The sequence below is a fragment of the Cryptomeria japonica genome, chromosome 10, assembly GCF_030272615.1.
Source record: "Cryptomeria japonica chromosome 10, Sugi_1.0, whole genome shotgun sequence".
In the NCBI taxonomy this organism is placed as follows: Eukaryota; Viridiplantae; Streptophyta; class Pinopsida; order Cupressales; family Cupressaceae; genus Cryptomeria; species Cryptomeria japonica.
Window position 1 is genome coordinate 898195285 of NC_081414.1, and position 288358 is coordinate 898483642.

General features: G+C 36.3%; 1 protein-coding gene and 1 long non-coding RNA gene across 13 annotated transcripts; one reads left to right on the forward strand and one right to left on the reverse strand.

Annotated features, from left to right (window-relative positions):
* Nucleotides 1-23815: 23815 nt before the first annotated feature.
* LOC131046296 (serine/arginine-rich SC35-like splicing factor SCL28) lies at nt 23816-166782 on the forward strand. Of its 12 annotated transcripts, XR_009359222.1 has the most exons (6): nt 23816-23908; nt 49054-49128; nt 93741-94001; nt 97795-97872; nt 135994-136078; nt 166441-166576. XR_009359222.1 is itself a non-coding variant. In XM_057980024.2 (5 exons), exons 3-5 carry the CDS (start codon nt 88673-88675, stop codon nt 166607-166609), a joined length of 330 nt encoding a protein of 109 aa, XP_057836007.1. In that variant the 5' UTR covers nt 23821-23908; nt 49054-49128; nt 88650-88672; the 3' UTR covers nt 166610-166782. The 12 variants fall into 12 exon arrangements, 7 of the variants coding, with proteins under 7 accessions (XP_057836007.1, XP_057836003.1, XP_057835999.1 ...); XR_009105969.2 differs by lacking the exon at nt 49054-49128 and having other exon boundaries at nt 23817-23908; nt 93735-94001; XR_009105967.2 differs by lacking the exon at nt 93741-94001 and having other exon boundaries at nt 23818-23908.
* LOC131046349 (uncharacterized) lies at nt 138476-172509 on the reverse strand. Its single transcript, XR_009105974.2, has 4 exons — nt 172165-172509; nt 170592-170716; nt 139137-139300; nt 138476-138983 (listed from the first exon to the last, which is right to left on the reverse strand). It is a non-coding gene; the product is annotated as an uncharacterized LOC131046349 (long non-coding RNA).
* Nucleotides 172510-288358: the final 115849 nt, after the last annotated feature.

Below are 288358 nucleotides of genomic sequence, written 5' to 3' on the forward strand. Positions count from 1 at the left end.
ATTACTTCATTGTAACACAAATTTGCCCCATTTCGTGATGAGATGGACATATTGTTTAGGTCATGTGCGAGTAGGCATGAATGACAAGATGAACATATTGCCTAGGTCACATGATTGATGAAATGAACATATTTATTCATTCTCTTTAGGTCACATGTGAGTAATCATGAATGATAGGTGCATACATTTACAGTTACAGTCACATTTGAGAATACATGCATGATAAGAAGTTATTGATTGACATATTCTCTTAAGTAAGCTAATATGTGTGATTGCATGAAATTTTTTAAAGAGAGTTTGACTCATACGATGAAAGATAAATGCTTTGTTTTTCCAATCTATTGTAAAAGAAAGACATAGATTGAGATGATAAACTAGTTGTACAACTATTAACCATGTTAAAGAGATAAGAAAATGATGATCTCAAGATTTGAATGTAAGTCGATTTCAAGAAGGCATCATGATTTGCATCTTGATAAATGATCTATTGAAGTTTAACTCTAAACTTGTGATGCTTACTAAAAATTTCATATGCTCCTTTGTAATTGAATTTGATTTGAGGTTTAGATTAAATTTTAATTGTATTACCAAGCATGATAGTAAACTTGGACCAACAAATTCCAAAATGCATAGAGTACCTTACAATCCTTTATAACTAATTGTTTGTTAGGCCAATCCATTTCATTTCTTTACTATTAGACTTACAGGCAATATAGCCTTAATCAATTCAATTCTCAATATAGTGAGGTGAGAAAAAAAGACTTCTACCTATTCTTTGAATTAATCTACCTTTTAATCCAACTTACCACAAGTAATTTATTTGGGAGAATCACAATATTATCTTGAATATGTGTTCAAACCTCATTGGATGTGCTATTGAGTGAGCTGCCACAATATTTAGTTTGTTCTTTGTGCCTTGAGGCGAGTTGAGAACACATATAGTTCTAGATTAAAAGTATATTCATCTTTATATTGAGAGCTATTTCAATTCACTACGACGGGGCCCTACAACATTGAAATACTTCTTTTATCTAGAATTAACATTGTCCTATTATTAGTAGTTGTTCTGATGAAAGCTAGTGAGGTGAGTTGCACCAAAAACTACTTGCATGTGTTTGTGAATTTTGCAAAAGAATTTTTGGGTTTTGTTCTCAATTCTCCCCCCTTGCTAGAACATATTGAAGTTTTAAATTTGGATAAGAGATAGAAGTTGAGACCTTTTGAACACTATACTTTTTCGTTGCAATCTTCAAGTTGGAAATTGTTGATTTATGTATTACAATCACACAAGTTGAAATGATAATTATTGTTATTGGTTAGACATGAGCTCCATAAAATTAATAAATAGGTTACAATCCTTTCATAAGTTGTCTTCTGTTTATTGGGTGATAACCTAGGACCAATAAAGTCATGAAGAGGAAGTAAGATCCTCCGTATCACTTAATATTGGGTGTAGTTATGGAATTGTATTTGGGTTGTGATTAACTTCCTTAATGGACTAGATAACCTAGGACCAATAAAGTCATGAAGAGGAAGTAAGATCCTCCGTATCACTTAATATTGGGTGTAGTTATGGAAGTGTATTTGGGTTGTGATTAACTTCCTTAATGGACTAATCATTTGTTAAATATTCCCCTCTAGTAGATTAATTAGTAGACAATATCACTTTGAAAATACATTAACTAAGTTAAACATCATAAGAACCAAATATCAATTATAGGTTGTGTATTGTGATGTTGTTTATCTACCCTACTAATTGTTGAAATATCATAATGAGATGATTGAGACACTGTGAAGAGCACATTACTTAGATTGATTTACATTTTTACATTTTTCCTTCATATAAATGTGTTAATGGGTGAGTGTATTAGATATACATTGCATGGGCATATAGATATGCTAGCTCAATAATGGTTCACTTGGTACCCTATATTCTATCATGCATGTTGCCCATACGACTAGATCCTTTGTGATGGATCAGGCTTTTTTGACGAGCTAATGCTTGGTGGAAGGGTGGATGTCACTTCAATGATGCTCTCTTCTACTTTAGCTTACGAAGGAGGGAAATGGAGAAGGGTTTTTAATGCAAGTGCTAATGTATTTACCTATCTTGTGTTCCACTGATTGACAAAGTAGATCACTATTATAGATAGCGTACTCTTCTCATACAAATTTTAAATGTTGTTTCATGATGCGTGCCTATACCTATAATGTAAAAAGTTTGCACTTTATAGTTATACCAAATTATCTTAAATGGATTTCTGTTAGTTGTAACCATTATGTTTTCTTATATATATATATATATATATATATATATATATATATATATATATATATATATATATATATATATATATATATATATATATATATATATATATATATATATATATATATATTAACGCTTTGACCCAGAGTTATGAACCAATGAGGTCACAAATGGGGGACCTCATCCTCACTTAAACGTTCAACAATAGCATCCCAATGGGGTTTGAACCTAAACATCACATCATGCCAATATTAGCAAATTTGTATTTTTTTAAGTGATTAACTGGGTAGCAAAAAATTAGAAATAGAAGTATGAGAATTTTTGTTTTAGCTTTTGTAATTGAGATTTATACAAGGAATTGATGGTTTGTTTAAGATGTTTCTAGGAGTCTTTATATACAATTATTACTTAAATTTTAATAATTTTATTTCTTATGTATTTGAATTAGGTTAAAATTTACAAAAGCTTTGATTGTCATGTGATATTTAGAGTGTGTAATAAATTATTGATAGTGAAGACAATTAGATCAAATTGAATTTATCCTATGCATTGGCCATATTTTAATGCTAATTTATGTAGATTTGTTGGTTTTTACTAGTATCATTTACAAATTGAACACTAGATCACTTGATTTTCTTATGTGGTTGTCAATGATTAAATTTGTAGACTACCTTCAAATGTTGTTTGAAAGGATATTTATTAGTGGCCATATAAACAACTTCATTGTAAGATAGGATACATGCATCCCTTGATATATTCATTTCTTTCCTCTACACAGTAATTGAATGCATGTGCACTTACACATGGTCCAAACACATAATTTACAAAATACAAGGGCTTATGTTAGATAGGTCACATAAGAAAATAATAATATTCAAAGGTAGGAGTTGACTTCACAATTACATTTATATGCAAATCCTTAAAAACATGCCTTTGTACAACACTCAAATTCCCTTTCCAATACTTAGAATCATATCTAGGAGAAAATATAATTTTGGTTGGGATCACTTTCTTCACAAAAAAATTATAGCTAAATATCCTCTACCTTCAATGAAAAAAAAACTGCATTTGCTTCCTATAATGTTCTATTGTAAAAATCAATAAATAATATGGTATTCATTGTACAATTTTTCTTTTTGATTATGATCCTCTTTATCACTTAGCGCATAGATATATGATAATACTATCAACATTGCCAATCCTAGCATTTATTAAAATAATCCCATGGACCCTACAATAGGAAATATTTTAACTAGACCAAGATTGTAGTCACATGATATCCTAAACAAGTTTTCTTATCCAATCTTTGCATGCATATTTGCATATTTTTTTTGTTCTATTTGTTACTTGTTAGGCAACCTTCATTGGGTTCCCTAACATAATGTCCCTTTTTCAATTAAGTCATGTTCATTGAAGAAAAGTTCATTCCCTATCTTTAGTGAGCTAACCCTGAAGGAGTCTAGCCTCACAAGTGCCAAGGATTCTAAGTGTTGTTGTTCAAAACTCTAAGGAAAAAGATTATGTCGAAGTTTCAGACTTCACCATCGTAGATTGCATTTTTGCCATACTTCACTTTTTCTTCATTTCTATCAAAGTATTGGACTTATCCCTATCAACATGATTTTTGCTCAAACCTCGACTCCCAAACCTTGATACTCTTGCCGCTTTTCACTTCTCATCTGCACCTATCTCCCTACACAACTAATTTGCTATTAATGCTTTTAGATGGATGACACATCTTTCAAAACATTTTTCATGATCATAAAAATATCATTTGATAATGGGGACATGGATTAATGATGTAGGAGCATTTGTGCTCACAAACAATCCTACATCACCAAAAAATGTTTTCTTTTAAATGTTCATGTTTTTGCATTTTTGGTGTAGGTTGGAGCTTCAAGAGCATATTATGGAGAGTTGAAAGATAAAATATTTGTTTTATCAAGACTTGGCTTCCATTATCAAAATTAGAGTCAAATAGGGTGATTAATAAGGTTTTAAGAGTATTATATTACACAAATTCAAAATTCAAGGGTTGAAGGGATTCATTGAAATATTGTAAGTTGAAAATCAATTAATTTACTCAATTTATATGCCCACGGAAGTTTTCATAAAGAAATTAACATTTCATTTTTGTCTTATTATTCCAACTCAGGTACCTAAATGGAGGGAAAATGTAGTGAATTTTGAAAAAAAACAATCAATAACTCTTCAAATTCCAAAGGAGCATGACTTGGTTTATATTTGTATTCATTTTTCAAAGGCAACAACAGGGCATTGGATATGGTGCAAAAAGATTGGGTTTTCATATTTGGAAGCATTTAATGAAGAAATTCAACCATATGCAAAGGAATTTCAAATGTTAAAATCTTTATAAAATGCAACATTTCATCATGTTAAGAAGCAACAATCAACAATAGCAAGGTTGGAGAAAGAACTCGTAGGTTGCTCCAGAGAATTGCTTAAGGAAGAGTGTAGGCAATTAGCTTGCTAAGAGGAGAAATATAGAAGAAAAAGAAGAGTTTCACAAGTGTGTTGGAGGTGTTCAAGGCAGCCATGAGAGCTAAGGAATGAAAAATATCAGACTTCAAATGTGGAGTGAGGCTAAGAAGGTGCAAAGACTCGTAGGCACAAAGTGCCTAAAATCTTTGAAAATGTCTGAATTTTGTCCCTTGTTGTAATCCTCTTTATATGTAATTGTTCTTGAAGGATTTTGTAATAAAGATATATTTTAAGCTTTGTTTGTGTTAACGTGGGAGGGGCGATATGTAGAGGCTGCAAGATTGGGCAGTTTGATAAGACCCCACAATCTTGTCTGCATCAAATGGTATTAGAGCTAGAGATCTTGAGTGTGTAGATAGATCATCGAATGTGAGGCAATCTAAACTAGGACCTTATGTTGGATGAAATGCATATGAGAGCATGTTGGTTATCCTACAACAAGGATTGAAGTTGGCTAGTCGGTGCATATAGTTTCTCCACTAAGAGAGAGTGGGTAGAGGAAGTGAGAGGTGTATCTTCCATATACTTTGTTTGCAGAGGATAGGTATGAATGTGAGTTTTGTTAAAGGTTGGGAATTGTATGTGAAGATGAAAAAGAGGAATTTCAGTCTTTGTCAAGAGAGAAAGAATTTACATTGCTAGAATGAATTAAATGAGGGGTATGATGAGAGGTTTGAGGGAGACTAGAGCAACAATAGAAAAGAGAAGAGGAGAGGAAAATAATGGTATGAAAGAGTTCTACTATTTTTCTAACAAAGATGTATCTGTAAATGATGTTGTATATGCAGGTAAAGAGGAAAAATCAAATATTGCAACAATATGCCTTAATGATGACATGAAGAAAGAGAGAAAAGGTAAATTTGTAGAGGTCGAGGATGAGAAAGATGAGAGTGATATACAAATTTAGGGTCCTTTGGAGGACATGAAGGTATTTGAAAGTGCAACTAAGAGTGAAGAATATGTTGTAGTAGTGAAAGAGAGAGGTAATGTATAACATTTTTCATTTTTTATGTCAAAGAAGAGAATGGATTATATGAAGATGAGAGTATTGAGAAAGAGAACGTTGTAGAGATAAAAAAAAGGAAGAGCTAAAACTATACTTTCTTGAATTTATGAAAGATGAATTGTATAATGAGAAGTGTGATGTAGTGAATGTAGAGATGTAAAAGAAAGTGTTTGAAAAGATGGATTTAGCTAGTGCTGATATGTATGTAGAGAAACAAATATATGGTGTTGTAGGGAATAGTGTAGGTACATGTTAATGGAGGTGGCTGAAATATGTTGGGTTGGATCTCTTGAAAGTAAAGAAGAGTAAGAGTTGTAATTGGTGAAGAAGGATGGTAAATGTTCCAACTAGATGTTGGAAGAGGCGAAGGAAGAAGTACTTTAATGATCTTAATGCAATGCTGGAGTTTTCTTCAAGTTGTTCATAACTTGAAAGGATAGTTCTACTATGAAACTCCATTTTATGAGCTCATGCTCACAAACTTCTTTCTCGGTGTGTCTAATGCAGGAGTATCTGGGCTCGCAAGGAATCCTGCATCACCAAAAATCTATTTTCCTTTTCATGATCATGTTTTTGCATTTTTGGTGTAGGTTGGAGTTTCAAGAACGTATTTTGGAGAGTTGAAAGATAAAATATTTTTTCATCTTGGCTTCCATTTCAAAAAACAGGGACAAACAGAGTGATTAATAAGCTTTCAAGAGTATTATATTACATAAATTCAAAGTTTCAAGGGTTGAATGGATTCATTAGAATATCATAAATTGAAAATCAATTAATTTACTCAATTTATATTCCCATGGAAGTTTTCATAAAGAAATTAACCTTTGGTATTTCATTCTTGTCTTATTCTTCCAATTAAGGCACCTAAATGGAGGGAAAAACTAGTGAATTTAAAAAATGTAATTGACGACTTTTCAAATTCCGAAGTAGCATGACTTGGTTTATATTTTAATTCAATTTTCAAAAGGAATTTACAATTAGTGTTTGGATATGGTGTAGCAAGATTGGGTTTCATATTTGGAAGCATTTAATGAATAAATTCAACCATATACGAAGGAATTTCAAAGGTCAAGTTGAAGGGAATGAATGAGCAGATTTGGGTGCCTCGTTTGGGTTCCTCACAAGGGTTAAAATTTCTATGAAATGAAACATTTAGTCATGTTAAGAAGCAATAATTAACAACAATGAGGTTGGAAAAAGAATATGCAGGTTGCTCTAGAGAATTCCTTAAGGAAGAGAGTAGACAATTAGCTTTCCAAGAGGAGAAATACAGAAGAAAAAGAAGAGTTATGCAAGTGTGTTGGAGGTGTCCAAGGCTGCAATGAAAAATGAGGGATGAAGAAAAATATCACAATTCAAATGAGTGAAGCTAATAAAGTGCAAAAGCTTGAAGTTTTGAAGACTTGTAGGCATGAAGTGCTTAGAATCAATGTTAAATTTCTGAATTTTGTCTTAATCTTCCATATTTGTAATTGTTCTTGAAGGATTAAAAAGATATATTTCAAGCTTTGTTTAAAAGGTGTTAATGTAGGTGGGATAATATGTAAAGGCTGCAAGATTGGGTAGTTTGATAAGATCCCCCAATCTTGACAACATCAATCCACATGCATACCTTATTGTATAAATAAAGCATATTACATTGATTGCCATTAATGTAGTTAGGGTTTCAAACACTACAAAACCCCACACCATTATTGTGGACAATTGTAGTTCACAGAGGACATTCGCCCCATGCCTCCCATGTAAACTAACCAGGTGTGTGCACAACTCTAGGTGTGTTTCAAAGGCAAATGACATTTGGTAAGTACAAGCTTTCTTAGCGGTTACTAGCTATAGTATTGAAGCCATTGTTGTATATTTCATCCTTCAAGGTGTATAATGGATTAAAAGATAAGATGGAAAAATCCTTATGAAATAAAACCCTAACCCAAAAAAGCCATTGTGAGCCATTGTGCTCAAGTGTGCAGATTTGAGGATGAAAACCTACATATTTGTTGGAGGTCAAAGGATTGAAAACTTAATGAGCTCAAGTGGCAAAAGACGAAAACCCTATTGGTAAAAAATATCTCAGTAGAGGTTGTATTGGACTTTAATGGTGGCAAATATCCTTGTCTATTTTGTTTTCATAGTTGTCGTGGGGATAAGCTTTGCATTTCCTTGTCTATTTTATTTTCATAAATACATTAGGTGTTGTACTTCCAACTTGCTTGTACAAGGGGAGTTTTAGAATCTTGTTTAATTGATTGGTTGCTATTTTACGTTTGGGTTCATGAGTAAGAGATTATATTGAGAATTGGGGGCGGGGGTAGATAATCAATATGATACAATGTTTGGCATTTCTAAGCAGTTTATTTGATCAAAAAGCGTATTATAAGATAATACAAAAGAAACAAAGTCGCTAATGACACAAAAATTGAGTGACTTGAGGCACTATGGTCACATTAGGGCAAGGTTGAGCACAAAATACAATTAACTTTAAATACAATGAAGGGTGAACTTATAATAAACTATCTCCATGCAAAAAATATTCATTAAGAGAAAAAATATAAGTAACATACCTTAAGGATGGTCATAACATAAAATTTTTTGTGAATGAGGATTATTAGGTTTGCCCTCATAGCCACTCCCTCTTGTGGGGTTTGGAGAACCAAGTATACTGCTAACTAGCAAGAGTGCCATCTTTTTCTTTGTCTCATGTGTCATGCTTAGTAGGTGAGATATCCAAACCCAAAGTGGGGAACTCACCCTATTGTGGGTCTACCCAAGTGTTAGGGCCCTTACTGCCCCAGTCAAATCCATTATGCAATTGTAATTGCATTGTCGAGAAGGCTAACAAGGAATGTATGGAAATTGTTTTTGGCTACTTGAGCAAGTACGAGAGTAATCCCTACGACATCGTCCAAAGACTCCTCATGAGGATGAATAATAGCAAAGAGAACTTAATGGAACTCACTTGAAAACACAATGTGTGGCATTATTCTAATGGTTCAAAAGGGTCTAAAGATTCTCCACATCCAAATGCACTTTCTTATTCTAGACTTAGATTTGGAGGATACCATTTAAAATTATAGTAACTTGGTAGCCACTAATAAATGACTCACTAGATTCATGATAATTACATTATTTTTCTCTTTTTTATATTTGAAAACAAACTTTAGCGCAAAAAGAATTTGTCAAAATTGGTTGTATTATATAGGTAAGAGAACGTATTCACCAAATAAAACCATTTGTCAAGGTGAAAATGTTTGGCTTCAAGGATCCTAAAAGGGCTTAGATCCACTTGAAAGATATTGAGCATGAACTCAAATTTGGAAAGGATGTTTTATGGTCTCAAGTTGATGACATGTAGGCTGAAGAGGGAGAGAAAGCACCATTTATATTGGTCTTTTGCTTACCAAGAGAAACTATTAAAGAAAACCTCAAAGAATATGAGCTTTCTTCAGCTCAATATATTGCTTTCCAAATTTTGGCATCAGGTAGGGTCCAAGTAGGAATAGCAAATATAAGCTTTGTAACCCACATAAGATTTGTAGCCAAGTGTAGGAGTATTTACCTATCATTTCTAATCTTTCCACTAGGTGAGAGTGCAAACCAATTTTGTGGAAGTTACTTGGCTGAAATGATCATATACACCCCACTAATGCTCTTGAAATCCATAGAGTTCCATTGAAAATCGACCTTCAAATCTGGCCAAGAGAACAAAGATCTAGTAGAAAGGTTGAAAATATCTCCAATGCTTTGAATCCTTTTCTAAAAAGAACTTTAATCCATTGCACTCTAGCCAAAGGAACTTCATGGTAATCAATTACAAGAGACGACCCAATAGAGTGAGAAGTAATAGAGAGCTAGTCCATCCCCTTTCTAAATAAGACAAGGTTAAATGGATTACAACATTTTCTAGATGTTCTTAGCCATAAAAGTCCTCATTATTTTGATTGGTGCAAGAGCAATTAGGATGGAGCAAAATCTCGGGCCTTATCAAGATCCTCATATGTAAGGGCTTCCTTGAGGGATGTAATGGTAAAGAAGCAACTTCCAGGCCTCATCTCCATCTATATCTCTAATGATCCATTTACCACATAGTGCAATTCCCTCAAGCCTAATATTTAGAAGCCCAAGACCCCAACATTGTTGAGTTATCAGAAAAAATCCCAAGCATCTTTATGCAAGCCTTTAGAGTGGTTCGTAGAAAGCCTTGAGAAGCTTTTCCTATAATAAACTTCCTTGAAAAGTGTCTAATACCTAGTAAACATGAGTAGTGGATAAGATCATAGTGTAAGCTTGGAACTTATGAACCAAAAAAAGGGGCTTAGCAATCCAATAAGTTATCTTCTTCTCCACCATCTAAGTTATTTTTCTCAGCACTTCCAACCAAACTAGTCTAGGAGAGGACTTGTTGGCATAGCAAATGCAATTAGGCTGATTCCACTAATTCCAGTTTGTTGGTTGATCAAATGACAAGGGCCAATGTTATTAGGGGCTTTGGCCAATGTTATTAGGGGCTTTGGGGGCTACCTCCTCTCTTTAAAAGAGATCCTAAAGCTATGCTAATACAACTCAAAGTGCGATGCTATGCTTTTAATTAAGGTAAGCAAGGGTTTTCAAAGGGCCCAAACCCTTTCACAAGAGCAAAGATTTAACAGTAAGAATAGCAAGACAACTAGCAAACAACAAAAAAACTACAAAAGACAAGACAATACTTAACCTTACAAACAACCAACTCAAAGTCAAGGTTGTTTATAAAATTGTTCCAACAATTTTTGTTTAACCACAATGGAAGAGTCCTCTTCTAAACTTCTTTTCTTGGAATAAGAAAAATTCATAAGATAACAATTAGAATCCTCTTCCCCCATCAAAGCTTTAAAAGAGGAATCCAACATTGTAAATCCAGAGGAGATTTCCCTTTATTGTCTTCTTTCTACATCTCTAAGGATGTAATAGACTCCTTAATAGTACTAGGAGTATGATCATTTTTCCTCTAAATGAAATGGTGTTTCTTGTTGTTCGAGAAACTTATAGAAGCATGACCCACTTTATAACAATGAAATTAATAAGAGAGCCTTCAAATTCAATTTGCTACACTCGAACACCATATCTAGAAGAGAAGGTAATCCGAGTAGGGAGTACCTTGTCTTTCTCCACAAACACACATAATCTAGCAAACAAACTCTTTCTGAATTTTGTGATCGAATCAATAGCATAATATTGCTCAAAACTATTGGCAATAGTATAAAATTTTTTCATTCCAAAACTTCAAAGACAAACTCAAAAATCTATCCCAAACGAGACTTAAAGCTAATATCATTCATCAAATTAAAGATCAGAGACCAATTTTTATAACAAAGGCCATTCTTCCTTGGAAACCAAGGATCTTCAATAATAATCCTTGAGCAATTTTCCAAATTTTTCAAATTGAAAACGAAAAAGAGAAAAAATTACCTAGGATAGCAGCTACCTGAACCTAACCTCTTAAGTTGGGGTCCCATGGAGGGGTCTTCCTAAAAAAGAGCTGGAGGTGCTGAGATTTTTTAGTAAAATTTTAAAGTTGGTAGTCCCATGACCTCTTCCTTAAAAATAGAGCTTAAGGTCAGCATCCATAAATGACATAGCGTTCGTTCGAGTGCATACTAGTTCAACAGGTTCTATGCCTACTAGAGCCATCCGTTCGTCTCATGGAGGGGGGCTTCCTAAAAAATAGAGCGGGTGTTGCAGAGATTTTTAGGTATTTTTTAAAGCGGGTGGTCCCATGAAATTTGTAGCACAATTCTGCTTAAAAGTTTAAGCTCCTAAATTTAAGGAAGCTGGTGGTCTCATGGATACATAGCTTTGTCTTCTATTTTTTTAGCAATGAGAAAAACAAGTTAAAAATATTATTTTCCCTCCAAAATTATTTTTTAACAGCAATCTAAACTTAAATATGTGACAAGTGGCAGATATCATCCCTAAGCTGGTGGGGCTAGAAATTGCCCCACCCCAATTTCACCCGCTGAAATATGCAGTCCTAAAAAGTAGGGGCTGCTATTTTTAGGAGAAGATTCTAAATAAACCTGTAGCATAATTTTTTTTTGTTTCATGGGACCTCCTGCTCCATGAAAATAAAAGCTTAAACCCCCTCATGAGACCGCACCCTTAGTTTCCTAATAATAAGAATGTTGGGACAATTGTTGTAGAATCTCCCAACAAGTGAATTCCTAAGCCACACAGATGACCTAGCAACAAGAGAATACATGTATCAACCTGGATCTGCCCCTTCACCTCAGCCTTAGTGGAACCCTAGGCCAATCACCCACTCCAAAACGCCCAATAGTCACATCACAGGCGCAACTTATCTGCAAGCACCAGCATCACAAAGTTCGTCTGAAACCCTAGGGGACACAGGATCAACAAAAAGGGAAACAACCGACGCACCATTGCCTTCGTTAAAAAAGTCAAATTGAACAAAATCAGCACCAACCATTGATTTTTTAACCTAAGAAGATTCCAAATCTACGAGATACTTAAATGTAGCTCACAATTTATTCGTATATCTCTCTTCAATTGAATCACGAGGTAACGTTTTAGGGTATCATAACATAGGCTGGAAAATTCACAACAGCGACAGTCTATTCTAGCTATAGAAAACTAAAACTTCTTTAAAACGCAAGAAAACACTAAAACGCAATAATCCCTTAGTCCAAGATCTCAGAAGCTCAAGCATTGTGGGTAGGTTGTAATCATAAATATTACAGATAACCAAAACTCTCTCAATCACCAATCAACACTGAAATACTCTTGATTTCAATCTGATGCAGATCCCTCATGTGCACCCATTTGGCCATGACAAGAAGATCTGAAATTTAGAAAAGATCCCGAGTCTCGCTTTCAAATACTGCATGATCACTTGCATTACATTTGCAATAGCCGCTTCTTCAGAGGCTTCTCTTTTTGCAGGCAATTTCACAACATTCTTAAGGATTGAGAACCAATTAAATGCTAACAGGAGACCCACACTGCATTCAGCCTTACAATTCAAAATTTTGGTACATGCTAATCATAATTTATTTGTTACTCAACTGCTAGATGGCTAGCAATCATAGGAATAGATTTACTGAATCTCGTCTCATTACGGCAACTACTGTTTGAATGCTCGACTCTTAGTACAAAGTCTTAATTAGTCAGTAATTTTGAGCCACAGGGATTTAGATATGTGTAGCCTCAAGAGAGTTCGCGTTAGCATCCAGCAAGGAGAGGGCCTGCATACAGAGAAACGAGATTAGATTCTGAGAGATACTGCTAAAGCAATTTGATTGATCAATTAGAACTTCAAGTAAGAAATAAAATCCTTTGACATCCTTGATGCCAAGACATTTTTGGGGTCCTTATGCAAAACGACTCTTTAATCCATGTCGACTCTTTAATCCATGTCTAGGTCAATGTGATCTGTTGGGCTTATGGGAAATTTGCTTCGTTGGCGTTCATAGAGCAATCCCATACTGAGGTGACAAAACAGGTACTCTCGAGCTGCTTTAAGTATCTAGTGTTCAAATATCTTATAGCATGGGTTACAAATGACTGAGGAAAGAATTATTAACAAAATATTGAATAATCAGGTATTAAAAGAAAACCTCATTGAATGGATCGAAAGAGGCCAATTTTCTTAGATGGAGTATTATTGATAACGATCTAGGCAGAAGTATTTGTATTGATTTGATGAAAACTTGTTTAAAGTCAAGAATTGGGAGAATTTGGAATAGGGAAACAATAAAGTACGACTTAATTTGATCATATAGTTTTTCAAGTCAATCTTGTTAAAGGGAGTATGTTAGAGAAGATCTAGTTCACATACCTTTTTAAATTACTATAATATCTTCTAGGATAAATTAGTTGTGAATGAATTCTATTTATTTAGGTTAGACAATTGAGGGCAACAAATATATGATGCAGAGAGTGAAAGTTTTAGAGGTTGTATAAGACACAATTACTAAATTGGTGATTGTTGTGAACCAATCTTGTTATCTTATATTGAACAATTGAGGGCAACAAATATTTGATTTGGAGAATCTAAGGCTTATGGAATTGTTTTATAAGACATCTAAAAGAATGATAGATGGTCAAATGATGACGAGCTTAACATCGTCTTGATAATTTGCCCAAATGATTTGCTATGCATACCTTCATGTTACACTTTATGAAGATCAATATTACAAATTTCCCAAATAATTTTATAGAATTCACAAGACATCAATTATAGGTTCTTTGTGATAGGCCATCTAAGGTATAGCTTTACATAAGTCTTAATGAAATATAAGACATGTAGAAAGGATTTTATGGGATTCAATGAAGTTGTAAGATACGACCTTAATGCATCGAGTGAGATAATGCTCAATAGAATGTGAACAACTTTATAATACTGAACAAAGGCCTGCAAGATATCCAACATTTTTTCAAGATATTTGTAGGATTCTCTATTAGCCTTGATTTTGTTAGTAGCTCTTCTACGTGTAATAAAATGAAGCAAGTCTTTAGTGAGACAATTTCCAATCTAAAGCCACTACATACATGCTTAGATCTTAGCATTGCAAACTTTGTAGGCATCAACAACTTTGAGTTTGTATCATAAAATGACAACTTGGAGTTGCAATTTGTGGTTGAAAGGATTGAGTTCTAACTATTACAATACTCACAAGAATAATCATGTAATAGCCTTTTGGTTTCTTTTGAAGACATTAACTTGCTTGTCATAAAGTCTAAGAAAGATAATGGTGCAAGAAATGACTATATTGTCCACCAATATATCCATTTAGTGATGCCTCGAGTATAAAGAATCATGTTCCGAACTCTTTTGATGACTGCAACAATCTTCTCATGACAGAGATGAGTTGTATTGAGAATAAAATTAATTATTAGGGTTTTGAGTCGATTGGGCATGCTACTTCATAAAGAATTATAAGATGAAGTGCATTTAAGATTGCATGACCAATTGATTAGATTTAACATAAAAGAAGAAATGTCTCGTTCAACCATCATCACTCTATCAAATCATTTGAGAAATCAATCCTCACCTTGTCTAAAGTTAGTCCAAGTAAACCGTGTGAAGTTGGCCATTAAAAAATGATGGTTAGGGTACAAAATTCACAACTTCTTGGGCATGTAGAATCACATGCCACACTTTGACACATTGACACTTAGAAACAAGTGATCCTTTAAAGACTTGACAATGCTAAAAATTATTGCATAAAATCTAGTGCACATTTGAAATTAAGTTAGCCAATCATTGATAAAACATTACTCTTTCAATGTCATCATTAGATACGTAAATGTTTGGCATGCCAAGGATATGCCAACCAAAACTAAACAAGGTCTAGACAACTCAATTAGTGGAGTCCTAACCCTAACTACAAATATTTTGGTTCAATTCCAAAGAAAGAATATCGTCAACATCTCCACGACTAGCTTCATGGTCTGACATTTCACATAAATACCTACATTAGATGGCATTAGCTAACCCTATTAGTGAAGTCACAACCTCTACTACCAATATTTTGTTACAAATCTAAAGAAAGAATATCTTCAACATCTCCACGACTAGCTACATGGTTGGACATTTCACATAAATACCTAGATTAGATGGTATTAACCATTGTTTGGAGTGAAAATTTGTCATTTATAACTTCTCGTGGATAAAGACACTTTTATTCACTTAATTGACAATTGATGTTGATCATTTACTTGCAAGTTGGGACAATAAGGCACTAACATTCCAAGAACGAATAATCATGGAGAAGTATCAATGTGCACATTCTCATCCAATTTATTTGTCATGGCATAATTGTTAAAACATTTTTTTTCTTTTGATTATCTCACATAAAATCTAACATTTAGAATGGATGATGCTTGTTTTACACATACTTCTTTGAGGGGTGTTGAGTAACAACTATGGAGGAAAACTAATCATCAAGTTGAAGATCGCACTTTGATGACCTCTTGAATAGGTTATGAAGCTTGAGACACTACAATTGTATTCGATGAGTTGGAATAAATACTAGTTTCTTATGGATTGCAAGATATCAAGGTGTGACTTGACAAATGAAAATGGCTACTAGAGATTGAGTTGAGGTAATGCCTCTAACCCTTTTGGTAAAATGCACAACAACCTTGACAATTTCATTTGTGTTTAGGGTAAAATTATAGCTGTAGAAACGATTTTGAAAGATAACTTATTCAAATGTGAGAGTGTGTGATCAGTCAATGTGGAAAAAGGATAAATTTGTTGGGAATGTTGTAATTGATTCCAAAGCATGCTTTGTTCAACAAAGGAGATTGTTGGAGATATTGTCTTTGATGGCAAAGGATGTTGATGTGAACATCAAGGTGATTGTTGGTTATATTGGCTTCAACTGTTTGAATGAAATTTTTAATATTATGATTTAATTTTGTATGGCCAACCTATGTATTTAATGCATTTAATTTTGGTGCATGAAGTGGTATAAGACCCAACAACCTTGACAATTCATTTGATGGAAAAGGATGTTGATGTGAGCATCTAAGAGATTGTTGGTTATATTGGCTTCAATTGTTTGATTGACTCATGAAAATTTTAATATTATGATTTAATTTTGTAGGGCCACCCTATGTGTTTAATGCATTTAATTTTGGTGCATGAAGTGGTATAAGAGACCCAACAACCTTGACAATTCATTTGATGGAAAAGGATGTTGATGTGAGCATCTAAGAGATTGTTGGTTATATTGGCTTCAATTGTTTGATTGACTCATGAAAATTTTAATATTATGATTTAATTTTGTAGGGCCACCCTATGTGTTTAATGCATTTAATTTTGGTGCATGAAGTGGTATAAAAAAATGAAGCGAGGTAGTGTGTTGTGTGTAATGCTTTATTATTCGAATACAAAGAAAACTAGATTTAATGTAGATCAATTTTGTGAAGTGTCATAGTACAAAAAATATGTTTATCATCCTTTGAAGAAGCAACATCCAAAAGGTGATTTTTTGTATGTCGAGTTGGTGCTTAGTTGTGGGGATTGGTGTCCCCAATAGGTTGGAGCCTACAAATCATGTAACTGGGTATTGGTGTCTCCAATTGGTTGGTGCTTGCAAATCTTATAGGATCATTTTATTTTTTTTGTGGTTGGATTTGGATAGTAGATCCAAATTGTCCTCCATGATTTTTCTCGATGTAAATCTTGTGTTCTTAATTATGTGGATCTTGCATTTTTGTTATTATTGTGGTTGTTAAATTTTAAAATGTAAAAGTTTGTCTTATATAAATTCACCTCTCCTCTCAATATAAGTATGTGCTCATCAATTCGTATTAGAGTAGGTTCCTTCAAAAATAGTTAAATTGCTAGAAGGTAGATCTTAGGAGTGCACATGGCTAGTCAAGAAGTTTTCTCCTCAAATAGAGCTCCACTGTTTGACGGATCAAACTATTCTTTCTGGAATATAAGAACAAGAACTTATCTAATGGCTCTAGGGTTTGATATTTAACAATTAGTTGTGAATGACTATCAAGCTCCAACACCCCTGCCTAAATATCAGGTTGGAAAGAAGGCTAGTGAAAACAATGCAAAAGCCATGAATGCTATCTTGTGTGGTTTGAGAGAATCATAGTTTGTCAAAGTGATGCATTGTGGATCAGCAAAAGAGATGTAGGAAAAACTGCAAAACATCTAGGAAGGTGATTACAAGGTGAAGGCGGCTAAGCTCCAAATTCATAGAAGATAGTTCAAGAGCTTGAAAATGAAAGATGAAGAAAATGTTGTAGCCTACCTTCTTCATGTGGATGAAATCATCAACACCATTGGAGGACTTTGGTGAAAACATTGAAGAACCAATGATTATGCAAATGGTACTAAGGTCTCTCCCTTTGAGATTTGGTGCAAAAGTTTCTGCAATTGAAGAAATGAAGGATTTGAATTCATTAACAATGGATGAATTGCATGAGATCCTCAGTGTGTATGAAATAAGGAATAAAAATGTGAATCCATCAAAGAGAGAAGTAGCCTTTAAAGCTTCAAAGAAGGTGAAGAATTAAGAGCTTGAATCAAGCAATGAGTGAGTTGTAGAGGAAGCCCATTTTGTGAGAAAGTTAAAGAAAGGATCTTACAAATACAAAACTAAGCTACCATTTAAATATTTTAATTGTGATAAAATAGGAAATTTTGGTGCTAAGTGTCAATATGCAAAAATGATGATATTAATGATGAAGGAGATCACAACAAGAAGAAAGGGACCAAACATCATCAATATAAGAAAAATAACTTTCGTAAGCATAAGAAAATCCTAAGGAATAGTAGCTCATCTTAGGGTAGTGATGAAAGTGTCCTAGACAATGATAAAGGAGAAACTCTGTTCACAACAACATAAACAAGGGTTGATGTCTTGAAAGGTGAAAACAAATACATGAAAGAAAAAGATAGATTCAAAAGAGGAGGAAGATACTAAAATTGAAGAAGTGAATCTTGAAGAACTCATTTGTGCCCTAAGAGAGATCAAAAATTGCATCTATAGAAATATTAAGAATAGGATTGTGATTCAAATGCAAAAAGTCACAAAGTCTTGAGGAATCAGAGAAGATTATCATTAGCCTAAAGATTCAACTAGAAGGGGCAAAGAGGATAGAAGAGATGGTGGGAACTCAATTGAAGACAAAGGAGGAAGAATGTGAAAAGGTACAGTTGAAAATTGTTTCCCTAAGGAAGGAATTGAAGAAAACAATTGCTCAATTGAACAAAAGCCTAAATTTTGAGAAGAATTGAAGTTTTGGATGCTATCATCAATTGCCAAAGGTCACCATTCATCAAGATTTGTCTTGGCTATGAAGAAGATCAAGGGAATACTAGAGGATCAAAATATAGAGGCTATTGAACCACCAAAGAGGATAAATGTAGAAAAGCCTCAAAGTCATATAGATGCACTCAAGGGACCCATCGATAATTAATGCCAAAAGAAGAAAGGAAATAATGTTCCTCAAAAAACTAGCAAGGATAACAAGGGTTTCAAAAGATCATTTCCTCCAAGATAGCTTCATATGATCAGAATACAAAACCCTTTCTTTGGGTATTTCTTAATCTGTAATCATTTTGGTGATAAAGCAACAAATTGTAGGGCAAATGTAAGAAATAATTTTGTGTGGAACAAAAATAGAAGTAGTTACGGATTTTTAGATAGAAACTACTATTCATTTGCTCCTTTGTTGGATTACAATGTCATATGTTATAAGCACAACACCTCTGGTCATATAACATGTTTTTTTGTAGAAGTGGTTTTGTGGAACCTCCTAGATAGAACAAGAAAGTGGATTCTCTTCTAAACAAAAGGAAGACACTACAAAAGTTTGGAAAAGGAAGTAGGAGCAAGAAAAACAGGAGGAGGGACAAAAGCAAGTTCCTTCTTTTAAGGAAAGTAGACAATGGCATTGCGAAATTTCGAGATAATGCTACATGAAGAATAATTGGAAAAGATACTCTTAGCCTTGATAATGTTAAGACAAAAACATAAACATTTGTCTATTATTTTGAAGGAAGCATAATCTTCTTAGTATTAGTAAAATGGGTGATCAAGGACATATCCTCATGTTTCATGCTCGAGGTTGTGAGATCAAGAAGGCAAGCACAAAAAAACTAGTTGCAGAGGTGAATAAGACAACAAATAACCTATACAAGCTTAGTGAGATCAAGGGAGAAAAATTCTTTATGGGACAAACAAATGAGAGTTGGTTATTGCATAGAAGAATGGGTTATATGAACTAGTAATGTATAGGTAACTGTTTGGTTAGCCTACTACATGTAATGACAATAAGCATAGCCATTATCCAAGCAGTAGGCATGGTAGTACATTTTCAAGCAAAAGTGTCACGTGCAAGCACTCAAAAGAATAATCAAATACCTGAAGGGCACTTTAGACTTTGGATTATGGTATCTCGGTTGAGAAGATTTGAATCTAGTAGAATATACAAATGCAAATTGGGCAAGCAAGGCTTGATGATAACAACAATGTTTTGTTGTAGACAAGTTCTTTGGATGAAGCAAACATTGAAGGTAGTAAGGTAGCGGAACAACATGTCTTGAGTTGGAGTTTCTTAGGCAAAAACTTTAACTGCCTAAGGAGAAGCATAGATTTAGGGGAAGCTAGTGATAGTATTATCTTTCAGCCCTATAAATTCCTTAGTGATATGCATTCAAAAGACAAAACAAATCAAAGAAAGATTAGTAGGTGGATTTCAAAAAGGGGGAGAGTTACAGGAAAAGAGAGATTCATGCCATCGGTGTCAAGAGGAAGAATTATAGAAAGGAAGAGATTCATTATGAGAGCATTTGACATCCCTTTTCCATTGATGTCAAAGAGGGATATTTATAGAAAGAGGTAGTATTATGTTCTTATTGTATTCAAAGATGATTAATTCTTTGCGAGGTTTCCATCAATTAAAATAGGGTAGATTGTTGGAAATGCTATCATTGATGTTAAAGTGTGTTTTGCTCAAGAAGCGAGTTTGTTGGAAATATTGTCATTGATGACAAAGGTTTTTAATATCAAAGTTTGGGAGATTGTTTGATATATTAGCTTCAATTGTTTGGATGACTCGTGAAATTTTATTATTTTGAAAGAGGTGTAATTGGAGGTCGACTCGTGGAATTTTATTATTTCTAAAACTGTAATGGGAAGCCAACTCACAAAATTTTTGATATTATGATTTAATTTTGTATGGCCGACCTATGTGTTTACTACATTTATTTTTGGTGCATAAAGTGGTATAAAAATGTGAAGTGAGTTTGTGTGTTAGTATGTTGTGTGTAATGCTTTATCATTCGAATACATAGTAGAGCATATTTAATGCATAGTAGATTTATTGTAAAGTAGACTTAATACAAAGAAGGTTTTGTGAAGTGTAAAAGTACAAAAAAATATGGTCATCATTCGTTAAAGAAGCAACATCCAGAAGGTTATATTTTGCAAAAGAGGTTGGTGCCTCTTAAAAGAAGAGATTGATGTCTCTTGTTGAGTTGGTGCTTAGTTGTGGGGATTGGTGTCTCCAATACATTGGTGCTTGTGAATTCTATAAGTGGAGATTGGCATCTCTAGTGGATTCATGCTCGCTAATCTTGCAAGATCATTTTATTTTTGTTGTGGCTGGATTTGGACTTTAGATTGAAGCAATCCATCTTTGTGGTTTTTACCCGAAAGGGTTTCCACATAAATCTTGTGTTCTTAATTGTGTGGATCTTGTGTGTTTGGTATTATTGTTGTTGTTAAATTTAAAAAAATAAAAGTTTGTCTTATACTCATTCACCCCCCTTCCCCTCTCAGTTTAAGTGCGTGCTCATCGAATTCATGGGAAATCTTAGTTAAGTAGGCATATGGAGGTTTCTTATGAAATATTAAAGGGGAATAAATACAATTTGTAGCCAAGAATGTGTTGCTCAAGCATGGAATTTTGAAAGGAAACTTATTTTATGGTTACAAGTTTCAACAAAGGCATTGAGATATGATACTTTTATTCATAAGTGATTTCATGCCCCTTTAAGATATCCCTCAATTAAGAATTGCTTAGAAGACGAGGATAATGTGTTTATGCATTTTAAGATGACATACATATTTGGAGACAGGTTCTTTAATAAATGGAAATACGATGGGAAACCTTGGAATCTAGAAGAAAGTTGGTGTGAATGTGACCAAAAAGATTCTAAACCAAGAGTTCTAAGGCCATCTAGATGATAAGTTCAATCACTATAATTTTTCTTTATAATAAAAATTGAACACCACTAGTCTAAGTGTCTAAACTTTTAATTATTAAATGTGTGTAATCTTTTAATCAATTTGATTTCTACCAAATAATTGTAAAATAACTCATATCTAATTTTCATTTACAGCAGATTGAAACATTAGAGTTGATTTTGAAGAAGAAACATAAATGGACTAGGATAAGGTTAGACAATGTGTGTCAAGATCTAGAAGATAGAGAGGATTAGTAAGTTGAGAAAAGAATTTTTCAATGTACAAATATTTCAAGAAAACTAGTTAGTGATAATATCTTTTTCAAAATTGGTGATCAAGTATTGGTTCTCTTTTAGGTGATAGAGTTTGGAGGGGGGTAAAGATACCTTTTAACTGCAAAACAATAATGTTTGACCACTATGAAAAGTATGAGAATCTTTTCACACACACACGATTAGAATTCCAAGGTGGACTTTGTTGCCCTTCATTTAAAGGGGGAATTAATATTTATTCTTCCTTTGTTGGCTAAAGAATCTGTAAAAGTAGAGTAGAATGTGAAATTTGATCATTAGAGAATTATGGGAATGATCTAGAAAATAATAAATGCTTAGAACTCTAGGGTGAGTTTAAAATCTATAATTAAATATAATGCTTTAAAAAACCTACATTTAACTGGAATAAAAACTTAATGAACTATATTACAATAATTAAGTGAGATAAGGCCAACTTATGTAGTTAGATATACGATAATTAATCCAACTCAATTGTTTGATACAATACTTGGTTTTTAATATTGTGCCAATTGTTGCATTTATGAATATGTATGTGTCAAACGTATTGTGCTAAAGAACTATTTATAGTTCAAATCTCATAAACTTTATAAAGAAAATACAAAATATTAAAAGATACGAATAACTCGAGAAAGAAAAGGTGAAGAAGTGAAGGATGAGGAAAGTATCAATAAATTTTCACTTAGCACACTTAGATTGCTTTAATATTAGCTCATATTTTTTAACTTAATTTTTTATTGTAAATATGTGTCATATGATATTTACACATTTTATTTTGAAGGACCCAATTTGTAATAACCCACTTAACTTAATGCTTTTCTTCTTCTTCAAATTTAAACAAAATATCTATATCTATTTAAAAATATTTTAATCCCCTAAATTTCCCAAAGAAATTATAACATGCATGCAAATAAAATTTTCCTCTCTTTCCCCATTTTGAAAGAAAACATGAAGGTAAGAATTTTTTGGAAGATTGGAAGAGAGGAACTTGGATCTGCATGATGAATGAAAACCTTGTAGTTGAATCGACTCTCATTTCTCCAACCGATCTCCTTCATTCCTCTTCCTGTAACCTGGTAAAAGAAGTCTTCTCCAAACCTCTAAAAATCCTATCTCAATCTATTACGTAATATGTCTACAAAATTTATTCTACGACTAACATGATTTGAAAACGAATTTAAGAATTCAAGACTACTTCTCAAAAATAATAATGAACTCCCATTTTTCGAAAATCTAGTGTTCAATATATAAGAAAAGAGAGCCATTTTCCACTACCAAAGAAATAAATGATTCACAGATTCTTTTCCCCAGAATAATCCCATGCAAACTGATTAATGTCATAGTGGGGGTTGCACTTGACCATGCATTTGAAATTTGAATTTCATGCAAGACATATTCCTCACAACTTGTCATAGTGGCGGTTACATTTGACCATGCATTTAAAATCTGAATTAGAATTTTGTTTCTAGAATCTTCTCTTTTCTCTTACACCACGTGCTCCATTAGAATATTGAGAAAATAAGTAATTTCCAAATAAATTATGACCTCACGTCTGAGTCACCACTTATTAATTCTTCTTAAATAAAAATTTCAACCATATACAATTTTTTCATCTCCAACTAACATTGCTCATAAAATTATTAATAATAATAATAGCGACAACAATAATAACAGTAGTACTAGTAGTAGTAGTAATTGCAAGTCTTATCAAGGTCTAAAAAGAGGGTTATAATAATAAAATTGCTCATAAAATTAATAATAATAATAATAGTGGCAGCAATAGTAGTAGTAGAAGTAAGTCTTATCAAGGTCTAGAAAGAGGGTTATTAGCTCATATTTTTTAAGTTAATTTTTTATTGTAAATATGTGTCGTATGATATTTACACATTTTATTTTGAAGAACCCAATTATATAAATGCCCAATAGTAATTACATAATGAGTAGATCCATTGTGCTCTTATAAATGTGGGTTGCTCCTTTCTTTTGTATCTAAGGATATTTTTAATTGGAAAAATATTTGAGTCGAGAGCTTATATCTTGTACCAATGATTTGTAGGTGCCTTTAGTTGTTTTGATTGCCTCAAAAGTTGGACGAAAGGACAACAAATCTCATGATCTTCAAGTTGATGTAAGGAAACTATATCCATGCTATTTAATTATTATGTAATTGCTTCTTAGCATTTGTTATAGTAGTGAGATTGATTCTAATATCACAGTACATTAAATAATAGACTAATATTTTTGTTCTAGATTTGAATGCTTATTATTGTCATCTGTTTAATTTATCATAAACTTTAAGAGACACATGAAAACATAGGTTAACCTCAATTTCTATTATAACACAAGATAATATATAAAAAATACTAATAAATGTAGAATTCAATATATTATTTTTTGATCTTTTTTAAAAGATCAATTGAATTTTATTTTCCTTCCCTAACCTCAATTTCTATTATAACACAAGATAATATATAAAAAATAATAATAAATATAGAATTCAATATATTATTTTTTGATCTTTTTTAAAAGATAGATTGAATTTTATTTTCCTTCCCTATCAAACCTTTGTCGTACATTAAAAGTAAAAGGTGTTCTTATGGATTTGATTAATGAGAAGATAACAAGCTCAATGACTTCTCTAAAAAGAAAAAAACATTGATGAGAACTTCAATGTAGTTTACAATCCACATGTGCACTTCAACCTCAAAGTGTACAAAGTTCAATTTTAATATTTCCTATACTGTTTAGAGTTCAGGTAAGAAATATGTTATATTTTTAGAGAAGAAGATTATAACGACTTAACTAGCATCATTTAGATCAAACAACTTAACTAGCATCATTTAGATCAAACAGGTCTATCAAAATATATAAATCTATTTTTCCTTTGACTTCATTATATAAATTAGTTATGCTATCACCATCTTTTGGTCTTCTATATCATTACAAGTCTTTAAATAGAGATATAGACATTGTTAGTAGGAAATTCTTTATTTGTTACAAAGCAAGGGAATCCATTGTTGCCCCCACCCATAGAAAAACAACTTTATTTACATCCAACACACTAAAATGTAAGTTCTAATACAAAAAAAAATTAACCCTACTTGAGAGAGCTACGAGAAGCTTAATACAACAATTTTTTTTTGATAACTCTCAAAATCCACAAAAGATGCATAAGCCTATCCCTAAACAACTCTACTAGTCCTTAATGAAGAGGAGAAACATAATAAACCACACATCGAATTTACCTTCTTCCCCTATAGGAAAGAAGATAATGCATAATCCACCTAGAACCATCGCCAATGTAATCCCTAACTTCCATCTGTAGTCTTTCCACTTTTGATTTCCTTCTTCATTACTTAGCCTCCCTATAATCTGCCTATAACTCAACTGGTCAAATTGTCATCTCCAAATTCTCCTCCACACTACTAACCCTAGATAAAATCTTTAGAGACCATAAAAAAAACTTTCTTATAAAGAAATGGTTACCAAAGGTAATTTCTCTTTTGTTTTCTCCTTTCTAAATTTTCGTCCTTGTCTTTCTTTAATCCCACAATTAAGTTTTGTTTTTTCACTTTTTATTGAAAGATAAGTAAAATTTTGTAGACAATAATTGATCTCCCTCATCCTTCCTAAAAATCGCTATTATCTAACATTTGCAAGTCTCAATCAACACTTCTCTATGATGCACTCCCATGAAATATCTGAAACCAGGCTTTCAACTCCAAAAATAGTAGTCTTTCCACTTTTGATTTCCTTCCTCTTGCTTTGCCTCTCCATAATTTGCCTACAATTCAACTAATCAAATTGATATCTCCAAATTCTCCTAAATCTTTAGAAACTATAGAAAATACTTTCTTATGAAGAACTGGTTAGTAAAAGCAATTTCCTCTTCTTTTCTCCTTTCTAAACTTTCGCCCTTATCTTCTTTTAAGCCTACAATTACTTTTATTTTTTTACTTAGAATTTTGTTGACAATAATTGATCTCCCCCATCCTCCCTAAAATATTGAAACACCAGATCCTTATTGTAACATTTGAAAAGCATCAATACTAGGTAAGTTTCAATCAGCACTTTTCTCTATGATGCACTCCCATGAAATTTCCAAAACCAAGGCTTCCAACTCCAACAATAGTAGCTAGAGAAGGGGTTCCGTTAGGGGCTCCCAATAAAAAGTAAGTAGTTCAAGACATCTGCTTGATCAGTCACGAAACAAATGTGATTCCTTGAGACAAACTCCTTACTTGGTTTTCCATCTGTTCGGGCCCACTTCTGCAAGCAAATAAAATAAAATGAGATTCATGATGCTAAGAGGACTGAAAATCAACAACTTTATGCCCAAATTTTATTCTAGCAAAAACATCTAAAAGGATATAAAATCTGAATAGAATGGTGCAGGTCAATTAAAACACCTTACATAGGTGCTCTAAACACATTGTTGGGCATCGATCCCCACAAAGTCACCATTCTATTAAGCCAACTTCCTGATCAAAATTGAGTTCCTTAGAAGCAAAGGGAGTCTATAAATAAATTAAGAAAGGGACTTTGATTATAATTTAAACCTCAGATCGGAAAAGGGCTTCCAAGGGCACATGCAAACACCATTCCTAACAAAGAATCAAGATTCATTGAGCCAAACAAGCTTGCACTCCTCCTTTGAATTAAAACTGATATGAAAGAAGCCATTGATCAATAAAGGAAGAGAAGGGCACTTAATCTTCCTTCCAGTAGTGTTAAACCACTGAGTAATCTCATCAGCAAATCTACAAAACATGTGGTTATCTAAACCCAAAATTCCCTCACAAAAATAGTCTCAAGTTCATTGAGATTCTTTGAATGCTTTTGAATGCTTTTGAGCGAACAATCCGCTCACCATACACACCCTTCAATGACACAAAGCCAGATGTTGGTTACGCCACTTGCTCCTCTTTGCCAACACCCTACTGAATACTTTGATCCACCTTCAAAGCTTGACAACTTAGCCAAAAGGCAATGTAGGAGTGAAAAAGATATGAAATTTTTGGCACTCCATATGAATCTTCCTGTCACCTTAATCACAAAATGGGGAAATATTGGACCATGCCCACAGTAGTCTGAATCTGTTTCCACACAATCTTATCGATACTCCTATACCCCGACTTCTTCTACTCTTACATCATCCCAACTGAACCTCAACAATACGATCCTTATCTTTCAGGATTTGGAACCTACAAAACTCTCTACATGAATGGAATGGATTCCTAGCAAACACCTTACCAGCCCACAACCCATCAACAAACTGCAATTGTTGCAGGCGTTTTGCTTGGAAGGCAGATTAAACTTCTCCTTTGTGCCTCTTGAAGCAGCTGTTGACTGATTCAAAGCAAAAGCATGAAGGGGATTGAGCACCTCTTTAGCTGCATCTATCAAAACCCTAGCCAACAAATCCTTGTCTATGTCAACTCCAACATCACAATCACCCCCGTCTCTCTCTATCCTTTCCACACAAATATCATTGCATTTCAAAAATCTTAATCAATGTTGCAGTCTTTATTTTTCAACTCGTTCCTTGACGCTTCATCAGTCTATGGGACTATTTGGAGGTCTTCACAAACAGAGTTTCAATACAGTATCCATTTCTGAATATCTCTGATGAGATAGAAATGGACTAGATAATCTTTATATACCGCTTCTATATTTGGCCATTTGTATTATTGTAATCTTTGTCGGTGATAAAAGATTAGTACAGTTATGAAATTGTTCAATTTTTTTTATTATTATATTCTTACTTTTAAAATACCTATTTTGAAAATTTGACGTATTCATAATTCATAAGATTTCGAAAAAAATATTAAATTATTTTTACTTAACATAACCATTTTTTAATAGTTTGTTTCTACTTTTTTTTTCCAATTTCACAATTTTGAACAATATTTTTGATCAATCAAATCAAGATAAATACATACAATCTTGTAGTATCCCAACTTTGTCACTAAATTTTTTATTCTTTCATATTTTTACTTTTAACTTAAAAAATTCAGATGATTTGTCTCTATTATGAATTTAGAATCTGATAAAATACAATTAATAGCAGCTAACCAAAAATTTTAGAATCAACTATTTGTAAAGTCCTAAACAAAACTTAAAATAAGATTAGTAACACCACTTTTGAAACAATTTTAAGACATGTATAAGTTAGGCACCCCACCATGAGTAGAGAACCCAAAATCAACTACTTGTGGAAGACCCCAAATTGGAGGGCTTGACAAGAAACCCATTGGAATAGATATTCCACTCATAGTATAGAACCTAAAATCAACTATTAAGAGAATGTGATACATGTAGTATTACATTATATTTTGACTTTGTGGATTATTTAATGCTTTTTATTTACTTGATTTCATTCCAAGTCCAGCAAGAGATGAAGCTTAGACTTCATAGCTGTATAGAATAACTAGAATGACTAAAGTGTTGAAAACAAATTATTTTTCATCGTGACCTCCATTTTCAACATTTCTACATGCTCTTATATCCATAATAATTTTCCCAATCATCAATGGTTCTCTTTTCTATATTATGCTTCCAATTTAAATTGTTGTTGAAGCACATGTACATATTTGTAGGTTTGGACTTCCTAGGGGATTGTTGTAAAATTTAAGAATATTTGTTGAATTTTATTATCAAATTACTTTGTTTTTATATCATTAATAGTAAATTCATAATTTATAAAATTGTTTCAGAATTTTGAGTTGATTGTCAATATTGTCAAGAATTTTTTAAAAACAATATCATTGAGCATGATATATCCGGAGAATGAGCAATTGAAAGAGTATGCGTGTCTCTTGGCGGGGGCTATCCAATGCGCACGATCTATCAGAAACAAATGAATTGTTTTTTGCGGTTCATCCATAAGAGCAATTGCGAGCCTTCATTTGGAGCTTACACCAATTCAAGTAATTTGAGAAGAGAGGGAAGATCAACATATGAAAGAAAGATGAGAATTAACTTGGAACCATACTAATATTGATGCACTCTTTTTCTACAAATTCTTAATACTTGTGGAATTAACTTTACTTAATTTTGACCTTGTAGTTAATATCCATTTCCATTTGTTATTGCATTTCATCTTGGCACTTATTTGTAGATTGGGAAAACATCATGTATTTAAAACAAAACTTGAAGATTATTTCATGTAATTGAAAGTCTATATTCTTCAAAAGAAATTGACTTAGTTAAGTTTGAAACTGTTACCATTCTTAAATAATAGATAAAATAGTTCAACACACTTGAGACACACTAAAGAATGTTGAGAACTCAAATGAAATATTTTATGATTTTGAGGTGGTAGTAAAATTAATATCTTAGAAGACAAACTCAAAGGGATTAAAGAAATACATAAAATCCATTCTTGAAATCTGAAAAAAAAGTTTAATTTAATAAAAATATGACGGTAAAAGTCCATATACTTAAAATATAAAGGGTCATCTTCAACCCTCTATGGATTTCAGGCTTTCACATGTTTGCAACTCTAGGGTAATTGGCATGTTTCTTACTACGAGAAGTTTTTTTATGGTAATAAACTTACATCTTTTTGTATCTTGAAATTTTATTACCATACCTTAAAATACAATTAACATATAGAATAATCTTGAGCTAAAATTACCGTGCTTTTGATATTATAAGAAAAATTGAACAAAAATATAATGTTTCGTAAGGAGACACTAAAAAATGTAGTTAGGATGTCATTAGTAATTGAAGATTATACCTAGAGGGTTACTCTTTCTAGCGTGATAATATGAGTTTGTACTACTAACAGGGTATATGTTGAGTCAGGAAAGTCAAGCATGTTAAAGTAAACATTTAAAAGATTATAAGAAATTATGATTGAATCAATATAAATCTTTCTAGAGACAATAGAATACTAAACCAAATGATTTTGTGAGCTTTGGATCAACAAAAATAACATTATCAATTATTTCTCAACATAATATAGTTTAATGCTACTATAAGATGAAGACATTTTGACATTGATGATATAACTCCTTCAAAAAATCATTATAGATTGGTTCCAAATGTTGAATCACTTTGAAGGAAGATGGGTTTAAGAAATTTTGAGGATTTATTTTTGAGTTATAATTGTTAAATTTGTAGTGGATATTAATATTGTTTCTACTTATATGAGCTAGATCAAGGTTGATTTCCCTTACTTTCTCTCTTTACATTTATTATATAGGGTCAATTTTGCCAACAATGGTTATGCATTGGGTATGGCTAGAATGCCCAATCTTAAATTTGAAGAGAATGGAATTAGACCTTGAAATAGTCTTATTGTAAGAAGGAAATGAAGTTTATCTAGTACGTTAAATATGGATAGAATAATGGAAAGGATGATACGATTAGCTTAAAGAATTTGACGAAGTTAGATTGCAAGAAGAAATTCATTGGTATTTGTAAAAATATAGTCCTAAAGAATTGTTATAGGGATAAAAGACAAAAGACATAATATATATAATAATATCACTTTTAGATGACAAGTGACAGTGTAAGGGAGAAATGTAACTCTTTTGAATGCATTGATTCCAAAACATATTTATTTGAGAGGAAACTTAGTGATGCAATGTTTTAGTAAACCTATGTTTCTAAAAAACACTAATGGCATATCCCAAGAAAAAGCATTAACCAAAGTTTGATGAACTAAGTGATGCCAACTTCCTTGATGACATTAATATGTAGATTACAAACGTTGAAACTCAATTGGAAGCTTTGCAAGATACTAAGAGGAACTCTTATTCTTATCAAGTGGATAACACTTCCCTCTTCATGTTGATGCAACAAGATAATATGAAGGAATTGAACAAAAAGTTCAAGATCTATTGTAAATCTTCAATTTGTAATTGGCTATACTCAAATCTCCCCATTTTGCTTGAGAAGAAGATCCACTCTTGTGGGTTAGATAGCAATTTTGGTCTTGGGCAGGCCTCTCCAAGATAGTGAGGTATTGACACATCCTTTTGTTGTTAATTTTTCCTTCAAGAAAACATATTGGTGATTGAAAAAATCAAGTAGAACATTCCTTAGAATAATGCTTTCTAGAAAGATCCATGTACAACAATTTTGAGATCAATTTTGGATCACCCCATGTGATTTACCATCAAGATCATTAGCTTTTAAATGAGAAGACTGCCTACTCTCTATAGCAATTTGAATGATATTATTTCAAAGATTTATCTCTTCTTACACTATCCAATACTCTTCTTGCTAATATTTGCTGATTGGCAAAATGCACAATTTTTTTTAGAACTTTTCTATGGTTGTAATTGCCTTTTCTCTCCAAAAGGCTATAATTTTTCTATTTCTTTAGTAAATAACTTTCATTTTCCAAATAATCTCAAGCATCAAGCTTAATATTGTCATATAATCTTTTAAATAGTAAATATTTTTGTTACCTTGACAACTCATGGTGTCTTAGAATGTGTTTGATTGAGGTAAGTAGGAATTTTGTTACCTAGGCAATTCACATTGTCTTAGAATGTTGACTAGAGTCCTTGAAAAATTTCTCAGCATTCTCATGATCTTATTTAATTTTCATTGAAGATGGTCTTAATAAGAAAAAAATCTAATTTCATGGGATGACTCGAGTCAATTTCTTTTCTATGTATATTATAGCTCCTACATCATTTGTGTTATTTTTAATGCCTACTATGTTACTCACGAAATATTCATCTTATCCTTGAATGATATCCAATTAATTCAATATAAAAATTATTTTTTAAAACTATTTTCATCTGAACAATATTGGCATTTGTTTAGTTTGAATAATATATCACACGAAAGAGCCTTATAAGGGTGTTGATATAAAGCTATTCTAATAATTGGACACATTATCTTTAATGGTATAGATTATCCTTGTTGTATCCTTGCAAAATACAAGTCGAATCTCAAACATTGAAAGGCTTGTTTGGGTTAGCAAGTAAATAAATTTATACCTAATAAATTATTTTCTTCTCAACAAGTCATGGTTTTGTTTTATCACATTATTCTTTTGTAATGCTATGCTAATAAGATAATGCAGCTGCATGAATATGTCAAAATCACAATCTTCTCATTGATCTTATTACTAGCTTTATTTAATATACATGTGAAACATGATATTATTGTCGAGGTGAGATTCATCATATGCCAAAGACAAGTTTTTATTGGACATAAAACTTTGTCACATAAAGGCTTCATAACACAATCCATAATTTGCAAAGAAGTTACACATTAAGTCTATATTAATTGTTCATATCTATATAGAAAAGGTTTCACTTCTAAATTGCATGTTATAACTTATCGTAATCATCATATTAATTTATATTATAATTTTAATTGTACGTTTAGTTATCATGATGGTTCTTGTATTTAATAGTTACCATGAATATGTATATATATATATATACACAAAAATTTTACAACTAAACCATATTGTACAAAATAAGAGAATGACATGCATATTTTTAGCATTCATAATATGCATTCACTTATGATGCAACGTTTTCTCGTACTTATGCCCACTCAACTTTGAAAGCCAACTGATAAATTTTATATCTATATTGTAACAAAAGACTTTCCTATAAGTACTTCTTTTGAAATTTCAAACTTCAACCAACTATTTTCAATTTGATTGTATGCGATGCATTAAAGCAAGTGGAATAAGAAGAAAATTCAAATCCTTCTACCTATCTTCTCTAAATTGCTAAGCGTGGGACTAAAAGAACAAAATGTAAATAGAAAGGAATCTCACGCTGCCACATCTTAAGCTGAGATTGAAAGAATAAAATATGCACTATTGATCAGGCAACTTAGAAATATCAACTGTGGCATCAGCTGACTGCAGGTAGATGTGGTGTTTGGTAACCAAACTTAAAAATAAAATACCACCTCCGCAACAATGATAGCGCCAGCTCAACTTTAGGTGCTTCTCTACAACATACTTAAAAGGCTTATATTTTTTTTCAGTGCTGGCTGTTGCAGATGCAGATCAAGGGCAGAATTTAACAAACATAGAACAAAGAACAAAGGAGAAATGTAAGGCACCGAATAGAACAAGAAGGTGACAAGTATCTGATTTCTATTCCAATTTCAAGGCCATGATTTCAACTGTTTACTGAATAACAATCCCATCTTTCAGAAAATGCCACTATGCGTTGGCAGAATAAATGGTAGAGGCACCAGAAAACTGACTTAATAAATAGGAAGTTCATATTGGTGAATATGAAGAAGGGGCAGTAAACAATCTTCACGCCAACTTCTCCTTTATACCTTCAACTTGGAAAGTAATCGTAAGAACAAAAACTAGGCAGTAAAAATTATTTGCTCAACAAATAAAAAACAGGATTGGTGAATGTCCATAAATGATGAATATCTAGCATCTAGGGTTCTCTTGTTTGGATCAAGGATGGTTCGGTTGTTCTTGGTAGTAAATGCGGAAAGTATGTTCATCTAAATTACTAAAAGAGGTGTGGATGGGGTGTGGTCCTTATTTACATTTATTGGTTTTGTGCCTAGCACATTGAAGAAGGGGTTTAGAGATAGGAGAATGCCCAATAGGAGTTAGGGATAGGAGAATGCCTAATAGGGCTAAAATCAGATCACAATCCTATATTTAAAGCTGGCCATTTATATCGATGTTCAACAGGGGGACACATCTTTTCCAATCAAAAGAAAGCATCTTCATATGGTAGAATTCTCATAAATCAAGAAAATGAAAAAATCTTCAAGGGTGCCCTTAAGCGGTTTATTAGGGAATATAAGATTAATTCAAATTATACGAAATATCATCTTGTATGCAAGGATGTGCTGGTTCCCCTAATCCGTAAGGTTGTAAGATAACCAAACCCAAAAGAGAAGCAAAAAAATCTTCCCGACAAATCCTTAGTTTGATGATGGACACAAGTTAGCAAAAAGAAATCTGCGGGAAGGTGGGATGAACAAGGAAAGCAAGAAAGAGTATGAAAAACTGATAAGATGTAAAAAAGAAAAGTATATGAACATAAGAAGGATGGAGCCGATCACCCTTGGAACACATTATCCCAACAACTTTTGGAAAGAGCTGCAACAAAAAAGAAAACAAAGAGAAAATATTATAACGGGGTCTCAATAGCTAGAATACACAAGGATGTTATATGAACGTGGACAAGATATACATAAACCATTGGTAATCAATACATCTACTAAACTTGTCCTTGTACCTCATATGATTCATATATTTAACAATGTCAATCAAAAGGGCTTCCCAGAAAATTGGATGACTAGTGTTGTGATTCCCCTCCACAAAAGCAGAGATATAGACAATCCATCAAACCACCACACTATTATGGTTAAACCCCTCTTGGGGAAACTTTTTGGACGTATGGTTGAACGCATAATTAGTAGTTGGGCAGAAAAAGAAGGAAAGTGAGCTAAAGGACAGGCTCGTTTTAGATCAAAGCATTCCATTACTGACCATGTCGTTACCCTCAGGCTCTTGGTTGAGAAAATATGGGATATGCAAGGTGGTGAGGCCTTTTGTTGCTTTGTAGACTTTAAAAAACCTTTGACATGGTGCCACATGACAAAATTTGCTATAAAATGGAGTAACTAAAAGATCCAAATGAGCTTAGAGAAGTGGTTCATAGGCTTTATGAGTAGGTCAAGGCAAAAATCAGAACCATGGATGGGATGTCAAAGTGTCTTGGCAGTGATATTGGTGCCAAACAAGGCTGTTCGCTTTCCTCAACTTTGTTTGGACTATACATTGATAAGTTAGAAGAATGGCTAAACAAGAGTAGTGGAGGAGTACAATTGGCTAAATATGTAATAAAATTACTTCTATATGTGGATGACCTCATTTTAATTGCTAAAATTGCTTTTGGTTTGAGGGAGCACTTAAAAATACTTGAAACCTTTTGCCAAGAGTTTGGGATGCAAGTGAATGCTAGCAAAACCAAAGTGATGATCTTCTCTTTGAAAAGAAATAGAAAGACTCAAAATAACTTTCTTTTTGAGGGTAATCTGTGAGAAGTGATGAATAAGTACAAGTACCTAGGGATCAATTTTCACAACAAACTCAATTGGGAAATGTGCAGAGCCAAAAGAATTCAAGGAGGATGCAAAGCACTATATTCCCCACATAATAGATGTAGGAATGCAGAATTATGGGAATGGAAAACCAAGAGAATTCTTTTTGGTTTGTAGGTAATTCCGATGATCCTGTACGGATGTCAAATTTGGGGCAGCAACATGCCAGATAAAAAGTGAAGGCAAGTGGAAAGAATTCAAAAACATCTAATCACAAGCATTCTCAAAATTAAAACAACTATCCCGTATGAGATTTTATTGGCTGAAACTGACACTTTTCCTTTGGAAGCATCGACGATGGCCCTTTTGCTAGGTTACCTAAAGAAGACTCAAAATATGGAAAAAAGTTGTTGGCCTAAGATGATTTTGGAGGAAAGGCTAGATAGAATAAATAACACATGGATGAAACAAAATGACAAATAGATGAAGAACTGGGACCTTAATATCAAGGAATGGCTAGATACCAACGCGGAAATAAAAAATTTGTGAGCAAAAACTTCAAAAGTAGCTTATGGTCAAAACAAAATAGGCATAAAAAAGTCTACTATATAAAAGAATTCAATCCAGTAGGGGATCATGAAGAAGAAGCCTACATAGGAGGAAATATCAAATGAAAAGAAAAAATGTTGAGATATTGTAGGCAAATAAAATAGACACTTCAACACATGAATTGTAGAAAATAGATTTTTCGTTGTTTATATTCATATTGATGAATATCTTTTTATTCACAACTTATTCTGGTCTACTTTGTTGACTACAGAGAGCTTTAGTCAAGTTTATCACTAGGTAGTTTGGCAACAACCTAAAATGAATTGCACAAGCTAGAAGTCACTGCCTTTCGTCACCTTGGGATATGTCCCTATTTGTATTTAGGATATGGTTCCCTTCAACCACACTGAAGTTTAATTTTAGTCTTCCACTTGACTTTTAAGCTTAATTTTCCTATCTAATCTATTTCTTTTACCATGCATTTGATACTGGTCCAAACAAGGGATTTTATTCCAAGTTGTGGACATATGACTGCAATATATCATATGACTGTATGCATTTTTTAAAATAATACAGTATTATTTTAGATAGTACTGTAATATATCATATGACTCTATTCTCTATCTATATTACTGTATTTTATTTACAGACATCTATTAATAGATTAACAGATGACTATCTAAATAAAATAAAAAATCTATCTATTACAGTCATATATTACTATATTCCTGTAATAGATGACTATCTAAATAAAATATAGTAATATATGACTGTAATATATGAGGTAATTTAGTCTATCTAATATGACAGTATTGTGAATTGTCTATTATAATAATTTAGATAGACAATACAGTCATAATTTAGCCTATCTAGATTCTATATTATTGTAATAGATAATTTAGTCTATCTATATTACAATAAGATAATACAGTCTATATTTGTGATAGACTCTCTATATTAATTTTCTGTAATATATGTATTATCTATTATATTGATAATGATACTGTAATAGATAATACATATATTACAGAAAATTAATTTAGTCTATCACAAAAAAAATATATTAATTTGTAATTTGTAATAAATATATCTAATTTGTGATAGACTAAATTGATTTTTTGTAATGTTACAAAAAATGTGATAGAATATATTACAAAATATGAATTTAGTTTATAATATAGGGTAACCCGACAAATAAATCGTAGCTTGCAGTCAGCTTTGGTAAATTCATGGATCCCTGCGTCTGCCCTTGACTTGCACAAAGAAATTTCCATTTGCCCTTGACTCTATTAAATGAAAAACAAGCGTCATATAGGGTTTTTGTGCCGTTTAGGTTACGTGTATTTTTGCCATGGTTTTTTACGTGTTTAAATCGCGTTTTTTTCATGTTTTTTTGACGATTTTTTCAGAAAAATTGTTGACCAAGGTTGATCGATTAATTTCATTTTTTTTGGGGAAAAAATCGGCAAAACCCTCGACTCTCGATTAATCGGGTATAATCACGATTTTTTCCAAATGTTTGCTTCTTTGGTTCAAACACCTAAGATAACACAAACCAAGCTATCACAACTACCCACAAAATAAATTAGAAAGACTTACCAACTCTAGTGGAAATTCTTAAAGTCAGCTTCATAAAAAAATGATCTTTTTTAATAGAACTTAAAGGAAACTAAAACAACAACCTCAATCTTCAATCGTGTTTTCCTTTTTCTTATTGTGTGCAAGGAGGGAGTCTAGTAGTTATCTTAGGCTATCTTTTTCATAACAAGATTACAACTTCAATTCATCTCAGAAACAATAATTTTATTATAAACAAGCATACCAAAAAAAATCACATTATTGAATATGTGCCAAAAATCCATTAGAATTCTTAAAACCTTCTTAGATATTCAAAAACATAATAGATAGAGGGACCCATCCCATTGGGCATATTGAAAATGCGAGGTGAAATCAAACAAAATGAAAAGGAGAATAAAGCAATACGAATTATACTTCAAATGAAATCAAAACTCCGATTGTCTAATTGGGCATCACTTGTAATTTTTAATCAAAACAATATAAATGAAATTACAAATTGCAAACCTATGCAAGCTGACAATGGAATGGATTTGCTTGAATGATTTGTAATGTTTGTTGCTTAGTGTTGTAGCATCTACTTGCTCAATTTGAGATGATAGAAATGTAGAATTAAGTTGTGCAATTTTTAGAATTTTTAAGAGGAAATTTAATGGTGGATATTTAATCTTAGATCATGAGTTGGATCCATGAATGGAGGGTTTGATGGGGGAGATGTGGCTATCGATTTGCTAATTGGATGGACATGACTAGGTAGTCAAATCATTTGATTGTTGGGTTGATAATAATATTTGATTAATTAATTAATTTTTGTTCTTGAGTTAGCTAAATTGATTCACTTGTTGAGGGATTTGATTGGTAAGTTGACTAAATTGATCGTTTTGTTAACTATTTTGATTGGATAGTTAATCCACAAGCTGTAATTTAGGATTTGAAATAATCTACTTGTGGATAATTTAGACTTAAATTCAAACTAGGTTTTATTAACCGATAATATTATTTAGTGAATTTAATTGTGACAAAATGATGGACTTAGGATAAGATTAATTTTTTTGATAGATTAAGAGCTAGTAAGTGCCTTCAATGTTAACATGAGATGATATTACATAAATTAGTATACATGTGATTTCAATGTCGACAATATACATTGCACAAAGGAGGCAACAAAACAAACATATATTAACAACTAAGTGCAACATTGCTCATAGTTTTCCTGTATCAAACTAATTTCCTTGTTTACAAGCTTCTTCAAAGAACCTACCAAATTCTCCTAGGTATCAACCCTTTTCAATCAATTCCTTGTTGTTTTCAACATTCTAAAGACCCCTAGATTTGAAATTCATTTGAGACATTGATTTGCACCCAATTATTTTCCTTGTAGTAATATTATCTATCCGTGATCAAAAATCTTGTTGCACGAACAATGTGTGATTTGGAGCACACCATGGCATCATGGTTCACACCCTCATGGTGACCTAAAGAATCTCATATTTGAAATTGATTTGAGACTCATTTGCAACCATTGGATTTTATTCTTGTGCATAACTTTTCATTAGTTTGACAAGCATTTTGAAATGACCAAGTACAAAATCTCAACATTTGGAAAGTTGGATTTTGTTGGGGGGGAAGTGGCTTTTGGGGAAAGCATGCATGGATGACGAAACATAAAATCTCAAAATTAAAGGACATGGGAATCAAAGGGGAAAGGGGGACTTGGGGGGAAAGGCATGCCAAGTATGATAGGGATGTTGGGATGACCAAGTCCATAATTTGGAAAGTTGGATTTGTGAGGGAAAGGTGACTTTTGATGAAAGGATGTATGGATCACCAAACCCACAATCTTGAAATTTAAGGAAAAAGAGTTTAGAGGGGAAAAGGGGAGTTGGAAAAACGTCATGCCAAGTATGACAAGTTTCATAAGAATGTTAAGATGACGAAATCCAAAATCTTGGAATTGCTTTAAATCACATAAAGATAGGCCAAATTACGATTTATGGACCAGAAAAGAACCCTTCAACCAATTTTAGATGAGAACACTTCAAATAAATACCCTTAGACAATTACTTAACATACGGCGCCCAACTAGAAATTTCTTAGGTTAGTTAATGCACAAAGGGTGGAAAGGGTCAAACACACAACTTATGAAGCTAAACAAAGAATCATGAGTCACATAAAAACAAGGTGACAATAATGTACATAATCCTAGAAATGTTAGGATAATATTTAATAAATTATATTTCCTAGATTTTGGGAAGTTTGAAGGGAAGAAGAAATTTATATTTGAATAAATTGCAAGTTTGAAGATGGAGAAATGTGATAATAGGTAGATTTCAGGCTTAAGATATGAAGCCATGTTGAAACTTGTTGTAGGTTGAATGTTAAGAAGCTTGTTTTGTAGCAGGATTCTAGAGGGGAAGAACTGTTTTGTCTTGTAATTTCTTCTAGTTATTGTGATTGATTTTGTCAGTTTTTGTATCTGATTTTGGAGTGTTATTTGAAGCCTATAAGGCTGCCATGCAATGTATTTGTAGATTTAGTATGTAATTTGTTCATTTCCAGACCATTTGGATAAGATTAATGAGAAGTAGTTTTCTAATATTCTGCATTTACTTGCATATTTGAATTGCATTTTGTATGTGTTTTGGGTTAGGATAATGCCCATATCAGATTTTAATTCAAGTCAATTGTGATTTTCATGTATGTTTTTGTTGGTGTACGTTTTATCATTCAACGAACATTAGAATAAAAATGTTCAGGACACTCTACCCTTCTTGAACAAAATCACTACGTGTGCCAAGATTGCAAAGAAAGACCACACGACGACTCCAAGGTTTATATGTGCGAACGAGCGACTTTATGTTGGATAGCTTCCTTGGTTATGTATGTTGAAATACAAGGGGGACTTACGCTTGGCTTGTTCAATTCACAATGAAGGTCTAGACAATGATACTCTATTAGATCGTTTGGGTCTTGGATCATGGATGTCAAGAAAACTGAAAAGGAGATAAGGGTTTAGAAGTTCTAATCTATTCCTAAGAATTTGAGAGACAATATTGACTAGGTGAAACCAATAACCATGCTTTGCTTCACCACGCTGGGACAACTACACAAAGTGGGTGCAATCTTCAAGGGGTGTGCTTATGATTTTCACGTCATGAATAACTACCATCAAATTGAACAATATTTATCCAGACAGAAGTTAAGCATCCACAAAGTAAGCTTAGACTAATTTTACACAATGAACAAAAATCATCTGTTCATCAAAAGTATGAGTGGAAGGTTCACCATAAATCAATCCTAATCAAATCTTGTATTCGTCTAACATACATGAAATGAAATCTAAACTTTGATGAGAGATAAGAACCATTCAAACTCCAAAATAAGAGAAGTAACCACCATCAATTTGAACAATGCATTACTTATTACTTTGGTAGTCGTAAACAACAATTTATTTATCTTAACATGTTTTGCAACATGCTCCATGTTTTACAAATGAGGGGTGAGCTCAATTTATATGCTCTTCAATTACAATTCAATGACCAGGATTGATTTCGAATCAATGGCCGAGATTACAAAATAAAACCCTAATTAGGGTTTGTTACAACTAATTACCTTTCGACCAATGAGAAAATTACACTTGGGGACACTTGTCCTTGCTAAATATAAACCAATAATAAAATAGGAAGTTGTTGCATTGTGGAGTGTGCCTTCTAGAAGCCTTTGTGGATAAGTCAGGTTCATTGAACCTAGTCATGTTGACTTGGATCAATTTGATTGGTTGGAAGATGATGAGGCGCCATCTCAGCGTGTTGGATGTCTTCCTTGGTCACTTTGTTCTTCCTCCACGTACTTGGCTTAGAATATCTTTCCTTGCTGATGACTCTGTCCTTTGTGCTTGCTTCTTCCTAGCTTTGATCTTAGATTCCTTTCAAGATTTTGATCTCTTCTTCTCACTTGCATTTGAATCTTTTGTGGTCCGGAAGTCTCCCCTTGGAGCAGATGTTTGGACTTGAAGTTATTAAAATTTTCTTTCCTGATTGCTTTCAAATTCCTCTTGCTTGAATTGGATTGATGTTATTTTTTTGGATTTCCTCAGTTTGTGTCAAGAAATTTGTTTGGAATACTCTTCTTGTCACCATCTGATTCTGATTGGGAGCTCGTCTTTAATTCTTCAGGAGATAAAATCCCTCAAGAAGTTGCCTTGATTGCTTCAATAGGTCTGGGATTGTAGATTAAATCCCCTAAGAAGTCTGAAATGTTTTCTATATTTTCACCAAGTATGAGGACTTTTCTTTCTTGATGCCCTAAAATTCTTTCAAGTGCCTTGAATTTGGAGAAGAATTCCCCTGTTCCTTCGCCACAATGGAGGAAATTGGAACTTGCTCTGTGAAGTATTCCCCATACTTAGCCAAATTTTGGCTATTCAATTTCATTTTGTAGCACCTTCATGTGGACCTTTCAACACTTAGCCAAGATTTTGGCCATCTCTATGCTCGGACGAACTTTGCCTGTGGATTTGCCTTCAATTATGAATTTGGCTTGTGTTAAGCAGGACAGACTCCATCCTTGGACAAGGATTTTATTCATTTTCTCTTTACCTTTCCTCCTTATTCTTCTTTAGTTTCCTTTCCAACACTTAGTCAAAATTTGACTCTTTTTGTTGTGGGAAACTCCACACTTAGCCATTTTTTTGTTTCCTCTTGGCAAATCTTGATCATATGCTAGGCCAAATTGTGCCTTATGCTGGGCAGAGTTTAGCTTTGGCTGGACATCTCCCTCAAGGCGGATTTTAACTTGTCTTGGACATTGCCCTTGTTTTATCCTTGGGCGGAGTGTATTCATGCCACTTTGACCAAGGCGGACCTCAACCTTGGTTGGACATTTTCTTAAATATGTCAAAGCGGAGTTGAAAGCTTGTTTGATATTTTCTTAGACATGTCAAGGCAGACTTCACTTTCCTTAAGCCATGGAATGACAAACTTCATTATTGTTTGGCCATAAACCATGGCGGACTTCATATTTTCCATGCCATTCTCCTTTATGCCTAGGTCGAGCTTTGAGTGGCCAAAGACATTGTCATCTTGCCACTACGGACTTCATGTTTAGCAAGACATTCTTTTTCATCTCTCCTTGGCGGACTTTAACGTTTGCAAGCCAAGTGCTGGCCGGACTTGGCACTTCTTTTGCCATCTCCCATTGGGCAGATTTTGTCATCAGCAAGCCACTTTGTGGCGGACTTTATCATTGGCCAGCCATTTCAACCTTTTTCTAGGGTGGACTTTGCAACCGGTTGGTCATTTAACCTTGTGCCAAGGTGGACTTTATGAGTGTTTGGGCATCTTCTTTGCTAGCTGCATGGACACTATGCATGGCGGACTTGAGGATAACTTAGACATTGCTTTCCCCAACCTTACTTTTTCTTGGCAGACTTGAAGATACCTTTGCCATTTCACCTTTCATGCTAGGGCGAAGTTCAGTTTGCCTTGGACAATCCTTGTTTGGGAGGGCAAACTTCATGTTTGGCAGGACATTTCTCTCATTCCTCCAAGGCGGACTTTATGAACTTCAAGCTATGCTTGCCCATTGCTTGGGTGAACTTTGAGATCAGTGGGCCAAGGTTGGGCAGAGATGCTTATTGCTTAGGGAATCTCCTTGACACTTAACCAAATTTCAAAATTTTATTCTCAAAGGTATCAACACTCAGCCAATTTTTTGAATTTTTTCTCCCCAAGGTATCAACCAATTTTCTGAAATTTTTTTCCCGAAGGTATCAACAATTAGCCAATTTTTTGAATTTTTCCTCTCCCAAGTATCACAACACAACCAATATTTTTAATTTTTTTTCTCCCAACAGATACCAAAATTTTTAAAAAATAAAAATCAATAGATAGAGGTTTTGGAAAGATACTGGAAGGAAAGAAAATATTCACAACCAACATACACAAATATGATTTAACACAACATATCACAAAAACCCAAAAAATGTATCCAAACATGGATGCAAGATTTGCATAGTATATCTAAATTGAAAATAGGTAAAAGTTGATGATTTTATCAATAGAAAGTCCTAAAGCCAAGTTACAATGACAAAGGTATAAAAAGAGCTTTGTAAAGAGCTGGAAGAGAACCTAAGGGAAGAACCTTTTGCAAGATTATAAGAATTACCTTTATAGATCAGGCATAACTGAGATGTTTACCAAATAGCAGGCAATGGCTATAGCTTCAGTGCAAAACTTTTGTTCGAGGCCAACAACACTAAGCATACTCCTAGTCCTCTCCATCAATATCCTGTTCATCCTCTTCGCAACTCTATTCTGTTGAGGTGTGTATGGAGTTGTCTTATGCCTCTCAATCCCATGGTCCTTACAGAATCTACCGAAATCTCCCGAGAAAAACTCACCGCCATTGTTAGTCTTCAAACATTTAATCTTTCTAATAGATTGATTCTAAAAAAGAGCCTTAAACTCCTTAAACTGACTCAAGACTTCAAATTTACTTATGAGAAAATAAACAAATGTCTTTCTATTGTAGTCATCAATAAATGATACGAAATACATAGATTTTGAGATCAAAGGAACATTAACAAAACCAAAAACATCAAAATGTATCAAGTCCAGCAACCCAAAAGATTTGTGAGAACTAGAGTAAAGCTAAACATGATTTTGTTTACCATAAATGCAGTGTTCATAGAAATCAAACTCAAGATTACAATCATCAAGCCCCTCTATAAGGCATTTATTTTTCAGGGTTTTGAGACCCTTCTCACCAATATGACCAAGTATTTGGTGCCATAACATTGTCTTCTGCACCAGGAGTTTCATCTCCAAAGCATTGGTACCCTTAGGTACCAAGCAAACATGACCATCAGATGTAGAAACAACATTCCTCTTCACATCTCGATTTGATGGTGAGGATTAAGAATCTAGAGCCCTTTTCTTGGACTCGATAGAATCACTATTGCATTGTGCAGTGCATGCATCCAACTTATACTAGGTGCCTATCTAAACACCCTTAGCAAGCATCATAGAACGTCCAATCATCTTGCATCCACCTTGCAAGAAAACAACCTGCACACCCACATCACTCAACATACTTATAGAGACTAGATTCCGTGTCAAACTTGGGATGTGCATAATACCATTGATCCCCTTCACTCTGCCATCGGGGAATCTAATCTTGAATCTTCCACGACCAACAAGTTTTAGATGAGAGACATCACGAGACACACCTTCCCACCATCATATTCTTCATACTTTGAAAACCAACCTTGATGTGAGGTTACGTTAAAAGATGCACCCAAATCTATCAACCACACATCTTTAGATGCATGCGTTGCCAAGGCTACGACAAATGCTTCACCGTCATCCTAAGAGGATTTGTATGAATTTGAATTATAGGGTCTTTTCTTCTTCTTTATCTCCTCCTTATATTCTTTTCTAAAATGACCAGTTTTGCCATAGTTCCAACACTTTGCCTTGGACTCTCCAGGAGACTTAGATCTCCCACGGGATTTGGATATGCCTCTTTCATCTTTCTTGTCCTTCTTCATGTCTTTCTCTTTTGATCTACCACGAACAACAAGAGCCTCCTTAGCTAAGTCAGAAGTCTTCCTCTGCATCTCTTCAGAATGTAATGATGCTACCACCTCATCCATCTTGAACTTGGTGGTTGTACTCCTAATAGCCATAACAAGGTGGTCCCATTAGTCAGGCAAAGAACACAACACAATCATGCAACTATCCTCCTCAATCTTGTCACCAACAAATCCCAACTAAGAAACAATCATATTGAAAGCATTGAGATGATCAACAACGGATCCTCCATCTTCCATCTTTAGAGAATACATTTTCTTTCTTAGAAGAAGCTTGTTTACTAGTGATTTAGCCTGATAAATGTCTCCAAGCTTCTTCCATAGATCTTCCGCAGTCTTCTCTTCATGGGCATTCAACAAAACAAAGTCTGCTAAAGAGAGCACTGTGAGGCCATTAGCTTTTCGATCCATTGTATCCCAAACATCATGCACTGTGTTTTGAGGTTTTGTTCTAGATATTGTCCCCCATAGATCTTGATCCACGATTATATCCTCCATTTTCAACTTCCAAAGTTTGAAGTTGTTGCCATTAAACTTTCTCCATATCAACTTTTGTGGATGTGCTTGCCACCTTCTTGCAACAAAATTTTGAAAATACTACAAAATCTCCCACACAAACTAAGATCAGTACAAAAAACCCGCTACCCAACAAAGGAATCATAATTGTCCAAGCTTTTTGATACTAACTGAAAGGAAGCTAAGATTCAAAAAATGCTTCCCAACACTAATCTAGTCGAGGAGAGTGCAAATTTTATTTACAATCTTTAACTATTACAGAATCAAAAACACATTCACAAGGAGATAATAAACATGCATAAAGATAAACACAATGAACACAAAATATATTGTGGGAAAATCCCTTTCGTGTGAAAAACCCCATACTCCAAAAGCACAGTACTTTGTATTCCAATAAACTAATGGTTACAATACAATATGAACACTTCGCTTCTTCAACACGAGTCTTCAATTGGTGCATGATTTGACAACATAGATGGCTCTATGCCCCTTATAAGACAACTTTAAAACGTAGCCGTTGATCATCTAGATTAGCAACTAACATGTTATCGCACATTGGTGGTGGACCCTAGCAATCACTCTCATGAATGAGCATGATCTGGCCACGTGTTATCACACATTGGTCACGAGAACATGGTTGAAATGAAGCTAATGTGTGAAAAACACTTCCTAACACTAATCTAGTCGAGAAGATAGTGCAAATTTTCTTTACAAACTTTAACTATTATAAAATCAGAAACACATTCACAAGGAGATAATAAACATGCATAAAGATAAACACAATAAACACAAGATATATTGTGGGGAAAACCCTTTCGGGTGACAAACCCCACACTCGAAAAGCGTAGTACTTTGTATTCCAATAAACTAATGGTTACAATACAATATCAACACTTCGCTTCTTCAATAGGAGTCTACAACTAACAACCCACAATCTGGATTCTTTTGGCAACATAAGACTTCACTTGCAAACAATAACATGACTAATACTCTCCAAGGCTGACTTTTATAGAGAAACACAACTCAAGATGAAGTTACAAGATGGAGTCGTGCAAAGCATTTTGCCTTATTTTTCGGCCACCAAAATCATGCAAATGACACATGTACATCTCCAAATGACTTTCCATTCAAACCTCCTAAGTTGGGCACCCAAAATTTACTATTTTGAGGTATGACAGATACTCTTACACATCTTACAACTATCATAACTTACAACACTTACAGTTGTAAGAGAATTCGTCATAAATGACAATTGTTAGCTTATTCTCTTACAACTTGTCATAACCCAACTTAGGAAACCATCTTCTCCATGCAAAAGGTATCTCCAACCACTTGTCCATTTTGTCATAGAATCTGTCATAGCACGACACTTATCAAGATCTTCAAAGTAGGATGCCAACATCCATATGTACAACATGTGTCATACAGTCACTGCCAAGTAGGATGCTACCCATCCTCTAGGTCCCATTAGATGAATAGACATTTGTAGGCAATTAAGTAAATAAAAAATAAATGCCATAACCAATGTTAGGATTTGCAAAGGTTGACACACCTTTATCCCAATAGTGGGGACCGTCGAATTGGAGGTCAACAAGCAAGACCTCTTGATCCCATCATCCTTTAAATCTACTTTAACTATGGTCCCATTTGCCACATGGTGCTCTCCCATAGTTTCGTAGAGGAAAACTGAAAGGTAAGGTAGTCCTCGTGAGGAACTACAACATAAAGAACAAGGCCCAATACTAGGGCATATAAGGTATGGTTCTTTGCGAGTGTGCGGAGAGTGGAATAACACTTACGTGCACATGGGAAATTTCTTCACTTAAGTTATAAGGGGACATATTTAGGGATTATTCAAAATATTTTGCTGGTCTATGGGTAAAGTGTTAGGAACGAGGGTCAATTGATTTGATGACAAGGTAGGCTTAAGTTATGACTACAAAAACTGGCAATCTGTCATTAGAGGTCAATGACGAAATAGAATGTAGGGCTAGCACATGAAAACAAGGGTTTAGGGTTTAAGGGATTGAGCAAGGTTTTATTCTTAATGGAGGGCCCATTAGGGTTTCTCAAATCCTCTACATCTGGGGGGCATGAAAATGCCAATAGTTTGTTGGAAAATTTGCAATAAACAAAATAAAAGTTTATTTTTAGGAAACCATCGATTCCCAATGATTCCTCAATGAACTTAGATTCATATAGAAAGGATGTAACACATTTTAAATTATGAAATTAAATAAACTAGCTCCTCAAGATCATTAGGTCTTGAAGGGTTAGGAGGGAATCAAAAGTAAAGTCGACTCAACCATAACCTTTCATTAGGTTGATAGAGGCAACATTTTTCCAAAGGCTTCTCACTTAGACTAGAGCAAGCTTGATTTCAATAGGATAGCTAAAAGCAACACTGTCACCTGTCATGCCAGTTTTAACATTTATAGAGGGGGATGGTGGAAGTGATGGAAGCTTGTGACCCATTACACATAAAACAATAATATTCTAGAAGGGGAAAGTCTAATAAGTTGCTTCAAGATTGAAATCAATATTCTTAAGTTGAGATGGGGAAGGGGATTCCAATCTTCTAATTGAAGATATAAAGAAGGCTTCCTTAAACGGAACTTATATATGAAGGGAGTTTGATGCTTGTTTAGTGACTTCTTGAAAAAAAATTTGAATCATTATTATAGGAAATGTAATAAAGTTGTGTATTACTCATCTAATCTAATTTTATGAAAACTTTTCAAACACTAGCCAACAAGATTCCGAAGACTATGAGATTAAACGAAGGGACTCGAGCTTGCCTATGCATAAGAAAAACGTCGATTGATTACACCTCCACTTCCAAAGTGGGGTTTGCTTTTTCCTTTGGCTATGTAGAATATTTCAATACGATTGAATAACATTCTATTTACCTTTGCGGTAGCCATTAACATGGGCTAATCTCCATCAAGATGATTTGTTCCTTCTAACATTTGGTGTGGCCAGTTGTACACAATGGCTCTATACTGTTTTATTTCTTAGTGATATTTTTATAATATATTATTGATTTTGTTGACTCTTGAACGATAAGCAACCTTATTATTGTAAAGGAGAGGTAATGGGACATTTTCGATGTAAAAAGGAAAATTTGTTTTTATTTCCACTAATGATGATATAAGATAGTTAATTTAAGAAGACGAGATGATTTGCTTTTTCACATATGTTCAAATGGAAATTATGCAGGAGCTTGGTACTTCGGACAAGCTATAAAGAAAAATCCTTTGATTTTCTTTGTAAATTGCAATTCCCTCTTGCTCTTTGCCCGCTTTTATCATGTGGGTTTTGAAAACCCTAGCTTTCGTCTCAGCAGCCTTTGCCTATTGCAGGATTTTGTTATTTCTTTCTCAGACATCATTCATGTCAAGTGTTTTCCTTGTTGAACGTCTTTTATTTTCAATTCCATCGCACTCGCTCTTGATTTGGTGATTTTTCTTGTCGTTTGCTCTTTCTCTATCTCTATTCGCTGCTCAGCTGTTTAGCTTATGGGTGATTTTCTGAACTGCTAGTCCCATTCACTTGGCCTTCAAGGAACGGCTTTTCTGGAAAGCAATATGAATTTAGAATCATCTCTTTCAGTTTGTGGCTCTGTTTTGTTCACTTGCAGAGATTTGGCTGGGGTTCTTTTTGAGCGACATATGGAATTACTCCTTGGTTTTTTGTCATTGTTTTGTGCTTCAATATCTGGTGTATTTTATTTCTGGCGCTTCCTTCCATTTTCTCTCTGTCGACGTGATCCCAAATTGGAAAACAAGTCTCACAGATGCAGCTATTCCACGAGTCAAAGGTTTTAAAAGATGAAAATAAAATAAAATTATAGCATAAATTTGAATCTAAATTTTTAACAGTGTTGTTTGATAATATTTGTAATTTGTGAAAATTTTCAACTTAATTCTCAAATCCATACTAAAATTTCTTAATCGGACAGGATACAGGTAGTTTAGTCTGCTAATTTCATTTTTCATTGGGTCTGATAGATTCTCGTTTTTGTCCAGTCTGCTTCGGGCACTGTTTTTACACCTTTCTGGATTGAGTGTTTCTGGAATAATCGTGTTTCTTGCACCGCTCAGGTGTGTGTCAGGTGGCTTTTGAATTTGCTGTATTTTTTATTGTTAATTCTTTTTCACTTTGCAGCTTCTCTTTTGAGGGCCCCAAATAAATTATTTGAGATAGAATTTGTGTGTAGCAAGTTATTTAAGGAAGTTTATATTTATAATTTTCGATGGTTTAAATAAGAAAGGAAAGTGCCTTCTTACTTTTAATGCTCCAAAAAACAATCAACTTCATTTGGAACTTCCTATCTATAAATATTTTAAATAATTGTTTTGAATATTTAAAATAATAACAAATAAACAATAATTTATTCCAGATTTTTAATATTAATAATTTTAGATATTTTAAAAAATTGTTTATAATGCTTGCAATCTTAAATATAACAACAATATTTTTTATATTTTATATCTAAATTTTATTAATTTTGTCATTTCACATCCTTCTTTCTATATTACAAATGCAGTTTCAACACATTGTTGTTTCTATTCCATCTTTAATCCTCTGCTCAAATGCTCTTATCCTACTCTTCTTTAAATTCATTTGTGGTGGTCTCTAATCCAAACACTTCGATGTTGTCACTTTATTGGATTCAACTACTATAACATGACATTAATTGTATTCATTTTGGTGGGAGAGCTTGGGCCAAAAACCTAATTATCAATCGTAGTGGAATTAAAGGCAACAACATTAAATGTGTATATGATGACATGTTTCTCCTCATCATGTGACAGCGATTTCAATCTTGACTTGCCTTCTCCATTCAACTATTAACAAGGAAGGCTCTTGAAACACAAGTTATAATTAGGGCATCAAGTAGATAATAGTCACCATTTCAAAGCAACTTAAAATCTTAGGAAGAACTCTTCTAGCTTTGTGTAAAGTCCATAAATGAAAGCAACTGACTTGAAGTAACTCACAAACAAGCTAAGATTCTAGTAAGAATTCATAGAAATTCATGAATACATCGAGTTAGGTCCTACAAATAAGCCATGAACTTCATGGCAAATCATTTGTCTAAGCAAGCCTCAAATAGCTAAGAATTATATATTTTGATCTATAATTCACATCTAACAACTATTAGTCACATCATGTTTGTCTGTGGTACTTGTTCACTATCAGTTTCCATTGGTTCCTTGTTTGTCACCTTCTATTGTGATTGGGCATGTACCTTATTGGTTTGTGGCATTTTCATCATCCAAGGACTAGGTGACACATGAGCAGTTTTTAGAGACATCATCATATATTTGGATTTGGATTCCTACATTTTCTAGTTTATGGGAGTGGTTTTTCACATTTGTTGTGGATTGGTTTCTTCCAAAGGGGAGAAATTTTGTTTGTAGGCAGTGGATCATGTTTTATCTTCACACATTCATCATTGGCATAGGAGCTGCTTCTTCATTTCGTGGATTCTTATCCTCATTTTCTCTCTCTTATGGGGGGGCATTCATTATAGTTCTATGGCTGATTCAATACTTGGGGGGCCTACTTGGAGTCGTCATTCATCTTAGTCACATATAGTACCTTTTCCTTTTTCATTGCATCTCTCATTTTTAGAGAGCGATTTTTTCCTATTTGGTTTTTCTCCCTTTCTCCATTTAGAGAGACCTCATTAGTGTGAGTTGCACTGCTTTTCATTGGTTTGTACATGAGTACCTAATTAGGCCTAGTTGTCACGACTCATTCATGCATGCCCTTTGCATTCTTTATTAGCTCTTTAGCTTATCCCCAAGTTAATCTTAAAGGGAGGTGTTGGAGTAATTTTAGGACAATTATCTAATTATTTATTAATTAGGTCCTTTAATTGTTTTTTCACTTAAGCTAAGCTTAGGTGCTTTTTTGTTATCTAAAGTTTGCTTTTCTAGAATTAGTTCTAGTTGTAGTTGAGCTTAATTTAGCTCCTACTTTGCATTGCTTTAGTTCTCGTAATTTTAGCATTAGGTTTTGCACCTTGGGTTTCATTCATCCTTTATAAGGAATCATTCATTCATTGTAATTGTGTCTCCAATCACTGTTTGTGCAATAATATAGACCTACTGCAAAATTAAAAATATGGTGCATTGCTTAATGCTATTAAGAATTTTAGGCCTTACTTGGCTGGAGCTGAATTGTTGCATATGTTCCCCATACAACTGCAATAGATATTTTCACACAACAGAAGGTCAATGGTAGGAGATGCAGGTGGATGAACAAAATTCAAGAATTCAACATTGAAATTTAGATAACGAAGCTCGTCAGAGGACAATGATTAGCAAAGCTTATGGTTGAATCAAACCTAAATGTTGTCAAGCTTAATTGCCTAGAAGATGAAGCTTCCTCAAAAGGTTTTAAAATAGAAAATTCCCTATGGTATGGAGATATTGTGCATTACCTACACAACATGAAATATCTGGGCATTATGGCTAAAAAGTAGAAAAAAACATTAAAACTTCAATCAATTAAATATGCTATCATAAAAGAGAAATTGTATTGGAGAAATAACAATGATGTCTTTTGAAAGTGTTTGGATGAAGCCAAAGCTTCTAAGGTGTTATAAAAAATACATAGTGGGAGCTATGACAAACATTCATGGCAAATACAATTACCTATTGAATAGTAAGATCCAACTCTTGGTGGCTAATTATGTTTGTCGATTCTCATAAGCTAGTAACGAAGTGTGATGTGTGCCAAAGGTTCTTGAGTAAGTTATATAATTTAGGATCCTTACCTTTAAGACCTATAGTCGTGGAGCCCCCTTTACAACAATGGGGAATTAATTTCATAGTTGAAATCATCAAAAAGATCTAATGGAAAATTCATGTAGATACTTGTTGAAACAAATTATTTAATGAAGCGGATCAAGGCTATCCCAACCTAAAAAGCAACAAACAAGGTGGTAGTAGTTTTTTTAATGGAGCATATTATATCAAGGTTTAGAGTTCTAAATAACTTGATAATAAATAATACAATGTGCTTTAGGTTTGTCAAAATTATTGTTTTTTGTTTTGAATATGAAATAAATTTGTCTTATGCATCTTCCCTATCATTCAGAAGGAAATTTGCAAGCTAAATCCAACAATAAAAGCTTGATGAGGATAATAAAAAGGATGATAGGAAAGGACAAGAAGTTTTAAGATTCCACATTGAGATTAGCCTTGTGGGTTGATAGAGTTACATTTATGAAATTTACAAGAAAGTCCCCTTATGATTTGGTGTATGGTATGTATGTAGTAATTCCTCTAGCGACTTGTTGCCTAATTACAAATTTTTTCAAGAATATGATGCATATGTGGGAGATGCCATGCTTAACAAGACCAATCATTTGATTGAATCTGATGAATCTAGAAGGCAAACCTAGGTAGTTAATAGGAGGAAGCAACACCAAGTTAAGTATTAGTTTGATTAGAAGGTACGTGCCAAAAAAAATGAGTTTGTTGATATAGTTGGTGATGTGGAATGCAAGGTTTCAAGATACGGTTAAGCATGGGAAGTCTGATGTTCTATGGCTAGGGCCATATACGATTTCAAACACTTATGGAGAGGATTCATATTTTTTGGAAAGTATTAGTTTTCTTGAGCTCTGTTCTCTTTTCTATGCATATTTGTTTAGTCTCTTCCCCTATTTGGTCTTATGCAACTATGATTGTCTTTAACTCATAATAAAATGTGTTTATGTAATGTTTGGTGTATTTGTGTTTGGGTTGATCTATGACCCGAAAGTTTGAATTCTTACCATATTTCACTATAACATGCATCCCTGAACAATAGCCACTATTAGGTATTACAAGTTTTTGTGCTCCCATCTCATTTCGCATCATGTATAACCAATCCAAGAAATCTTTATCAATTTGTGATATTTAGGATGTGTCTTTAGTCATTGTACTCGTATCCCTTATTCCAATCTAAGTAGCCAAATTGAAAAGGAATTTTTTTTTCAAGTGTGAGGGTTGTTGAGGTTCCCATCTTGCTTAATGGTGAATTAAGTATCTCCATTTTAGTTTGTGGTAATCTTCCCAAGTTTGGGACCCTTGACACTTGGGAGATTATTAGGCCTTAGGGATTTGGGGCACAACTCAAATCACCAACATAGGGTAATTATTTTTATTGTGAATACATAAAATGATTTTTCACCACTACCTTTCTTCCTAAAGGCTTTACAATATGAGATTACATGAGTAGCTCATATTTTTGTTCAATGTACTCATGAGACAACAATATTTGTCTCTAGGAGGATGCCTATTACGAGGGTGAATTGTTGGTTTAATAATTGTTAGTTAACAAACTCAAAGACAAGTTAGGAACGAAGCTAAAAGACTATAATAAGGAAAATGAAGTTCTTATTAGGAGTAGGCATTTGAAGGACTTGTACATCTTCACACATTCCTAAGGAAAGAAGAAAATAGTGTCAAAGGAAGTTGGTATTGCAATTGTTACCATCTAGAGGATAACTTTTTATAGAATTTCTTAGCTAATAAGTAATACTCAATGACATTAAGGTGGCAAGAATTTAGTGATATAGACCTAACATGCTAAAGCATCAAAAGGTATGGGGAAAAGTTTGTGCCCAAAAGAGTAGCCCAAGACAAGGTCTTCTTTAGACTACAATCCATTGAAAAATTCTACAAGAGAGAACTTTCAAAAGGGAGGTTTGTTGGCTCATTCAAATATGAACTGGATAAAAATGCTGAGGAAAATGTGGACAACTTTTAGTCAAATGCATTATTAATTTGATATTTGTAATAGTATTCTTAAATTTTTTTGATATCAAATGCATAATTTTATTTGGTATATTTAATTGTATTGAATGTTGGCATCTTAAAATCTACTTATAATCCTTCAAAGGTCTTTTGGTTCATAGCTCCTACAATGGTTTGTTGGGCAATTTGGAATGAACAGAACAACTTAAATTTCTAGGCAAACATCAACTCTCTAATAACTCCTCAATGCAATCAAAATCATTTCAAAAGGAAGAAAACCATTAAAATTATGGAATTGAAGGAACTAGCTACTTGAGATATAGGTTCTTCAAGTATTGGGAGGAAATCAAAAGTAAAGTTGACTCACAATAATCTTTCATTAGGTGGATAGTGTGTGTGTGATGTCATGCCCAAAATTTAGGGCAAAAACGGAACAATTTTTTTTTTTTTAAAATACTAATTAATTAACAAGTTCGCTCACACGACAAGCTTTATTGAAATCTCCATAATTATATTCGAGCTAATTATGAAATGAACCAAGCATTGATAATTTGTTTAATTCTAATTGCGGAAAACTAACTGGTTTAAATTTCATCTCCATGAGATACCTAGTCATTAAGTTTATTAAATCAATCATGCTAAAGGAATAGGAGAGGAAAATTAATTCAATCTCCACTATGACTATATAGTCTAAACTTCCATTTATAAATTTCTATTAATAACTTACTCCAAATTATAACCATAGTTATATATATATATATATATATATATATATATATATATATAATTAAATACTTACTCCAAATTATGACCAGAGTTATATATATATATATATATATATATATATATATATATATATATATATTTTGATTCTTTTTCAAAAAACACAATAACTATCTAACATAAAAATCAACATTTCTCCAACCCTATTTAGGGTTCTATTTTTTTTTATATATACATTAACAATTCTAAATTATCATAATATTTTAAATTCCTTTGCCCTAGCCCTACCCGGGCTAGGGTTTAATCTTTTTTTATTACCACTAATTTATTTTTTCACAAGGCCGAACAACGGCGGTGGCCATATTTTTGTGCAAGGTTTTGAAGAAGGCGCAGGAGAAGGGCTGCGGGCGCCACTGTGTGGGCGCACAGTGGGCGCTGCGGCACCACTGTGTGTCCACACAGTGGGCGCCGCTAGCGGCTCACACCACCGTGTGGGCACACAGTGGCGGCCGCGGCCGACCACTGTGTGTCCACACAGTGGGGAGCCGAGCGGCTCTCACTGTGTGTTCACACAGTGGGCGCCGCGCGGCCCACACTGTGTGAACACACAGTGGGGTCCGCGTGGAACCCAAAAAAAATTCCTTTTTTTTTTTAATTTAATTTTTTAAAAAATATATATTATATATATATATATATTTATATAAATTTATATATATAAAAGTTTTATGGGTGAATATATATAAAAATACATTTTTTTTTTAATAAGATTTACATACAAAATTTTAAACAAAATAACAAAGGGGAAGCATAATGTAAATCAAAATTTCATGTGCACAAATAAATAAATATATATATATATATATATATATATATATATATATATATATATATATATATATATATATATATATATATATATATATATATATATAATTGGCATATAAACTTAAGCCCTTTTATTTATTTATTTTAATTGCTGATAAAAGAAATCGATGTAGATCTTTTGCCTAAACTTTTATTCTAACACATCTTTTTTTTAAAAATACATCATACGAATCTGAATAAAACACATTCATTGATTTTTTTCCACTAATAAAACAATTACTTAAAGCACCCTTACCCTTTTTAAATACTTAGGATCTTTCAGCAAAATAATTCACACTTTTCAACAAGTAGAATATAGATAAAATTTATTTGAAAACTAATTTTTCCATAATACAAAAGAAGCTTTTGCATGCAACTTAAGGAGGCTTTTCTTTTTACTGAAACAAAAAACAGAAGTAGAAATAAAACAAGATCTCTTTTTACAACTCTAAGATATTCTGAAAATTTACAGGATATTTCCTTGTTTAGCTATACAATAAATCTCAAGTCAAATTTCAAGAATTACAACTTGCTTCTCTTTTCTATGACTGAGGCATACTTCTATGACAAATTTAAACAAATATTTGCAACTGGATTTAAGTATCTTCAACAATAATCTTCTGTGTCTTTTCATGGCACCTATCCTCTTCTCCTGACTTTCCTGCTTAATAGAAACACAAATATGACCACGGAGTGCTCACCTCCCAGCCTAGGCTAACTGGTAGCCACCTCCGAGCTCGGAGAACCAATTCCTAGACGGGTAACAAACAGGCAAACACATAGAAAGCAAATGCATACAGATTTTCCAGACACATTCCCAACTTGGCTTTCACAACACCACACTTTGGTGATGAACATTTTCAAAGGGTGGTAGTGGACCAATACCCTGAGGAGAACTGCAAGTATAAAATAAACAAGAAGCCACCTCATGGCACAATAATAATATCAAGATTCTCAACCCCTTATTCCTTATGCCCCCCAAAGACATTCTAGCCTTATATCCCTCCTTATGACCCCCATTGCACAAACAGGCCATGCAGCAAGGGTCACACAAAGATCCCTTGTGATCGCTCTCAAAAGAGAGTCTCTCACTCGAGGGTTGTCACTGCTACCACCCTCAAGATCCTCTTCTCTCCCAAGAGAAAGAGGTCTTGAGAAAACTCCCAAAACATAAACAAACCATAATGCAAAAATACCAAAAGATTTTCTAACAAAAACTTTCAAGAACACAGATTTCTTATACCAACAAACTTCCAGACATAAACAAGAAAAAGACATTAAAATGAATAACTGAAACCAACCTTAATCTACCCAAAGGTATTATGATATTTGATGAAGAGCTGCCCAATCCACGAATCTTTTTCCTTCTACCCTTAATCAATTTTTCTATACCATAACATTATTTTCTTTTCAAATTTTCTCTTGTCTCCAAAAATGGAGAGTGGGTGATTACCCTCCAATTCTCAAAAATCTTCCTTAAGAAGCTCACTCTCTGAGTTCTCACAAGTTTCTCAAAAAAAAAAAACCAAAAAGGGAAGAAAGCAAAAATGCAAAAAGACTCTCATTCCAAAAGGAAAAATCTTGATTAGATTTAACTTCTAATTTTCAATTTTCGCTCAACTCAAAAAAGCCAATTTTTAAAGCGTTAAAAAAATCATTATAAAGTAGAAACTTGCCTAAAATTACCCCTATCCCCTAGGTATACCTTATGGGCTTTAGGAAACCCTATTAAACTACCCCTAGGTGTCCATTTAACCCATTTTAAACTCCTCTGAAGTTTATTTTCGGGTCAAACATAAGCTGACCTCCCCAAATATTATATTCCCAAAGTATTTATAACAACACATTATTTAATTTAAGAAAAACTATAATTAAACACTTTCCCACCTAGAGACAAAATAAAACATTTAAATTTAAATCCACACATGTGTCAAGTGACACAAATAAAACACTTTTACAAAAATAAAACACGAAATTGTCTCTTGGGGTTTTTACACAATAAATTTAATTAACACTTTAACACTCATGCAGCATATACTGTTACGAATAAAATACAACACAAACGGGGTGTTGTCTCTCCAAATAGACAAACCCTGGCTTACAAACTTACATAAGTCTAGGTTTGATTCTCCGTAATTTTCCATGGTCACATGGTAAATGTCCTGCGCATCTCAATTTACACATTAGTACTTCCAAATATCCATATATAATATAATTCAATAATATAACAATACACATCATTACTTGCATACAATTTTCATTTGCACAGATTGAATACATCTTTTATCAAGCAATTTCATATAAGCAATTTCATCCCAATTCACATAAACTAAACATACATCATAGTTCTATATTCAGAGTAAAGTCCTGCAAATTAAATAACGACATCTATCATCACAATATCATCCTATCTAACAATCATGTAGTGTTCTATCTCACAAAGCATGTAAGTAAATCATCAAATCATAGCAATGTTGTCCAAATCTTGAAATCATATAAGTTCTAAGTCTCAAAATGCATCAAAATAAAGTATCCATAATAGTCTAAATATAAAATCCACTGAATGTCAGACTGAGTCGAGGTGAGGCCTCAAATGTGAAAAGTGGATTGGTATTTGCAAGCTGTAAGACACAACACTTCAATAAACCATTATTTGCATGGGTTGGTTAATAAAAAATGACAAAATGAAATCTACTGCAAGTCGGCTTATTGCCTTCTAGTAGATGCGAGTTTAGATTGCTCTCAGATTGCTAAGCTATCCAGTGACTAGACAACAATTAAACGAAATATTTTTATCTATATGAGCATAAGATTGAGCTAGATGAATGCTTGATTTAAGCTAGATGAATGCTTGATTTGCAAGATTTAATCTTAACATGATTTAAACAATATATGAATATTTAAGCTAAATGATTAAAGCAATATGAAATAACTAATATGCAATATCTCAATGCAAATTCTCAATGAACCTAGAGTAAAAACAACATAATAACAATATATTCTCCAAGATCTTTGAATGAGAGATGAGAGCCCGAATTTATAGAAAATTCAGAAAGAAACCAATGACTGAGATCAAATGATGATGAGCGATCAAGATTTTTCAAGAGGAAGCACAATCCAGGTGAATTGATGTGATTGGATGCTTTTCTCAGTTTTAAAGTAAATTGAACTAAAATTAAGATAAAATTAGGAAAAAACCAATTTATTCTCTATTTCATTCAATTTTAATATTTAATTGTTTTAATTGCTTTCTTTGAGATTATTTATCAATTTTTAATTTGTTTTTCAAGATTATCTCCAATTGATTTCTTTTCTCAATTTTTTTTTTTTTTTGTCAATTAATTTTTTTTTTGATTTGTTTCCTTTTTTGAAGATTTGTGCTCATAATTTCCAATTCCTCTTTCTTGATTTGTTTCCTTTTTTGAAGAATTATGACAATTTTTATTTATTTTTCAAATTAATTCCTCTTTTTGATGATTTAATGGCAAATTGATTTATTTAATTAAATATGCAAAAGATATTTAATTAAAATAAATAAGATAATTGTTTAAAATGATTTACTTGGAATGATTTAATTAATATTGAGTGATTAATTTTGCTGTGACATTGATGATTTTAGAAATTAATTGTGTACTTAAGATTTATTTAATTGCCTTTGATTAGGACTTTGGTGACGTTGTCGAGATTAGGGGCTCATGGTTTAGATGACCATTTTTAGAGTATTATAGATAGGGGTAACATTTTTTTTAACCCTTCTAAGGACCAGACCGAGTTCAATTTTGATAGGGTGGCTAAAAGCAACCTAGTTACTTCTCATACAAGGTTTATTATAAGAATCATGGAAGGGATGGTGGAAGTGATTGAAGCTTGTGACCCATTACATAAAATAAGAATGTTGTAGAAGGGGAAAGTCTAATAAGTTGCCTCAATAATACCCTTAAAATCATTATTTGGAGAGTTGAGGTGGGAAAGAAAATCCAATGTTCTAATTGAAAGTATGAAGGAGGCTTGTTCAAACTTAAGTTGTATTCGGAAGTTTGAACCAGTGGTACAAGGAATGCAATAAAATTACATATTGAATATCTAATCTAGCTTTAGCAAAAAAATTCAAACAATTGCTAAAAAGATTCCCAACACTTCCAAGACTAAAACTAGTGTAGCTTGGCTATGTATAGGAACACTATTGTTGGGCACTTGAGGTGAGTGTCACTAGCATAGCATGGCATGGATTGGGAATGATTGTGCCTCAAGTACCAAAGTGGGGGGTTGCTTTTTCTTTGATTAAGTAGGAGCTCAAGATGATTGGATAGATGAAGTGATTGTACTTCCACTTCCAAAGTTGGGGGTGCCTTTTTCTTTGGTTGTGGTGGAGCTTGAGATGATTTGATCGACATAATAAATGTGCCTCCAATTCCAAAGTGAGTGGTGCCTTTTTCTTTGGCTATTAGGATTAGAAAGATAGAGTGATTGTGGCTCCACTTCCAAATTTGGGGGTGTCTTCATGGGCCAATCTCCATCGATATGATTTGTTTTGGTGGGGCCACTTGTCCATAATAGCTGTAGATCATTTTATTTCTGGGTGGTATTTTTTATAATATATTATTCATTTCGTACCGGGCCTCAACAAAAGTTGTGGTTTTTTTTTTTTTAATTGGATTGAGTTCTCAACAAAAAGTGCATTCGCCTATTTCGCTCACGAAAAACGGCTGGAAGTAAAAGAGTTGAGGGAAAAGAAGGAAGATGAGCAGCAGCCGCGGGTACCCAAAACTGAAGCGCCGAACGCCAAGCCCTCCTCCTCCTCCTCCTCCTCGGCGCGAAAGAGGAGAAAAATCTTCCAAGGATGACGCCAACGCCTCTGATTCTGCACCTCGTTACACAGCATATCCCACAACTTTGCTAGTTAGAAACCTCTCTCAAAACACAAGGTTCCAATTTTGCACTGAAAGTTTTCGTTTTTTTATGTTTCTTGTTGCAGACAAGGCGAATTATCTCTTTCAACCCATCGTTTTTATCAAGCCACTGTTTCTTTATTCTGGAAAAATCCCTATTGCGTTGCGATAACCAAAAATATTCTTATCGATTGATTTCTGCGTTTTCTGTCTATACCTCCGTCTCGATTGATTTCTGCGTTTTCTGTACATGTTCCGAACCCTTATTGATGCATTGCTCACTTCACCAAAACCAAAAATATTATTTTTACTTGTTTTTCTTGATGTGCAAATAATGTTACTGCCTCTAGTTTCAGATTTTTTATTTTTTATTTTTTATTTTTCGGTTGTGAAAAGTAAGATGGTCAAATAATATAAACATAGTTATAGTGTTCCTAACGCTGTTTTAAATAATTTTAGAGCTGTGTTTAAGCTTAAATGTTAATCGAAAAAGGATTAATAGTATTACTGTTGTTAGTATTCATTTGATTAAAAATATTAGGTGATGTTATATTAATAAAATATAATTTAATATGTGTAGATATGACATTAGGGTTTATATTAATAAAATATAATTTAATATGTTTAGATATGACATTAGGGTTTATATTAATAAAATATAATTTAATAATTTTAGATATGACATTATATTTTATAATGTGGACATAAAATCTTAAATTTTAATAGAAAACTTATGAAATAAGCTACTCTAAAATTTTAATAGTTGAGTATTGATATTTATGGATTAGATTGTGTAAGTATTGATGCTGCTTAGATTTGAGTCCAATTCAAACAAGATCGATTCTTTTGATGTTGGATTCATTTGGGATGAACCCAAGCGCACTCGAGCCAAATCTCCAAGACAAACCATTTTTCCTTATCCCACTTTTTTTTCTTTTTTCTTTTTGCAAGGAGAAACTAACTTTGATGCTTCCACTTCTCAACATGTTGCACTTAAGTTTGAATTCAAACACACTTTTAGTGCACACGTTTTTTATTAATCCAATCTGGACGATGATGATATTGATGATTAAAACTAATGGTTGAGTTAAATAATATTATATTAATATTGAACTTGAAGTAATGATGAATAATATATTATTTATGTTTTAAATGACATAACAAACCATAACAAACCTAACCCCCAATTTCTTTTTAAAAAATCCATGAACTCAAACTACAAGCCATAACATAGTTATCCAAAAACAACAATGATCGAGATTAAGGATTGTGGAGATTTGATATCATTAATTTTAACATTTATTAAAAATAATTATATATAATTTTATTAGACACAAGTTAAAATTCACAGGTAATGAATTGTCTCCCATAAATTCATTAATTTAAAGTAAGTATTATGATACCCACAAATAAAAATTATATAAAAAAGGTGAGCATAGCTTATATGTGGTTATGTGTAACTACTATTAAGATTTGTCTTTCAATTTTAATGGAAATTTTTTAGCCCTAGTTTGGGTTGCACATTAGCAATACAATGTTGTTGGGATAAACAGATTAACTTTACTAAGACTAAAGGTATACAAAGTATGAGGGGTTCCTGCATGGGTTTCGATATTGGCACTACTTTCTTGTTTTAATTAGCATTGAGTTCCTTTGGACACTTATTATCATTTTAGTACTCTCTAGTTTGATATAATTGAAGTAATATTTCCAAGTGACATATGTGTAAATGTAGTATTGAAAAGTCAACCAATATCACCCAGAATCAACATAAACTATGTAAAAATTTCTTATGGTAAGCCTTCGAAAGGATGAACCACCTTCAAGCAAACTACGATTTACAATAGAACTACAATGTTTAAAAAATTCAAGCTGGTGAAAAAATTGGCATTTGAGACATGAAATTTCCATGTGTAGGAGTTTGTCACTAATCATGAGGCCTTGGTATATAATACACTAGTTGAATCGAAGCCTTGTTACGCTCAAGATTGCTCAAGATTGTCCTTTGATGAATACCCTTGTGAAGTAGATGGGGAAGAGTTGAGTATCCATGTGTCATTAATCTTCTCCATAGGGAATGGGTTGAGGTGAGAAGATTATATATGAGCTTGTGCTTTTTAATGAGTGAAAAATGGAATGTTCCTAGGAGATGCATCCCATAAAACCAAACATTTTTGGCATGCGTATGTCCCCAAAATGTAGGAATTGAGGGGAAACATCCCCACATTGTTTTGATACTACCACACATGTTTAGGGATGTTTTCAGGACATCTCCATCAAAGAGGGGACATTTGTAAGATCCTTGGGACTCTTAAGGGATCTGATCGCATCTCTTGGATGCACCAAAAATGCCTAGGTATGCCCTTGCATCATTCAACTCAAAAAGTGTGTTTTTCATGTTTATCAAGATTTGGTTACAAATAGTAAGAACTTAATCTTGCAAAAAACACAGTGATAAAATTGTAAAATGGCATCCTCCATGAAAGTTTGTGTGGTTTTAGTGCCCCCGAACCTTGCATGGGGTGTTGCCCCTTGACCACACTAGGAGGTCTACCCTTATATCTTCACCCACCACTACCCTACCATTGTCCTAATTGTCATCCCCGAATTTAGGCCCTTGGTCCCTCCCATCCTAAAATTGTTTGGAGCATAGGAAAATATTGTCTACCAACAAGTTTACAATCCCTTCACCAAGTCTAGATGAAGGGTCAATGTCATTCTTGTGGTTTTATTCTTCAAGGTTACATTAGCGATTTTCTTGTATGTCTCAAAATACACTCAAGAAAGATCATATTTAGATTTAATCTTGGGCTAAGAGAGACAAGAGTGGGAAGATTTAAATACAAAATCAACAATGATACAAATGCCCCACCTAATAAATTTGAAAGATTTAATTCTAGAGGAGATAGCTAATCACTAACCTTGTTTGAACTATAATGGGGCTATCACAAATAGTGTTTATTGGTAGTAGTAAAACCATTCTTACATTTATCATTGGCTCATAAAAGCCATGGCTTAATATGCTCCCAAACTTTCTAAGGCTCTTATTTTTTCCAAATACTTTTAATATTGATAAGGACTTAGGCAGTACAGATTATTTAAAGCACTAAGCCCTACAAGCTTGTTTGCCATAATAGTTACTATGGATAAAATAATACCTATTTTATAACTTTCCAAGCCCTATCCCCTTCAATAGCATGCATGATCCCATTGGCACATAAGACCAAGCCATGCTTTTGATTTTAAATAAGAACCATATAATAAATATCCCAAACAATATGATGGAAACCATGTCATTTTCAATATTATACCATTGAAAAACCCATTAAAAAGTTTGTAATTTGTTGTAGATTGACATAGTGCCCAACAAGGAGAATGGTAGACATGGGGCAGCCTCATGCACCTTGTAAACGATTTGGAAAGGAGCTTGGTAATCTACTACAAATTTCTTCTTAGCTATTTGTAGGATATGAGTGCAAATGTTAACTAGGGAGGTTGGGCAAGTAGAGAGATTGGCAATGTATTTGAACATTCCCCCATTTTGTATCCACTTCAACTTAAATTGTTTTAGTTAGTGGGAGAAGAAATGATTGTGTCTAATATTGAGTTTTGGCACTTTGGTTCAAGATCTAGAAGTTAAGAAAAAGGTGTTTAGAGATTGAACAACATTTGCCACAAATCCTTATCCTTGGTTCTTATGAGGAAAGAGTCATAAATAATATTTAAGAATCGTTGAAATGAACTCTCACATGAGATACTTTATATAACACCCTTGGGAAGTTTAGTCCGACAATAAGCAACCAAAGCCCTTCATAGCAAGGATGTAGGAGGGATATAGATAGTAAGCTTGTTTGGTGGATTTGAAAAGACCACGTTTAGAAGATTGTTGTTCTTTAATAGTTTTGCAAGTAGTGGCATCTTTGGAAAGTGTAGCTACAAACTTGAAAGAGATTGGAACCATACTTAAGAGCTTGCAAGATGGTAGAATAAATGGGCATTATTTTGTATCATATACTTTATGAAAGTTGATTTTGATAAAGACAACCAACAAATTGGAGGTATAGACCCATTCCATCTCCTTTTAAACCACTAAAATATTGTCAAGGATGTGCCTTGTTTTGATACATATAGTTTTCTCAATTTTGATAAAGCTAGATAACAATTCCTAAGTGTGAATATACAATGCAGAAACATGTGTCCATAGGCAACCTTGCATGACCCAAAAAAGTTTCCTTATGAGTTTTTGGTTTCTTTAATTTTTGATAGTTTGTAGGTCAAGTTAATAAATTTTACTATATGGTAATTAGTTTTACTGTTACCTTCAATAACTAGGAGCTTAGTTATAGTTACCGTGTGTTAATTTAATTTTAAATACATATGTAGTGTTGGAAATTGGTAAAGCATCAAATTTGAAGTTGAGAATCATTACTGATGGTGTCAATAGGAATTATGAAAGACAATTCAATAAAATTGCTTTGCATATTGACCTTTTGCATTGATTGTTGGCAATATGTGTTTTCATTGATGTCAACTTGATGTTTGACAATATGTGTTGTCATTGAGGATTATATATGTTGTGGTCATTGATAAATCAGATCATGTGTGTCCAATATATTTGAGAGTTGTTGTGCCTCTAACATAGATGGTGTTTTTTGGATTAGCATGAAAGACAGTATGGAAGTCCAACAATTGTATCCATATTAGTGTACTAGTCTAGAAGTTCATTGTAAGTATATAATAACACATTGTTACTTATGTGTTATCCTTTGGTTGCGGGATGTTGTTGTAGTAGCGGGCAATTACATGTTCTGGGAGATTGTTGGTTGACATTTTGGATTCATACCTATGCTATTGTGGAAATTTATCTAAGTATTGAACAATGTATCTTCTCAAGTCTGTCAGTTGATATTGTGGTCCACACTGCCTTCATGATTTGGTTATGCAGTTCTAGAGTTAAGATGAGTAGTGTGTAAGGTGCCTATGTCCAGGATTTCATGAGATAATATCGTCTACAACAAAAGTTATAGGTGTTTGTCCTCTGAGTTACAATTCAACAACGTTATATCTCTTAGAAGTTTTACTAGAATGCTTCACATTCCTCTAGTTAGATAGTTCTAATTGTGTGGATTCGGGAATATATTTAGAATGGTATAGGGATTAAGAAATACGAGTTTCAATAAAATTGGTGGCCCGGAGTGCAATATTCGTCATGTTGAAATGTATTAGTCTATCAAAGTTCACCTATTTCTATTTTTTTAATGGATTTGTCCACTTGCACCAAAACTTGATGATCGATTTCTTCAAGAGTTTTTTGCGGAGAGTTTGTAGATGGTCTTCATTGCTCTCATCTTGGTAAACATGGTGATTTTCGTTTCTCCTTGGTAGCATGAAGGCTAATATTTAATAGTTTTGACAGTGGTTTTGAAATTTGGGCTGACAAGTTGAGTTCCTTCAATCGTGGTTGATCCTGACCTACTCTAATTGCTTTGAAGGATGTGATAAGATGTGTTTAAGGTTTAGCTATGCTTCGAGTTGATTTGCAATCTAATCTTGGTGTGTGATATATCTATTTTGAGTTGACCTATATTGGCTCACATGTTTCATTTGATAAGTCCTATGGATGCCGACCTAATTTATGTGTTGGTGTGTTGTGGAGGGTATATAAGGAAGGATAAATCATTTGTGTGTAGTTAGTGAAATAATGTGCGAAATAATCCGGTGATAAGTTAGTTGAGTATTAAGTGTGCGAAATCAATATGACTGAGTAATTATGCTACAAAGAGGACTGTAACTTGAGGATATGCCAAATACTTCTACTATAGCAATTCATGTTACATCTCGTTGTAATATTCATGTATCTTGCTAGGAGATAGGGTGTCTTTCCAGTAGGTCTTTTGTATCTTGCCTTGGGGTAGTTAACCACAACTTGCAAGTCCTTCAAAGAGCAATAAGCTTCCTTGGTAGTGTGCCTAAAAACACATTGTAATACTTGTTTCATATAGTGTGAGTTAACTCTCACCATGGTTTTTTCCTCCTTGAGTTTTTCACGTAAAAATCTTGATGTTTTTGTGTGGTGTATGTTTTGGTTCTATTCTTTCTTTCAGTGGTTCTAATTTAATGAATGAATGGTAAATAAATGTTTAAGTTTTGATTAACATTGATTCACCCCCCCGCCCCCCTGCTTTCAGCATTTGGGTGTGTTCAACATTGATAGCTAGAAATTAATTCATTTCTTTTGTGAAAATGTCAAGTGGCACCAAGGACACTTTTTAAATGCAAAAATTGTGAAATTGAGGGGTGAGTTTTAGGAATCATCCAAAACCACATAGGCACCAAACAAGAGTTGTGGGTGTTAATGTAAATTTTTATTATTATTTTAAATTTGATTTTGGGATTTGGAGGAATGAGGCATGTAGAGATGGTGCCCAAATAGGAGTTAATTTTGATTTCAAAACCTACAAAATATTTATGTTAAAAATATGGAAAAAAAAGAAGAGCTCATTAGGGGCTTGGCGGGATGGAGAGAAGTTGAAGTGAAGCATGAAATAGGAGCATACAACCAACTACAACGATGCACACATTTTTTATTTATTTTTATGTTTGTAGGTGCATGAAGCTACAAGTTAAAGATTGCAAGTTTATCCATCAAGAAGATCAATGATTTTGAAGTAAGACAACTCCACATTGCAACGAAGTTGCATTGTTTTTCTTTGTTGTCACAATCCAAAACATGTATGTTTGCATATGTGATTTATAATAGCCATTGTTGTTGTAATAAGAGATTTCCCACTCTTGTGAAATAAAACCAGAAAATAAACTTCTCTCATGATGGCTCTCGCTCTTGCAACATTTTTGAATAAGGTTCTCGCTCCTTTAATAGTTCCTATTCCTACCCATGCTTTGGCTCCTATCACTAATTTAATGTCTTTGCCTACTGTGCATATGGGGTTTGGCTCTTGTGTGGGGCTTTTTGTGCCCTTTTGTGATGTGGTTGGGTATGGGTTGCTTGCTTCCTCTACAAATGTGATTCATGTGGTTTTCGTGGAGACTCTCCTTGGTGGTTCCACCACCCCTGTTCTCACTGCTACTTGTGACAGAGTTTTTACCTCTATGCGTTCTCCTATTGTTGTGACTAGTGTTGTGGGTGTCAGGGTTCTCCATCCAAGGCCTCTTTACGTTGTTGGTGGACGGAGATGTGCTCATGTTGCTGAATTTGATGTTGCTTATCCTCCCAATGGGAAGTCTTGTCGTCTTCCTTGTGCCAAGACCTCGCCTGTTGTGGTTTATGGCCAAGATATGGTGGAAAATGTATACTTCTACCAACCCTATGAGTTGGTGTGTAGATTTGTTGGTCTCTAGCCTTCTCCCAGATCTTCTTCACTGGGTGATGGATTCTTGGAAGCCCTTAGTTACTAGTAAAATTGAGCTCTTCCCTTGTGCTAAGGGTTTATTCATTGCTTCTTTTGATGATCATGACTTTGTGCTAAGAAAGTTGTGGGCTTGGGGAGTAAACTCTTAGTCAAACCTTGAACAAATTCCTTTAACCATCTTAGTGAACTACTCAATGTGTGTTTGATGTGGGTTTGTCTTCCCAATTTTCCCTTTCATTTTTGGGAGAATTCTTGTTATGAGGCCATTGACAACTCTATTGGCTGCTTCTTGAAGGTTGATGATACCGCTTCCTTCATCGATCATTCTACATTTGCACACATTTTAACTGATATTGGCATGTCCATGCCTCTTCCTGGAGATGTGGTTCTCATGGTTGGGGATAGGCCATGAACTCAGTCACTAGGTTATGAGGGGGCCCCTTTTGATGTCATTGATGCTTCTCAACAGGTCACTTGGCCACAAATTGTTCGCTCTCACATCGTAAAGGCACTACTACTTGGTGGGAGGACACTAATAATGATCACTCAATTGCCCAAGATTCTAATTCTTCTTTTGATGACTCCTTCTAGGATGTTGGCGTGCCTCTTGTTGTTGGTGTGACCTCTTTGGTCCCTATTGGGGAGCCTCTTCTCAATGTGTGCATTCTAATTTGTCCTATGCCCCCACTCAGCCCCATCCTTTGGTGGAGGATGTTCCTGCTCTTCCACCTTCTGCTTTGTGTGCTAACAAGTTGCTTGTGAGGATCTCCCCTCATGCTTCGCCTTATATTAGTGTTCCTGATGACAATATTGTTCGAATTGTGTTAGTCGACGAAGAAAAGGTCCTTCCCGTTGTTCCCAAACTCTTCCCTGAGTTGTGGGCGTGAGTCCTACCCACTCTTGATGTGGTTTATTTGTAGCCTGGGTTGTGTTGTAAGTGGTCTTTTAATAGCCTGTGTAACATTGTAAGTGGTCTAAGCTTCTTTGCCTTTGAGGCTTTTGTTTGTAAAGTGTTGACACCCTAGTTTGTTGCTTTTATTAATAAAAACAAGAGATTTAGAGGCCCTTGTTTGGCTATACAGATTTGTGACTTTTTATGAAGATAATTTGAATAGTGTTGCATGCATTCATCTTGTGTGGTTGTAAAGAGTGCAATTATTCTATGAGTATGCTTTTGAGGGATTGGTTGCCAAATAGAAAGGAATGCTAGGTAGAAGGTGTATGTAAACATTTATTGTCTTAAGTGGGTAGAGAGGGTTTTGCAAGGTGTATCTTCTAGGGTCTTGTTGTGTTGAGGATAGTTGCAAATTGTGTGAGCTATATATGAGATTGAAGAAGGCAAAGAAAAAGAGTATGAAGTTTGTCTTGGTAAAAGTTTAACGAATTTAAGTCCTTGTAAGGAGGGATAGAGCATTCATGGCTGAAATATATAATATGAAGATGGTCCTAAAAGATTTAGGGAAGACACTTATAAGAGTTGACAAGAAGAGAAAAAATGGGTGAGATTGAGTCCCATTATTTCTTTAATAATGATTTGTGTGGATGAATTTGTCAGAGCAAGAAAAGAATAAAAAAATCTTGTACAAAAGGATGAAGAAGAAAAGAACAAGATTGCAGTTGTAGCATTTCTTATTGGAGGCATGGAGAAAGTGGTGAAATAAATTGCAGTTGAGAATGAAGAGGATAAGATTTAGTAGAGATTTGTGAAGCAATCATAGAAGACTAAAAGAAAATGGAAGTGTAGTAGCATATTATTCTTTGGAGGGCATGTTGGTGAATATGGAGTAGCAAATTGAGGAAGAGAACTAATGTGCACACACTTGGGTGAATGAGTATAAGATAAACTTTTGCATATTTAAAACTTAAGAACCACAATAAAACAAATCATAAAAGCTCCAACAATAAGAACATGAGATTTATGTGGAAACCCTTTCAAAGAAAAACCATGGAGAAAGAGTGCTTAGATCTATTGTCCAAATATAGCCATAAAAAAAAAATCTCTAAATTATGTTTTGTAGGCACCAACCTACTAGAGATACTAATCTTTGCTTCTAAGCACCAACTTAGTAAGAGAAGCCAATATTTTCTACTAGGAGGCACCAATCTCCAAATCAACAAAGTATTTGCCTTCTTGAATGGCGACAAATTATATCTTCATCATAAAGTCAGCTTGTACATGATGCAATGCTTTTACACATACACTTGCCTTAAAAAATCTGCCTATATTAGAATGATATTATATTTTTTTCCTCCATGAAATTTGTTGATCAAGCATTTATTCTACTCCTTCAAAAATATGTTTGTACTGAAATGAATTGTAATTTTTTCTTGCTTTCTTTACCTCCATTTCATCTTCTATTTATAAGCCTATCATGCCTCTTCACTCAAGAAGGGTGATCCTTCAAAAAGGTAGACCACATTTGAAAATAATAAATTTATTTTAATTTCACCATGGGGGTTTAGCCAAATTTTACACACAGATTAAATTATAATTAAGTGTCTAATGGGTTTACCCAATAAAAATAATAATTCCAACACTTAGTTATTGTATTGGGTGCGAAGGTTGAATGAGGGTTGGTCAAATCTAGATGTCGATCATCATGATTGCATTGGAATTTTCGAGTAGTGACTTTTGGCCTTCACACATTAAAGCATATAAATTCTTTCTTTGATAGCAGTAATATGATGGCAGTGATTTGCACTCCTCTCTTTTGACAACAATATTTCCAACAATCTCCCCCTTTGTCATTAGTAGCAACCCTCTAAAGAAATAATCTGTGGTGATAACAAGAACATAATTCTCCCCCTTTTTGTAAATCTCATTGTGCAGAGTAATCTTTTGAACTCGTTACCAAAATCTATGGAGTTGAAAGATTAATACAATAATTATCCCCCACTGAATTTGTGATTCTCCTTAAGAACTTAGTGACTAGTTGAAATGGATATCACTCCCAATTTATGTCTACTATACTCAAAACTCTCTTTAGGAAGGGACTCCGTGAAGATATCTACAATTTGTTCTCTAGTGGCAATGCACTCCAACTTGATATTTTGCTCTTCAACTTGTTCTCTTAGGAAATGATATTTGATAGGAATGTTCTTGGTCCTAGAGTGCATAACCAAATTATGAAATATTAATTGCACCTATGTTGTCACACAATATTGACAAAAGATGATCATGTGCTTTCTTCATGTCCTTCAATGTTTTCATCATCCAAAGAACTTGTTTGCAACATGATATTGTTGCTATATATATTGCCTCTGTTGTGGATAAAGAAACAAAAGTTTGCTTCTTGCTTAACCAAGACGCTAGACTATTGCCAATAATAGTTCTCCACTTATACTTTTCCTATCATCAATGATGCTTGCCCAATCTGCATATGTATGTGTAGCTAGAGTGAAATCTTCACCTCTTGAAAACCACAAACCAAAAACCAAAGTGTGCTTTAGATATTTAAATACTTTTGACTACTTGCACATAACTTTCTTTTAATGTTGCTTGAAAATGTGCCACCATATGTATTGCTTGTATAATGTCTGGTCTTGATGTTGTCACATACATTAGGCTACCAATCATTGACATGTATAGTGTCTGATATGTTTTGGAAGACTCATCATCCTTGCTTAATTTACAACCTCTGATCGTGGGTGTGCTGACTAGTTTGCAATCTTCTGTCCTAAATTTCTTCAACATTTCGTTGATGTATTTCATTTACAAAGAGAAAATAGTAATACAAGGGTATATTAATATCCTACAAAAGAAATGAAACTTGATAAAAAGTGTCGTGTTGAAATGATGCAAGAGCATCCCCAGTTCATGGAAATCTTGCATCAACCAAAAATATTTCCTTTCTGTTTTGCATTTCAATATGCATTTTCTGGCATTGGCTCACCGGATCTCGAGGAGTTGGATTTTGTTTGAGGACTTTATCATCTACCTTATTCCCAAACTGTGAAACATTTGGATCATTTTCCGACAAGTTATTGCTATTAGTTTCCGAGACATTTTTTTGGTACCGGTTGCCTAGTTGTAATCTATCGGGATCTACTGGATCCCTTCCGTAGCTTGCGGAGCCCTAAGCATTGATTTCGATGTTCCTTGGCGTGTGGCCGACCTTCCCTTTGATCTACACTTCATCCTTTGGATTTTTTGGAGGAATTTCTTTAGTGGAGGTTGACCTTGTTGTTTTTACACGTTAGGTCTTCTTCTTTGGCATTTGATCCCTTTTGGGCCGACCGGATCCCTTTGGATCGTATAAATCATTGTAATTGAGCATTAGAATTGAGATAAGTTAAGATATAGAACATAGAAGATAGATCTGAAGATTTGAGATCCCGGTCGTGGCCGGTTTTGTGTTAAGCATGTTTTAGCAGGCCATTGAGCTGGTTTTGTAACCCAACTACTACTGGTTGATTGTAAACAATTTTCATGATATAATTCATTCAGTTCTGCATTGCCTCCATCATATCCTTGTGTTTCCATTGTGTTTACTCTTGCTGACTAACCCAGATTGATCTGATCGAGGTCTCTCCTAACCGGTAACTGCACTAAGTGGTATCAAAGCGAGCTTTCGTTTCGGAGATTGCGTTGTCTTGAGAAATTTTGTTGTAGGGCGACGGACGGTGGATCCGATCTCCAGCTGCATAGGACTAGCGTGAAGATGGCGCAAAGAGGAAATAGGAATGGTGGAGCGTGTGGGAATGTAGACCTTGTTGTTATGGAAATGTTGCGAGCAATTGCAGCCTGGTTGGAAGTCATTGAGACAGCCCATAGAAGAGGTCGACATGTTGAAGATGTGAGTGAAGATGAAGGAGAAGAAGCCCCGATGGAACAAGTAAAGCCACCAGTGATTGATTCTAATGAAGGAAGGGTTTTGAGGGTTTTGAGTAGGGCGAATACCAAACCTCATTTTACCCCACCAAAATATGATGGAAAGTTGGATTCAGATGAATTGATGGATTGGATTTCGGAGATGGAGAAATATTTTGATTTTGAAAACACCGTGGAAGAAAGAAAGGTGAAATATACCTGTACTTGGTTGAAGGGTCATGCATCTCTTTGGTGGGAGCATTTGTAGGTTGATAGATAGAGAAGAGGTAAAGAGACGATCAAAACATGGGATCAGATGGTTGCTAAGTTGAAATCAAAATTTATGCCAGCTGATTATCAAGTGAATTTGTTCCGAAAGTTGCAGAATTTGAGACAAAAGGAATCTAGTGTGAAGGAGTACACCAAAGCATTTTACAAGTTGAATATCAGATCCGGACATATTGATGATGAAGTTGAACAAGTTGCAAGATATTTGAATGGATTGCAGATGTCTATACAAGATGAACTCAATTTGATCAAATTGCAGAGTATGCCCTGAAAGAAGAAGAGAAGCTGAACAAAAGACATGAGCAGAGGCAAAGAGGTAGAGGTGGAAGGTCTTCTGGAGGAAGATTTCAAGGAGGAAGAGGATATACCGAAGGTTTAGGAACCTGTATGGATCAAAGAAAGGACAAGGAAGTAAGCAAAGAAGGTAATTCATATCGGAAAGATGATAGAAATTTCTATCGGAGGAGAGAACCGAATGGCTACCGAAATGACAATTTTGGAAAAGATGACAAAGGACAAGACAAGAGAGTGTTTAGAGGAACTTTCTATAAGTGTGGAGGAGAAGGACATCGTTCTTTCGAGTGGAAGAAGACAGAGAATACCAGAAGAACAACAGTGGTGGAAGAAAACCCCACCGGATCAGCTAATAAACTGGAAGATGGAGAACTGTTGATGATGAGGAGAGCTTTGTGTCATACTGGGAGAGATGAAGAGCCCTTCTAGAGGAAGAATTTGTTCAAGACCAGATGTAAGGTATACGGTAAGTGTTGTAAGGGTGTCATTGATAGTGGTAGTTCAGATAATCTTGTTTCAGAAGAGATGGTGAATAAGTTGAATTTGGAAAGATTGAAACACCCTAAGCCTTATCAAATAGCATGAATTCAGGATGATCATAAGTTGTTAGTAAGTGAGCAATGTTTGGTGAAATTAAAAATTGGGAATTATCATGATGAAGTCTTGTGTGATATTATGCCTATGGATATTTGTCACCTTTTGTTGGGTAGACCTTGGCAGTTTGATAGATAGGTAATACATGATGGGAGGAAGAATACATACACTATTGTGGCCAATGGGATGAAGCAAACCTTGTTGCCCTTGGAGGAGCCTTTGAAGAGTGAAGTCTGGTACGAATGCTAGAATCTGTTTGGTGGATGGAAGGAAATTCTTGGATGGAATGAGACATGAGAATGTGTGTTTTGCCTTAGTTCCTAAGAAGATTGAGAACCCGAAGCATGAAGAAGAACAACCAAAGAGATAAAAGATTTGCTGACAGAGTATGAAGACATCATTTCAGATAATGTGCCTAATTGATTACCACCTATGAGAAGTATCAGTCATTGCATGGACTTGATTCCTGGATCTAATTTGCCTAGCAAACTTGCACACCGGATGACACCGACAGAGAATGAAGATTTGAATAGACAAGTGCAGGAGTTGTTGAAGAAAGGTTTGATCAAAGAAAGCCTAAGTCATTGTGCAGTACCAGCAATATTGTTGGTGTAAATAATTATTCATCATGGATATTATTACACTTAAGTTTACTTAGGATAATGCATTTCATAGTAGTTAGGATATGAGACACTTGGGTGTTTGTGCCACATTGGGATAGTGTGTGTAGGAGAAATTCCACCTTTTATGGTGTTAATCTTGTTATTACACTATCATATCCACTTATTGTGGAGTGATAATTCCACCTTCGGTGGGTGATCCACCTCATGTGGAATATTATATTATTTCTCCTACCTACCCACACCTATTTCCTACCTACCCTTGTTTCTTATTGAGCCACATGTCATAGTTGTGTGCTCATATATCCATATGGCCTTGCCTATATAAGTAGGCCTCTATTCATTGTATATAACGATTGAACTATTGAATCCAGTTGATTATTGATCATTTTCTATTGATGAGAATATAGTTTATTCTTGTCCTATATTGTGTCTCTATTTTGTACATTTCATTGCGCTCTTGATCTTGGCAAAATCTAACAAATATTAGTACCTAAGAAGAATGGAGAATGTGTACCAATTCCAAAGCAATAAACAATATCAGAGTGAAATATTGATTTCCTTTGCCTAGGATGGATGACATAATGGACTGTTTGAGTGGAGCCAAATACTTTACAAAGATAGACTTGAAGAGTGGATGTCATCAGATCAGGATCAGAGAAGGAGATGAGTGGAAGACATCATTCAAGACAAATGAAGGACTGTATGAATGGTTGGTGATGCCTTTTGGGTTAACTAATGCACCGAGTACTTTCATGAGGCTGATGAATGAGGTATTGAATAAATTCTTGGGTAAATTTGTTATTTTATATCTAGATGACATTCTGATTTTTAGTAAGACAAAAGAGGAACATTTGTTGCGTTTGAGACAAGTTTTGCAAAGGTTGAGAGAAGAAAAGTTGCTAATAAATCTTAAGAAGTGTACTTTCATGAAGGATGAGTTAGTCTATTTGGGATTTGTGATATCTGAGGATGGTTTGAAGATGGACTGTGAGAAAGTAAAAGCAATTGTTGAATGGCCTACACCGGAAAGCATTGGAGAGGTAAGATCATTCCATGGATTGGCTAGTTTCTACCGGAAGTTCATCGGAAATTTCAGTTCAGTTTGTAACCCTATGACTGAGACAATGAGGGGGGATAGGAAAGAGTTCAAGTGGATCACTGGAGCAAACAAAACTTTTGAACTGTTGAAGCGGAAAGTGACTGAGAAGGCTGTTTGAGCTTTACCATATTTCAATAAAGTATTTCAAGTGGAACAACAATAGGAGCAGTCTTGAGTCGGGAAGGGAGAGCAATAGCTTATTTCAGTGATAAATTGAATGATGCCCAGAGGAGATATTCAGTGTATGATCAAGAATTTTATGCCATATTTCAAGCCTTGAAGAAGTGGAGACATTACCTATTGCCAGAGGAGTTTGTGTTGTATACAGATCATCAAGCTTTGTAGTATTTGAATAATCAGAGTAAATTGAATCAGAGACATATGAGATGGGTAGAATTTTTGCAGAGTTACACCTTTGTGTTGAAGCATAGAAGTGGGAAATCTAACAAAGTTGTTGATGCATTAAGTAGAAGGAGGAATTTGCTGATAGAGATGAGAGTGGTATTATTAGGATTTGAGGAGTTGAAGACCTTGTATGATGATGACCCAGATTTTGCAGAACCTTGGAAAGCATGTAGAGAACCGATTATGATAGACAAAAGCAAGTGGTTGGATTACTTCATTCAGGATGGGATGTTATTCAGAGGAGTTCAATTGTGCATACATAAGAGTTCTATGAGGGAGAATCTGATAAAGGAGAAACATAGTGGAGGATTAGCCAAGTTAGGAGAAACATAGTGGAGATAAAGGTTTTGGAAATATACTGGAAGGAAAAAAAATATTCACAACCAACATACACAAATATGATTTAACACAACATATCACAAAAACCAAAAAAATGTATACAAACATGGAGGCAAGATTTGCACATTATATCTAGATTGAAAAGAGGTAAAAGTTGATGATTTTATCAATAGAAAGTCCTAAAGCCAAGTTACAATGACAACGGTATAAAACATAGAGCTTTGTAAAGAACTGAAAGAGAACCTAAGGGAAGAACCTTTTGCAAGATTATAAGAATTACCTTTATAGATCAGGGATAACTGAGATGTTTACCAAATAGCAGGCAGTGGCTACAACTTCATCCCAAAACTTTTGTTCAAGGCCAACAACACTAAGCATACTCCTAGTCCTCTCCATCAATGCCCTGTTCATCCTCTTCGCAACTCCATTCTCCTGAGGTGTGTATGGAGTTGTCTTATGCCTCTCAATCCCATGGTCCTTACAGGAACCTGTTGAAATCTCCCGAGAAAAACTCACCACCATTGTTAGTCTTCAAACATTTAATCTTTCTACTAGTTTGATTCTCAAAAAGAGCCTTAAACTCCTTAAACTGACTAAAGACTTCAAATTTACTTTTGAGAAAATAAACAAATGTCTTTCTATTGTAGTCATCAATAAATGATACGAAATATACAAATTTTGAAATCAAAGGAACATTAACAAAACCAAAAATGTCAAAATGTATCATGTCCAACAACCCAAAAGATTTGTGAGAACTAGAGTAAAACTAAAATGACAAAAGATAAATTCAAAATAAAATGGGGTCGCAAATTGAATCAAGTCAACAACCTTGAAAATCTAGTGTGTGCAGTGAAGTTCATTCCGGCTTAAAGAAAGTTGAGATATCATCGTTTAGTCAAGACAAGTTACCTTGAGAACTCATACTCCAAAAGCAACCTGGATATTGCCTCTTCGCCAACAAGCATCTATAACCCTGACGAGGTTATCGCCTATAAGCTCACAGAGATTGCTCTATTTCTGGTAAATATATTTTTTTGTTTTTCGATATTGACAGAGATGTATGCATTCCCAATAGCCAAGCATTGGATATTTCTTTGCTTTTCAATTTCTTTTGTTTTGATCTTTCTTTTATTTTCACTTTTTCATTTTGGCTGGTAAGTAATGAAGCCTACATGGGATCGAGCGTTACAGTGGTCGTTGAAGCAGAGCTTTAGATTTTTCACTTGCAATGACTTTCCTTTGATAAAACGACAAACAAGCAATTTTAAGCGTTAAAGGTGCGGTAAACACAATGTTGGTGACAAAACGCAACAAATTTTGGCTTGTGCGAGTTTTTAGTCACTGTGCACTGCTCAGGTGTTATTAACTATGTATGGCAGTTGTTTAAGGAATTTTATCATTTATAACTTCCATGTTAGAATTCTTTAATGGAAGAAAGTAACATGAAAAATTAGTGGGTTGCAAGTTATGTGGGTTTAATTCTGGAGGAAATTCTCTGGTTAAGCCGACTTGCATTGGAGTAGTATTGGGATGGGTGACCTTTTGGAAGGTCCAATGAGCATTATCTAATGAAATGAGTGCTAAGTGAATCATTCTTATGAGAGATGGGACCACTACTTATGAAACATAGGTCAATTAATTTGACCCAAAAACCACATTGTTGACTTCTAAGAGCAATATCATAATGAAAAATTGATGTGTGATCTTAAAATCATTTAAGATTTTACTAAAATTCATAAAATTAATGAAAATATCCTTTAAGTTTGTACAAATAATTCATGATCTCCATGGCTAAATCATTGTCTAAGTTAACTTCAAATAGTAAAACTATCATGAATTTATGTATAATTTTTTTATTAAAAGATAATTATCAAGGCTTCTGCAAAGATTAGGTGCACTAATAATCAATCATATTTATATTTGAATATTCATTCTACCAAAAGTCAAATGTTTGAGAATTATCCAACTTTATAGAAGCCCAAAAGATCATTTGACTTTCATATAATTTTTTTATTTCAATCATTCTATTTTATTTTAGATTTTGATTGGTGATAATGTTTTCTCGTTATTAACCATAACATAGCTTAGCTTATAGCTTGTTTCCCAATTGAAAATCTTTTAATTGGGAACTTTTTATACTTGTTGGTAACCATATCATTATATAATTAATTATATTTAGTATGAGTTGATCATTTAACAATCCCATTCCTTTGTCAAAGTTTATGGATCTTTAACTACTAAAGGTTTGTTTCTCATGCATACTCCAACTTAAGAAGCCATTTGTTATTTACATATTCTTAAACTTTTGCCCATTACCTTGCATATTCCTAAGATAATGCATGCCACCATTCAGCTACTTTGAATAATTTTTCATGGCAAGGCATCTAGCTCTTTCTTAGTTTTTGCAAGTATGAATGTATGAATAAAGTGATGATTGGTGAACCCAAAAGGTTCAAATATTTACTAGATATTATAATTAGATATCTATAATTAGATCACTTGATAGATTTATATCAGAATACATATTTTGCTAAGAAAAGTATTTTAATTTATTTAGATTTTGCATCTAAGTATTTTAATTTATTTAGATTTTGCATCCAAGTTGTTCATTGCTGTGATAGCCTCCCAAGTCCTTATCATACAAATTTATATTACAAATTTGATATTAATTTCCTTAATGGTTCATATATTTAATAACTAGTATGAAATGAGTGAGTAAAGCTTTTGATAAATCAATGTGTGTTGAGTTACAATTTTTTTAAGATTTTCATTCATATGAACTCTTAAAACTTTATACTATTGAATTCCTTCTCTTGTAACTTATGCTTGGTATTTCTCTATTTGATAGGGTACATGTCATCACATTACATTAGGTATCCAATTTCCTAATAACATATACACAATCTATCAACAAGTAGCATATTTTCTCAAGGCGAATTAACTTTCATATAGTGGTGCAAAATTAATTCATGTTATTTTCAAGTTTGAATCATTTTCTCATTAATTTCAAACAATTCACCCTATCAACCTTTCACACTTGATTGGAGAAATAGGTGGAGAAGCTTTGTGTGGTGTTGGAGCCAAAGGCTCCTTTTATTTTGCTTTAATAATATTGTTAATTCGAGGGATCTAGGGAAACAATATTTTTTATCATTTTGTATGTGTTTAATGACTATTATCATAAGAAAAATGATAGTGCTTGATAAATTCCTTTCCATTGTCTTTGCTTGATAACAAGCTAGAAGTTTCATTTAGAATTTTTGGGAGGAAATTTTAGTCATGATCACTACTGGCATTGGTGCAACTTAACACATGAATGAAGAGTGTTTTAGTTTCTCAAAATAGTCTACATTACGAAAAAATAATAATATAAGGGAAGATATAATCTCACATTTGGGGTGATAAAAATCACACCACCCATCTTCTCGACGAAGATAAAAACATGCCCTTCATACAATAATAGAAAAGTAAATCAATTAAGAAATAATTGGTAAAGAATCCATTCACTTAAAACTAAGGAAGATGATAACCTCCACCTTACTTGCAAATTATGACTCACAATGAAAATGAGAAAATAAATATAAAACAAAGGAGATGGGAGACATATAGGTATCAACTCATATATTGATAAAGAATCTAAATCATAAGGTATTAATGTTTGCAAATGTAATTATCACAAAACGTACACTTAACAAGAGTGATATAATGATTACAGAGAATGGTGTGAGAAGTGAATGTAGGATGCTGTAATTTTTCTGAGGTATATTATTTTCTCTATTCTTGCCTTGAGTCTTTAAACAAGATATTTTCCTCAATTTCTTTAGATATAATTCAATTTTCCCAACCTCAACAATTATTGTTTAAATTTCCTTAAGAACAACTATGGCTTCACCTTGATTATTAACTTACTAAGGTTGCCTTTTGCAATTACCACATACTTGATTTTATATAAACCTAGGAAGGGGAGTAAACCAAAGAGATTTATTTTTACCATCTCTCAAAATCAACCCATTATCAAGGATTGTATTTTGCAAAGTTCACATAAATTACACATTAAAAAATGGTTAGTTAATGTTTGTCCCAAAATATGGAAATTGTTATATTGTTGTCATGGCATTTGGGTTGAACTTACAAGGCCTTATTTTATATGGTTGTTTGTCCATAAAAAATTGGAATGAAGAATTTTTATGGTGAAGTTTGACAAGAGATTGATATTTGCTTATTATTAGTGAATCTAAAAAAATGGGTGCTTCGTTTTAATTGTCATTATGGTAGAGCCACTACGAAAATATGTTGTGGGAGGTCACTTTGGATGGGAAATAATCTGGCCTAGTATTTTAGGCTCTTAACAAATATAATAAGAGCTTGGTTTATTTAAGAAAAAATTGGTTGATTTATCACTTGAAGTGTGTGATTCTTGTGGGAAAAGAGGAATGTTGATATGTTTCATCAGATTTATGAGTTTATTGATGAAGTCATGATATTTCTTATTGTTTTGGAGATGCACATATGACACCAATTTTGAAACTAGTCTTAAAGAGATTTCTTAATGATGACCACCTCAAAATTGATCATATCTATTAGACTTGAAGTTCTTAAACTAGTCTTAGAAATTGTAGGTCCCATGAACTTTGTGGTGCCAGCTTAAAAATTTAAGTTGCAAAATTTAAGGAAGCTGGTTGTCTCCTGAACACAATATTAAGCTCCGAAATTTGGTGGTCTCATGAACACAATGCCTTTGTCTGTTGCTGGTCTCCTCTACTTTGTGCAGTGTATACAGAGATAAAAATAAGTTAAAAAATTTCATTTCCTTGAATTTTTTTTTTTAATATTTATAAAGCTTAAGACCTCATGGGACACCAGCGTTTTCTAATAATTTATAAAAAAGACGAAGTTTTTAGTCCTATGAATTTTGTGGTGCAGTTCAACTTAGCTGTAAATTTTAAAGAAACTGATGATTTCTTTACAGTATTTACAGAAATAAAAATAAGTAAAAAAATTCATTTTCTTAAAAAACATTGCTAACATATAAAGCTTAAGCCCTGATAAGACCTCAGCCTTACCTCAGCCTTAGAGAAGAATACTTTCCCATATTTATAAAAAGGATGATTGAAGAAGGAATTGTGAAAAACGAGCAAAAGAATTAATGGAACAAAGAGGAGAATCATTCGTGTCCCCGGCTTAATACCACCGAAAAACAAAAAAAATTGTGGTACACTAAAGATCTTTAATATAGCCGTTTTAAAATTTCTTCTCTATGTGCGAATAAGAATTTGAGGTGAAGTAACAGCTGCAACGCAAGCCGAGGCAGACGCGGTGACGCGGACAAAGGCAAAAGGGAAAAGGGAAAAGGGCAAAGGGAAAAGACCAGATATCCAATATACGCGAATCGTACCGGGTCTCAACAAAAGTTGTGGTTTTTTTTTGGTTTTTTTTATTGGATTCAGTGACAACAAAAAGTTCATTCGCCTATTTCGCTCACGAAAAACGGCTGGAAGTAAAAGAGTGCAGGGAAAAGAAGGAAGATGAGCAGCAGCCGCGGCTACCCAAAACTGAAGCGCCGAACGCCAAGCCCCCCTCCTCCTCCTCCTCGGCGCGAAAGAGGAGAAAAATCTTCCAAGGATGACGCCAACGCCTCTGACTCTGCACCTCGTTACACAGCATATCCCACAACTTTGCTAGTTAGAAACCTCTCTCAAGACACAAGGTTCCAATTTTGCACTGAAAGTTTTCGTTTTTTTATGTTTCTTGTTGCAGACAAGGCGAATTATCTCTCTCAACCCGTCGTTTTTATCAAGCCACTGTTTCTCTATTCTGGACAAATCCCTATTGCGTGGCGATAACCAAAAATATTCTTATCGATTTATTTCTGCGTTTTCTGTCTATACCTCCGTCTCGATTGATTTCTGCGTTTTCTGTCTATACCTCCGTCTCGATTGATTTCTGCGTTTTCTGTACAGGTCCCGAACCCTTATTGATGCATTGCTCACTTTACCAAAACCAAAAATATTCTTTTTACTGTGTTTTTCTTGATGTGCAAATAATGTTACTGCCTCTAGTTTCAGATTTTTAATTTTTATTTATTTTTCCTTTATATCCCCAAGAGTTCGGTTGTGAAAAGTAAGATGGTCAAATAATTTAAACATAGTTATAGTGTTCCTAACGCTGTTTTAAATAATTTTTGAGCTGTGTTTAAGCTTTAAATGTTAATCGAAAAAGGATTAATAGTATTACTGTTGTTAGTATTCATTAGATTAAAAATATTAGGTGAAGTTACATTAATAAAATATAATTTAATATGTTTAGATATGACATTATATTTTATAATGTGGACATAAAATCTCAAATAAGCTACTAATATTTGAGTATTGATATTTATGGATTAGATTGTGAAGTGTTGATGCTGGCTAGATTTAAGTCCTATTCAAACAAGATCCATTCTTCCTCAAGCCAAATCTCTAAGACAAACCATTTTTCCTTATCCCACTTTTTTTTTTTTCAATAAGAAACTAACTTGGATGCTTCCACTTCTCAACATATTGCACTTAAGTTTAATCCAATCTGGATGATGCTGATATTGATGATTAAAACTAATGGTTGAGTTAAATAATACTATATTAATATTGAACTTAAAGTAATGATGAATAATATATTATTTATGCTTTAAATGACATAACAAACCTAACCTCCAATTTCTTTTTAAAAAATCCATGAACTCAAACTACAAGCCATAACATAGTTATCCAAAAACAACAATGATCGAGATTAAGGATTGTGGAGATTTGATATCATTAATTTTAACATTTATTAAAAATAATTATATACAAATTTATTAGACACAAAATTAATATTCATAGATAATGAATTGTCTCCCATAAATTCATTAATTTAAAGTAAGTGAATTTAAAGTAAGTATTATGATACACGCAAATAAAAATTATATTAAAAAGGTGAGCATAGCTTATAAGTGCTTATGTGTAACTACTATTAAGATTTTGTCTTCCAATTTTAATGGATTTTTTTTAGCCCTAGTTTGGGTTGCATATTAGCAATACAGTGTTGTTGGGATAAACGGATTAACTTTACTAACACTAAAGGTATACAAAGTAGGAGGGGTTCCTGCATGGGTTTCGATATTGGCATTACTTTCTTGTTTTAATTAGCATTGACTTCCTTTGGACACTTATTATCATTTTAGTACTCTCTAGTTTGATATAATTGAAGTAAAATTTCCAAGTGACATATATGTCAATGTAGTATTGAAAAGTCAACCAATATCACCAAGAATCAACATAAACTATGTAAAAATTTCTTATGGTAAGCCTTCAAAAGGATGAACCATCTTCAAGCAAACTACGATTTACACTAGAACTATAATGTTTAAAAAATTCAAGCTGGTGAAAAATTTGGCATTTGAGACATGAAATTTCCATGTGTAGGAGTTTGTCACTAATCATGAGGCCTTGGTATATAATACACTAGTTGAATCGAAGCCTTCTTATGCTCAAAATTGTCCTTTGATGAATACCCTTGTGGAGTCTTGCCTTCTGCACTATGTTGTGTGAGTAAGACGCCTAAGGTCGTAGCTATAGCTGATATGTATAACAATAAGGGCCTCTGGAGATGGTGGCACTAGTAATGGTGGTGTCATTAAGTAGTCCTTTAGCTGTTGGAATGCTTGTTGGCAATTCTCTTCCCATTTGAAATGAACATTCTTGTGAAGGGATGACATTTGTCGAGCAATTGTGCAATGAACCGCTGGATTGATTGTAGCCTTCCTTGTAATATTCTTAATTGACTGATGTTCCTAGGAGGTGGCATTTCCATAATTGCTTTGACCTTTTGCGGGATCAACCTCAATTCCTTTGTTTGAGACAATGTATCCTAGAAGCTTCCCGGAGGTTACCCCAAAGACACACTTCTTTGGATTTAGGCGTACATTATATTGCTCCAGTTTGTTGAAGATTTTGTCCAATACAACGAGGTGACCAAGTCTAGTTAATGATTTGGCTAGTAAATCATCCACATAGTCTTCCATCAGTTTATGCATCATATCGTGGAAGATAGTAGTCATTGCCCTTTGATATGTGGCGCCAGCATTCTTGAGATCAAATGGCATTACATTCCAACAATATGTACCCCATGGGCATGCAAAAGTTGTTTTGTGTTGATCCTTTGGTGTAATCTTGATCTGGTTGTATCCTGAAAAGCCATCCATGAGTGATAGCATTGCATGTCTGGCTATGAGGTCCACGATCATATCAATGTTTGGAAGAGGGAAGTCGTCCTTAGGACATGCTTTGTTTAGATCTCTAAAATTTGTACTTATACGGATACCCCCAGTTGGTTTTGCCATTGGTACTAGGTTGGAGATTCATTCTACATAGTCAGTGGGTCTTATGAAACCCACATCTAATAGCTTTTTAAGTTCAACTTTTACTAATAGTGCAATCTGAGGATGCATCTTTCTAAGCTTTTGTTTTACTAGTCTGGCTCCTTTTGCTATTGTTAAGTGATGCATTACTAGTTCTAGATCGAACTAGATCGAGTCCTGGCATGTTTGCATAGGACCACGCAAAATTGATTTGTTTCTTGCAAAAGAACTTTGTAAAATCACGATCTTCTGCTAGAGTCGATGATTCTACTAGATGTAGTATGTGTGAATGTTCAAGTGTCCCCAGATTGACCTCCTTTGTTTCTTCTATGAGAATAGACGATCTCTCATGATTAGTGTTAAAGGGGAGAATGTCACACCTTCCATCCTCAAGTGCCTCGGAGAGGTTTCCACCATTGGCTACATCCTTTGTTTTTACTCTTTTTGTTTCCACAAGTGCCATAGTGTAGTTTTCACTTGAGGATCCTGTTTTGATTGTAATATTTTTGTGGTTGAAAGGTGTGGCATTCTCTCCAAAGTAAGTCGCGCTATTAAGTTCAATAGCATACCCATCTTTGTGATCCCCGCTTGGTATGTCATCCCGTAATTCCAGAAAGTCTATGATCGCGTCATCGTTTTGGAAGGTGTCAAGGTGTGGAGGATCTTGCGGGTTCCACTCAATGAGTTCAGGGTGAATAATTAGCATTGCTTCATCGATCAGGTTAAGTTCATAGGATGTTTTGGTTATGGTAAGTACGGAGAAACCAAGGTCATTGTTAGCACTATTCTCTTCGTAACCAGGCTCGGGAGGTGACTTATTTGAAGTATCCTCATTAACTAGTTCCCAAAAGGTTTTAATAAATGCATCTCCTTCAACTTTCTTAATCTCAAAAGTGTCCCCATCAAATGATTGTGAAAATGAAGAATCCCACATCAAAAGGCATCATGGAAGCATCAAGGACATTTTTTTTTAGGCTTGTGAGCCCACCATGTGCACTAACTTTTTTGAATGTTTTAGTTGCAGATTTTCTAAATGTTTTTGGGATTTTATGAGATTTTGCGAATGTTTTTGGTATTATTTTAAGATGTTTTTGAATGAGCAACTCAATGAATCACAAGCATGGAGAATCCACTCCCATCAGTAGGTTAAGAACATTGCCCCAGTTAAGTGTCGGTATGAAAGCGGGATGTGGGACACATGAAGTAATAACCCTGATTGCATATCAATAACAATCCATGGTATAAATGATGGATGAATGGATACAATGGATGTGATCGCAAGAAGTCTGAAAAACAATGGAACCATAGCCTTTACGAATGGCGCCTGTTTACCAGGTTTTTACCACTGTACTTACCCAAGGCACCACCAAAGTGGTTTCACCATTTGGATGAATGATTGTTCTTTACTATTTTCTTGATTTTTTATTTTTGTATTTTGTTCAAGACTTTTTTCTGAATTTTTTTTTTTTGTGTTTCTGATATTTGATGAGCCTGATGCTCTACACAACTTTATGTGTGGAAATTTTTGAGATGCATGATGTTGATCGGATCTACTAGTGGTTCTCCTTCTGAAGTTGCTAACCGATATGCCCCAGACCCAAAGACGGCAGTGATGACATATGGACCCAACCAATTGGATTCAAATTTGCCCTGGTGTTCTCTGTTCGGTAGATTGTGAGGATTCTCTTTGAGAACAAGATCTCCTACTTCAAATATGCGAGGTTTGACCCTATGATTGTAGCTTCTGCTCATGTGCTGTTGATAAGCTTTTAGGTGATTATAGGCAGCGTGTCGCTTTTCATCAAGCAATTCCAAGTCTTGAAGACGTGAGACTCAGTATTCTTCATCATTTATTAGATTGTGCAAGGAGACCCGTAGAGATGGTAATTCAACCTCAATAAGCAAAATGGATTTTGCTCCATAAACCAGTGAGTAGGGGGTTGCGCCTGTAGGGGTTTAGATGCTAGTTCGATATGCCCATAGTGTTGGATTCGAACGAGTGTGCCAATAATGACCAGCATCATTGACTGTCTTTTTGAGGATCCTCAATATATTCTTATTGGATGCTTTTGCTTGACCATTGCCTTGTGGGTAATATGGGGTGGAAAAACGGTGTTGGATATGAAACTTCTCACAGAGTTCACAAACATCTTGATTTTTGAAAGGGGGCCTGTTATTTGTGATGATGGACATGGGTACACCATACCAGCAGATGATGTAATTGAGGATGAATGAGGCGATCTTCTTGCCGGTGACTTGGGTGAGTGGAACGGCTTCGATCCACTTGGTGAAGTACTTCGTGGCGGTAATGATAAATTTATGACCGTTGGATGAAGATGGATGGATTTTACCCACAAGGTCAAGTCCCCACTGACAAAAGGGCCATGGTGTTGTGATAGGTTGTAATTCTTGTGATGGGGCATGTATCGGATCTCCGTGAACTTGGCACTTCTTGCACTTTCTGACAAAGTAGTAGGAATCTTTTTCCATAGAGAGCCAATAGTATCTTGCCCGCATGATATTTTTAGCCAATGAAGGGCCACTTGAATGAGCTCCGCAGATACCTTCATGTACTTCTTTTAATGTTGTGGTCACCTCACCTTGCTCTAGATATTGGAGGAGAGTACCATTGAGACCTCGTCGGTATAGGGTTTCAACAATCATGGTGTATCGAGAGGATTGGCGTATGAAGGTTTTTCGTTGATAGTTTGATTGGTTAGGGGGAAGGATTTGATCACATAAATAGGCATAAAATTCACCATACCATGGGGAATCGGGACCAATGAGTTGACAGACCATCTCAGATTTCGGGATATCATAAGCGGGGATCCAAAGTTGTTCAACTAAGAACTCGTAGTGTGTGGAGTTCTATGGAAGATCAAGGAGAGAGGCTATTGTAGCCATTGCATCTGCAGCTCTATTCTGGTCTCAAGGAATCTGCTCAAAAGTGATAGTTGTGAATAGTTCTTTGAAGCTATCAACCATTTTCTTGCAAGGCGTGAGTTTATCATCCTTAGTTTGGTATTCATCATTGACCTGTCGGATTACCAGTTGTGAATCGCCATAGACCTGTAGCTCTTTTAAGTTTCACTGCACGGCCATGCGTAGTCCTGTGTTCAAGGATTCATATTCTTCTATGTTGTTCATGCATGGGAATGTAAGCTGATATGATTTTGGAATGCTATCACCTTGAGGTGTGATGAAGAGAATGCCAACTCCTAAACCATGTCTGGTGTATGAGCCATCAAAATATAACTTCCATTGTCGTGCTGGCAGGATTGTGAAGATTTCCTCATTTGGAAAATTTGAGATGAGCGGATGGTCTCCTATGAGTGGTGCTTTGACCAACTGATCTGCAATGACTTGCCCTTTGATTGCTTTTCGGTCCACATATTCTGTCAAATTCACTGAGGAGCATAACCCACTTTGCCAAATGGCCTGTTAGTGCTGCTTTACTGAGTAGATACTTGAGTGGATCTATCTTGGCAATGAGTTGTATCTTGTGTGTCAACATGTAGTGCCTCAATTCGGTCGCTGCCAAGATTACTGCTAGACAAGCTTGTTCAATAGGGTATACCTGAAACAGTAGGATCGCGTTCCTGCCAATGCACGAAAGGTAAATTCAAAAAAGAAATTATCTCAAGTTTTTTCCGTGTTTTCTATTTTTAGCAGTGAAATAGCAAGTTTGAGGGTGGAAATAGCAGGTTTGAGGGTATAAATAGTCGGTTTGAAGGGAGGAATGACGGGTTCGTACTAACATAATTAATTATAATTTTTTGGGTCTTTTTTATCTTTGGCTGTCAATTTTACATTCTGCAACTTTTACTAAAATAGTGGGAATGCATTAAGAAACCCTGGGAATGCATTAAGAAACCCTAAGAATGCACTAAAAACCCTTGGTAATGTACTAAGAAACCCTGGGAATGCATTAAGAAGCCTTAAGAATGTACTAAGAAACCCCGAGAACGCATTAAGAAACCCTAGGAATGCATTAAGAAGCCCCAAGAATGCATTAAGAAACCCCAGGAATGCACTAAAAACTATGAGAATGCATTAAGAAACAGTGGGAAAGCTCTGTGTTTCATTTACTATCATTTTCCCAAATGTTAATTTCATCATTTTGTTTCTAACCTATTAATATGGTGCTATTTTTTGTTTTTTTGCTAACATTTGTGCAAATTTGTTTGTAGAAGACCCCAAATTTTGAAGAACGCTAATGATTTTGTTATGGGACCGCCAAAGAGGGGTTTCGCTAAAACAATTTTCACATGCTACTAGATTTTGCTCTTCTTCGTCTAGGTGCACCTCTACCATGGGTAGGAAAATAGGTTGAAATGAACTAGTTGTTGGTCCAATTGAGATTCTAGTGTTGTTCATGTGATTATTTTGCCTATTATTGTTAGAAGTGTTTCCTTCACCATTGGGAGTGAAATGGTTTGTTTGAATCTAATATAGTGTTCATACTCTACATTTGTTGCATTAGTAGGAATAGCAATTGATTTTATTTTTATTTTTTAAGGATGGTGTCAAATTTATCTTTATTTATTTCTTACCCTTATAACCAATTTCACAATCCACACTTGATCCTTATTGTAAAGATTCTGATTTTTCCTTTCCCTTTCTAATTCTCTCAAATCCCTTTGGCTCGGATGCATGTAATTAGCTTAACCCGCAAGTTGACTTTTTCTATGCTTTGATAACGCTATAACATCCCTACTCAATTGAAATGTATTTTTGTGCCAAAACTAGGGTTTCTTAATAAGGATTTGTTTAGTTTTTTTCTCTTTTGCTTCCACATACCAAATTATTAGGATTTTCAAATCTAAAACAGTGACAAATTATTAACATACAAGAATAACTTGGAACGGTCTTCTTTATTCATCTTGCAATTGTATAGTTAGGTATAGAGAGGTGCAAACCAACATGAAAGTTTCCCAATATTGAAATTACAAGGAACAATAGGTGTACTTACTAATTTCAATTGGTAAACCCTAGGCTACTATCGTCGTAGAGCCCTACTATTTTTTTGGAAGGTATAGTTTGTTGTTATAACATCTATATTGTAAATATATGCTTGAAAACCCTCAAATCTGTAGCACATAATAAAGGGTCTACTATTGGTACAACACCCACAATTTGACACTATACATATAGTGTCAAAAACATTGTATGTACTAACTATACTCTTTTTTTCTTTAATATTATTTATGCACAATCTCAAACTGAATCTGAAATTCAAAATATTGAAGCTATACTCGCACTGCAATAGACTTAAAACACCTATAATTTGGAGCTTTGCAAAGTTAGAACTTCTTCATTTAGTGTCATAGCAATCCATGCATGAATCATCTTTGAAGACAAATGCTTCCTTTACCTAAATCTGATAGAAAAGGCTTTTTTCTTATAAGCAAATAGTTGAACTAGGATTCACGCTTGAGGGAGTAAATGAATAATAGATTGGATAAACCTTTTTCCTTTGACTCTATTCTTTTAATAAGCTCGTTTTAGGGTTTTCATTGACCTTTTTAGACCAGCTCTAATTTCTTTATATATCTTTTATGGTTCACTTAAGTACTCCCTTTTATTCTCAGTTATTATTGTTTTATTATAATCATTTCCCTTAACAAATTCCATTCGCCTATAGGAAATGCATTAATAGGTTATGGGAAGATTGTTTGATGCCCTATGCTTGGAAATGGGACATGACATGCAATAGATTGAGAACTCTGTTTCCGCTTGATGTATGCACCTTTGAGAGCAATAATACGACTAGGAAAACAAAGTTTGTGGCTACTTCATTAGGAAAAGAGATAGTACATTTTTTAGTGGTTGGTCATAGCTTGTAGATATGTAAGATGATCTTTCTAAGTTGAGTATAAGTTACCGTAAGAAAAGATTGTTATGACAATCAACATATTAGGACGCATAGGAGAGAGAGATGTATGGACCTTGAAATAAAAAACCTTGTTGAAGAAATTGATAAATTGTAATCTTGAGTTTGGTTTGTGTGAGCATTGCATTGATCAATTTTATTGAGTTCTTATAAATTTTGTGGTATTTTGGATCTCTTATTTATTCTAATGTTTTTGGTCTTATACATGTTCCTCCAATTGCAAAATTGATATATTATGTTTCATTTATTGATGATTATATAATGACATGGGTTTATTTTATGAAAACAAATTTGAATTTGTCAATTAATTTAAAGCAATTATTGAGTTGCAAAGTGAAAGAAAATTAAATGTTTGAGAATGGACAATGGCAACAAATTTCTTTAGTGATTTCGATATATTCTATAATTATAGCAATATTTAGAAACAAAAGAAAACTCCATAGTCTGCATAAGAAAATGATAGCAAAAAACCGAATGACATAGCAAAAAACCAAATGACACTGATGGAAAAAGCTAGGAGTACGCTTAGTAGAGTTAGCTTGGAACAAAGATTTTTGGTTGAGGGTATAGACATTGCTTGCTACATGAGTAATAGCTCCTATATTGACTCTTCTAGATAAAATGCTAATGGAGGCATAGTTGGGTCACAAGTTTTCATTGAGACATGAAAGTTTTTTGTTGCGAGGCATATGCAAATGTACCAAGGAAGAAGTGAATAAATTTTGAAAGCAAGACTATTAAATGTCTCTTCATTGGTTATAGTTAGTTGTAAATGGATACAAGCTTTGGGATTCTATTGCACAAAAGTTAATATGTACAAGTGTGATTTTTAGAGAAACTAAGCATTCTTTTGTTATCTTAGCTTGAAGAAACAAAAAAGAAAGATGTGATTCAACTTCTTTCTATGGTTAAAAATGTTGAATTGAGACCCCTTGTTAGACAATAAGTTAAGGAGAGCTCTGGAAGCTCCAAATATTTTGAAGAAGAAGAATCACCAACTCAACTTGTTCAAAGGTCTACAAGGTAGAGACAACCATAAAAAAAGCATTCACATAATGGTTTGAGAATACATATTCTTTGAAGGCTAACATTGATGAATTAAGGATGTACAAAAGGCATTATTTATGAATAATGCAAAAAACAATGAGTTAAGATATGTTGAAGAGACATTAGGTATGAATGATGCAAAATCCTAGAAAATAGCCATGGGTGAAGAAATGGTAGCACTTGTAAAGAATGACACATGAAACTCAGTACCATTTTTTAAAGACGTAAACACATTGGATGCAAATGGGTGTTCTAAATGAAGATTGGTTCAAATGGTAATATTGAAAATACAAAGCACAGTTAGTAATGAAAGGTTAGTCCAAGGTTGAGGGGGTTGATTATGGTGAGATTTTTTCCCTTGTTGCAAAATTGGCTTCCTTTAAATTCTTATTATCTATTGTTCCAACTTATGACTCAAAGATAACATTAATAGATATGAAAAATGACATTTATTCATGGTGATTTTGAGAAGGATATTTATATGACACAACCAAAACATAGTGTTTAAAGGTAAAAGTAATTTCATTTGTAAATTAAAGAAATCTTTGTATGGACTAAACCAAAGTCCTAGGATGTGGTACCAAAAGTTTGATATCTATGTGTTGAGTTTGAGATTTAAGCATTCTAAATCTGATCATAGTGTTGATTTCAAATTCTATAGTTATTGTTTTTTGGTTGTTGCTTTATACATTGATCGTATGTTGTTTATTGGCAAAAGAAAAAAGTTTGATTTCATAATTAACGTCTCAACTATCGACAAAGTTTAACATGAAAGATTTTGATGCAAAAACAAAAAATATTCTTTGAATGAAAATGAGAAACGATAGAAAGAACAAAAAGCTATCGCTTGGCTTGAGTAAATATGTAAAGTCAATTTTACAAAGGTTTAACATGTAGGATTTGCTTTTGTCACATTGGGAATGAAGTGAATTGTTACACATTATCTTTTGTCCCCTTCAAAGATGGAAAAGATGGGCAAAGTGCCTTACCAAAGTGTAGTTGGAATCTTAATGTATGCTATGGTCTGTAATAATCTAGACAATTGCCAACTCGTGAGACTACTTAGCCAATAAATGTCTAATCTTTGTAAAGTTTATCAAGATGTAGTTAAAAGACTCCTCAGATATTTATGGGGTACCTTAGAGTATTCCTTGTGTTTTCATGGTATGGGAGATAGGCATTCCCTAAATATTTGTGGTTATGTGGATTTAAATTGGGTAGGTGATGTCGAAAGCATAAGATCCAACGAAGTATATGTTATTTTTTACATTGTTCAGTTGTGTTACAAGTTGAATGAATAAGCGACAAATTATGATTGCTCGAGTATATGGCAGTAACTCATGCTTATAAAGAATACATTTGAATTCAAAGATTGTGTTTAAACATTAAAATAAGGATCAATTACAATATATTGTGATAGTTAAAGTGCAATCTACCTTGTGAAGAACTTGAATTTTCGTCCCAAGACCAAGCATATAGATGTTCAATATCAATTTGTTAGAGACACGATCAAGGATGGCACGATGAAGCTAGAAAAGCTAGAGACTTTGATGAATATTGCAAATGCATTGACCAAAGTTGTGAGTACAAAGGAATTTAGATGGTAGAGTCCATGGGCCTCTCAACCCCTAGCAATTGACTCCATGATGGTATGTTACCTATGGTTCCTAGAAGGTATTCAACAAGTGGGGGAATGTTAGGAATTAAGGTGTCTCAACCTTTGTAAATAAACAATTTAATTATTCAATTATTTGGCATTTTCCTATAATTGCATTATATTGTAATTACATTTAGTTTAATATTTGATGAGTGGTATGTCATCATAAGGTGGATAAATATAGCAAATTTGGAGTGCCCCTCTTTTGTGAGATTTAGTTATGACAATATTTCACCACTTGGAAGACCTAAGAAAAGGGAGAGTTTAAAATCATGTGCAACTATGAAAAGCTTTATTATTTGTCATACGGTGCCTATTTTGAGATGGTATGACAAGACAAGTTTGTCACCCGTGTTAAGTGGGTCAAATAAAGAGTTAAAGCTAAATTATTAAAATTATAATTTATAGAAAGTGATATGGAATCTTCATGGGTAGTGTTGGAAATCATGCCCAAGTTTAGTGCCATCTTTTGAGGGTTTTATAATATGTTTTATTTTATAAAATGGTACTTGTTACTTCGTTTATAAATTGGTATCGAAGAAGTTTCATATGAGATATTGTAGGTACATAGGTGTTAGAATGTTGCCAAAATTCTTCCAAGTTTATTGTTGGTTAAATAATGTTGTTAAGACTTGCATTGCTGAGTGTATTCTAACCATGGTTGAAAAACTTTGTGAGTAGTCGCAGGTCATTTGCCTAGGTGGCGAGTCACTCACAAAGACTTGCAGACGATTTATGCAATGCTCGCTGCGATTTTTGGCCCTAAAAATTGCAAAATCGTGCAGTTCAAACACGAAAAAAACCCTCTAGAAGGCAAACGAAAGAACATATTTTTTGTTAGGGTTTTTGGGGGCAACTTCAAGGCACAACGATGGCACAAATCTAGGGCTCAACTACGAGTGCGACTGGAGGGCTCGACAGCGAGCACAACTGCAAGGCTCGACAATGGTGCAACTCCATTTCTGACGATTCTTGTATTTGTTCAAAATGACCTTTGTTTCGTTCATTAATAATATTTCATTATTTCCTCTATGCAAAGATCGATGGTCATACCCCATTACAATATCATCATTAGCATCGTATGACATATTAAAATAATAAATTAATTGATAATGGACTTTTTTTAAATTAAAAATAATAAAGATAATGAACTATAAGGTATGCATATTACTTATTATACTTTTAGTAATTATTAAATTTTTTATTCCAATATAATTAAAAAACATTTATAACATTAGTTTATATAAATGTGCATTTGTGAAGAATATTTAAAAAAATGTACTTTCAAATGTTCGATAAAGTTGTCAAGTTATTGTCGAGTTTTTCCTCGAGTTTTTGCGAGTCCCGAGTTTTTTTTAAATTTTGGACTTGTCGAGTCCGAGTTTTTCAACTATGATTCTAACCCCCTTTCAAATTTTATGATACATTCTGTAATTTTTGGAATAGAGGGTTTCTCTCCCAAAAGTGATTTCCCCAAATAAATAATCGTGTTATGGTATAAATGTTTATTTGTTTAAGATAGCATCTCTATTTTTTTGCAATAAGTTTGGATCAGATTTTAAGTTTTATGTACATCACATCCCTTCAAGATTAGCGTAGGAAGCTATTCTACATACCTTGCTTCTTTACACAAACCACTAGAGGTATTTTATTCTCTAATGCTCACTATGCCTTCTTATGAGAAGACTACACATTTCCTATGTCACCTCATCTTTTTCCTTTAATATGTTGACAATAAGCTCCAGCAAACTTTCCCTAATCTTATAGTTTTACAATGCCTCCTTAAGCTTATGTTTGAGATTTGCCAGTATTGACCCTTGCAACTACACACTGACATTATCACAAATACCATCAAGACCCAAAACTGCCATTATCACCATGAGGATGTGAGGAGATGTGCAATTAAAGATTATTTTGTGGGGGATCATAACTATCCAAAATCAAAGTGGGTCCCTAGCTGAGCCCCTTGAAACCCACCATCCATTTGCAAGCAAGTAATACACCTACTCCTCCATTTTATACACATCCTATTGTCCACTATTACCAATCACTAAATGGAGAAAACAAGGGTATATTGTATAGGCATAAGTAATCTTTTCACCATGTTGAAGATAAGCTACCTTAGGACTTCGACATCACTTGATTGCCTTCGCACTCTTCCTAACATCATGCTATCAAAGGGGACAATCATGCAAATAGAATGGCAATTAAATCAGCCCAATCATTAATTCATTCCTTTCAATAGTATTAGAAAGTAGGCTACTTTGCTTTGTTCTCTAAAGCAATGAAAGAGACGTTTTCCAATTTCTTTACCCACCTCAATATTTCTTCTAAGATCACTCACTCTAATTCTTCAATTGAAACAACATTTCTTGCACCACGATTTTGGATTCTTCTATCTCTAGACTCCTTAAACTTGTCACACATGCCACTTTTATGCTTGTAAAGAGAGCTTCACTTTCTTCTTCATTATTAGTTTTCTTGCCAAGATGCTTTGATCCATCCACCAACATATCTCTTACTGAATTAGAAATACCATATCATGACCCAACATCTCTTGTGTTGCCTTTAGATGCACCATCAAAATTCATCTTACACAATCATATGTTGGTTTCCATTTAGCACTTTTATTTTTATTATCAACTATTAAAACATGAACATAAATATCTTAAGAGATCCTTACACATTATTTAAAGGTAAAGCTACATATAATGATAATAAAAAAGTACTAGATATCTTCGTAGAAATATTTAGAGGTTTAGTTCATAAAGAAAACATTGTAAATAGCATGAGATAAGCCAACTTCAAAAGAGTGCTTTTTTTTTATTAAGGTAAGAGGGAAACAAGGGTCTTGACCCTATACAAAGGAAGCGAAAAGGTTGGATGAGATAGGCTCCAATGAGCCATAAACTGTAGAGATGCAGTTGAAACAAGATAAAGAGGAATAATTCCAGCCAAGCTACCGAACAAGACAACTACCCACATAGACAATACCAAGTAGGAGGGAGTTGATCTATCACCCACAAGTATGAGAATGGGAAGAGGAAGAAGAAAGACTTTTCCTCCTACGAACAACAGTCCAAGCAATAATTTCATCCAAATACTTATTACAAGGGCAAGCATGAGACTTTTCCTCTTACGAACAACAGTCCAAGCAATAATTTTATCCAAATACTTATTACAAGGGCAAGTATGAGAAGAAAACCCCACAAAGGGCTTCTTAGCACACAAACAGGGAGCATCCACGTGTAGGACAAACAAGTGGGGATTCCCCCACATGGAGTCCAAAAACATGAGAGGAACAGATCCAATACAAGGAAAATACACTTAAAAGAGTAAGTTAAACATATGCAATACAAGGAAAATAAGTCTTGCTGATATAAAGTAGGAAGGAATTGACTACAATTTTTTTTAAATGTTTAGAGTTGAGAAGAGGAGCCTCTTCTTCATAGAAATACACTAAGAATATTTGTTTTCAGCTACAATAGCCAATGAAGAAAAGTGATAAAACTTTGAAAATTGTAGAACACGAAAAGGAGAGGCCCACAAGATTTACTATCAACTACTATTATTTCTCTTGAAAACTAAGCGAACAGGAATAGATCCCGTTATAGCTCATAGTCAAGGATTTTGAGATCGGGTGAGAGGATTCTCATTTGAAGATCGAACTGTCAAGTAGCCAACTTATAATTCCTTGTCCAATATGTATAGTGGACTTAAGAAAAGTCAACTCGAATGAAATTAGTTTAAAACTTTAAAATGATATAAGGTACGAACCCAAAAGATGCGCTACAAGAATATGGCATTTCTATATTAGTGTTTTAAATATCGAAATATGACAACTTTCTCATGAAGATTGTTGAACAACCAAACATTGCGGTTACTTATCCGTCAATTGATGATGAGGTCTAATTAACATAAAGCTATATGCTTTGATACTTTATGGAGAACCATCAATCGATTGTCTTACCATGAATTAGGTACAAGGAAAGTATAAGTTTTTTAAAATGATTTCCTACTAAAAGCACTAGAGCAACATAAGAACACTGAATGATGTGATACATTCCTACTTCTTCTTGAGAAGAATAAGAAGAAGATTTTATGGGCATGTAAACAAATAGCATCGCAACAAGAACCATTTAAACAATGGAAGAAGAAAAAACATAAATAAACCCATCTCCTCTTTTAGAGATAACGTCTCCAAAATCAAATAAACTTCATAGTTAAGATTTAATTGAGCAATTAAAAAATTAGGTATGATAAAAGGTTTTATTACAACCATTAGGTTTTATGATGTTGGTAATATATATAGAACAAATGTCACCTCTGCGCATATCAACAACTTTGTTTTCTATTTTTTTGTTCTTACATAACATAAATGATGACTTTTGTAAAAATATTATCAAAAATAATCTTTCTGTTTATTATAATTCACTTCCTGCATAAGCACAAACAATTTGGAGAATGAAACTTCAATCATTATAATATAATTTAACCTGCTGCAATTTCCAATGTAAAGATCTGTTTCATCTTATTCGATTAATTACAAGCAAGTTCTGGTTTATTAATATTATATGTGCACATGCCCTCTAGCAATGCTAGGAAAATAGAACAAAGTCATTTTATAGTAATTTCCATTATATCAATATGATACACTTTTGAGTTACTTAGATTTTTGAATTATGTTTCTGCTTGCTAGCACCTTCAAATTTTGGATTAACATATGATTTTTTATTTACAGGCCAGAGGATCTTCGCATTCCTTTTGAGAGCTTCGGACCTGTGAATGATGTATATCTTCCTAGAAATTACCATACAGGGTATATTTGCTTCTTCATAGTTTCTCTTTTCTTTCTTAAATATTCATGAGTTATTAAATAGCTTCTTATATCCTACATTTATTTGATTTTTGCTTACTCAAATCTATATTGCAGTTCTCCAATTTCAGAATCTTTATTTGACCTGATAATACAAGGAAACCAGTTCTTATAAAGTAAGCTTTATAATAAAAGAGACACCTCAATATTTCCAGTATATAAAGTAAAGGAAAAACATACCAATCATTTGGGAGAACAAAGATTTTAGATCCATGTTAAAGCCTCATATGTTATTCCCATGGCTTTGGGGGTAGATTCTGTATTGGTGATGGATAAATTCTCTCATAAGTTGAAGCCTCGTACAAAAATTATTGATGGACCGATATATCTGTCACCCTTATGAACTTTACATTTCACGTGCTATAAACATGATAGGCTCATGATATTGAAGTTTGGACAACAAATTGTAGAAAGTGCAGGTTCTACAATTTTCAATTATGAACAAAGGTCACTCAAATTATTACAAATTTAATCTAAACAGCCTAATGGTGAATGGAGGTATATACAACACATTCAATCTTCAAACAGATATTATCTAATATTGCACAAACGTGTCCTTTTAATTTCTCTGGTCGAAAGTTTGTCTCCTTACCAGCTTTGTAGACAGTTTGCAGAATTCATAATTCCTTTTATTTCTGCTTTTTATTCTTTCAAATTAACATTATCTGATTCAATCCTTCCTATTCTCTTAATAATACCCTCTTTATAGCTCCAATACAACCATCATAGGACATGCCAACCTTCAATATCATTGTCAAATTTATGATTACCCCTTTTCTCTTTTCTTTTCCTTTCTCTTTCCGACATAGATTAAGTGGTGAAAATGATGGAAGAATCACACAACAAAGGATTGATGAAACACGGCTGGGGCAAAAGATCAAATTCACTGCCTGTAGTGCATTATCTAGAAGAATATAATATAAAAAAAATTCCAGTAGGTGTATTTAGAAAATGCTAGTTGATTCATGTTAAAGTCAAAAATGGGAGTGATTGGCTTGAAATAATAAATGAGGGGGAACAAATAAATGTTGGTGTTCTAACTTTACGCATTTGTTTAGAGAAAGTTCATTGTGATGGAAGGCGATTGGAAAGGGGGGGTGGCAATAAGTAGTGTGTTTGAAAAATAATTTCACAGATGCAGATTAGGATCAGGAAGAGCATTTTCTAGCAAAAATCCACCATTAATACCCAATAGAGACCTAGGACCAATAGAGACCTAGGACAAGATTTTAAATTACAGTGATCCTAAAGCATTAGAATGGTATTAGTGTCAATTGTTGTTGGGCTTGAAGAGCTAAGTTTTAGTAGATATGATTAGTTATCTGATTCATGAGTTCGCCTACAGTGATTTGTAATGTCCCCAATCAAGCAACCTTAGAAAATAGGCAATTTTCCTAATGTAAACAAGCTGAAATAATGTAACATGCAAAATGTAGAAACCAAACTCCAATTAACAAGACGCTGCAGCAATTCATTTAGGGAACCCTTATAGATGAAAATATTCAACTATGAAAAGCAGATCCAACACCCCACAATGCAGATTAGAATTTTGGAAACCCTCAAAAGTAATGATAAATTAGGATAGAAGATCTGATTGTTGTTAGACTGTGAAACTCCCAACAATAGTAGCATATAATAGATCACTCTTGAAATGCTTAAAAATTAGTAACCTTATGACTCAAACCACATGTACGGCCAGAAATGGTGAAATGTAGAGGCTAGAAATAGTGATGACAGTAATCCTAGAGTTGGTCGCAGCAATAAAAATCCTCCAAATTCCAGCAAATATGAAGATTATGATGACTAAAGGTAGATTTTCTTGCAAATAATCGAGCGATTAAATTCATGATGATCAAATCCTCAATAAATTTTCCAACAAATCAGCACAATTGTAATCCCCAAATGGAATCACCTCTTATGGATAAGGGTTATCATCGTCAAATCCAATAATTGAAACCAAAAGGATTTTTATCCTCTAGATCTTCTACACCAAGGGTTTTTATCCTCTGGATCTTCTGCACCAAGGGTTTTTGTCTTTAAATGCTTCTATCTCTAAAATGGAAGGAATAACAAAATGACAAAAATGGATAATTTGCTTTGAGGAAATGACTTTCTTTTATAGTTTGCCTTTTTCATCCCTCCATTTAAATTTACTTTTCCCTCCAAGTGTTGAAAAATACCTTTTTAATAAAAAATTGCATCATGTGTTTAGGAACACTTTTTTATAAAATATTGCATCAAATGTTTAAAAACACTTTTTAATAAAATATTACATAGGCTCTATAATAATATTTAAGTTGTCCTTTTGCAAATAAAATGATTGGCCCAACTTTAAAATGATGTTAAATTATTTTCCTTTTAATTCTTTAGCCTACAAGAAATAAAGAATAGGCTTATGGGTCCTCAATTAATTCTTTAGTTTTGAAAGGGGACATGACATGATTCAATGTTTTTGACAGTTGCTGATTCAGAATTCTCTAATAGAAAGTAGCTACTCTTGCAATAGTGTAGTGAATAGTTCCATATTAATCAAGGAGTACATTTGGACTGCGACTAATGCTTAGAGCTGGGTTGGAGAAGCAAATACACTTGAGGTGAAAAATGACTTTCAAAGTGTATTAATGTTCTATAAGATAATCCACAAGTACAAAAATCTAACTCCTAAATTGTAAGCATGCCTACTAAATCATCTCTTTGTAGGGATTATGATAAAAAACCAAAATGCCGACTTCACCTAAATTTGTGGTTTTTAACTTTTTACATTCTATGGGACTTAGAGCAAATGAGAATGCTTGTCTCTGTGTTTTAAGTGTAATCTTATTGTGTAATAAGATGCTCCACTATTCTTACTGTGTAACAAAGATGCTACACTATAGATGTTTTTTACAGGTCAGGTATTTAAGGGATATTCTCCAGTAGCCATTTTCTGACTGCTAATTTAGGTGGGCTCCCTCGCCATCTGGTGTACTCATAAAAGATTTACCTGCAATTTAACTTGTTATTTTATCTTGATAATAGATAACATAGAGCAATCTAAAAAAAGTTGAGAAGAAAAACAATTCACACAAGTCTTTCAAGTGGCTTTGCCAAAATATTGTGGATTGTGGAGGCACAAACTCTATATGTTTTTTCAACAATGTCTTCGAGAGGTTTAGGAATTAAAATGAACATGATTATGTGGAGAAACCAAAGAGAAGAAAGCGAAAATTGAAGTTTAAGAAGCCACTCTGCAGGTGAATAGAACTATTGTATGCTTCCTTGTAATGCCGAAATAAACTAGATATGGCACAATTTTGAAGGCCATAAAAATTCTTCTCCATTTGGTCATTTATTTATCATAATTTCATCATTTGGTCTCCACTATTAATTTGGATAGACTTATTAGGATCTTTGAGTTGGGAAGAGAATGGATTTATAATGAAGAGAATAGGGGTAAAGGGTGGCACTATTGGAACACCTAAATTCAATTCTTTCAGATTCTGTGGTGTTTGCAAGGGCAACAGGTGACAGAGTTATTAGACAGTGGGGCTACTCACAGTTTCATAGATTTTGCTTTGGTAACTAAGAGGGGCATTCGGACTGAGGATTTTGAGGGATTTAATGTCATGGTAGCAGATGGATTCAATATTGCATGTTTACAGTGAGTTGCTCAAGGATGATATTCACTCACCAAGCTTCATTGACCTCCTCAAACTCAAACAAGATACAATTAGCAACAAGAGCAAAACCTTGTCCTAAGGAAGACTTTCAAAGAAACCCTAACCTGGAGCACCTGTTGACTCCCTCTGGCTCAAGCAGAGCCTGCCATCCTAGTGATTCCTCTGGCAACACTCAGCATGCAAAGGCTAAAAGGCTAACAAACAAAACCCTAAAAGATGTAATGTCCCCTACTTGATCTATTTCAATATACTAAAATTGATTGATATTCTTCAATTAATTATTAACAAGTTCTTATTTCTTTTCCTCATTAGATGATTAATTTCATGATTCATTGTTTTTAATATAGCTATCAGACCCTGCGACTACTTCAGATAAAGGGAGAAGGGTTTATGTATGTTACCAAAGTGCTTAGAGACCAAATACAATAGGTTCCCTCAAAGTTTATAGATCCAAGCCCTTACCTATCTTGGGTCTATACCCTCAAGGCTTATGGGTCGCTGATCCCCACCCTATCTTGGGACTTAACCTATTGCTTGGATTTAGACTGTCCCTCTTTGGAACATCTCATTCCCATCTTCTTAAATACTGACAGTAATAACATGATTTAGACTATAAGTATACTAATTTCTTATGTATTATGAATATATATATGAAATTAAGTATGTCTGTCATACATATTGCAGTCCATATTAATATTACTATTAATTCTGCATGAAAACATTATCAGGTTTCATATATTAAGCATACATTCTCAGCTCATCCCAATGCATACCACCAAGAACAAAGATGTTACTACCTGTAACTCAATAGCAGTTCTGATCTTATCAAACTATGGTGATGTTATTGGATGCTTTGATTCCTTTCCTTTAAATCTCTCAATGTGAGGGAGAGGTCACACCTCTTCATCATGCATGCCCTTTGGCAAGAGACACACCCTTTCACCATTAGCACCTTTTGAAAGAGTGAAACTCTTCATTATTTCTGCCCTTTGGAAAGGACATAACCTTTTATAATCAGATCTGCACTTCTTATTTAAATTAGATCTACACTCCTCATTTTTCAAATTCCCCCCCCCCTCAAATGAGTTTCTCTTCTCCCTTTTATATCTCAAGTTTGAGGAAGTCACGTCTTATCATTTCATGCCTTTTGACCTTTCATTAACTTCAATCAAATTTTAATTATATTTAATTATATTCTTTTATATTTTAATTTTAATTTTTATATTTATTCTTTTGTATTTTAATTTTATCATTATTTATTATTAAATTATATTTCAAAGTAGGGACATTACAGTCTGCCCTTCCCAAATTTGCTTGTCCTCAAGCAATGTAAATTTTAATTTTCTCAAACTAAGTCACCTACCAATATGAATAAAAAATTTGCTTGTCCTCAAGCAATGTAAATTTTAATTTTCTCAAACTAAGTCATCTACCAATATGAATAAAAAACACAGAGCATACACATGGAAAACACGAAGCATACAAATGGATATATGCAAACACGGAGCATACACGTATTGTTAGATTTCTTCTTATTAATTAGAATGGTTCATTAATTCATCTTTACCCTATAGGATGGAAAGATCATAGCTCTGATACCATTTGTAATGTCCCCTACTTGATCTATTTCAATATACTAAAATTGATTGATATTCTTCAATTAATTATTAACAAGTTCTTATTTGTTTTCCTCATTAGATGATTAATTTCATGATTCATTGTTTTTAATATAGCTATCAGACCCTGCTACTACTTCAGTTTAAGGGAGAAGGGTTTATGTATGTTACCAAAGCGCTTAGAGACCAAATACAATAGGTTCCGTCAAAGTTTATAGATCCAAACCCTTATCTATCTTGGGTCTATACCCTCAAGGCTTATGGGTCGTTGATCCCCACCCTATCTTGGGACTTAACCTATTGCTTGGATTTAGACTGTCCCTCTTTGGAACATCTCATTCCCATCTTCTTAAATATTGACAGTAATAACATGATTTAGACTATAAGTATACTAATTTCTTATGTATTATGAATATATATATGAAATTAAGTATGTCTGTCATACATATTGCAGTCCATATTAATATTACTATTAATTCTGCATGAAAACATTATCAGGTTTCATATATTAAGCATACATTCTCAGCTCATCCCCATGCATACCACCAAGAACAAAGATGTTACTGCCTGTAACTTAATAGCAGTTCTGATCTTATCAATCCATGGTGATGTTATTGGATGCTTTGATTCCTTTCCTTTAAATCTCTCAATGTGAGGGAGAGGTCACACCTCTTCATCATGCATGCCCTTTGGCAAGAGACACCCTTTCACCATTAGCCCCTTTTGAAAGAGTGCAACTCTTCATTATTTCTGCCCTTTGGAAGGGACATAACCTTTTATAATCAGAACTGCACTTCTTATTTAAATTAGATCTACACTCCTCATTTTTCAAATTCCTCCCCCCTCAAATGAGTTTATCTTCTCCCTTTTATATCTCACGTTTGAGGAAGTCACAACTTATCATTTCATGCCTTTTGACCTTTCATTAACTTTAATCAAATTTTAATTATATTTAATTATATTCTTTTATATTTTAATTTTAATTTTTATATTTATTCTTTTGTATTTTAATTTTATCATTATTTATTATTAAATTATATTTCAAAGTAGGGACATTACAAAAGACCTAGAAAAACAAACCCTAGAAAGCAAAAAGTAGGGATCCCCATTTGCAATGGGGCGATGTGTGAATACGTCACAATAATTGCCATCAATGACAACTCCCATACACTTATCTATACTTATGTAGTGTCTCTTGCCAACAATGTTGTGTCATGTACTTCTGCAATAACATTACTGGTGCAATTATTAATCAATTGGGGAAGTAATCATTCTTATACCATTTCAAATAACTAGATTGTGGTGCTAATTGAAGATTATTATTGGAGGTTTTGAATATATTGTGGGTGATCCTATTATTCAAAAATTGTATCAATGCCTGCGTAGTAATAATTGCTACATTCCCACATAAGGTTCGAGGTGATTTCTATTGCCAACTATATACATCTAAGGTATATGGGGAGCTGAATTCTTGTGTGCCATGGAATTTAAAAGTTTGGGCAATCAATAATGTTATTCCTTCAATTTTGTAAGTTAACAATAAATATATTTGACATGGGAATGTGTTGAGTAGACTTATCTTCATAAGATGGCCTTAACTACCTTTGGCACAGGTTTTGATAAATACTCATTGTTGGTACAATTAGAGTTGGCCCATGAATAATAAATGGCTCCAATTTTCCTGCTTGGATGCATAGTTATTTGACCATATACAAATTAAAGGGCCTTTATATCTTCCAAAACTATCATACTATCCGAATCTAAGCCATGAGTTGTTCTAAACTTCATAAGCATCCTGGATAGAGCCTCACTGCCAATCAGACGTCTATAGTCCCGACGTGGTTATCGCCGCAATCTCACTAACATTGCTCCATTGCCAGCCGAGCGTCCATTGCCCCAATGGAGTTACTCGCATATTCCCATTAGCCAATTTTGATATTTCATTTCATTTCATTTTTTTTTATTTTTTTTATTTTTTTCTCTTTCATTTTCTCATTTTTTCTTTTTGATATTGCTTTTCCATTCCATCAATTCCTTTGGCTCGTAAGCAGTGAAGCTTACTAGGGTTTAAGGATTGCGGTGGCGCTGAAGCCAGATTTTAGATTTTTCACTAATCACAGGTTTGCTTGAAAACCATAATGACTCAAAGTCTATTAATGTGTAAAGATATAGTAATCAACAGATGTCGGCATCAAGACACAAAAAGTGATTCCCTTCCAAGTCAAACACAAGTCCTGATCAGATGATAAAGCTAAAGAGGAACACCCTCGGATGTAAAGCGCTTCATGAATAGATATCTAAGAAATGAGTCTAACATAGGATCCAAGATGTTGCCAGTGTGCGAGAAACAACACAAACACCTTTCTCACGAATGGAAGCTCCCACTCAAGACACCTAAACTAAAGCAAACGACTGACCCAAAAGAAGACTAAGCTAAAGCACACACCAAAAAGCAAATTATCTAAAGAAAGCAAACAACTAAACTACCCAAGCCACTCAAGATCACGAGTCAAATGACTCAAGGCAAATTAAGAACCAGGCTCAAAAGACCTCTAAGCTAAAACACACGAAAGGAAAACCTACTCTAAAAGCTATATACAAGACTCGACATGACTCAAAGAAGCAAAATATGTACATGTCTTTACATGATTTCTCAGGTTGTGCAATAGGAGCATGGCAAAAGTGATGGTTCTCAATCAAGCAAATTCATCCTTAAATACAGAAAAGCAAACTCTCACCATGCATTTCTCATACTCAAGCAAGTTTTCACTTAAAATGATCAACTGGAGTAATTCGTTAGGACCATGATCAATCCAAATGCAAGTTGCTTTCCCAAAACCCCCATAATCAAAATCATAATAACTTTCAAGGCTAGAATTAAGGAAAGAGACAACCTAGCATATTTCAGGTTCAGATGGAACTGCATTGTCGGAAGCGAGGTCATCGGCTGCTTCAGGAGGCCACCATTGATGATGAACCATTCCACGAGCATCCACAATATGTTGACTTTGATTTGGAAGCTCCTCTTGAAACAAGCTCAGCACCCCTTCGAATAGCTCAACATTCTCTGTTTTCATTGAGACATCTTGCATAAACCAAGCATCTCATAGAATTTTGTGAGCATATCATCAAAAACCAAGCACTCCCTGATGGATTGAGCCTCAAACATTTCTTCTAGTTGATCAAAGATAATCTCAGGGGATGTCTCATCCTTGAGCAATGTCTCGGGAGGTTGCAATTGATGATGGATCGCATCACTCACCATAGCTTGTTTATCTTGAAAAATTTTTGGCAGTGATTCCACTTGTGCTTCCTCTATATGGTCCTTCAGTGCTTCCTCAAATAGTATGATGGTGATGAAATCTTTAAGCGCCCCTTTGAATTGTTCTTCATACCTGGGCTCACTTATGATGATTTGTACTTCTTCATTCAATATCTCAACTTGATTGTCTTCTTCAAGGATGCTATTTGAAACCTCTTGCAATTCAATCTCAAGGACCTCCTTTTGTAGCATGAATAAAAATTCCTCAAGGAATGATTCCTTTTCTTCTTTGATTGCTTGTTCAACTCTTGGATCTTCCTTTATCACTGCTGGAGTATCTTCAACTGATTCTTCAACTTTTGTTTCATGATATTCCTTTTCAAGTGCAAGGCATGGCGAGCTATCCACAGTAATACATTGTTCCTCGGGTGCATTTGTATCGTCAACATAGACTGATCCTTCTCATAATCAGATGCTGGAGAAATGTCTTGTTCATAGGTTCTCCTAAATTCGGCTGCGAGATGTGCACCCCAAGATCTGTTCACAATACACTCTTCCTCGAACAAAGTTGTCATTCCAAACTGATTTTTGACTTGATTGATGGCCATTTCACATACTGAGCAAGTAAATTCAAAGTGAGGTGCATTATGAATCCTACACCACAATGGAATTAATATATTCTCTAAACGCATTTCACCATTCAAAATGAGCTGACTCTCGATCATCCACAAGAAGCTCAGAAGAGGATCTTTAGTTTCTGGGACACTGAAATTGCTTTCTTCTGCCTTTGGTCTGGGAACATCCCAAAAGAAGATCTTTCCTTGTGTTGTCGATTCCATTCTTGACAAGTACTTTAAGCAATGCATTTCATCATGTTCATCTGTCTCGTGGACTCGACACTGCCCTGGCCTTGCAAACTCGAACAATCTGCGTGGATAAAGCTGCGTATCTAATCTCCACCAAAGTTGAGGAAAATCAACTTGTTGCTCCTCGTGAAACTGTTGCTGCTCCATTGAGAAATCTTTTCTTTTTTATTTTTTTTTGATTTTCTATTTTCACTTTTTTTTTATTTTCTATTTTTCACTTTTTTTGGATTTTCTATTTTTCACTTTTTTGGGGGGATTTTTTGGTTTTTTACTTTTTTTTTGGATTTTTTGGTTTTTTACTTTTTTTTTTTGGATTTTCAGGAATAAGAGAAATCTTGAATATCTCAGATTCAAATTGAAAGCTCAATCGGTTCTAGCTGTGCAAAGCTCTTCCTTTCCTTGCAAGTCCAATTGATGACTCAATGATCACCTTTCTTCTTTGTACCACCTCCGTCGAGTGTTGAAGATGACTTTCCACTGATCTTCCTTGGATTCAAGAGTTCGCATTTGTTGTCAGGCACTGCTAATTTTGTTGAGCATGGGAGAAGGGTGAAAAGTCCTTAAAATTACTCCCCCAAATAGAAATTGATAAAATTTGGATATCAGCGGTTCAGGCATTTATTGCCATCATGCCCTCCTTCTAGCGCCAATTCTGTTGATGTGTTTTTTATGCACATGCGAACACTGAATAAAATACCAAGGTATCTTATCCTCTCTTGAACAAAGTTTCCCGACTGTTGAAGATCTCACAGAAGGATCAATCGGAGTAACTCCAAGGTTCTTGTATGTAGGGTCTCTACGTGTGAATAAGCTTCTCGTAGTATGATGTGATTTTGCTGGAATCACAAGGGGACTTACATTCGATGACCTAAGCGTCTGATTTGTTGGAATCACAAGTACTATTTACTAACTAGAAGATAAAGAAATGACAAAAGATACAAGGTTCAGGAAGTCTACTCTAAGACCTACAATGCGAGAAGATGGATGAATGACTAGGTGGAGTCCTACTAGGTTGGGTCTCACCATCAGGTTGAACAATTCAACACCAACTCAGTGCGATCTTCTAAGGGATGTTTCAAATATGTCCAAATCATACACCATTAGATACTGATCACCATTCAAGATAATGCGTGAACAACAGAGGTGTTATGACTCGGGATTAAGCTCGTTCTATGCCAGTTGACCACACAAAGTGCACTTACAGTCAGCAAGAGGCTAGTGGTTTGGACTAGGGGGATTCCATGCGAGTGCATTCAATAAATTCTTTCGTTCAATCTAATCATTTATCATCTACAATGAAGATTCAACAAGAGACCATGCATATTGCAAAGAAATGACACATTTCACCATATCTTCAATGAAATACAATCAAGGCACAATTTCTTGCCTTCTCTTCCTAATCTACTCTAATTGCTATTCTATTTGCTATTCTACTACCTATTCTCTATTAATCAATCTCTAACTATTATCTACTAACCCACTATTAACCTTTACAAATGAGCAGCCAGGGCTTTATATAGAGAACCCTTTACAAATTGACGGCTCTGATTGACTTAGAATTGATGGCTAGGATTACAAGATAGAAACCCTAATTAGGATTTGTTACAACAAACTTCCTTAGCCAATTAGAAAATTACATTCCAAGGGTGAGGACCAATAGGAAGCAGGGATACGTACATCAAAGTTTGTGCCGCCTCCGATAAATTAGGTACATTGAATCTGATCATGCTGAGGTGGACCAATCCGACTGGAAGAATGATGACTGGGATGCCACCTTGTCTAACACTTGTGACTTGGTTGATCCTCTTCTATCTTTTGACATGATGGATGATGCACTTCCTTTGTTTGACCAGGCTTTCCTTATTGTCAAGGCTTTCTTCTCCAATAGCACACCTCCGCTTGGAAGTGCAAGCAAAACCCTTTCTTTGTCATCTATTTGCCCTCTCGGGTGAATAACTTAAAACATAAAGCACGTAATGCAGAAATACGCCATAGATATCAGACAAGTATAAGAGATGTTATTCCATTCATAATAAGTGTTTTACACAAGTTACATTCGGAAGTATATAAAGATGCCGAGGGGGTGCAAGTGCCAACCATCACACCGCAACTACCACCCCTCGGTTGCCAACTAACCAACACAATTATAACTTAATTAACTAGTCGTATTTCCGTATACAATAATGCTGCCAACATCATCCCCCCCAAAAAGAAAAGTCGTCTCCAAGCGACTTACAACAAAAATGGAGATCATGCAACCTATACAATAAACATATCAGAAAAAAATGAGGGGGCTGGGGAAGCGTCCCTGAAGTAGAAGGCTGAGATGTTGGTGTCTAGGCCGCCAAGCGGGCGCAGAGCTCATACACCTGCTGAGTACGGGCAATCACATCCCGCTCCGCCACCAAGACCTTCTCCAAAGCCGTCTTCACCATGTGCACGGCTTCCAGAGCTCCTTCTCTTTGGTATCCGTTGTCGCTGTCATATCGGCCAACCGAGTCTGCAACAAGCTCCTCTCGGTAGTGGCTACCGCTAACTCCTGCTACACGAGGCTCCTCGCACTTTGCTCTGCCAACAGATGAGTCTCTACCTCCACCTTCTCTGCGTGGGTCATCTCTACCTAAGCCAACAACTGGGCCCTCTCTGCGGCCCAAGAGGCCTGCTGAGTGGCCACATCCCTCTCCAACACGACTCTAGCAGCCTTGCAGATCTCCGACTCATGCTCCACACCGTACGACCCGATAAAACCACTGAAAGGTTGGGTAAAAGGGTTCAACCCCAGCGCGCTCACGGAAGCAATAAAAAAGGCCCGCAACATGGCAACATCTTCCTTTTCCAGAAGTTTTGCACCTACCAAACCACCTTTCGTTCCTAGGGAGAAGGATAATAAACCCTATCTGAAGGGGTCATCGCTCGATGAAGCCACAAGACAGGAACTCAGAAGGAAGAAGCTGTGTTTTACCTGCAAAGAACCAGGCCACCGATGTTTGGGCAAAGGAAAGATTCCCTATATTGAAGTAATGTCTAATGGAGAAGAGGAGCATGAAGAAAGCAAAACCCCAAGGGAAGAATCGGCCGAAGAAACCGTACCAATGTGGAGAGACGAGTTTATGAAGTTGAGCGAGGCTCCACTGTCGAGCATAACAAGAACTCGTTGCCCTTGGAGTGTACCACGTACTCTAAATACACTGCACCTCGGGGTACCCGCCAATGTGGCGATGACGCCCCCCCTCCATACCAATGTGGAGATTCTCTCCGCCATGCTGGTTTCTTCGGCCGATTCTTCCCTTGGGGTTTTGCTTTCTTCATGCTCCTCTTCTCCATCAGACATTACTTCAATATAGTGAATCTTTCCTTTGCCCAAACATCGGTGGCCTGGTTCTTTGCAGGTAAAACACAGCTTCTTCCTTCTGAGTTCCTGTCTTGTGGCTTCATCGAGCGATGACCCCTTCGGATAGGGTTTATTATCCTTCTCCCTCGGAACGAAAGGTGGTTTGGTAGGTGCAAAACTTCTAGATAAGGAAGATGTTGCCATGTTGCAGGCCTTTTTTATTGCTTCTGTGAGCGTGCTGGGGTTGAACCCTTTTACCCAACCTTTCAGTGGTTCCATCAATCCGTCTATGAACAAGACCATCAATCTCCACTCTGAGATGTCGGTCACCAACACAGATAGTCTCTGGAATTCTGTGATGTAACTGTCCACCGATCCCGACTGCTTTAGTTGCACCAACTCCTTGAAATTGAGTTCTGGGTCCTTCCCGTCAAATCGATCTATGAGCTTCTCTGTGAATTCAACATAGGAAGTTATCTGGTCATGGCCAAGAGTGACCATTCCATGATGCCACCATTCATGAGCGACCCCTTCCAGGTGGAGTGATGCAAACTTGATTTCATCTTTAGGCATCGAGTTGAGTTGCAAGTAAGTATTTGCCTTTTGAACCCAGGCACGTGCCGAGGTCGCTCTCACCCCATCAAAGGATGATAGGTTGATCGTGCCAACCTTCCGTTCGATGTCATTGTTATAGTGTCCATAATTGCCTCGACTTCTGCTGCCCAAGTATTTCATCCGGAGCTCCACATAGTCCTTGAAGGATATGTCCCCTTCGAGATTTGCATCCCTCCAATCTTGACTCAGCTGTGCTTGCATCTCCTGAAAGGTGGGTTCTGCCTCCCCCCGTGGTGCTTCGGATTTTTGAGGAAAAGTCGGCATCAACGGCCGTGAATGTGAGTGTTGCACGTTTGACCTGCTCGTGACCGAATCATCGCCCTGTCCATTCTGTTCTCCATTCGTTTTTCCCAAGGCCAATTGTCGTAAGGTTTCCTCCATGATTTGTTGTCGTTTCTCTCCTCTGGTTAGTGTGTCATTGAGTTGAGCTTGGCTTTTGGTTAGCTCCCTTAATAGTGCCATGACTTCTCTAGTAGGGTCCTGTGGTTCGCCCATTTGATCGACTGAAAAGTACCTCCTTCTGGTGTACACTTGCATCCGCTACACGACAGGCTGGCAAGATCACAAGCTTTGATACCACTGTAATGTTCCGGACCTATACAGTGCCCCAAAAGGCTGATCTATTGTACGGTGGAGGGGACACCCGTATGGTGGTGTTGGTGCAAAGGCTGTACGGTGGAGTTGGTGCAGAAGCCGTACGGTGGTATAAGGAGAGGTCATACGGTGTTGAGCAGGGTCGTACGGTGTTGAGCAAGGCCGTACGGTGGATGTTGGGTGGGTTGCACGGCAGTGGGCCGTACGGTGGAGCCAAGTAGGCCATATGGTGGAAAGAAGGCAGGCCGTACGGTGAAGGGGGTCGTACGGTGGTGTGGGGATGCAATGACCGTACGGGGAGAAGTCGTACGGTGTTGTGCAGAGGGAGTAGCTGTACTGTGGACCTGGAGGGATGGGACTAACGTGGGGTACGACGATTCAATGGACTACCTTCGATGGTTCGAGGGTTGATCTTCTGCGCGCATATCAAGTATTGACCTCCAAATGATAAGAATCCTTTATTAAACATGTATACCAAAAATGAAGCTATTTGATTCAACAATGATGAGTTTCCAGAAGATCCAGAACAAGTACATAGAGCAGAGTAGGGTGAGGGATGAATCCCACCGAAACTATAGATACCAAGTAGGGAGGGTCTTTCACCTCTGAAATGGCAGGTAACAAAACTCCAATAGGAATTCACACAATAGAAAAAGATACCAAAAATTCACATACCTCCAATAATGACTAACATGGCCAAATATATGGGCTCCGGGAAACTTCCCGAAGGGTTACAAACGGGCCGACATGACCACCCAACACTTGCCTAATCTAATTAAATAAAAGGGCCCGACATATTTGTTATTAAGTTTGGGCCTTACAACAAAGTAATTAGATTTATTATTTAATTACATTGGGGATATCACAGTCCTCCCGGACCAAAAATTGCTTGCCCTCAAGCAATTGCAGACTTGGATGCTCCAGAATTTGATCGCCTTCCCAGGTGGCATCCTCAATGGGTAGATTCTTCCAGCATATAAGGAATTCTTTGACTATGCATGTTCTCAACCTCTTTTCTTTGACATCGATGATCTCCACCGGTTCCAAAATTAGTTTCCCTTCTTCGTTGATGGGTGGCAGATCCCTGGACACTGTGACGCACTGCCCAACGGCCTTCTTCAGACATGACACGTGAAAAACATTGTGAATCCGACTTCCCTCAGGAAGCTCCAATTCATAGGCGACTTCACCCACTCTCTGAACCACCCTGTATGGTCCATAGAAACGCGGCTTCAGCTTCTCCTTACCACTTGTCTTCAGGGAGGATTGTCTGTGCGGTTGAAGTCGGAGGTAAACCAGATCACCAACTTCAAAATTTTGCTCGATCCGGTGTCGGTCAGCATACATCTTTTGTTGGTTTTGTGCCCTCTGCAAGTTTTCTTTGAGAGATCTCAGGATGTCTAAACTCTCCTGAAGCCAATCTTTGGCCATTGGTGCACGACTATCTCCCAATGCCAAGTCAACAAATGAAGAAGGTTCATAACCGTACAGTGCTTTGAAAGGTGGCATGCCTATCGACATGTGATAAGTGGTGTTGTAACAATGTTCACCCAAATGTAACCAGCAAACCCAAGCCCTCTATTGTGCTGAGACGTAGTTCTTGAGATAACCCTCCAGCCATTTGTTCACAATCTCGATCTGTCCGTCTGTTTGCGGATGGTAGCTCGTGCTAGGCGACAACACGGTTTGAGCCAACATAAATAACTCCATCTAGAAGGTACTCAGGAAACGGCTATCCCTGTCACTGACTATGTTTCGCGGTAAACCATGTAGGCGGAACACCTCATGGAAGAACAACTTGGCTACTTGAACTGCTTGATATCTTGTGGGGATGGCAAAAAAATGTGCATACTTGGTCAATCGGTCAACTATGAAAAAAATGCAATCCTTTCCTTGTACTCTGGGGAGTCCCATAATGAAATCCATCAAGATGCTATCCCATTTCTGGTCGAGAATTGGCAGAGGTTGCAACAGTCCGGTCGGCAGGTTATGCTCAGATTTGTTCTGCTGACAGGTGGAGCATTCCCGTACATACTGCAGAACGTCGTCCTTAAGCCCCTTCCAAGAAAACCTTTCACGGATCTGTCTGTAGGTTTTCAAGCATCCCGGGTGTCCAGCCAAGGGGGAGTCGTGCAATTCCTTTAGAACCTTTTCCGTCATCTTGGATTCGGGTACCAGATAAATTTTGTCCTTGTAATAAATGGTGTCATCAACCACCTTGTATCAGTCATCTTGTACTCAACCATCCATCAATTCGCAGGCAAAAGTGTTCTTAGAGTATTCAACCAACAGGTATTCCTTCTAGTATGCCAAAATCTAAGATAAGGAACATATGGTGGGCCTTCTTGACGGGGCATCAGGGACCACGTTATTCTTTCCCTTCACATATTCAATGTCGAAATCAAATGCCTGGACTTTGCTCACCCATTTCTGTTGTCGTTCATTCAGATCCCTCTGCTCCAAGAAGTATCGCAAGTTGTTGTGATCTGTTCGCACAACAAACTTTGCTCCGACGAGGTACTGTCGAAACTTCGTCAGTGCATGTATGATGGCGAGCATCTCCTTGTCGTAGATGGAATATAACCGCTCAACTCCTGAGAGCTTCCGACTCTCGAACGCAATGGGGTGACGGTCTTGCATCAACACCGCTCCAATGCCTTCACCCGAGGCATCACACTCCAGGATGAAAGGGCGAGTGAAGTCTGGTAGTGCCAGAACCGGACACGTGCTCATCACTTCTTTTAGTTTGTCAAAGGTTTGTTGCACCTACACATTCCAATGGAAGGATCCTTTCTTTGTCTGATCTGCCAATGGTGCCCCAAGTTGTGAAAATCCTTTCACAAACCTTCTATAATAATTGCACAAACCAAAAAATCCGCGCAACTCCGAGAGAGTCTTTGGTGGAGGCCAATCCAAAATGGCCTGAATCTTTTCCTGGTGAACTTGTACCCCCTGGGCGCTGATGACGTGACCCAAGTATAGGACCTCGGTCATTCCAAATTCACGTTTGCATCTTTTGGCATACAGTGATTGTGATCCCATAATCCCCAATACTTCATCTAAATGCCCCATATGTTCCTTCCAGGTCTTGCTGTAGATGAGTATGTCATCGAAGAATACCAATAGGAACTTACGCAGTTGCTTGTTGAAGATGTGGTTCATGCAAGATTGAAAAGTGGCCGGAGCATTGGTTAATCCAAACGGCATGACCAAGAACTCATAGTGTCCATAATGGGAACGAAAGGCCATCTTTCCACATCTTGCTCCCTCATACGGATCTGATGGTAGCCGGAACAGAGACCAAGGTTAGAGAAATAGATTGCGTCATGTAGTTCGTCCAATAGCTCATCGATTCTGGGAATGGGGCACCTATTCTTGATAGTCTTCTTGTTTAGTGCACGATAATCGACACACATTCTGAGAGTCCCGTCCTCCTTCTTCACCAGTACCACCGAGGACGCAAAGGGGCTAGAACTTGGCCGGATCCATCCCTTATCGAGGAGTTCTTGGATCGTTTTCTCTATCTCATCTTTGAACTTCTTCGGGTGGCGATAGGGTGTGGTGATAACGGGTTTTGCTCCCTCCTCCAACTTGATGGTGTGCTCAAACCCTCTGTGTGGGGGTATACCAGGTGGAATATCAGCGAAGACCAAGCTATGCCCATCCAGAACCGACTGAAGTTCCCCATCCTGATAGTGAGTCGGTTGCCCTTTCACAAGTTTTGTTGAGACCAAGCAATGTGTTGCCCAAACTACTTCATCATGTCTGAAGATGGCTTCCATCCTTTTGGCAGAAATCTCCCTTGGGCCGCCATTCGACATTCCCTTGAGAACTACCTTCTTGCCATCAACCTCGAATGAGAACTCCATCCGTTTGAAGCTCTATGTGTACTGGTCGAGGGTCTCCATCCATTGAATGCCCAATATGACGTCCGTGTCATCCAGATCCACAACAAAGAAATCATCGGTCAACGTGTAATTTCCCATGGTGATACTTAGTTGTGGAACCAGGTGAGTGCATGATAGGAGATTGCCTCCTGCCACCTTGACATCGAACCCTTCATGTTCCTTCATACACAAGCCCCTACGGTTGACGAGTGACGAGTTTATGAAGTTGAGCAAGGCTCCACTGTCGAGCATAACAAGAACTCGTTGCCCTTGGAGTGTACCACATACTTTAAATACACTACACCTCGGGGTACCATCAGGGACATTACAGGAAAAAAAAGAAAAAAAAAAGGACGACTAGATTGAAAAATTATTTGATGACATCTGGAGCCAAGACACTGAAAATATTAGAGTGGAGAAGAAGGGTTATGACATCATAAAATATCACAGAAATGATGTGCGCCATGGACTTTCGTATGGTTCTAAGGGTTGTTAATTGGTGTTGGCGGCAGGGGCGCTGCCCCTCGACCCTGCTGGGGCGTTGCACCAAACCCCGCTGGGGGCATTGCCCCCAAACCCCAGTTTATTTTTGAGCTATAGTACACTTGTTGGAGTTGGGCGAAGGGCATTAGAGATGTCACGGTAAGTGTTGTGGTTGTCCGTACTGTGAGAAGGAAGCCTGAAGCTAGGCATTGGTGAGGGAAGGCGTTGCGGGTCTGCGCAATTGTATGACACCTGAGAGTTATTCAGTTCAGTTGTTAGCCTTTGGGGAGTGTGATGGAGGATTTGAGGTGTCTCCTAGCCTTTGTGCCAGCGGGTTGTGGCAACCTCCAGGTAGGAATGGTACGCTTGAGGAACTTGGGGTACGTCTCGGTTGGACGTGAGGTTGCCTTGGTGGATGCAGAGAGGGCTCGGGAGGAGTTGACCACCAGGTTGGAGGCAATACTAGCGTGAGACTTAGCTCAGCATACCCAGGAGTTGGATGCCAAGAGGGCAACGCCGGTGGCTATCGAGGACAAATTGGCTAGGGAGACAATGTCATTTGAGTAGCAGTTGGTGGAGGCTGAGACTGAAAAGCGTGTTTTGCAGACAAGTTTGGTTTAGGCACAGGAGAACTGTGATGTCAAAGAGGCACTTGAGCATCAGATGGTAGCAGAAAAGGGTTTTGAGGCGAGGACGCAGCCAGTGTATAAGTTTTGGGCTCGATTGGCGTCAGTAGTTCTTGCCGTTCATCTCTATTTTGTATTAAGTCGTCCGGAGTTGACTTCTTTTCTTGGGGGGGATGATGTTGTCGAGAATAATCATTATGTTATGTTGTCATATTTTGTTTATGTTGTCTTCGGTAATAATGAATTACGGCGGTCAATTAGTTAGTTGTCTCGAAGGGCAGTTGGACGCGACGATTGGTCGCACCCCTTCGGGTATTATATATTGCGTACCTTTCCTTCGTAGTGGGATCATGATAGTCGTGTCAAGTGTAATGTTATAAGCACTTGATGTACAGGGACTGTTGAATTAATATAGAGACTGGTTATTTAATATATTTCCATTATGTTTTGCGCATTTACTTTTTGCATTTAATCGTTCACCCGAGAGAGCAAACATCATCTTGTGAAAGAATGAAGTCTCGAGGCTAACTTGAACTCCTTGAACACTCCTAGTCTTCCAATGCTTCAAAGCACCTTGAGTCTTCCCTTTTGCCTGGGACGTCCTTGATGGCGATGGGCTTAGAATAGGTCATCCTTGTCCTGCCTGATTTTCCTCCACTTGCAAAATAAACCAAAAGATGATTAAGTATACATAATAAATTCATTTAACATAGCATTTTCTACCTTAAATCATCAATAAGAGTTATCAAAATGAAGTTCTCTTGAGATCCTTCCCAAGGACAGGACCTATAAGGGATTTCGCCCTGGACACTTTGGAAAGGTCAGGAGCGAAATTTGCATTCCAAGACAATTCTCTCACTCCTTTACTCCAAAATTCCTCCCAAGGCAAGCATATGCTTAGTTTTCTCTTCTCCAAAGCCTAGGGATCCATGACCTGACCTTGGTTATGGGCAAGTTAGGTGAAATTGAGAATTTCACTTTGGACCCTTTGGAAGGGTCAGGAGAGAAATTCAAGCTTTAGACTTATTTCTTGACTTCCTTTGCTTCAATTCACCTAACAAGGCAAGAATACATCACTCCACCTTCAACCATGCCATAGGAATCAATGTTTTGGCTTCACTCAAGGAGAAAATGGTTGATTTGGAGAATTTCGCTCTGGACCCTTTGGAAGGGTCAGGAATGAATTTCTCTCTTTGCTTGTTTTCCCTCACTCAACTCCATTTCTTTCACTTTGTTATTACTTGATTCTCCATTTGAATCCTTCTCTCAACTTGACAATACTTACTTGGCCTCAAAAATGGATAATAAGGAGCATTTCGCCAAAAAACCATGGCCAAGGATAGGACCTATTTAGGATTTCGCCCTGGACCCTTTAAAAGGGTCAGGAGGGAAATCCTTGTCCAAGCTTAAAATCTTCATTTCTGGAGGCGACAATCCATTCAAGGGCAATCCTAGGGGCATCTCCCAACTTCTCCCACCTTGGTCTAGGCTTAGCTTGGCATAAAAATGAAAGGAAAAGGGTGTTTTAAGGAATTTCACTCTGGACCCTTGGGAAGGGTTAGGAGCGAAATTCATATTTTGAGCTTATTCTTCATTCCTCTCACTTCCATCCACCTTCAAAGGCAAGGTCACGCCACTTCACACCCATCCAAGCCATAAAAACCAATGATTTGACTTGCTTTGAAGGGAAAATAGGTGATTTTAGGAATTTCGCTCTGGACCCTTTGGAAGGGTCAGGAGCGAAATTCATGATTTGGCTCAATTCCTTCAAATTTGATAATCACTAGCAATTCAAAGTCCCACCAAAGGACACTTCCAATCATAATTCACCTTGAACCATCCTAGACTTGGCATAAAATTGAGGGAAAAGAGTGGTTTTGTGAAATTTCGCTATGGACCCTTTGGAAGTGTCAGGAGCGAATTTCTCATTCTAGACTTGACTCTTCATCTTTTCAATCCCAATCTTATTTACAAGGTAAAATTCCATCACTCTTCAACCAAGGAACAAGGTTTGAAGCCCAAGCATGGAAGTAAATGAGGTTAATAAAGAATTTCGCTCTAGACCCTTTGGAAGGGTCAAGAGCGAAATTCATGATTTAGGCAAAATCTTCATCTTTCAAAGCATCCAACTACCTCTCAAGGCAAGAACATACCAATTCACCCTCCAACATGCCAATGCCTAGCCAAAACAAGGAATCAAATGAGAGTTACAAGGATTTTCGCTCTGGACCCTTTGGAAGGGTCAAAAGCGAAATTCCTACTTTGGGTTGATTTTGACTACTCCATCGCCTCAATCCAATTTTCAAAGGCAAGAACACATCAAAGTATTTCCAACCATGCCACAAAACTCAAGAATTTGACCATCTCCAAGAAGACAATATGAGTTTCCAAGAATTTCGCTCTAGACCCTTTAGAAGGGTCAGGAGCGAAAATCTTGTTTTAGGACAAAATCCTTCACATTTTTACATCCCATCACTTCAAAAGGCAAAGACATGTTAATCCACTTCCAAATATGTCCAAGGAATTGGAATGTTGGTCTAAACAAAGAAGAAAATGAGGTTTATGGGTAATTTCGCTCTAGACCCTTTGGAAGGGTCAGGAGCAAAATTTCCATTCTTGGACAAAACCTTCACTTTTCAATACTTTCAATCACTTCCTTAGGCAAGAACATAACCAATTTTCCCCCACCATGTCCAAGGAACGAGACTTTTAGTGCAAACAAGGAAGAAAAGGTGTCTTTTAGGAATTTCGCTTTAGACCCTTTGGAAGGTCAGGAGCGAAATTCAAGATTTGGGTTGATTTCATACCCCTTTCCTCCTCAACTCACTTCAAACTTGATTTAACCAACTTCTTCTCACCACCACCAAGTCCACTTACCACCAAATTAGCTTGAAAACTTCGTCTTTCAATGCCTTAGGCAAAATAGGGGGTCAAATGAGGCTTTCGCTCTAGACCTAGGCTAAGGACGGGACCTATAGGGAATGTCGCTTTGGACCCTTTGGAAGGGTCAGGAGCGAAATTTCCATTCTTGGTTAATTTTCACCATTTCATCGCATCAAACCTCCTCTCCAAGAAAAATATGCATCCAAGTCTTCCAAACCATGCCTTAGAAGCTCCAAACTTGGTCAAGTTAAAGAGCAAAATGGAGAAAAAATGAATTTCACTTTGGACCCTTTGGAAGGGTCGGGAGCGAAATTCTTGTTTTGGTCAAAAATCCTCCATTCTTTCACATTCTATCACCTCAAAAGGCAAAGACACATCATTCTCCTTCCAACTACGCCGAAGGAACTAGGTTTGTGTGTACACAAAGAGGAAAAAAGGTGTCTAGGGCGAATTTCGCTCTAGACCCTTTGGAAGGGTCAGGAGCGAAATTCACATTTAGGCTCAAATCTTGACTTCATTTCTCACATTTCTTCATCCAAACAAGTGTTTTGCCCTCAATAATGCCTGGGAATGAGTTAGTTCTAAGTTTGGGTCAAAGTAGAATGTCTTATGGAGAATTTTGCTCTGGACCCTTTGGAAAGGTCCGGAGCGAAATTGAAATTCGCTTTGGTTTCAGACTCCAGGGCTTATAATGCAAAATCTAGTTTTTGGGGGATTCTTCAATTTTCTAGACTTAGTCAAATTTCAGGATCAGGAAGACATTCCAGACTTAGCCAAATTTCAGGACATTTGAAGATCAGGATGACATTCTAGAATTCATCACTCACCAATTTGACTTAATTCAAACCTTCAAGGATGATATTCACTCACCAAGCTTCATTGACCTCCTCAAACTCAAACAAGATACAATTAGCAACAAGAGCAAAACCTTGTCCTAAGGAAGACTTTCAAAGAAACTCTAACCTGGAGCACCTGCTAACTCCCCCTGGCTCAAGCAGAGCCGGCCATCCTAGTGATCCCTTTGGCAACACTCAGCATGCAAAGGCTATCAGACAAAACCCTAAAAGACTTAGAAAAACAAACCCCAAAAAGAAAAAAGTAGGGGTCTCCATTTACAATGGGGCGATGTGTGAATACGTCACAACAGTTGCCATCAATGACAACTCCCATACACTTATCTATACTTATGTAGTGTCTCTTGCCAACAATGTTGTGTCATGTACTTCTGCAATAACATTACTAGTGCAATTATTAATCAATTGGGGAAGTAATCATTCTTATACCATTTCACATAACTAGATTGTAGTGCTAACTGAAGATTATTAGTGGAGGTTTTGAATATATTGTGGGTGATCCTATTATTCAAAAATTGTATCAATGCCTGCATAGTAATAATTGCTGCATTCCCACATAAGGTTCGAGGTGATTTCTATTGCCAACTATATACATCTAGGGTGTATGGGGAGCTGAATTCTTGTGTGCCATGGAATTTAGAAGTTTGGGCAATCAATAATGTTATTCCTTCAATTTTGTAAGTTACCAAATAAATACATTTGACATGGGAATGTGTTGAGTAGACTTATCTTCATAAGATGGCCTTAACTACCTTTGGCACAGGTTTTGATAAATACTCGTTGGTACAATTAGAGTTGGCCTGTGAATAATAAATGGCTCCAATTTTCTTGCTTGGATGCATAGTTATTTGACCATATGCAAATCAAAGGGCCTTTATATCTTCCAAAACTATCATACCATCCGAATCTAAGCCATGTGTTGTTCCTTCATCCTGAGAGGCATTTAAAGATTGAACGACAATAGTTCTCTTCTTCAGTATGGACTTCATAATCTTTATGAGTCTTTGTTTTGCATATTGTTTGTTTAGGCATTGCTACAACAATTGGACCTATAGAAAAGTGGTGATTCAGTTCGCAAAAGCATATTCACATAGAAGGATTCAATCAATATTATTTTGAGCATTGTGGGAGTCTGAGCCCGTAATAAGAGTTCTATGGCTTAAGATTGCTTATGTAGTCTAAGTTGGATGAACGACTTCCAGATATGAGGAACATTATATTTTTTTATCCATTGTATCACAAACCTGCTGAACAATAAGAACTAATCAAAGAAAATTAGCAGAATTTGGGTTATTTGAAGAGGGATAATACATGATCCTAAGAGTTTAAGGCCTTTGCAATCTAGAATTAGCGCGCCTCTTAGAATTCCAACAAGGGCCACTCGACTGTAAGTTTTTTTCGGTTAAGAAATCCTAAAAATCCTTAATGTTCTCCTCTAGACTCTAAATTTGCTCAAAGAGAACTCTAAGAGAATCTTCATGATCAATTGGAGGGGATCAATGTGGTGTAGAAAAAGCAAACCCAAAATGTGTTCAAGAATTTGAAGGCATAAAACTGGAAGAAAACAGATCCGAAGATGTAAAAGTAGCATTGACGTGTGTTTTGTGACCACACCAACATAGAATAAAGTTCCAATGGTCACTTTATTATGTAAACACATAATCGGTAAAAAATGATTGTTGTATTAACAATGAGCAAATACGCTCAATAAAAAGATTTACAAAATGTACAAAACAACAAGTTTCTAAAAAGAAATTGCGAATAAGATCAGAAAGATCTTATTAGAAATATTTACATAATATTACATAATTGAGCATTAAATAAATAATAAAGCATTGTTCTAATACCCTCCCGTAATGGTCAATCTATCAACTACACCAATAGACCCCCTGAATTTTACAAACTTATCTGGACTGAGGAACTTGGTGAGAATATCTGCTAGCTGCTCCGCTGTAGGAACATATAGCAACTGAATGGATCCGTCTTCAACCAACCGTCGAATGTAATGACAATGAAGCTCTACATGTTTGGTTCTTTCATGGAAGACTGGATTCTTGGCAAGTTTGAGAATCCCTGATTGTCAGAGAACAAGGGAGTCAAACCTGCTCGAGATATTTGCATATCCGCAAGCATCCGACGAAGCCAAACTGCCTCACAAGCTACCTTAACTGCTCCCTGATATTCTGCTTCTGTCGAGGAGAGAGCCACTGCCTGCTGCTTCTTACTAGTCCAAGTGACTGCATCGGATCCCAAACTGAACACATCCAAATGTTGACTTCCTGTCATCAACCGAACCTACCCAATCTGAATCTGTGAACCCACTGAGTCTAGGATCATGACTCCTAGTGTAAAGAAGTCCATAATCAAAGGTGCCTTTCACATAACGCAACACACGTTTCGCTGCTACCCAATGATCAGCCTTGGGGGTTGTCATGAAGTGTGAAATGTAGCTCACTGCAAAACTGAGATCAGGTCTAGTAGCAGTAAGATAGATGAGACTGCCCAGTAGTTGCCTAAATTGTGGTTCATCTACAGGAGGAGAATCAGACTTGGCTGACAAGTTCAAGCCAGTCTCCATAGGTGTGGAAGCAAGTTTGCAATCCTGCATTTGAAACCTGTCAAGCAAGTTCCTAGCATACTTAGATTGAGAAATAAAAATGCTACCATTTGTCTGCCAAATCTCAACACCCAAACAATAATGGAGAAGCCCCAAATCTGTCATATCAAAATCCTAGCACAAATCTTGTTTGATTTTTGCAATCAAATGTGTTGAACTGCCAGTAATGATTAAGTCATCCACATAGACAACAAGAAAGAGAATATCATCACCAGAGTGTTTGATATACAAATTACTGTCAGAAGGGCAACGCTGAAAACCATGAGCAACCAAGTATTGATCAATCTTAATGTACCATGCTCGAGGTGCCTGTTTAAGTCCATAGAGTGCTTTAATGAGTCTACATACTTGATGTTCTTTGCTGGCAACCTTGAAACCAAGAGGCTTCTTCTTGCAATTCATCGTTGAGGAAGGCACTCTTAACATCCATTTGATGGACTTTCCATCGAAACTAAGCTGCAATAGCGAGAAGAAGACGAATGGTACTCATCTTGGCAGTAGGAGCAAATGTCTCCTCATAATCAATGCCCTCTCGTTGTGTGAATCCTCAAGCAACTAATATGGCCTTGTATTTATCTAAGGTACCATCTGCATGATACTTGACCTTATAGACCCATTTGCAGCTAATGGGTTTCTTCCGTGGAGGAAGATCAGAGAGAACCCAGGTGTTGTTCTTCAGAAGGCTTTGGTATTCTGCATCCATTGCCTGTTCCCACTCTGGAATCCCTTTTGCTTCGATATAAGTCTGAGACTCATAAATGTTGTGAATGTTGGCCATGAGAGCAAAGTTAACTGTATTTTGTTGCTTGCCCTAATTTTTGGAAGATCTACCCTCAATGAGCTCATCAGGATGAAGATCACTGATGGTCTTAGCCCACTACTTAGGTTGGAGAGTAGATGTGCCAACATCGGATGGAAGAGGAAGAACTGGAATTGGAGGTGGAAGAGGATCTAGAATAGGTGGAAGATTAGCATCATCCGGAGGAAATTCAGGTAGTGCATCATCAAATACAAAATCTGCATCATCCCTCCCATCAGGTGAACCAAATGGAAGACGAACACCTAAATCAGAAGCCTTCAAAGGCTGATCCTCAAAATTTTGCTCAAACGAGGAAAGCTGAAATGGTCCTCGATCTTCATCAAAGACAACATCGTGACTAAAGATGAGACGATCAGTGTCTACATCAATCAGCCGGTAGGCCTTATGGTTGTCATTGTAACCTGTAAACATGAGCTTCTGACTCTTGGAATCCAACTTAGAGCTCTTGGCATCTGGATTCCAAACATATGCAAGAGAGCCAAAAACTTTCAAATAGCTGATCTTGGGTTTGCGACCAATCTAGGCTTCCTTAGGAGTCTTCCCTTTAACAGCATGAGTGGGAGACCTATTAAGGAGATAGACTGCAGTAAACATTGCTTTTGCCCAATACTTCTTAGGAACATTTTTGTGTTCCAACATAGACCTAGCCATTTCTGTAACAGTGCAGCTACGACGTTCTACAATGTCATTCTGCTGAGGGGTGTATGGTGTGGTTAACTGACGTTTTATACCATGTGTATCACAGAAAGTGGAGAAAGCAGTAGAACAAAACTCCCCCCCATTATCAGATCTAAGAGTAATAATAGAACAACCAGACTCTTTTTCTACCAAGGAAATACAGGAAACACATCTAATTTCTATCTAAGAAAGTACACCCACATCTTACAACTATAATCATCAACAAAAAGTAAGAAATACTTGCACCCAGTAACAGAAGTAGTATTCATTGGACCACATACATCAGTGTGGACCAATTGCAGTACCTTAGAGGCTCGCCATGAGTCACCATCCCTGAACGGTGTCCTATGTTGTTTCCCAGCCTGACAAGCTTCACAAACTCGTTGATTCTGAGTTTGAATTTCAGGTAGGCCATGTACTAAATCTTCTCGAACAAGCTGAGCAAGCTAATGAATGTTCAGGTGACCATATCGCTGATGCCATAGACGGGAGATAGAGGAGGATTTTGTTGAGAAGGCATGCTCAAGAGAATCACCTGTATCCACAAGTCTATAAAGACCATGATCGTCAATACCAACAACAATTGTAGTGCATGTTGCACGATCAACAATAGAACACTTATGTGCACTGAAGATGACATCAAGCTAAGGAGAATGCCGCATAATTTGACTCACAGAGAGAAGGCTCATTTCCATGCCAGGAACGTAGTACACATTGAGGAACATGAGATTCCTCCCACTAGATTGTATTCGAACGTTGCCATTGCCGACAACTGTATACTCCTCACCTCCTCCAAAAATAACTGAATCAATATAGGGAGAGAATTTTGTAAACCAATCACACCAGTGAGTGAAATGCAAGAAGCACCAGAATCAATATACCAAGCAGAAGATTTCACATGGTCTGCAAGTCTTTTAGCCATTAAGGCGTAAAAGGCAAACTCTTTCTACTCTATGTGCTCAGCGACATTGGCTTTAGGTTGAGACCCTCCCTGCTTCCGCTGTTCGGAAGCTATCCGATTGCGACAATCCTTAATCAGACGGCCATATTTGTGACAATAATTGAATTGAACCTTCTTTTTCGAGCCTTCCTGTGATTGACTAGAGCCCTTCGACTGAGAGAGATGATTGAAATTTGCCTTTATCCTTGTGAAAGGATTTGGCTACAAAGGCTTGCTTAGAGGAGGATGAAGTGGCACCGCTACCAAACTGTTGTTTCCAACGATCCTGCTGCAAAAGTTTGGTGCATAACTCTGGAAATTTCAGATCAACATTCATAGACGTAATGTTGAGTCTCTATGAAGTGCTCGTAGGATTTTGGTAGACTTTTGAGGGTTATGACTACCATATCCTCTTCCTCCATTTTCCAACCAATAGCGTCGAGTTGATCTCGAATGTCTTTAATCTTTGTGAGATGCTCCTGTAAGATGCGTTCATCCATCATGATGTAGAACAACTAGTTCTTCAAGAAGAACAACTGGTTCTTCAAGAAGAACGCTCGGCTTTTGTCTGATGTATCATGCAACTCCTTCAGATTCTTCCAAATTTCTCAGGCTGATTGACCAGAAGGAATCTGAGGTAGTTGGTCATCTGTGACAAAGAGCTTGAGAAGCATGACAGCTTCCCTATTGCCGTCATCAAATTTGTCTTGATTGGCTCCAGTTGTAGAAGGACGAGATTCTTTTCCCAAGACAAGATCATCTAGGCGGCGATATTCGAAGATTGTCAGCATACGCTGCTTCTAGGTGTTATAATTTTTGCCGTTGAATCGCTGACTGCCTTCCAACATCAAGTTGGTCAATGATGCTTGATGCCATCTTGCACGTCTCCCAATGCACAAAAAACTAAAACCAAAGAAGAGGCAATAACATGGAATACAAATCCCAATGCAAAAAACAGAGGCAGATACAAGTACAGACTTCAAAAAATGGATTAAGTACGGATGATACGGATTTCGAGAAAATTTTCGCTGACCTAGAAAAATCCGAAGACAACCCAAAAATCCTTGCAAAAAACCCAAAAAAAATCTGAAATCAGAATTTAAATCTGTGGGCATGAAATTTGAGGCAAGGAAAACGATGCACCCACAAAATTTTGAAAACAACCCAGTTGAGCTCTTGAAAAACCCACCAAGAATCTGCAATCATAAAAAAAAATTGACTTGATCTGAAGGGTAAAAACCCTAGTCGAAAACGCATGTTTTCATCCAAATATGGCAAAAAAAAAATTGGAGGCAGGAAAAAATCGCGTTGCGCGAGCAAAAGACTCAGAAATCCCAAGTCGCTAGATGAAAGGTCGGAAAATCGCGTGCGAATAAACACACAAGTCGACACAAACAAAAGACGCAGGCAGCAGAAGAAGTAACACTAAGAAAGTCGTGGGTTTGTAGATTCAAAACCTAAGACACGAAACCCCCAAAAAAATACGACCTTTACACACAAATCCAACCTCGAAATTTTCCAGGAGCTAAATTTAGAAAAACAGAATTTTTTTTTTCAAAATCACCAGGCTGTGATACCATATTATATAAACACATAATTGGTAAAAAATGATTGTTGTATTAAGTTTCTTCAATGTGCGTAAATCCCCTTGGATTACTAGCAACATCAACCAAACGAGTCTATATCCATCGTAAAGTCGCTTGTACGATGTTGCAACCTTGGAGTCAATGTATGATCTTCCTGCAATCTTAGCATACATATTATTTTGATCAAGAGAGGGTAAAGTGTATTAGAATAATACTTTCTTATTTATTTAATGCTCAATTATGTAATATTATGTAAATATTTCTAATAAGATCTTTCTGATCTTATTCGCAGTTTCTTTTTAGAAACTTGTTGTTTTGTACATTTTGTAAATCTTTTTATTGAGCATATTTGCTCATTGTTAATAGTATTAACAATGAGCAAAGATGCTCAATAAAAAGATTTTGTAAAATCTTTTTATTGAGCATCTTTGCTCATTGTTAATACTATTAACAATGAGCAAATATGCTCAATAAAAAGATTTACAAAATGTACAAAACAACAAGTTTCTAAAAAGAAACTGCGAATAAGATCAGAAAGATCTTATTAGAAATATTTACATAATATTACATAATTGAGCATTAAATAAATAAGAAAGTATTATTCTAATACACTTTACCCTCTCTTGATCAAAATAATATGTATGCTAAGATTGCAGGAAGATCATACATTGACTCCAAGGTTGCAACATCGTACAAGCGACTTTACGATGGATATAGACTCGTTTGGTTGATGTTGCTAGTAATCCAAGGGGATTTACGCACATTGAAGAAGAGTTAAACAAATTCTAAAACTTCAAGAAGACTTCACGAATGATTTGCCAATGAATGGTTCTCCTTTAGGACTTTTCAATAAGATAATGTGGAAAGTAAAATTGCAAAGGGTTTAGAAAGACTAAACTAAATCTAAGAACTAAACAAATAGCAAAGCTCTAGTGAGATCAACCACAAACAACTACATAAAGGAGGTGCAATCTTCAGATGTTGTGCTTGTAAGATTTTAAACCATCAACGAACACCATCAAAGAACAATGTTCATCCAATAATTCAAGTTAAGAACGCACGTAAAATAGCTCAATCCAACCTTGCACTATAGATATAAATCATCTACCAGCAAAAGGTATGAGCATAAGATCTCACCACAAAGCAATGTAATCTATCTCATTCATCTAAATACTTGAAGCAAATCTAAATTAAGTGAGGAATGTGAAACCATGCAAGTTTTGAAACAACACAAGTGAACAACAAAAGCCAATGCTTCACTATTATTATTTCAGAAACTTATTGCAACAATCTCATACAAATCTCCCTCCCTTACAAATGAAGTGGTGACCCCCTTTGTAATCTCGGTTGTTGATTTGAAATCAATCCTGGCCATTGAATTGTAATTGAGGAGCCTATAAATTGAGCTCGCACCTCATTTGTAAAACATGGGAGCATGTTGCAAAACATGTTGAGATAAGTAAATTGTTGTTTATGACTGCCAAAGTAATAAGTAATACATTGTTCAAATTGATGGTGATTATTTCTCTTATTTTGGAGTTTGCATGGTTCTTATCCCTCATCATAGTTTAGATTTTATTTAATGTATGTTAGACGAATGCAAGATTTGATAAGTATTGATTTACGGTGAATCTCCGCTCATACTTTTGATGAACAGATGATTTTTGTTCATTGTGTAAAGTTAGTCTGAGCTTACATTGTGGATGCTAACTTCTGTCTGGATAAATATTGTTCGATTTGATGGCAGTTTTTTCATGACGTGAAAATCATAAGCACATCCCTTGAAGATTGCACCCACTTTATGTAGTTGTCCTAGCATGGCGAAGCAAAGCATGGTTATTGGTTTCACCTAGTCAATACCCTCTCTTGAATTCTTAGGAGTAGATTAGAACTTCTAAACCCTTATCTCCTTTTCAGTTTTCTTTAAGTCCATTATCCAAGTCCCAAATGATAGAGCTTCATTGTCTAGACCTTCATTGTGAATGGAACAAGCCAAGCATAAGTCCCCCTTGTATTTTAGCATACATGACCAAGGAAGCTATCCCACATAAAGTCACCCCTTCGCACATATAGACCTTGGAGTCACCGTGTGGTCTTTCTCGCAATCTTGGCACACTTAGTGATTTTGTTCAGGAGAGGATAGAGTACCCTTGGATATTTTATTCTAATGTTCGGTATATGATAAAACGTGCAGATTATCAGACTATTAAACTCAATTTCATGTTGATAACTGTAATTGAAACAGTAATATCTTGTAGTTGGGCTCTTTATAGAGTTGGTGCTCTTATAACTGAATTGAGACTTTAAAGAGTTGGCGATTTGATAGGGTGTTTGGTGATTCTTTGGGTTGGTACCTTAAAAGGTTGTAAATAGTTTTATCTGTGAGGCTGGATTAGGACAGTAGATCTTAGCAGCATTTCTCACTGTGGTTTTCTCATCCTAAGTTTCCACGTAAATTCTTGTGCATTCTTTCTTGTGTGGTTGCATTGACATTGATTTCAGTTTCAATTTTAAGTTTAACAAACTTAAATTTCATAAAGGTTTAAAAGATTTATATACTACTGATTCACCCCCCTCCCCCCCCCCTCTTGGTAGTAGCATTGTGTTCTACACTCTTGTCGTCGTCCATCTTCCTCTTCCCTCAAGAGGATGTTTTGTTTTCACGCTCGATGTCCATCACCCAAATGTAGGCATCAACGTACAAGGAGGGAAGCACTACTTTCATTTTTTTGTGTAGCAAGGGAATCAATCCTTTGATGAACCATTGCTTCTTAAGTCTATCAACTGACTGATTCTCCAACTTCACTAGCAAAATCCTTGAGCCTACTGTAAGCTCATACATTCTCACTTTTTCCCTTGCTTACTGTTGAAGATCTCTAGCAGGATCTCATTGACATCTCTCAATATTTTGAACCTTGCCTCAAATGCCTTCTTCAACACATCCCATGAGGCTGTAGATTCTTCATCAAGTTTCATGAGCCACTCTATGGCTATACCCTGTAGTGTCACTGGAAACGCTCTTAGCCAATAGTCTTTTTCTTGTTGACCGCTTGCTATCTAGATGGTTTCGCACATCTTGCAGTGTCTCATATGATCTTCAAACCCATCCCCATGAACTTCATGAGCTTTTGTCTTTCCACATTTGGACTCGTGGGAGCCACTATTTTTCTTGCTTGATTTTGTCATTCTACGCTAGTGTAACGTCCCTGCTAAATTCTGATATGAAATCTTAATATTTTTCACTTAGACATTTCATCAAACACTTGGCTGACATAGTCTAGTCTGCTGATCTTAGTTTCAAGTTGATATCAGGGACATCTAATGCTGATTTCTTCATGTAAGGACATTCACAATATAAGTATAATAACATAGAAATGTTTGGACAACAATCACAAATGTATTATGAAACAAATGAAGCTTATAATCAGACATATCTTATTGCTGTCATTTTGTCAAATGAATGATATGCAACCTCAGAAAATGATTATACAATATGCAGCCTCCAAACTCCTTAACTTTATTAGATGCCAACCCAAAGTACCACTACAACTTTATCATTTGGACTGATAACAAACTATGTCTCAGATTTTCTGAGGACATATGGTACTCACAGACTTAATGCATATCAACAGTAAATTACAAGAGATTGCAATGTCAAGAACCTGATATGATTTCGCCCAAGTAGGGTGATGAAGAAGCAACAATATCCAAGACGATGAGAGCCTCACAAGCCTGATTGATGCACTCCAAGGTTCGGCCCTGCTGCTGCCAATGATTGGACTGAGAACCGGATGTAATCTGCATACAAATGACCAAACTCCTCTCCAAGTTGATCGATGCTAATGCTGGGTGAAAGCGCCTTATGGAAATGTGAGATTCGATGCTCAATTAGGAGGATAGGATCCAAAACGAGGGTTTTAATGCCACAGACCTGTCTGATCGGATTCTTGTTTACAAACCCCAAACTGTCACCTAAAATGTGATACAAAATGCCAAGGAAGAGTCGCCTTAACCTCCCATTGATATCGCAGTCATTCAATGTCAAAATCGGTGCATGTAGAAGGTGACATGAACAAAAACGTGGAGTCCAAGTTCTGCAACTGTGATAATGGCAGCCTCTTATATCTTCAATTTGCCTCCACAAAATAACAAGAGGTATCGCCTAGATGCCCAAATGAGATTGCTGTCTAGTAAAGCCCAAGGGATGCCTTCTCCAACACTAGGCGAATTCACAAAGTCTGCAAGTCTGAAGCATCTACCATGATCTGCTATAAAGTCTCCTTATGCTCGATGTGAAAAGCTGAATGCTCTCCACTCTCTTCGCAAATTTGCCTTCAAAGAAGACTTCACAAATTAGGCACCAATGTAGATCCCGTCAGGAACCTACTCCCAAAAGAAGAAACTAGGGTTTCGTCCAGTCCTTGTATCAATCTGCTGAAGGTTTGCGTCCTCAGAGATTCAACCAATGTCATGCATCAGTCTTTTCATCATATCCAAATCTCCAATCTCCTTGATCATCCATCACCCTTTTCTATTTATCCTTTTTCATAACCCATCATGAGATTCCTTCTAGAAGAGGGTAGGTACACTTTATTATTTATTAAGTGACTTTAAATTATTTTAATTTTATACTTTAGTCACTATTTTATTAAGTTAATTAAATATAAAGTCACTTTTTAATTTTTAATTTATTTAATGACTTTATAAGAAATTAATTTAATTAATTTCTCCTTATTTCTCCACTTAACCAAAAGCCTAAGACTCCATAAAAGACTAACAAAAATGGGGACATTACAGCTAGATCTGGGTGGACTATCTTGACCTCTACATTCAGGTGCTTCCTTCACTCTCAACCAGGGACGAGTCCTCTACATGTCCATCTTCAGCATCCCTTGCACTTTGGATATCTTCAGACTCATTCCTACACTCCCTTCATCCAAGGGTCTTTGATTTGATTCCAAAAAGATGAATAGCCTCTCAATGCGATGAATACTATTCTTGAATGTCTTAGATAGTTCAAGGTTTCCTTCTTCATCCTCGTTCAATGTTTGTTGTACAAACAGATTGTCTACTTGATTAGAAAGGTCAAGGTGTACTTCGTCAGGGAGTGGTAGGTGTCTGGCAATTTCCTCCCACTCACTCTATGTATGTTCTTTAGTGAGTGTCTTCCTTTCTTCCCAACTACGACCATGATTGACGTTTCGGCTCTTACTTCTTAGTGATCTTGGGCTTTTGGTTTCTCTAGAAATTCTTCTCAATTGCCTTCATCATTCTCCTTGTTCTCTCAGTTGAAGTAATGATGTTATCGATCATTCAATCTCTTCATGCTTGCTTGGAATTCGTTTCCTATCTTTGTTTGGCTGCACGGGCATTAATTCCCGGGGTTACATCTACTACCGGTGTCCTATTAGTTCCTTTCCTTGTAACGTTGCAATATTTGCTGCCTTCGTTGCTCTCAATCCCTCTCTTCCCAAAGGTCTTGAAGGATGATGAATTTTCGTGCAATAAGCCTTGGCAGTCTATGTAGCAAACAATCAACTTCTTCGTTGATGGTGAGATTGTCCAAGATGGCATCTTGGGGGACCTCCCTGATGAGGGCTTTCGTCCAAACATAATCTCTTAACTAGATGTCCCACAAATTTATCAAGTCCTGTATCAGTTGATCTTCTTGGTCTTCATTAGCTTGTACTAGTTCATTGACAAGCTATCCCATTAGATTGCCATGATTCTCATCTATGAGTTATATTATGCCAAAGTTAGAATTGACAACGGTGCCAACTATTTACTCGTGTATTCTACTTGTTAGATTTACAATGTAAACGGGAATACAAAACTACATAAAATAATAATCTAAAATTACTTGCAACATATTCAGAAAGTTATATCTTTATTATCATCCATCAAATATGCAATGAGTATAGTATATCATGAGTGGTCCCTGACTATGAATAACAAGTACACATATATAGTAGACCAATGTTGGTTAAGTCTACCAACCATCGGTAACTACTAACCAACAACTAACAACCAGTCGAGGACCAACACAGACAAATACAAAGCATAATTATTTATTACATAGCTGACTATAACATATTTATTTCATTCCTTGCCAACTACATAGATATCTTCAAAGAAGAATTTGAAAGCAAATTTCATGTGATAGATCTTCTGGCATGACACAAAATAGCCACCCTTGAGAAGTAATCATCATCCACCAATAAGAGATGAGATAGTTGTGCTTGATAGTAGGAAGCTTGGATATAAAATGTATGGAATAGACTCTATTTGTCACTATAGATCAAACAAAGAGATCTAAATTAGATTCTATTAGGCAGTTTGCTGATAGTGTATGCCAAACAGTCGTAAACATACTATATGTGATTTCAATACATAAATTAGGCCAAATATACTTCTTCAAAGCCTTGTAAACACCTCAGTGACATTCGGCTTTGCAAAAATGTGCTTCATTGATCAAATTTTGGTGTTATTCATGTGCAGAAAACTGATCCGTTTAAGGTGGTAAAGAAGGTAATTCTGAAAACAGTGATAAGCAACTCCTCCAACTTGGAGAGTCATCTAGAATCATAGATTGAAGTCAACTGACTCATATAATAGTGATTGTGTGGAAGTGTCACGATCCATGTCTCCAGAATCATTATAAATTATAATGGATGTTTGGGTAGACAACTAAGACAGCTTACTACATAACTAGCACTTGTTCTTGTTTGATGAAAAGGTGGAATTTTTCAAGGAATCTCCTTGAGTTAATTGACATTCTGCATTTTCCACCGAGTCTAAATAAACTAAGATGTTTTATCATCCGAATGAATAATATTGTCCTTGCCAGGAACTATAGATTCCTTGCATAAAATAATTGGTCATAAGCTTACAAGCAGAAAGCTGAGCCATTGAAATGTTTTAAATTAATAGAGACAGATGGACAATTTTGAGCTGCAAAGACTTAAACAATTATGTACAACTATTGTGTAATGTCCCCAATTTGAAAGGTGACAATTAATTAAATTCATTTTTATTAAGTTGTCAAAAATAAATAAAATACCCACAATAAAATAATATCATAATGTCATTTTATTACATAAAGTTCTCCAAATATGGTTGGCCTAATATTCTAGAAGCTTCTTGGAGTTCTTTCTAAGGAGACTAGAGGGAGGAAGTTAGGTATGCTGGAATTTGATAAACGACTTATGATTTCTGGAGATCGAAACCTTCAGGATTTTGATAGAAGAGCTGGACGAAAACCTAATTCTTCCGAAGGGGTGGATTCATGACAGAGTCTACATCTGAGCCAAATTTGTGAAGTCTCCCTTGGAGACAAATTTGTAGATAAGTAAATAAAGATATTTGCAGATATTGAGGTTTAATGTTGTTTGGGATGAATTTCTTCCATTTTAAATAAAGGAACATTTTATGTGATTGTGAGCTGGTTGTTGGTCTGCTTAATTGAATTACAACTTGAGGTTGGTCTGCCACCTCACTAATACTTTTTGTTGTGGAGTCTATTGGGTGATCTCGTCTGTGGAAGTGAGTCTAACTAATCCACTAGATACCAGACAGCTAGCATATCGGGCATAGATATCTGTTGTGGAGTCTAATAAGAAGCTATCATGAATACGATTTAAAGGAGGACACGATATAAAATATATTTCGGGGGAAGGGTCTTGGAGCCAAGTTTACAGTTGCTGGCTTGGATATATGCAAATACCTCATCAATAATAAAAACAAAGGCAGCCGACATAATTAATACCGTGGGAGCTATTAAACAGTCGCAAATAATTATTAGATCCAATTTCACTTTGGTAATCATATGAATCGTTCCAAACTGATGGGAAGATTATTTTGGCGGGGGCTGGTTGCGACTTGAAGTTTGGTCTGCATTGGTTGCGGAATTAGGAGAACCATTCATACATAACTTCAAGTTCATCGCCACCGAGAGAAGCTACAGTAGACAGGCACCTTATCGCTGGAGTTGAATCTCGCATCTGAGCATTATAGTGTGGACTGTGAAAGAGATATGCAAACAGCCTTGCTGAGTGAGGACAGAGCATAATGTTAGCAACTGGTCATGGTCCTAATTCTGTAAGTGATTTCCCTTCTCTGCTGAGCATTGTATGCATTAATGTTAGCATCTCTAAACGCTAAGCATTGTATGTATTAATGTTAGCACCTCTAAACGCTACACATTAATAATATCTTATAACGATATCCCTGTCATGAATATTTCCGAGCTTCATCATTGTTGCGGTGAAAAGGCTAGTCGTAATGTTTCTGATGTTTAATGCATGCTTAAACTTCTGTTCACCTTACACATTGAATGTCATTGTTATAACCATTACTGGATATCTCAAGCAATAGATTCAGCAATCTGAAACTAGTATAATAGCAGATTTGATGTGTGGCAAATCAGAACTGTATGTGATCAGGTGTGATTTTGGGAAAAGATATTGCTTTTCTCTATATTCCCTATTTGGGCATCTTTTCATATTGATCGTAATCTGGCTAGCAGCAAGCTGAATTTTGTAACATTTTAAACAATAAAGAAAAAAATGGCAATTTTGAACCAAAACTACTCCAAGTGCATGTTGGGAGACATTTTTTCTCAAATTTATAAAGCCCTTGCAGCTCAAACTAGGTGTAATACTTGTCCAGATCAAGTTTTCGTGAGTTCATCAGAAGTCTTTTTGTTATGCTGATAAATTTTGAGTTGGAATTGGAAATGGTGGCTGCAGGAAGTAGATGGCACACCCAAAGAAGAGTTTGGATGTCTGCAAGACAATCTTTTGGACTACTGACAAGAATAGCAATATTTGAGAGGTGATCATCTGTCAAAAAGACAATTGAAATTGTGTTTGGTAGTGTAGGTAGATCAGATTTAGTGGGTGAAAAGGTTTAATGAATTCTTGAGGTGTTACAAATTAAATCTGCTTTGATGCTGAAACTTTGTGATCCTCTTGCAATTAGATTATCGAAAGTATAGACGTTTCTGAATGCATTATTATTCTATGATGATACCTGGTGTTGAATAAGGATGCCTTCATCTTTGAACTTTAGGCACTCAAAAAATGTTTGGCAAAGGCAAGGATGAGAGATTGCAGTCTTGACTAGTAAACAAAAATATCTTTTTATATATGAATTACACTCAGAGACTAAAATCACACACTTAAAGATGCTATCTATGAATGGTTTAAGAGCATGGTGGAACCTGTACTTCTACCCATTAAAATATAAGTAATGGTCAACCATCATACTATCACAGCATACATGATTATTGATTATTACATTATTTAGTTGAAGAACACTAGAAATGTTGGACTTGGTATAATGTGAAAATGAACTGTTTCCTCTTCTGTTTAATGTCTTTTCATTTCCTAATTTACCCATTTTGTATCAGAACGCGTTATGGGTTTCTGACTAAGGGGAAATATTAGAGATTGTTATAGCCCAAGTAGGGTATCTGAAGGAAAGTGCGTCAAGAGCCCAAATCAAGTATTTGATTAAGATTTAAATAGAGCAAGAAATGTTGGAGTTCAGGAAGATTTGCTGAAGTTTTCTATGTGGACATTTTATAAAAAGTGTTTTGTAAAGAGGAGGCTGTGATTTCTGAAAAGAATGTGAAATTGGTGAAGGCTTCTACCTCATAAGAACTTCTGAACAATCTACATAAATGATCAGATAGCAAGATTTCAGGTTATGTATTTTGTTTTCCCACATTAATGTGAACAGCTACTAAACAAACAACCTTGTTCGGATTAAAAAATCACAAAGCCAAAGGTATTCCCACAGACATATTGACAAAGAAGTTTTATGGAGAAATCCAGAAACTCATTCGGTTCCTTGGTAGGGCAGAGTAGAGAATCAAATCTCAAGTAGAAATAAAAATGGCCCCAACTGTGCAGAGTTTAAGACAGTGTTGAGTAAAGGGAAGAAATTTTCTGTGAAGAGCAACCAGAAGAATTGGGTACATCAATTGTTTTCCCTGTTACCAGTGGTAGAAACCTTGAGTTACACTCTGTTTTGTTTCAGAAGTGAAAATTTGATCTCTTATAAAAATCATATCAGATACATTCAAAACCAACATGTCAGAAAAAAAATTGTTTGTTCAATTATTGGTTCTTTGGTGGAAATGAGAGTTTTTAAAGATAAAGGTTGGATATATCAAACCTGAAAATTTTGTTTCTGAATACATATTGGAAATTTTAAGAACATAATTTCAATCTATGAAAAAGCAAAATAGTTTCCAATTTCGAATATATATAGTTTAGTAAAAAGGAAAATGGTTGGAGATATGGCTTAAGACTAAAGTGAGATAGGATAAGCACTTGAACCAAAGTTGCTAGATATATCTCATCACTTGTCTGAATACACATCCACAGATCAGATGCCTGATAGCAATGTGATACTCACCAATACAACATGGATACTGACAGGCCTATATTTGAGCTTTATGTGATAAATTTGGATACGATACTAAATTGTCTAGTGTGGTATGTGGTATCAGGTCTAGGGTTTATGAAAAACATTCCAAAGTTGCAAAACCAATTACAAGCATGCACACCCATATTATCATTAAAGACACAAGCATTGACAAAACAAAATAAATATTGTAAACTAAAATATAAAACCCAAAGCATATATAAATAAGTATTTTTAACTTGTGTTCTATACACTTCGATATATAAATTGTTGAATATATGTATATTTCTACAACTATTGTATCTAACTGAGTCTGTATTGGGAGATCTGGAAAATTTGCCGTAAATCTGTATTGTTTCTATGCAACTCTGACTGAAAAGGGCCAGGACTTTGACAAGAGATACGACAAAGCCCTAAAGCTCTTCAAAATCTTCACATGTGAAATATTGCCCAGGTTTTTTGATTCAGGATGGCCATCTGAGTCACTAAAATTTAAGATCAAATTCTAGACTTCAGAAATTGACAATTTGTATATGCAAAAACTATTCTATACATGAAGTTTAGAATGGGGAGAATCACTGAATCAAGTATCACATCAGGAGCACTTGCTGAATATTAAAGATGTTAGTGATAAATTACCTATTATCAGCATGAACATAAAGGTGATCTGATAGGGATCGCTTTTATAAGTTACCTCCTTTAGAATATTGCACCATGGCAATTAATCTGATTCTTGATGCCAAACCCTTTGCAAACACACACTGCATGCAAATTCCAAAACAAAAAGGCAGAATTTCCACTAAAAATTTGTAAGCGGCAATATTTTTTAAGTACTTTTTTTCAATGGGATACAATGCAAGGAAAATCACACAAATAGAAATAATTTAGTAATGTGAAAAGAATGCACCTAGCATTTGCATCCACTGAATGATGAAGAGTAATTAGTAAAAATGAAAGAAGAGTAGGCTACTAGTTGATAAAAATTTAAAACCCTAGAAACACAAAAAGTGGGCATGTAGAGAGAGAAGATCACTTCAGAATGCAAGAATCAAGACCAGATTTGCTCATAATATTTAACAAGCAAAACCCTAGCCAAACTAGCAACAGACTGCAACTGAAATGCCTTTGAATGCAAAAGTGCCCTACATAAATCTTGCCACTAAAATCAAAGAGCCACACCCTCGTTGAGATGTAAAGATTTATGTCCTCAAATCTATCAGCTACTGCTTTTACACAGCCACCCCCAACAAGAATAGAATAGCCTTTCTCCCGAAACATCCCTTTTTTCACCACTCAGTAATCAACCCTATATTAAAAGTATTGAGGATTAAAAGTGTCACCCTTTAATATTAAATGTCACAACAGTAAACATTAGAGCTTTTCACTGGATCTGAAAATTATCAAATATAAAAATTGACGTGGAATTGAATAAAATTCATGAAGTCTAGAAATACTACACCTTTGTCCAAAGATAACATCATAACTTGAGATTGGCATCTCGGAAACATGAAGTGTCGAAAACCCAAATCAGAAGACTTGAAGCTGAATCCAACAATTATATACATGCCACAATCCAAAATGTCCATCCTCCCCAAATGTAGCCTTGAACCTAGGACTAGACCTCTTAGATCCAAAATTTAATCATAACCACCCATTAAAATCTCAGACATAACTCCAAATTAAACCAAACAAAAACCAAGGTAGAATAGAACACATCTAGGTAGATTACCACGGCCACTCAAAATTCAGTGCCACCTCATAAAAAGTAGTGAAAATCTCTACAATATAGGAATTTCCCTTTTATTTTCTTAAAAAACAATATAAAACACATATAATTACTCACATTTATTATTCATACACACAAACATACACTCACCATTGCATGCTTCACAAAATAGATGAATTTGCCAGGAAAACAATACAAATACCCATACTGTTTCTGTATACACTCACCATTGTGTGCTTCACAAAATAGGTAAGTGGGGCTTATAGCTTGCTATCATCCAGAAGGGATGGTATACTTGACGATGCTAACAAAATTTATGACATTTTGTGTAACAAGTTCTTAGCAAAGGACAAGGGGATGAATTTTTTTTAAACACATGGTAAACTCCTGGTGGAAATGTTGTCATTGATGTCAAAAGAATTAGTATACTTCATAGTATACTTTATTGTGTTGATGCCACAGTCGGGGTCTACAAAGCATATATTTATGATTGGCAATACTGTATATACAGCAGTAAATGGGTACAAAGCATGGTATGTACACAGCAGTAAAAGGGACTACAGAAAACAGAAAATTATATAGTCCCCAGCAGTGAATTATACAGCATTGAATTATACAGCAGTAAACAGTTCCAGTAAGTGGCATGTATTGTCTACAGAGAATAGTATGTAAAAAGCAGTAAAAATATACAAATGTTATCACACAGATTTACACCAGTCTGATATATGTTAGGAGGCGGCACAGCATATAGCCGATCGTATTCATATGCCTGTGAATGGATACTGTAGCATACCGTATTTCTAAGATATTATAACATACTGATCTGATACTGTAGCAAATCGTGGTTCTGTGTGACAGCTACGTAGTCAATAATTAATACGTAGTTCACAAAGTTATTCATTAACAGCAACCAATGAAAAAGACAAAACAGAAAAAAGACGTGTAAAAAATAAAAGAAATAAAAAAAGGGGCCCACCTCATTATGCTAGCCCCCACGAAAAGACAAAAAGATCATCCTACGTAATGACTTGTATAGTCATAAGTAAGGCAGTGATTAAATAAAAAGGAAGATAAAGTGGCAATTAATAATAAACAATTAATATGAAGAGTTTCGATTGGTATTTCCAAAAGGGTGTGAATTGTTAAAAGAGAAGATAATACGGGTGTGATGTATGTTAACGAAAGAAAGAAGAGTGTGCGATTTCATAAATGAAATCTCAGTTTGCTTAATAGGGACGTGTCTCTTTGTTTCTAAAAGATGTCACTTCAAAGTATTATGAGAGATATAAAAAGAATGTGAGATAAGAGTGGAGAAAATACGTGGAATCTGAAGAAATATATGTGTGGAGTATGTGAGTGGAGAATAATAATTCTGAAATTATTTCAGACTGATACGTATATGCTGAAAAATTCAGAAGTGTGTGAGAGAATTATGTTGAGATTATAACTCAGAAATTAAAGAGTTCTCAGAAATGTGTGAATATAGTGTGTGCGTAAGGTGTGGAAGTTGAAAAGAAAGACAGATCGAAGGTATACACCAAGTGTGTATAAATAAAAAGAAAGATAATTCTAGAAGAAAATAAAGAAAAATATAATGATTGTTTTCTAAGAACAGACATAGAAGAAATACACGTGTGTAGCTGAGTGTTAGAGGGCTGTAGATGAATACATTATATCATATCTGAGAAGGGATGTATAAGAAGTTGATGAGAAGAAAATTATGTCATCATATAGCAGATTTATGATCAGCATTGGAATAGTTTGAAGAAGGAAATTTGAGAAGAATTATATCCATCATCAGTTGTTATAGCAACATTGTCAAGGTGGAAAATCAGATTTTTGTGAAGTGGGTTGGTGCTCACGGAGTTGGTGCTTCCAGTGGGTTGGTGCTCACTAATTCAGATTTGAGAGGTTGGTGCTTCTAGTGAGTTGGTGCTCACTAATTCAGATTTGAGAGTTGGTGCTTCCAGTGGGTTGGTGCTCACAAAAAACAGATTTGGGGTTGGTGCTCACTAATTCAGATTTGAGAGGTTGGTGCTTCTAGTGAGGTGGTGCTCACTAATTCAGATTTGGGAGTTGGTGCTTCCAGTGGGTTGGTGCTCACAAAAAACAGATTTGGGGTTGGTGCCTACGAAACATTGTAAAAGAAGAATTATATAAAAGCATTAATTTGCCGTGGTTTTCTCCTGTAAGGGTTTCCATGTTTATATCTTGTGTTCATAATAATTAGATCACATATGAATATTGGTGTGCAATGAATATGTTTATGAGATAACTTATATACTTGTGAATGAAGTTGAAAAAGTTCAAATTGGTAAAAGTTGTTATACTGATTCACACCCCCCCCCCCTCTCAGTATAATGTTGTGCTCTTCACCTCCTGAGTGCATTTGTTTAAATTAAAACCAAAAGATAAAGGAAAAAAGCGTGCTCAAGGAAATGGTAACATTCCTACATCTACCACAAGTAAACTAATCCACATAAAATATGGTACCATTTTTGTTGTATGATGAACCAGCTTAAGAGAGGATACAGAAAAAAAAATCTGCTTAGACAATAAGAGAAAAAGATATCTAGAACAAGCATACATTCAAGAGTGTAAGGTCCCCTTCTCCTCAGTGATCATTTAGGTGTTGATTAGCCTATTCTTCTGTCATTCTTGTCATTCTGGTAGGCTAATTCGGAGATATAAGGGATGAGAGGCTAGCATTGTGAGAAATAAATAATATTATTTTGAGCCCATCAAGTAATATTATAAGGGAAAAGTCACTTTTGGTTATAAAATTAAATTATAAAAATAAAGTGACTTAAGTTATGAAATAGACATATCAAGGCATATAATCAATGCATAAGGAGCGGTCAAAGGAGTATTATTTTGAGCCCATCAAGTAATATTATAAGGGAAAAGTCACTTTTGGTTATAAAATTAAATTATAAAAATAAAGTGACTTAAGTTATGAAATAGACATATCAAGGCATATAATCAATGCATAAGGAGCGGTCAAAGGAGTATCAGCGCTTCACACCATGAGTCTCTAATCAAGGAGAAGATATCTATTAAGAAAACATGGCGTCAATGAAAGACTATCATGAGATAGAAGATATTAATACCAGATCAACAATGTAAATGATTGGTGAGAGCGTATACATTTCAGGGAGATCATCATCAAGAACTAAATATCGAACACAGTTGCTAGAATACCAACCAGGTATATACAAATCATGGTAACGAATATTAGCCAGTAGTGATAACTGTGTTTTCATTATAAAAAATAATCATCCCTCATTAAGGCATGAACCGACAGTAATATAGAAAGCAAGCCTGGGCAAATGCCGATAATTAGATTGCATTAACTAATGCCAACCATAGCCGTTCACCCAATGATATCTGTTGAAATGACAACAAATGACTGAATAGCGATTATGACTAATGAATAATTCTTAAGATAACACCTGATTAGTTAATCATTAACTGATTTACTAATGAAAAAAGCCCGGTTAAAATAAAAGTAAAGGAGCAGCAATTAGCATAAACAATGATAAGGATTAGCGGCAATAGTTGTAATAAGGAGTCACAATCCCTTGTGAAGAAACATGAATGGGAGAAGGTGTGACTTTCAAGATGCAATCCTTCAAGGATAATGGAAAAAATAGTTAATCGGATTATTCATTCCAATCATCATAGAATTGGTGTTTATCCTTTATTCCCAGATTTGAAGAAGTTCGTGGGTAGGCCGAAGGCCAAATTATCAAGCACCAAAACCAATCATCATCCATTCATCTGAAGAAGGACATTACAAATTAAGGCATAGTCTCATGCATTTTGACACATGATCTTAAGGTCATATGGTGCAGGGGCACCTCATGTCCAAGGCAATAATGAAAAAGGAAATGAAGGTTCAAAATATCCATAATGATTTGATTCATCCATATTTACAATAAGATAGCTTGTTTTGTTGACTTTTGTAATAAACCCCACCTTGTTACCCAATGTCATGGATTTGGCAGGATGATAAGCCACCATGGGCATATGGGCCTAGGGGTATCATGGCAAGTATTTTATGTGTTTTTGTGTGTTTATAGGTGTCATAGGATGTTTCTAACATGTTTTATTGAGTCACAAACCATTGGATTCAATAGGTGTCAAATTTGGTTAAAATATGTCAAAGTTGTAAACAATTGTCAAAGTTGCTAATAACCATTTTTGGTTTAAAAGTGCAACTTCTTTCCAAATGGTTCCCACAGTTCAAAAAGTGGTTGATAACTAATTGGAATGGTATAAATAATGATTCCAACCACCGTTTGGGGGTTGTTGAGTCGTTTGTAATCATTTGGCATCTTTGAAGCAATAGAAATTCTGTGATTTTCCTGCAATTTGCTGCTATTTTACATTTTCCGTACAGTACGGATTTCTTGGGGGCATAAAACCTCTTGAATGTGAAAGGCACATGTCTTACCTTTCCAATGCAACAAGTCTGACCCTCTAACTCTTCCGGAGCCGTGAGAAAAGTGGTTTTTTGTGAAGGTAACCCGGATTTGGCAGTCTACCTAGGTTTTGACAGCAAATATGAGTTTTTCTTGCTGATACCTCATGGGATTTGTATGGCCTTTGGGGTACAACAAGTGAAGACAATGTATTTTAATATTTCCAAGTCCTTTTGTAGGGAAGTGACAGGTAAAGGTGAGGGTTTGAAGTTTTAAAGGTGGGCATCTCTATGTGACCACCCAGGCTGATTATGCATCCGACCCAAAATTTGAGGACAGCGGTGGAACCAAGGGCTATAACTTGGTAATTGGTGTTGTATCAATGTCTCCCACATGTCTCAGTTCTTATTTTGCTAGGGCAGCAGGTATTTAACATACTTCCTTTGTTAGGGTGGCCTAATTAGAACTACTTGGCCTAGGAGTGAAATTGGGTTTATAACCAAAAGACATTGGATCTGCCCAAACCCTTTTGGAATATTTTGGAACTCACTTGAATTAAACAAAATACACTCTCAGTTGTAGAGGTCATTTGGGAAATTAGGGAAAAATCTTAATTTTTCAGACTGGCAGGGCTACTAGGCATGACAGTCCCATTTATAGCAGCAGCACTAAACTTTGTTAGTGACTCAATTCAAATAATTGGATAGTGGTTTTTTGGCTTAGGGGATGGTAGAACAAAGCCCTAGAAGTCATATTTACCTTGGGAAGTGTCTCAACTCTTATTAGGTGGTGTGGTCCTAAAGAGTCTTGGATGATCATTGGAGAAGGGTGTGGGGTTTGAGCATTGTCAAAGATGATTAAGAGAAGGAATGGTATGTAATCAAAGAAACCCAGTCTAAACTACCCCTTAGAGTCTTGATATGATTGCTGGAGTCCTTGTTTGTATCCCAAGTGGAAGGGATTATCTCAGTGGTCACAAGGGCTCTGCATCAAATTGGTATCAGAGCGAAGGAGTGTCCTTTGGGTAAGAAGATTAAGGCACCATGTCAGAAGGAGATGAAGAAATTCCAGGAAGGATGACCAATGTGGAATTGGCCAAGGTTGTGAGAGAACAATTGGCAGAAAATAGAGCCATGAAAAGGGAGATAGAAAGGTTGAAGGGCAGAATGGATAAGAGGGAAGTGGAAGACTCTGGAGATGGAGATGATGGGGATGAGGATGAGACCCCAAGGCAGGAAGAAGAAGAGGTTCCTGCAGACCAGAGACCCCTCTTAAATGCTCTTAGATCCATGGAGAGGAGAACCATGGATGGGAAACTAGACCTACCTATTTTCAGTGGCAAGATGGATCCAGACTTGGTCATGGATTGGATAGAGGCTTTAACTAGCTTCTTTGAATGTGAGGAGATCCCTGAGCACCAAAAGGTAAAGATAGCAAAGTCCAAGTTGAAGGGGGCAGCCTTAACTTGGTGGAACTTCATCCAGGCAGAGAAGGTGAGGAATGGCAAGAGTATGATCAATTCATGGAATAAGATGATTGCTTTGGTCAAGGAAACCTATGTACCTGAGGACTATGGAGTGCAACTTCATAGAAGAAAACAAAATCTGAAACAAAAAGACATGGATGTAAGCACATATACTGAGGAATTCTTGAAGTTGTGCATAAAGGCCAAGACCATAGAGACTGAGGAAGAGAAGTTGGCAAGATACATCAATGGTCTGAAATTTTCCATACAAGATGAGTTGAATCTTCACACCCCTGGAAGTGTACACAAATGCTATCAAATGGCATTGAAGGTGGAAGAAAAATTCAAGAAGAAACAAGATCAGAACAGCAGGGGCAGAGGTAGATTCCAAAAAGGAAGAGGTTCCTTTAGAGGAAGGGGATACAATGGTGGTTCACAAGGAGACACAAATCAAGAGGACAGCAAAGGTGAAGGCAGCAGTAGAGGAAATTTCAGAGGTAGAAGACCAAACTCCAGAGGTAGATCACAAGGGAGAGGCCCCATAAGATGCTACAATTGTAACCAAGAAGGTCACATTGCTAGTAGGTGTCCTGAGAAGGCAAACCACAACGCCATGGGAGAAAGGAGGAGCAATCTGATCCAAGAATCTGATTGCCAAAGTGTGAACAGCAGCAACACTTTTCAAAGTGTGAATGCACCTGATTCTTATGGATATCCAGAAAGAGGTGAAGCCTTGATGATGAGGAGAGCACTCCTAAAGGTTCCTATCACAAAAGAACCCCCACAAAGGAAGGCAATATTCAAGACAACTTGCAAATCAGGAGGTAAAGTCTGCAAGGTTATAATAGACTCAGGTTCAACTGAAAACTTTGTGTCCATGGAGATGGTGGAGAAGCTTAAGCTTAAGAGGATACCACATCCTTATCCATACAAGGTGTCATGGCTCACTCAAGGGCAGCAAGCTCTTGTAGAAGAACAATCTTGGGTTGAATTTCAGATTGGTACCTACAAGGACAAACTTCTTTTTGATATAGCTAAGATGGATGCTTGTCATCTATTATTTGGTAGACCTTGGCAATATGACTTGAAGGCACATCATGATGGTTTTAGGAACACCTATTCTATCACCAAGGATGGGAAGGTCATAGAGTTGTTACCTTTGATGGAAGATGAAGAAGAACCCAAGGAGAAAGGGGCTAAGGTGATGCTGATGGAAAGTAAAGAATTCATGAAAGATGTGAAAGAGGATGGAGGAGTATGTTTTGCATTGATACCTATTCCTAAGAAGGAGGTTGCTGATGTAGGAGCAGCAGATCAACAAAGGAGACCTAGGATGGTTCCTTATGAAGTGCAAGAGCTTCTTGATAAGTACAAAGGTGTGATTTCAGAGGGTATGCCTAAAACCCTCCCCCCAATTAGAGAGATAAGTCATTGCATTGACTTCATACCAGGAGCAAACCTTCCTAACAAAGCTGCATACAAACTGACCCCACAACAAAATGAAGAGATGGCCAGGCAGATTGCTGATCTACTTGATGCAGGTCTACTTGGAAAAAGTCTTAGTCCTTGTGCAGTACCAGCAGTACTTGCACCCAAGAAGGAAGGCACTTGGAGGCTTTGCACGGACTCAAGAGCAATCAATAAAATAACTATAAGGTATAGATTTCCCATGCCTAGAATTGAAGATCTACTTGATTGTTTAGGAGGTGCAAAATATTTTTCTAAAATTGATCTTAAAAGTGGATATCATCAAATTAGGATAAGGCCAGGAGATGAATGGAAAACAGCCTTCAAGACTAATGAGGGTTTATATGAGTGGAAAGTGATGCCATTTGGCTTATCAAATGCTCCTAGTACTTTTATGAGGCTAATGAATGAAGTGTTGAGTGATTTTATCAGCAAGTTTGTGATTGTCTACCTAGATGATATTCTGATTTTTAGCAGCACAAAAGAAGAGCACATGCAGCACCTAGAGTTGGTTTTGAGGAGGTTACATAAAGAGCAACTAATGATCAATTTGGACAAGTGTTTGTTCATGCAGGCGGAGATCACTTACCTTGGTTTTGTTATCTCACAGGGTGAACTCAAAATGGATCAGGATAAGGTAAAAGCAATTCTCACTTGGCCTACTCCTAGAAGTGTGAATGATGTTAGGAGTTTTCATGGTTTGGCAACATTTTATAGGAAGTTTATCAGAGGTTTTAGTCAGATTTGTGCACCTATGCTTGACACCATAAAAGGGGGACAAAAATGTAAGTTTATGTGGAGTCAAGCAGCAAATGAGTCTTTTGAACTTCTTAAAAGAAAAGTTGTTGAGCAACCAGTATTAGCCCTCCCCGATTTTAATAAGGTCTTTCAAATTGAGTGTGATGCTAGTCATGTGGCTATAGGGGCTGTTTTGAGTCAAGAAGAGAGACCTATTGCCTTTTATAGTGAAAAACTTAATGATGCCAAGAAGAGATATTCTTCCTATGATCTTGAAATGTATGCATTGGTTCAGTCCATAAAGAAATGGAGGCACTACCTTTTACCAAGGGAATTTGTGGTCTTTACTGATAATAAAGCCTTAAGTTTCATAAATAGCCAAGACAAGTTGAGTCACAGGCATATGAAGTGGGTAGAAACCTTACAAGCTTTCACATTTTCCTTGAAGCATAAGAAGGGTGTCACCAATAAGGTTGCTGATGCTCTCAGCCGTAGGGTACTCACTTTGTCCCATATTCAATTGGAAAGTGTTGGGATTGATGCTTTGAAGACCATGTATGAACATGATATAGATTTTGGTGAGATTTATGCCTCTTGTATCAATTTGGATGACAGATATAATATGGAATTTTCTGAGTTTTTGCTGCAGGAAGGATTGTTGTTCAAAGGAGGTCAATTGTGTATTCCTAGATGCTCAATGAGGATGAATATTATCAAGGAGAAACACAATGGGGCTATGGCAGGTCATTTTGGGTTAGATAAGACCCTAGAACTTGTAAGGAGACACTACTTTTGGCCAAGGATGCAGACTGAAATCAGAAAATATGTGGAATCTTGTGTGGTATGCCAAAAGGCAAAAGGAAGATCTACAAATGCAAGGTTGTATCAACCACTTCCCATTCCATCTAGACCATGGGAGAGTGTAAGTATGGATTTTGTCATGGGGCTGCCTAGAACTCAAAAAGGTTTTGATAGTGTTTTTGTTGTTGTGGACAGATTTAGCAAGATGGCACATTTCATTCCTTGCAAGTCAACAAATGATGCTTCATACATTGCAGCACTCTTCTTCAAAGAGGTGGTAAGAATCCATGGGTTGCCTCTTAATATTGTTTCAGATAGAGATGTAAAGTTTGTAGGACATTTTTGGCGTACTCTATGGAGAAAGTTAGGTACAAATTTGTCTTTTTCATCTGCATACCATCCCCAAACAGATGGTCAAACTGAAGTTGTTAATAGAACCCTTGGAAACCTTTTGAGATGTTTGACAAGAGAGCATGGAGAAAAGTGGGATACTATCCTACCACAAGCTGAGTTCTCATACAATGATACCATCAATAGGAGTACTGGTAAGTCTCCTTTTCAAATTGTTTATGGTTTGAACCCAAGAGGTGTTTTGGAACTTAGAAATCTGCCTTCTAATAGTCCAATCAGTGCTGATGGAGAAGCTTTTGCTGAAGCAATCAAGGAAGTTCATGAACAAGTTAGGTTGAGTCTTCAAAAATCTAGTGAACAATATAAAAAACATGCAGATCAGAAAAGAAGAGATTTGAGTTTTGATGTTGGAGATCTTGTATGGATCTATCTCAGGAAGGAGAGGTTGCCAAAGGGGAAACACACAAAATTGATGCAAAAGAAGATTGGCCCTTGTTCCATTTTGAAGAAATGTGGATCTAATGCTTATGAAGTGCAATTACCCAATGGGTTGGGGTTGTCACCCATATTTAATGTTTGTGATCTAACACCATATAAAAGTTCTAATGTTGCAGCTGTAGGTGATGATGTTTTGGAGCAGCAAGCTGATGACAACTTTCCCAAGCATGAACCACCTACTCTAGAGAAGGTGTTGGATACTAGAGTGGTTAAGAAGACAAGGAACAAAGAATACAAACAATATTTGGTCAAATGGAGAGGTAAACCTGATACTGAGGCTGTATGGCTGGATGAACAGCAGATCAAACAATATGGCACCACCTTACATGAGCTCATCTCAAGTGGGCTTGAGATTCATTCACCCCGGGAGTATGGTGCAGGGGCACCTCATGTCCAAGGCAATAATGAAAAAGGAAATGAAGGTTCAAAATATCCATAATGATTTGATTCATCCATATTTACAATAAGATAGCTTGTTTTGTTGACTTTTGTAATAAACCCCACCTTGTTACCCAATGTCATGGATTTGGCAGGATGATAAGCCACCATGGGCATATGGGCCTAGGGGTATCATGGCAAGTATTTTATGTGTTTTTGTGTGTTTATAGGTGTCATAGGATGTTTCTAACATGTTTTATTGAGTCACAAACCATTGGATTCAATAGGTGTCAAATTTGGTTAAAATATGTCAAAGTTGTAAACAATTGTCAAAGTTGCTAATAACCATTTTTGGTTTAAAAGTGCAACTTCTTTCCAAATGGTTCCCACAGTTCAAAAAGTGGTTGATAACTAATTGGAATGGTATAAATAATGATTCCAACCACCGTTTGGGGGTTGTTGAGTCGTTTGTAATCATTTGGCATCTTTGAAGCAATAGAAATTCTGTGATTTTCCTGCAATTTGCTGCTATTTTACATTTTCCATACAGTACGGATTTCTTGGGGGCATAAAACCTCTTGAATGTGAAAGGCACATGTCTTACCTTTCCAATGCAACAAGTCTGACCCTCTAACTCTTCCGGAGCCGTGAGAAAAGTGGTTTTTTGTGAAGGTAACCCGGATTTGGCAGTCTACCTAGGTTTTGACAGCAAATATGAGTTTTTCTTGCTGATACCTCATGGGATTTGTATGGCCTTTGGGGTACAGCAAGTGAAGACAATGTATTTTAATATTTCCAAGTCCTTTTGTAGGGAAGTGACAGGTAAAGGTGAGGGTTTGAAGTTTTAAAGGTGGGCATCTCTATGTGACCACCCAGGCTGATTATGCATCCGACCCAAAATTTGAGGACAGCGGTGGAACCAAGGGCTATAACTTGGTAATTGGTGTTGTATCAATGTCTCCCACATGTCTCAGTTCTTATTTTGCTAGGGCAGCAGGTATTTAACATACTTCCTTTGTTAGGGTGGCCTAATTAGAACTACTTGGCCTAGGAGTGAAATTGGGTTTATAACCAAAAGACATTGGATCTGCCCAAACCCTTTTGGAATATTTTGGAACTCACTTGAATTAAACAAAATACACTCTCAGTTGTAGAGGTCATTTGGGAAATTAGGGAAAAATCTTAATTTTTCAGACTGGCAGGGCTACTAGGCATGACAGTCCCATTTATAGCAGCAGCACTAAACTTTGTTAGTGACTCAATTCAAATAATTGGATAGTGGTTTTTTGGCTTAGGGGATGGTAGAACAAAGCCCTAGAAGTCATATTTACCTTGGGAAGTGTCTCAACTCTTATTAGGTGGTGTGGTCCTAAAGAGTCTTGGATGATCATTGGAGAAGGGTGTGGGGTTTGAGCATTGTCAAAGATGATTAAGAGAAGGAATGGTATGTAATCAAAGAAACCCAGTCTAAACTACCCCTTAGAGTCTTGATATGATTGCTGGAGTCCTTGTTTGTATCCCAAGTGGAAGGGATTATCTCAGTGGTCACAAGGGCTCTGCATCATCATAGTTCAGAAATAGCGATTATAAGTTCTTTATCAATCATCCATTCCCGAACTAGAAACCAAATCAGACTTTCTTATTTCAAGCAAACTTTCGTATTCATTCCCGAGACGTGGCATCATTGTTATTAACACATTACTTGTGCAAAAAAGATGCGTGTGAGAAAGATACGCTGGAGTTCGGGTGTGATATGCATAATCACGCTACCTATCCTCTACTTCCCATGCCTTGGTCAAGAAACCAAACCATATGTCCGCTGGGCCACCACTATCTCAACTATAGTTCCCACCCAACCCGGAACTATAGTCCCACCCAACCCCCCTACTATTCTAAGGCTAGCACGCTGATTAATTATTCTAGCAGGTTTCTTAATTGACAGCCACCCCTACCCCCCCAAGCTAGAATTCTATGGTTCTAAAGGGCTAGCGAGCTGATTAATTAACTGGTAGTCGGTATATAGTTGGAGGTGCCTCGATTCTAGAACTATTTTAGCAGCCCCCTACAAGTCTCGAGGGGGCCCCATTAGAATAGTAGGGCCCTCCACGTTTTATGGACTGATTAATTATTCTAGCAGGTTTCTTAATTGACAGTGGAGATTCGTTCAGGTTATTCGGTGGATAAACTCTAACCGCTGGATTGTTTTCAGTTCGATCGTACCGGTCTTACCGTTGCACGGGAACTTCGTATAGGGGATGACTTGTAGTAGGTGGGTACTAGACTATTCTTTCTCGTTCACTGACTGGATCGAGAGGGAATTCGGTCCATAGAGAGTATGTCGCGCTTTCATCCACGAAGAAGTCACAATCACCCTTTTCTCAGCTTCTAAGGCGGAGCCGAGCAGAACATACGAGTGCCCTGCGGGCCAACTTTCGTTTTCTATCTATAGGTGTGCACTTTCAAACACCCCAACAAATTATTTTGGGATGGGAAGGGGCTGGATCGAGAGGGAATTCGGTCCATAGAGAGTATGTCGCGCTTTCATCCACGAAGAAGTCACGATCACCCTTTTCTCAGCTTCTAAGGCGGAGCCGAGCAGAACATACGAGTGCCTTGCGGGCCAACTTTCGTTTTCTATCTATAGGTGTGCACTTTCAAACAACCCAACAAATTATTTTGGGATGGGAAGGGGCCCCTTTAGAATTGTAGGGGCCCGTTCCTTTTGATCCTGTATCCGTATTAGATAAGTAATATGACTAGCGACAATGAGCCCCCAGGTAGGAGGGGACGAACGAGACTGACACACGAGCCATCGAACCTTGCCAATATAAAGGTAGGGCCCGATAGTAGGGCGTGCGCATTCCAGCCAAAAGACCACTTCATCCTAGTCGAATTTTGAACCCCCCCCGGCACAAGCCTCACCGGTGGCCCGAGAATAAACAATTTTTACTTTATCGGCCCGACCCGTAGGGGTGGGTGGCCCCCTACTATTCTATGGGGTAGTTCTAGGCAGTTCCAACTAGAAGAGTAGGGGTAGGGCTCCAATTTTATCCCACTATCAATCGAGATTGTTCACGAGAAAGCCCATCTCTAAGTTAAGTCATTGGAATCTTTCAAGTGGGGCTGTCCCCGATTTTGAATTTTAGCCCCCCGGTAACCTTCTATGCCCACCCAGCCCCTACAGAGCGCCTCGATAAAGGGGTGGGTGGGAGGAGGAGATGGACACCAAGGCCCTACTATTCTAGATAATTATCAACAGAGCAACGACAACGTTGTTAGGGAACAGCAGCAACATTATTATCCTCCCTACCCACCCCCAGCGGATAATTGAAGGGGAACAGCGGCCCCACTATTCTCAAGGGCAATTGGAACAGCGGCAACAGCGGCCCCTACTCTATGGCAGCGGATAATGCCCTACTATTCTAAAGGGGAACAACGGAGAAATGTTAAAAACAACAGCTTGATGGAAGGAAAGGAGACAGAATACAATTTTGACTTGAAGCTAGAAACAAACCAAAAGGCCCTACTATTCTAAAGAACTTATAGAAATGAAAATGAATGAAAACTTAAATGCCCTTATGTCTCTACGCCAAATGAATTATTTGAATTGCAGGTTCCTCAAATTGACTGGGGGGCGGATTCCCTACCCCCGAATGGGGGCCCAGTTTGATAGTAGGCGTATTACGTATAGAATTGATGAACCGCTATCGCAGCACTGATACTTCTTATATCGATGAATGAATAATTAAGAGGTCGAAAGCTTTTGACATTCAACAGATTCTATACGTAACATGGGTGGGTGGGAACTATAGGGCAAACCACCCCACCCTTAGTCTCTTCCTCCCACCCACCCCAGCCCATAGTTTTAAAGGCCCCAGGGTTAGACATTTTAAAAAGTGGGTGCATTTGGAGCTGCTCATATCCTTCCTAAGTTCCCCTACTTTGAATCCTGAGCCCCTACCATCTATAGGCGCTAATCAAAATGCGACCCCGACTAGAATGGTAGGGGATGAGCTCGAATTCACTCACCAATTCATCTATCTTGCCATTAATGTATGCCTGCTAGAGTAACTCGAATCAATTCATTCAAGTCCCTACTATTCTCAAGGAATCAACTCTTTACAAGGCCTATAGAATGGTAGTAATTAATCAGCTTGCTAGCCCTTTAGAATAGTAGAGGGCCCCCAGTCAATTAATTAACCCGCTAGAATCAAATTGTAGGGACTCAACTTGCACTCTTGTCGTTGCTAGCCCCCCAGTCAACACTCGTGCCGTTGCTAGCCCCCCAGTCAACACTCATGCAGTTGCGAGACTAGATTCAAGTAATGGCATCAGCCCACTAGAATAACGAGGGACTATAGTTGGGTGGGAATTGTAGCGGAACCTTATGAAAGCAGGCTGTTTAATGGCATTGATTCCCACCCACCCGATTCTAGTTCCACCCATCCAATGAAGGGTGGGAGGGCCCCTAAAATTCTATGGTAGTTCTAGCAGGCTAATGAATTAACTGCAAGGTGGGAAACTGATTATTTATAGGCATTAATCAGCCTGCTTTCATAAGGAATTCTAGTTGGTAGATTAGTTGGATAAACCCCCATGCAAGGGTGGGGCCTAGGAGGATGTAGATTGGGTTGGGTGGCCCCCTACAACTAATCTACCTCAACATTATGGCAGTAGGGTGATAAATGGTGCCCTACTATTCTATGGGCTAGTCTGTATATAGTGGGAGGTCCTAATTATTCTGCAGGGTGGTAACTAAAATTCCCTGCAATTAATCTAACCCCTTGAGAGGGCCCCCCTTTAGAATAGTTATAGTTCCGAGAGGGTATTATCTGCCAGGGCACGTTCGTAGGGCAAGAAATGTTGCTGGCTCTCAAACAGGTGGCTCTGCCACAAGTGATGGATCAATAAGATAAATTGCTTATTAAGTTGTTGGTATTGCCCAATCTCGAACTGTTGCTCCTCTTGTATCTACTACTTCTAACCTTGCCTTTGCTTCCCATTTTTCAACTGATGAGTCAACGAGGTCATTTGGAGAAGGAACGGGTGGAAATGGTTCTATAGTGTCCGCCTAGTATCATGACCACTCGTTTAGACTAACGCCTGCCTTTGCATGACATATTAAGGTTAGTTCGTCTGAGCAAGCACCTCCAGAAGCACCTACATGCTTAGCCAATTGTGCCCATCCCAACGTAGCACATTCCGACCTAACGAGAGTCAATCCCACCGCGATGCTCACTTACGAAAATCTAAGAAGACTTAAAAAGCATATCATAATTCCCCATACACATTGTAATCGAATCAACAACTATAGCCCCAATAGGGTGGGTGGGAACTATAGTTGGGAAGTAGGGTAGGCCCCTACTATTCTATGGCCCCTACGGGGCGCTTGCAATTCTAGTTGCTAGAATCGTCAACTGGGGGGCATGTTACGTATATAATCTAGTGAATTGCCATCAACTCTAGTTTTTTAGGTTCAAAAGTTGAATTATTCGGCGACCAAATGAGAGGGGTAGGTGATTAGCTGGTTGCCCCTACGGATCGAATCCTTGGGAAACAAGGTGTGGATTCAATTACCACCTCATCATGGAAGGTTGGATGGAAGGATATCGGGTGGAAAATTTTAGTCGAGGTGGGGTGGGGTAGTTCAAGTAGGGGTAGGTCGACATCCATTTTCCATATCCCTTGGTAGGGGTAGGTTCCCCTACTATTATAAGGGGCCACGGGTAGGGGCAGGTCGACATCCATGGGTAGGGGTAGGTTAAAGTATAAAGATTTGTCCCTTGTTAGGCTGTGATACCCTTCCGGCTAAAGATCAAATAGGCATGAACCTATCCTTCGATTGGCACCTTTCCTGCCTTCCATCAATAAATCCCTCCTTCCATTAATGTCCTTTGATCCATCCTTATATTAATGTCTACTTCGAATCTAGATAGGCACCTTTCCCGCGATCAATCCATCCTTCCCGTTGTTCTAGTTGTTACTCTCCGACACCGGGTGGCTTGTATGGTAACAAGTTTCTAAAAAGTAGCATAATTAGTGGTGTTACCACCCGCACTCTAACTACAAGTTAGAGTAAAAAGAAAAGGCAAGTTGTTACTCTCCTAACCGGGTGGCTTTTTGGTAACTCGTTGATCCAAAGTTGCACAATGGTTCGTGTTTCCGCCCGTACTCCCTTCCGGTTCAAGTATAAAGAAAATGTTGTCCCGTCTCCAATCGAAGCAAACTAGGATCCCAAATAGTACTTGCCCTATCTAATTAATAGTGAATAATTATAAAAATTACATTTTCCACTTGTGGAGTTAGGCAACTACTGTATAAAGAATCTTTGTTAGTTAGGGTAGGTTTGATGAGTGCTTTCCTTCCAATCAATCTTATTTGTCTCGTCTCCTTTAGGTGGGGTTCTAGTTGTGATGTGGGACTTTACCACCCAAGACGCCAACTCGTTAACCCACAATAGAATAAGAAGAAGAATAATCCAGCTAGTTCAGTATAAAGAAATAGAATAATCCTTAATTACATTCTAGTCATAATAATGATTGCTATTCTATTTGAATAAGTTTCTTTTTGGTGTTGGCATTTGTCCTTCCTTCCATCACTTCAGGTTCCAACGCCTCAATTGCAGCATTATATTGTTCTGGTTTCGTCTGTATTGCCCTATAGCGCAAGAACAGATTGCATGAGATTGTATTCTGTTTGTAGATCTTCATAGGAGCCAACCATAGATCCTTTTGGTTTATTTGAGGCTTGAACCAGCCTTAATTCCCTTTAGTTTGTTTTCGGCTTTCACTAGCCTTCAAGAACAGATTGCATTCGATTCTATTCTGTTTGTAGATCATTTATCAGCCAACCATAGATCCTAGATCCTTTTGGTTTGTTCGCGGATTGAACCAGCTAGCGATCGCCTAAAATATTATTATTATTATTCACTTCGAATGTCAAGGGGGTTTTAATGAACGTAAGGGCATTATTCAGTTTGAATGTGTTTGAATGTAAGGGATGCTTTTTTGGCATGACCTTTCCCCTAATCTTTCTTCTCGCATCCCTGGGCCGATCGAAAAATGGTATCCATCCATCACTACTATCAAATTATTCCTATTCTCCACTATCAGATTATTCCTATTCCCCACTACTTGACGTGCAAAAAAAAGACTTCCCCTAATATTGATATATAGTATAATAGGACTTGCCCTTTCCACACTTTGGAGTTAGGCAAGTTCCATATAAAGAATCTTTGTCCCTTGTTCGGCTGGTTCAGTAGCCGCTTAATATAAGTATGACGTAATATAAGGGTGATATTCCAGCTTGACAAAATGCAGGACCTCTCCCCTAACCTTTCTGCTTTGATCTTGCTTTGAGAGGTGCCCTTGACCGCTTAGTCAGAAATAGTCAGAAAGTGGGAGTGGCGGGGGCGATTCGACATTTCGAGTGATTTCTGGATGCATGATTTAAAGTTTCCACCTTCTTATATATATAATATAGTAGGGCAAATAATAGAATATAGTAGGGCTATGGGGTGCTGCTGATCAGCAAGATCAGTAAGAAAGCAGTATTCTAGTTAGGGTAGGTTTTATGAATCCTTGTTAGGGTAGGAATGGGGTCCTAGTTGTTTGTAAGCCTGGCGCTTACAAGTTGCAAGTTAGGGTCGGAAAGATTAGCCTTCCTGCTAGTTAGTAAAGAAAGAACCTTCCCCTCCTTCCTCAAGTAGTAGTGTAAAATAGTGGCCATTTAAACAAAGGATGGATTTGGTATTAACTTAAAAATAGTGGCCATTTGAACAAAGTATGGATTTGGTATTAACTTAAAAATAGTGGCCTTTTGAACAGAATGCAAGTTCCATATAAAGAATCTTTGTCCCTTGTTAGGCTGGTTCAGTAGCTGCTTAATAGAACTGGTTGAATCTAAACTGGGTTGTCTAAGGGTGAATCTAAACTGTGGTGTCTGGATTTCTGGATGCACTTTTTCCACTTGTGGAGTTAGGCACCAGTTAAAGTCTAATAAGAATGTAATTATTATTATTATTCACGATATGTAACCTACTTGACAAAAATATAAGTAATATGCATATTATCCATTGTTCCTGTTCTTGCAAATTATTGAAAGTGGGCACGTAATTGGTGAGAGGCAATAGATAGAACCCTCCCTGGTAAATAATTGGCAATATTTTAATTTAATGTCTCTGCCGAACAATATACTACATCCCTACCCGGCAATAGATATAACCCTCCCTAAAGAAATTGCAATGAGTAGAAAATAAAGATGCAGCATTGCAATGAGTCTAAAATAAATATGTAGATCCCCATATCTATTGACACGTCTCACAGGGAGTAGATATGTTCGACAAAAAACTTGTACCCATGAGTAGATTTGTTCGACATAACAGATGCTTGTACCCATGAGTATAAGAGTGGAGACAACATAATTTTGAAATCAAATGAAAGGAAATGAGTATAGAAATGACCTCCTATTTTGTAGGTGACAGCCTACTTTCCCACCTTGTAGGGTAGGTTACACCCTACTGAATTTTGAAAGAAAATGAGTATAGAAGATTTAAATGACCTTCGGTGACACCCTACTTTCCCTCCTATTTTGTAGATTTGTTGGACACGTCGAATCTTTTGTTCACATTATAATATTCCCTTTTGGTATTTCCTAGACAAGGTTATTGAAAGTAGAAATGCTTTGCAATTATTGAAAGTAGAGTTTAGAGTTCAGTTAGGGCAACTTGCCTCAACTTTATTACCAAAACAACCTCAAAAAGAAAGATGTGTCTAACAAATCTATTGAAACCCGGAATCAAGTCCCTCAATTTTCACTTGCTATTTCTCGTGGTCCCCAAGCCTCCCGACAATAGACCATATAATTGAAAGGGGTAGGGGCCCTCCCTCCCTATATGGCAAGTTGCCTTGACTGACTGTACTCCGAATTGCCCATTGTAGATTGTACTCTGAACTGTCCTAATCTTATGAAGAGGCCTACTTCTAATTAATTCTATTGCCAGTTGTAACTTCCACTAGGCTTCACCTTCACTTCCACATTACCAGTTATAACCTCCACTGGTTTTAACCTTCACTTCTACATTGCCAGATTATATACGTAATATGAAGAGGCCTACTTCTAATTAATTAATTAATTAATTGACAAGAAACCGGCTAGTAAATTGAATTAATCTATAAGTCGTAAGAGAGTTGTTATATACATCATATGGTTAGGCCGCATACTTAACCTGCTAGAATGACGCTAGAAGAAAAGGATCACCCGCACTATAGTTATCGACTAAAATGCCAAATTCTCTTTGTCTTAGAAAATTGTAGGGGGCCAACAACGATGAGAAAGTTGTTCGATTCTCTATGTCCTAGAAAATTGTAGGGGGCCAACAACGATAATAAGATAGTTGTTAATCATTTTGTTCTCCCCGGTTCAATCCTTCCACCCCGAACATTTGGCCATAGATGTAACCTCCCCTGGACTTAACCTTCACTAATCCACAATATATACAGTTATTTGAAACACATTGCCTAGGGGGACAACATAATTTTTGTTAGAAAATGGTGATATGAAGATTATTTAAAACGACCGGGACAACATAATTTTGAAATAAAATGGGAACCGATTGGATCTTCAAAAAAAGCATCTCCAACAAATCTCAAGCTGGGTAGACAATGACTGGATCTTCACAATACACCTAGATCGATCTCAAAATGGATCTTATATAGCATATAGACTTTAACCTTCAACTGCAGTAGAGTAGCTGTTGGAGCTAGGGCTAGAGATTAAACTGAGACTGCAACTGGAGCTGGAACAACAGCAGTTGATAACCCTTTCTGGCCAATAATTGGCAATATTTGAAAGACGTGTGACTTGCAGGTTCAATTTTCTAGTCAATTTTTAAAGACATGTGAGTTGCAGACTAAATTCTAGTCATTGCAAAATCTCACCATTCATTCTCGACACTAATTTGGGGCTTGAAGGGGAGGGAAGTAGGGAACGAAGGAAACGAAGAACGAGGGATGGAAACAAGCAAAGAAGGAGCCCTACCCCTACTCTTCTAGTTGGAACTACCCGAAACTACCCCATAGAATAGTAGGGGGCCACCCACCCATACAGACCGAGCCGATAAAGTAAAAACTGTTTATTCCTGGGCCGTCGATGAGGCTTGTGTCGGGGCGGTTCAAAATTTGACTAGGATGAAGTGGTTTTTCGGCTGGAATGCGCACGCCCTACTATCAGGCCCTACCTTTATATTGGCAAGGTTCGATGGCTCGTGTGTCAGTCTCGTTCGTCCCCTCCTACCCGGGGGCTCGCTATCGCTAGTCATATTACGTATCTAATATGGATACAGGATCAAAAGGAATGAACCCCTACAATTCCGGCCCTACTATTCTTAAGGGGCCCCTTCCCATCCCAAAATAATTTGTTGGGGCATTTGAAAGCAGACAACTATAGATAGAAAACGAAAGTTGGCCCCCAGGGCACTCGCATGTTCTTCTCGGCTCCACCTTAGAAGCTAAGAAAAGGGTGATCGTGACTTCTTCATGGATGAAAGCGCGACATACTCTCTATGGACCGAACTCCCTCTCGATCCAGTCAGTGAACGAGCAAGAATAGTCTAGTACCCGCCTGCTACAAGTCATCCCCTATACGAAGTTCCCATGCGGCGGTAAGACCGGTATGATCGAACTGAAAACAATCTGGCGGCTAGAGTTTATCCACCGAATAACCTGAACGAATCTCCAGTGTCAATTAAGAAACCTACTAGAATAATTAATCAGTCCATAAAATGTCGAGGGTCCTACTATTCTAATGGGGCCCCCTCAAGACTTGTAGGGGGCTGCTAAAATAGTTCTAGAATCGAGGCACCTCCAACTATATACCGACTACCAGTTAATTAATCAGCTCGCTAGCCCTTTAGAACCATAGAATTCTAGCTTGGGGGGGTAGGGGGGCCTGTCAATTAAGAAACCTGCTAGAATAATTAATCAGCTTGCTAGCCTTAGAATAGTAGGGGGGTTGGGTGGGACTATAGTTCCGGGTTGGGTGGGAACTATAGTTGAGATAGTGGCGGCCCAGCGGACATATGGTTTGGTTTCTCGACCAAGGCATGGGAAGCAGGATAGGTAGCGTGATTATCCATATCACACCCGAACTCTAGTGTATCTTTCTCACACGCATCTGTTTTGCACAGGTAATGGACCACCTTTTTGAGTATTAATATATAAGTATTTGATGGTCAAGATTAGTATCAACCAATTCAATATAGAAGCTGTTCTAAAATAAGACAAAGGTATGCATAGTTTACATCTAGTCTTGCCATACTGGTCATCTGAATCCCATAAGTTATAAGCAGAATTTAAGTGTCTCAAAAAGGGACATTACACATTTACAGCAAGGATATAAAAGGTTACATCAATGGCTAAAATTAAAGATGGGAGATTGTTACCTACTTTCCTTCCTGCCTCACCAGCTAAAGAAAGGGATAGAGAGGATAGTATAAGTCCACAAAGAAATGATCAACATATGGGAAAATTTATGAATGGTATGAATGATTGCATAAAGAGTCAACAGATTATGATGGACTTCTTTCACGCATTTCAAAAATATCGAAAGGATATGTCATTATTGTTGGAGAAATTGCTTTTGGAAGAAGCTAAGAAGATGGATAAGAGGCATAACAACGATGAACACATTGAAGTCACTAATGATAAGCATATAGATCATTCCAATGCTGACAATTCATTTGAAGAGGCACATGAGCAATCCATTGAAAACAGCCAGGTGTGGTTTGATAAACACATGATAGAAGATGGAGATGCTGATCACCCGCATTCTAATTTCATGATAGCAAGTAAAGAAGAGCATGAGATAATAAATCTAACTAATAGTAATGCTGATGACAACTTGTTTGTGCATGAGTTGGATGGGAGAGTTGTTGAGGAAAGAGCTATAGACCAATCAGAAAACCAAGTTGCAAGAATGCTTGATAGGGGACAAATGCTGAGGGGATGGAAGCTCTAATTTCTTGTTTGGGAACGGTGATCAGATCATTGTTAGCGGTTGCTTGATTAATTTTGACACTCTCCTAAACTCAGAATACTCTGATTTTCTGATTATTGACAGCAGCATTTCAATTAGGGCAGTTGGCATCCATGAAGTAGATGGTTTCCAGTGGAAGTGCAGTGACACACCTATCATCATGACAGGGGTTCAAGGCAAGTTTGAAGTTTGTCATTTTCTGCTAGAACCATTTCTTGAAGCAGCATTCAGTAAGGAATCTTTCACCATGAAGGAAGGAGTGTCTGAAAACACTAAGGTTGCGCATGACTTCTATTTTAATTTGTTGCTTGGCAATCACAATCTCTTTCCCTTGCATCACCATGAGATTGCTGCCACTTCACATTAGGATGATGGTACTCACACTTTGTGCAAAAGATCTAATAAGAGTTCTGATTTCGCACATCAGCCCTTGGAGGGTGCATTGAGGGTTAAGCGTAGGACTACTCAAGCAAGGCATTGCAAGTATTCAGATTTGTATAATTTTCTTCAGTGGGGGTTTCACGAGTTGCTCCACAACTCAAGGCATGGCGAAGTTTATATCAGAGTAGCGTAGTGGATTGGTGGAGCAATGTTCCTGAGGTTGATATGGGATCCCAGTATTTGGTTTTGGCATGTCAGTGCAGATTGCTGGAGGGCAAGCAATCTCTGGGAAGGGAGGACTGTAATGTCCCCTTCTCCTCAGTGATCATTCAGGTGTTGATTAGCCTATTCTTCTGTCATTCCGGTAGGCTAATTCGGAGATATAAGGGATGAGAGGCTAGCATTGTCAATTATTTATTGATGGAAAAATAAATAATATTATTTTGAGCCCATAAGTAATATTATAAGGGAAAAGTCACTTTTGGTTATAAAATTAAATTATAAAAAAAGAAAGTGACTTTATTAAGAAGGTAATAAAATATAAAGTGACTTTATCATGAAGGCAAAGTTATAAAATGGAATTTATTTAATTTATTAAGCCTTCTAGAAGTGGGACAAACTTCTTGGAGGAGGGAAAAGTTTATTAAAAATCTCACATTGTGATTTTGAGGTCCAAAAGCAGTTTAGAAAATCTATTGAAGGGGTTTCCTTCCTTCTCCAAGGATTATGATATGTTGATTTGATACTTGGTAATTTCTCCTTTGTTGCTGGTTTGACAGTAGCAGCCATCTCTAAGGACGCAAACCCTTGGATATTTGTAGGTTGGACAGAAACCCAACACTACTTGAGAGGTGGGCTCATTCAGGGTTCATCATTGAGCAGATTGGCATCATTTTAATCAGGTTTTGGAGGAGATTTTCCAGCTAGAGCAATTGTGTAGTAGCAGCTCCTCCAATTTTGGATAGTAACCATTCATATTGCAGCGATTACTTGTAGGATTGGTTGATATTGATTCCTCCTTGCATATTTGTATTGGTGCATCTCTACAGCAGCAGCTACATATTGCATAGGTCTCTCTTCTTGCATGTCATTCAATCTTCTTCTGTATATTTCAAATGATCATGCATGTTTTATATCAGAATCATTCTCAATAGATTGTCTTTGTAACATGCTTATTTCCTTAGAAATCTATATCGTTTCCTGTTACTTTGCAATGAAATGAAGCAAAACATGGCAAAAATTAAAAACTGAAATCAGATTTGAAACAATATCCTAGTTCAGGATATTTCAAAGAGTATGAAAATGATTATGAAAATTCCAAGCTGTTTCTCAGCATAGGAATAAGGCACTATGCTATGTTGATTCTAGTGTTAGTAAATGAGTGATTCAAAGGAATGATTGGTTTGTATCCTTTCATACAGACCATACTTGATTTGAAAATATTGCCTCATTGATGACATAACACACTATGTAAAAGGGCGTGCAAATATTCAAACTACATTGAAAAGAGATAAGAAAATTACATTTAAAGATACTGAATATTTTCTTGAATTAGTAAGAATCTATTGCCTATCACTATAATCAGTGGGAAATAGAGTAACATTATGTGTAGATTAGTGTTTTTATGAAAATAAGAGATCTAATATGGTCATATAGCCTCTAGTCTTAGAAAGCATAATCTCCACCGATTTCAGGGGGGTCACCAACAGTATGGTACAACCAATATCTGATTCTTAAAGGCACATGACTTGATTTTTGTTGCCAACACCGGCCCACCTTGGCACCAACTACATGATCACTTTAGTTTTTAGTATCTTTCTAAGTTTGAGAAACATAGAATGGTAGAAGACTTATCTCACATGCAAAAAAAAAGAAACTTGTGTAGAATGCTTGGCAGGTAAACAAAGTCAAAATCCTTTTAAAGAAGGAAAGGTTTCTCTAGTGATGATATAGCTAAAGCTGCATGATGATGTATGTGCCAACAGTAGAAGTCAAGATTTATTTACAGTGCCATATTTTCTACTGCTTCTTGATTATTATAGTAGTCAAAAATTGCTTTACTTCTTGACAAATAAGTCAGATGCTTTTGAGGTATTTAAACACTTTAAGACCATTGTTGAAAATGAAACCAGTGGGAGGATAAAGGACTTTCTAAACCAACAATGGGGGTGAATCAGTCTCTTTCAAGTTGGCTGGTTTTTGCAAACAAGGTGGGATGCAAAGGAAACTCACAAACACTCTACATCTGGGATGTTGTGGTGGAGAGATCCAACTGAATGGTTATGTAAATGGGAAGAAGCAATTCACTTTGTTGTTTATATGCTCAAGGCACTTCAAAGGCAATGGATAAGATAAAAACAAAGTCATTTCAAAGTCTCCAGCTTAAATTTCTGTCCTTGTTCTGAAATAAAGAGATCTTTATTGGCTATCATGATTCTTAACGGCATATGCATTGATAGCCCCTACCAATAAGAAAAGAGTAAGTCTCTACCAATAAGAAAAGAGTACGCAGGGATGTTGTAGATAATTGTTAGTGTTTTCTTTAAGGCACCAATTCTATTTAGATCTGCATGCCAATTAACTTTTTCTATGGAAAATTTGATGGAATTCTAGGAAAAATATCATACAATAAAAAAAGGTCAATGGCAGAAAATAAAATCTAACTAATAGAGGGCCCAAGATTATCCCTTGAGGCATTTGCATTCATCATTCCTTGAAAGCTGAAACTATGAAATATTAAGGTTGATTTAAATTTGCAATGAGTTCCAAGTCTAGCCACAAAAAATTAGTCTATATGATGTTGAGGACATTACTTAAAAGATTAGTAGAAAACCTATATATGACAGAAAAGGTTACTGGAAATTTGATGAACAGTGATCACATCTTTTTTTTGTGGAGTGTATCTTCAATCTTTGAATTAATGTCATATGACTAATCCGTTGCCATTTGATACTATTTAGTGCATCGAAAAGATAGAAGGAATTACGAGTAAGAATTCTCTGCTGTGCACTTAAATATTGGTATAATGGGTTTCTAGTGCCCCAAGAACACTAAGTTGGATCTGAGAGACAACATAGAGAAACTTAGAAAGAGAATTATCCTATGTTGTAAAAATGGATGTTGAGCACTTTTCCCTCACATTTTAAATTGAGAATGCACAAAATTCAGGGGAGAAAGAGGAAACCCATGATTTAAAGAATTGTAATTTGTCACGTTTAACAAGACATGCATGAATCTTCTTTGAAGTGTAAAACGCTTGGGATTGGGACCTAAACGCATTGAAGTACATCCATTATTATGTTATATATGGTATATAGACGAAGAGTGAAAACCTTATTATTCATTTAGGATATCCGTGGAAATGTTATCCAAAGTGTTCGACTAGTCATCTTCAATCTCATCATCAACTATCTTTTTTCCTCCCTATTTCTGAGAATCTTCATATTCATCTCCCAACACAATAATAAAATATCTAATTCTGATGATTTAATAACGACGTGTTTATATGGTCACAATATCTTTAAAAGTATTGATTGGATTCATTGTAGTTGCAGTTGGTTGTTTTACTTGTGCATCTTGTTCTTGCAGACTCTTCTTTTATTTAAAGAGAGTTTGCACCCGCATTGTGCTTAGATATAATAGTGCTATAAAATAGTGTGTTTAAACTTTAAAAAGAATCGTCTAATTGTTATCTCATATTTAGCTATGATAGATGCATATTTGATTCTTTTAAATTTCTCTAGTACTTCACAGTAAACATTTAATGCTAATTCCAAAGTTTTTTGTATGGTTATGGTCTGTGGTCTGCAAATCCTAAAGTTGTTTGTATGGTTATGGTTTGTGGTCTACAGATCCTAAAGTTGTCTGTATGGTTGTTTGTAACTCATGCCATATATTCTACTCATATAATTATCAATATGGCTGCAAGAAAACGAAATTCATATGCTATTCTTATGCTTCTATGATGCACATCCTGCAATCTATACAAGCAACATATGCAATCCAAATTCAGAATCGCAGTTTCTATAAACTTGCCATTGACCTTGACTCCAAAAGACTCTAGTAATCTCCAAGATAAAGAACTAATTTCTGTGATTCTACACACCCTTGTGGATAGGATAGAAGACAATTTTCCAAGAAGAAAGAAAACTGTGTTCAGGTTTGAATCATTTGGTCTCTAATGGAAAGTTATGGGGGTTAAAACAGAATTACATAGACAAAATCTGTCTGCCTTAGCAGTCTTCCACTTATTGTTTCAATATTTTGTAGTTAAACAAATTCCATTATGGTTGTCAGAATTAGTCAAAAAAAGATCAGTCAAGAAGAGCTTGTCGGAGAAAGGTGAAAGGTTAGTCAACATCTTGATTATATCCATAGGATGTCCAGTTACAATAGGTGGTCATCAGAATTATTTTATTTTGAGAATAGAATTTACAAAGTAGAATGCATATGATTATTCTTTACTATGAACTCACACAATTTATGTGGGCTGACCTTGCAGAAAACCAGCAGGTTTTGGATTTGTTAAGTACAGAAATGCTGAAGATGCTGCAGAAGCCAAACACCATATGAATAATCAAATTATTTGTGGGCATCAGATCAGTGTTGTTTTCTCTAAGGAGGATGCTAAACGTCCAGAACAGATGCTTGCAAAAGAACACAACACTTAGTTGCTATTATGAAGATTAGATATAGTACAGGATTATCCTTTCTCTTCCACAACATGGATTGCAAAAATATAGTCTCATAAACATGAACATTCTTATGCTATTTTTATTTTCCTTGTTAGATTTCTATATGTTAACCATTTATGAATAGTAATATTATCAATCTATTCTGCTAATGCAGCCGCAAGAGTGTGCATAATTTGCAGGTAACAATGTTGTTTTTCCTTAGTCCTGTCAGCCAAGTACAGTTCCCTTTCTTTTTATTATTATTTATTTTCCTTAGCCCTAGGTTGGCCACCTTGCATTTATTTATACTTGATCACCTATATCTGCGATTGCTATTTATTTTGCCCTAGTCTCAGGCAGGGTATGCCAGGGTTTCAATTATTTTTAATATTGGACAGTTTCTTATGAATCACTCTTTGATAGCAGTCCTTTTAAGAATAAACTCTTGACAATGGTCCCCTTTTTTTTCCAAATGACCTTGACAACAAAAAATTCTCCCTTGAAAACAATAGTTATCAGCAGATGAATTTAGTGAAAGTTGGCCTTGACAAATACCCGGCACTTCCTTTGTCAAACTCCGCATTCTTGACAAGTTGTATTTATTATTGAAAGGGGAAGTTTTCAAGGTCGTTATTTTAATTTTAAGTTATTTTTGGACATAAATAATGTGATGTTTGTTTCAATATTAACATAAGCAATAAATGACTATGCGTACCAAGCATAGTTCAAGTTTGAACATTTTATCTCCATTTTCCTTTGACCAATTGCTGATCTTATGTTCCACCATAATCTTGAACAGTTTTCCAAAGAGAGGATAAAGATTGTTGACATGCCCGCTCTTGAACAGAGATATAGTTATATTTGTCCACTCTATCAAAAAGTCATCCATCTTTCTTTGTCTTTGCCACTTGTTCATAGATTTTTCTATTTGCCACCCTACCTAGATCTTTAAGAGTTCATGTTGCTACTTTGCATTCATCATCATGCCTAGAACTTGTGGGGAAGTTGTCTTTTTTCTTTCAATTAGATTTAGATCTTTTGTAAGTGTTTAGAGCTGATTGAATAACCTGAGCTACGAAGTGTTGCCCACTTCCTTGTTTGATATTTATATTGAATTGTGATCAGATTTGAATTCTATTAAAATATTTTTCCAAGTTTCAGGAATGGGATATCAACTTTTCTCCAGATTTGGGGATGGCAAGGGGATGCTTATTAAAATAACATATAAAACTTAATATTGGAATATTTTAAAATACAAATAAAATTTAAAAATAACTCAAACCAACTAAAAGCTAAAATTTTATAAAGTAAATATAATGAGCTGAATTTTCCATAACAAAGAATTGATCCAATAATCCATCTGATACAGATAATCTTGTTTTCAAGTTCAACATTACACATGCATTGGAGCTACATTACACTCCACAAAATACCATTGGAGATTCTATCATGGAGAAGTACCATTTTTTGATAAGATGAAGATTAATGTATATTAAGAAGATAGTTAACCAAAATGCTGTATTCTTTTTGCTTATATGTGAAAAGAGCAAGCATGGACTGCCAAAATTTCTTGTTAAAGTTCCTTCTCTGTGCTAGAACCTCCAATATGCTAAACCGTAGACACTCGGCTCAGTGCTGACAATATAATAGATACTTAACTCTGTATATATTAAATTCTGCGAGCTGAATAAAGCACATCTCATAGTCAAGAACTTCATCAGTTCAAATAATCAGAGAGAATGGGGAAGTGAACAAAGGGAGTATGTTTCATACACCAAAGAAAAAGATGTTCACACACACACATTGTCCTGGGCTTCCAAGCCTTCTAGGAATTACAGTTCACAATTTGTATTACGATACAGTAATCCAAACAACACATATACAAGAGATTGCTTTAGATGTTACACACTGTACCTTGAGCTAACAACTGTACCTTGAGCTAACAACTACAACAAAGTTAAATCAAGCAAATAATAATTTAGACTATTGCATCATTATGGTGCGTGCAAATATTCTAGCAGTGACCTTCAGTTAGGATAAGAAATGAATTTCATCTAATTACAAAAAAACTGCATCTCTTCATATGAAAGATGTAATGCTCTAATGAGATCAGCATTATGTCATAGATATGCAAAGTTTGAAATATTAGAACAAAAAGATTGTCATAAATATGAATAAAATGCATCTTCCTAGGATTTTCTCAATGTACTTCGGAAACAACCAGCTACCTTTTACATCATCTTCCTCATATCCTTTATGTACCCTGACCAAGGTCCTTTTCTCTAAAGCTAGCCTCTACATTCCAGCTTACCAACATAGGATGATTGCAGAGGGGGCCAACTCTCTATCTGTTTCGGGTTGCCTGGTTAGTACTATGGGCTCCACAAGGTGAGATCTTCGTTTAAGTAATATTGTGAACCTCAGTAACTCCACACAAATATGCTTGTCACTTCCTCTTTTTCTCTAATTATATTTGCTTGCTGTATCTGACCTTTCCTTTGTAACTGGTCCTTAGGAAAATCATCTGTCAAATTCCTTTTTTCCTTCACTTCCCCATAGATTTTTCACTCATTTGATGATTATGTGTATTGATTTGAATTACCTTTCTCTTCCCTCATCATTTTTCTCTCAACTTGCCTTCCTATCAACTCATCTTGTTTATCCAACAGTTATACTGCCTGTGCCCACATCTTCTAGCTCATTTCTTAAATCATTCTGTTTTAACTTTTGTTTCCACATCTTTTAGCACCTCTTTGCAGCTCTTTTATTTGAGTCCTGCTCACTCATTTTACACTGTCAGTGAAAACTGCATTTGACCTTGTTTGACGAGGGATAGTTTGCTTTGTGGTGCACCATTTATGTTGCCCAACAGCCACAAGATAATTTTGATGCTTTCTCTTTGAGCATTTTGTTATCCTCCAATTTTTGCTTGACCTTTACATTTCTAGCTTGGGAACTTCCATTTCTACATTTGCTTCTATGTTCTTCAGTCTCTTTTCAATGCATGTTAGATCTTGTATATTCAAATTTGGTGACCATATGAGCAGAGTTGTTGTGGGGATGTAGGTCTCCTAACCATTTCTTACGTCAAATGCATGTGCCTCATCTCTTCCTTCTATTGCTTTTTGATTGTTGCATGGTGATGTACCCATGTCTTGCTGTCACCAATTCCTTGTTTTCATCCTTTCCCTACCCCAGATCTCGATCTTTGTTTTTCTGCTTTCTTTTAGGTAAAACAATTATATGTTTCTTTTACCATGTGCTTGTTCTTGCTTCTGTTTCAGTATCTGTATTGTTTTTTTGTTTCTGTCTGTTGTCCTTTTATAATCTCTGCCCTTGCTTGAGCTTACTAATGCCTTATTGTTCCCCAGTATTATTGTTGAGATGGATTGATTTTGCATCTAGGTGGCCACATCTGATGAACAAGGTGGCGCAACAATCTGTGGGAGCTCTATTATTGTGGGGAGAAGAATGTGTTCTACATGCCCCACATGCTCCAACTACCCCCTTCCCAGGATAAAGGATTCAGGCATTTTTGAACTATTTGATATCCTCTACTCGCAAAGATATGTCTAATTGTGTCACTCTACTCGATACTACAAGCTGTTAATATCTAAAATCTGATACCTGTTCTCCTTTAATATCATCTGCCTTACACTCAGGGGGCTGCAAGTAAATAGGCAGCACGTTGTTCTTTATTTGGGGCATCCAAAACCCCACAAAAAGAACGGCATACTGGCTGTTTAAGCTTCTCTCATTTGGGATGTATTCCTCAATGATAAGCCGTCTCCTCACACCAACCCCTAAAATGACCTTTCTAATATAGATTTTTAACTCATGCTTCTGAGATGATGAGAATTTAGTTAGTTGCTTTATCAATTGTGAAGAACGTGTGCTATGGTCTAATACACTTAGTGATATTGAATAATATATCATAAAACAGATTTAAAAAACTGGGGAGCTGAGGTCCATTGCTTACTTGCTCAGAGCTCGAAACCGGAGCTTCTGGAATCTCTGATGTTGCTGTTGTACTTGTAAATCCTCTGCCCTCTCACATACACTGCCTTTTGCTCTACTGTTCCGTTGCTCTCCCATGCAATTGAACTAAAGTGACAAAACAAAGTTGACCGTTATGTCAACCTTCCAAACCACAAGAAATTCATGTTAATTTAAAAAATTGGCCAAAAAAAAAGGAGGTCAAATGTCCCATGAGTAGTCCCATAAAAAAAGAGTGTATATAGCTGATTTTGATCTTTGAGGGAAAGGAAGTAAAATTTTCTGCAGTTCCAAACTCTTCACAGCTTGCAACATTCCTATAATGTTTGAAAGCCAAAGCTTTTGTTCAATTTAAACTCACCGGAGCATACAAAATTTACTAATGTTCGAAAGGCAAAAGGTTTGTGCAATTTCAAATTCACCAGGGCACGCAACATCCATGTGATGTTTCAAAGGCAAACAAGACGATTTTATTACTGCATACTGGGCATTAACTTCAAAGAAAGCTAACATACAATGGTCAAACTCAAGGTTTGTCTCCTCTATTTCATGACCAATCATTGAAAACTGAATGCTCAGTGGAAATCGAATATTGATGGCAGCATAAATTCCAGTGTGTTTCATCAACTGTATTTTGAAGTCATGTTGGAAGGGCTCATCAATTATGTTAAATTTTGCAATAATCTTCAGTGTTGGACTGTATAGTTTGTTTAGGTTCTAACAAGCAATCCACGCAATATAACCCATCTCAACTATGTTTGAAGGGCCTGTCAACTATGATAAATGATAAAATTGGATATGATATTTTGGTAAGACTGCATTGGTTGTTGAGGTTCTTTAAAAAACCCATGCAGCCTAACCGTACGACCATTGCAATTATGTTGGAATGGATTTATCAATTATCGACAATGACAAAATTTGCGATGATCTTTTGATAAGACTGGGAAGGTCCTAAACAATCCATCCCAAGGGCAATTACAACTGTTGGAAAGGTCTATTGATAATAGCTTTTGACGAAAACTTACAATAATCTTCTGGGGTAGACTGTCTAGGTTCTTAAAGTTTAACCACCAAACAAACCCACTCAGTCTAACCTAGAAAAGAACATTGCAAATATGATGAATTTAAAATGGTCTTCTGGTTTATATTGCCTAGATTGTTTGAATTGTGTGTTGCTTAGGTTTCACCAACCTACAAGTCTAACCAGAAGATCATTCTAATTATGGTAAAATTTGGAATGATCTTCTACGTTAGACTGCCTAGGTACTTTAAATTGAGGATGACCTAAACCTACACAAGACTAACCCAAAAGATTATTGCAAATTAATAGGCTGCCAACAAATTTCTCTCAAATATACGGTTAAATAGTATGCGTCTTCGGCACTGACCAGTTAAGAACTTAAGAAGAACCATTCTTGAAGAGAATTCATTAGTATACTAACAAAAAAAGCAAAGCAACCTTTGATAAAAGCAACTTTTCAAATAAAAGTTACAAAAAGCGAAAAAACTTTGAAAAACAATTTTGCCCACCCAGTTTTTGGTTCTGTAATACTGACTTTTTAAGGTTGTCTGATGAAACATGCAGTGCAATCATTGTTGGTCTGAATCAGTGAGCAACACACTTTCTCAGGGATTTTGCACATCATCATCGACGCCCAATCTTTATTTTGAATTTCCTTTAAAACCTATTTTCTCAAATTATCAGGTAAAATCTTAATTTTCTTTTTTCATTTATGTTATTACGGGTGGAATTGCTTTAACGCGCATTGGTTTACAAGAAAAAAAATAGGTTACTCCACGTGGCTTGCGTGCAGGAGTTGTAGATCCTAGAAATCGAATTTGTAGAAATTCGATCGACTGCTACACTATCTCGTGTAAGGAAGTCCACTATCCCGTGTAAGAAAGCGCTCTGCGTATTGCGAAATTTAGAGTTAGGGTACGATCTCTTTGGTTAGGAATGATTTTTCTTTTTTACGTGATGTCAAACATCAAGAAATTTAATTGTATCCCTTTTCGTTGGGAAGTTTGTAAGGCAGATAATTGAGTAAAGATAAATAATTAACATTAATTTCAAATTTAAATAGTGATATTTTTTTGGAATTTTGAAGATGGGAAAGTGAAATTAAGATGTTATGAATTAATTTATAATTAAATTAGATCATTAAGATTTGTTCAAATAAGTTTTAAATTATGTCAATTGTGAAAGGGCTTTTGGTTTATTGGTGAAGTTGAATAGTTTTGTATGAGTCTTTTAGGGATCGAATATTGTTGAATGCACGATTTGAATTGTAAGTTGCAAATTGAATTGATAGAAACTTGATTATTAGGCTTCACCTGCCTCAACCTTTTGATGTCTAAATTTAGGTAAGGAATAGTGGTCTTTAAAATGTTCACTTTAGGAGTCTATTGAATTGTGAGGGTTGATTTCTCCTTAGTTAAACCCTCAGTAGATTAGCCTTAAAACTCTAAGCAAAAGATTAAAGACAAAAAAGCATGTAATGGTGTCTAGGATGATGTCACAAGCAATTTTTTTGTAGAGCTTTGACTTAGATCTTTTCATGAGTGGCATTAAATCGAAATAAAGTTGGTTGGAATTTTCTCACCATTATCTTCTAATGTTTGAATATAGATAAGGATTGATTGTGTTTAGAGGAAAACTTCAAGAGTTTATTGAATTGTAAGGGTTATATTAATATATTATCCTTAGTTAGACCCTTAGCTAACTATCTTTATGACTTTAAGCAAAAAGACAACAAGAAAGAATGTAATGATACCTAGGAGGATGTTACAAGCAAAATAATGCATAATACATTCTCCTTTAAGGTCTTTTACCTAAATGTCCGTTTTGGTAATTTCTCAAATTACTTTTTATTTTTATTTTTGACAATTACATAATGATTGTGCAGGAAATCTTAGCACCTTTTGATCATTAAGGCCTTGAAATAGTCAAGGTCGGAGCATATGATGAAAAGATGTGAATAATATTAAACTAATATAGCTCTACAATCCAATTACAAATCTAAAAATGATAGAAATCAATTTTCACAAGCAGCCTTTAAGAACAAATGAAAAATGTATAACATATCTAATGGAGAATTGTAGAATACATAATCAAATTATATTTTATAATGCTAGAAATGTGTATATAGTAGAATAGCCAACTACAATAATCAATATAATCTCAATATTAGACAAGGAAAGGAATTAAAAGTCGAATAGAATGCCACTTACAAATTTAAGTATAAGCCTAGTCTTAATTTTGCAAAACCACTTTAGAGAATAAAAAATTAGTAATAAAATGAGGATCCAATATGGAGGTGTAGTGTCGTGAATTGTAACCCCTTACAATTTCATACTCCTCTTTGGGCCCTTTCTTTAGTGTGTCTTCTCTTGTGTCATTTTAATCTTATTTGGGGTTTTATCCTATTTTAGATTTCAAGGCACTTTATCCCAAACTTAAATGTCATTAATCCAAATATAAATTCCATATCTAATATTAGGTCCCTATTATCTCACTTCTTTGAAAATTGGGGTCTATTTTGTTAGGTCACTAGCAACTAGCCACAATAATCGATGCTTTTTGGTTGAAATTTTGGGAGTAATGTGTCGGTCTTAACATTGTTAGTTTTAGTCTCAATATTTGGATATGGTCATTCTAAGTCGCCCAAAATGCAAAAAAACCTTTACAACCCTACATAAGACATCATTCCTAATTCATTTGATCATCCACAAGTTTCATTTTCAAGAGTTAATATTCTTCTATCAAGAGCAGATCTAAGTACAAGGAGCATTGAGCTACAAAAAGCTATCTTCAAGTATGTTTTCATGATGGATGTTGTTATGTTTAATTATGTTATTGCATCAACACTTGGAGGACTTACCTAAAGGGCATTGCATCACTGATAAAAGGTATAATCATTTCATTTTAGCACTTCAATTCAACATTTCATTTCAAATTTAGCCTCTACCTTGCAAGGGTAAGCATTATTTCTAATCATCATTGTTGTAGTGAAGGGTAACACCTACCTGGGGTTTGACTAAGGCAAGCCCCTATACAACTCAACACCATTTTCCTCTCCTTTTGTGCATTTGCAGGCTAAAAAACATGTTCCAATCTTAGTTTGAAGGTATAGGAGCATAGTGCAAATTGAGACAAAGGTTCCCAAAAAAATTCACTAGATTACACCTAAACTATGTCAACTAGTGCCAACGTCCTCTAGGACCATCACTCTTATTGCTACTATCTAACCATTTTAAGTCTTAATTTTAGATATAGGTTCTTTTCTATATCCCCTTTCTAGATGAATTTATTCTATAATTAATAATTTAATATTTTGTTTAAAAGCTTGCTATTGTCAATTTTGCATCCTTCCACAAATTTCTTGCATTTTCAATTTCTAATATTTTCCAATCATATCAATCAAATGAAAAGAAAGCAACCAACCATCAAGTTCCCAACTCTCACAAGGGTTTGAAGTTGGGCCTAACTGGTTGTTCCTTAATGATAGTGTATAAAAATATTTCCTATTTTTCATTCTTAAGCTAGATGATCTATTTTTCTTACACTACATTTTGGCGAATGCAACTGTATTACAAAAAAAATCATCATAATTAACTAGATTACCAAATTAACCATAAAAATCCAATCTAATCAACAAATATGTAAACACAATGAAACTTTATCTGAATCAATAAAGCATATGAATAATAAATCAATTGAAAACTCGCTTATTGGACCGATATATCACTATCATTGCTCTTTTCAATTCTCGCGGAATGATGGCTCTCAATGTCACACTTGAAAACTTGCATAAAGACAACATAAGAAATTCAAAGATAGTGGTTCATCAAAATAGGAGGTTGGTGTTAAATTTATAAGAATTGGAAAGAAAATTGAACGGTCAAGATTGCTATGCAGACTGCATCGATCAATGGTTGTGATTAATTGAGAGAAAATTGATTGAGAGTTGAACTGGATTGATAAGCCTGTCTAAAAAAAGTTGATTGATGGTTAGAAAGGTGATTAACAATTGAACTCAGGGGTGAGAGTTAGTTAGAAATTAGCATGTGTTGTAGGAATTTGGCTTGAAATTGCATTCAATTTAAATTTGGGTTTAAAATTGATTTTCAAAAATATCCAAAATCATGCACATGAAATAAAATTAGAATTTTGGACATTTGGATTTTTGAACCGAGAGAAAAAATAATTAAATAAATTTCTTAAATTTATTTAAATTGGAAGACATAGTTAGCTAAATAAATAATTTAAAGAAATTATTTAATTAGGGGAAAATAGAAGTTGAATTTAATTAAATAATAAAGACTTTAATTAAAGTAAATAAATCGTAATTAACTAAATAATAACATATTTACTTAATATTAGGAGGGAAGGTTAAATGATTAAGATAGAAATAGAATAATTAATTATTATGAAATGTGATGATTGAATTAATTTAGAAGAATAAAATTAGATTAATTAAATAATTAAAGAATCGTTTAATTAATAAAGATGAATAATTAGTACGTTAGTCATGAGACATTTTTAGGTGTCTAAATATGCCCCTCTTCGAGACAATGTTGGAACAACGTTGTTTCAAAGAAAATGAAAAAATTTCCTACCCCAACGTGCGAAAAAATATGCCCCAATATGTCGACAAATTGAGGTAGCTTATTATGGAATCAGAGGTGAGTTGGTTTCCAAGGACTATCTCACGATGGATAACATGTTTCCAAGCTAATGGATTTGATAGTGTAAGACAATGGCGTGGTGCATTGAATGGCATGTGGTCCACATGAAGGTACATGTCGAGCTTTTTGAAACCATGTTTTTGCATTTTTCCTTGTCCTTAGTTTTGATCAAGACCAAGGATGGAAAAAGGGATATGGATGGAGATAGAATATGAATAGGAGAAGCAAGCTCATAGGTAGTAATGGATGATGGAAGAAATGAATTGATATATGATAAGGTATATGGACTAGAGGGTATGGATAAGGTGAAGCAAATAAGATGTTTGATGCTTATGAAGATCCTTAGCTTTGTCAAGATCAAAGATGAAAAAAATGATGGATGTAGATAGCGTGATGGACAGTGGATGAAGGATAAGGGGAGATGTGGTAGGAAGAATAGAGTGGATGAAACTTGCCCCCAAGTATAGAGGTCTCCATTTGCAAAAAGGGGATGTGTGAAGTCTTTAGAATATATAGCACCTCCCGAATACATTGTATTGAACATTTTCAAAGATAGAGACCCAACCCACACTTAGAACCTTTGAAACCTTTGAAAAATTCAACCGAACATATCTAGTGACTAGGAAGCACACTAAAAAAGGAAGAAGAATCACAAATTGGATCAAGGTAGTTAGGATTTGTTGGGACTCAAAAGTTCATGCCTGATTTTTGAGGTCCCATGTAAGATTTTGTTCAAATGCACTCAGTTTTGCCCTTGCAGAATAAGCCTAAGTTGCTATGTATGAGAGCTTGCAATTTTGCACGCATTGTTTCATGCAAAGTCCTATTGGGGGAATGTTATGCACCTTATAGAGATGCCATATACCTATTTGTAGCTTCCCTGGATCAGTTTTGATGCATTTGTGAAGTCTCCTTTGGATGTCCAGAAGTTAGGTTGTTGCTTGCACATGTTTGCACCTTTGCTAAGTAGCCCTATTTGAGAAATTATATCTTTATGCCTATTGATTTTCAAGCCAAACAAAGAGTTCCCCATGTTTCTATGCTATTTTTTAAAGCCCCATTCCATGTGGCATCGCTCCACGAATCCGTTTGATGATTTTTCAAAGTCAATTCCATTTGCAATAAGTTCAGTTTTACAAACTGGACAATGTCAAACAACAGTCAAGAGCCCTCTTTAAGAATTCTTATTTCTCGCCCAATTGACCTGCAATTCAAAAGGAATGTACCTCATGATTCTTCGTAAAATTATCTACCAAATCCCAAGTTTGTGGCCCCCCAATTCATCATTTGATCAGTTTTTGAAGCTCATTCCAAACAAACTTTTTCAAGGTTCAGAAGCAGCACTTTCCAACTTTTTTGAGTAAACAACTTTGGATGTTAATAAATTTTGCTTCAGATTTCATAATGACGATCCATCGGATTCCCTAGATTCTCATTTTTACAGTCTATCAGTGTGCTAATTTTCAGACCTTGATCAGATGTTTTGATCAGTTTTGAAAGCTGATTTTGGAGGCTACTCGGGTGTTTTTGACCGAATCTCAGAGTTGCAAAAGTATTAGAATTAATGAGCATTCACTCAAATTTTCACAACTAGATGCGTCCACACAGTGTTTCAAAGCTTTTCTCTCGGGTCAGTTGTTCATAAATGAAAAAAATTTAGTCGGGCCCACTTTGGGGTCCGACTAATGCCACAACCTAATTTAACTAATGGAGACCCATTGAAGGAAAATATATTATTTAAATCATTTCGATTTAAATAATATTATAATGTGGTAAATGGAGGCAAGTGAAAATTAACGGATTACTTTGCTCATTCAAAGTTTGATTTCGAAAGGAGTATTTAAATCAATCTAAATGATTTAAGTGAAGTAATTTTATTTACTTTACAAAATTCTAATTTTATGTATTGCCCTCCAAAGACCCAAGTGACGGGCCCGTAGTCTTTTAAAGCTCCAAGCACTCAAAATTTAAATTTTTTGCCCTCCATGTTGAAATGAAGGCTGAGAAGAACCCACGGGATAAGCAGGAAGAGGGAGTTCACTCCTTCCCTCTTACCCCACGCTAAATTGAGACACACAACCTGTCTGTGGGATAAGGATGTGCAGGATAGGAAAAGGCAAAATGCTTATCTCACACTGCATGAGAGGTTGCCTAGAACCTACACGGGAGAAAGCCACAAGCAACGGGAGAAGCAAATACTTATCCCGCGGGTGACCGAGGACACAAAAGATGCCTACGGGGTAATATCATGAGCCCGCAGAAACAGAAGGTGAAAGCAAGAAGGATAAGATGAAACATACACATCGAGGGTAAACTAAATCAAGGCAGTGAATAAACCAAAGATTTTTAGGGTTTCTTGGTGATATTATTCGCATGGGTGTGCTAGTAACAAAAGTCAATGGAAGCGATACTCGATGCATGGGAAGGCTTGCAGATTAGATTCAGATATTGCAAGTTGTAGGAGAGGAAGCATGATATGGTCTTTGATCATGTACCCTAGGGTGTTTGTATTGATAAACAGTAGATTGGGTTTGGGTTTGATCAAGCTGAACTTGCCCTCGCATGAAGCATTGAGGGCGATAGGTTTTAGATATGAGGAATGATGAGATAGGCTAAGGCGATAATGACAAACACAGCGACATCATACAAAGTAAAAGGAATACGCAGGTATCCCTAAGTCAGAAAATGCATCAAATTAGATGTGTGAAACCAAGATTAAGGCAGTCGTTTTTCTTTTTGCTCTACACATTGTTTCCCAGGTTTTATTTTATGAAGCCTATGATCCAGGCTTTAGGTCAGGGTTCCCCTGTAGTAATGTGCATGCAGTATAGGGCAAAGTGATCTCATGACTACAGGATATGCAGAGGTTATGAGGCACGAACCTATCAATTGATTGAATCAAATGGAGTATATTATTTGGACACCTAATTCCAGCGATGAGATGCTCGACCAGAAGGAAAGAGGGTGACTTGGTAGCGATCCGAGAAAAAAGTGTTAGTGTTAGAAAATCAAAGATCAAACACTATCCTAAGCAAGCATATCAAGAAAGACACTAAAAGAAAAATAGAGCATTTAACAAAGAAAATAAATGCAACAAGGCATCTCCAAATGCCTTCCACCATGCTTGTAGCTTCTCCTCCCTTGTTCCTCTCCTCTCCAAGTTCCCAAATGAGTGTAGCTCTCAGTAGCTTTTTGCACTATTCTGGATGTCTTATGGAGATTCGAGATTGTAAAATGGATGATTATGAGAATGCAAATGTGAACAAGCTAAAATGATATATTATTTATTTATCTAATATTAATTTTAGCCCAAAATGACAAATATAGATTATTATGCTAAATGCTCTCTAGAATTCACTATAAATTAGATGCATGCAAGTTCTTAGGATTATAGATGTGCTTGAGAATGCTTGAGGATTTGAAAATGAGGAATGTGGGCTGTATTTATAGGTAAAATGGAGCAATGGAGGGTTGAGATTGAGTAATCTCATCAAGGGTCAGGATTGATGGGTTTATGATCCATGTGAGGGCTTTCAATCCAATCCCAAGATGACAAATATCAACAAGAGATGGGTTGAGAGGAGATTGAATGAGCATTAAATGCTTGCCATGATTGGAGGGTTAACTTGGGAGGTAAGGTTAATGTTGAGTTGAAAGAATGAAGCCATTATCCAATAAATAATGTCTTTATTCAATGGATAAACTCTTGTGCAAGAGTTAGTGAGGATAACCATGGTCAAAGCAATAAATGCTTGAGAAGACACATGGGTCATCATGAGGGTTGAGTTAGAGGTAAAGTCTCTTACCATGGGAGCAAGTGGATTTAACCATAAATGGTTATGTAAGAGTCATTAATGGTCATGTAAGAGCCATTAGTGGTTTGGAAGACTTCAGTGGTTAGCTTGTTGAACACACAGAGCATTAAATGTTTTTCAAAGACTTTGAGGGCTTTGAGAAGTGACTTCAAGTTGCTTAGGAATGTGACAATAATTAGGGGATGGATTAGGCTAATTAGGAATGATTAGAAAGTGGTTAGAAGGGTCTAGAAGGGGATTTAGGATTGCAAGTGGGTTTGGTGGGTGAGGGAAAACAGGATTTAAATTGAAATAAAATTAAGTTATTTCAATTATGGTTGCAACTTGCATTTGTAGGAGAATGCAAGTTGGGGGGGATTAAATGATTTAAATAAATGTTTTAATTATTTATTTCAAAGAGGAAAGGGGATTAAATTAAATAAATAGGATTTATTCATTTAATTGATTGTGAATTTGGTTTAATGAATTAATTAAAATAAATTGAATAATTTATTTGATTAATAGGAGAATGGTTGATGATGGATTAATTAAATGTTGCTTTAATTAAATGGACAGATTTATGTGACTACACCTATCATACGCAAATGGTATGATCACACATAGTACTATAATGGAGCGTGCATAAAATGTTCCATGACAGAGGCTATAAATGTATTGTTGGACTGAAATCACATGCAAAAAACTAGGTATATGATGGGGCCTCAAGGACAATACACTTTGTTTGTTGAGGGTGTTGTTGAATCTCATGCCGAGGGATTGATAGAAAGCTTCCAAGCTATAGTTCTTGGTATTATTTGTTGATCAAATGATAAGGAAAAGGGATAGTAGACTTTCATGACAATGATATTTGGTTGTTCGTGGGAGTGGATGAAGTTGCATTGAATAATATGGGGATTGTGAGGTAGTGGAGTGTTATGATTTAAAGAGGGATAGTATCTTGTTCACTACATTCTGTGAGCACTTTTTTTCACTTGCAACATGATGTTACTTGTAGTATCAAAAATAAGATCTAGGAATACAAAATTTAACAAATTGGATAATTTTATTCAAGGGCAAGTTTTTGGAGGAAAATATGCAGCAAATGCAAGTCATAGGTCTATTCAATCAAAGAAGGATTTTGCTATTCTGGATCAAAGGAAGATGCAAAGAGAGTAAATGGAGCCTTTTTCAGTCAAGAGTGGACAAAGACCAAACATGGAAAACTTTGGCAAGCGAGCAAAAGGTGACTTGACAAGTGCTTATATGAGCATTTTTTTAGATTTTCGGCAGAGTTTCCAACAAGAGTGTAGATGTAAAATATGGCATTTTTTGGTTGAAGAGCAGGGTTGAATGTGACAATTGATTGCAAAGAGTTTTCAAATTTTGAAGTGTTACATTCAGATTTGAGTGCAATTTGAAGACCTGGTTTTGGAGGGGAAAATGCAAATTCAAATTTGAAGATAGCTGAGATGAAGACGTGTCAATTTTTTATGCATTCTAGGGGTTTTCTAGGTTTTCTCTCTTGTCTATTTATGTTATTTTCTTCTCATTTTGAAGGGTTCCAACCCTAAGTTCTACTAAGGCAGACAAAAGCATTGTAAAAAGATTGTTAAGTGTTTTAGTTAGGTTCAGATGTTATGAAAACCAGTCTTAGCTGTGAAGTTTTATGTGTTTTGAAATATGCCTAATGGTTTTTGTATACACATAAAATTGGCTATGAGTAGTTAAAAAAATATTTTATATTTATTTAATAATTATTCTTCTATTAAATAGTTAATTTGAAAAGATAATTTATTTAATTCATTTGATATTCTTCTATTAATTAATTTAATTGAAACATTTTATTAATTAATTCATTATATCTCTTTCTTCTAACCAAGTAATTAAATATCTAATATTTAATTGACTTTTGTCCACTATCCTATAGTCTCATCAATTAAATAATTTCTTAATTATTTAATCTTCTTTTTCCAGCTCACCCTCATCTCCACATCATCTTCTTCTTTGCCAACTCATCAATGATGTGGCTAAAGATATTAATATTTTTAATTATTAATATGCATCATTATCTCCAAACTTCCAAATTCATTCTTCAAATAATGTGTACCTACACTCATTTCTTAACCTCCCTATATCCTCTCTAGCCTTCTTACATCTTTGGAGGAAGTTGAGTCCACTTGTCCTCTTATCCCTAAATCTTCTCCAACTATCCTATATTCTCTCAAGTCTTCTCCTTATTCAAGGTGAGTCTTCTAACACTTGGCTTCTCCTTCCACCTTTTCCTCCTTCCTGTAGGTGTAGGAGGAACATCTTCCACCTTTATTTCTCACATCTCAAACTCTTTCTCATAGCCATCCAAATTGCAAGATTTAATCATGACCGTTATTCCCTGCCACCTAAGCTTATGCACTCAAAAATATTTATAAATAGAGATCCCCTAAGCCATTTTTGGAACTAATAGCTAATCTCATAGTCGATCAGGAGTCTTTATCTTTGCATTTGTGAGTTCATTTGTCTAGCATTTTTGGAGTTTTTGAGCAATTTAGGATAATCATTATCATAGCATTAGTGTTTGCATATCATATTATTTACCAGTCTATTCCACACTTGCCATCTTGGAAGCTACCAGTGCTTGTCTGAGAGCAAAATCAACTACAACAAAGAACAATGGGGTTAGGACACAATGAGACATAAATCATGAAGGTACAATCTTTATTTTCTTTTTATTTCATGTTGTTTCATTGGTTGAAGCTTGAGTTATATTTGCATGATGGACTAATGAGTTTGCAGGTAATTTCTCTAAGGTGAAACTTAAGTTGATACATTTTTTTGGTGCCCATTGTGGGGCTCGAGCCTCGTATATCATATTTTCTAATATCCTATCTAATTCTCGCTAGAACATAATGAATTAACGCTTTTGTAAACCTGTTGCACACCTGTGTGAAATAAGGTAGTGCTTTTACAACCTAAGTTAATGCTTTTGACTCTTACTTTAGTGCTTTTGCTTTATAGGTTAGTGTTTTCATCATTTAGGTTAGCACTTTTGTCTTACAGGTTAGCACTTTTATTTCCTAGGTTAGCGTTTTTTTTGAGAAATAGTGCTTTTATTATGCAGTTTAGCACTTGCATTGCATAGGTTAACACTTTTGTCTCGTAGGTTAGTTTGTTTTATTCACAGGATAACACTTTTGTAGTTTTAGCATTTTCATACTTTCTGTCTACAAAAAATTGAAATTTTATAATCTGTCTACTAACAAATCTTTGCAGGTTCGACCGTCCAAGACTGATTTTGCAAACTACTGACTTATGTGCATGCAGGTTTTATTTTGAACAACTTTAATGCATTTTCTCACTTAGTTTAACTAGGAGTCTTTTGGGAAGTAAAAAAATCATATATCTTTCACCTAGTTTAACTAAGGGGTTAATGAACAACATGCAACTCGCATCATGTGTTTTCAGAAAGGTAGTTGCACATAGGTAATCTAAAGGGTAAAAGAACTATTGTCTATCATGCTTGTTTAAAAGTAGTAGGTGAGTATGCTCTCACCCTAATACAGTGATCAGAAAGCTAGACCTACTTTTATTTCATGTTTTACCTTTAGAGGGCCTGCCCTCCCAAGCTGCCTTGAGGGGGCCAGTGAGAGGAGAATGACCCAAGTGGAAATGGGCTAATATCGAGTCCTTCTGATCCACTCTAAATAAATTGTGTCTATGAAGAAATTCATGGACAACATGTGTTGATTAGTTCATACTGACACTATGTTTCCCCATAAACCCTATAGAGCGCAACCTCTATAGGCTGGTAACCTTCTATATTTACAGAGTGTAAAGTGTCATATGTATGACCACATGATCGGAAGCCCTTACTAAAAACCCTTTGTATAGTTGCCAAAAATCCTTCTAATTGTTAGCGCAGGAGGTCAGACCTTTGAAGCGGCTCACACACATACGGTTCTTAGTAGAGATATGTATTTTGCCATGGGGAGTTTTCATGGAAACTGGTGTTTGGTTGCCCCGGAGAAGTGAGTGCTGAGGGTGGAGCCAGTGGGGTCAAGAACCTAAATATCCGCTTTGAATAGCGTAGCCTCAGGGGAAACCCCATGTGAGATTCAACAGTTATTGTCTCGGCCTACCATAAGACTTGTGTTTACTTGTGCACTTTGATTTCCAAACATTGTGTCTTTTGTGTTTGCAAAATGTTCTCAAAATGGTCAAAAACTTGAAAAATCATCATCCTGAAATGAGTCAAAAATCTGACAACTTGTTGGAAAACTAAGAAATTCATTCAACACAGTGTAAATCACACTTTTGTAACGTAGAACAACACTTTTACAATGCAAAACAACACTTTTACATCTTAAAACGATGCTTTTGATCATCAGTACAACACTTTTGACCTTTAGGATCACACATTTGTTCAACAAGACAATGCTTCTATAACTGAAACATCGCTTTTGCACATTAGGTTCATGCTTTTACAGCACAAAACAACACTTTCATTCAATAGAGCAGCGCATTTATTGCGTAGGTTAGCGCTTTTGATTAATAGGTTAGCGCATTTGTTTTCTTGCATCTGCAACAATGAGCATTTCCACACATCAAACCAAAATTTCAACATCACTTTCAGATACCCTTTTTCGAGGAGGTTTGTCTTCAATTGTCACATATCTTCAAACTAATCAAACAATTAGGTTATCAATCAAATAGACTATTTTCCAAAGGTTTTCTTAAGCATAAACATCCAACAAGTTGTTGATTCAATCATCTCAAGTGCAAAATCAACATCACTATCAGTTTCTCATCGGGATACATCAAATCCTTTATCACGAAACTTGATCATATCAACCTTTGTTCATTATCTTGGATATATCATTCCTACTTGGACCTAGGTTATATCAAAACCAAGATTGCATTCACTTTGAAATCAAACAACTTGTAAATCATTAGATGCTTATATGACTTTTAGATATCGCCTTAAGAAAAGAAAACAAGTTGGAAGGTTATTTTGAAGAAGAGGAGATTCTTATACATCAATCGCAAAATTTGTTGAAACATAGAACATTCCTACACCATTTTTGTCACTATTTACATGGTTATGGAACAGAGTTTGACGAAGAAACTTTACAAGCACGTGCTTTTCAACAACAAGATGCCTTATCACAATGCACTAATAGGGGTGGTAAAATCAACAAGTTATCTTCCTAAATTGGTGATCACCTATTGAGTTGCATTTAAAAAATCAAAGCTTTGGAAGTTTTCAAATCAATCACATGCCAGTTTGGACTAGAGCTCAACACAAGTAGTTGAGAAGACAGAAACAAATGGAAGACGATGATTCAATATTTTATGCATTTGGGTACATAGATGTTGATGAAGAAGCGGTCAATAACACCATTAGAGGCCTTGAACAAGATTCTAGATTTGACAAACTAATGAAAAAACTATTGAAAAAACAAAAGAAAAAGTACATTCTAATGTTGGCAAATTAAAGAGCTAAATTGCCACAAGATTTTAACATGGAAAGTTTGAAACAAGATGCGAGAACAAGTAATAATCAAAACACTGATGATTCTAATGATGATGATGTAAATCGAGTAAAGCATGAGGAAACAAGAGGAGATAGAACAAGAAGAGACCATGATGATGCAAGGAACCAAGATGAAACAAGAAGAGAGCGTAGTGATAGAAGAACTTATGAAGATGCAAGGAGAACCCGTGTTGATAATCCTTTTTTAACTCTTACTCAACAAATGCAAACCTTGCAACAACAAAAATAGGGTATGTAGAATGGAACAAGTTCCAAGAAATATTCATTGGAGGATATATGTCCATATCTTTTTGACAAGAATTTAAACATGATATCATTCCCACAACATTGTGAAATCCCTAAATACGATAAATATGATGGGAAATCGGATCCTCAAGATCACATTAGGGAATTCTACACCATGAGTATGGAGTTTGCACACAATGAAACTTACCTAATGTGTCTATTTCCTAGAAGCTTAAGCAGACAATCAGTGGAATGGTTCTCAAGATTATCGTCTGGAATTAAATCTTTTGAAGAACTTGTGAACAAATTTATCTCACAATACTCCTACAACATAAGAAATGAGATAACAATGCTAGACCTTGTAATATAAAACAAAGGAATGGTGAACCTTTCATGGTTTTTCTACAGCCATGGAGACAAGTGTTTAATAGATATCCAAGAGATGTACCAGATCAAGAGAAAATGGACATATTCATTGACAACCTTACCAGTGAAATGAGTTATCGTCTCAAACTACAATGTCCTCCTACTTTTGCTAAAATGATTGAGAATGGTCTAAAGATAGAGGATGCAATGGTAAAGAAATGAGAGTTAAAACTCTAGAACAACTCCTACAACAACAAGAACAATGGTAACAATAACAATGACAAACCTAAATTCCGGTCAAAGAATAGGAACGTTACCAATGGAGGAAATGATGATAACAATGCTGCCAAACAACAACCAATCTTCAATTTATCAAGTCAAGTGCCAAACAACAACAATCAAGAGAATAGTAAACCTAAGTCTTTCTTCTCCAATCCCCGTAGGAAATTCACAAACATTGGGGAGCCATTGGAATCAGCTTTGAAGACTCTTCTTGCGAATAAATTGATTACCTTACTAGAGGCAAGAAATTATGAGCCTCAAGTCAAACAGAGTTGGTGGAATGACAATCATTTTTGCAACTATCATTGAAACAAAGGACACCAAACCAATGATTGTCAAAGATTAAAACACCTTATTCAAGACTTAATTGATAATGGAACTATCATAGTGGATGGTCATAAAGCAAATGAATCGCATCTAGCATTCAAAACTCTACTCCCAAATTATGAAAAAGGTGAACAATTCAACTCAAAGGATGACAAGGGCAAAGCCAAGGTAAACTATACTTACACCTATGATGATGTGGTCAATGTCATCATTGTCAAAGATAAAACACCTTCAAAACCAATCAATGTCATTATAAAAGCAAAGCGAAGGTTACATTTCTAGGTATAACAAATGAATCAACATCCACTTCATGATAATACAACTTAGTGGAGCATTTACAAAAGATACCCACTCAAATATCAATTTTGGAGCTCCTAAAAGTTTTACCTATGCATAAGGAAATATTGGAGAGAGCTCTCACAGAAACAACGCTCTCAAAAGACGTGGATGTGGATCAATTCCAAAACATAGTGGGACACCTCATAGCCCCTCATTGCTTATGCTTTTTTGAAAAATGATGACGCATCCTTACAACACCCTCATAATGCTCCCCTACATATTAAAGTCAACATTCATACAACTCGTGTCAAATGCATACTCATAGATGGTGAAGTTGTCTTCAACATATGTGCATTAAGTTTCAAAAATGCTTTGGGATATTCAAAGAATGCAATGGATCCAAAGAAAAAAATAACTATCAAAGCCTATGATGAAGAAGAGCGTTCTTCTAAAGGGATTGTTGTGTTGTCAATCAAAATAGGACCAGTGGAAATAGAAACATTGTGTTAGGTTCTAGATTTGAATCTATCTTATAACATTCTTTTAGGAAGACCATGGATTCATCGCATGCAAGCAGTTCCTTCTACATACCATCAGTGTGTTAAGTTTCCTCATAATGGACAAGAAATCACCATATCAGTAGACTCTAGCCAATATTGCAATAATCTAAAACCAACACAAGATGCAAAAGTTCCACATAACAGAGAAGCAGTCTATCCCACCAAGGAAACTCAAGAAAATTTATGGGAAAACTTTGAGAAAAAACTCAAATTAAATAATGAAGGAATGGGGAAGTACTCTTTACCACTTTAACCTAAGTCTTATGGAAAACCTACAAATACTCAACCACGGATCCCACAGAAATCAGTTAAAATGTTTGATGGAGCATTTGCTAGAGCTGGAACACTTTCAGGGGAAACTGAAGACAAGGACATTCTTATCTGGTTGTACAAAGATAAAAATGAAACTATAGAAACAGTTGTAGAAGTCAGTATTCCCATAGAGCAATATGGCAATGGTTACAAAATCATGCAAAACATGCCCGTCATCATAATTAACCAATTTAATTGTGTTAATTCCCTTCTTCTTAAGATTAATTAAATAAAATTTAATCAATCTTGTCACTATAGTCCAATAATTAATTTATTTGATAAATTAATTATTTCCCTACTCTTCTAAAGTCAACCAAATCATTAAGTCTCATTAATTCCTCTTAGTTAATTAATTCTAATTAATTAACTTAAGTCATGTGATTCCTACAAATCACATTTCCTAATATTGAGTTATCCTTATTAATTCTTCCTTAATCATACTTATTTTTATTCTCCAATTTTATATTCCTCCACTCATGTCACACCACCTTTGATCCTTTCAAGGAAATTCAAATTCCTTGAATCTCCCCATGCATCCTCTTCCCAAGGAATTTTTAATTTCTTTATCCATTTAGTCTTCCCACACATCCTTTATTTTGGAATTTTTAATTCCTCTCCTTTCCCCAAGGAATTTTATATTCCTTTTTATTCTCTCAATATACCTTGATCCATGTCTCCCATCCCAAATTGATCTTAACCCTTCTTCCTAAATCAATCTTGGCCCTCCATTTTGGCCTCCTCCAATCTATAAATGGGAGTCTTCTCTCCTCACAAATCATCCACTTCTATTGTATTCTTATGATGTTCATTTCAAAGCTATATCCACTTTTCATCCAAGCTTATGTTGTCCATTTGCGAATCAAAATCATCCATCATGCCATCATAATGCCCAAATCATCCCACACTTAGTCATTATCATCCAATCCATCCATCTATCAAACATTATCCACTCTTGTTGTGTAGTGGAGAGCAATCCACATCCCATCTTGGAGCCAATCCAATCAAGTGGAGCATTTGGGTGCATTCCACTTCATCAAAGGCTCAATTGGAGGACAAGAGAGCTTCACATGAAGGTATAATAGTTTCTATTGCATTTGATTATATGTTTTATATTTGTTTTGATTGAATGTAACCATTAACCTCTCTCATGATTTTTGCACACCCAGTGGGACCCACGTCTCGAAAATCTAACATTTTTTGCAGGTTTTTCGTGATTTTTAGTCATAGGTTCTGAATCAGCATGAGAATCTATAAATCAGCGTGTGCACCGTGGATTCAGTGCATGCGTCGCTAGTTCGACGCAGGCGTAGGCGCTTCGGCGTGTGTGTTTTTAATGTCAAATTTGCTAACCCGTCATTTTCTACATGTTGTATTTTGGCACGTCTGATTCGGTTCTAGTGCGTCCACCTTAGTAAAAAGTTTTTCTTGATTGTTAGATTGTAATTTCTTATACTTCCTATTTTAAGCACTTAAAATCTAAATCAAAACTCAAAATCAATTAAAAATCAAAACAAATTATTTTTTCGTAATTCTGTTTGGTTTACAGTTTTTGTGTAATCGATGCATGCGCAAGCGTTTTGGTGCGTGCAATTTGGTTTAGCGCATCCGCTATATCTATTTCTCACCTTCTGTCAAATTTAAAACTTGAATTTTTGAAATTTTTTGTTTCCTACTAATCATTTCTGTTACAACGCGTACACTTGCGGTTCGGCACGGGCGAGTTTGTTTTAGCGCGCCTGCTCAAGTATAATTTTTATTAACTGTTTTAAATCCTTCTTTTCCGTATTTCATTTTTTTAGGAGGCAGACATTGCTTCGGTGCATACGCAGGTGTTTCGGCACTTGCGCAAGCGCTTTGATGCATCTTCTTGAATATTAGTGCGTCCATTGTGCTCATAGGGTTTTCTGTATTCTAATCAAATTTTGAGTTTTGTAGGTCTGTACCATTTGCCCAAGACCAAAAACTAAAACTAATAACTGTTTTGTTGCAGCACGTTGGTCCAAGACATATTTTTCCCACTAGAGTAGTTTGCTTACTGCATTCCTAGTTAGAAAATTATGCAGGACTAGAATGAACCATTATCTTTTGTTTTTGGTGCACTTGCATATTTAGTGTTGGGTGGACCCACCGTTGCATTCTAGTATCCTCTCCCCTTGCCTTCGCGGATCTTGGGTGTAAGAGAATGAGTGATCAACAACACCCTCTTTTTCATTTTTGTAGTTGAGGGGTATTCTTGTTTGGGAATTTCATCACCCCAGAAGGTTATTTCGAATTGGGACACGTCGAGGATATCAACTCTTTCGGCGCGATCTTGAGTGAGTTTTTCGAGCTGCTATATAAATAAGCTGGTCGGGTGGTTGGAGTGCTAAGTTAATTCAACATATGTGGGGGCCTTCCCTACACCAATAAGCTCAATTAGAGCCTTAAGTGGCTTACTTTGAGAATCCATTATCGGATTTATGATCCCTCAAAAATTACACTAGACACTAGTTTTAGTAGCCAAAATCCTACATTTGATAGTGCAAGGGATGCAGATCGTACCCCAAAGTTACTCCTCATGTATCCACTCAGGATGAGACATAAAGTCCCCATCTAATAGATCCTTGGATCTTTGGGGTAAGAGAATCTGATATGCATGATAAGTGAGTGGCGTGGAGGGGAGCCAGTGCTACCAAAAATCTCTATTTGTCCACCTAAGTGAGGTATTGCTTATGCGAGGGGCCTATCAAGTGGTTTCTACTTTCTAGCCTAGGTTGTATGTCTTCAAGCATTTTTTCATTTGTGCAAAACCTGTAAAATTTGTTTGGGCTAATCTAGGCCCCCAATCCCTTTCACGCTTGTCACAAAGCATTATCTTGGCCAATGTGTATTCATTGCTTGATATCTCTTACCAAGTCAAAAATAAGTCCAACATCCCCACATTTAATCAACCCCCCCTTCCAATTCCACCTTGACACTATCGAATCCCTATCCCCTTATCTCCATCCAAATGATCATCAATCCCCGACCAATATCTCTATCCAATCTCGGGTAACCTTCCCCTTCTTCTCCCTTTCATCAATTCATTCTCACATAATCATTATCCTTCCACCTTTGAGGACTTATCACATCAATCCAATCAATCCCAATCAATCCAATCAATCAAATTATCCAATCATCCAATCAATCAATCAACCTCATCCTAACGTTAATACTTTGTGAAAGTTTAATTTAGACCTTTATCTTTAATCAATCAATCAATTATCTTTTTGTTCTTGGGAAAGAATCTCCCCCAAGTACCTTTGCTTAATCATTTTGGGTCGATCAAAACCCTAATCATTTTACCCTCTTTTTCTTAGGAACTTAAGGCTACCCTAAGTAGAAGAAGGTTTGATCAATTGCAAAGGTCTAAATTTTACCTAGCTTGGTTGTCATCTTGCTTATGGTCCACATCATCAATTCCCATCTAAGTCCTCATCTAGGGGCTAAGGTGTCATCCTAATCCAAATCAATCTTGTCCTAATCCAAGGACCAATCCAATCCAATCCAATCCAATCCAATCCAATCCAATCAAACCCATTCCAATCCAATCAAACCCAATCAAATCCAATCCAATCCAATCCAATCCAATCAAATCAAATCAAGTCCAATCCAATCCACGAAAATCAAATTGAACCCAATTAATCCTTAATCCAATCCGAATTTGCTAAGTCCCAATCCTCATCTTCATCTAGCATCATCTCATCATTTTATCCCCTCATTCTCATCATTTTGAAGTTACCCTTGCATGGTCTACACACGCTCACAAAAGAAAAGTTGGCTACCCAGAATCCATATTCAAGCATCATGACTTGGTATGAGAAAATGGTTATGGAAGTTCAAGGATCACCCTATCAACCATGTCCATCCAACTCATGCATGCCTCAACGATATCCAACTTCCACCTACTCATTTCTTCCACCCCAACCCACTTACCAAGTCAATCCCATAACCCCTAATCCATCTATCATATCTTCATCCATTCTATCTCACCAAATTAGATTCAATCCTAATAATCCATCTTATATTCCTTATCCTTCATCTACCTTTGACAAGGGAAACCAATCTTATTCCCCATCCATGTCTTCATATTATCTCTCATCCACATACCCCTTCGATCCAACATCTATACCTCCATCTTCTCCCCCAATCCATAATCCCAATCCTCCATCTAATACCAAACCTCCATATAATCCTTATCCTCTTAAATCCACACCATCCCCATCCTCCAAGTCCTTTCTTCATAATTTTATCCAAGAAATACTAGCAAAGGAGACAAATCCCCACCTCAAAACAAAGTTTCCCAATCCCCCCAAGTCCTCCATCCACCTCTATCCTCTCTAGATCAAGATACTCCCATTCGCCCATTTATCCAAGTCAAATAATCCACCTCCTCCTCCATCACAACATCCCCCCAACCCCTAACATGTCACAAGCTTGTTCCAGAGCATGCAAGCATAGATTCTGCTCCACCTCAAGATAAAAGCATCATTCCATCTCATGGTGCCCCTACATCTCAAACTCCATGTATCCCCTCCACTCCATCACACAATCCCCTCCATCTCAAGTTCCAATCATTACTTCCACTCCACCACACGATCCCATCCCAAGTCAGGATCAAAGTATTCCTTCATCTCCATGTCATGATACCAATCCAACTCATAATTCTAATATTCCTCCTAATCCCACACATGATCCTTATCCTCCACATGATCCCAGTCCTCCACAAGGTCCCAACACCCATAGCAAATTTATCCATGAATCTCATACCTATCAACTTGGTCATTCTACCTTCATCCACTCCGGTTTCCTCCAAGAGCTTACAATCCCTTCCACATTTCATCTGACTCAAAATGGACTCACATCTTGTTTCCAAAATAATAAGTATCCTATTGGAAAAAGAATTTGTGAAAAAATGAATTATCAAGGCAAAGGGTTAGGCCTCCACAAACAAGGTATATTGGAACCCCTTCAAGTCAAAGAAAATGAAAGTTCATATGGATTTGGCTATAAATTTCATTCTCAATATGTTGGTATACCTTCCATACCTCATAAATCCACATCAAAATCACACCATCCGTTATCTTCCACATCCATTTTTGGTCCTTACGTTCCAAAGATAAACCCTTCATCCCTTCCATCAATCTTGGGTCCTTACTTCCCTCCATCCACCGCCCCATCACCTCAAATGATCCCTACGCAAGATCAACATAGACACACATCCTTGAATTCCTTTCAACATTCCCCCTCCATCATCCCATCCATAAAACCTCCAAGTCATCTATCCTCATGCACCCGTACCTTTTCTATTGGAATCAATTTGGATGCCAAATCTAAAATTCATAAATCTATAAATCCACAAAAATCAAAGGATCAACATGTCCCCTCAAAAACACATGCTCGAGAAAAGAAAAATATGATCCAAAATAAAGAAAAATCCAAAAGGCCACAAAGGCCCCAAAATCAAAAATCAAAAACTATGTGGATTCCCAAACTACTCATAGAATAAATGCATCTCAAAGTAAAATCCAAATTGATATCCAAACTTATTAATCCAAAAGCTCCGTCCACTCATAAGTCCTCCAATCCCCCATTTTCAAAATCCATTTTGGGTCCTTACGTCTCAAAATCCACTATCTCAAGTGCATCACCCCCTTCATCTATTTTGGGTCCACATTTCCCAAAATCCACATTTTATCCTCCATCTAATTCAAAATCCCCTCCTCCACCACTCCGCCACCCTTCAAGGTGTGTGCCAATGTTGATCTTCCCAACATGCCCATCCTTTATCCACAAGTTTTTCATAACCCCACCCATTATCCAACATCCATTTTTCATAATCTTGTCCCTTTAATTCAAAATTTTGCATAAATCATTATCCCCCTCCATTTTTCATCCATTCCATCTTCTCATCTCTTTCTACCAACATCTATGGGCATACCTCCAACTATTTTGGTTCAACGAAGCACATCTTTAAGGGATACTATCCATGGAACTAGATGCTTGAGCTCTTCCTCTATCCTATGACATATCCACTATCTTCCAAATCCACTTATCTACATCCACTTATTCCCATCCATATCCATCCAAACTATTCCAAAAAATTCAAAAAAAAAGAAATAATTTTGAAAAAAAAAAAATCCATCCAATGGTGAAAAACCACTTCTTTTGGCGCCCTGTGTAAGTACCATGATGAAAACTTGATAAGCAAGCGTCATGTGTAATCTCCTCATCCTCTTGCACTCTACACTTGGAGACAAGCTTCATCCACATTCCTTATCTTCTATCTACATCCTATCTATGTTCATCCTCCTTTCATATCTTTGATCTTGATTATCCTAGCCATATCCTCCATCTCATATCCCTCATCCTATCCAAATGCATCCTCCATTCTTACCTTTGGTCTTGATCATGTTAGAGGAAAAATAATGTATATGCATGCTTTGGAAAACACAAGCTTTAATTCCTCTACCATCCATATCCATTACACATTATCCTTCCATCTCATACATCTTTATCCACCATCCCTCCATCCTTAATTCCACTACCTCTAGTGTAGGGCATTGCACTCCTTTGCAACATAGTCTTTGGGTCTTCATCATCCTACCCTCCATCCTTTATTACTCCATATCCATCCACTCAATCCATTTGTCTCCTATCCAAACAATATCTCCCTCCATTCATCCACCCTTTTACCAAACCTTGGTTCTCCCTTGTCATTGGTTCCAATCCATTTATCTTATATCCACAATTAAATCCTATCATATTCAATCATATTCCCCATCCCATCCAATTAAATCCAATCCAATCATATTCCCCATCCCATCCAATCCTATTCAACCATTAATCTCCCTCCCATATTATCCAATCCATTTATAATCCCCATCACACTGAGCTTTTCCCAATCAAAATTGACTTTTTCCCATCTATCTGAGCTCCCATCCATACTATGCTAATAAAATCCAAGTGGAAATCCTCCCATCTTCACACCTTGCACAACCAATGTATCTATTGCCTCCCATCAATCTATTCATCACCTGCCCATTAGGATGTATCCTACCCATGTCTGGCAGCTTATCCAAATCCATCACCTGCCCATCAAGATGTGTCCTTCCCATGTCTGGCAGTCTATCCAAATACATGTCCTACTCTTGGTAAGAGATATTAGTTGGCCATGTGCATGTTGTTTTCATAATTGAGATTTTCACTTTGATTTTTATCTTGTGTCCCATGACTATACTTGTTCAGGGCTGCCTTGATCATCCTATATCTTGGTATGTTTTGGCTAGTGTATAATGGGGCATAGTTTTTATGGTATGGTGTGTTTGATGGTTTCTCTTGTATGATCCTACAGTCTCACATTTACATCATTATTGGTGTTTGTGAGCTTGTGTGCATTGAGATATCTATTGTTTGAGAGTTTAGTCCACGCCTCAGATTTTCATTAACATCTTGATTCCTATAATCAGTGGTGTAGATCATCCTTGGCAATATCAAAACTAGGTTTTCTCTCCATATCCACACAATAATAAATCTCATCCACTTTCTTCATTTCGTTCATTCATCTCATTTCATCCATTTATCTTGGAGACTCCAATTTATTCATTCCCTCTTCATCATCCTTATACTTTTTATATCCGTTCATCCTCAATCCTCTACTTCTCTAAACCATTTCGAGAGCACACCTGTGTTCTTTGAACTCGCATGTCCTTTTGAGGGGGAATGCCACTACTTCCTCATCATCCTTCCTCCTCGTCATTCTTCTATCATCTCATGACTGGGGCATCATGCTACTAGTCCTTATCCTCATCATCCACTATGTTTTACTCTTCTTTGATATAGCATAACTTCATGATGCTATATCAAAGAGGGGCAAAATGTAGACACCTAAAATTAATTAAATTAATGTTTAATTAATTTAAGCCTGTCATCATAATTAACCAATTTAATTGTGTTAATTCCCTTCTTCTTAAGGTTAATTAAATCAAATTTAATCAATCTTGTCACTATAGTCCAATAATTAATTTATCAAATTAATTAATTATTTCCCTATTGTTCTAAAGTCAACCAAATCATTAAGTCTCATTAATTCTTCTTAGTTAATTAATTCTAATTAATTAACTTAAGTTATGTGATTCCTACAAATCAATTTTCCTAATCCCCACTTAGCCTTATTAATTCTTCCTTAATCATACTTATCATTATTCTCCAATTTTATATTCCTCCACTCATGTCACACCACCTTTGATTCTTTCAAAGAAATTCAAATTCCTTGAATCTCCCCATGCATCCTCTTCCCAAGGAATTTTTAATTCCTTTATCCATTTAGTCTTCCCACACATCCTTTATTTTGGAATTTTTAATTCCTCTCTCCTTTCCCCAAGGAATTTTATATTCCTTTTTATTCTCCCAATACACCTTGATCCATGTCTCCCATCCCAAATCAATCTCAACCCTTCTTCCTAAATCAATCTTGGCCCTCCATTTTGGCCTCCTCCAATCTATAAATGAGTCTCCTTTCCTCAAAAATTATCCACTTCTATCATATTCTTATGTTGTCTATTTCATCCCTATATCCACTTTTCATCCAAGCTTATGTTGTCCATTTGGGAATCAAAATCATCCATCATGCCATCATAATGTCCAAATAATCCCACACTTAGTCATTATCATCCAATCCATCCATCTATCAAACATTATCCAATATTGTTTGGTAGTGGAGAGAAATCCACATCCCATCTTGGAGCCAATCCAATCAAGTGGAGCATTTGGGCACATTCCACTTCATCAAAGGTTCAATCAGAGGACAAGAGAGCTTCACGTGAAGGTATAATGGTTTCTATTGCATTTGATTATATGTTTTATGTTTATTTTGATTGAATATAACCATTAACCTCTCTCATGATTTTCCCTTGGTTCAAGGATATTAAGGAAAAGGACCAATTGGCAAGCATCAAGAAGGTATTTCAAAACCCATTTGTCCTCACACACAATCTAAGGAAGATAAATCAAGACTTGGGTATTCTAAATCAAAACAAAAGCAACACAATTATCAACATCCAAAGTGGAGAAAGAAAGCAATCCCTAAAGAAGAACCATGGTAAGAAAGGTTACATCAAGCAGCAGAAAAATAGACAACAAACAAAAACAAGAACAAGAAGAATATGAGAGACAATAGGAAGAGCTTGCCATCAAAAGATAAGAAGAATATTAAAAACAAGTCCAAAGACTACAAGCAAGCACAAAACCTGATCAAGATATTCCAAAAATAGTGAAAGAACAAATGGCAAAAATCAAAGAACTATTTTCACCATATAACATCCCTATCAGATATAGTGGTGTGATTCTAGACAATGATTCATAAATGGATTCAAATGAATATGAATGGGGTCTAGATCCATTATCCAATGTATCAAGCGAAGAAAATGATGAGGAACAAGCTGCTATTACAAGTGAAGATGCACTTTTCACAAAACAAAGAATAGAGCTGGAAAGAAGGCAAGAAGAAATGAGGATTCAGAGAAAAGAGGCATATGCAAGACAACAAAGAAAAGAGAATGAGAAAGATCAAGAAATGACAACACAGGAAACACAAACAGTTACTCATCAATCATTAGAAGATCAACAAAATATTAGAACTATATCAAACATTGAGAAAGAGATACCAAGGTATGGAAGAACTATAGAAGAACTAAAAGAAAGTCAAGCAGGTCACATCAGGGGAAAAAAATGGCGGATCGACCCTGGCAGGGCTTCAGACGCCATGAGGGTTTCAGATACAGCGGAGACTTCAATGGAAAATGGTCGAGGAATAGGAATGGAAACCATGGCCATTTCAAAGATACCCGCACAGTATTCTGAGACCAGTCTTGGTCATGGAAGGGTCCGGAGAATATGCAACAAAGGAGGATAACAATAGGTGGTTTTAAGAGTAGCGACAGATGAATGATCACCGACAGTTTCGAAGGATATGAGGCCCTAAGCAATCGTAAGAAGGTGGATTTCAAGAAGGTGTAGGATAAATTTTGGAAGCAAAATCCTTTGAGGGAAGTTGCGAAAGTGTTAGAGGTATGCCCTAACTCTATTTATAATAGAGTCCTGAACAATGAAATCTCGAATGGTGAATGGCGTGACAATATCAATTTTCTTAATGCACATGCTCTTTTCTTGAAATGGGGGGTTCGTGGTCGTCTCTATAAAAAATTAGAGCATGGTGTGATGCTATTTGAGGGGAGGGTGTAGAACTAAAAATAATAGAAAATGGCTTTTTCCTGGTTATATGCCCTACTAATATGGATGGGGATTAGATTCTTGACAATGGACCTTTCTTTATGGATGGAAAAGGCTTTAGCATTCTCAAATGGAAGCCAAATTTCAATCCAAACATAGAAACCATCAATAGGGTGCCAATATGGATTAAATTTCCAGGATTGCCTCAGGAATACAAGAACACATAAACCCTAAAAAAAAATAGGAGAAAACCTAGGCTCTTTCAGAAAAGCTGAGGAATTTGTAGACACTGCGGATTTGAGTATGGTCTCACGAATATGCATTGATTGGGACCTGATGCATAACTTACTGAACACAATAGAAATCAAAACTCATTCAGGGATCTAGGCACAAAAGGTGGTCCTGGAAGAAAGGATAGCAACATGCTCGGATTGCAAATATTTTGCCCATGCTAAATGGGACTACAAAATCAAAGACAAAGGAAAGTCTAAAGTCCAAGATGAACTAGCAGAGGATATAATCAGACTTTCAGAACAAAAGGATTGGGAACATCATTGGGTAACTTTGGATTGGAATGTTTTGCAACATTCTAGGATGTGTTATGAGCTGGATATGAACACAATAACATCTCTTTGTTCTAGCAAAGGCCTGATTGATGATCTATTTGCATTAGAGGCATCTGCAAAAGGCCAGGTAACACTAACAAACACTGTCGGATCACATTTTGTAACAATCCAAAATCAATATAGTGATCCTCAATTGCAGAGTAAGGGGATGGATGCAGTGGGAAACATTTGGGCCCCAACCACTGGTTTAAGTGATATGGATCTAATTTATTCAGAGAATCATAAGAAAAATGCTGATCACACTGAAGAGGAAAGCAATGTGTCCCCTCATATTTTTCAAGCTGGTTACATGGCAGAAGAGGAAGAGACTGTAGTCCCTGAGACTCAAATGGAGGATTTGCCTAAAGAACACAATGAGGTGTATCAAGAAAGGACACACTTACAAGAGGACAAACTCCCATTTACACCAATAAGAATTGAACAGATTGTGGAGGAAATGGTCTGTAAGGATATCCAAATTTCTCCCATTAGAAACCTAGATGCATCTTTTGAAGGGGTGAAAGATAATAGAGGTGACCTGATTTTGTTAGAATTTGAGGGAGAACTATCTGATAATCTGGTGGGAGAGGATGACATGGGACTTCTTGCCATAGGAGGGGTTTCAGATAAGAGAACCCTGGAAATGACTTGGCTCAAAATGCTATGGTAAAGACAGACGAGAGTAAGAAAAGAGGACCTAAATCCAATAGAGTTAGATTGGAGATTGTAGGTAATGTTGTTGGCCAAAGCAAACTCAGACTTAGATCGAGAAGGGACGTGGTCTCTTCCTAGAAGCAATGAGGTTCCTTTCGTGGAATGTCAGGGGCTGCAATGCCCCTGACAAGGTTAGACTGATTAAGAGATGCCTTGATCAGTTTGGCCTAGATCTTGTTTGCCTACAGGAAACCAAAATTAAGTCTGAATATTTTGAAACCTTTTAGAGTAGATTTAAAAAATGGAAATGGGTCTTTGTTGAGGCTCAAGGATCCTTGGGTGGCTTAGCCATCTTATGGAATGAGTCCCTTGTGGATGTCATCATTATTAACTAGGGACACTGGTGGCAATGGGTGCGAATTCACTCGAAGCAACTTCATCTACAACTATTCTTAATTAATGTCTATGGCCCAAACAACCCCTCTTAAAAAAAATAGTTGTGGAATGATATCTCGGGATGTCTAAGATAGGACACTGTAACTCCTTTTCTAATAGGGGATGACTTCAATGCTTTGATTTGACCATAATAAAAAATGGGTGGTAATGGTTTGATGAGGCAAAGTAACTTAGATTTTGACTCTTTCATCACAGAGTCAGGATTAATTGAAATCCCCTTCAAAATTGGGGAATTCACTTGGACAAATAGAAGAAGTGGTTTTTTAAACATAACAAAAGGGCTGGACAGATTATTTGTAGTTGGTGACTGGTCCTCTCATTAGTGGACGTGTAGTGCTGATATTTTACCATTCACGAGGTCAGACCATTACCCTATTGGTATTTGAATATAGGACCAAAGAGCCCCTGATAGATGCCCTTTCAAATTTGAAGCTATGTGGCTAAGGGATAACAATTTAAGATCTTTGGTGGAGACATGGTGGAATTTATCCCCTAAAAAACCAAGTAATAAGGCTTTTATGTTCTTCAAAAAACTTCAATTTATAAAAGAACAACTCAAAAAGTGGAATAGAGAGTCTTTCAAAAACATCTTTAATGAGAAACTGAGTCTAGAGGAAGAATTAAAAACTCTACACAAACAAATTATTCTTTGAGGCATGGATGAATCGGCATTCCTAAGAGAGAAACAACTTAATAAGGTGTATTCGGAAGTCCTAGCAAGAGAAGAGACGTTCTGGAGACAAAAATCTCATGAGATATGGTTGAAGGAAGGTGACAAAAATACTAAATTCTTCCACACCTCTATAAAGGTCAGGAGGAACTATAACAAAATTTTCTCTATACATAATATGGCAAGGGAGCTATCAACCAATCAAGATTCCATCAATAGTGAGACAGTGAACTTCTTCTCGAGTGCTTTCAATGGGGAGGCAAGGGCAGACCAAGAAGTGCGATCTATTATTGATATCTTACCCTCTTGTGTGAAGGAGAAGCACAACAAGATGTTACTTAGGGCTGTGTCGATGGAGGAAGTAAAGATTGGAGTTTTTGACATGGGAGTTGACAAAGCTCCATGACTGGATGGGTTCCCATCTCTTTTCTTTCAACATTTCTGGGAGATTCTAGCAAATGATTTATGGGCAGTTGTGGAGGAGTCTAGAACAGTTGGTTTCATTGTTAAGGACTTTAACAATACTTTCATAGCACTGATCCCAAAAAAGGAAAACATATCTAGCTTCCATGACTTCAGACCCATTTCTTTGTGCAACACGATCTACAAAGTGATCTCTAAAGTGATAGCCAACATGCTAAAATGTATTTTGGAAGATGTCATTTCCTCGGAACAGAGTGGTTTTGCCCTCGGTAGATCAATTTATGAAGGCATTATCCTAGAACATGAGACAATTCATTCTATCTATCTTTCTACAAAAGAGAATATGATGATAAAAGTAGATATCAGGAAAGCCTATGATGAGGTTAATAGATATTTTCTACCAAAAGTTCTTGCAAAATTTGGTTTTGACCCGATCAGGATAGCCTAGATAGAAATTTGTATTAAATCCCCTAGGTTCTCAATCCTTATCAATGGGAGCCCTCAAGGTTTCTTCTCTTCCAACAAGGGTTTAAGACAGGGGGACCCACTGTCCTCTTTTCTCTTCATTATTATGGCAGAAGTGCTGGGGTGTTTGATTTCGAAAAATGTAGAGTTGGCCAGTGGAAGGGTATAAGGATTGCTGTAGGGGTGGATCCTCTGACTCATCTGCAATTCGTTGATGATACTTTCCTGGCTAGAGAGGCCTTAGCAAGGGAAGCTCAGACTGTAAAATAGGTGATTGATAATTATGAACAAGTGTCAAGACAAAAAGTGAATTGGCTTAAATCTGATATTTTTTTCTTCTACACTCCACCTCCTAAATAGAGGGAAATTAGCAACATTCTTGGCATGAAGAAAGGAACTCTACCAAGTTTTTAGGTGTTCCCTTATTTGGAGGCACTAGTAAGTCAGTAATTTGGAAAATTTTGGTTGAAAGCTACTTCAACAGATTGGAGGGATGGAATAGTAAATGGCTAACTTTGGCAAGTAGAATTCTGATGTTAAAAATAGTTGTCTCAGCCATCCCCATCTTCTTAATGACATGCCTAAAAATTCCCAACAAAATCATCAATGTGATCAAACAGAAAATGAGAAAATTCTTTTGGAATGGAGCTAGTGAACAAGATAAAATCCCTCTATTGGCTTGGGAAAAAGTTTGTAGTTCGAAAGTGAAGGGTGGTGCTGGACTTAGGAACTGGCAATTTATGAATGAAGCTCTAGGAGCCAAACTCTCTTGGAGCATTTATAATAAACCAAATCAATTATGGGTAAAGGTAAAGAGGGATAAATACCTGGACACAATGGAGAATCACAAAATCTTCACAATCAAAACCCATCTAGGGGATCTGCAATTTGGAACTTCATAGTGAGCAGCAGGAAAGTACTCACTGAACATCTTTCATGGCATATTGGTAATGGAAAGTCAACTAAATTTTGGGATGATTCTTGGGTGGCGTACCCAATCATAAAAAACATGGCCAATTTTTTTGAAGCAAAATCTCTTTTATGCAAAATTTGGGGTGATAAGGTCATTGACTATTTGGTATGCAAACAAAGCCACCTAGGAGAGGTTTGGTGCTGGAAAGACCTATCAGACGTAGGGCTATCAGATCAACAACAAAGGTTGTTAAAACAAGTCTTGGATCAGTGAAAGATTTACCTCACAAAAGGCCAGGACAAAGTAATTTGGTGTGGGTCAAAAGATGGGAACTACTTAGTTAAATTAGGCTATAGGTTTTTGGAAGGCGTGGTAGGGGAATGCACAACAACTAATAACTTAATATGGCATAAGCATTGTCTACCCAAAGCAGGGGTGTTTGCATGGCTGGCCCTTTGGGATAATTCTAACTGACTGGAGGAGGAAAAGGCTTGGATTGGTAGGACCGACCAAGTGCTTTATGTGTGGGGAAGCTGAAGAGGATATTGACCACCTCCTGCTACAATGCAAGATAGTACAAAAATGTTGGGACTTGGTGAAAGATAAATTGCAATGGAAAAGCCTGTTGCCAAATACACTCAAAGATGTGTTTGATAGCTAGCCAAGGCAAAATAAGAAATCAACTTTCTCAAGCATATGGAACATATGCCCATCACTTGTAATATGGGAAATATGGAAGGAAATACATCGTAGGATTTTCCAAGACAAGGTTGAGGATGGTAGAAGGCTCTATAGCAGAATTGATCAGGCAGTGGAGGAAACTTTAGGGGCTACAACTTCCCATATGGATTCAATGAAAAACCCTTTTACCATAGAGGACATGAAAATACAAAAAGCATGGCCCAACATCAAAATAAGGCATGGGCCCTGGCTTTCTAGGTAGATGAATAAAAAATGTAACTCACCCATAGTATGGACTCCACCCCAGCCAGGGTGGATCAAAGCCAATTTTGATGGGGCAACTCAATGAGGAGGGGGTCTATTAGGAGTGGGAGTGGTTTTTCAAAATCACAGTGGCAACATTGTAAAATTAGGAGCACAATGCATCAAACATGACACTAACAATGAGGCAGAAGTTTATGCAGTGTGGCTGGCAATAAGATGTGCTAGGACAATGGGGATTAAAAAACTACATTTGGAAGGGGACTCATTAATTATAATCCAGGCCATAAAAAATGGCCAAATCAAAGCATGGCACCTACAAAACTTCATTTCACTAATTCTAGAGGATTTGAAACTTTTTGAAGAAGTCATTATTACTCACATCAAACGGAAGGGCAACATAGTTGCAGATAAATTGTCTAAACGTGCACTATCCTTAAATCAGATTGAGGATTTTGCTTTTGAAGTCTTTGATGACAAGTTAGACTTAGTATAAGATAGGCTAAAACTCAAGCTCTAAATGATGACATGACAGGGTCATATCATGCGCTTAGATAACATATGATGATTTCTATCTACCAAAGTACATATATGATGTGTGTGAATCACAACTTAGGTGGTCATTAACTCTTTCTTTGTAATGATTAGTAGCTCAAGCGTGTTTCTCTTTGACTCTTTTATTTTGTGCACGTGAATGATAGCAAGGAAGGAAGTGATGTGAACTGTTACATGTGCTTCCTTAGAACAAGCTTCAATCTATAATAATTACATCTATGTGGATGGGTGATGACGTGATACACACAACATCAAGTAATAATGATCAAAGGCAGTGACAACAATATGATTAGCTACTTGCACGAGTCGTCTTCCTTTTTAAAGAAGCCAAACGTAATGCATTTTATCTTTCTTCTGCTAGCTGGTGTATGTGTTTTTTCTTGTGCAGGTTTGTTTGGCGACGAGATGGAGGCTACATTCACCTTCCAAACAAAGAAACAACAGAAAGCTCTTTACGGACCAGTGGAAGATCGAAGACTGAGAATGCTGCTCAAATGCCCTTCAGAGGAAGTTATAAGAGCGATGCAGGGGACACTGGGTTTTTCTTCCAGCAAGCCACACACCAGTGGAAATGCAATATGGATATATCTGCCATGATTTTGGCATGGGGCCTGGAATTGGGGATTGCCGAGGAGAATCTCCGTTGGGTCATGAACTCTCTTTTTGAAAAAGGAACTAATAACTGGGATGGATTATGTTTTTGAATGGGCGCACTCAGGATATGGCTTTAATTTCAGTGAGTTCTTCGAGATTCAAATCGCAGTGGAAGTGTTGGGATTCTTGCCGTTTGTCCAATGGTCGAATATGGTGAACCAAAGACTTTATCTAAGTCACATAAGGGTTGAGTGGAACTCTCTAATGGAAGCAATCAGAACTTATCAGAATGAATAGGAGAGGTGGAGGCCATGGTTTTTAAGTGTCATCCCAAGGAAACGATGAAGTGTATGACGTCGACCACCCTAGTGAACTGGTTTTATGCCACTTGCAATTTTTTTGTGTCTACGAAGTGAACCGATTTTATGTAGTTTCCAGCTTTTGATGAAGGGAACTGGTTTTAACCCACCTACACTTTTGTGTCTACGAAATGAACTAGTTATTGCAGTTTCCTATTTTTTTGTTGAAGGGAACCAGTTATTTGCCGGTCTGAACTCGATATGAAGGAAATTGGTTTTTTTGTTGTTTTCGGTTTTAGATGAAATGAACTAGTTTTGGCTAGATTTTGAATCGATGGATGGGGATCCATGGTTTGTTTTGTATGACCCAAGCCTTCATAGGGGTTTATTTTTCAACCTTGATTGTAGTACTATTGTAATGTTTAGGGATAGGCAGATAAATTTATAGGTTACATGGTATCCTCTGGGCATATGATAGGCCCCTCTTGAATTGTAATCGAACACTTTCATATTTTAATCAATAAAAAATCAATATTACCGACCAAAAAAAATAAAAATAGAAAGTTAAACAAGAATGACTATTAGTCCAAAAGAAGCTGAGTTCGAGAGAAGGCATAAACTAGCAAAGAAAATAGTGACAAAATCATCTATGTCATGTGCACAAGTATGTCAACTTCAAGCCACAAATGAATCCGATGAAATTGACCCAGAAGGAACCTGTAGTATCAAAGATGTATGTGTTGATATAATCCATTCATTTGAGGGACAAACGCTAGATGATGAGTCACTTGAGAGCAAATCACAAAATAACCATCTTGACTTTGTTAGAGCTAATTCGAGAGCGCTTGGGAGAGATTATCCTCAAGAGAGTTCTATCTATGATATTACCTACTCTATACCAAATTATGACTATTATGTCATGAACCTTGAAATACTCAATGATGATGATGATTATGACCTACCTCTGCTTCATCCAGAATTGATTGATTGGGATAACCTAGAAAACCCTAAATTGGATGTCTTTTCTAATGATCATGACTTAGTTGTATATCTTAATGCCATTGAACCAATCACACCTAAGATATTTTCCACCGATGAATTGAGTAACGTTTCTTACATTCAGGAGAGTGCCAAACTTTCTAGTCGCAAAATTGAAATAAAACAAGGAAAAAGATCTAGTGCTGAAAACCATTTTATGGCAACACTAGATCAATCAAGAGGAAAAATAAAGCACGTATATAACGCTGAAAACCTTCCTAAGGTGCAGAAAGATGGAAAGTTTGACACCCTCTCTGCATATTTTTAGGAGATATTTACTATATTCATAGAGCCAACAAAAGTAATAAACATTGGTACACCACAGGATCCCAAGGTCCTTCATCCTGCTGCATCATTATCAAATAAAGAAATGAAAGACTACATAGAATTATTCAAACAAAGGTAGATAAATTTTGCTTGGTCCTATGCAGACATGCCAGGACTTGATTCAAATCTTATCATGCACCATCTCAATGTAGATCCAAAAGCAAAACCAGTTAAGCAAAAGCTAAGGAAGTTGAGTCCACATATCGCTCTTCTTGTCAAAACAGAGCTAAAGAAACTATTAGATGTGGGTTTCATAAGACCTATTGCTTATCCAGGGTGGGTCTCAAGCATTGTGCCAATGTCAAAGCTGGATAAAAGCATAAGAGTCTACACCAACTTTAGAGATTTGAAGAAAGCATGTCCCAAAGATAATTTTTAACTACCCAACATTTATATAATTGTAGACTTAGATCAGTAGGACATGAGATGTTTTCCTTAATGGATGGATTCTCGAGGTACAATCAAATAAGAATTGCCCTTTAAGATCAAGAAAAGACAACATTCACTTGTGCATGGGATACCTATTGTTGGAATGTCATGCCATTTGGGCTTAAAAATGTAGGAGCAACTTATCAGAGAGCCATGACAACAATTTTCCATGACATGATGCATACATTTTGTTGGGTAAATATTTTGTCACTAGCGTACCAATGACAAAATATATAATTCACACAACTATGTCAAGAAATTAATCTCTCCTCTTAGCAAGGGGAGATTCCCTTTGAAATTTCTTCTATAATTAACAAGAAACTAAAATTTGTGGGTTATTTTTGGGTATATAACTCTCTTATATAAACAAGAAACTAAGCTAACGATTACAAATGATAAGAAATTTAACTTGTAGCTCAAAGTCTTCAAGTATAAATTCTCAATTCCTTAAACTACAAGTAATAGGAACAAAAAAGCCTACTACTAATCACTTAACATCAAAAAATTTCCCAAATATGTAAACAACACAAAGTCTATTTCCACAATTAGAAAGCTCTTTTATAAACTTTCACAATTTCACCAAAATATTCAAGATCATAAAGAACGATTATGAGAACTAAACATAAGAATGATTCCAATCACAATCACAATCTTCAGTCCAACACAAAGTTTGGAAACTAGTTGATTGCTATCTTTATTTCCTTGAATCCAATTTTACATCAAAAGCACAAAGTCTTAATTGAGATAAAAATTTGGTAGAGTTTTGCTAAGCATAAAAAAATAAATTTACAAATGAGGCTCCTCTATATATAGGAGAGGAGTGGAGAAAAAGGTGGGCACCGTTGACTTATTCAACTGCATAGTCCCACTTGACTACAATTACAACAAAAAGAAAATATGCAGCTACAAGAAAACTTGCAGTATCTAACAAAGCAACTACATGAAAAGATGGTGTCAATGTGACACTTTATTCATTTTTCTCCTCGTTGGATTTCTAAAATTCTTCAAACCGAGCCAAAGAAACTTGCATCTCATATTTGTCTGGCGCCATATCAACAATCTCATCAACACATCTTCTTTTCTCTGTCAATTTGCTGGGAGAGGGCTTAGATGTTTCAACATTGATCATTAGTATCTCGAAGATCATCAGCATCAGAAGGGAAAATTCCATCAATTAGGACGAGAATCCGGGGTCAAAAAGAACTTAGGAGAAAAACTAAGAAAAACTTGCAGGTTAGACTTTAAAGTCTGACTTGTCAGTCACTAACATGACTAACTGACATGTCAGAGAAAAAAGTCTGATTTGTCAGTCACTAACATGACTTACTGACATATCGGAGAAAAAAGTTTGACCTGTCAGTCACTAACATGACTAACTGACATGTCGGAGAAAAAACTCCGACCTGTTAGTCACTACATAGAAATTTCTAACTTCTAAACGACTAAACATAAAGATAAAAAATGAAAAGTGACTAACCGATGAGGTCGATTAGCCTTTCCCAAAGCTCATGAGGTATGAAATAGATGAGTTTCGTAGGGTTTCCTCATGATTTTTTCCATGTTGAAATCGAGGACAACAACTGGCTCTGATTGGGGAACAAACTTCACCACTTGAAGATTGTAGAATCTAGAACTCCAAGTGCTTGTTGGGCTGTAGAGTAGGGCAATAAAGAAATAGATGACAGGAAGGATGATATGACTAAAAACAAGACTCAAGCCTATGCAACTACACTTATTGAAAAGAAAAATAACCTAACCTAAACTAACTGACAATTGAAACCTTCCTAAATGAAACCATTCACGGGCTTTCCAAAATAGCTACCTTTCTTCAACAGCTTGCAATGCCTTGCATGATCATAAGAAAATTTGTATAGATGGAGCATGAACAAGAGTACTAGAATTTGATGCAACACTCCTTGGAAAAGATGAACAAATCCATCTTCCTGTTGGGATGAATCATATGTGTTGCTGCCCCAAAGTGGAGTTTTGAAACCAGACCGCTCTTGCTTCGCTGAAAATATTTTTTTGGCTTCTTTCTCAAGTATATCCTCAAGCTTATGTACAAGTGGGACCTATGGCTTTCCATTAGCCTTCAACCAAGAAAGATGTCTAATTAGACATCCTCTTGATCGTACAAAGACTAAATCCTTCCTACTAGCTGCAACTCAAACAACCGGTTTTTCAACCATAACAACCTCATGCTAAACGAAATGATCTTCTTCATGTAATTCAGATGAAAACATGATTGCATTGTATTCCTTAGTATGTTGTTCACAAAATTTTGATTGGAGAGAATTGTCAACAAGACTTGAACACAACTCTTCTATAGTGCTCATGAAAATATCTTCATTAAGTTCTGGGGTAGGTCTCTTATGCAAGATACGTCTAAGTTCATAACCTTGGAGCATGAAAGCATTCATTTCAACTTGACTAGGATCTACATGCATGTTCACCTTTTCACATCTCATGATGTGGTTGTCCTCCTCCATGGTACCTGGCATTGTCTTTTCTTTTTGTTCAATAGCTTTCTGTAATTGCATAAACCAGATTTGAGAGTCGCCAGCTACGTCTTCTTCCTCCTCTTGGAATAGACCAGCAAGATTGGTTTGTTCAGATTTAGAGTCCTCCACTGCTGCATTTGTTGGTGGTGCCTCAAATGCAAGCCCTTCTGGTGGCGAAGGAAGCTTGTCTTGATTTCTATCTACATGACTAGGAGCAGTATTTGGATATGGCCTCCTAGGAATGTCTTCATAAGGGGAAGAAAATACACCTTGAGCTATTTTATTTTTGAGGGCAAGCAACTCATTAGCCAACCTCTGCACTATGGTATCTACTCTCTTGGTAGACCATGATCCCAAAGAATATTTTTCTTTGGATCCAATTAGCTCTATCCTTATCTTACCCACAAGGATAAAATAATCTTCAACCTCAACTGCTAAGGTTTGTGCAGTTGCAAGGTCTCTTGGAACTACTCTCCTCAACAAGAAACTCACCTCATGTGACTGAGCATTGATGAAGAAGCACTTCAAATTTGCATAAGTAGGCTGAGAAGCAACCGGGATGCAGTTATGTAGCTTATTGAATTTAGCAACAAATTCCCACATGGGCTCTTGTGGTTCCTTCTTCATTTGAGTCAATTGTGCCAAGAGCGCATGGTCATCTTCAGTAGGTTTGAATCTTTCCTCAAACCTTGTTTTGAGAGTAGCCCAATTGGTGATAGAGTTATCAGGTAAATGGTAAAACCAATCAACAACTACACCTTGTAAGGTTTCAATGAATAACCTTGCAGATACATCTTCATGTTCAACACCAAGAACACTACATGCAATATAAAAAGAAGTGATGTTCTCATCGGGATGTTGAGAACCATCTCCCAAAAACTTGGGAAATTTTTTCTGTGAACCATCAGGAAGAACATGTAAGGGTAGCGTTAGGTTCAATGGACCAAAAGCATTCCCCCAAGGACCTTGAGCAACCATTTTACATATTCTTAGTGAAAATTTGATAAATTATAAGGAAAGGAATTACAATGAATAAGATACCGGTATACTTCAACCAAAAGCATGAGGCTTTTGGATGCGTATCATATCCCTAGCAGAGTCGCCAAAAAACTATTGGGTGAATATTTTGTCACTAGTGTACCAATGACAAAATATATAATTCACACATAGCTATGTCGAGATAATCTCTCCTCTTAGTAAGGGGAGGTTCCTTTTGAAATTTCTTCTCTAAATAACAAGAAACTAAAATTTGTGGGTAAGTTTTGGGCATATAACTCTTTTTTTTCAGAGTTTATGTATTTCCCCCCACTTGTTACAATTCTCTATCACTTATGATAGTTTAAAGAAATGAACAAACTACTCCAGCAAATTACACCAAAACTTACAATCAAGAAGCACAATTTTTTTCTTGAATGTAATTCTAACTAAGCTAACGATTACAAATGATAATAAATTTAACTTTCATCTCAAAGTCTTCAAGTATAAATTCCCAATTCGTTAAACTACAAGTAATAGCAGCAATACAAAGCCTACTACTAATCACTTAGCATCAGAAAATTTCCCAAATATGTAAGCAATACAAAGTCTATTTCCACAATTAGAAAGCTCTTTCATAAAGTTTCACAATTTCACCAAAAGATTCAAGATTGTAAATAATGATTATGAGAACTTAACATAAGAATGATCCCAATCACAATCACAATCTTCAGTCCAACATAAAGTTTGGAAACTAGTGGATTGCTATCTTTATTTTCTTGAATCCACTTTTACATCAAAAGTATATTCTTAATTGAGATAAAAATTTGGTAGAGTTTTGCTAAGCATAAAAAAGAAATATTTGCAAATGACGCTCCTTTATATATAGGAGAGGAGTGGAGAAAAAGGTGGGCACTGTTGACTAATTCAATTGCATAGTCCCACTTGACTACAACTACAATGGAAAGAAAATATGCATCTGCGAGAAAACTTGCAACATCTAACAATGCAACTACATGAAAAGACAGTGTCAGTGTGACACTTTATTCATTTTTCTACTCCTCATTGGATTTCTTAAATTCTTCAAACCGAACAAAAGAAACTTGCATCTCAGCTTTGTCTGGTGCCATATCAGCAATCTCATCAGCACATCTTCTTTTCTTTGTCAATCTATTGGGAGGGGGCTCAGAAATTTCAACATTGATAATTATTATCTTGAAGATCATCAGCATCAGAAGGGCAAATTCCATCAATTGTGACAAGAATCCGGGGTCAAAAATAACTTAGGAGAAAAACTAGGAAAAACTTGCAGGTCAGACTTTAAAGTCTGACTTGTGAGTTACTAACATGACTAACTAACATGTCAAAGAAAAAAGTCTGACCTATCAGTCACTAACATGACTAACTGACATGTCGAAGAAAAAAGTTTGACCTGCCAGTCACTAACATGACTAACTGACATGTCGGAGAAAAAAGTCCGACTTGTTAGTCACTAACATCACTAACTGACATATCAGAGAAAAAAGTCTGACCTGTCAGTCACTAACATGACTAACTGATGTGTTGGAGAAAAAAGTCCAACCTATTAGTCGCTAACATGACTAACTGACATGTCGAAAAAAAAAGTCTGACCTGTCAATCACTACATAGAAATTTCTCTTTTAAATGACTAAAAATAAAGATGAAAAATGAAAAGCGACTAATCGACGAGGTTGATTAGCCTTTCCTGAAGCTATTGAGGTACAAAGTAGATGAGTTTCGTAAGGTTGCCTCACAATTATGGCCATGCCAAAATTGAAGACAACAACTGGCTCTGATGGGGAACAAACTTCACCACTTGAAGATTATAGAATCTAGAACTCCAAGTGCTTGTATCCATTGGGCTATATAGTCAGGAGACAAAGACATAGATGACAAGAAGGATGATATGACTGAAAACCAGACTCAATCTTGTGCAACTACACTTATTGAATAGAAAAGTAACCTAACCTAAACTAACTGACAATTGAAACCTTCCTAAATGAAACCATTCATGAGCTTTCCAAAATAATTGCCTTTCTTCAGCAGCTTGTAGTGCCTTGGATGATCATAAGCAACTTTGTATAGATGGAGCATGAACAAGGGTACTAGAACTTGATGCAACACTCCTTGGAAAATATGAACAAATCCACCTTCCTCTTGGGATGAATCACATGTGTTGCTGCCCCAAAGTGGAGTTTTGAAACCAGACCGCTCTTGCTTCACTGAAAATACTTTTGTGGCTTCTTTCTCAAGTATAACCTCAAGCTTATGTACAAGTGGGACCTCTTTCTTTCCATTAGCCTCCAACCAAGAAATATATTTGATTGGACATCCTCTTGATCATACAAAGATTGAATCCTTCCTACTAGCTGCAACTTGAACAACTGATTTTTCAACCATAACAACCTCATGCTGAATGGAATGATCTTCTTCATGTGATTCAGATAAAGGAAATGATCATAAAACAAGTGCACACAAAGATACATCACACAACATCGAATATACGAAGAAAACCCAAAGTGGGAAAAACCTCGGTGAGAAATGTTGCTAGAGTCTACTGCTCCAATCCAACCTCACAATGAAATAACAATATTACAATGTTTAGGGCACCAACCCAAGGAGCACCAACCCCTAATGATTTATGGGCACCAACCCAAAGGAGCATCAACCCCTATTCTATTATGAGCACCAAATCAAGGAGCACCAACCCCTAATCTATTCTGAGCACCAACTCAAGGAGCACCAACCCCTAATCTATTATGAGCACCAACTTAAGGAGCACCAACCCCTACACCAAGCACCTACTCAGTGAAATACAATGATATAAATAAATACAATAGTTTGTACCTTGTTACAAATGAATTTTGTAACACCTCCAATCAATTCTCTCTATCGGTTTATCTCTTCATTGCTTCTCTACCTCATTCTTATCGGTTCAGACACTACTAGTTTAACTCTTCTATATTTCTCTACTTCTAGTCACTTTCGGTTATCTATTCACTCTCTCTAAACCCTTACCGATCAACCTTTTCCTTTCCTGACTTCCTTTTATCCTTACTCTGCACTCATTCATTTTTTGATGCCTTCTTACTAGTTCAAACATTGCCGGTTCGCTTGACTATTAACTATATGATAGTTCACTGGTTAAACCCTGAACCTTTTCGGTTGAACCTTATCTGCCAGATCTTTTTCTTCTAGCTCTTCCTCTCACTTCTTGATCTACTTTCACTTCAGCATGTTAGGGTTCCCACAGATACTGAGAGGGGGGGTGAATCAGTATTTGATTGGTAATGAAATTTTCTTAAAACTGAATATGCAGAACATAAAGTAACAGTATACCGGTATGCAAGAATTAATGTAAATAATAGAATAAAAAACATCCACATGAAAAGAACACCATAACACGAGATGTTTAACGAGGAAACCCGGTGTGGGAAAAACCTCAGTGGGATTTGTGACCCACAATATTCACTTACTAGCCAATAAGAGAATATTACTTACAATAGGGGCCTACACATGCAGGAAGGCCAACTGCCTAGAGCTCACTGCTCAATAAGAAGTCACACTGACTTACAATGAGGATTATGCAAATCCAATAATCTGTACTGCTTTACAATAGCATCTTCAATGCTGATTCAGTACCAGTTCTTGCTCTGTTCTTTACATATACCCTTGACCTACAATTCGCACATTAGGTTTGCCTTATAATTTATTTTATGCTTCCTATTCATATCCTACAAATGTCTACAATGATCTCTTTTATATACAAGAGTCATTTTACAATTTGCCAAGTCGGCTTACAATAATAAACAAAATATTATATATCAAAAATCCTGTCGGCCTCAGTGCCGGTATACATGTTCTTTTCTATGCCGGTGTACATTTTCTGTGCCGGTGCCGTTGTAGATTGATCTTGCTGATGCCGGTGCACTATCTTGTTTGAGTAATGCTTTGCCATTATAATGTCTTGCTGGTGCCATAGGATTGCAAGGTTGCCTGAGTAATGCTTTGCTAGTATAATGTCTTGCCGGTGCCATAGGATTGCAAGGTTGCCATCAATGACAAAACCTTCAATCACACACAATGTCTCATTGGAGTGTCCATATGCCAACACAACAGTCTACCCTCCAATAGATGGGTCAAAATTTGCTCATCACACTTACTTGTTAAACCTCTCTTACCGATCCTTTCTCCAATACACTCAGTCTCTTCAAAGTTCTATACTTAAACGCTCAGACTGGTTAGTTTGTACTCTTTGATAGCATCTGACATCCAACATCATACCCCTTCATCTTCAGTCTACACACACACACATATTCATTCTTCCCACCAAAGTACAATATTGAAATATTTTCTGCCTAGGGTTTTTGATGCAGCCAAGGTAGGGAGATCCATTGAAGGACATCCCATCCTTGCAGCCTAACACAAACACCATGCAAGATATACTGGTAACCAGTAACACAACACCAAGTAAAGTAGAAAGAACAACCGGTAACATCACATAATACATAATTGGTAAATAGTATAAACAAATCTTATAAAAATTTGAAGAATTACATATGCCACATGTTGGATCACAGTCCAGGATACAAACAATTCTTACAACACAAATATAAGATCCGCAGATCATCTACACATCAAATCGGCCTCTGGAAATAGTTTGCTGGTTCAACAATCTGAACCTTAGCCCTCTCAGCTTCAGTCCATCATACCAGAATCTAATCGGTTCGACATCTTCACTCGATCACGAACTTCTTTCTTCTATCTTCTCAAATGATTTGCCAACTTCTATTTATATCATCCACAAATTATAATAACTTGATCAAGTCAGCCCAAAGACCAACCGGTTCATGAAATGTGTAAACAATAACAAGTCAACTCAAATCATTAAGAACATCTCGAAAGTGAATAAAACATCACATGGTCCTTCGGGAATATCAGAAAAGACACAAGAAACATAGCTCAATGATCCGCAAGTCACAAAAATCAACTCCAACCCGATCCAACTTTGCTCAACACACTGCCAGACTAACTGGCAAGAACATATCAACCGAGACAATACCAAAATTGATATCTCATCAGGATTAAATCCAAATGCCATGAAAATCGAACATGATAAAGACAAAGAACTCAAGGGAATAAATCCAAATCCACAACGCTAAACTCTCAAACATGAAGAAATGCCACGATCTCCAAGCATTTCCACTACTAACTCCCTCAACCAGTAAGAACTATACCGATGCTCCTACACCAATTTTCCTTCACCAAATTCAATCCGTATCAGATCGAATCTCATCTTTGAGATTGACAACCTATCATAAATCCAACAACATTGCCATATTTGATTCTTCCAATACACATTTACTATCTTTAGCAAATTGCAACCTATTTGTTGGCCTCACTCTTTGTTAATCACAATAAATGGTCTCCTTGTTTCCTACTCCAAATCAGATCTACAACTTGATTTCCTGCTTTGATCATGATGTCAAGGAATCAGATCTCTATCCTTTGACCTACTTCGAGCTGCAATCCTCTACACTCAACCCGTGATTTTCGAAGTTTGCATTAATACTGACTTAGTCGACAACTACCTCACCGATGCACCAAACACCAACCACTGCACCTTTGCCACCTGGAGACCATGTGTTATCTTTTTTGGCATCCACCTTAGTTCATTGTGTTAGTTTAGGCTCAGGAACCGATCAATAACTCACTATCAGTAATCACCTTATATTACCGATTAATCTGCCCTCGCTCTTCTCTGTTTTGCCTGTTGGAACATATCAGCCCAATCACCAACCTTGCCAATCACAATATGTACCAAGAGTGATTCATCATGCTCATCTCCATCTGATAAGATCTTTTTGCTTTGCCTCTTTGCTCGCTTATCGGTTGACCTACTTACTAGTTGATAATACATCTGTCTGCATACCGGTAACATCCTTGATGACTCCATGCCATCAATCTCCAACTGTTATGCACCAATCTACATCTGCATTCTGGTTGAAATCAACATCCCTATTGATATCAACAATTCATAGTAGGTTGATGTCTGCAGATGCAAAACCTTTCCTTCTCCTTCATCAGCCAAGTTCTCATCTCAATCAGTTTGTTAGTGTGACAAACTCATGACAACTTACTCTTCCTCTTCTATCCTGGTATCTCATCATGCCTTCTCTTGTTGATCTAGTGCATATCTCTAATTTCATATACTGGATGCTTCCTCATGTTCCACTTGGTTCATCTGTTATAAGCCTTCAACCACTGGTAGGAGTAGATACATCATTGCACTCAATCTGCCAAACACCCAATGGGAGTGGATCCTCATCACCTGTTGGCCAATAAATGGTGGGAACCAGTTGTCATGACATTTTCCTCTCTTCTTATGGTATTGTACCAATATGACTTTCCTGAAATTGAGCAGATACATCTTCAAATAGACATATGACCCGATAACCTTCCCACTTGTCTTCTTTGTTATCTTGAGGCAACACAATTTATGTCAGTCTTCTCTTCATCCAGTGACAACATCTACATCCGATGGGACTCCTGTTGGTTGATAACAAACTTGCATATTGATTGCCTATATATTCTTTATTAGATCAACCTTGCTTGCTTACCAGTCTGCATATGACCCGATGCCTTGTTCCTCTATGTTCTTCTTGTCCCTTGCAAGCTTACTAGTGGACATGTTTACCGGTTGATACAACAACATAATTCCAACACATTACTTATCGGTTGACATTCCATACTAGTCTCCAATACTTACTCACCGATTGACATTCCATACAGGTCTCCAACACTTACTCACTGATTAACCCCAAATTGTATACTGAGGAACATACCCGTTGACATCTCATACCAGTTGACATCAATGACAACACAATACCAACAACATGATATCAAAAAAATGTTAGTTCTTGATCCAACCAATCACTTTGATCAATCAATTAGCTATCCTATCCACTCACTTGAGATTTCTATCAATCTATTTGACCACATCTTAGTGACGCTCATTCATCATGAGGTTACACATCTAGTCTATCTAATCTTGAGTTTACATCATTGATGTTCATCAATCATGAAGTCAATCAAACTCTATCATATGAGATCATCAAAGCTTCAAATTTATATCATTGACCCTCATCGATCATGAGGTCAATCAAACTTTATCAATCATCAAATTAAGTAGAATATCAAAGTAATCAAAGAGCGGACATTTTTATCAACCAAAGTTGCAGAAATTAAATCAATTATCATGAGATTAATCACTCAATCAAATTTTCCAACAATTTCACGATCAGTCTCTTGAGGGGGTACACAATCAAGATTTTAATCTTCGTACGAGGCAATATTGAGACTTGATTTAATCTTTGAAACAATGTTGTCTCAACATCATTTCAAAGAGGGGCAAAATGTATACACATAAAATTGGCTATGAGTAATTAAATAAATATTTTATATTTATTTAATAATTATTCTTCTATTAAATAGTTAATTTGAAAAGATTAATTTATTTAATTCATTTGATATTCTTCTATTAATTAATTTAATTGAAATATTTTATTAATTAATTCATTATATCCCTTTCTTCTAACTGATTAATTAAATACCTAATATTTAATTAACTTATATCCACTATCCTATAGTCTCATCAATTAAATAATTTCTTAATTATTTAATCTTCCTTTTCCAACTCACCCTCATCTCCACACCATCTTCTTATTTGCCAACTCATAAATGATGTGGCTAAATATATTAATATTTTTAAATATTAATATGCATCATTATCTTCAAACTTCCAAATTCATTCTTCAAATAATGTGTATGTGTAGCGTCCTAAAATTGCGACACTTGCAATTTCGACTGCATTTCGGTCTTCACGATGGCGACGCAACACGCAACCTGAATGGAGACCCTGAAACTTGTCCACGACACTGAAAACTGCATTTTTCAAGCACCCTGGCCTGAACCTCCTTGCACCTTGCTGTCCCGGGAGGTGGGACCAGAGCGCCCAGCACCCCGGTCCTTCAGGACCAGGGCGCCTAGCGCCCTGGTCCCCGGGTCCTATTTTGGGCCCGGTCTCCTAAGGGGTCTCGGGTCTTTTTGTTTGCAAATTGGAAATTACATTCCCTGGTCGGCCTAAGGTCGGGAAAATCAGTCTATCAGCCCTAAATGACAAGTATATAAACTACATTTTTCTCTCTCATTTGGCATGAAGAGGATATGTGTATAAAGCGTGGAAACTATACTCAAGCATTCAAGCATTCAAACATTCAAGCATTCATTCCAAGTCTCCATTCAAGGCTAAGTGTTGCATTCAAGACAAGGATTCAACCATTGAAGAGGAGATCACATACTACATGCTACAACATACAACATATAACATCTATACCTTCGCACATAAGGATACAAACATCCTTAGAACAAGGTATTAGTACTTGTTTTACAGTCATTTACATTTACAACACTTGCTCATTTCTTGGTTAATTCCAAAACCGGGGTTTGACCTAAAGGCAAACCCCTAATCCCTAACCCCCCAATCGTCTTCGCTTTTCTGTGTGTAGGTTGCAGGTACGCGGCTGAAATTGAAGATCTGGAATCCTTGTGCAGAGACGAATAGATCCCCCTTCGTTTCGCGGATTTTTCGGAGGACCGTGGCGCCGGGCGCCATCGTCCTGACAACTTTTGCTCAAATTTGCAGGATAGCATCGTATCGACATTTTACTGCTAATTCCAGGTCCGCAGCTTCATCCTATATTCCTATCTTAGTTTATAAGTGAATCTTTGTCACTTTCTATGCATTCCTAGCTTAATTCTCCTATGCACATTCTTTACAAAAGAGGGTAGCCTTGTTGTCATAACCCTTGAAACTCATTTAGCATCCAATCTTGCATTGCATGGGATTGGATCTTGTGGGTTTCAACCCCTCTTTTGAATGTAAAGTCTCTCCCCTAAGTGAAAACCATCAACCCTAGTGAATCTCCCTTCTCTCTCCTCGGAGTAGGAAGAGGGGAGAGCAACTAGGGTTCGATCGCGATTTTCCGCTTTACATTTTGGTGAACCCGACGTGAACATCCTTTCTGATTTTTTCATGCTTAGATCTGAAAAAATTGATTACATTTCCATGTTTGATCTTTTGCAAAATTTTAGAGGTGATTGCATAAAAATCCTAAAATTTCTTTTTAGTAATTAAGCTTGTGAAATGTCTAAATGTTAATGCTTGTTTCAGATCTGCCCTTCTATTACAAATTATCAATTCATATTTGTGCTTTAATTTTGAAAATTAAGTGGTTAAGTGTCAAAACCCTAATTTTTGAAACCCTAATTATCAATTCATATTAATTAATTCATTATATCCCTTTCTTCTAACCGATTAATTAAATACCTAATATTTAATTAACTTATATCCACTATCCTATAGTCTCATCAATTAAATAATTTCTTAATTATTTAATCTTCCTTTTCCAACTCACCCTCATCTCCACACCATCTTCTTATTTGCCAACTCATAAATGATGTGGCTAAATATATTAATATTTTTAAATATTAATATGCATCATTATCTTCAAACTTCCAAATTCATTCTTCAAATAATGTGTATGTGTAGCGTCCTAAAATTGCGACACTTGCAATTTCGACTGCATTTCGGTCTTCACGATGGCGACGCAACACGCAACCTGAATGGAGACCCTGAAACTTGTCCACGACACTGAAAACTGCATTTTTCAAGCACCCTGGCCTGAACCTCCTTGCACCCTGCTGTCTCGGGAGGTGGGACCAGAGCGTCCAGCGCCCTGGTCCCTGGGTCCTATTTTGGGCCCGGTCTCCTAAGGGGTCTCGGGTCTTTTTGTTTGCAAATTGGAAATTACATTCCCTGGTCGGCCTAAGGTCGGGAAAATCAGTCTATCAGCCCTAAATGACAAGTCTATAAACTACATTTTTCTCTCTCATTTGGCATGAAGAGGATATGTGTACAAAGCGTGGAAACTATACTCAAGAATTCAAGCATTCAAACATTCAAGCATTCATTCCAAGTCTCCATTCAAGGCTAAGTGTTGCATTCAAGACAAGGATTCAACCATTGAAGAGGAGATCACATACTACATGCTACAACATACAACATATAACATCTATACCTTCGCACATAAGGATACAAACATCCTTAGAATAAGGTATTAGTACTTGTTTTACAGTCATTTACATTTACAGCACTTGCTCATTTCTTGGTTAATTCCAAAACTGGGGTTTGACCTAAAGGCAAACCCCTAATCCCTAACCCCCCAATCGTCTTCGCTTTTCTGTGTGTAGGTTGCAGGTACGCGGCTGAAATTGAAGATCTGGAATCCTTGTGCAGAGACGAACAGATCCCCCTTCATTTCGCCGATTTTTCGGAGGACAGTGGCGCCGGGCGCCATCGTCCCGACAACTTTTGCTCAAATTTGCAAGACAGCGTCGTATCGACATTTTACTACTAATTCCAGGTCCGCAGCTTCATCCTATATTCCTATCTCAGTTTATAAGCGAATCTTTGTCACTTTCTATGCATTCCTAGCTTAATTCTCCTATGCACATTCTTTACAAAAGAGGGTAGCCTTGTTGTCATAACCCTTGAAACTCATTTAGCTTCCAATCTTGCATTGCGTGGGATTGGATCTTGTGGGTTTCAACCCCTCTTTTGAATGTAAAGTCTCTCCCCTAAGTGAAAACCATCAACCCTAGTGAATCTCCCTTCTCTCTCCTCGGAGTTGGAAGAGGGGAGAGCAACTAGGGTTCGATCGCGATTTTCCGCTTTACATTTTGGTGAACCCGACGTGAACATCCTTTCTGATTTTTTCATGCTTAGATCTAAAAAAATTGATTACATTTCCATGTTTGATCTTTTGCAAAATTTTAGAGGTGATTGCATAAAAACCCTAAAATTTCTTTTTAGTAATTAAGCTTGTGAAATGTCTAAATGTTAATGCTTGTTTCAGATCTGCCCTTCTATTACAAATTATCAATTCATATTTGTGCTTTAAATTTGAAAATTAAGTGGTTAAGTGTCAAAACCCTAATTTTTGAAACCCTCTTGATTCAACCTTTGTTCGACAATTTCACTGATCAAAACATCTCCAAATCAGTTGTAACTTTGGATTCCGCAATAAAATCACAATATCTTTCATCCCTGAAAATTTTGAAAAAAGTTGCGAGGACCGTGTGCACTCCGAGCGCCATCGTCCCTGACATTTTTTCCAAAATTTCGGGAGTGAGATCTTACTGTATTTTCCTGCTAAAATCCAGAATTTTGGGTGATTTTATCAATTTTAACACCTTCAAATTACAGTCAAAGTTGGTCTTGTGATTGCTTGGATTAAGGCTTTTAAACATTCAAAAATCATCGAAATTGAAATTTTGTGTCAAAATTGTGTTCTTACTGTCCTAAATCTGAAAAGTGTGTTTGCATTCATTCGAAATTTCAGTGCTTTATTCAAAATCTTGCATTTTGTGACTTTTGAAATTAAGTGCTTAATTACAAAAACTTTAATTTCCGCTTTCAAAATTGAATTTTGCGTGAAATTGAGTCAATTTTTAAATTTAAAAATTTGCATTGCTCTCCCTCTAAAATCATAAAATTCAAAATTTCAGTTTCCCTCTCTTTTTCAAAATTCAAATTTTGCATTTTTCGACAATCTTTGTAGGGTTCAATTTTGAGATTGCAACTTTAATTTGGCCTATCTACAGATCGTAAAATCACTCAATTTTTTCAGATTAGCTTTAAAATCATCATACCTTTCATCCCTGCAAATTTCGAAAAAAGTTGCAAGGACCGTGTTGCACTCCGAGCGCCACAGTCCCGGACATTTTTTCTGAAATTTCGGGAGACTGTCGTGATTGCATTTAACAACTTAAATCCTGAAGATTGGCTGATTTTACTGAAAATTGCTACCTCTAAAATCAAAACTTTCTCTCTCTCTCTCTAGTGCATGAGTTTTACAACAATAAGCCCTACTTACACTATTCCCGTTAGATGAAGCCGTAGAATTAAGTCTTTCCGAGGTTTAATTACTGAGGAGATAGAACCTAATTTGAATAGCCTTTTTAACGAGGACATGGGTAATTCCTCTAATCCTCCTAATGATGAAGAAGCTCTCCATGAGGTTTCTGAAGAACAAATTTTGAAATTGGATAAACAATTTGACGATTTTCGACAATGGATGTCTCAAGAATACCCCGATAGTCAAGCTCTTCCTTTAATTGAGGGTCTAAAACGTATGCTTCAAAGTGATAAGAATGGAATTGATATTTTGCGTGGTATTTCACACATTGTGAACTCGAATGTGATGCCTATAAAGAGTTGTGCCGAATCTTTAGGTTATACACAACCTCCTACTCAAGTCAATCATTCTATTCCTTTGATGACTTCTATTGCTAGCATACCTACCTTTACATCAAACATAATGGCTACTTCTACACAAGACATTCCTCCTGTGATCACCAGTCATGGGGGCAATCCTTCTTCTTCAATTAACCCTCTTCCTTCATTCAATCCGACTTCTTCATTCATTCCTTCAATGAGTGTTCCTATTACATCTTCACAAATGAACATGACGCAAGGGGGCAATTCATTTAACCATTCCATTCCTCCTTGTAGTATTCCTCCTGTCCAATCATCTCCTATGACTAATTATCATAGAGTCCCACCACCTTACTCTTTACCTTCTTTCAATAACATAACACCTCCATCACAATCTAACACATCTAATATGAATTCTTCGACTGAAGCGACCATTAACAATCTTGCACAAACTGTCTCTTCTTTACAGCAACAAATTGCCTCTATGAATCAATCTAAGTTTAGTGTGCCCACATTTGATGTTGCGAGCCCACTTTCTCTTGACATTGTTCGAGCTATTCCTCCTAAACATGTTGAAATCCCGCATTTGGAACTTTATAATGGTAAAGGAGATCCTCTGACACATGTTAAGACCTTTCAAACAATATGTACCGACTTTGCTTATGACCAGAGGTTACTTGCAAAACTATTCACTAGAACATTAAGAGACAAAGCCCTACAATGGTATTGCTCGTTGCCTTCCTATTCTATTACTTCTTTCGAACAACTTGCAAATGCTTTCATTCAACAATTTCAAAACAATATAAGTCCTAAAGTTACTTTGATTGATTTAATGCATTGTAAACAAGGTGTTAAAGAAAAAGTGACTGATTTCATTGGTAGATATAAGCATTTGTATGCTCAAATTTCTTTTCCAGTGCCTGACAATGATATTCAAAGAATCTTTATTTCTAATTTACAAAAAGATATTCGAGACAAACTTCTATTTTCTGAGTTTACTTCTTTCCAACAGTTGTGTGCCACTCTTCACAATTATCAACTAACTGTGAGTCAAATGGAACAACCACATCCTATGGCTCCGAGTGATAAGGGTGATAGCAGTCAACAACCATTTGGGAAGTTTAAACCGAACAGAGATTCCATCAAATTCAATGAAAACATCATCAACAACAATGTGAATGCAGCATCAGGTGTGCCTCCTATTTCTAAATTTTTCAAGAAAGAAAGAAAGTATACTCCTTTGAATGAATCATTGCATAGTATTATGAATAAGTTATTGGAACAAAATGTGCTTACTCTTCCTCCTGTAAGACAAATTGATCCTGCAAAGATTACTTCACCTTATTTTGATAACAAAGCTTTTTGTCAATTTCATCGTCAGCCTGGGCATGATACTGAAAAATGTTTTTCTTTAAAGGGTAAAATTCAAGATTTGATTGATAATAATACTATTTCTGTTTCTGGAGTGAATGATAAAGGCAATACATCTATAGCTCCTCCTAACCAAAATCTTTAGATTTTTACTGATCCATTACCTTCTCATACCTCTAATGTGATTGAGACTAATGATTCCTCTTTTTCATCTGATGGTCTTATGTCTATGACTCCGAATGTGATTAACTTTGTAGAGTAGCAAGAAAATCCTAGAGAACCTTCCATCATATTTGATTCTAGTGAAACTATCAGGGCACCTGATGGTCCTTTATACATAGTTGCAAAAGTCAAGAATACACCTTGCCGTGGAGTGCTTATTGATCCTTCGTGCATGGTTAATGTTATTACTGAAGAATTTCTTTTTACTTTGCAATTGAATCAAGTGATATATGACAAAATAGATGTGATTGTGAAACTATTTGATGCATTTTCTTCTCCTGCAATTGGTTCTATTACTTTACCTATTGAGGTCCATAACAAATCCCTTGATGTGAACTTTGCTATTATTCCATCTTCCGAACAATTTCGTGTGAAGCTTGGCTATTCTTGGCTATCTTCCATGAAAGCTATTGCTTCTCCTATTCACAAGTGTTTGAAATTTCCCCATAATGGTGAAATTGTTACTGTCAATCATAGTCTCTTTAAACCAGCTGAAAGAACTTCTAGTGTTCCTATTGATTACTTTTGGCCTAAACAATTCCAATCTCTTCTTCCGCGAAGTGATCATCTTTTCAAATCTTATCAAAAGTGGAAAAAAGACACGATCCTATCTCTAAGTGAACCTAGAACACCCAAACTTGACATTCCTATCATTCTTGAGAAGGAAGTTCTTCCTTTGAAAGATAAAACCAATGTCTTTCCTCAAGAAGATTCCCAACCCATCCCTATGGATGTGACTATGCCTATATCTAATAAACTTCCTAAAAGTAGACCTATCCCTCCTCGTCATGATGGACTTGGTCTCCTTCCAAAACCAAATATTCCTCCTTTGTATGGAGCAGTTCCTCCTCCTTCCTTTTATAGAGAGAAGAGACCTTCTTCTTCTCCTATTATCCAGCCTAAGAGACCACAACCTAAACACCCAAGTGATAAGGATGAGAACATTCCTCCTCCTCAATCTTCTCAACTTCCTACTAAGACTAGACGAAATCGTTCTGCACGTGAACGCTGACGAAAGCGTCATCTTAGGGCTCAAGCAGCTGCTTCTCAAACTTTACAATCTCCAAAGACACCTTCAACAAGCATTATTCCATTTTCTCCTCAGCCGAGAATTGAGCCAAAATCTCCTAAACATAAGATGCATGATGGTCTTGATCCTGTGCGCGTTAAAGATCCTATTTTTATAAATCTTGATAATGATATAGATGAAAATGTTATGCATGATGAAAATGTTACTTCTCTTGCTTCTGATAGTGAATATGAACTTGTTGATATTGATAACCATTTATCTAATGAATTTTCTAAAGCACTTATCCTAGCTCCTAGACAAGAACAACGTGGCTTGGAACATGAACATAGCCCTTGTTTGGATCTTGTGATAGCTCCATCTGCTGTGTTGGATGTTCCTCCTCTAGCGTGTTCCCTGCCTTCCCGAAACATTGATCAGCAAGATCGAGGGGTAGATGACGTGCTAGACTAGTTACATTAGCATAGCAGATTCTCTCCTCCTCTCTTGTGTTACTTCTTCTATATGTTATTCTCATTCTTCTATTTGTTGTCCTTAGTGTTGTCTACTTGAGGACGATGCAAAGCATTGAGATCTCTCGATCTCTCTCATGTTAACTCAAAAGACACATGTGTTCCCTTCTTCTAGGTGACCTTCCTTGATTGGGGAATGAAGAACAATTATGCATACATACATATGATATACATGAATTATCATACAGCATACTGACCCTGAGGAAAGCGAAGTCACCTCGTGCTTTGTGTTTTGTGTCTATTATCCTTGGGCTTATCTCACACTTGGGGGCTAAATCCTTGTGATAACGTGCTCCTTTCCTTTCTCATTTCTTATATGTATCACTACCTTAAAGCAATCACCCCCGGTGAGGCGTGTGCGATCGCTTTAACGTAGGGGGGCATACATCCCGTTCATATATTTTCAAGATACTTGAAAATTTCTTGACAAATTCAGCTTTGCCTTGAAAATTTTTGGTATTTCTCTTGCATGACTCATAGTGAGGGAACCTTACTACTGACAATCATGGTTCTCCCTCGTGATCTTCCCTTTTACTTTGTCAATCGAAGTCGTAAGATTCTTAGTCCACTGGGGGCTTGGTGTATCTTGCCTCCTTGACGTGGTGAAAGTCTTTCAATATTGTTTCCTTGTACTTTACCGGAAGTATGAGCATACATACTCCCGCTAAAGTGGGGGCTAAATGTAGCGTCCTAAAATTGCGACACTTGCAATTTCGACTGCATTTCGGTCTTCACGATGGCGACGCAACACACAACCTGAATGGAGACCCTGAAACTTGTCCACGACACTGAAAACTGCATTTTTCAAGCACCCTGGCCTGAACCTCCTTACACCCTGCTGTCCCGGGAGGTGGGACCAGGGCGCCCAGTGCCCTGGTCCCTGGGTCCTATTTTGGGCCCGGTCTCCTAAGGGGTCTCGGGTCTTTTTGTTTGCAAATTGGAAATTACATTCCCTGGTCGGCCTAAGGTCGGGAAAATCAGTCTATCAGCCCTAAATGACAAGTATATAAACTACATTTTTCTCTCTCATTTGGCATGAAGAGGATATGTGTACAAAGTGTGGAAACTATACTCAAGCATTCAAGCATTCAAACATTCAAGCATTCATTCCAAGTCTCCATTCAAGGCTAAGTGTTGCATTCAAGACAAGGATTCAACCATTGAAGCGGAGATCACATACTACATGCTACAACATACAACATATAACATCTATACCTTTGCACATAAGGATACAAACATCCTTAGAACAAGGTATTAGTACTTGTTTTACAGTCATTTACATTTACAGCACTTGCTCATTTCTTGGTTAATTCCAAAACTGGGGTTTGACCTAAAGGCAAACCCCTAATCCCTAACCCCCCAATTGTCTTCGCTTTTCTGTGTGTAGGTTGCAGGTACGCGGCTGAAATTGAAGATCTGGAATCCTTGTGCAGAGACGAACAGATCCCCCTTCGTTTCGCGGATTTTTTGGAGGACCGTGGGGCCGGGCGCCATCGTCCCGACAACTTTTGCTCAAATTTGCAGGACAGCGTCGTATCGACATTTTATTGCTAATTCCAGGTCCGCAGCTTCATCCTATATTCCTATCTCAGTTTATAAGCGAATCTTTGTCACTTTCTATGCATTCCTAGCTTAATTCTCCTATGCACATTCTTTACAAAAGAGGGTAGCCTTGTTGTCATAACCCTTGAAACTCATTTAGCATCCAATCTTGCATTGCGTGGGATTGGATCTTGTGGGTTTCAACCCCTCTTTTGAATGTAAAGTCTCTCCCCTAAGTGAAAACCATCAACCCTAGTGAATCTCCCTTCTCTCTCCTCGGAGTTGGAAGAGGGGAGAGCAACTAGGGTTCGATCGCGATTTTCCGCTTTACATTTTGGTGAACCCGACGTGAACATCCTTTCTGATTTTTTCATGCTTAGATCTGAAAAAATTGATTACATTTCCACGTTTGATCTTTTGCAAAATTTTAGAGGTGATTGCATAAAAACCCTAAAATTTCTTTTTAGTAATTAAGCTTGTGAAATGTCTAAATGTTAATGCTTGTTTCAGATCTGCCCTTCTATTACAAATTATCAATTCATATTTGTGCTTTAAATTTGAAAATTAAGTGGTTAAGTGTCAAAACCCTAATTTTTGAAACCCTAATTATCAATTCATATTAATTAATTCATTATATCCCTTTCTTCTAACCGATTAATTAAATACCTAATATTTAATTAACTTATATCCACTATCCTATAGTCTCATCAATTAAATAATTTCTTAATTATTTAATCTTCCTTTTCCAACTCACCCTCATCTCCACACCATCTTCTTATTTGCCAACTCATAAATGATGTGGCTAAATATATTAATATTTTTAAATATTAATATGCATCATTATCTTCAAACTTCCAAATTCATTCTTCAAATAATGTGTATGTACACACATTTCTCAACCACCCTATATTCTCTCTAACCTTCCTACATCTTTGGAGGGAGTTGAGTCCACTTGTCCTTTTATCCCTAAATCTTCCCCAACTATCCTATATTCTCTCAAGTCTTCTCCTTAGTCAAGGTGAGTCTTCTGACACTTGGCTTCTCCTTCCACCTTTTCCTCCATCCTGTAGGTGTAGGAGGAACACCTTCCACCTTTATCTCCCACATCTCAACCTCTTACTCATAGCCATCCAAATAACAATATTTAATCATGACCATTGATCTCTACCACCTAAGCTTATGCACTCAAAAATATTTATAAATAGAGGTCTCCTAAGCCATTTTTGGAACTAATAGTTAATCTCATAGTCAATTAGGAGTCTTTATCTTTGCATTTGTGAGTTCATTTGTCTAGCATTTTTAGATTTTTTGAGCAATTTAGCATAAATCATTATCATAGCATTAGTTTTTGCATATCATATTATCTACCAATCCATTCCACATTTGCCATCTTGGAAGCTACCAGTGCTTGTCTGAGAAAAAAATCATCTGCAACCAAGAACAATGGGGTTAGGACACAATGAGACATAAATCATGAAGGTATAATCTTTATTTTGTTTTTATTTCATGTTGTTTCATTGGTTGAAGCTTGAGTTATATTTGCATGATGGACTAATGAGTTTGCAAGTAATTTCTCTGAGGTGAAACTTAAGTTGATACAATTTTATTTTATCAAATGATTGTATCCAAGCTGGAAATGTAAATTTCTTTGAATGAAATAATCAAATAATATTATCATTCTTTAGGCACATTTACTATTCTGAGTTGTGTTCTTTGATTGCCTTTTATCCAAGGGATAGAGTAAATGCTTTCTAGAATACAATGGGATCTGTGTGTTTTCAGGTGGATTTATATGTATGGTTGTTTGATATTATTCTAGTGGTCTTGTTATTACAAGTTGATAACATATAACAGATTTCAAAACATGTTTGAATGTAACAACATAAGGGGGTTTTTCATATGACTTTTTTGCCCTCTTTTTGGCACTAGTCATCACTTTGCAAGTTTTGGTTCAGTTGGTTCCATATCTTCTCAAAAAAATTTCATTTATGTTTGAGGAGTAGGAGTAGTGTAGAAAAACTAGTCCCAATGGTTGCATAGATGTTGATAAAATGAGGTTATAACCAAAACTAGGAGTTTATCCTTCTCTCCTTAGTATATTTTCATTGGGATAATCTGTTGTAGCATGCAATGTCTGAGCATAAAGTTGTTGTAGGTCATTAAGATATTGAAAGGGAGATCCACCTTGGTTTCATAGAGCCTAAAGTGTAGGAGATCTCTGTCTTGTGAGTGAATCTCATTCATTGGCCAATTCCTTCCAGAGTTTGTTGATAAGTTAGTGGCTATTCCTTTAGGACTTAGAATCTATTGATTTGGGAACCAATAGATTGGTGACTCCGCTGGGGACAAGTTGAAAGAAATATTTATAAAAATATTTGCTCGGAAAAACTCAGAAATCTTTGGTTAAGGGTTGTTAAGGTCTCCATTGAAATTTGTTAAGTTACATAACATAGATTCTAGTGACATCCCCATTTGAGCCGCAACAACCAATAGATTAGTGAATTTATTAGGGAGAAAAGCCATAAATCCATTTGGGAAGAGTCAACAAAGTGAAGGATTTGAACTCTTGTTTCAAATGATTAAGTGTATTTTCAGTCTCGAAAGAGTTTATTGCAGCTTGTATGAAGGAGTTTGAGGGCTCTTCTATTGAAGAACTCATAATACTTAGTTTTTGAGTGGCTCTCTAGTGTTCAAAAAATTGTTCATTTGCAAGGAGGTGGTGACTCTATCAAAGATCCCAATGAAGAGATGATGCAAGCTCTGAACATTCAAAGTCTCATAAAAAAGAAATTGAACAACAACTGCATACTTCCAGGTATTCTCAAAAATCTTGCTGAGAATAAAATTTCTCTGAAAATATTTGTTGAATTTTTTAGAACTCGAAAGTTCTCTATTGAATGGTTTTAGCATTGAAAAAGGGAAGTTGCTGTTAGAGTAAAGGTTTTAATTTAATCATGTTGATTAAATTACCTTTATTCCTCTCTTAAGATTTCACTTTAGTTTGCATTTGTGACATTTAATAATTATATTAATTATTAAATGTCTACCTATTAGGGTTTCTTTTAGGGTTGCACAATATCCTTTTATAAGGATTCATCATTGTAATTTATCTCTCTCTCGGATGAATACATTTTTTCAGCTTTCAGAGCACCCTTGCTTGTTTGTCTCCATCTCTTCTTTCTGTGATAGGTTATTTGCATGCAAGTGATCTTCGGGGTCTGTGAAGTTGGCTTTCTCAACTTCTACATGGTATCAGAGCTCCAGACCTGCTGCTTCCTATTCGTCTTCTGAAGAATTTGGAGCTACGAGGGTTAGATCTGACTTTCAGGTTTTGGTTGCATCAGATCTGTGTTTGTCTTCTGTTTTTTATTTTGGAATAGGGGGTATTTTTTTCGGTGCACTTTGAGCCCAAACGGACCTCACCGTTGTGCTCGTAGCGCCCAAAAACCCCTATTTCCATATAAAATTCATCCGATTTGGACACAGTTGCTCCAGAAGGCAAATTTTTTTATGCCCCAAGGCTGTACGACCCTAGGGCATGAAGTTCGAGGCAGAAATTTCAAAAAAAAAATTAAAATACGCAGTTTTTTAATTTTTGATGGGCACAGCCATTGGCAGAGGCACGCGCCGCCACACGCCGCCCAGCGGCTACTGCCCGGCCGGCGGCGGCGGCGGTAACCACTGGTCGTGGCCCGGCAGCCACCGCCGCACCACCGGCGCAGACCGCAACCCGCGCGCCGCCCGAGCGCTACCCGCGCCCCGCCTGCGCACCGCCATTCCGCTGCCGCCACCCCTACTCTGCCACAACCGCCAGCATGCCAGTCCCCTGGTCAGTCATGTGACCAGGGGCCGAAAGTCTTAGCCCCTGAGGGCTGTGAATTTTTTTTACCTTTCAACCTACCTTCACGAAATTGGGCATAACTCAAGCATTTTAGCTCAGATTTTCGAATGGAAATAGGTGTTGGAAAGCTGGTAGGTCTTTTTCTCTGATTTTGCCGTTTTGCAGTGTTTTTTGCCAGTCAAAGTCAGAACAAGTTTTTTGCACTCCAGGAGCCATATCTTTTGCATACGGACTCCATTTTTCGCAAAGGAATAGGCGTTGGAAAGGGGTTTCTGTGCTCTTTCCAGATCTGTCATTTATTTTTCCAGAATCTACACCAGGTACATTTTATTTAGTACTTTGTGTTTTCACACATCTGTCAATTACTTGGACGTTTCAGACTTGGAAATGATTTGTTTGCGTGGGATGGCTTTATTTGATCTGCTTTATCAGTATTAAAGTCACTTAGTCTTAGATTTGTTAATTTGAAGAGTTATCATGGGTTTTTCTACTCACCCTTCAGTTGTATTTCTAGAACGGGGTAATTATGAGTCATGGGCAAAGGGCATACTTACACACTGTAGGTGGCTTAATATTTTGCCTTATTTGTATGATCTCATACCTGAACCAGTAACTTTAGAGGGAAAACTAGCTTGGGATATAATTAGAAATCACATAGTAGGAGTTATTTTGTCTAGTGTTGATTCTGACACTGTGTGGGCTATATCGGGCATTGATTGTCCTCACTCACTTTGGACACATCTTTGGGAGATCTATGGAGACCCCAGTCTTTCTCCATTCCCAAAGGATCCTGCTTCAGATTGTCTTGTACCCATTGGTTGGAGAGATAACACACCTTTTGATCATGATACTTTAAAGGAACTTCAATATTTAGACACCCTTACATATTCTGATGAATCAGAGGATTGTCTCACAGTTCCTACTCTTTAGACTGAGATTATACATGTATCAACATCATCTCCTTTTGTTCCTGATCAATTTGATATTGCCTCTTCTTTGGCTCCTATTGATTCAGCTAAGTAGGACATCATACATCTTTCAGACATGACTACTTGGGATTCTTATCTTGCAGGCATTTCGTCTTTGTTTGTAGAGTCCTATATTATAGACTTGGAGGATTACTTTGAGGATTTTTAGCTCCTCTTTGTTGACAGCCATATTCCAGCTGTTAGCCCACCATCATCTATGCATTCCGAGGTTGCAGTTTTTGAGTCTTCAGTTCAGTTTGGATTTGACATCTTTTGTTTCAGTTCAGACAGAGGGATTCTTCAGCATCCTATTATGGCACACATCTTGAGACAGATTGATTCTTGTCTCTTCACAGGGTTTCTTCATCTTCATCCTTTGGATCCATTTCTTCCCAAGGGGAGGAATATTATATGCCACTTCAGGATCTCTTTCTGGATTCTACCTCAGGAATCCATATGTGCAACAAGAGTTTCTTCATTGTGAAGGGGGCTTCTAATCTCTTTCTTTTTCTCCTATGGAGACCATTGTATATGTACTTATATGATAGAAGTTGTCTATGGGGGGTATCATGTTATCCACCTCCTATCCTTCTGTTATTAGTGCATTTATTTCTTTCATCTCTTTTTGGAGTAGAGTTTTTCCCATGAGCTTTTCTCTATTTCTCCACTTTACAAAGATTTGGTTGTAATTAGGTACCTGATCAGGCCTTGTTACCGGGACCCAGGTTTACTTTCTTGCATTGTAGTTACCTTTGCTTTCTTGCACATGTTTGTAACTGCACTTTTGCTCATCTTAAGGGGGGGTGTTAGAGTAAAGGTTTTAATTTAATCATGTTGATTAAATTACCTTTATTCCTCTCTTAAGATTTCACTTTAGTTTGCATTTGTGACATTTAATAATTATATTAATTATTAAATGTCTACCTATTAGGGTTTCTTTTAGGGTTGCACAATATCCTTTTATAAGGATTCATCATTGTAATTTATCTCTCTCTCGGATGAATACATTTTTTCAGCTTTTAGAGCACCCTTGCTTGTTTGTCTCCATCTCTTCTTTCTGTGATAGGTTATTTGCATGCAGGTGATCTTCGGGGTCTGTGAAGTTGGCTTTCTCAACTTCTACAGTTGTAACAAAAGGCTTATATGCTGCTTGGGTATTTTATGAGTTTTCCTTTTCAAGAGAAAGTAAGAATGTTATAATAGTATGTGCTCTTAAAAAGAGGTTGTAGTCACAAGTGTCTTAAGTTTTATTTTCAAAAGCTTGTGTGAGCACACTTAATATGTATCCAAATATGTACCCCTACTTGTCTCCTAATGTAAATATGCTAAAATGCTAGCCCCAGACAAGTAATCAAAGAGATTTCATCATTCAAAGGTATAAGGCCTTGAGGTTTGATGTTATTTTGGGTTTCACAAACCCTATACCACCTGAAATCAAAGACAAGATTCCTAAGTTCGGTGGGTTAAAAGAGGAATCAACAGAGAAGCACTTGCACTGGTTCAATGAGGTAATAGAGGACTATGAAGTTGATAATGAGGATGTGTTTATGAGACTCTTTGTTCATCTCTTGAAAGAGGATGCAAGAGCGTGGTTCTCTAATTGGTTACCATGCTCAATTAGCTTGTGGGAAGAGTTTCAGTCAACTTTTAGAGAGCAGTTTGGTGAGAAGATTTCTGGGTCCTCAATGTTCCATGAATTTATGGAGATTCACATTCAAGAGAATGAACAGGTCTTAGGTTTCAATCTTAGATTTGCAAAGACATTGAAAATAATCCCTCAGAATATCAGACCATCAGATGACATAGCTTTAGTATTTTTCCTTGGCACCTTCGATGCAAAGATGAGTTATAGGCTAAGAATTGAGGGCTCTGAGAACTTGTATGAAGCTTATGAGATAGCCAAGAACATTGAGAAAGTCTCTAAGTTTGGGATGAGCATAAAGTTAAAGCCTGAAAAGAGAGCTTGGTGTGCAAGAAAGCAAGGCAATTATGAAGCTATCTATGATTCTCATCGTGTTGTGCCTTCATGAGTTTCTTTTCAAAATGTCAATCAACAAGTTTTACATAGTACTGTTCATGAGCCTAGAGCTAGTGTAATGTATGTTGAAGAAGCAAGTGTGCCTCAGGAGCCTAGTCCAAGCTACACCTATGAACAACTAGGTTATGTGTATGCACCTAGAAATGGCATTCTAAATTAATATAAGCCTAATATTCCAAATCCAGTGGCATGCACACATGAATATCAGGCCAAGTCTTGTGTTTCTTACCAGTGGTATGAAGATGTCATTAATCAAAATGGCGTATGATCAAGCTTTAATCATCAATAACACAATGATGTCTGAAAGAAGTAAAGACATGGTAGTGGCAGAGACTCAGTGGTAGCCCTATGGTGGTTTTGATTCAAGAAGAATCTTTTGTGATATGGATGTCAATAACACGACACATCAGTTAGCAAGTGAACAAGAAATGCATAATGTTGATTACATGCATACAAATATTGAAAACTATGCAAGTTATGATCCCCATGTTTATGCTAATGATAATTTAGCTTTCTCCTATGATTGGAATCATGTGGTTTATTGTCCTAGTGCTCATAATGATGACTATGAATCAGATTTGGATTCTTTTGCAGTGTATGAGAATGGGGCAGACCTGAGCAATGTCGATGATCATGAGTATGTGTTAAATGAGGAGGATGAAACCTCACCTGCTAGCTGCACCTATGAAGATGATGATATTAACAATGAGTTTATTTCTCAAACTCATGACATGGTGCAACAATATCATATGAATGAAGTCCAAGATCCAAGTACACCTGAGATAGATGAGGTGATGTATAATGATCAACAGGTTAATATGGTATGTACAACTGAAAATCCATTGTATAATGACACCTCGACATGAGCCAATTTGTGTTTTACAATGACATGCTTGAGATCAATTCCTATGTGGTCTCAAATCCACTTTTTGAAGAGGAGGATTCACTTTTAGATGAGGAAGATGTTTTGTCAATCTGTGAGAGTGACATCCATGAAGCTGAGGAAATAGGTTCATATGTCCTATATGAGCTTGATTTAGTGAACAAGATGTTGGTACTTTGTGTTCTCCATGGGATGAGCTACCTATGTATCATGGTGAAGTGGATGATGAAGAAATGAGGTCCATCCAATCTACCGATCTATCTCAGATCCAATTGACGAAATAGAGATAGTAGACTCTTGCATGGAGTCAGATAATGAGACTAGTAGTTACCTTGATTGGCAATATTCTCTAGTTGACATGAGTCATACCAATGAGGTAGAAGAAACCAATGATGCCTATGAGGACATAGGATTGTTTCTGCTTCAAGATGACAGTTGTGATGAACTTGGAAGTGGGGTGACTGATGATGATTAAGAGGTTCACACAGCTGAAGATGAGTATGCCTATGAGATCCATTATGTGGATCAATATCAGAAAGACTCTCATGTTGATTTTGATGGGGAGACCTTGTTGAATGTGAGTGAACATTTTGAAGAAGGCTCCTACATGCATGCACAAGAAGATTCAAAAGATGAATTGGATCTGTTATTTAGTAGTGAGGTAGAAACACCTAATGTTAGCAACAAGGATGTGCATGAGCTTTCTTAGTATTTTGAACAACCATGTGCACTCTTCTAACCCATGCATCCAAGGTATGTCATAGTGGATGTTACAATGAGTATGGATGTGTTTCTTTCAAAGAGAATGACAACCATTTGTTGATTCGTGATGAATACCTTCAGCTATTGGATGAATGTGCATTGCAAGTTAACAAAGAGTGTGGTAGCAACAATATGAAAAAGATATCAACTGCTAAGGTGAGTGACTATGCTTATGATCAATATGTTTGCAGTGATTGTTTCAGATTGGGCATAATGCAATCAGAGGGGGATCATATATTGGTCCTAACCGGTGCTGAGAAGGGAGGGGTGAATCAACACTTTACTGGTTTTACAAAATTAAAACCTTTTTACTCAAGTTTGCACTAACTTAATATTCATCAATACAAATAGTTATTGCAAGAGAACATGCATGCATGTAAAGATGTACAATAATACCAAGATTCATCTCATGGAAACCCAAATGGGAGAAAACCACATTATGAGTAGAAACTCACAAAATCTGCACTCTTCTAGACTATGCCTGGTGAGGAGCCATGTCCGTTAGGAGATTACAAAGACATCGTTAGGTGTCACCCGATTAAGGGATTTTCTTTAAGGCCTGTTAGTGCCTTTACCCTGTTAGAGGTAGCCTTGTTAAAGGACTTAGGATCATCAATTAAGATGTCACCTGGTTAAGGGATATTACAAAGGGACTTGTTAAAGTCCACTCGATTAAGGGATTTTGAATTGCAATGCTCAAAAAGTAATAAGAAGTTTCTCTTATGGAATAACTACTGATAGCTTGATCAGATCACAATGAATATCATAATCTGTCTGCACTGGTTGTGTTTTCTCTGCACTACACTAGTTCTCCACTCATACCCTCAGCTCTACACTCTACTGGTCCTCTACTCACACCCTCAGCTCTGCACTCTACCGGTTTACTTCACACACACTCTTCTTTGCTAAATTGCTTAGCACTTCCTTACTCTTCACCCTGCACTTTGGATCACCTCTCACGGGATTTGCACTTTCCAAATTTTTTGATCAAAATGTTTTGCATGAACTCAAAACACTTTATACTCCCTCTGTCGTCACCTTTAGGTGTTTCCTTAATCAATGCAATCACAGATCTTAGTAGATTTCAAATTCAAATATTCCCACTCCTTCTCTGTGTGCCCTGCAACAATTCCACCAAATACTCATCCAAATCTGCCACTGCATCCCTCAAAATTAGCAACTTCTCGGTCGAGTTCAATCTTTTAAATACGAACTAGAAAATCCACAAGAAATCATGGCTTAACTACATGATGATTGAGGTTGACTTCACCAACCTTTAGTTTGGCATTATCATAAACTAACTAACTCTCCTTTTGCCATCGCAACTTTGTAACCGATCACTACTCCTAGATTTACGGTGACCACCTATCTTCCTTTTGCTTCACCGTCCTACCAGTATACCATTGCACTCTTCACTATCGATTCATCCTTTACTACCGCAGTATCAAACCTCTTTTCATGTTTTCCAGTGAGGTTCCAGTTTTCATAGGACCTCAAGCCTTCTTACCTAAGTCACCTTCCATGACTGCATTATGATCAGAATCACCAACTTGAAGATCTGAGCTTAACACTGATCGTCTTTGAATGATAGACTGGTTGGCTTATTGTGTCTTCCCTTGAACTGATTGAACCTTGATCATCTATCTCTGATGCTGCTTCCATGTTGTTTGCAAGCCATCACCTTTTCTATTGAGATACACCACTCCATCGATACCACTCCACTAGTCAGTTTTAGTCATCAATGACAAATCTCAGCTAATATACTGGTTCATTGGATTAACCGGTTATGTCAATATTAGTAATGCCAACAATCGCCCCCTTTGGCATTGATGGCAACACTTTAGAATCTATCTTATCAGTTGCTCCTGCATGTACTTTCTTTATTTTTGTACCATTCATTACTTCTACTTTGAGTAATGAGTATTTCCCCCTAACACTGGCAATACTCTATTTTCATCAGACCACTCTAACCACTTCTAGCAACCCTATGCTTCAACAATACTAAAACACTATAATAATCTCCCCCTTTGACAACAATTCCAAAGATGTATTTCAATACACTAACAAGACTACTCCCCCTAACCAGAGTAGTCCGGACTTATTAATCTAGTCTTAGAAATTCTTCAAAAAGAAAGCATACTAGATTGATGTAGAGCCCTTCTTGGGTTACTTTAATGTAGGTAGGGGTATCCCCCTAGCTTACCTCTGAGGTATTCAAAGGTGTCCTTCTGTAGTGGCTTGGTGAAGATATCAACCACCTTTTCTTTTGTTATTATATACTCCAACCTCACTTCCTTGTCTTAAACTTGTTCCCCGAGGTAGTGGTATTTGATAGCTATATGCTTTGTCTTGGAATGCATCACCAGATTCTTGGATATGTTGATAGCACTGGTGTTGTCATAGTGAATCACCACAAGTTCAGTCACCTTTTCTTGGATACCTTCCAATATCTTCTTGATCCATACTACCTATGTATATTTGATTGTAGTAGCCACATGCTTTGCCTCAATTGTGGATTGAGAGATGCAATTATGTTTCTTGCTTGTCCATGAAACAATCTTGTCTCCAAGAAATAATGCACCTCCACTAGTGCTCTTTCTGTCATCAATAGTCCCTACCCAATCTACATTGGTGAAGACACTTAAGTTGAAATCTCCCTTATGTGGATACTAGAGACCATACTCATCAACCCCCTTAAGGTATCTAAATATTCTCTTAACTGCCACCATATGAGTCTCTTTTGGATTTGCAACAAATCTAGCAACCAAGCCAACTACTTGTGCTAAATCTGGTCTATTGTGTACTGTATACTACAACTTACCGATCATGGATCGGTAAAGTGTCTCATTCACTTCATTAGCCTCATCATTTTTGGAGAGCTTGCAACCTATAACCATTGGAGTTCCAACAAGTTTGGAATCTTCCATTCCAAAAGTCTTCAATATTTCCCTTATGTACTTGGTCTGGCTAATGACTATACCATTCTTAAGTTGAGACACTTGCAGACTGATGAATAATTTTATTTCACTGATCATGGACATTTCAAATTCTTGCTTCATTTCATCTACAAAAACTTTTCTCATCTCATCATCTCCCCCAAAGATGATGTTATCTATAAAAATCTTTGCAATTAGATGTTTTCAATCTTCTCCAATTTTCAAGTACAAGTTACTATTGTCACTGGTTCTTATGAATCCTATACTCAGTAGGTATGAGTGTAGCCTCTCATACAAGGCTCTTGGTGCTTTCTTTAGTCCATACAGAGCCTTCTTTAGTTTACACACCATATCTTTTCCATCTTATAAAGAAAATCCTTCTGGTTGCTCTGTGTACACTTCATCTTCTAGAACACCATTCAATCTTGCCGATTTGACATCCATTTGGTAAACTTTGAACTTCTTGTAAGCAGCATAAGTAAGCAGAATCATGACCCCTTCCAATCTGGCCACTGGTGCAAAGGTATCTCCATAATCCAAACCTTCTTGTTGTGCATACCATTTGTAGACTAACCTTGCTTTGTTTATTACTACTTGACCGGTTTCATCCATTTTGTTTCTAAACACCTATTTTGTGCCTATCACATTTTTTCTCTTCGGTCTGGGCACAAGAGCCCAAGTTTCATTTTTCTCAATTTTCTCTAGTTCTTCCTCCATGGCTTTGATCCAGTCTTCATCTTTTAGAGCCTCCTTTGCTGTTTTGGGCTCAATTTTGGAGAGAAGACATGTACTCTCTCTTGCTCTTCTTCTAGTCAATACTCCTGCATCTTTGTCACCAATGATATTGTCAGCAGAGTGATTGTTTTTGACATACCTTTCTAGTACCGATTCATTTCTTGGAGCTTCTTCTACCGGTTCTACTTCACATTCTTCCTCATTTTTTGTTACAACAAGATTATCTTCAGTAGGTTTGACTGATACAGTGTAATCTAATCCTTGATAATCCTCTGGTTCACTCTTGCTATCCTGTTCATTTTTCTTAGAGAACTCATCCACTCTGACATTGGCACTCTCCACAATCTTACTAGTCCTTTTGTTCAAACACCGATATGCTTTATTCTTTGTGGAGTAACCTAAGAAGGTTCCTTCATCACTCTTGGGATCAAAATTTCTAGAGTACTCATCCCCATAGCACCTGATTCCAAATACTTTGAAATAGCTCACATTGGGTGAATATCCACACCATAATTCATACGGAGTTTTATTTTCCCCTTTCTTCACTTGTATCTGGTTCAAGGTATACATAGTAGTGCTTACCAGAAGATATATGGAATATCCTTATCTATCATCAGAGTCCTCTCACAATCAATCAAAGTTCTGTTCCTTCTTTCAGTGACCCCATTCTACTGAGGTATTCTGGGTGTAGACATCTGTCTCATAATACCCTTGAGAGGTGAATTCTCCTCCTTTGTTTGATCTCAAATATTTATTGGTTCCTATCTCTACTCAATCCTTGAAGACCTTAAACATGTGAAAGGCTTCAAATTTTTCTTTCAAGAACACAACCCACATCATTCTTGAGAAATCATCTACAAACAACATGAAGTATTGATCCCCATAGAAACTCTTAGTTCTCATAGGACCACATAAATCTGTATACACTAAGTCTAGAACATTCTCAGATGAATAATATTTGGTGTTGAAGATAGATCCAGTCAACTTTCCTAGTTGACATTCTTTACACATAACATTCTTAGGTTTCATAATGCCAGGCATACCTATGACAGACTTCATTTTACTAACCTTTGTTGTACTATCAAAATTTACATGACACAATCTTTTGTGCCACAACCAACTATCTTCTACCTTTGCCACTAGGCAACATCCTATAGTGGAGTCTAGGCAGAACAAATTTTCTCTAGTTTGCTTACCGGTAGCAATCAAAATTCCTGATTTGTCATTTATTTTGCATATTCCTTCATTGAATTCTAAGCGGTAATCCTTATTGTTAAGTTGTGCAACACTTAATAGACTATATTTTAGCCCTTCTACCCATTAAACGTCTTCACAATTTGTTTTATAATTTAGGGCTATAGATCCCTTACCTTTTACTGCACAAGGAGCATCATTGCTGAGTCTCACCATTCCTCTATTACAGTCCTCCATGCTGAGGAATTTGTTTCTTTCACCGGTCATGTGGTGAGTGCAACCACTGTCAATTACTCAGTCTCCACACTGGTTTGAACTAGAGATTAGTCCCATATCACTTTCCTCTATGTTATCTTCCTTTACCACTACAAATGCAATTCCATCTCCACCAGAGCCTTATGGTTCTTCATCGATAACTCCATCTTCTGCAAGATAACACTCCTTGCTCTTATCTTTGTAGCTTCTAAAATTATCCTTCCTATCATTAACCTATTATCTGGATGCAATATGACCTATTCTATTGCAAGAGAAACACTTCAAGGGAAGTTTACCTTTATACTTTCCTTTTCCTCTTGGCAACCTTCTTGCTAATAGAGCTTCAATCTCATCTTGTTCCCGTTCTTCAGATAACAGGTTGTCACATTCATGAGAATGACCGGTTCTTGTAGTAGAATAGTTTCTAGTTTCTTTTCTTCTCCTTGTTGGTGCAGGTATCATAGAAGCTTTTAAGGCAACATCAATCTTTGGTAAACTGTTATCATAGTTGCTCAGTTCAAAGGCACTCAACTTACCGATCAATGAGTCAAGTGAAACACTAACTGTTCCCAAGGATCCAATTTCCTGAATTGCAAAAACCCTTATGGCATATTGTGGTAGCAAGGTTCTCAAGATTTTGCTGACCACATCATCTTCTTCAAGCTTTCCTCCAGCACTTTTGATGTAATTTACCACATTCTTTATTCTTTTTCTATATTGTTATATATTTTCTCCTTCTTGCATCCTCATCTCATCAAATTTTCCTTTTGAGTTGTCCACCTTAACCTTTTGTACATGAGGATCTCCTCCATAAACAATCTTTAGCTTATTCCACATCTCATAGGCTATTTTCAGATCGTGAACCTCAACATACTCATTATCATATAGAGTGCTAGCAATCATATCCATAATTGTAATGTTCTCTTTCCTTTCTTTGATCCAATCTATAGTGAGAACCCCTGTAGGTGCATTGTACTCTATGCTTACATGATTCCAGTATTGATCTCCTAGGGTTTTTAGGTAGAGTTTCATTCTACCACACCATAATGTATAAATATCCTTAGAGAACTTGGGGCCTTCCTTTCACATCATCTTGGATCTTTCCTTAAGCTATTAAGCTCTTTTGAATTTAAGGACCAGGGCCCTGATACCAATTATTGGTCCCAACTGGTGCTGAGAGGGGAGGGGTGAATCAACACTTTACCGGTTTTACAAATTAAAAACATTTTTACTTAAGTCTGCACTAACTTAATATTCATCAATACAAACAGTTATTGCAGGAGAACATGCATGCATGAAAAGATACACAATAACACCAAGATTTATCTCATGGAAACCCAAATGGGAGAAAACCACGGTGTGAGTAGAAACTCACAAAATTTGCACTCTTCTGGAGTATGCCCAATGAGGAGCCATCCTTGTTAGGAGATTACAAAGACATTGTTAGGTGTCACCCGGTTAAGGGATTTTATTTAAGGCTTGTTAGTGCTTTTACCCTGTTAGAGGTAGCCTTGTTAAAGGACTTAGGATCATCAATTAAGATGTCACTCGGTTAAGGGATTTTACAAAGAGACCTGTTAAAGTCCACCCGGTTAAGGGATTTTGAGTTGAAATGGTTAGAAAGAAACATGAAGTTGATATGCTGGAATAGCTATTGATAGCTTGATGTGATCACAATGGATCTCACACTTTGTCTATATCAGTTGTGTCTGCTATGCACTACATTGGTTCTCTACTCATACCCTCAGCTCTACACTTTCTGGTCCTCTGCTCATACCCTTGGCTCTGCACTCTGTTGGTCTACTTCACACACACTCTGCTCTACTAAATCGCTTAGCACTTCCTCACTCTTCACTCTCCACTTTGGATCGCCTCTCATAGGATTTGTGCTTTGCAAAATTTTCAATCAAAATGTTTTGCATGAACTCAAAACACTTTATACTCCCTTTGTCATCACCTTCAAGTGTTTCCTTAATCAATGCAATCACAGATCTTGGTAGATTTCAAATTTAAATCTTTCCACTCTTTCTCTATGCTCCCTGCAACAATTCCACCAACTACTCATCCAAATCTGTCACTGCATCCCACAAAATTAGCGACTTCTGGGTCAAGTTCAATCTTTTAAATGTGAACCAAAAAATCCGCAAGAAATCATGGCTTAACTGCATGATGATTGAGGTTGACTTTGTTAGGATTCCCAAAGATACTAAGAGGGGGAGGGGGGGTGAATCAGTATCTAACCGGTATATAAAATTACTTGACTTAAATCATAAAAAGCATATGAAAACTGTGTACTAGTAAACCAAAAATAATGCAGTAACTAAGAATAACAACAACCACATAAGAAGCATACCATAACACAGTATTTTAATGAGGAAACCTGGTGTGGGAAAAAAATCGGTGGGATTTGTAACCCACAATATTCGCTTACTGGCCAATAAGAGGATATTACTTTTACAATAGGGGCCTACACATGCAGGAAGGCCAAGTGCCTAAAGCTCACTGCTCAATTACAAAAGAAGTCACACTGACTTACAAAAGGATTATAAAAATCCAATGTCTTGTACTGCTATGCCAGGTTCAATACCGGTTTAAACTCTGCTACATACATAAACCCTTAACCAATAATTCACATATTAGGTTTGCATAATTTTGCCTATCACCTTATTACAAAATGATCTGCAATGATCTCATACATATATGAGTCATATTACAACTTGCCATGTTGGCTTACAATGATTTTACAATTAATTACAAAATAGATTATAAACAAAATTGAAGTTGGCCAAGGTACTGATATCCTTCCTTTCATTGCCAGTGTTTTGTATGCTAGTGTAGAGTCTGTCGGTGCCGATGCCGATATCTTTGTCTTGTCGGTGGCATATGATTGCAAGGTTGCCATCAATGACAAAAACTTCAATCACCTACAATTTCTCATTGGAGTGTGCATTTGCCAACAATCTCCCCCTTTGGCATTGATGGCAATACTCATGAGAAAAATCAAAAGTGTCCAAAATAATATCCAAAAATAGTCTGCCAAAATTGTCTTACCAAAACTGTGTGCCAAAAATAATGTATGCTCCCCCTGAGCGGATGATGTCCTTTCCTCTGACCATTTTTCTCATCCCACTACTCCCCCTTTGACATCAATGACAAAGGTTGTCATTCAGTGTCAGTGGAGTCCTGCCTAGATTCTTGTAACCGCTGGGTTACAATCTGAAATATATCTGTCAAGATCAAATTTATACCATTGTTGAATATCTTGCTATATTTTATTGTCTCTTGTGTTCTCTACACTGTACCGGTGAGTATGTGCATTTTCTCTTCCGGTGTCTTCAGTCTGGGAACCAGAGCCTTAGATATTTCTTTTCTCAAGGAAATAAGGTATTCTAGTCTTGGACTAAATTTGTATTTCAAGTCCTTTGCCTTATCCTTTATTCCCTATTTGTCATTCTCTAGTTTCTTGATTTTCTCTTCTTGCTCTGCAATTTTCTTCTCTAACTCCAAAAATGAATATGATGCTCCTATCAAATTGTCAGCAATATTGTTTATCTTCTCTTGTGCTTTGCTGATCTCCTTGTCAAGATCCTCTATTAATACATTCATTTTGCAAGTGTCCCTGTACAGTTTCTTGAAGTCATAAATTATTTCTCCAAGTTCTGGTAAAAGGGTATCCATTTCTTCCTTGTTCTTCTTTACAATATCCTCAAATAATTTCTCTTTTTCTTTTATCATTATTTCCTTAAATATATCCTCATTTATTTGATCAATAGTCAATAGGTTGCGAGTGATGAACTTAGACAATGTGTCTAGTTGACCTAAAGAATCCTTATTATCAATTGTGCACTTTGGTGTAATCAATTTAAGAATTGGTATTGTATCATCAATAGCCTTAAAGGCTTGTGCATTGCATTTGGTGATCTTCTTTATTGAATCTAACATGACCTCTATTACACTTGTAGGTCTGAATTCTGTCATAGCTGTACTAGATGTTTGTCCAACAGTCTTTACAATAGCCATGCTACTGGTTGTGGTAATTACATTGCTTGATTCAACCTCTGGTAGGTCTGTCTATGTTTGCATTTCTACAAACAAAGGTTTATGCTTTTTAGTTTGGGCCGGTGGCACTGTCTCTGTCTGAACCTGTGCTTCAACTTGTACCGGTTTTGATTTCTCTATCTGTATCTCAGAGGGTTTCTTTGAGCTTTTAACTACCGGTTTCTCAAATGTAATCTCTATTTGTACCTTAGAATTCTCTTTTACCGGTTCATCAGATGGTTTATCTATGGTATCTACTTGTTCCTTAGTGGTATCCTTTGCCGGTTGCTCTGCCTGTGAAGGTTTTTCTATGTTCAACTCAACCTCTGCAGCCCGTGACTTAGTAGTCATTTTTTTTCCCTTATCCTCAGTGGTTTCTCTGTCAACCATGACATAAACTTCATGGGTGTCTACATTTACTGTATACAAAATTTTTGATTCAGGATTTGTATCTTCTACCAGAGTCTTCATACTCTCTGTGGCCAGTTGTCTGTCAGTAGTGTCTACCGGTGGAGTATCTGAAAGAGGTGGGGGCATATTGTCAGTTATTTTCAGACTTGGTGGTCCACCTACCTTACCTTTCCCCTTAGCTCTATCCTTTTGATATAATTTGATAGTTTTTGGCCTAAGTAGTTCTTCCTCTTTTTCTTTTTCCACAAAGAATATATCCCATCCATCTGCCATTTCCTCAGATACTTCATTTACTCTGCCTGCCATTAGTGCTACATACCGGTGAGCAGTAGAGAATACTGTCCGGTTTGCTTCACTGATAAGTTTATCAATTTCATCAGGTGAGTTAACTAGATGTACAAGTAGTTTTTCAATCCTAATTTTCTTGTCCAGTTCAACAATTACTAACCTTCTTGCTTCAAGTCTTCTATACAGATCATCTAGAATTTCATCAACAATTTGCATCAAAAATTTCTTGTATATATCTTGTAGACACCCAAAATTGTCCAGTCTAATTAAATAATATTTTATTTATTTAATTATCTTTAGCCTAATTCTTCTATTAATTAAATAAATCTTTATTTATTTAATAAATTCATTTATCCTCTTCTAGCCTTATTTCTCATTTAAATAAATACATTTATTTATTTAAATTATCCTTTTCCTAAATTAAATAAATATCTTATTTATTTAATTGATCCCACTCTTTCTATTAATTAAATAAATCTTTATTTATTTAATTAATTCTTTAACCTTTTCTACCCATGACATATGTCATTCATCTCTTAATTCATACACTACCTACCCTCTTATTATTTTATTATTTCTTTTACCTACCCTCTAATCATAGCTGACCTCCTTTTACACCTCTCAATCTTATCCCTCCATTTCATATAGTGTCTTCTATATAAGGAGACGCTTCCTTCATTATCAAACCCTAAGGAGCTAACTACTTGATCAATTGACTACACTACGATCCTACTTGCAACCACATTCTGTTCTTTGTTGAGTTCTTATGCACATAAAATCTGAGAGCAAATATATCAAGCAAGATCAATGGAGATAGGAAGAATGAAGATTCAAACCCTATTGGACATGTGATGGTATAATCTTTATGATTTCATTTGATTTGCATTGTCTTAGGTAATCTTCATATGTTATGGTGGATCTTTATTGTTGTTAGGCTAGGGTTTTGTGGTTGAATCTATTTAGTCTTTCAACATTGTTGTTATCCATTTTCACCACATATATTTTGCACATCCCGTGGGACGTGGATTTTTCTTAGATCTATGTTTTTCGTAGATTTTTCTAACCCTATATTGCTATTTTGTAAAACAATTTGGAGAATAACTTTGTGCAGCTAGGGTTTTGGACACAAAATCAAGATCTTGGAGAGATTCCATCATATCTCACAAACGGCTTAGAAATTTTGTACCAAATTTTTTTTGCAAGTTGAAAAATGTATCAAGAGCTCTCAATACAAAATTCAGAATTTTTGGAACACATTTTCATTTTCTATGAATTTTTTATGATTTCTCATAAAAAATTAATTTTGAGAGAAAATGAGAAAATATTTTGGATTTTCTTACATTTTTGGAAATAACTCATAATTATAAATAGGATCTATTCTTTGTGATTTTAATTTTGATGCAAAATATTTCCCTAAAAATTGGATCTTTAAAAATTAGGGTTTTTCCTTATTTTGATCAGATCTCACAAACGGCTTTGAATTTTGGAATCAAATTTTTTTTACAAGTTAGGAAATGTATTAAAAAGATTTAATAAAAATTTCAGATTTTTTGGATCATTTTTTCAATTTATATGAATTTTTTATGATTTTTCATAAAAAATTAATTTTGAGAGAAAATTAACGAATTTTTTAGATTTTCTTACATTTTTAGAAATATATCAAAATTATACATAGGATCTATTCTTTTTGATTTTATATTTGATGCAAAATAATTCTTTAAAAATCAGATCTTTGAAAATTAAGGTTTTGCATTATTTTACTCATATCTCACAAACTGCTTGGATTTGTTGTAGAAATTTTTTTATGCAAGTTTGGAAGACCATTAGGACTCTCCAGTAAAAATTTCAGATTTTTTGGATCGATTTTTCATTTTATATGAATTTTTTATAATTTTTCATAAAAAATTAATTTTTGGAGTAAATTAGCAAATTTTTTGGATTTTCTTACATTTCTGGAAATCTCTTGAAATTTTACATGTGGTTTTTTTTTAATAATGAATCAGATCTTTGAATTGGTTAACAAAATGCATTGTTGAAGGCCCCTATTTCACAAAGTCTTTTGGATCTAAAATTTACCTAACTTGTGTGCTTGCAGGAAGGGGTGATCATTTGAAACAATCTAAACTACTAATAAATCTTTGTTGTAGGTCCTTGGCAAGGGTTTTTGGATTTTTATTGTGTGCCTTGCTTTCATAGACTAGCAAACACTTCAATTGGTGCATTAAAATTGAATCATTTATCTTTTGTGTCTTGAGCAATAGGCTCTTTTTGTTTAATCTTTAGAGGGCCTGTCTTCCCATGTGGTCATTAGGACTACTAGTGAGAAGAGAATGACCCAAGTGGTAGCAAAAGAAAAGCCATCTTCTTCCAAACCACTATAAATAACTGTATTCATGGTGAAAACTATGAATAACATGTGTTGATTAGTTCATACTGACACTATGTCTCCCCATAAACCCGTTTGATCAAATTTATTTGATCAGTTGTAGGGCATAACCCCTACTGACTGGGAGCCTTCTGTATTTATAGAGCTGAAAGTGCCACATGTATGGCCACACGAGTGGATGCCCTTACTAGCACCTTTTTGTTTTAGAAGCCAAAATCCTTCTAGTTGTTGGGGCAGGAGGTCGGACCTCTGGTAGCGGCCCACACACATACGGTTCTTAGTAGAGATACAAAGTTCACCACGGGGAGTTTTTGTGGGGACTGATGCTTGGTTGACCCAAGAAGTGAGTGCTGAGGGTGGACCTAGTGAGGTCAAGCATCTAAGTATCCGCTTTGAATAGTGTAGCCTCGGGGGTAAAACCCCATGTGGGATCAACAACTATTGTCTTGGCCAGCCATAAGAATTGTGCTTGACTTATTTTAAACATTCAAACATTCAAGACCAAACAACAAAACATTGTGTTTTTTGTGTCTTCAAGTGTATGCAAAACATTTTTACATCAAACAACACACTTTTTTTTTTTGAGTCATTTTGGAGTCTAGACACTTACAAACATTGGGTCTTCATCAACACTGTGTCCTCTTGTCATGAAAAAGTGTCATATTTGGTCACAACAAAATGACTTCACAGATTGGAAAAAATTGCACAAATTTTGCAGAAACACGTCTATGTCTGACATAATAACATCTGTGTTGTATAACTGCGTTTGTGAAGGGCAGAAATGAGTATGTGTTCCCAGAATCAACATTGCAATTTGCACAAAAATCTCAGAAGCTCGTCTGTGTTGAACAAAACCACGTCTATGTTAGGAAATCGCGTCTATGAAGTATACAGGCGCGTCTGTGATCAAAATTGAAAAAAGAAAAAAACAACTGTTACAGTCCAGTAAACAAACACAGTCAGTTTCAGAATTCTTGAGCTTCCTAGGCCATTTCTCTAGGTTTCATTTAGCATTCAACCTATCTTTGGGTCTCACAAAGTCCATCATTGCTTCACATCTCACATTACATTCACATTTGTCTAAACTTGAGTCAAAAGGTCACTTGCTTGTCCTCACTATACTTTGTTAACACACTACATACAACAACACTTTGCTAAGTGGTCCCTCACCAAGGTCTATCACCTTTGGGTCTCATTTGGTTTTACTTAGAGTCAAGGTCAACTTACCTCATCAAGAGAAACTATCCTCTCTTTGGAAGCCACACCTACTCTACTACATACATACTTGGTCTTACACTTTGGACATTGCAAGTACACTTCAGATTCATTTACATTCCATCCAACTCTTGGTCTTCCATACTTTTTCCATTTTCATCTAGTCTCACACATCTTGGTCAATACCTAGTTCATGGTTGAAACCCATCTTCAAAAATCTAGGAGAGAAACTAAAGAGGCTCAAGAGTCCGCAAACATGAGTGTCTATGAGTATGACAATGATGTCTTTTTCAATACTGATCATAACACATTACCTGACATGGATGCGTATAGAAACATTCCAAATGTTGAGAACATGGACACTACAAACAACAATGATACACACAATGACAATATGGACAACTTTTTAGTACATTCAGCAGATGTGGAAGAATCCATTATGAATCCTCATTTCAATCGATTGGTTGAGGAAATAGTGAGGAGGGATAGACAATACTTCTTACAAATGATGGCACAAAGTGGAGCCAAGATACCTCATAATTTTGACATGTCTCAAATAATGGAAAATCAACCTTTGCAACAACCTCACTCCAACATGGATCAAAGGAGGCCTAATAGTGGAGGCAATAGAGGACCACATATGGTGCCTGAATCACCATCATCTTTGTTTCAAAAACCAGAGGTCCCATACACACATGGTCAAGCATATGATACTCACCTTCGCAGACCAATATGGAAGTCTTATGTAGAAAAATATACTCAATCGCATGCCAATGATAAGGATCAACCACCAAAGCAATTGGATATTCAAAGGCATGCTCAAAATTTGGACACAAGGAAACCCCATGTCAAATTTGGGGGCAACACATTAGAACATGACATGCCTGTAGAGTATGGTATACATGGACAAAATAGATATTTCATTCCTCAACATGAATCTACACCAAGTGGTCCATATACGCAGCATCACTATAGACCTCCTCCATATGAACATGTGTATGATCAATATCATCCATATATGCAACATGCTCCTCCTCCAATTGGTGCCTCAAGCATGGGGTATGGTCCAAGGAGTCGATCTCCACCTAAGAACAATTTGGAGCAACAAATCAGGGACTTACAAAAGAAAATGGAGGACATAAATACACCAAAGCCAACATACACAATGAGAGACATATGTCCCTATCCATTTGACAAAAGCATTCCAATGCCTCCATTTCCTACACACTTTGTGACACCTAAGTTTGATAAGTATAGAGGAAAAGGGGATCCTAAGGCACACATAAGATAGTTTTTCATAGCTTGCATTGAGGTGGCAACAGAAGAGACATATTTGATGAAATTATTCCCACAAAGCCTAGGTGATCAAGCTATCGAATGGTTCTCCCAACTCCCACTTGGTATTAAGTCATGGGGTGATCTAGCAGAGACATTTATCCAACATTTCTCATACAACATAGAGATAGACATATCAGTCACTACCTTGTGCAACACCAAGCAAAAAGAGGGAGAGTCTTTTGCATCATTTTTACAAAGATGGAGAAATCTAGCCAGCAGATGCTCTTGTGAAATTCCACAAAAACAAATGGTAGAGATGTTCACCCAAAATGTTAACAAAGACATTGGCTATGACTTAAGGAAAGCTTGTTTGTCCACCTTCAAGGACATCATTGAAAAAGGCTTAGCGACAGAAAAGTTCCTAATTGAACAAGGAGTCATTAAGGTATTCAAGGAAAACAAAGATGACTTTAAAGGAAAAGATAAGCCAAGATTTTGGAACAAAAACAAGAACACAGTCAATGATGGTGTTGTTGATGCTAATACGGTACGACCAAAAATCATTTTTTCTGGATCAAGCTCTACAAACAATCAAGTGAATACTCAAACAACTTCTAAATCACAAAGGAAGTACACTCCATTGGGAGAACCACTTGAGTCAATTTTCAAAAAGCTAGTGGCAAACAAGGTAATCACTATTCCAGATTTTCCTCCATATGAAGCAAAGGTTAAACCAAATTGGTGGAATGATGATGAATATTGTGAATTTCATAAGAGCAAAGGACATAAAACAGGAAATTGCCATCGACTGAAGAGCATCATACAAGATCTCATTGATAGAGGTGACATTGAGATTGAAGGACACTCATCCAATCAAGAACATGAGATGTTTAAGGAACCATTCCCAAAACATGACAAGGGAAAAGCTAAAGCCACAGATGACCAAAGCAACTATACTAGGGCATCTTATAACTATGATTCAACTATTAATCACATTTCAACGGACAATTATGTCTCTACCATTATCATCAAGGACAAAAACCTCGAGAATTCTACCGAGAGACCCAAGATTGTCTTAAAAGGCATTGGATCTTCTTCTGAACCCACCTTTGAATGTAATGCTACAACTCATCGAGGTAAATTCACCTTGCAAGGTGCTTCAAATAAAAACACCACTTCCTCATCAACCAAGCTTGAGTATGACCTTGTAGAACTGTTAGGGAAGACACCCACACTTATCTCAATCCTTGAGCTCTTACGCATATCCCCCACACATAAAGCCATTCTTGACAAAATCTTGAGAGACACTTCTGTCCCTTCTGATCTAAACGTGGACCAGTTTCAAGCCATGGTGGGATACCTGTCCATTCCACACTCTCTTACATTCATAGAAGTTGATGATGCCTCCGTAAGTCAGCCACATAACACACCTTTACACATTGAAGCCTTCATACACAAACACCGAATAAAACAAGTTTTGATAGATGGAGGAGCAGGTCTAAACATTTGTACATTGAGAACTATTAAACAATTGGGATATTCTGATAAAGCTGTGAATTCTACAAACAAAATTACCATCAAGGCATATGATGATGAAGAACATTCATCCAAGGGCACAGTCATTTTACCTCTCAGGGCTGGGCCAGTTACAAAGGATGTGGTTTGTCAAGTCCTTGATTTAGATCTCACATACAACATACTTTTGGGACGTCCTTGGATTCATCAAATAAGCGCACTCCCATCTACATATCATCAATGTATCAAGTTTTTGCACAATGGAGTTGAAGTGACCGTCAAAGATGACCCAAATCCATTCATATATTGCAACAATCTATGACCTAGATCAGAAATAACAATCCTAGTCAATCGAGAAGCTATTCCTTCATCAACATATGTGGATCTAGAATCCTTGAAAGCTTCTACATCAAAACAAGTAGAGATCAAAGAAAAGTTCAAGGTTAAAGACTTGGGATGTGGTGAGTATATTTTTCATGTTGATCAACTCCCACTATCTCCTAAGGTATTCAGTTGACAGGAACATCCTACAAACAATTTGCAATGCCAAGGAATCGGGTGTGAACCACCTAGTGTTGTGGCTACTAAGTTTGAATGCAAATCTCCTCTAGTGGTGCAAGCACCTCTTGATATCAATAGTCCTAAGAGTGGTTCCAACAAAGAATCTATTGAGCATATCACCAGCCTTATTGAGAACTCACATAGCTTTACCATATCATCCACTCATTCCATTTCCACTCCACTTCCAGACTTGGATCAACAAGAATTACAAAAGCCCTTACTCATTGGGGATCAAAAATCAAACTTTGAAAGGAAAAATCTAAAATTCAAAAATAAAGAAAAGTCCTTTAGTCCAAATCAAAATCAAAAGCTGTTGGACTATGAAAAAAACAAGGTCAAGGATAAAAATCCTATGAAGCAAAAAGAACAAGAGTTGATCTCCCCTAATATCAAAATAACTGGGGGCAAAAGTTCTAAAATTTTAAGTCAAAAAGCACACTTGTTGATCCTAGGTCCATCATGCTATCCTACTTTCACTTCTTTTTGCAATCATAAGCCTTCATCACTCATCCACCTGTTCCACACATCCTTTCCCTTATGGTGATACATCATGGACCTTTAATGGAACTTCCTTGAAGGAATTTGTTATCAGGGATGCCCAAACTTCTTCAGGTGACATGCATATGGGCCTCAGTAGTCCACACGCTAGTAATTCTATCTCAGTTCCTTTATCAAGGAAGACAGTCACTCGAGCTACACATCATTTAGTCAAGAAATAATGCAGTTACAATCATAAGGTTAAGCCTCACACATTTGAGGTAGGTGACTTTGGTTCTCAGAGAAAACCCCAAAAATCAGCAAGACAGAGAGAAGAAGGGCAAGTTCGAACCAAATTGGCTTGGTCCTTACATCATTACAACAACATATGGATCTGGGGCATATCATCTCTCAACTGCAGAAGGTGAACCTTTGGAGGATCCTATCAACAACATGCACCTTTGCAAGTTTTACACATAGCTCTTTAGAGTATCCTAATTCAAAAATTACAAAAATATTCAAAAATTTCAAAAATACAAAAAAAATTATAAAACAAAAAAATCGTTACTTGGTAAAAACCTGACAAACAAGCACCTTGTGACACAAAAAAAAAAACATTGAAAAATCAAAAAAAGTAAAGAGAAATAATTTTGTCCAACGGTGAAAACCACTTCGGTGGCACCCTGGGCAAGCACCATGGTGAAAACTGGGTCACCAGCGCCATGTGTAGAGACATTGCTCCTCCCTCCTTCAGGATTCACTTTCATCCTTTCAATTCGCACACACTCACAACCTATTCGTTCATAATAAACTTACCCATTCCCATCATGGCTTGTTATTGATCTACCCAAGATTGGTTAGCCATTCATAATAAACCTCCCTTTTCACCTCCCTTTCCATCCATAATAAATCAGATCCTATCTATGGCTAAGGAAAATCCTACGTCTAGTGATGGGTGTGGAACTAAGAAGCATCACATGTTTTGAGGAGTACAGTTTCTTCCAGCTTCCTTTAGTCTATCCGCGCACAATCCGCAATAAAGCAACATTTGTATCACAAATCCGTAATAAAATTTCATCTTCTCTGCAATAAAGTATCAGTTTCATGGATTCAGTTAGTTTCAGATGAGACACAGCAGCAACAATGGGCTTCAACAAATCAAATTTTTCAACAGACTCAGACAACATTATGGTTCAGTGCTATCTATCTTTTTGTGAAAGTAAACATTGTGACCACAATCAAATAAGACTTATACAAGTGACAAGAGACACTAAACTTGAGGACTACAATGGATGTTGGTGTCGAGTCTTGGTTTTCTTTTGATTTTATCTTTCTGGTGACATGTCTTTTAGCTTTTCCAGGATGTCTCTGACTAGAGATTTTATCTCCAGGATGTCTTTGACTAGAAAGGCAAGGATGGGGTATCGTCACCTATTTTTCTTTGCTATCTATGGATTGTCTCTTAGTAATGCTATGACTTGTCCAAGGATATGAGGACACTATGAGTCTAGTATGAACTGGGGCATTCCTTGTTTGTGACTATCTTATCTCCATGCAAACAGGTACAATGACTTTTTGGGTCAAACATATGCCTCGATTGTCATAACCTACTTGCCATAATAAAGCTCAATGATGATAATGCACAAGAAGCTCTTTCACTTTCATATCTTCTGTCTTCCATCCCCCTTTCTTGATTGACTTCCATCATCCTTCTCGAGTCCACGTAGCCTGCTATCACATGACTGAGTATAATGACACACCAAAAACATTTGCATTTCATGTAGTTACACCTACATTACCACATATAAGCATTTCATACATACATATAAATATCACAACTGCATCACATCCTGCACACAACACCTGTTAGCACAATTTACATTTGCATTATCATATTCATCTACATTTCATACATTCACATTCACATATGCATACCATATAAAACATAAAAGAACAAAAAAAAAAATTGCATTTCCTCATATACATATTTGCATCCATATCATAAGCATCACATAAGAACATCTCATCACATAGGTACACATGCATATAGCTGCCGCAGAGATGAATCATCTCATATATATATATAAAGTGTCATGATACAATGATGTCAAAATCATATGGTTACAATCACCCGCAGGTGTCTACATCATCATACAAAAATGGTACAATACTGATACATAGGGAGCCCTCTACAGCTATGATGAATTCCCTACCTTAGAGCTAGCTGGCCTTGATGGAGTCTGAGCCCTAGAAGGACCCACCCCAAGATCATCTCTCCTAGCCCCTATGTCCTCTGTAGCCACCCCTTGTGTCACCCTATCTAGACATAGGAACCCACTGATAACTCCTACCAACACTATTGGTAGTGCTAATCCTGTCCATGTCATGGTATCCCATGCCACATGTCCCATCCTCATCTCTAGTCTCAGATCCTAGAACACTCATCTAAGGGCATCCCTATCTCCATCTTGATCATATGAAATCAGCTTCCCATCGATCGGTATCCGCAGAATCCCGTATACATCCTCCAGGGTGACTGTCATCTCACCCATCACCAAATGGAAAGTACAAGTCTTTGAGTGCCACCTCTCTGCCAGTGCAGTCAGCAATCCCATGTTCATCCAAAACTCAGGCACATACAAAATATGTCTCAATCCCATAGCCTCAATCGCAGCTCGGTCCTCGGCTATCAACTCAGGTCGCAACCTCTGAGTCGATGGGAATCTCTCCTGTGACTCTAGCATAGGCAAATACTCCTACAGTCACACAAATCAATCATCTCAGTCCTAGTGACACTCACTGTTCATCACAAAGTGTTGCTTCTATCCTAGTGGTACTCCCTATTCATCACAAAGTACTATGTGTTTGGCACTCCCTATTCATCACAAAGTGCTGCTCACATTTGCACTCACTGTTCATCACAAAGTGCTGCTCATATTTTAGTACTCCCTGTTCATCACAAAGTACTATATCTTGGTACTCACTATTCATCACAAAGTGCCTTGATCTATCCTATCCTAGGGCCTCTTCTTGAGTGAATCCTCTTGAGAAGTTTCCCAATTAGCAACGTATGTTCTATCATAGAATTGTCAATCCTAGCCCTTTTTGTTATCGTAGTCTTCCCTAGAGGACCTGCTTGAGTGTATCCTCTTAGCAGCTTATCCAATCGACAATGTATGTTTATCACAGAACTGTCGATTTGACTTAGAAGACACAAATTCACATTTTTTGGACACAAATGCACTTTCCTGACATAAACGCTCTTTTAGACCACATAAATGTGCCTAACACCAGCACAGACGCGCCTTAGCATTTTTTTTACCACTGCTTGACATATCTAAAATGCACATATTGCATTACCTAGCATGCATTAATGACAACAATAAATGCATCAAAGTACAAGGAGGTTTTGTGGTACTTACTGGCTCTCCTGCCTCTCTTGGCCTCTGGAATTGACGAATGCAATTGAATCTGTGAGCCATTGCCATCGCTACTAACTGCTGCTACTCTATCTCACTCTACACTCTGATCTCTTGGAGGTGTAGATGACAATGAGGATGTATTTCCCTCGTGGTCTATCTTATAGACTACCCTAGCCCTAGCCCTAGCCCTAGCCCTAGTCTCCTGTGTCAGTCTTTGTTATCCCATGACTTTGTCACTCTATCCTATCTGGTCAGTCCATTCTAGCCTTTCTTTCTTATCGAGAGATTGTTTGCGATCTTTTCAAACATTTTCATCCAATCTCTTGAGGGGGCATATCATTCCCATCTTGGGGCAACTCTGTATCAGTTCATCTTATCTTCTTTGAAACAACGCGACAAGCCGTATTGTCTCAAAGAGGGGCAAAATGTATACACCCAAAATTGTCCAGTCTAATTAAATAAATATTTTATTTATTTAATTATCTTTAGCCTAATTCTTCTATTAATTAAATAAATCTTTATTTATTTAATTAATTCATTTATCCTCTTCTAGCCTTATTTCTCATTTAAATAAATACATTTATTTATTTAAATTATCCTTTTCCTAAATTAAATAAATATCTTATTTATTTAATTGATCCCACTCTTTCTATTAATTAAATAAATCTTTATTTATTTAATTAATTCATTAACCTTTTCTACCCATGACACATGTCATTCATCTCTTAATTCATACACTACCTACCCTCTTATTATTTTATTATTTCTTTTACCTACCCTCTAATCATAGCCGACCTCCTTTTACACCTCTCAATCTTATCCCTCCATTTCATATAGTGTCTTCTATATAAGGAGATGCTTCCTTCATTATCAAACCCTAAGGAGCTAACTACTTGATCAATTGACTACACTATGATCCTACTTGCAACCACATTTCGTTCTTTGTTGAGCTCTTGTGCACATAAAATCTGAGAGAAAATATATCAAGCAAGATCAATGGAGATAGGAAGAATGGAGATTCAAACCCTATTGGACATGTGATGGTATAATCTTTGTGATTTCATTTTATTTGCATTGTCTTAGGTAATCTTCATATGTTATGGTGGATCTTTATTGTTGTTAGGCTAGGGTTTTGTGGTTGAATCTATTTAGTCTTTCAACATCGTTGTTATCCATTTTCACCATATACATATCTAAGTGTAAAATTACACTATTCTCTATGCTTTCCTTGTCATCAGCTGATAATGTGTTGTATACTTTGTTGATGTTTTTCAACTTACCATCCTTTGTAATGTCACTAAGAAGTTTTTCTAGAGGAGAGATAGTCTATTTTACCTTCTTCTTCTTAGGAGTCATTTTCTTTGCCGGAGGCCTTACTGCCTATTAATTCAGTCTTGTCCTCTTAGGTGTAGGAGAGGGTGCCGGTGAGGGTTTTCTTTTCCTTTCAACCCTTTTAAATATTGCTAGTATATCACTCTCAGAAGAAGTTCCAGCCGGTGAAAGATGAGTTTCCGGTTGAGGTGCTTCCAACTCACTTTCACTTATGCGAGTTTGTCTCAGAACATCTTCCTTGATTTCCTTTGCTTGTCGGGTTCCTTTCCTTATGGTTGCTTCAACCTTCTTAACCCTTTTTCTAGATTGAATTCCACTTTCTATTGTTTTAGCATTTCTAAAAACTTGCTCTTCTGATTCCTTTGGAGTTTCAAGGAGGGCTTTTGCATATGTTTCTATGATGTTGTCATCTATTTCATAGCCCATTTCAGTTACCCAAATAGTTCTAGGGATAACTGCTTCCATCCAAATTTCATCTTTCTCGATCACAAAACAGATTTCCTTATGATACTTATCCACAATGTCTTGTGATAGTCTTACTCTAGTCTTCATTTGAGCCTTCAATGCTTGAAAATGCTCATTTATGTTTTTCTCTCGGTTCTCTCCCATATTGTTCAATAGATCTGATAGTTGTTTTCCTACCGGTATGTCAAAACCAAAATCTCTAGCACCAATACCAGGCACTTGTTTGGTTATATACAACATCAAACAAACAAGTAAATTTCCAAATCTGAATGTTCCTTTCTTATCTCTTTTGATCTTACCCAAATTGTCTATCAACTCATCTTTAAGCTAGTCACATATATTTATCCTTGCATTATCATTGACCATATCATAGGTGCTCTTGATACATAGGCTGGAAACTAAGTTTAACCTATTTGCATGTGTAGCCTTATAACCTAAGATCATAATGATAAATTTGACATTTATATCTTTTACATCGTTTACCCTTAGAGATCTCTTATCAAATGTTGCACCGGTTAGGTTTATCATTGTGTCATTTGAGACCTTCTTTGTTTTGTCTGGTCTATTATCGGTGGAGGGTAACCCTGTTACAACTTTTTTCGCTTCTTTTGTGATTTTATGGATTGAATCCAACCAAAAAAATTCACCATGTACTCTGCTTAACACAATCCTTATGATATCATTGGGAAAATCCAGGATACTAAGAATTTCAGTGAAACCTAGGGTTTCCACTATCTTATGTTCAGGCTTGACATTTCCAGATTCATCACAAATCATGGTTTTAAACATGTTCTTAATCTCATCATCACCTAATTCCTCAATATGACAATGTATATATATCTTAGGGTCTTCAACATATGCTACTCCCTTAGGGATTTGAGAAAATGCACCTATGCTATCATCTTTCTTTGCAATTTCGGGAACTAGCTAGAATACGGGTCTAGGGTGTTTAACAACTTCAACAATAGTAGGGTTTGCAATAAATAGAGGAGTGGATGAAGATTCCATAGCTATAAATACCTCAATCTACCTTAAGGATGAATGATTTGATGGATTGCTTCTCTTCTTCGCTTAGAATGCCTTTGCTTGGGAGTTTTCGCGCTCTCGAAGATTTGAATGCTCGATGAATGGAAAAGGAGCCAAAACACTTGCTTTATAATGTTATTTTCTCCAACTACCACATTTAATGCTCATCGGTTAAGTCGCAACTTAACTCATCTGCCAGTATAAAAGTAATTTTAACTTCTTACCATCAACCAAGGGAATAATAGCATGCTTTTCATTTTGTTGCTAAAACCCCAAAAGATTTTCTTCAGTTAGATGAAGATTCTCCTATCGGTGGAGTGTTACTCTGTTTTGCTGGTGGAGGAGTATTCCCATTAATATTTTGATCTAACTTTCTGATCCATTGTTTTGAAAATTCATGCTTTACCTCTTCGACCTTTTCTTTACCTTTCAAACTAGGACCTTTGTTATTTGCCGGTGAGGACTTGCTTCTACATAATTTAGCAATATGTCCAATCTTGTTACAAGTATAACAAGTCACATTGTTTTTCTGAATAGCTTTCCCATATCCTATGTCAGTATGTGTTCTGCATTGATTAGATAAGTGTCCAAATTTTCCACAAATATAACATCTTACATTCATTTTGCAGTTTTTTGAATTATGACCAACTTTGTTGCATTTGGAACATTGATCGGTGGGTGTATTAGTGTTCTAATAATTTCTAGATCTACACTTATTTGCTCTATGACCATACTTGTTATAGTTAAAGCATTTGCCATTAAATTTGTAAGCAGTAGGTTGTGTTATCGGTTTGCTATGATCATGATTGTTTGCAGTACCAGAGCTTTCACCAGCTTCAAAGCCAAGGCCATTTATATCACCATTAGGTTTCTGATTCTTCAACATGTCACCAAGTTCTTCTGAACTTTTCTTGAATTTCTCCTTATGTTGATTTGTAGTAGTCAGTTCATTCTCCAAGATTCCTTTCTATCTCATGAGTTCAGTTCTATCATTTTGTGTGTGTATTAGATCTGTCTTCAACATATCATTTTCATGAGTAAGTCTTGTGTTTTCATTTCCAGCATCATTTAGTCTTCTAACCAAGTCTTCTTCATTTTTCTTTCTGTCTTCAATTTCTTTACAAAATCTAATAGTCATATCCTACATCTCAATCTTTGCTATACTGATTTCTTGTCTTAGCTTGTTTACCAGATCATTAAGAGTTTCCTTTTCATTTTCCTCATTTTGCATCTTTTCACAAAGTTCTCTTCTTTTGTTCCTTGCAATAGTAAAATTTTCTTGAAGTGCTTGAATAATATCTCGAGTAGCCTTCAGATCATCTTCAAGTTTGATATTCTTCACCTTTTCTGCATCATAGTCTGAAAGAGCTATTTCCAATTGCTTTCTTAAGTTTTCCATCTATACCAGTGACAAGATCTTCCTCAAGCTGTTAGGCTTCTAAAAATAGAGGACTAGGCTCTGATACCAATTATTAGGATTCCCAAAGATACTGAGGGGGGGGGGGGTGAATCAGTATCTAACTGGTATATAAAATTACTTGACTTAAAACATGAAAAGCATATCAAAACTGTTTACCGGTAAACCAGAAATAATGCAGTAACTAAGAATAACAACAACCACATAAGAAGCACACCATAACACAATATTTTAATGAGGAAACCCGGTGTGGGAAAAACCTCGGTGGGATTTGTGACCCACAATATTTGCTTATTGGCCAATAAGAGAATATTACTTTTACAATAGGGGCCTACACATGCAGAAAGGCCAAGTGCCTAGAGCTTGTTATCACTATTTAAAATTGGATATTCTTGTTCCATAATTGGCTAGAAGTCTGCATCAAAATGTGTCTAGTATGGCCTTGTTGCCTTTGATTGTCTTGGGTCAGAAGAGGGTTTAAGGTTTTTGAGTTTTAACCCTATCCTATGTTTGCAAAAAACACTTATGTTCTATTTCTGCATTAATTTTACCACTTAAAGAAGGGTCTGTCTATCATGAGAAGTGTCCCCCCATTAGTTATTTCCCTAGGCGGTCCCTTAATTTTTTAAATCTTCACGCCTTTGCCTATGTCTTGTTATAATGTTTTATCGGGCTCCTTAATTAGTATGCAACGCATTGTTAATCCTATGGCTATCATTGTTTCGTTAGGTAGAGATGCCGACAAGTTAAGTTCTTCGAAATAGCAAAAGGCTTGGAGGGCCCGACCAAAGGATCGACCGTCAGATTAAAGGCCTGCATCTTGGTTTAAATCCAACAACTCACGTTGATTTGCTAGCCCAAGATGCACATGATATAAGTTCTGTGAAACAGCGAAAGACTTGGCGAGTCCCAGAGGCAAGCATCTTCTTTGGTTAAAGGATGATCAGTTTCAAAAAGATCAACGGGTCGCATTGATTCGCGGCTAAAAGATGCGAGTGTTTTACCTTTCGTGAAGTAGCGAAAAGGTGGTGGGCTCAGGTGAGGTGGTCATAGCAAGGGTAACCAATGATTAAGTATGATTTGATCAGATGGTTGTCATTGTTTCACAACCATAAGTCAAAAGGAGATTAGTGATCATGAAATGGCAAAAGACAGGTGGTAGGTCCAATGGTGCTCAGGTGGCGGTCTGTGGTGGGCCCGACATTTTTGATGAAAGTTCCTATTCGATGAGACCTATAGATCGCTCATCGAAGAAGAAATTCCATCAAAAGACTAAGATCAGACTGCTGAGGTGGTAGACACATAGCAGGATAGATGGTTTGTTTCATGGAGTGTAATGGTGACCTGTCAAGTGCACATGGCTATAATGGGTAATTGAGGGCTCGCCTTGGTTCAACCAATAGTTATGTGGGGAATACTAAAGTAAAGTATGTGGTGGTTTTAGAATGGAATCCGATGGAACTTCATGAGCAAATGACTGACTGCCACATGGCATTTGTTAATCGGTGATGAGATAAAGCAAGTGGTCTCTGAGTTAAAGGGTCCACATGTAAGGGTTTGAGAATGTTAAATGGTATACATCTCAAAATTGATCTAATGGCTTGCGTTGTTTTGCAGCCCGAAGATATCTACCGTCTAACCTTCACGAAGAGGCAAAAACTGTTAGCTGTCAAGGTGGTACGTGGTTAGTTAATAAGACTGATGGTCATTGTATGAGATAAAGACCAGGTAGGTAGATTATGATCCAATGGCCGGCGTTGCTTCGTGAAAGAAAATTGCACAAGGTTAAGGCCCATGAAATAGCGAAAAGAAGGTAGGGCCCATTACTAACATAGAAAGACCAGATGAAATAAAAGTAGTACAAGTTCCCGTGATCCAACTGTTGTCGTTGTTTTGCGAAAGAAAGGTGCGGAGGTTTTAAGCTTCGCGAAGTAGCGAAATAACAAAACAGAGGAAATACTCAAAGAATTTATGATCCGTTGGAGCCCTTTTTGAATTTGATTTGTGAATTCAATTTTGAGGTGATGGTCGAAGCATGCGGGATTAATTTCTAAAATTCAATGCCAATTTGTCGTATTAGAGTCCACATCAACTTGAATGTTGGCATCATTTCAATGAAGTCTATTATAGAGCAATTGGTGCGGAGCAGTTTTTCTTCAAGCGAATAATAGGTTTTTGTGCTTTCTCTTGCTAATTCTGGTCTGAATTCTATGATTGCTATGTGAATTATTTCACTAGAGGTCTGTGCAAGTCTCAATTGATATAGTTGCATTATCAAGATGGCACCAAGAAGGGAGTTGATAGGAAAAGTGAATTACTAGGATAGGAACATTTGTGATGATTTTTTGGAACGGTTAACTATGTCAACCAATGTCAGGGCTAAAGCTAAAGAATTAGTACCAAAGAACCCTCATCTAAGAATTGGGGATGGCTTATATGATAAAGGTAGTTGGTTAAGGGATCCTCAAATAGGGCTATTAGGTTCAGGATTGTTCAAAGTTGGTTTTGGTCAGAGACATTCCCTTGCCCCTTTAAATAACATATGGGAATTGGATGTGGGGAAGCTTATTGTTCCTGGTGTGTTCATGGATGTAGATCTATTGACCTTGATTGCACAAAATTATGACCCTATAGCTAGATGTATCAGGAATGTGAAGGGATCATCTCTGGTTGAAATAAATGATGATGAATTCAGAAATGTATTTAAGCTTAGTGAAGCTTCAAACCTATTAGAACCTATTGATTTTGAGTCATTAGCATAGGTCTATAATGCACAAAGGGATCAACTTAGGAGTGGCCCATTGAAATAATTTTTTGTCAAGATAGGAGGGTTAACAGTTGTAGGCCCCAGTACAATGGAACCCTTCTCCTTGAATCTATTTACCCTGAGAGCTAAGGGTATGTATTGGGCACTATGTCAGATCTTTGGAGAAGATGCTGAGAAAAACATGCCAACCCATTACATGCTGATGATTGCACATATTATAAACCCCTCTCTGGCAATAACATTTGATTATGTGCCATACCTTACTGATGCAATTCATGCAGGCTAGTAGGGATAAAAAATGGTAAGGTGGACAAGCTGTTTGGATGGTATTCCCTTTTAATGCACATGTTTTTGTTCAAAGGTGTTGATTATTTTGCAAAGGAAATGGATTTGGTTAAGGTAAAAGATAAGGAAGAGATGCATGTTCAACTTTGGAGCACTGTTTTATCCTGGAATAGAGAGGATGCTAGCTATTTGAAGTTTGATAGATGCTTTGCATCTAAGATTAGATTTCTTTTGTGCACAGAAAACCCTAGGATTCCTAAGGCTCTCTTGGAATTCCTCAGGCCTAAAGAGTTTGTTGAGGGTATTAAGATTGTTCACAATTAGGGAGATATATATTTGTACCTTGTTTCTATTGTTTTCAGAGTGTATGGTTTCAGAGGTACTCCCTATCTATTGCCCTACCAGGTCCCATTGAAGATAGGGATTGTAGAAGTCTTGAGGCAAATTGGAGGTGTACAAGAGGCAGAGCTAACAAATAGGGGTAAAGGGACCATTTTCCCAACCATTATTGTTGCCCATCATTTTGTGATCACTAAAGGTGGCTGGAAATATTTTAAAGAATTCTTTAAGCCATATAGGTTGTCAATTGCAGTTTCAAGATGTGTAGACCCTGAGGAATTTTTCAACAACATGTTTAGAAAGAGGGTAGTGTGTAAAGGTAGGCCTCACCAATTTTAGTTCCCTGAAGATTTAATTAGAAATGAATTCAATTTGGATGAGCAAGAACTAAGGAAAGAGAAGTGGGTTGCATATAAGAGAGCTCTTGATTTCATTCATCAATTTGATAGCAGTTATGACCCTCTCTCTAGTTTCAATCTCTTTGAGGAGAAAATCAAATTCTTGGTTCTTTATTTTGAAGACCTCATGCAAACCTTGAAAGAAAAAAGGGAGGCTATAATGCAAAATGATCCTGACAAGGTTAAATTGGTTTTAGCTAATCCTACCTTTGCTAAGGCTATCCCACTTGGTGATTATGTAATGTATAGGAAATCAAAGTACAGTGTGATGATGCTAGTGATAGGTGAGCCTTCCACTTCAAAAGGGAAAAGAGCAATTGAGGATGTCATTGACATCCAAGACTCCCCTAAAAGGCAAAGGGTAGGAAAGGAAGTGCAAACCAATGAGCCTTTGTATTCTCCATCTTAGTCCCCTATCCACATAGGAGATGAGTAGGCAGTGGCCGAACACTTGTTACAGTTAGGGAGTCTCAGGGAGATTGCCTACACATATGAGGAGACCCAAGAGGGAATGCCAAAAGAGCCACCTAGTGCCAAAATGAACTTGATTGATGGTGAGCTAAAGGGAAAAGAGTTAGACCTTAATGTCAAGCAAGCCAGTGAGGAGTTCCTGACAGACAATAATTTTGTTACAATAGGGGCTTTCATACAATTTGTGTGGAAGCAAAATATGGAATAATTCAAAGCCAGATGTGAGCAAAGGAAAAGTGAACAGCCTCACAAAGATATAACTCGGGTGGAAGAAGAGGTGAAGCAAGAAATGATTGAAGATTTTAAGACTATTACTCCTGAGAAGGGAAGAGAGATGGTGTCTAAGGTTGGTGTTTTACTCCTTCGTGAATGGGATATAGCTGATGCTCTAGTTCTTGAAGTAGTAAGGAAGGAAACCAAACCAATGGAAGGGGTGACCTTTAGCAAGGATAATGCTTCTCTAGTCATGTGGTCACTGAAGAAAGATGAGAATAAAAGGAGGAAAGGAGTATCATATTCTAGTCTCTTAGGAGGCATGATTGTAAAAAGAGTCCAAGATACAAGAGTGGTGGAAGTTGCAAGCATAGTCTTGGAAATTGCAACATTCAGTGTGGTAGTAGCAAAAAAGGAGGTAATAGAGAAGGCTAATCTCTAGTTAAAATTGGAAACCATCTTAAAGGCTTACAATGAGGCCAAAGAAGGAATAGCCAACAAAGACAATATTATTGCTAGACTTCAGAGTCAATTGGTAGGTCAACACCATCCAGGTGAATCCTCTACTCTCATGATAGCCTCCACCTACCAGTCCCATTATAGAATATCCCCCTTCTCCTATGCCTTCTGGTTTCCAGTCAACTGAAACTGTCCAACATGAGTTGGAAAAGTTGAAGCAAGCTCAAGCCTTGTTTGCAAGCAAGTATGAAGAAAAGGTAAAAGCCACAATTTTGAAGTTTGCTGATTCAGTCAAGGCCTCTATTGTACACATTTCTATGAGAAGGATCCTGAATGTTCTGATTGAATTAAGAAAGGATGAAACCACTTTGGAGCCAATTCTTAATAAGTGGATGCCTAGAGGTAAGGAGTTAGAGCTCATGTGTTCATCCCATGCAAATGTAGAGGCAAATGACAATCTTAAGTCCACCAGTGAGTTTATAAAAGAAATGAATATATTCTCAGAGTAAAGGGTAGGTGTAAAGAGAAAAGCCCAATTATATAGAAAAGAATATTCAGATCACAAATATGATTTGTTTCTAGGGGTTTTGTTGGTCCCATTCAGTTGAAAGAGGAGAAGGCATGGCTAGAAGAGCTGGACCAAAAATTATCCCAAAGGGTTAATGAAATCATTAACACTGATGACACATCCTTATTTGTCCAAACAATTGAATAGATTGAAAAGGTGAAATCACATTATGGTTTCATAGAAACAAAAATTGGGCAGTTAAGGGTCACTTGGAAAAGGCTAGAAAGGATGAAATAGAAGATTATTAGCTTTGCTTGGCCAAGTGATGACATGTTTCAGGAGTGGAAGGACAAATATATTGAACAACAAGAAGATACTCCAGAGCAGATAGAAAAGGTTGCAGCAGAACAAAAGACGGAAGAGGCTATTGATATTGAAAAAGATTTGTAACTATTTCTTGGAGAGTATCGTAGTTTGTAACAAACCTTTCTAGGAATGTTTGAAGCTTGTATTCATCCATAATGTTATAAATGGATATCGAGACTAGTGTAAAATCTGATCGCAAGAATTTTGTAAGGAACCTCTGGCAAAATATATTTAGGACCTTTTCTAGTTTTAAAGAGATTTCTCTGAGTTATGTAATATTTTTCAGGAATGAATATGAATATACAGATCAAAGTTTCAGACCTAAAATTCCTTTGTCTTCTAGTATACATTTTTTACTTTTCTGGTTTCATTTGGATAATCTAAGGTTGTTTGAATGAACATGGATTGTAAGGCAATCTTGTAGATGTTATTTCTAGCTTTTCTCTTTAGGAGAGGGATTTGTGCATGAAATACTTCTGTCAGCAAGTCTATTGTTTGTTGCTATGAATCTGATGAATTGTTTTAGTTGAATGGGAGAGGATCTATATATGTTAGGCATGTATGGGATTCATAAAAGCCAAAATGATGAGATGTGTATGAGTGTTCCATTTTGAGAATTATTGTTTGATTTAGGTGACTCTGTAGCCTAGATAAGGCACTGGTATTATATTGTAGGATTTCTTTCTATCTTTTCTTGAAGATCAATACTGAAATGAATACAAGTTTTTCTTTTAGTGTTTCAATTTCATTGAGGTGATGAATTCCATAGGTTTTTTAGCACTAGTTTACTGTGGATCTTAATTTAAAGTGCAAAAGTATTCACAGAAGGTATACCCACCTGAAACTTAGGATAAGTTCAAAGTGTAGAAGGTCTCAAAACCTTGTTATATGTTACTCTTGAGTTCCATTTCACTAATCTTTTCATATGCAGATAGAGTTGATTTATTTCTTACAGGAAGGATAGAAGGGAAATCAAACTTTTAGACTAATAGAGCTCACTACTCAATTACAAAAAAAGTCACATTGACTTACAAAAGGATTATAAAAATCCAATGTCATGTACTGCTTCAAATTAGCATTTGCTATGCTAGGTTTAGTACCGGTTTAAGCTCTGCTACATACATAAACCCTTAACCATTAATTCACATATTAGGTCTGTATAATTTTGCCTATCACCTTTTACAAAATGATCTACAATGATCTCATACATATATGAGTCATATTACAACTCGCCATGTCAGCTTACAATGATTTTACAATTAATTACAAAATACATTATAAACAAAATTGAAGTCAGCCAAGGTACCGGTATCCTTCCTTTCACTATCGGTGTTTTGTATGTCGATGTAGAGTTTGTCAGTGTCGGTGCTGGTATCTTTGTCTTGCCGGTGTCATATGATTGCAAGGTTGCCATCAATGACAAAACCTTCAATCACCTACAATTTCTCATTGGAGTGTGCATTTGCCAATAGAGTTCACCAACCTTTAGTTTGGCGTTATCACAAACTAACCAACTCTCCTTTTGCCATCACAACTTTTTAACCGATCACCGCTCCTAGATTTATGGTGACCACCTATCTTCCTTCTATTTCACTGTCCTACTAGTATACCACTGCGCTCTTCACTACTAGTTCATCCTTTGTTACCGGTTTGCAGTATTTCAATCAAGCCTCTTTTCATGTTTGCCAATGAGGTTTTGGTTTGCATAGGAGCTCAAGCCTTCTTGCCTAAGTCACCTTTTGCGACTACATTATCATCAGAATCACCAACTTGAATATCTAACCTTAACACTGATCTTCTTTGAATGAGAGATTGGTTGGCTTATTGTGTCTTCCCTTGAATCGATTGAATCTTGATCATCTATCTCTGATGTTTCTTCCATGTTGTTTGCAATCCATCACCTTTGCTACTACTATACACTAGTCCACCGGTCAATGTTAGTCATCAATGACAAATCTCAGCTAATATACCGGTTCATTGGATTTACCAGTTATGTCAATATTAGTAATGCCAACATCATATTTTTAACATGGATAATTTTTGGTTCTACTTTTTGGTGGTCGGGGACCTACTAATTTTTGAAAATCAGATTTTCAAAATGATGCATATAGTGGTTGAGTGCCTAAGTGGAGTACGCACTCAGTCTGCTCCTCCAGAGATCCGAAATCTTGCCATGCTCGCAAGGGGCATGTATACATGAGCAAGAGATATTGTTGGGACTCAAAATTTCATGCCTAATTTTTGAGGTCCCATGTAAAATTTTGTTCAAATGCACTCAGTTTTGCCCTTGCAGAATAAGCCTAAGTTGCTATGTTTAAGAGCTTGCAAGTTTACATGCATTGGGTTTCATGCAAATTCCTCTTGGGGGAGTGCTATGCACCTTATAGAGATTTCATATACCCGTTTCTAGCTTCCCTAGATTAGTTTTGATGCATTTGTGAAGTCTCCTTTGGAGTTCCAGAAGTTAGGTTGTTGTTTGCACATGTTTGCGCCTTTGTTGAGTAGCCCTATTTGATCAATTATATCTTTATGCCTACTAATTGTCAAGACAAACAGAGAGTTTCTCATGTTTCTTTGCTATTTTTTGAAGCCCCATACCAAATGGCATCGCTCCACGAATCTGTTTGATGAGTTTTCAAAGTCAATTTCATTTGTAAAAAGTTTGGTTTTGCAAACTGGACAATGTCAAATAGAAATCAAGAGCCCTCTTTAAGAATTTTTATTTCTCACCTCGTTGACCTGCAATTTAAAAGGAATGTACCCCATGAATCTTACTAAAATTATCTACCAGTTCCCAAGTTTGTGGCCCCCTAACTCATCAGTTGATCAGTTTTTGAAGCCCATTCCAAACATACTTTTTCAAGGTTCAGAAACAACACTTTCTAGTTTTTTTGAGTAAACAACTTTAGAGGTTAATAAATTTTTCCTCAGATGTTGTAATGCCGATTCGTCAGATGCCCTGGATTCTCAATTTTACACTCTATCAATGTGCCAATTTTTCAGACCTTGATTAGATATTTTGATAAGTTTTCAAAGCTAATTTTGGAGGCTATGCAGGTGTTTTTGATTGAATCTTAGAGTTGCAAAAGTATCAGAATTAATAAGCATTCGCTCAAATTTTCATGCCTAGATGCGTCTACATATTGTTCCAGAGCTTTTCTCTTGGGTCTATTGTTCAAAAATGAATTTTTTTTAGTTGGACCCACTTTGGTGCTCGACCAATGCCACGACCCAATTAGACTAATGGAGACACATTGAAGGAACATATATTATTTAAATCATTTATATTTAAATAATATTATAATGTGGTAAATGAAGGTAAGTGAAAATTAACAGATTACTTTGCTCATTCAAAGTTTGATTTCCAAGGGAGTGTTTAAATCATTCTAAATGATTTAAGTGAAGTAATTTTATTTACTTTACAAAATTCAAATTTTATGTATTGCCCTCCAAAGATCCAAGTGACAGGCCCATAGTCTTTTAAAGCTCCAAGCGCTGAAAATTTTAAATTTTTTGCCCTGCATATTAAAATGAAGGCTAAGAAGAACCCGCGGGATAAGCAGGATGAGGGAGTTCACTCCTTCCCTCTTACCCCATGCTAAACTCAGACACACACAACCTCTCTGTGGGATAAAGATGCGTAGGATAGGAAAAAACAAAATGCTTACCCCATGCTAGGTGACAGGTTGCCCAGAATCTACATGGGATAAAGCCACAAGCAATGACAGAAGAAAATACTTATCCTACGGGGTAACCGAAGATGCAGAAGATGCTCATGGGGTAACCAAAGATGCCAAAGATGCTCGTGGGGTAATATCATGTTTGTAGAAACAAAAGGTGAAAGTAGGAAGGATAAGATGAAACATACATGCCAAGGGTAAACGAAATCAAGGCGACGATCAAACCAAATATTTTAGGGTTTCTTGGTAATATTATTCACGTGGAATGTGCTAGTAATGAAAGTCAATGGAAGCGACACTCAATGCATGTGAAGGCTTGTAGATTAGATTCAGATATTGCAAGTTGTAGGAGAGGAATCGTGGTATGATCTTTGATCATGTACCCTGGGGTGTTTATTTTGATAAACAGTAGATTGGGTCCATGTTTGATTAAGCTGAAGTTGCCCTTGCATGAAACACTGAGGGTGGTAGGTTTTAGATCTGAGGAATTATGAGATAGGCTAAGGTGATAATGAAAAACATTGGGGCATCATACAAAGTAAAAGGAATACGCAGGTATCCCTGAGTCAAAAAATGCACCGAATCAGATATGTGAAACCAAGATTAAGGCAACCATTTTTCTTTTTGCTCTATGCATTGTTTCCTAGGTTTTATTTTATGAAGCCTGCAGTCCATGCTTTAGGTCAAGGTTCCCCTATATTAATGTGCAAGTGGTATAGGGAAAAGAAATCTCATGATTGCAGGATATGCAGAGGTTATGAGGCACAAACCTATCAATTGATTGAATCAAATGGAGTATATTATTTGGACACCTAATCCCAACGATGAGATGCTCGACCAGAAGGAAAGAGGGTGACTTGGTAGCGACCTGAGACAACGGTGGACATTATGAAACTGGATGAGACTGTTGCTACCATTGAGGCATATGTTGAAAGTCCCACATTGATCTTAAGTTATTCTAGAAATAGAAACCTAATTCATGATGTGAAGCAATGAATTCATGAGTTGAGAGTGCCCTGTGAATCCACCAAATCATATGCCAGACATGTTCTTTGTCTGTTTGAGCAAATCGACAGAACAAAATATATTCAGTGTTGTTTTGGAGCACCGACCAAAGAAGCTTGAGATAAAATAGCTAATGTCTACCATACGCAAATGGTATGATCACATAGAGTACTATAATGGAGCATGCATAAAATGTTCCATGATAGAGGCTATAAATGTATTATTGGATTGAAATCACAACAAAAAAATAGGTATAGGATGGGGCCCCAAGGCCAATACACTATTTGTTGAGGGCATTGCTAAATTTCACGATGAGGGATTGATAGAAAGCTTCCAAGCTACAGTTCTTGGTATTATTTGTTGATCCAATGATAAGGAAAAGGGATAGCAGACTTTCATGACAATGACATTTGGCTGTTCGTGAGAGTGGATGAAGTTGCATTGAATAATATGGGGAATTGTGAGGCAATGGAGTGTTATGATTTAAAGAGGGGTAGTATCTTTTTCACTGCGTTTTGTGAGCACTTTTTTTTCACTTGCAACATGATGTTACTTGTAGTATCAAAAATAAGATTCAAGAATACAAAATGCAATAAATTGGATAATTTTATTCAAGGGCAAGTTTTTGAAGGAAAATATGTAGCAGATGCAAGTCACGGGTCTATTCAGTCAAAGAAGGATTTTGCTATTCTTGATCAAAAGAAGATGCAAAGAGAGAAAAGGGAGCCTTTTTTAGTCAAGAGTGGACAAAGACCAAATATGGAAAACCTTGGGAAGCGTGCAAAAGGTGACTTGACAAGTGCTTATATGAGCATTTTTTTTAGATTTTTGGTAGAGTTTCCAGCAAGAGTGTAGATGCAAAATATGACAATTTTTGGTTGAAGAGCAGGGTTGAATGTGACAACTGATTGCAAAGAGTTTTTCAGATAATTAAGTGTCACATTCAGATTTGAGTGCACTTTGAAGATCTAGTTTTGGAGGGGAAAATGCAGATTCAAATTTGAAGATAGCTGAGATGAAGACATGTGTCAATTTTTTATGCATTCTAGGGTTTTTCTAGGTTTTCTCTCTTGTCTATTTATGTTATTTTCTTCTCATTTTGAAGGGTTCCAACCCTGATTTCTGCTAAGGCATACAAAAGCATTGTAAAAAGATTGTTGTGTTTTAGTTAGGTTTAGATGTTATGAAAACTAGTCTTAGTTGTGAAGTTTTTTGTGTTTTGAAATATGCCTAATGGTTTTATTTTATCAAATAATTGTCTCCAAGATAGAAATGTAAATTTTTTTGAATGAAATAATCTAGTATTATTGTCATTCTTCAGACACATTTGTTGTTTTGAGTTGTGTTCTTTGATTGCCTTTTATCCTAGGAATAGAGTAAATGCTTTCTACAATACAATGGGATCTGTGTGTTTTCAGGTGGATTTATAAGTATGGTTGTTTCATATTATTCTAGTGGTCTTATTATTACAAGTTGATAACATATAACATATCTTCAAAACATGTTTGAATGTAACAACATAAGGGGTTTTTTCATATGACTCTACTGCTCTCTCTTTGGCACTAGTCATCACTTTGCAATTTATGGTTCAGTTGGTTCCATATCTTATCAAAACCTTTTCATTTATGTTTTTGATCTCTATTTTAGGAGTAGGAGTAGTGTAGATAAAATAGTCCCAATGGTTGCATAGATGCAGATAAACTGAGGTTATAGCCAAAAATAGGATTTTATCTTTCTCTCTTTGGTATATTTTCATTGGGATAATTTGTTGTAGCATGCAATGTCTAAGCATAAAGTTGTTGTAGGTCATTAAGACATTCCAAGGGAGACCCACCTTATTTTTGCAGAGCCTAAAGTGTAGGAGATCTCAGTCTTGTGATTGAATCTCGTTCGTTGGCCAAATCCTTTTCCGAGTCTGTTGATAAATTAGTGGTTATTCCTTTAGGACTTAGAATCTATTGATTTGGGAACCAACAAGACTAATGCATTCATTATGGTCCATATGATCATTTTAATACCCATGTGTGTGCAAATGCATTCATTTCGGTCCATATGATCATTGTAATCTTTAGAATTCAGCGTGACTAGCTATGTGAGTTACCCTGACTTCAAAAGCATCCTAAATAGAGCCTCACTGCCAATGAGCATTCATAGCCCCGATGAGGTTACCATTGTAATCTCATGAATATTGCTCCATTGCCAGTTAGGCATCCATAGCCCTAATGGAGTTACTTGAATGTTACCCAAAGCTAAGTGTTTTGATATTGTGTTTCATTGCATTTTTTATTTTCTTTTCTCGATATTTCTTTTCTTTCTTATTCTTTTCATTTTTTCTTTTGATATTTCTTTTTCTATTGTCATTTTTTATTCTCGCATTGGCTTGTAACCAATGAATATCATGTGGGTTTGAGAATTGCAATGACGTTGAAGCAAGATTTTAGATTTTTCTCTAGCCACGTCTTCATCTTAGAAACAACAATGACTTAGGGTAATTGACTAAGTGTTTGAGATATAGTAATCAGAAGATGTTAGTATCAAGATACAAGTGATTCTCTTTCTAGATCGAGTACACATCCCAACCAAAAGATAATGTTAAAGAGGAACATCCTCATATTCTGAAGCTTTTCATGAATATATATCTAGGAAATGGATTGAACATTAGATTGAGTATGGGTGAGTGTGTAATGAAATGACACAAATGCCTATTTCACAAATGAAGGATTTATGCAAAGGATTGAATGGGAGGGATGGAGGGATGGAAAATAGGTGTTGGATAATTTATAGGTTGTTGGAAGATTTGTGTAAGGATAGATGAAAATGTCTTCAAGATGAACATTTTCATAGACCTTGAGAGGTGGTGAAGTGATGGGGGACAAGTGGATCTTGGATTTTGAGATTTTCATAGAGGAGTGGATGTGGAATTTGAGACACAAGGACCCAAAATGGATGAAGGAAATGATGGAGGAATAGATTTGAAAGGTGGGAGATGTGTAGATGGATGATTGATGGAAGCTTTTGGCATAGCAAGTTTGGATGCCAATTTTGATTTTTATTTAGGATGCAATGTTTTAATGGGAATCCACATTGATTTTGTTTTTTCTTTTCTTTCTGGTTCTTTGGAATGCATTTCTTCTATGAGCAACTTAGGAATCCACATAGTTTTGGATTTTTCTTTTTTCTTAATGGGCCTTTATGGCCTTTTGAATATTGTTTTTTTTTTCTTTTCGATCAGATTTTTCTTTGATTTGACATGTCTTTTAGATTGGACATGTTGATCTTTGGATATATATGGATTTTTGGACTTATGGATCTTATGCTTGACATCCAAATTGCTTCCAAAGGGAATGGGATTCATGGATGAATAGGAATGATATGGAGGTATTTTGGATGGGTTGATGTAGGTATATGGTTGGAAGGTGCTTAAAGATGTGTGCCTTTGTTGATCTTGATTTATGATAGGGTAATTGGATTGTGAGCTAGGGATCATATGAATAGTGGATGGAGGGATATAGGGTCCTAAAATAGATGGAAGGGATGATGGCTTTGATTTTGGGATAAAAGGACCCAAAATGGATTTGGAGGATAGGGATTGTGTATACTTGGATTTAGATGGATGAATGTGGGATTTAGTAGGGACACCAACATTTTGAGAGTGATCTATGTAGCCAAGGCCATGATAATTAAGATTTTCTTTGATATGAAGGGGCTCTAATATACCTTGTTCATGTAAGCCTAACCCTTTTCCTTGATAATGCATGTTTTGACAAATATTTTTAGCAATATGGGTAGCGTCCTAAAATTGCGACACTTGCAATTTCGACTGCATTTCGGTCTTCACGATGGTGACGCAACATGCAACTTGAATGGAGACCCCGAAACCTGATTACGACACCAAAAATTGCATTTTTCAAGCACCCTGGCCTGAACCTCCTTTGCACCCTGCTGTCCCGGGAGGTGGGACCAGAGCGCCCAGCGCCCTGGTCCTTTAGGACCAAGGCGCCTAGTGCCCTGGTCCCCCAGGACCATGGTGCCCAACGCCCTAGTCCCTGGGCCTATTTTGGGCCCGGTCTCCTATGGGGTCTCGGGTCTTTTTGTTTGCAATTTGGAAATTAACTTTCCTGGTCAGCCTAAGGTCGGGAAAATCAGTCTTTTAACCCTAATTGGCAAGTATATAAACTACATTTTCCTCTTTCATTTGGGGAGATACATACATGACGGAAAAAGCGTGGAAACTATACTCAAGCATTCAAGCATTCATTCCAAGTCTCCATTCAAGGCTAAGTGTTGCATTCAAGTCAAGGATTCAACCATTGAAGAGGAGATCACTTACCACATGCTACATACAACAAACAACAACATCTATACCTTCGCACATAAGGATACAAACATCCTTAGAACAAGGTATTAGTACTTGTTTTACATTACATACATTTACATTTACAGCATTTCTCATTTCTTGGTTAATTCCAAAACCGGGGTTTGACCTAAAGGCAAACCCCTAATCCCTAACCCCCCAATCATCTTCACTTTTCTATGTGTAGGTTGCAGGTATGCGGCTGAAATTGAAGATCTGGAATCCTTGTGCAGAGACGAACAGATCCCCCTTCGTTTCGCGGATTTTTCGGAGGACCGTGGCACCAGGCGCCATCGTCCCGACAACTTTTGCTCAAATTTGTAGGACAATGCCGTATCAACATTTTACTGCTAATTCCAGGTCCGCAGCTTCATCCTATATCCCTATCTCAGTTTATAAGCGAATCTTTGTCACTTTCTATGCATTCCTAGCTTAATTCTTCTATCAACATTCTTTACAAAAGAGGGTAGCCTTGCTGTCTTAACCCTTGAAACTCATTTAGCATCCAATCTTGCCTTGTGTGGGATTGGATCTTGTGGGTTTCAACCCCTCTTTTGAATGTAAAGTCTCCCCTAAGTGAAAACCATCAACCCTAGCGACCTCCCTTCTCTCTCCTCGGAGTTGGAAGAGGGGAGAGCAACTAGGGTTCGATTGCGATTTTCCGCTTTACAATATGATACTTGTTGCTTTTAAAACAAGATGCGAGTCCATTTTGAGGAGGATATGGTATGGAAGAAATGATAGGATCATGAAGTAGACCAGGTCATATGAAAGTGGAGGAACCCATTTGATAGATAAGTTGTTTGTGACTAGCCTTGATAGGGGTGATGAGATCTTGAGGTGGATTAGGATAATGAGGGGAATATGAATGGGAGATGGGATGTTCAGGTGGATTAGGAAGATTATAACATAGAGATGAAGGGAAACTCTAATCTTGATTTGGAATAGGATCATTGGTATTTGCATTTTTCTCCTTATTTTTAATGGAATTATTGGAAAGGATGGAAGGAATATCATGATCTTTCTCAAGGAGTGGATTATGAATGGGATTTGAAATGACACTTTTCTCTTGAGGTGGGAGGGAATCATTGTGAATGGAATACAAAAGAATGAGTGGATCTTCATAAGATTATTGACAAGTGGGATCTTGATAAAAAATTGGATTGGATTGGAGAGTCATGGTATCTTGATCTTGATCTATGCTAGGATTATCCTCTTGACATGAGGTAGGAGTTTGGATATGCATGGGGTATTCTTGGAAGAATTCAATACTTTGGCATGATAAGAATGGCTTTTAAATGGGACTCTTTGGAGTTGGTTTGATTGGGAATGGAGCATATGGAGTCATTGGGTCTAGTGTTAGGCCCAATATGGAAAGCTAATGTACTGAGAGGGGAGGGGTGAATCAGCGCTTCAAAAAATTTCTTCAATATTAACTTTACTATTATGCATAAACTGAATAGTGTAGTAACATAATATAAAGCTAAAACAAACAATCATACATGATTCAATCCATAACACATATATTTTGGTTATGCATAAACTCTTGGTTAGAGAGAAAAATTGTGGTGGGGATGGCACCCACAACTTCACTACTGCAATAATAAAGAGTGCTCAGTTAGAGCTATATGTTTAGCTATTTTCGATAGCTTACCCTATTAGGAGTAACAAGATCTGTTAGATCTACCTTTCTAAAGGATTTTACAACACTTAAACTAAATGCTGCACCTGGTTAGAGGCTTTACAATTTATAGACTTGATTAGAGTCTTTTACCCTATTAAAGGTTTCTCTTACAACTTCAAAATATTACAATAAATCATTACAAATATCTGCAACTTTACATCTGGAATGTTATAGCAGATTCTATATGCTCAGAATAGATTACCTTGCTTATAGCATACCTCGGTAACCCATATAGTAACTCTATAAACCCTTCTGTTTACTCTGTTCTTTGACTGTTCTCTGAAATTCTTCTTGGTGACCTCTGTGTCTCTGTAACAGTCATAACACTTAGTTTTTTCACATGTCTTGCTTCCTATATCTTCCTTTTTGTCATGCTACATGTGTATTCCTGATCTTAATCCATGTTGTATAAATAGATCTCTTATGATAGTGATTCTTTCATTGCTTCGATCTTACAAACATGTTTTATCGAATGAATAACCATGCAAAACATTTCATTGGTTAGATGACCTCAAAATCATACACAATCTTTAAGTACAATTTCCAATGTAATAACGGTTAGATGTTCCTCAATCTTGTAACACGTTTTCATATGTATGTCTAGGTTCAATGAATCTGGTAATTTCACTTAGTGTATAACAACTCGGTGTGTCATCTTTGCTGCTTGGTAGACATGAAATGATACTCGGTAGATAGCTCAATGTATACTATGTTCTGAGACTACTTTCTTCAATAACCAACTGGACTGTTCACATCGACTGAATATTTCGGTAGTAGTAACCGATTAGAGTATATAGAATAACTTTGACATGAAACTAATGGCAACTTGATAAGTAGTAACAATCTCCTTTTTTTACATTAGTTGAGATGTTTGACAAAAACTACTTTCAAAGTTATAACTCAATAATCTATATACATGCAAAATTTGACTATACTGACAGTATATACAATAGTCAATGAAATAGTAAATCCAGATATACTCCCCTTATCGATATACTTGTACAAAACTCTGATTTTGCATGCTTAGTGATCAGTTCTCATTCTTTGCTTACTGTTTTGTTTATTGCTCGGTTCACTGCTCTTGGATACTCTACTTGCTTTGCTCGGTATACTCCCCCTTTATACTATACTCCTTTTGTTTGATACTTGAATACTACACTCCCCCAATACTGTATCACTCCCCCTTTTTACAAACATTAAAACTTAATTACCATTCAGTGGTGATAACTGGTCAAAAATAGATTTGTACTTGGTCTATGCTTCAGTGAGAGTGACAGAGAGTGCAATCTTTACACTGTCCACTAAAGAATTATGTGCTTGAATATCAGCCAATAATGATATTAAGCCATCTAGAGTGCTTCCCTCTTGTGTAGTAGATAAGGAGGTGGCTCAGTTGATTTGTTCTTGGACAGATGAAACATGAGGAAGGAATAATGTCTGAAGTGTCATTATGTCCATCCTGATCTTGTGTTCTTCATTTCTTAGGTCCAATTGTTGATCCATGAGCTATTGTAACCTTGTATAGAAATTATGAACTGAATTTGGCTCTGTGGTCAACTTATTTGAGAGATCGGCGATCTCTTTCTCAATTGCCTCTATTTTATTCTTAATGTCTTTAATGAATAAAGAAAATGTGTAGAGTTTCTGAAATAAATAAAGAATGTGCTTGAGTTGAGGAGTCAACTCAGCAATAAATTTGACAAGTTTAACTTTGCCAATAGCTATAGCTTTCTGTACCTCTTCTATCATTTTTGTAGTGAGCTCTTTGTCTTTTAGCTTGCTCAAATACTCTGATGCATCTACTCCAGATGTCTCTATCTTTGTTAGGAGTTCATCCAGTTGAATGTGGATGGCTACATCTGTTGACATTGTAGCTTTAGGTAGCATATCTGTTAAGAGTGCTTTTACCTTCTAAAGTACTTTATTTTTCTTTTGAATTGCCATTTGCTTTTCTTATTTGGCCTTTGCTTTGCATAGTTCACTGAAATCAATGAGTGCTTGCCCCTTTAATTTTGATATATCTATATTGGGAAACACTATTGGTTTTGACAAACCAACTTTAAAACTATGCTTTTTCATCTTCTTTTCTTTACTTTTATCGATGGAACTAAGACAATGGCTTGTGAGGCTTGATGACCCTCGGTAGGTTGCTCAGTAGAGGCAACATTTTGGTCAGTTTCTTTAGCCTCTGTAGAGTCCTTTGGTGTCTCAGTACTTGGTGTCTCAGTTGCAATATTCTCAGTACTGGAAGGTGCTTGAGATGTCTATTCTTGAGTAGTACCTTCTCCTTCTATAGACTTGTGGCCTTCGGTGCCTTGATTTGTATCCTGAGGGGTTTTGGTTGAGACAAGTTGTCTGACTGGTGGATAATGCTGAACTTGTTCCAAGACTAATTCACTAGATACAAGTTTTGCATATGCATTGCCTTCTATCATTTCCTATTCCGGTGCCTCTATATCCATGACATCTTCATCTAATTTGAATGGTGTCAGCAGGGTCTTGCTTAGTAACATCAAGATCTTGCTCGGTGACATCAACAATTTCAATTGTAGCTTGCTCACCGACATCCTTGGTTTTAAAGATTTCTTGCCATTTTGCTTTTGTCTCATTTTCAACTGCAATATACAACCCATTCATCAGTTTTAAGGCTCTTTGTTTGACAACAAACTTTGAGTTGTAGGTTGTTAGATATTCTTTTATTTCAGCTACTGACATGTTAGGAAAGAGATGAACCAGACTTCTTTCTCTGATTTGTTTCTTCGAGTCCATTGCATACTTCCATCTATTATCAATATGCAAATAAAGTTCATTTGGAAGTGACTTAGCTAGTTCCAATGGAGCCAATCGAAATTTTAGAAGTGTGCAGATGATAGCTTCTTCAATTTGTCTCTTCTCATCATTATTTCTGGTTTCATATTTAACATATCTAAATGATCCAAATCCTCCATAATCTTTCATATTAGCACAAAAGTTTTCAACACTATGTACATTTACCTTCTTGCTTTTCACAATCTGAAATTTGCTTGCATCCTCTGATTCAGTATCACTAGATTCTTTTGCCAAAATGAGTCTCCGAGTAGATTTCTTGTAGGTCTTTGTTACCTTGGGAATAGTAACACTCTTTGTTTTCTTACTCGGTGAAGCTGCAGATGCTCTAGTGTTAGGTCCCTTTGGAGGTGGAGTCGGTGAGGCCTTTGATGTGTCCTATTTCTTTCTCTTCAACACTTTTCCCTTTGGCAATTCGGTGCTCAATGTTATAGCTACCTCTTGGGCTTCAAATTCCTCTTCGGTAATGGCAATGGTGCCTTTGATAGGTGTAGAGGAAGAGTCTTCTCTGAATTTCTCTGGTAATGCCTTTATCATCTTTGTTGCCTTCTTGTAGCTTTGGGTACTATAGTGCTCATTTTTACTTTTTCCTTTACTTCTTCATAGGTTCCATACCTCAGCTCAGTAGCATGTCTTGGCAGTGTAAGAAATGCATCAATTTGCTGTTGTGTGATGTCAAAATCAATCTCATAACCCATTGGTGACAAATATTGAGTTCTTGGTTCCACAACATTCACATAACAGTAATCATTGTCAACTTCAAAACATATGTCATTTTTGTATTTCTCCACTAGCTGGGGTGGAATCCGGTACCTGTTATGTATTTTCTCTTGGAACTTACTGAAGTAGTCATCCATAATATCATTGAAATTATCACCTAACTTCTTAATGAAGTCATTGATTTGATGGGTGATTGGTCAGTGTAGTTCCCAAACAACTTTACCGACAGATGGAAAGAATTTTTCAAAGTAGAAAAACATGCATACAAATAATGATCCAAACTTTAGTGTATTTTCCAAGTTGTTTTTCTTTGGCTTCCTAATGGTGTTCAAATTCTCAAACAGGTTCTTTAGCAACACCTCACATAGATCAATTTTCATTCCCTTTTTCACAATTTTGTATGCTAGGTCTATTACTGCATAGGGTACACTATTTTCCCTTACTGATTGGAAGAAACAATAACCTATTACTCTTATGGAAAATTTTAGTTCTTCATCTGTGACATTGTTCAATTTTAATCCTTTGCAATCTAATTCCACTCTAGTTAAACTAATCAATTCCTTTTGTGATATCATCTTTTGGGCTCGGGCATGATCATAAATAGGGTAACCGATAATCAAATGAATGATTTCCTTGGTAATCTTAAATGGTTGCTCTTCTGGCCACATGAAATCTTCATGAACTCTACTCAGAACAAACTTGACCCACTAGGGTTTGAACACATAGGGATAGGTTAGGGCTTTAGTTAATCCCTTGATCTTAATGTGCTCATACTTGCTATTTAATTTACCATCTGTGCATAATTCATCATAGGTTTCTTTAATTTCAACATGACCGAGTTCTTCAACATGATATTTGGTGAAGAATCTCACATCCTCGACTAACAACACTCTATCCGGGATGAGTGAAAAGGCGGTTTTGTCATCCGATTCAGATGCAAATTTGGGAGTCAAAGAGTATTTTAGTGAGGGCTTCTCTACATTCTTGACAACAATGGGATCTTGGATCTTAGGCACCATTTTAGATTTCAGACAAAAGCTAACAAAGAATCCTTAGGGTTTCAGGATTTTCAAATGACTGACGTTCCACACTTAGCAAATAATAGCAACTTGATAAGATCGGTAAACCAACTTAACAATGCATTGAGATTGATGTAAATACCTTGAATTTGCTTTGTAGGAAGTTTGATCACCTTAGATTCACTTTGCTCTGCTCTCTTGAAAACTTGGTGAGTTGAAAATGACCGCAAAAATGCTTTTAAGTACATAATATGCCTTATCGGGCTCTGTGCAGGTTAGGTCAAAAACATTAAATGCACTCAGGTCCACTAAACCTTCTTTCCTTTTTCTACTTTAACCGAGTAACCAACTTCCTTCATTTACCGACTTGACAGGCTTCCTGTATTCACCAACTTGACAAGTTTCCTGTATTCATCGACTTGACAGGTTTCCTGTATTCACCAACTTGATAGGTTTCCTGTATTCACCGACTTGACAGGTTTCCTGTAAAGTGCTTCAAAAGACTTTGATAGAATTTCAAACTTACTATTACATCTTAATTATGTAGATTTGAATTAAGTACATAATAAAATAGGAACTGTTAAGATTTAACCTTGAGAGAATGCAGTCCCTTCATACCTTTACAGATAAATTTGGAATAGGTGCACCTAACTCGGTAGGTAAGGTGCTTTTTTCATTTGACACAATTTCCTTCTTTTTCCAAATCATGTTTAATTTGTCTTTTATTTCTTCAATGTCTTTTCTAGGTTGACCTTTGCAATCTCTAGCTAATTGTCCAACTTTGTGACAATGAAAACATGTCATACCAGGATTTCTCCATGATCTTTGATTGTACATGCCAAACCTTATAAAACATTTGGCACTTATATGTCCATATCTTCCACAACATGCACACCATATCCTTGTATTGTAATCCCATGGTACTGTAGAATATTGTCGGTAAGGATTTGTGTGAGTTTGGTAACCTCTAGCATTTGCTTGGTGTGCAGACCACATATAGTTCTTTTGCTTAAACCAACACTTCTCAGTACTATGTCCATATCTATTGCAATTTTTACAAAACCCTTTGAATTTTGCCTTCTGATAATTGTTTACAGACTTTGTCCTACACTGATTAGATGTGTGACCATATTTATTGCAATTGTAACAATAACTATTGGACTTAGTGACATTCGGTTGCTTACCTTTTTTGATTTGGCACAAGTTGGCAGTGTGACCTTGATTTCCAAAGTTTTTGCAAATAAGCTTCTTTCTTTTGATGTTATTCTTGTTTCCAGCTTGCTTTGATGATTCTCCTCTCTCTGTGGTATGAATTCCCTTTTCGGTAGAGTCTTTTCCTTTGTAACCAAGTCCTGCATCTTTGTTGGGTCTTCTTGTATTCATTTGCTCATCCAATATCTTTGATGCTTCATAACTCTTCTTCAGTGTTTCTTTGGATTTCTTCTCTGTTTCAAGTTCATCGGTCAACCTTGATACTTCAAGTTTCAATGCTTTATTCTCATCATCCTTTATAATTGCTTCATGATGTGCATAACCTAGTTGATCTAACAGATTTTGTTGAATTCTAGTTAACCTTGTGATTTCATCATTCTTATAAGATACTAAGACTTCAAGTTGTTGTTTCTCTCTTTGTAGATCTCTTACTTTGTCCTCGGCTATCCTTAATGCATCAAGATTTGCAGTCATCTGTGTGCTGAAATGTTCATGTTCTCTTTTCATTGCTTTTAGTTGATCAGCTAGTGCTTTGTTCTTTTCTCTCAATACTCTAATCATTTCTTCAATTTCTTCAGATATACTTGTAGACGTCTAAAAATGGTCAACACTTGCGGAGTCATACTTTAACATTGGCGCATTGCCTTATTTTAGGGTTTTTGCGTCACATTAACATTTCTCCTATGTTATGCACTTGGTCTTTATCATTTGCGAGCATCGAGTCCTTCTTCTGCATTCTTCATTTGTCTCACTTTTGAATTTGGTCTTGTCGATAATAATCTTCAATCATGATTTTGGTCGATCTTATCCTAGCGCATCAATGTGTGTGCTCATTTGGCATATTTTGACATCGTCAATTTGATTTCATTTTGGACATCGTCAATCCTAATTGATGATATAATTAGGGTTTTGTCCTCTTGTCAATCTTGTCAATTTTGTGATCGATTTGTCATCGATCATTGTCCTTGTCAATCTTGTCATCTTGCGATCGATTCGTCATTGATCCTTGTCCTTTTCAATCTTGTCATTTTGCGATCGGTTTGTCATCGATCGTCGTCCTTCTCAATCATGTCAATTTGGATCAATTAGTCATTGTTCCTCGTCAATTGGTGCATTTATCAATCAAATCATTTATCAGCATTGGTCCTTTGTTAGTCATGATCAAATCGAATCGGCATCAATTACCTTTTGTCAAGACCTAATTGTCATCCTTGCATTTCTAATTCATCTTCTAAGGTTTTATGATTTATTCATTTAATCTTGTTTGTCATTTTCCCTCTAGGTTAAATAATTTATTTATTTATCCTAAGTCTTCTTGTCACAATTAAATATTTATTTAATTGGCTAACTAATTCCTCCTCTCTTTGTGAATTAATTAATGAATGAAAAATTATTAATTAATTTACTTAATTTTCCAATTTACTAATTTCTCCTAATTCCTAATTTTCTAATTTTCATCAATTTTCTAATTTCCTAATTTCTAATTCATCTAATATTTCTCCTAATTTCATGGGAATGACATAGCAAATTTGTCATAATTTGTCAATCAATCAATTTTGCATAGCAACCTTGTCAATTTTGTCATAATTTGTCAATCAATCAATCTTGCATAGAAAGTGTTAATTTGTCATATTTGTCATTCTTGATTTTAAATTTCCTTTCAAATCTCTTCATGCTAATCTTGTCATCTCTCCAATTTGTCTATAAATTGGATGAATTTCTTCAATCAAAGGATCCCCTATTGATCAATCAATCACGCTTCTAGTATTCTTACGCTGCCGTCTTGTCAATCTTGCTTTCATATTATGCTTATGCACTTGTAGGTGAGATCCACAAAACAAAGCAATTTGAAGGAGAAAGAAGGACAATGGAGAATCATGAAGGAGACATTCACATTTGTGATGGTTTGCGTTTGAATTGAATGTTTTATTTTCATATCTCTATTGAATGTTTGTAGGTTTTCTTATCATTGCAATTGAGTTTTCGTGATTGAGCTAGTCTAATTTGCTACTTGCTTTGATGATTTCCAAATTCCTATCATACATTAATTGGTGAACTGGATGTGAACTTAACCCCTTAACTGTGTTTTTGAGTTCTTTTGAGTTGATTTACAGGTGAAAACCCAAGAAACAGGGCAACTCAAGGCTTTCTGGACACTTCTACGCCTGCGTAGGAGGGATCTGCGCCTGTGTTAAGGAGACCTATGCCTGTGTCAAGGCATTCTATGCCTGTGTCAAGACATTTTGTGCCTATGTAAGGCCAGTAACAGAGGTAAAAATCAGTGTTTTTACTTACAAATTACTTTGTTTTGCATTCTGTTTTGGTATTCTGGTTTTCTTTGGTACTGATTCTCTGTGCAGCACCTTGGCATTACGCATGGTGAAGACAAAAATGAAACTACTAACAAATCTTATGCAGGTTCGCTAGTCAAAGACCAAACAAATCAAACTTCTAACTTAGTGATTTTGCAGGTTGCCTTGTATTCCAACTGAACTTTGTGTTTGTGATTCATAATTAGGCACCTAGTATGTTTGCTAAGTAGGATGGAATGAACATGTGTTTACTTTGTTTGTCAAGTTTGACATTGGAGTAGGAGAGTATGCTCTCATCCTTCTTAGGGTGATCAAAAATCTAGATCTTTGATACCATTCTCATGTTTTGGATTGTTTGTTACCTTTAGAGGGTCTGCCTTACCAACCATTTGCTTTCTTTTGCAAGCAAGTGACAATTGTGAGAAGGGAACGACCTAAAGTGAGCACAACTAGAATACCTTGGCATTCTAACTCACTATAAATAAATACCTGATGGGAAAAAGCTTTGAAGGAAGGGTTACGTGGGAATTGTAGTTACTTGGGAAGTGATGACCCTTGGACTCTTTCTCATATCAGCATCTAAGTAGGGCCTCACGGTCTAAATCATGCTTGCGCGACTACATTTGTTTGATATCTTGGTGGGCTTATGTCTCAATCACGCTTGTGTGACACCAAGGAGTAACGCTTAACAGAAATCCTTATTAAACACCTTGTATTTAGAGGCCAAAAATCCTTCTAGTTGCTTGAGAAGGAGGAGTTCGGATACTTGGAAGAGATACTAAGTTCGCCATGGGGAGATTTCCATGGGGACTGATGCTTGGCTGCCTTGAGAAGTGAGTGCCGTGGAGGGGAGCCCGTGGGGTCAAGCACCTATGTATTCTCCTTGAATCTCATAATGAGTCTACCTCTCAAGTACCTACTGTCCTTACCTACCATAAGAAATGTGTGAATGGGCATGATTGTCTTGAATCTAAGTTAAAATATCTTGTCTTCTTTACTTGTCAAAAGTTGAGTTGTGTCTCATTTCAAAAAAAAGACAAATTGATTCAAAACAAGGTTAAACACAAGAGTATTTCATTCAAAAAAGTTCAAAAACACCTTCAAACATGGTTGTCAAACATTTTTCAAAATCTTGTCTCAACATTCATGTCACTTAGATTTAGGTTCATCCTAGGTTTGCATTTTGCAAATTCATTGTCAACTACCAAGGTTAAGTTTCACTTAGGTCATACTCCTTTGCATATCAATAAAGGTCATCCATTTGCATGTGTCCTCTTGCATTAGGGTAATACCATTTCATAATTCAACCTTAGGTTGACATTGTCATACATTTGCATTTGCATACCCTAGGTCCCTTCATTAAGCTTAGGTCATTATCATATCATATTAGGGTCATTTGCATAGTAATTGTCCCTTAGCATATAGTGTCAAAACTAGGTTTTGTCATACTTGAGTAATCCAAATCTTTGAATAAACCCTAAGTCATTGTTAAGAAGTCTAGACCTTATCAAACTTTTGTCTTTTTGTCATCAATGTCATTTGGTCAAACCTAGCTTAGTATCCAAGCATATAGGGGAGACATTGTCATTTTGTCCTTTTGTCACTTGGTCCTTTTGTCCTTTGAGGTCTAGACATCATTTCAATTTCCTAAGGGTCTCATTTTTAGAATTGCATTCATGAGTTTGTGAAAATCTTGGTAAAAAGAACAAAAACATAGGTTGCATTCTTGCCATAGATTGCATTTTCATTTATTTAGTTTGCATTTAGTTGCATATCATATATTATCCTTGAAAAATTCCAAAAATATTACATTTGTATAAGTGACATGCTTGTTGAAACAAGGTCAAAATCTAAGAAGATGGGCGAACCAACGTATCAACCCATTGACAACATATCAAACTCACAGTTTCAAACTAGTCAAACAGTACAAATTGAAGGTTTGTCAAGCACATCATTACTGCCCTATGGAATGGTTCAACTTGGACCACCTCCATTATATGAACCAGTGTTTGTACCTATGAAACCAGGACATGGGAGTGTTCCACCAACACCAAGAGGAAATGCACCTTTTGATTGGAATCAACCAAATCTGCAACATCACATTCAAATTCAAACATTACACGAGGAACAAACTCTTTCACAAGGATTTGGTTCAAATCAAGGCATTCAACAAGAAACAAATCCAAATATTTTACTAGATTCTTCATCAGATTCTAATGCTTCTGATGATGTTGATATGTTCCTTAAAGATCCAAAGTTGACAAAAAAGATGGATAAATTCTTGAACAAGGTCTTTAAGATGTTCCCACAAAAATATCTTGACATGATGAGTAATGTGACCTCCTCAAGTGAGAAAATCAATGTGCAAAAACAACAAGGTGGTGAGTTGTTAAGTTTCTCTCCACATCCAAATGAAGAAGATTTGCAACAAGAAACTCAACATACCTTGATGAGTAAACGTGCTTCAAAAGCATTGACAGTGACTATTCCTCAAAAGTCACCATTTGAAACAATAAATAATCTGTTATTTAATACAACACCTGTAACACAAGATCAAATGAGGGCCACACAAATATTGATAGTTGTCCCTCAATAAGAAGTGGTTCCTCACATGCATAGAATTGGATCAAAATCTAAGATGCAAGAAAGCTTTATGACTGGAATGCCTGATCTCACCAATGTCCAAAACAATTCCACAATGCAACAAAGTTCCTATGTCCCATTAAGTTCAATATATTTTCCAAATACTCAAGTACCTGTTATGCAAACTATTGTGACAAATCCTTCGATAATGGTGACACAAAGAGCTACAGATAGTGGTGTGCACCAACAACAAATGTTGCAACGATTGAGTAATACACAAAAGGTACAATCGAATGTGCAAACAAACAATGCACAACAACAACAATATCACATTCGACAACAAGTTGTAGTGCCTTCTACACCATTACAAGTTAATGCAAACTTGCAACCACCACAATGGATTGGACAAACAACACAATGAGTCAATGCAAGTGCCATACCCCATCTTAAGGAGAAACAACAAAAACCTCCCAAACAAAGTTTTTTGCAAATGATGGGATTTACACCGCGACAACAACAATTGGCACAAAGTCAACAAATTCTAATTCCTCAGCATCAATAACAACATGTGCCTCAATATGTGCCAAGACAAACAAATT

Coding starts and splice junctions, on each gene's coding strand:
- LOC131046296 (XM_057980006.2), top strand. CDS start 60,112: ATGAGCAGCAGCCGCGGGTACCCAAAACTGAAGCGCCGAACGCCAAGC. Junction 60,297..97,794: donor AACCTCTCTCAAAACACAAG/GTTCCAATTTTG, acceptor TTTTATTTACAG/GCCAGAGGATCTTCGCATTC. Junction 97,873..166,440: donor CCTAGAAATTACCATACAGG/GTATATTTGCTT, acceptor CTGACCTTGCAG/AAAACCAGCAGGTTTTGGAT.